Source organism: Schistocerca cancellata, chromosome 1 (assembly GCF_023864275.1).
Source record: "Schistocerca cancellata isolate TAMUIC-IGC-003103 chromosome 1, iqSchCanc2.1, whole genome shotgun sequence".
NCBI lineage: Eukaryota > Metazoa > Arthropoda > Insecta > Orthoptera > Acrididae > Schistocerca > Schistocerca cancellata.
In genome coordinates this window covers 712,423,890-712,702,521 of record NC_064626.1, presented here as the reverse complement: position 1 = coordinate 712,702,521, position 278,632 = coordinate 712,423,890, and the positions used below count along the sequence as shown (strand labels likewise).

The following is a 278,632-nucleotide window of genomic DNA, read 5'->3' as shown; positions in this document are numbered from 1 at the left end:
CCGGCCCCTGTCTCCACCCAACCTTGCCACCAAAGACCATTTGAAATGACCGTAGATTATTATTAATGTATAATAATGTTCATCTACATGGCTGAATTTTTCTGTAGAATGCTCAATAAAGACGTATAATAATATTGTGCTAGATACAGTCAGGTACGAAACGTTCGACACTCAAAATGCTGCTGATTTATTTAACGATAATGGCAAAACGGCACCAAATATACATACGTTGTGTTAGCTCCAGAATTGAATACAGTATCAAAACACAGTAGAAAAGTGCTTAATGTGCAACAAATACGGCGTACATCACGATAATACGTGTGTTTCGTGTTACATTATTAGAAAAGTCAGCGAAAGACGTAGTATGCAACAATAGTGTGTACAACATAAACGTCGTACTGCAGAATAAAATATAAACAACCAGCAAAAAGTACTCAGTGTGCATCAGTAACAATACAACGTATATTGTGATAATGAACATTATTACAGAAGTCGTGAAAAAAGTAGGAGGCAAACAGAAAAACATAAAGTGAGATAGAGTGTACACCATCAACGTCGTACTACGAAAAACCAAGTTGCGAGTTGGTTATGGATAACTACTACCGTGAAAAGAAAGTAGGCAGCGTGAAAAGAAAGCAGGGGAAGGTATAATGTACATAAAATGTGTATCATTATAAATGTGTGAAAGTGAATCCAAGGCAAAAAATTTATAGTCGCGCTGTGATAAAGACGGTCTCAGTAAGAAACTTACTGACGACTGTCCAGGCGAAAGCATTGCGTTTCTGATTGAAGAAATATATGGATTAAATCACAAATGCGTTGAATGTAAACTAAAGCAGGGACATGAAATAAGCACAGAATTGGCAATCAATACGACTGCTCAAAATCTTAGTCATAATGTTTACAGAAAGTGTAAGAAAACGGTGAGAAATGGTGCCTGTGTGCTGAATGTGATACCGTAGTTCACTATCGTTGTGGGAAGATTGATTCCTCATTAAAAAGTGATGGAAAATACACAAAACAATGGAGATGCGATTTTTCAGGCATAAAACAGAAATAATGGATAGGGACAACGCTAGATATGAACCAATTGAACCTGATAACAGTGATAGACAAGGAACTCACTCAGCCCACATAAACAACTAGCTAATTAAATTTATTAAAAACATTTAAAATCCGAGACTGTATAAATATATCTTTATTTAACACAACCGGTTTCCAGACTTTTTGCCATCTTCATATCTTAAAAAATCTCTTTGTTGTGAATGTGTTCATTTTTAGTTGGACTTAGGCAAAGTTTTTGTCAAAAAAAATTTTAATACCTGAAGGTGACAGCAAAGTCTGTCAAAACCAATATTTTTAAATAAAGAAATATTTATGTGACCTTGTCTTTTGAATCTTTTTAGCAGGTTAAACAGATAACTCCTTCTGTATTCTTCAAATTAGAAAATTCAGTCTAGGTCCTTACTATTTCAGGTGCAAGTAGACCAGATCAGTCAGACTGGAGAAAAGGTGGTAAAGAAGAAATTGTTTAATTGAAAAACAAATGCAAACTCTGGTACTAAATAGGTCTTTCGAACCTCTATCAAACTTAATCAAGCACGAGAATCTGATAGTATGTCAATAAGTTGCCAGCCATTCTAAGCCTTATTCCTGCAATACTAAAATGTATACATACAAATGCATGCAGTTAGCCATGGAAGAAATGTTGCTTGAGTGATGAGAGAAAAGCATCTCCAAGATGTTACAAGTACTTTTTAAGCCAAACACTTGTATCCAGGATGAGGCAGTAAGAAACTCTGAGTTGGATGCTGTTCTTTACTGGGACAAATGATGTGGCTAGAAATGAAATGAGAAAATTTCAGCACTCTCTAAGTGAAATATTGTATTGTTTAAGAAACATTAATTCCGAACTTTTCTTCAGTACCTCACTGACATGATCTATATGGTTATGTGTCAATGCAGGAGTTAAAAAGCATGTGAAGCCACATGTAACATATGTAAAAACGTAAAAATGTATTATTTGTGTATATAAGTAAATCAGGAACTAGATTCCATACAACTTATGGATATTGTTTCAATAGTCTCGGTACGAAATATTTAAGGGAAACAATGAGGAATTTTCTAAAAAAGTGGCATTAGACTTTGGTACTAATCTGTATCCGAGTACTTGTCACTTCCAAATGATCATGACCATAACCATGCTAAAAAGATCTTTTAGCCTAAGTGTTAGGACTGACTATATCGACAAAAGAAATGACCGTAATCTATCAGAAAATAGTCAGTGAGAAACAACCTCCCTGCGCTGGAGATATTCTTGGAAAAAATTTGTTGTGAAATATTTTGTCTGAATGAACACTGGCTGAAGTAAGAGGAATGTAGCTTGTACATTCCAGCTGGCTCCACAAGCCTAACTGATTACTGTGGATGAGAGAAGATGAAGGTTGATGGTGTAGCAATGTTAGTCAAAGAACAGTTGTCCTTGAAAGTCAAAGTAATAGATATTAAATATTTAACTGCAGAAGAAAACTGAAGCTGTTGCTATCCAATTCCCTGGTGCAAAGTGATTATAATTTCTGCATATTACCCATCCACAACAGACTTTAAAGCCTTTATGAAGTGCATAGAAAATTTCCTACCAGTACTATCATTAGTCTTGAATATAAGACATAGAATATTGATAATTGGTGATATTTATTTAAATGTCTTAGAGGAAAAATTCTTAGACTAGACTCTTTCTAAATACTCTAAGATCACACAACTTTCACAGTCTGAATGATAAACCTACCAGACAAAATGCTTGCTTAGGTTTCTCATTTCAGATATACATAAAAATGAGACTCACTTAAAAATCATTAAGTGCTTGCTATCTGACCATGATGACCTACTCCTGAAACAGTCCAGAGTTGGAAATATTCACAAACACGAGGCTGAATCCAGGGCAGTGAGACTACTGTATGATGTACACATAACAAATCTCAGATATGATCTGAAACGTGCTGGTTAGAGGTCAGTTCTTAATTTGTATCAGGCCTGTTGTGAAGCACATGAAAATTTCTTACATACTGTAACTTACACTCATACCTTCAATAAATGCTGCCCTACTTCAAACACCAAGACTACTTGTGCAGAGAAAAACAGGAAAGGACACATAACTAATTGATACGCTCCTTACCTGCAAAAACTAAAAATACTGCTACTCTAAGGCAGCTTGGAAAATAGAGCAGAATCTGAGATCCCAAAAAAAGCACACTACCTATTCCTATTAGTACAGATTAGCTTAATCTCAGCTTTTACAATTCATGGAAATACACTGATAATGATGAGATAGTAACCAGTAATCACATAGAACCAGCCTCAAGTTGCCTTCCTGCGTGCAAACTTTGAAACCAACCACCATAGTAATGGTGAGTTAAATGGAAATCTATCTCCCCTAAGGATATAGCAGATGCAGTAGCAAAACCAAGAAAATGAAGACTAGTATGGCCTTTCCAAATTTATTTTATAACAAGTTGTAGGAATAATAAGCCATCCCCTATGCCACATTATAAGCTGGGTGGCTGAGGAAAGTACCTTGCTGACTGTTTAAAAGTTAACTGTAATTTCACCTTTGCACAAAAAGTGCAAGCAAGGGGAAAACATAGCCACAATTTTTCACAAAGGGCATGCAGCTATACTATATGGTTAAACAGTGACAGCATCCTCTTGGGTTAAATATTCTGGGGGTAAAATAGTCCTCCATTCAGATCTCCAGGTGTTGACTACCAGGCACATGGTTTCATCAGGAGAAACAAAACAGGTGTTCTATAGATTGGAGTGTGGAATGTTAGATCCTTTAATTGGGCAGGTGGTTTAGAAAATTTAAAAAGAGAAATGGAGAGGCTGAAGTTAGATATAGTGAGAGTCAGTGAAGTTCTGTGGCATGAGGAACAGGACTTCTGGTCGGGTAAATGCAGGGTTATAAATAAAATCAAATATGGGTATTGCAGGGGCAGGTTTAATAATGAATAAGAAAAGAGGAACGTGAGTTAGCTACTATGAACAGCATAGTGAACACATTACCATAGCCAAGGTATACTGCCCATGCACACCACAGTGGTACGAGCTTACATGCCAAGTAGCTCTACAAACGATGAAGAGATTGGATACACGTATGATGAGATAAAAGAAATTATTCAGGTAGTTATGGGAATCGAAACTTTAACATTCATGTTGGCCTGGAATTCGATAGTGGGAAAAGGAAGAGAAGGAAAAGTAGTAGGTGAATATGGACTGGGGGAAATGAATGAAAGAGAAAGCCACCTAGTAGAAATTTGCTTAGGTCATAATTTAATCATCGCTAACGCTTCAGCAGCAGATTGGTGTTTAACGTCCTTTTGACAATGAGGTCATTAGAGACAGAGAACAAGGTTGGATTAGGGAAGGATGTGGAAAGATTCGGCCTGTAATATCTCTTGGTTCATGCCATGCCCTTTCATAGGAACTTAGGTATTTAGAGATAGGAATTAGTGATTTAGAGACATCACAAAAAACCTAAATCAGGATGGTCAAACACAGATTTCAACCACTGTCTTCCTGAATGCGAGTCCAGTGTGCTAACCTCTGTGCCACCTCACTCGGTATGCTAACACTCGGCTTAAGAATCATAAATGAAGGTTGTATATGTGGAAGAGATCTGGAGACACTGAAAGGTTTTAGATTGATTATATAATGGTAAGACAGAGATTTAGGAACCAGATTTCAAATTGTAAGACATTTCCAGGGCATATGTCGACTCTGATCACGATTTATTGATTATGAACTGTAGATTAAAATGACGAAATTGGAGAAGGGTAGGGATCTAAGAAGAGGCGATCTGAATAAGTTGAAAGAACCAGAGGTTATTGAGAGTTTGAGAGGGAGCATTAGACAATGTTTGAGTAGAACGGGGAAAGGAATACTGTAGAATAGGAATGGGTAGCTTAACAGATGACATAGTGAAGTCAGCAGAGGACCAAATAGGTATAATTACAAGGCCTAGTATAAATCATTGGATAACACTAGAAATTTTGAATTTAACTGATGAAAGGAGAAATGTACAAATGCACCAAATGAAGCAAGCAAAAGGGAATACAATACCTGGTTGGTGGTTGGGGGAGGAGGGGGGGAGGGGGGAGAGAAGGTAGATACCACCTACATGAAAATTAAAGAACCTATTACAGAGAAGAGAAGGTGCTGTATGAATATCAACAGGTGAGATGGGATACCAGTATTAACAAAATAAGGGAAAGCTGAAATGTGGAAAGAGTATGTAGAGGATCTATACAAGAGAAATGAACTAGAAGGTAAGATTATAGAAAGGGAAGTAGACTTGGATGAAGATGAGATGGGAGGTATGATACTGCATGAAGAATTTGACAGAGCTCTGAAAGATCTATGACTTATCTTAGAAGAGAGGATAAGGAAAGACAAATCTGCATTTATAGACTTAGAGAAGGTAACGTTTGCGACAGGCCTGGACAGGGAACAAGTCCTGCCCATTCACTCTCCTCCACACCTATCCATATGCTAAGCCCCACCCATGGTCTGTCGCATGTTCTCACATCAAGGCTGTTAGTATTGCAGATACGCCAGTCATAAAAACAAGCGAGAAAATCAGTAATTAGCTTCTTGCGGTACTATTGTGAAAAGAGCGCATTATTAAAGAAAAATATGCATATATTGAATATGTGAGTTGAAAAATCATCAATAAAAAACAAAAATAAAATTGGTATCCTTACTGTCGTTTTTATTTCATGGGCTTTCGTTTCTACTACATCAAAAAATCTTATATTTGTTAACTGCAGTGAGTGCCAATTTCCACCAAGTCACTCCGTGTAAGAAATTCTGCTGGGAAATATTTATTGGTGGTAATGCCAAGGATACAGTTTACTGTCTCGATTGTCTAAAGTCAATGTTGTGCATGAAGAAGCCAAAATCGATGTCTTGATTTGTTTCTGGTTATCTCACCAAAACTGAAGGATAAAAGAGTGAGATAATGTAGAAATGCGTAATGCAAGCAGTCAGACATTTATATATGTGACATACTTCATTAGTATTTGCATGTGTAATAGGTGAATTTTTACTTGTAAACTCTTGTGACTACTTGCTTATTGCAGACACGAGAGTACTTTGAGTTCTTCTTTAGCGTTTGAGAGATTTAGAGCAGTCTGTTGTTAAACATTTGTATATAATTTCGTCAGTGCCATTCCAACTCATCTTATTGTACTTTAATGTCTGTTAGATTTCGGTTTTGACAGCAGTTATCTTCTGTATGATAATTTTATTGAAAGTGCATATCTATGTTTCATCCTGACAATGTATTAATTCGGTAAATATCAGCATTTCCAGTTTACTGTAATATATTCACACAGTTTGACAACCTCCTGATAAATGATCATGGTAGTGAGTAATCATATGATTTGTTTTTTATTTCATACTTTCTGACTTGTTCTACACCCATGAAAATCATCTCATTTTTGGTCTATGGAATGAAAACTAACTCTAACCTGAACTTAATAACTGGGACGTGGATGTAAGAAATATGTTAGCAGAATTGAACAGCACGAAACAAGCACTACATAACTTTTTTATGGCCAAAGCCAATGTTCTTGATTACATTGCTAACTTCTTTTTCCACCCTTAAAACTTTGCAGCAAAACTTAAAACTGTGTGGATCATATACGCAGAAAGTTTGGGTTTCACTGGCAGCAATACAGTGATTTGGCTCCTCTGCATGCAGAACTTCAGACAAATTTTGTATTTTGTCACACATACTGTCTGAATTCTAAAAGTTAACTCTCAGCTAGTATGTTGCTCTACATTCTCTAAGTTCTTCTCATTATTGTTTTTCTGATTGTACTTTATAAATAGGCTTCAACCATTGATGTTACAGTTAGCAGAGCCAGTTGTGTTGATGGTGCGAATGAAGCTGTCTGCTGTCTTTCGAATCTCTGGAACAGTTCTGAAGCGAATTCTACGAAGTGGTTCTTTCATCTTTGGAATCAAATCAAAGTCACAAGGACTTAAGCCGTATTACTGTTCGTTTTTTATAATAACACTTTCAAATCTGTTACTATAAACTGATAAGGGGTGCTAACCTCATTGATATGGGTGCATCTGGAGAAATCTTGTGTACTTGGGTGGGCGAGGACTTGGCTAGCTCCATTCATTCACGAGACGTGGAAGGTAGCGGTAGCAGATTAAATAGGTAACAGTGCTGCAGGGTGGGTTGGTCAATGACAGTGTGAGGGATCTTTCAGTCACTAATTTTACCCTAAGACTTTGAGATTACTCTCTGACCCCCATCACTATAGAGATAGATCGTAAATTAGGCACTATGTTTTAAGTGTTAGAACTATGTAGAGCGCTCTATGGTATACTTTGATGATGTATGTGTTTGAAAATTAACAAAAAATGGATGTATTGCACAGTCATCTATCTACATTCGCAATGATACTCGCAAAGTAGAGAGGGGGGGCGGTTTAGCTATGAAACTGAAATTAGGAAACATGCTGTCGCATCATTGCTCCTTGTTGAAATTACTGTAAAAATGCTAAAATTGTTCATACTATCAACTATGATGCTTATTATTAGAGTAGATTGTTGGTGTCTTTTCCACCCCATCCATCCACTGGTACGCTGTTGGTTACCACATAATGACTGACTGACATCGCTTGTTTGAGTTGTAGAAATAGTTTTGGGGGAGGGACAATATTTTCTGGGCATGGATAGCACCGAAACAGCGATCGCGTACCTGGCTGCAATGTGAGAAATCAGTTGAAACGGAACGCAGAGCCATCAGCTATTCCGTCACTGTGACAGATGAGTTTAAGTGCAGAGGTCATCAATCACTTTCGAACAGCAGTTTGGAAACTCTCCACAACGCCGCTAAACTTTTTCAGTTTCCTTATGTTGTAACTGTCCTTTATTTAAAATCATACGGTGTGTGTGACATGTTATGGTAGCCGGAGTAACAAGATGATTTACACCACGAGACGTCTAGTTTTCTGCAGGAGGCAATGGATCAGAACATGTTAATGTCAATTTATAACCTGACACACACCTCGAAGTCGTGGCAGAAAAACAAAATGTATGGCAGTGTACAATGCATGTTACAGCAGAAAAAAAACAATGTTTCAAACAACGATACAGGGTTACAGGGAGTGTCTCTTGCGACTCACAGTATGGTCTGTGGGATATGGTCATACTCCTACATTACAGGCGATGAAACTGTAAACTGATCTGTGCAGCGGATCAACACTTGTATAAATAATAGGATCGTCACATGTACTCGATGCTGGCATGCATGTGGTATTTGTTTTCGATATATGAGATGAGAGAGATGTGGTAAAAATCTTATCAAGTTCTCTATCAGATGAAGTTAGTGGAGCTTTATAGTTAGTAATTTTTCTCTGGTGGATAGATAAGAATAAAGATGATAGAATGTTGGGGTGATAGACGTGAATGGGCTCCGAGGTACATGAATCTATAGTACCTGATTGTAGTTTGGAAAAGCACCACAATGCAGTAGCAAAATCCACGTCCTTCCACCAGTTCCTGTACTGTGTTTTATACTACCTCTTGTTGCATAAGCAGGCTTCATTTCCGTTGAATGGTCAAAACAGAATTCTGTCACAGTAACTCAGCTTCGCCTGTTTCTAGACGGGTTACAGGAGGTTGTAGATATAGTTTCCTCTAACCCCTACTCAGTTCCCACTTACATTGAAACGCTCAAGCGCGCAAAGCTGCAGGGATGGTAGCGTTGAGTCTGAGGGGGGAGTTGCAGGAGGCATAGGGGCTACCTAAAATGAGGAGAGGAATTTTACTGTAGCAGATAGGTTCGATAAGATGACTCATTTCGCGATATGAGAGTGTTAGAAATATGATTCACTAGTGGCTATAATCATTAAAAGACTTCTCCATAGGATCGAATGCAGGTATGTGCTTGAATGGGAAGGGGTGGGACTAGAGTCCAAATCCTAGATGGCATTTCTAGTGGATAGCGTAGCACTAGAGATCTGAAAAGCAAGTGTACATTTCTTACGACCTCAGTCAGCACACCATTTGTTACTGTTTGTGACCCTTCTCAATCAACCAATGCCTACAGCCCACTTGATATATCACAGAACCTCTGACATGGTGTCGAGACAGAATACATGACAAATACTGGAGGCAGTGTGATGGGGTTGCAAATAGCGGTGTCATACCATGTTCCTTAGCCAAAGCACTTTCGAAATTCAGCGATTTTATGATGAGGTTGCGTCGTGGGCTACGTGTAATGGGACTGCTGGTCTGATAATACACATTCCTACAATCACCATCGTAGTATTTGTCTGGAAAAACCATGATTCGTAGGTAATAGCTATTTACATGAATACTTGTCTGCATATGTGGAACCAAGACCGCTTGTGACAGAAACATACAACAGTTGTTGGGGTCAGGTTTCTTAACCTCTGGCGGTCTGTAAGACAATTACAGCTTTCTTTCTAAGACACAATGGTAGCACTCACAAAAAACAGTTGAGACGTGTTGGGCCAGAGTTGATTTTCAGTCAGTATTATTTTGTATCACCAGCGATCAGTTATTGATGAAGTATTATACTTAGTAGTGGGGGATGCATGATAGGTTCGCCATGAGCATCAGCCTTATAACCCTTTGAGGCCCATGAATAAACATAAGAAGAAAATTATAACAATTTCTTTCAAAATCTACTTTTATTGTCTCAAAAAGCAATAATATAGTGTAATAACAATAAAATTTATATTCCATAACAAAATATTCTAGGTGGTTTCATAGTGAAACCACTGGGCTGTTAGGACAGTTTTCATGGCTACATTTTCTTATGAAATTCAGTGAAACAGTTTTTTGTTTTTGTTAAGCACAACCCCACATTACACGTTTTGCAGAATGATCTTGTCCGATGTGGCTCTTTAGCAGTACTACATTGTGCACATCTTCGAGACAGTCCTTTTTCTGGCATATGGGATGCACTGTCAAATCGCTTTTCTGGTGCAAAAAATTGCTTGAATTTGTTCCGCTGGATCTGAGATCTCTTGCAATTAGGAGTTGATGACGAAGTTGCTCCAACTAGACCAGCAATTACAGACTGAATTGCTTCAGAGTTTTCTGATCATTACCACAATGTTCATTATTAATTATGCAGGCATTTACAACAGTGACATCAAGAAAGTGCCGGAAAATTGTGTGTCACTATTTCTTGCTTTTTCTATCAATCTCATAGATTGATTTCAATATGTCGGATTTATCTACAAGCCCAATATAGGTATTGTAATCCTTTACAATATCTGGCCACGAAATTTCTGTGCGAGAACCATCTTTGGACTTCCGAGATGCTGTGTTCACATTTTCAATGTTGTGGAAGTTTGAAAGAAACTGTATTGGTTTACGATCTTTCCAAACCAATGCCGTGATGTTTTGGCCACTACAATGAAACTGGAACTCTCTTTGGGACATGTTCTTTTCATTTTCGAAATCTTTGGGAACCCAACTCTGCCTTTCCTCGCTGTCCCACAGGCATATATTCCTTGTTACTTCAGATCGAGCATCAGGGGTACAGAAGTAAAACAATTATCAAAGTACAGCTTGTGATGCTTTCCTGCTAATTCTGAACTAAGGTGTTTTTCAACTCTGGCACCTAAACACTTTCCTACCTCCTGACGTATTTTCGCAGTCTAACGCTGAAATTTGGAAATGTAACCAGTTTCATTTGCCAGTACCCAAACTTTGTACCCACATTTTATGGGTTTTTGTGGCATATACTGCTTTAGGTTGGATCTACCTTTGAAACGAATCATTGATTCGCCCACAGCAAGGTGTTCTGTTGGCTTATAACTTCTGCTTACCTCTTGCTAAGATAGTCTAGTAGTGGGCGTATCTTGAACAATTTATCAAAGCCTTTTTCTACCTTTTTTGATTGCTGGCTGTTATCATTTGCATGAATATGGCCTAGCAACCACGAAAATCTATTCCGAGGCATGAGATCTGAAATGTATGAATCACAGAGAACTGGATCAGAGGACCAATAATCCCTACCTGAAGGATATTTTCTTATACCCATTAATAAACTTATGGCAATTTCGGTTGGTTTGAAAACTATGGAACCTCCAAGCTTTTGAGTTGCATATAAATTTGTTTGATACACTAGATGGTCTAATAAATCATCACCAAATACTTCAGAGGGACGTGATTTGTTAAATGGGATATTTGAACCATACTCCTGTGAAAACTCAGTTGTCGCATTTGACAGTATCTGTTGCACCCATTCAATATGCTCATTTATTTCTGTATTGTCATCACACACATCGCCGTCATTGTTGCACTACAAGCGTGAACAGAGTCACTTTCAGCACAAACACCTTCTTTCACATCCTTTTCAAATTCAACTACGCTCTCATCAGGTAAAAGAAGTCGAAGTTCTTCATCAATTTCGCCTGATTCATTTCCAGTATCTGAAGCAGCCGACTCAGTACCTCTTGGAATTTCAGCAAATATGTCCATTAGCATTTTTGTGGTAAGATCACAAGCTGTGAATTGCTGATTTACTCTTGATGGTGGTCTATTATCTCCATAATGACACGCTGTGAAGAATAAAAGAATTTACCGTTTGAAGGTCGTTATGTCCTACATATTCGTAAAAAAAACTAAACTTTACGTTATAATTATCAATAAAAATATCTTCCAAATATCATAAAATGAAGCATAAGAATAATCCATTACCTGAAATTCTTATTATCTGCTGTATATACATCACAGAAAAATTTTATGTGAAGGCTGTGTCGAAAGCACTTGTACTCGGCGCAGCACTACACAAATAATGCTTTTACCCGACAACAATCACTTGGCTACTGTAACAAGTAGCAGGCGCTGACGCTAGATGTCACCAGCAATCAACGTGGGGTGGTGGTTTCAAGAATGAACCTCTGGATCGCAAAAGCAGGCAAAGTACAAATGTGGTTTCAGACTGAAACCACTTGGCCGGAAAGGGATGAAGTATGTGTTTGTGTTCCAATATGTGCAAAGAAAATAACTGTGTACAGTTGTAAGGAAGGTATGGATTCGACGTGGAGTACTGTGATAGCAAAGGGAAGAGTACGTTAAGTCATAAGAATAGTACTGATATTTCTACACTCTTGGAAATTGAAATAAGAACACCGTGAATTCATTGTCCCAGGAAGGGGAAACTTTATTGACACATTCCTGGGGTCAGATACATCACATGATCACACTGACAGAACCATAGGCACATAGACACAGGCAACAGAGCATGCACAATGTCGGCACTAGTACAGTGTATATCCACCTTTCGCAGCAATGCAGGCTGCTATTCTCCCATGGAGACGATCGTAGAGATGCTGGATGTAGTCCTGTGGAACGGCTTGCCATGCCATTTCCACCTGGCGCCTCAGTTGGACCAGCGTTCGTGCTGGACGTGCAGACCGCGTGAGACGACGCTTCATCCAGTCCCAAACATGCTCAATGGGGGACAGATCCGGAGATCTTGCTGGCCAGGGTAGTTGACTTACACCTTCTAGAGCACGTTGGGTGGCACGGGATACATGCGGACGTGCATTGTCCTGTTGGAACAGCAAGTTCCCTTGCCGGTCTAGGAATGGAAGAACGATGGGTTCGATGACGGCTTGGATGTACCGTGCACTATTCAGTGTCCCCTCGACGATCACCAGTGGTGTACGGCCAGTGTAGGAGATCGGTCCCCACACCATGATGCCGGGTGTTGGCCCTGTGTGCCTCGGCCGTATGCAGTCCTCATTGTGGCGCTCACCTGCACGGCGCCAAACACGCATACGACCATCATTGGCACCAAGGCAGAAGCGACTCTCATTGCTGAAGACGACACGTCTCCATTCGTCCCTCCATTCACGCCTGTCGCGACACCACTGGAGGCGGGCTGCACGATGTTGGGGCGTGAGCGGAAGACGGCCTAACGTTGTGCGGGACCGTAGCCCAGCTTCATGGAGACGGTTGCGAATGGTCCTCGCCGATACCCCAGGAGCAACAGTGTCCCTAATTTGCTGGGAAGTGGCGGTGAGGTCCCCTACGGCACTGCGTAGGATCCTACGGTCTTGGCGTGCATCCGTGCGTCGCTGCGGTCCGGTCCCAGGTCGACGGGCACGTGCACCTTCCGCCGACCACTGGCGACAACATCGATGTACTGTGGAGACCTCACGCCCCACGTGTTGAGCAATTCGGCGGTACGTCCACCCGGCCTCCCGCATGCCCACTATACGCCCTCGCTCAAAGTCCGTCAACTGCACATACGGTTCACGTCCACGCTGTCCCGGCATGCTACCAGTGTTAAAGACTGCGATGGAGCTCCGTATGCCACGGCAAACTGGCTGACACTGACGGCGGCGGTGCACAAATGCTGCGCAGCTAGCGCCATTCGACGGCCAACACCGCGGTTCCTGGTGTGTCCACTGTGCCGTGCGTGTGATCATTGCTTGTACAGCCCTCTCGCAGTGTCCGGAGCAAGTATGGTGGGTCTGACACACCGGTGTCAATGTGTTCTTTTTTCCATTTCCAGGAGTGTATTTCCAGAGCCACAGCCATCAGCAGGGTGTATTGCCGATACTCCGCTCATTGTCAGGTATAGTTCAACTGAGACCACAATCGTAACATTTAGTTGTAAATACAGGGATAAAATATATATGAGGCTGGTTCTTTTTCTAGGGTGATTCTGTCTCTGCTTTCTTGTCTTGGAGCCCTGGTCATCTGTGTCGGAACAATTCAGGTTTCCCGTTGATGCAGGAGCCGTCAGAATGCAAAGGTTTGTTGGAATGCAGGACTGTAGCTGAGTTAACTGTGTCCTTCTCTAGACGGCCGAATAGCGAACTAATACTTAGTATGTGTTGGATAGCTTTTGTGATCGCGTGGAAATTTGAAGAGATTGAATATGTTTGTGTGTTTGCACTGGACCGTTACTCCCTTCCATGTAAATTGTTCGGTTGACTGCTTCTGCACATTTCGCGCCTGTATTTAGTTGAGGTAACACCGATTGTGGTGTGTGCATCTAACAGGTGAAAGACATTTGTTGGTTCTTTAGACATGAGAAACACCTTAGCTGGCTTTGTAAATTATAGGGATGATTTGGAATCTGTTACATCACCAACATCAATGTGCAGCAAGTGTAAATATAATTTTCCTCTATTTTTTTCGAGTTCTTACGTAAAGTGATTTGCAGCACACCCCATCTAGCTAAATTTTCGGGTTTTTAGATAAATAACTTCCAGTTTATATCTTCAGAATTATGTTGCGCGAGTGATCAGTAGGATACTGCTGTGTGTTTAACATCGAGAACTGCCGTGAAAATGTTATAATATTATGTCAAACCATGCGAAAATACATATGTTATTGTGATCCCAGAGTCTGGAGATGCGTGTAGAAAAGCGAGCAAGTAAGCAGGTCCAGACCAGAAACAGTAATGTATTTTTGTCAAGGGAATTGACCCCAAATTTGTAGAACACTTCTGAGAGTGACTTTGGCCCACTGAGAGTGGTCTGGTCACCTGTTGGGAGTGGATGACCACAGAACTCCCAGGAAAATAGCTAGTGCCGCGAGTATATCTACAGTGCTGTCTGTCATCGCAGTATATGTACGAATGATGTAAAAGGGGGGGGGGCGATTTTTGTGTGGTGTAGGATGCGAATTGTATGTTTACTACATTGACACGGTAGGGGGTGATATATTCCTTGGTTGAAGATCGGTTTTACACTCTAATATTCAAGCTCCTGTACTCAGTGGGAGAGCAGTGTCACTGAGTAGGGGTTTTTCCATATTAGATGATCTGTAGGCCACTTTGCAAGGTCTAACTGTCGGGGAAATATCGCAGTTTGTGTGAAATTGTTGTTTTGCCGCTGAAAGTCTCATCTGCAGGAAGAAAAAGAAAAGGCAGACAGTGCTTCCACACTGGCGCCATTAGTAATTCGGCGGTAAATTCGATAAGAGCCAATCATAATGTGCAATTCATTCACAAGACATCCTTTGTGCTGGGGTATAGGAGTCTCTAAGTAGCAGTGAGAACGTTTGCGTATGTTGGAAGCATGAATGGTAACACGTGATGGATGGGGTGCTACATTAGGATCATGAGGAAGAATGCGTTCGACATTATTCTGCACTATTTTCGTAAACAGGTTCTATCAGGGCGAGAATTTCCATGCATACAAGCTGAGACATCAAGAAAGCGAGCGTTAACTATTTCTGGGACACTATACAATTTCCGAGAGGTCGACATGGCTCTTATTTTTACATAGCCATGTGATATCAGAATAAGATTGAGAACCTTTTAGATGCTGAGTCGCCACTCTGACGTTCCGCGGCGCTGTGTCGGTTATGCTTGGCAGTTAAGCATGGCTAGACGCCTCTTGCATGTTCTGTGAGGATCGCTAGGGAGAAAGCTGCCTGTGCTATTCTGGAATACATTTCTATAGTGCAGTCTGTGACATCAGCAACTGTAAACACACGCTCGCGCAGCCCAGAGGATGACTTGGCGCTTATTTAGATAGACATGTGATGACAGTATAACATTCGAAGAACTTTCACATGCTATTGGCAGTGGAGTGAGAGTGGTGGGTCGCACTGGCTTGTGTCCGACGTCTAAGCGCTCTGCAAATAGGTCTTCGCTTCTGCCTGGTCGTGTCAGCAATGGTGCCTAGGTGAACATGTATTTTGAGAGGACTTTCTCAGGTACCAAGTATGAAAGGGATGTCGCCACCTCATGTTCGCAGGGTGTGTCGGTGCATCTCGACTTCTGGGAGCATGTGCGATAGTCTCCTGAGTGGTCCAATGGACAGTGGGCAGCTGGCGGTGTCTGCGCATGTCTGTTGCATTATTTTGCGAACAGGTCTGTAGGTTGTGCTGTTCTTTATTTGGGCAGTTTACAAGTTGTTTTCATGTCTGCATCATTTAGGAGCAGTTTACATGTCTATACTGAAATTATTTCGGTAATTTAGGAGTTGTCTGCAGACCATTATTTAGGAGTAGTTTACAGGTCTGTGGGCTGTGTGGCATGACCCCAAGCATGTCAGAGCGTGTGTTTTGTATCAGTTTGATGAATATACTATCTCTCAAAACCCATCCCTGAATAAATCGTTCCATAATAAATGAAGTACACTCCTTCCATACTCTCTCCAGCAGCCTAGAGCAGGCTGAGTGATTTCCCCCTCCAGACAGTTATCTTGGGTTATGTCATGGAACAGATGACAGCATCCTCTGATGACAGTACTGTGTACTAGGTCCAGACCTCATGGTGACCACACAGTTTCCCGCCATTTTCCCCCACCATCACGATTTATGTCACGGAATGGACAACAGCGCTCTCTGGTGGTGGTACTGCCTCTAATCGTTTAAATAAAATAGTGCATGCAAAATAATAAAGATTATGTCTAGCACAGGCTAAGTCCTTTTCCTGCAATCCCTAGGAAGAGGTGGCATTTGCGAGACTTAGGTTAGTGTAGGTAGCCCAAGTGCCTTTTCTTTCCTGCCATTTTCTTAGGTTAGTAGAGATAGCCTAAGTGACCTTTCTTTACCACGAAAATTCAAACTTTGCACCAATCCCTAAGAAGGGGTGGCTGTCGGATGATTTAGGTTGGTGGAGGTAGCCCAATTGCCCTTTCTTTCCCGCCATTTTTCTTGCATTAGTAGAGATGTGTTACATTATGCTAATGGAATTTGAACTTCCGCCATTTTCTGGGGGAGGGGATTAGGTTATTGGAGGTAGCCCAATTGACCTATCTTCCCACCAAAATTCAAACTTCCCACCAAAATCAGCTATCTTGAATAATGCCATGGCTGCCATCTTGGATGACAGAACTTTTGGGGCACCCTGTGGGGTAGAACTCTCCTGGGGTTGGGGTGACATCATGGCCACCATCTTGGATGAAGTCATTGTGATGGCACTTTTGGGACACCCTGTGGGGGTAGAGCTCTCCTGGGGTGGGGGTGACATCATCGCCGCCATATTTGATGATATCATCAAGATGGAACTTTTGGTACACCCTGTGGTTTAGAAATCTCTTTGCCCCAATACTCACTATGTCATCTGGACACAGCAGTCAACAGAACTGCATGGACTACCCTAGTGTGCCTCCTGTCTGACCCAAATTCTCAGCTTATATCACACATTATTGATGTAGTGCTCCTTGCCATGAGTAACGAGGATGATGGGGAGGGGAACTACAACAGTAGTGCGTGGTATAAGACGAGAATTTGTGTCTGACTGGAGGTGTGCTAGGATAGTCCGTGTGGTTGTGCTGACCTTCATGTCCAGATGGTGTAGTGGTCAGTGCATCTGCCTAGTAAGGAGGAGACTGGGCTCAAATCACGATCTGGCAAACATTTTCAACTTGACCCACTGATTTAAATCGATGCCCACTGGCAGCTATTGTCTTTAATTCCCTTGTGTCTTCAAAATATTTTCTTACATTTCTTAACTTTTCTTGTAATAGCCTTAATCAGGTCTGTTTGTTGCTAGGAAGTCTAAGACTTCATGAGTTGGTTCTTTAATTATCTACTTTAAGTAATTTTTGGACACGACATTCAAAATAATGTCAGACAAATCCCTGTTCCTGGCACCAGCTTTGATAGCATGATTCTTCCAGTCTATACTTGGTAAGCTGAAGTCACCCCCATTTACAACAGTATCAACAGGACACTTCCTCACGACATACTTCAAGTTCACTCTGAAACGCTCTATCACTAGTGTGACACAGGTGGTCTACAAAAGTAGCTGGATACAATTATTGACCAAACTTTGGTGCATAACTTTACCAAAATTAATTCTGGTTTAGAATCTATGATAACCTCACTAGATATTACCGAATTCCTTGCTGCAACAAATACACCAACACAATTTAGGATTGCTGTTCACCTCTACCAACTTTCTGTTTCTAATACTATCTAGGCAATACAACCTCCAATAAACGATACTAATTCTGGGACCATTCCTTGCATGCTTGTGGAGTTTGCTAATATCCTATTAAACTTTTCTATATCTGATCTGCGAACACGAACGTTCTCTGAGATTATTGTGGCTGACATAACTTCTATTTTGGCAGGCTCGAGTTTGCAAAGTTGCCCAACTGTGAAATGTGGCAATACAAAGGAAATACCGATGCTATCTTATTAATACACTCTTTCTCCTACTGTACTGGCCGCACAAACTGCATTTGGCTTTTGGCATCGTCAAATAGGCTCTTCCACAGCATTTCATCCTTGACAAATTCTTTCCTTGCTCCAAGTATCTGAAGACCCTTGGCCATCTGGTATCTCCATCATATTTTCGGTCTGCCCAAAAGTCTTCGTCCTTCAGATTTCTTCTCTGACACTTCTCTCAAACTTGTTCCCTCCTCTCTTCTACAGACATGCCCAGTCCATCTCAGGCCTTGTCATGGCTTCCACAACAATATCTGTTATATTATATACCCCTCTGACACCCAAATCTCCAGGTGCCAGACACTTAGATCGGTACCAAACGTTGTGTGTCGGAAGAGTATCAACCAAAACACCGATATAGTGTGTGTTGTATGCTGTCGTCTAGTAGAAGATGCGTAAACGGTAATTAAAAGTAACACCAGAACTACAGAGTATAGGCAGTCCGTATCTGTGAGCTCCAAATCTGAAGATCTCTGGTAGATGGGTTGGTAGAACGTCAAATCGTTGCTCTAAAGGTCACGAGTTTAAAACACACTAATGGCAATTCTTTTTAACAGATTACGCATGAAATTGTTACGTGGGAGAACATTTTTCTACCATGTAAAAGGGCGTTTGAGAGTTTGTAGCAATTTTTTTTTTTTTTTTTTTTTTTTTTTTTTTTTTTTTTTTTTTTTTGGCAGTCTGCTTTCGCTTCGTTAGTTGAAAGTAGCTAACCTATAGAGTACATTTGTATAGATAGGTGTGGTGTTATACACTCCTGGAAATGGAAAAAAGAACACATTGACACCGGTGTGTCAGACCCACCATACTTGCTCCGGACACTGCGAGAGGGCTGTACAAGCAATGATCACACGCACCGCACAGCGGACACGCCAGGAACCGCGGTGTTGGCCGTCGAATGGCGGTACTCTCACAAATTGGTCCAAATACCTTCCGCATGATTTTATTTTCGAAAACCTTCGTTTTTCTCTCTGTATACTTACCCATTCTCCATATGTCTGCCCCATATAATAATTCTGATCTGACTGCAGTTTTGTATACCCTTATTTTAGTTCTGCTGATAACATTTTGGATGATAGTAATTTGTTGAGCGAATATGATGCTCTGGTTGCCACTTGTATCCTCGTTTCTATTTATTATTCCTCATCATTTCTATTATTTGCTAAAGTGCCAGTTATTTAACTCTTCTGCTTCTTCAGACACCTTGTCATCAATGTGTATGGTTTTTTGTCTTGTAATTTCCTTCTAGCTACGTAAATGTCCGCCCCCAGTAACTGAAGGGTCAGCGTGACGGATTGTCAATCCTCTGAGCCCGGGTTGAAATCCTGGCTGGGTTGGGGAATTTTCTCCGTCCAGGGACTGGGTGTTGTGCTGTCCTCATCACCATCCTATCATTCTCATCGACTGCAGGTCGCCGAAGTGGTGTCAAATTGAAAGACCGGCACCCGGCAACCGTCTGCCTGATGGGGGACCCTAGCCATATGATTAAATAAATAAACCTACATAAATTTCGTTTTTTCATCGTTCACCTCTATTCCAACTTCCTTTCCTTTCTGAAATAGTTTTCATGCCAATATTTTAAGGTAATCTAGTTTTTCAGCAATTAATGCTACATCATTTGCAAAGTTCAGCACATTCATTTTTATTCCTATGGTGATTCCCTCCTCTGCTTCATTTGTTGAATCCAGTGCTTCCTCTACGAGGTGCATTCAAGTTCTAAGGCCTCCGATTTTTTTTTCTAATTAACTACTCACCCGAAATCGATGAAACTGGCGTTACTTCTCGACGTAATCGCCCTGCAGACGTACACATTTTCCACAACACTGACGCCATGATTCCATGGCAGCGGCGAAGGCTTCTTTAGGAGTCTGTTTTGACCACTGGAAAATCGCTGAAGCAATAGCAGCATGGCTGATGAATGTGCGGCCACGGAGAGTGTCTTTCATTCTTGGAAAAAGCCAAAAGTCACTAGGAGCCAGGTCAGGTGAGTAGGGAGCATGAGGAATCACTTCTAAGTTTTTATCACGAAGAAACTGTTGCGTAACGTTAGCTCGATGTGCGGGTGCATTGTCTTGGTGAAACAGCACACGCGCAGCCCTTCCCGGACGTTTTGTTGCAGTGCAGGAAGGAATTTGTTCTTCAAAACATTTTCGTAGGATGCACCTGTTACCGTAGTGCCCTTTGGAACGCAATGGGTAAGGATTACGCCCTCGCTGTCGCAGAACATGGACACCATCATTTTTTCAGCACTGGCGGTTACCCGAAATTTTTTTGGTGGCGGTGAATCTGTGTGCTTCCATTGAGCTGACTGGCGGTTTGTTTCTGGACTGAAAAATGGCATCCACGTCTCATCCATTGTCACAACCGACGAAAAGAAGGTCCCATTCATGCTGTCGTTGCGCGTCAACATTGCTTGGCAACATGCCACACGGGCAGCCATGTGGTCGTCTGTCAGCATTCGTGGCACCCACATGGATGACACTTTTCGCATTTTCAGGTCATCATGCGGGATTGTGTGCACAGAACCCACAGAAATGCCAACTCTTGGGGCGATCTGTTCAGCAGTCATTTGGCGATCCCCCAAAACAATTCTCTCCACTTTCTCGATCATGTCGTCAGACCGGTTTGTGCGAGCCTGAGGTTGTTTTGGTTTGTTGTTACACGATGTTCTGCCTTCATTAAACTGTCGCACCCATGAACGCACTTTCGACACATCCATAACTCCATCACCACATGTCTCCTTCAACTGTCGATGAATTTCAATTGGTTTCACACCACGCAAATTTAGGAAACGAATGATTGCACACTGTCCAACTAAGGAACGCGTCGCCATTTTAAGTATTTAAAACAGTTCTCATTCTCGCCACTGGCGGTAAAATTCCATCTGCCGTACGGTGCTGCCATCTCTGGGACATATTGAAAATGAACGCGGCCTCATTTTAAAACAATGCACATGTTTCTATCTCTTTCCAGTCCAGAGAAAAAAAATCGGAGGCCTTAGAACTTGAATGCACCTTGTATTATTACAATGAACAAGAATAGTGATATTCCAACTCCTTGCCTGGAATATTCCCCATCCATTTTCATTAGCCCTTTTAAGCCTTCTAGAGCAATGTTTACAAGATCTGTAAACTTGTATGGTATTCCAAACTCCTGCATTTTTCCCCATATGTTTTCTCATTCAGTGCTATCCTAGGTTTTCTTAAAATCAAAAAACAGTATTTTCACTGTTTAGTCGTATTCTCAATATTTTGGGGTGGATTATTTCAGTACAAATATCTGATCAGTGGTAGATTGATTCTTCATAAATCCCACTTGTTTCTCATATACTATCTCTCTTAAAATAGTTCCAAACTTTTTGGGAGAATGTTGGCGAACACTTTGTAGGTTGTGCTAATAATTTCTGCATACTCGTTTATCGCCCTTTTATGGACTGATACTGATTCTTTCTATTCATATGGCATTCTTTTATGGAAGATTTCTCTTCTGGGTGTAAGTACAGTTCAAATAACAAAGACGAGACAGCTGAGAGCGAACAGTACTTAATTAAGACTGAGTATACATAAGCATGACTACACATTCGTTTGTCTCACATTGCACAGATATTCCTGTGTAGAATCTTTACTTTCTGTGCCCAACGTTGCTGACACCTCTAAGCTGCACTATCAACGTCGATATCCCCACAGTGCGCCCCTCTCCGTGTCTCGGTGCCCCCCCTCCCCCCCCCACCCCCCACCCCTGTGCTGAAGAGCACTGCGGAAAGCTGCGTGTGGCTGTCATTGACTGGTGTGGAGTATACAGATGTGCGTGACCAGCTGATTCGTGGCTGTGATAAGGACCAGACGCAGCTGGATTATTTCTTGTGGAAGCATTGCTCAGGTGCACCTGACAGGTCATGTCATGTCAATTGTAGGTGCGGGACACGGTCGGATCATTTCTCAGAGAAGCGTTGAACAGATGTGCCCAACTAGTCATGCCATGGAAGGCGTGTAAGTGAGACATGACCACACAGTTTCTCTGAGAGTTATCGCCTATAGTGCTGCTGCTGTACATATGATACGGTAGCAGATGGCGTGGCAACTGTCTGGTGCGGTCATATCAAGATTCAGAGTGTTTGGGGCTGCAGGCTGTGGTGGAGGAGGCGGTGTGTCAACAGGTACATCTTGTGGTGTGGGATGCTGTTCATTCAGAACAACATGTTTGACTTCTTTCTCTCCCAGCTGACGAAACAAATGCGTGTAAAAACCACGTTAATGTAGTATTTAAATAGAGAACTTCCTACTGTGCACGCTGTGATATGACGTACTGTATGTGAAAGAAGCGTGAGCACAGATCATCATCAAGACACAAAGCCGATCGAGTGCCTCTACCTACAGTGGTAGGTTCACTTATACTTTGGCGTCGCGGCTTGACAAAACCTTGGAAGGCAACAGAGTAACAGACAGTATTGATAATGACAATGCCCAGGGACAGTTGAAGAACGCTTCTGTACAGAAGCGATTATATCTAATTATTTATGTGAATTAAAAACTGAAAACAGAGCTATTTGCTCGTAGTCATAAATGTTCTTATAACTTGGGTACGAAATACAGAAGAGTTATTGAAAGATGATTATGTCTTTTAGTAGCCTTTAGTAGCATAGTTCACAGCTCTCTTACAGCCTTCGACCCTCTCCAGAAGGTAAAGAAGTCACAGGGCAAAATTTTGTGGCACTGCGTAGCAGGTTTATTACATCAATAAACGTTAAAAAAGGCGACCATGAGTAAGATACAATTAAGGTAAAAGTTATGGCGAATATTATTTGGGCAACAGATCATTTGGCTTAGTCCAGCTGCAGAACTTTTTGGTTGCACTCCAGCCCACATCGGCATGTGGACTCATCAGTGGCGTCTGTCATGTCAGAACACTCATGCAGATAATTGCGAGGGTACCGTGTGATGATAAACAATATGAAATAGAAGCATAGTCGACTTTTTGTGGTAGCACAATTGCTTGTTTGACTCATTGTATGCAGGTCACAATCGAAGTCGGTTTGGTGCCCTGTGGGCGTTCACCTCAGAGGTATTATCGACGATTGTGACACTTACGTTCTTTGGGACGATGTCTTTAAGGTTTATATTGATAAGGACAGGTTCTTCTGAGTCTGCATCCTGATAGCAGACGGTCGTCACTGTCATTGTACGTCCTTGCAGAGTTATCGCCATTCATTGGATCATGATCCTGTAGGATCTACACAGGTTTTAAGCGATTGATCGCGAGAGTCATCGCTTTGCTATTGAGCAGAATGTCGAATTTGTGTGCATCCCTCTTGACGACTTTGAACAGTCCTACATAGTGTCAGTTTAACCGTGTCATCATGCAGCATGACCTAATCATAGGAAAACAGCATTTTCTGCACAGATATCTTAGGGGTTGAATGCAGTGTGGGCAGCAGCATTTACGTAGGTCTGATGTGGTCTTCCACACATTGAACCAGAGTGGAAAGGTCCATCTGTTCAGGAGGTGCCATTGGTAAGACAAAATGGACAGGCAGTATTAGTGACTCGCCATATAGAATCTTGGGTAGAGATGCTTGCACATCCTTCTTGAATGCTGTTCATACTCCTACAGGAACCCACAGTAAAGCCTCTGTCCCCAACCCCCCTGTGGCACATGAGAGCGGCTTTAAATGTTTGTGTCGCAGCTTGGTAAACCTTTCACTCTGGCAGTGGTATGCTGTCATGAGGTTATGCTTAATGCCACATAGGTTACATAGAGCTTCGAATAACGCCAACTCAAACAGTCATAATGTCAAAGGTGAGATAAATCGAGTTACCCAATTATCTACAAATGCGTGAGTTGTTGATTCTGCTGTGATGTTCTCCAGCGGTATGGTTTTGACAAATCATGACACACTGTCGGTCACAGACAACATTTACATCCCCCTGATTCGAGGGTTGAAGGCAGACCACTTCAACTGTGAAGCTGTAAACATTTGAGAAAAGAATTTGTATCGCTTACTGAAGGTTATAATGTTAAGATAGTATTAGGAACAGAAAGTTGGTTGAAACCAGAAGTTAATGACAACAAAATCCTTATCTCAGACTGGAATATTTATCGTAAGGATGGGTAAGCCGCCAATGGTGGCAGTGTGTTTACTGCAGTAAAGAATTCGAGAAAATCTAGCGACGTTATCCTGGATTCCGACGGTGACTTAATCTGGGTGAAGATAAAACGTCATAGATCGGTCAAAAATACTGATCAGATGCTTTTATAGACCGCCTGCATTAGGAGTCCTAGTGGTACAGCACTTCAGATATAACTTGCAGAATATCGTTAATAATTTTTCTGGTCGTACTGTTGTAATGGGGGTGACTTCAACTTGTCATGTATAGATTGGAAGTGTCATGTGTCAAAACTGATGCCAGACGCAGGGATTCCTGTGACATTGTTCTGAGTGTCTTATCCGAAAATTATTTTGAGCAGATAGTTAGAAAAACAACTTGTGAATATAACGTCGTAGACCTGCTGGCAACAAACAGACCTGAATTTATCGAATCAGTTAACGTAAAGGAAGGTATCAGTGATCATAAGGCTGTGATAGCGTCTATAACAATGGGTCTGACAAAGAATGTTAAGAAACGTATGAAAATATTTTCGCTTAGCAAGAGTTACATGATACATATTTCAGAGTGTCTGAGCAGTCAGCATCAAATATCCGGTGATGGGGACGAAGATGTGGAAAACGAATGGACAAAATTCAAAGGAATCGTGCAATATGCCCTAGACAAGTATTTTCCGAGTAAGGTCTTAAGGGATGGGAAAGACCCACCACGGTTTAATAGCAATGTTAGAAAAATGCTACGTAAACAAAGAGAACTTCATCTCAGTTTCAAGAGATGTAAAAACCTAGCTGACAAACAAAAGCTGAACGAAGCGAAAATGAGCGTAAGGAGAGCAATGAGAGAAGTGTTGAATGACTTTGAAAGCGAATTTTTTTCGGAAAGATAACAGAGAGAAGAGCGAAATACTGAATTCCGTCTTCCGTGGAAGACTGTAACACGGTCCCTCCTTTCAATCATCGTAAGAACGTCGAAAAGGCAGATATTGAGATAACCGATCGCGGAATGGAAAAACAACTACAATCGCTTAGTAGTGGAAAGACGTCAGGACCAGTCGACATACCTGTAAGATCCTACAAAGATTAAGCGAAAGAATTTGCTCCCCTTCTAGCAGTAATTTATCGTAGATCACTTAAGCAGCGAAGGGTACCTAGCGACTGGAAGAAAGCGCAGGTCATTCCCATTTTCAGGAAGGGCTGTAGGACAGATCCACGCAATTATAGACATATATCGTCGACTTCAATCTGTTGTAGAATTATGGAACATGTTTTATGCTCAAGAATTATGACTGTCTTGCAGAAAGAAAATCTCCTCTATAAAAATCAACATGGATTCCGCAAACAGAGATCCTGCGAAAATCAGTTCACTCTGTTCCTTCGTGAGATCCACAGCGATGTAGATAACGACACTCAGGTTGTTCCTTGACTTCGGGAAGGCAAAGGACACCGATCCGCACTGCCGTTTAATGAAAAAAACACGAGCTTATCGAGTATCGGAACAGATTTGCAACTGAATCCAAGACTTCCTTGGAGACGGAACTCAACAGTCACTCCTAACGGAACAAAGTCGACAGATGTAAAGGTAATTTCCCGAGCACCTCCAAGGAACTCATATAAATGATCTAGTAGAAAGCGTCGGATGCTCTCTGAGGGTGCTCGCAGATGATGCAGTTGTCCATAACAAAGTAGCAACGACAGAAGGTAGTGACAATTTGCAGAATGACCTCCAGAGATTTGATGAATGGTGCAGGCTCTGAAAGTTGACTCTGAGCGTAAATACATGTAACGTATTGAGCATACATAGGAAAAGAAGTCCATTACTATATAGCTACACTATTAATGACAAACCGCTGTAACCACTATCTGCAGTAAAATACTTAGGAGCAACGATCCAGAGCGACCTAAAGTGGAATGACCACATAAAATAAATAGTGGGAATAGCAGAAGGCAGATTCATAGGAAGAATCTTATGGAAATGTAACTCATCCACGAAGGAAGTGCCTTATAAGGCGCTTGTTCGACCGATTCTTGAGTATTGTTCATCTATCTGGGATTCATGCTAGATACGACTCATAGAATAGATAGAGAAGATCCAACGAAGAGCGTCACGTTTCGTCACGAGATCGTTTAGTCGGCACGAGAGGGTTACGGAGATGCCCAACAAACTCCATTGGCAGACGTTACAAGAGAGACTTTGTACATGACAGAGAGATTTACTACTGAAGTTTCGAAAGAGCACTTTCTGGGAGGAATCAGACGACATACTTCCACCCACGTTCGTCTCGTGTAATGACTATGAGGAGAAAATTCAAAAAACTAGAGCCAGTACGGTAGCTTCTGACAATTTTTCCACGCGCTATTTGCGAGTGGAACAGGGTTGGAGGGCTCCGTTAGTGGTACAAAAGTACCCTCCGCCACTCATAATTAGGTCTCTTACGAAGTATGACACCGATGAAGAAACGCAGGACTGATTCCCGCTTCCCACGAGTTATTGCAGTATAGCTCAGGTCACAGTGTCACTGACATGTAAGGCAATGGTGAGCCGTGTATTTGGTGTAGGATGAGGAAACGTAATTGCTCATGTTAGACATTCCTTAGCGAATCAGATGCAGCCTTCATTTTAACAGTTACATACTACTCGTTTTTTCTCCTGCTTGTTTGGCCTGGTGAGGGCATCAGTTTGGGGTGCTTATATTGCTGCTGCTTGCAGCAGGTTATGCCGGCAGAAGTTCAAGAACCATAAGGAGCTTCGAAGCTCATGGTAATTCAAAGAGTTGGGGAGATGTTTGATATGATCAGTTTGGTCAGCCAGAGGTTTGATTCCTGTCGCGCTTACTGTATTCCCTTGGAAGTTTATTTCAGCCTTCCACAGCTGAGACTTTTCTTTAGTAGTGAGCATCGCCACGACCTGCAAGGCAGTGTGAACTTGTTTGAAGTGCTGGTTGTGTTGCTGAGGAGTGCCAGAAAAAAGAGGGATCCATTAAGTAAGCATATTAGAAGTTAAAAAGCGTCCCATCTATGAAGCGCTGCCACATTTGGAGTTCGTACAGCATGAAGAGTATTCAAAGAGACGAATTGGTGTGATTATCACCCTTTTTGTAACATCGTCTGGGTGCATGGGATTTCGGAGGTATGCCTATTACAGTTAATCATAATGAAGATCATCGCTCCTGCAAGTAATTGTATGAAGTCCTGAACATTCAGTATCACGTAGCTGTCATACACTGTTCAGGAGTTGAGAGCTCGGTAGTCCCTATAGAGTCTGATGGTTCTGTCTTTCTTCCAAATAAATTTTATTGGTAATGTTCATAGGCTGTCTGAAGCGTGGACTATTCCTGTGTTCAGCAGTTTGTCGACCACAGCCTTTGTGGTGCATAGGTTAACTGGACTACACAAATTGCTTTTTATCAAAGTGGTGGGCTGACTGTCATTCGAAATTGCTGCACCCTGCCATTATGGATCGCACATAGTTGTACCCCGCACTGTGTGTAATGGAAAGGGTGCTTGTATTCGATGCACTGATTGGTGAGGCAGAGTGCACCATACTCAACTATGTTACTTGAGGTGTGCCCAGGGCAACTGACTACACAGATACTGACAGCGAGCCTAGGACAGGCAGGGATGGCATTGCTGTGCTAGCTCACCTGTCCTCAGCTGCATGGTGGGTGCATGCAAGTTTCTTCTAGTAATCATGTGCCAGCATAAGATTAGTGGACACATCATTTATACACTGTCAGAGAGTCGCATATTTGGGGTGGGGTTTAGTCAAAGCCGAGCGGCAGTTGAGGTACCGCTAATGCATTTTCGACAGGTTTTCCTCTGTCGTGACACTCTCCTTGACTGTGTCAGAGATCATTTGGTAAAAATCCACCTTCATGTTTTGCTAATTTTTAACTTTCTTTCTTTTTAGTTAGATATTCAATAATTTTTCTCGCAGCTGGAATACCTTATGTAATAAGTAAATTTTCACCAGTTTTCTTACCTCTCTTTCGTTTTTGAACATCAGTTAAAAATAGTTCAATACCATTTAATTGATCATTGTTCAGTTTAATATTAACTGATTATTCTTGCCATTAGGAAGCAAAGTATAACCAATAAGTTATTCATCTACACTGACTACAAATTAATATAGAATTTTTTTATAAACATCACCCATTTACAGCAAGCAGCAGGCATAAGCCTGCTACAGCTGGTGGAACATTTAATCCCACACCTAATTTTCGTTTTCCATAGATTATTCTTCTAATTGCTGTTGCAGCTAATTTTTCACCAATTGAAGCATCTGAAGCATCTATTCTTCAATTAATTGAGTTCTTTATGAGCATCATGTCGTTTTTCTAAATCTTTATTGTTTCTATATGTGAATTCAAGTTTTTTACAAACTTCCTCTAATGGATTTATTCCTTCATCTCCTGTAGATAATCTTTCTTCTAATTTTGTTCCAGGACCACAATAAGTATAACCAACATGTTGCATTTCTAGAGGCAATATATTAATTAATGTATTTACCATATTTTCTGATATCCAGAAGATTATTCAAAATTTAATTAAATATGAATTTCCTTTTAGATTGTTGAAGTTGAAATCATTAATTTATTTGTGAACATTGGAGTTATTCCTACTTTTTCATTGAGATAGTTTTTATTTCCAATTCATTCCGAAACATGAATTACCATTGGAGTTATTCCTACTTTTTCATTGAGATAGTTTTTATTTCCAATTCATTCCTAAACATGAATTACCATTAATCTATCGATTAAACCACAACCATCATTGATCCAAATGTATTTGATTGGTTTTTCTGTATATTTTCTAATTAAAACTGCAACTTTTTGAAATGAATCATTAAGATCTCTTTCTGAAAAACTAGGAAAATAATCTTCAACTATTGTTTTCAAATTATTATATTTATTTCCTTTACTGTATTTTATTTGCATTACTTTCATTACAAACAGCATTTGAGTCAAATAAAATTCTAGCATAATTATGTAAATCAATGGAATCAAATTCGTCACCAAAATCATTCATAGTAATTTGTTTTTACTTACCTTACTGGTAATCCCTCAGTACCTCCATATTCTTTTCCATCAATTTTTAATTTATCACCACTGAATTCAACTGAATATTTACGAGTATATTTAAAACTACCAACAGGTCTTAATCCAAAAATAGTATCTTCACTATGATTGATAAATTCTATCATTCTTTCACTAATATTTATTTTTTTAACATCTTTGTCTTCTAATTTACAAGGAATCAACTGTTTTTCAACTTTTCTATTTACTTCAATAGCTATCAAAATATTATCACCTAATCCTTCGATTCCTTGTTTAAGATCATCAATTGCATTGATAAATGGGTCGATCTTCTTTTTTAAATTTTTCATGTTCTGTTCTTGGTTGTTTTTTCCATTTTCAAAATCTTCTTTTAATTGTTATTTTACTTTTCTATTTCTCTAGCTTTTTTAACAATCTCTGTATCATATTTTCAAAACATTTATTAAGGATAAAAAACACTAATCAATTTCATTTTACATTCATCATTTATGTTCAGTGCTTACGTTCAGCCTTTATGTTCAAGATTTACGCCCAACATTCAAAAAAATTCTTAAATTTTTCTCTGTATTTACTGTTATTAATTTTTATTGTCATATATATCATAATATAACCAAATGAGTAATTATTCGAATATTTACTACACATTTCTTTAAAATCATCAAATTTTAATTCACCCCAACAGACCCATGATAAATATGACTTAACTTTGTATCATCTTGTCTGAAAATATTTAAAAAATTAAGATTATCTATAACTAATTGTTTCAATATTTTTGAATATGTTTGACTGAAATAAAAACAATCTGTTCCTTTGTGTCTACCTCTAAGAAAATAGTCTCTAGCTACATCATGATTTTCAACAATGAAATCATTAAAAACATCATTTGAACGTTAATTTTACCCTGAATTTTTTCACATTTTTCATAAACTGTAGCTATTTCAGCTGATCTAAGCTTTTAAAATAAATGTATGAATCTTTAATTTCATTCCTGTTTAACCATCCTGGAGCTGGAATATAATTATTAATCATTAGTGTGGTTTTTCAGCCTCCACCTGGTGCTATTATACAACACCAAATAGAATTTGATAAAACTTTATCATGTTTATTTTTTAATTTTTATCTGGAATTGTTAGTTTTGGTTCCAAACCAGTCATTTATTTACATAAATTTTATTAATAAAAATGGGAATATAATTTCAATTGAGCAATAATTCATCTGTTCTGAAAAAAACATTAATTGTTCTAATAAAATAAACATATAAAAATGTTACATTAGTTGGTTTTTATTCAAACTTCTTAACTCCAAATATTATATCGAAATATAATAGATTATATACTGAATGAGAAACGATAGAAATTCCTGTTGGTCAATATTGTTTGAAAAAATTATTCAATTGGAAGAATGTAATATGCACATTAAAGAAGGTAACATTTTAAACAGAGTTACTACCAATTGGTTCAAATGGCTCTGAGCACTATGGGACTTAACTGCTGAGGTCATCAGTCAGTTACTATCAAAAGTGATGTTAAATTACTTATGGGTAAAGATAGTATTGGACAAATTTTAAGTTTTAAAGATCAAATTATTGAAGCTAATGAAAAAAACAATTGCTGATAATGATCCTAAAATTATTCCATTTGAAATATAAAATAAAAATTTTCATATGGCTCATGGAATGTTTGTTAAATGTAATGATCCTTTTCATAGAGAAACTAATATTATTGCTTCATTGAAACCTCATGCTGTATTTGGAGGGCCAACAATTTATGAACCAAATTATCCTGTAAATATTCCAATTTTTGATAGTATTCAGTATTTAATAATTAGTATAACTGATGAAAATGATTGTTTCACTGACTTCAGTGGTGCTTGTGTAACAGTAATTTTAAAAAATGAGTTAATATATTTTACCTGATAAATCATGAACAAAATGAGAGTTATCAATTTTTGTAATTTCCTGAAACGAGAAAACAAAAAATAATTTAAATATCCAAACAATGAAACAGAAGTTAACAATAATATTGAGATGTTGGATTCATACCCACTATTCACAATGCAACATGACATTTGATGTTATTCAGCCAGATGGAAAAGATTTTTCAGTGTGTGATGGTAAATCAAATATTAAAGTAATTGATAATTATTTGTTAAAGTTGTTTGATTTTATTATAATAAAAAAGTAAATGATATTTTGCCTGGTATAGAACATTCATTTATTCTTCATCAACTCTCATTCAATTAACTTCATTGCTATCAAATTAATTAACTATGGAAGGACATATTCTTAAAGTCCGCCGCTCGTGGTCTCGCGGTAGCGTTCTCGCTTCCCGGGCACGGGGTCCCGGGTTCGATTCCCGGCGGAGTCAGGGATTTTCTCTTGCCTCGAGATGACTGGGTGTTTGTGTTGTCCTCATCATTTCATCATCATCCAGGAAAGTGGCGAAATTGGACTGAGCAAAGGTTGGGAAATTGTACGAGCGCTGATAACCACGCAGTTGAGCGCCCCACAAACCAAACATCATCATCATCATCATCATCATATTCTTAAGAATGGTAAAATTGAAAACAAACAAAATAAAGTAGTAATTCGTGCATTACAATTATCCAAAAGACTTCTGAAGGATTTTAAAGCAAAAAAATTTGGGAAGCAGATTTAACAGTAATTTTTACTTGGAGTTTAAGAAAAAACCAAGACCATTCTATTCCTGGATGGGCTAGTAGTAATAATAATAATACAATTCCAAATGAAGGTAAAATTATTGTTAAAATTATGAAAAACATTGTTCCTGCTGTTAAATATGAACCATAATATTCATTTGAAATAGAACAAGGAGGACTGAAAAATCCAAAAATTCCAGTTTATTATTTTTGAATCACAAACAATTTAAATTGTTGGATTAAATGGAAAAAGAAATTTTGGACTAGATATTACTAATTATTATACTTCTATGGAATTTGATATGTCTTATTTTATTTTTGTTGTTTTCCAAATGAATCAACAAAATAATCAATTAAATGAATCTTCTTTATTTGATCATTTTAAATTACAGACTATCTATGTAAAAAAGGGAACAAGTAAAATTTTTCCTCAATTTTCGAAACTTCCTCAATTTTTTGAAAGCTTCCAATGATTTTAAAAGAATAACACAATAACAATGTAAACATAAGTCCATTCAATTTTATTCAAAATTATCCTTTCTATGTCATAAATATGATTAGGAGACTACTCAAAAAACAACGAAACTATGTTCTTCTTTTAAATGAAAACATCCCAAATGATACAGTTTGACATATAATTATGTATGGTAAAAAGAATTTAACTTATGATTCATAACACAGAATACTTACTGACAATTTTTATTTACTTAAATGAACAAAACTCTGGAAAAAATTATAGAAGTGTTCCCTGTAACTTCATGTTTACATTTCCTTTTTAGTGTTTTCAAAAAGATAGAGGAAAAATAAAAACTGAAAAATTTGGATTTTAAAATATTAAAACGTTTATCCAATGTTTTATCTTTTGAAACATGTTTTTTGTTTATAAATAAAACCAAAACAAAATGAACATGAACAACAGCATTGAAAAATTAGTAAGTGAACTTAACAACTATAGTAATGGCTATGTGGAAGTATTCACTAAATACAGAACTGAAAAAAATGAGTCATGCAATGTTCCAAAAGCTGAAATTTTTATAGCTAAATATGGTGAAGAAGTACCATTACTTTCAGATGATAAATATAACATTACTCTTCCAGATTGTCACACAAAAATCTTTTCAGTCTATTCAGAAGTCGATTACCAATTACAGAAAGTTGTTGCATTAAATTTTAATATTGAGGTAAAAACAAAAGAAAAACCATTCAATTCATGTTATTTAATTTGAATAAATTATAGAATTTTTGTATTTTTTTAAATTTTTAACTGGATGCAGGCTGATTAAATTTAGTTTGTTGAATATTAAATTTCAACTAAATAAATTTTTTAAAAATTATTGATAATTTCGTTCAAGGGTGTAGATAAATTTTTGAGTGGGGGGTACAGCAAAACTAAAATCTTGGTTTATATCAGGGAATTTAAAAAAAATGGTTTTTAGTCCAGATCTCACATGCATATACTACTCCTACGCTCTCTGCCCAGCAATGCTCATGCCTCTGAGAAGCACTATCAATGTCAACATCCTCTCTCTTTCTTTCCAAATGTTGGTCATGAGTTTTCGTACTTGTTTGCAATTGTATCCCCTCCCTTTCCCTGAAGTTTTGTGTTTTAGTATTTTGATTGTGTCTACTGCCGCTTTGAATGTTGGAATTGCAACTGATATTTACATTCTTCCTCCATTTATGAACTTACATCTTGAACAATTAAAAGCTCCACAGAATATTCCGTTCATGTTTACATACATTTTGTTCTTTCTGAAACTGTCTTGCCATTTTTAACTTTAATGCCTAACAGTTGTGGTATTTAGCCTTTTCTGAAGATCCTAATTGATCTATAAATATCTCTTGTACTCCACACTCTTTTATCTTGTTTTGCCCTTTTAACTACACTTTTGACATGAGACGATTTTTGATTTCCCCATTATCATTTTCATATTCTTCTTTGTTTTCGCCATGAATCTTCCTGTTGGTATTTTTCTTTGCAACTCTTCTTTGTTTCACTTTTTTCTCACTTTCTTCCAAGAACCATGAATTTTCCTTCCTTCTTTGTCTGTTTCTGTGCACTTCGATTGTTGCTGCTTCAACATGTGTTTTCATAATTTCTCACTGACCTTCAGTGTTGAGGTTGTCTTCCAGTGTTAGAACCTCAAATCCGTTTTGAACATTACTGAAGAATTCTCATGTCTTTTCATTATCTTTCAATTTGTTTGCATCAGTATTCCATTCTTTTATACTATTTCCTCCCCTTGGCTTCTCTATATTTATTCCTTGTCATAACACTATCATGGCTGGGCCTGCCTTGGCTCCTCCTAGGATTTTCACATTCATGGCACTGCTTTTGTATCATTCGTCCACGTGGTCTGTTTGGTCTACCATCTGGTGACACCCCAGTAGCGTTGTGTATATGCTTATAATCCTTAGCTTGACTACACTTGCATAGCTAAGAATTCTCACTCCATTACAGTTTCTTTCAGCGTGTAAGCTATCTGTCCCTGCTATTACTTTCAAATGCCAACTTTGGCATTGGCACCTTCAACAATACGCCTAATATCTTATCCTGGTGTTATAATGGTACAGTCTCCCCAAGATCACTAAGACGTGCCTGATACCACCTTTTTACATATGCATCTATGTATTTATCGTTCAATTCAGTGCTTAACAGGGCCTTTTATGTGTATTTTATAGGTATCGTTTGGTTCAGTTTGCCCAGAAAACCTATTCTTCTTTCTAAACACACACAGAATATTTTGGAATTATGTAAATTCTCATGATTGTTAATCAGTTGTTGGCATTAACAACAATATGTACATATTTCAAACTGAATATCACATCATGAAATGATGTGATATAAATAAAATGTGATATAAATAAATGTAGATTATATGTTATAACAAGTACAAATGTAACAACAGTTAGTTTAGATGAAATTGTTATTGTAAGTTACTTTTTGCAATAAATTAACAATGGTAACAATTCTTAAATTTGTATATAAAGCGATGCAGCAAGTCAGTCACTGTTTTATATTACCGCAGGAGTATGTGCAGTTCAGTTGTCAACTAAAGTCAATAAATAATTTTGTGAAGCTTGAAAGTTTCTTGATGTTCCTATCAATCATCAATGAACCAGGCAAACGCAAATTTAAGTCAAGTGTTAACGATCCAGAGATCATTACAGTGTCTTACAGATTACCTCTTGAAGTATTTCACAAAAATTTCCTTTTACTTCACTGCAACCTCAGTTGGGCATGTAGTATAATTATTGTTATAGTTCGAATCTACCTCTGTCCTGTATTAGATACTCTGTCACCAATTAGTTAAAATCAATTATTGCCACTGCTATTCTTTTACTAACCACGAAACCTACCACTTTTTGAATTTTTCCATCTTCCCATCCAGTGTAGTATAGAATATACTGATCCATTTCCAGCTTTCCTGTTCCTTGGTATCTTGTCTCTAAATAATATAATCCTCTAAATCAAACACACTTCTTAACACAAAAGGATTTTTTGATTTAAGGTACACTAAGCAATATGGATTTTGATTAGGAGAACTTTCTATCAGAAAGGGACCTTGAAAGACCAGCAAAAAATTGTTAATTTCTTGCAAAACCTTACTCTAGCTTTCACCAACACACAATGTTCTGATTGAAATGTGGCAGACTTAGCCCTTTCGTCCACTCCTGTACTTTCTTTAGAATACTCTCCTGCCCTTGTTTCTCGATTTCTTATTGGGTCGATATTTGTCCCACAGGGAAAACTGACTTCCTCTCCATTGATGTTCATTTGGTCTTCTGCAAAACATCAATTTGCATTGAGTGATTTCTGCAACCCCATAGCAAAGGTTATTAATTATCTCTTCAAATGTGCTGTTTGAGAATTTTCGACATAAGTGCTTCTGTGGTTCACAGGCACCACAGCAGATAATGTTGTCAAAGCTGCACACTGTTTCAATGAGACAACTGCTCATCATCTTTAGGTGCCTAATGATGTGTTGCTGCAGTGGCTTCCCAATGTATGTACTGGCTCACTCGAAAAATGCTGGCACTAAGGGATGGGCCTATGATGTCATCATAGGCTAATCAGAGAGGCCATCAAACAGACAACAATCTTGATATACATGATGCAGGAAAAATGCAGCCACAAATCATTGCCCAGCGTATGCATGGACTGAATGGTTGGTGCCAAATCAAAGTATCCCGACTCTCATTCCCTGTCTGTGTTGATTCGTTGGTCTGTGGCTGACAATCCCTTAGTACCACCATTGTTGGTTCCCATTCCTTACTAAGTTGAAATCCCATGTCTCTATTAATCAGATCATTACTGATACATATTTTGACTGCTTCTTTAATGATGGAGTCCCAGCATTTGGAGATGGTTGGAAGGATCTTGATCCCTCCATAGTTCATGCTATGTCCTGTAGCTCTTAGATATAGGTCAGTGTGACTTGGTTTAAGAACACACTACGACCCAAGGAGACATCTTATTTTCTGCGAACCACCTATATCTTCAAATACTAAAAATTTGGCCAGGTCTTGTTTCTCCTGTGGCAAAATGTCCTACACAGTCTGTTAAATTTTTTTATAACTTTCTCATTCAGATTGCCTTGTGGTAGGTAAAAGGAACTCTTAATATGACTAACATTATTTCTTTCTAGCAGTTTCTCAGATTTGTTTGTTACAAACGGCAGACAATTATCTGAAAGTGGTGATTGAGGTTTTCTTTTTTGAACAAAGTAATATTTTTACAGCTTATCTATCAGCACTCTGACACTGACTCTGCAGTTGGGGTAGAACCACACCTTTTAAGAGAACATCCAACAAAATGAAAACACAAATGCACCCACCTCTAGACACAAGCAATGGCCCAAGCATATGACAGTGATTATATATCTAGGTTCATCTTCTAGAACGCTCTATCTTGAATACATATGGAAGCTGTCTTCACTTTTTGTCATTGATTGCATGCCATGACTCTCTTCTGTACTTGCCTTCTGCAATGTTGTGAGACACTTTTTCACACCAAATTGGTCATAATTCTCATGTACTAAGTCAATGAGCACTTCTACATGTTGGTCTGGAAAGCAGAGCTTCCAATCCTCTTGGCTTTCATTCTATGGAAGAGAACAACTTGAAATTTATAATAGACTAATAGACATGCAACCTTAGGGTACATTCGTATGTTTTACATACTTCTGGTACTCATCCTGATTCTGTTCCCTATGAATCTCCCTGCAGATTAAATGAATTAGGGCTTCTTTCTTGGTTCCTTTCACATAAAACACTTTGAGACCCTCTCTGCCTCCTTTGTTGAGATCACTACTGCACCTTTGTGCAGTGACAGCTGACCTGGGGACAGTCAAGTTCAAATCCTGATGGAGGAAAAAGTTTTCACTGCCAGTATCTGGCCAGTAAGGGGGGGGGGGCGAGAGCTGGTGGTGTAAATTTACTGATAACCACACTTTGCGTCGATGTCCTGGTTTAAACGCCAAACTTCTCCACACCGTCTCATGAAATCAGTGCACATGACATCGTTGATGGTGATCCTTCTGCCAGATGGGGCCATTAAGTTTGGCGGCCCCCTTGGCGCAATTCACGAGTAGTAGGCTACATGCCAGCACTGGATTTCACCTTCTCTCATCATCATAAAACACAAACATTACACCACACTCCGCACAGACATGCAATATGTACATGTAGTATTATAAAAAGTTGTAATGGCGCATGTTGTAAATAAACAAACTTTGAGACCCTCAGAAGTTGTCACCTGGCTTTTGAGCTGCCCTCAGCAGGCAATCTTCAGAGTGCATCTGCAATAATATTATCTCTTCGTTTAATGTACCATGTTTCCAAATCAAACTGCTGTAGACATATCATCCACTTGGCCAATATGATATGTCCTAAGAAGCACCTTCTTCAGAAAGCTATGTGCTTTGTCTCAACACCACTCTGTGATTACCTAACAAATAACCCTCAAATTTCTGGAAACCATACACAACTGATAAAGTTTCCTGTTCTGTCACACACTTTTTTGTTTTGTTTTTTCCCACTGTAACATCTGAATCACAAATGTGATAGTGCTGCATTGATTCTCTCCATCCTTGTTTCCAAAGCAGAAATCTCAGCCATGATACTCTAAAGAGAAGCATCTGAGGACGTGAAAAATTGTCTATTGAACTTTGGTCTGTATTTTACAATGTAACAAATCCGAATTGAGTTTCTGGAAGCTGTTTTGCATTCTTATACCCATGCCCATATGGCATTCTTCTTGAGAAGTTGATTTAAATGTGGATTGTTAAATGCTTCTAATGACGTGAATTGCTTATTGGGGCCAAACAGCCTGAATATACCCTACAACTGCTTTTTAGCCTTGGGACTAGGGAACTTCTGCATAACACTTAATTTACTTCTTCTGCATTAATGATGTGTCTCAAGAATTTAATTTCACTTCTGACCAATTCAGTCTTACAAAAACTTTATGACTCCTTTCTGTACTTGCAGTGCTACACCCAAATGGACATAATCAGTAGTACATCATCAATGTATACAGTCAGTACCTGGTACATCACCTTCACAAATCCACAATTGGATAAATTCAACACAAAACATACTACATGGAAGTGGTAACACAACCTGTCATAAGAGAACACTGTATACATCTGTAACTTGGGATCTTACTGCAGGTTCCAATAAACACAAGTAATGTTATGAATGTTGTTCCGTAATGCCTTTGAAGAAGTTTATCAATCAAATCTAGTCTATCACTTTCCCTTTCCACAATCTCGTACATCTTCTGGGCATCTAGTGCTAAACATACACTGGTGACTTTTTTCAGAAACACAACCAAAGGTTTGATACACTCACTCTATGCATTTTTGATAATTCCCCAATCTCACATCCTATTTATTTCTTTTTGTACAGTATCTCTTTAAGAAAAATGTACCTGATAATTATGTCTCTGCTGTGAATCTTTCATGTGGCTTCACTGTGAAACTACATTCAAAGATTCTAACTACTCCTCAGGAATCAGAAAATACTGTAATGTTTCATAAAAGTATTTCCTTAAAGTTGCTTTTTGTGCCTCAGCCAACATATCCACCCCATGGATTCTTTCACTTATCTCAGCCATAATTTTTTGTTTGTTCATCAACAAGAGGACTGCTTATTCTCACTAGACCTCCTCCTCTCTCTACCCTACACCCTGCAGCATTCCACTTGGTTTTTAATTCTTTGTTTGTTGTCCTCAGTGTTGACGTACTGCATTGCTACACTGGCTCAAAAATGGGGTTTGTAATTTGGACACTGAATACGGGAAATAATGTAGCCAACAGATGGTTCAGACACACATCCATGCCCAAGGCAGGATTCGGATCTGTGACTGTAGCAGCAGCACAGTTCCAGGCTGAAGCAGCTGGAACTGCTCGGCCACAGTGGCCGGTGCCAAGAGATGCACAGTTACGTTTCACAGTCTTTTACTACCACTTTTCACAACCCCCAAATAATATTCAGTTATATATGTATGGCCAGTACACTGCTGTTTAAATTTTCCATAAGCCTCATTAATACTTTGCATGCAAACCTCCACACACTGCTACAATAGTTTAGTATTGAACAACTATGAGCAGTAAAAACCTAACCACAAAGTTCACAGTTCTTGAAGAATAATCAGGTATTTATGGAGCAGACACTGCGTGTTTTAACACACAGCCGAATGGTGTAACACTTACTTCACTGTTAGGTTGATGCATTGTTGTCATTCTAAGCAACACACATTCCTCGTCTGAAACTCGGCCATGGACTGACTGTCCCATGACCAAAATTCAGGTCCTTATATATCAATAATAGGTTCTAAAACTACACATTGTTTGAAGTTAAAATTACAGAAATTACACTTAAAACTTAACTCATTAAATTAACAGAATACATCAAAAATTGTCTCTTTTTAACAGTTTCTTCTACTGCAAGAGTAGGCCAAATTATTTGTTTAAATCATGATATTAACAAATTTAAGTACGCAAACAATACTTTGGACAAAACTGTTAATTGTTTTGGAATTAATGAAGGGCTGGCTTTGCTAACATGTTGTCGAATAGGTCCAAATACATTATTTAAGATTACTAGCATTTCATCTTCCAAATGTTTACAATTAGTACAGAACTGATATTTGTTTATACTCAACAATAGAATTTTAGTTATGAAAAAATTACTGATTTCACCCTATAACACAAGATACTAACTAGTAATAGTCGAAATAAATTAGAAAATCGATTACATACCTAAAACTAAGCACAAAATTAGATCTGGTGTTATATTCTTTAAAACTGAGGGCCATTCTTTCTCTTTTATGAAAATGCAGACTATATTAATGTATGATAATGGTGCATAGTTAAACATAAAAAATGAATTTAAGGAGGAAGATGTCAAAACAAGAGGGGAATTAAAACTATCCCAACTTACTTCGTCACAACCTGTAGACATTAATTACTATTGTTTGACAAAAGGCACTACTAGATACTTCCCATCTACCTGGAACTTCAGGTGAAAAGCATCAAAATCTAGTTTACACGAATAATGATTTAGAAAATCGACACCCACAATTGTATCCACATTAAGATGTGGAATAATCAATAATGGGTGTGCTATTTAGATGTTATTAAATTGCAGAGAAAGTGGTACCTCATGTTTGATAGCTTTAGACAGTTTTCCTGTCACCACAAAACTGTTGCACCTAACACTGGCATTAACCTCATTCTTTATTTGCTTGGAAATGCATTAGAATGCTCTTGTTTCATTATAGATATCTTTAAACTGATGTCTATTAATATTTCATAGATGATATCACCTACTGCCCCTACAATACGTCTGATGTTAATACTGGTTTGCATCACATTATCTTCACACAATAGATCTTCAGTCCCAGCTCTGTAATCAAACACCTGCATACCAGGACACCTTTCAGTTTGTGCTCTCACCAGGGTGAACACTAGAACCCATTAAGCAGCCTGTCATGAAGCAACATGTGACATAAGTAGTATGCCTCACACTACTCTTCTAATGTGTCTAAATGAAATGCAGCATTATCATCCAGCGTAAAGAGCAATTCACATTCAGATTTACCACAAAATAGAAGTCTGTAAATCCTATTACTTTCCTCCTTGAGCACGTCTGGGCATTTCAATTGTTCTGGCTTCTTAAGTTCAGAATCTTGGTCTATGGGTGCATTCTCGACCGAATCTTTTCACAAGTCCTTTTTCAGAGCCCAAAGCTCCCATACTTGTCAGCTAACTATTCTTTCATTAACTTCCTGTCCTACAATGTTTTTTTCCACATTCACTAGATAATAATTCAGTCCCAAAAATGTCATTTTTATTTTGTAGAATAACATGGCACCTGGAACTGCCATCGAGGGAGTCATCCTGTGCTTTGCATAAGCTAATCAAACTATGACTGTCCTGTCTCCTCTCCAGGTTAAATATGGTGTTGCCAAGGACAGGGGCTGGGCCGCGCTCATCCTTATGCACCTGCCACCTCACTCCAAGATCAAACACGGTGCCGCCTTTTAGCACTGCCCTTTCATCCAATTCTAAGCCGTTCTCTTCATTTAAAAAATTTTTCATAATCGTTGGATCAGAGAAAGCATTGCCTCTTGTCAATCCCATACTGAGGCACTATTCAGTTTAATGGCTCAGGTGGGAATATACTGTTTACAATATACTGACACATCATAATAGCTTCTACTGCATGTATGAAAGCCCACCTCAGCTGTGCATCTTATGCACTGGCCTACCACCATATTGTTTTTACTGTGTGTTCTTATCGCCACCATCTTGTCATTGCTGGCATTCACTCCCACTATAAAGAAATTATGTAATTCTCATAACTATCCTAAGGTGCAGTAATAGCACTCTATAGATGTAGGAACGCAACATTCTCTCTATATCAGCATCAAAAACCTCAGAGTCCTTTCCTGTGTTAGTGTATTTAATGCATCTTCACCAGTGTTCACAAAAACCTTTCAGACTGCCGGAGTCTGATTGACACCTTTTTCCACCCCACAAATCAACTTATCATTCGCTCTAAATTTCTGGGGATCAACATGCCTCAAAAATTTCATTTGCCCAGGAAACTGCATCCCCTCATAGATATCCCATTATGAAAGAAATCTGTTCCTGCATTGAGCAAGATACCTGCAATACATTCATAAACTCCTGGATGAACAAATATTGGGTAAAGGAACCATCCTGGCATTTGCCTGGAGCGATTTAGGGAAATCGCAGAAAACCTAAATCAGGATGGCCGGATGTGAGATTGAACCGTCATCCTCCCGAATTTGAGTCCAGTTTGCTAACCACTGCACCACCTCACTCGGTCTTAAGTTAGAAATTTCAGTCAAAACTTGTTTGCAAAATTTCAAGTTCACCTGCTCATCCTGTTGTATTTGGTATTGGGCAAACTGCTTTTCAGTATCCTGTTTCACTTCCAGTTTTAAGCTAGAAATTTCAGTTAAAATATGATATTACTAATTTCAGTTTCTGGGCTGGAATTCCCTTACTAATTTTAGTTTTTATATTTATGGAAAACATCAGTTACTCTTTTCAAGGTGGACTTTAAATTACCAAGTCTCTTAATTAAAGACATTATGAAAACATTTTACCTGTCCAGTTTGACATCTTCTCTGCTACTGATTCTGTCATTATACCAGTGTCAGTATTATCACTTGGTATACTGAACCACTCAGTTCAAGTATGACTGGTTCCCTTTTAACTTGAGCTGCTGATATAATGCTAGAAGATACTGTAGCAGTTTCATCATCATACTGAACACAAGTAGCATACACACCTAAAGTGAAAATGTCAGTAGTGCTGAGTTCCATTTTGATTCTATCAAGGTCAGTATTATCTTCTGTGTCACTCTGTGATACAGAACTTAATGGCTCCCTGCTCTTGGCCATTCTGTTCTGGTGTTTTATTTTTTAGACTTTGCTTTCAAATAGTTGGTCAATGGGTCACCGGATGGTGTGGGTTGTCATACAGCATGCTCTTGAAGTTGCACTTGTCATACAGTGCATCGCCCATGTGAATAAAATCTCAGCTGGCTGATTGTCTCATCAACAGATCTATGAGTCTATAATGTTTCTCTTGGATCGTTACATTTATCTTAACTTTCTATTGCCTGGAGTTCATTTGATGAAAGAATATAACAGTTTCCAACTTCAAAAAATTTATAGACAACTGACTTGCCTACTCTTCATGTTAACAAAATACTGACTGACATACTGCACAGATCTCATTGACTGACTGACAAAACAACTACTGAACAACTAACTTGCAGCTTCGCTGCATCACTTTATATCGAATTTTAACAATAAATTTCAAAATAACACATTATTAATTTTGTACAATTTTGATGCTACAGTTAAAATTTACAAAACATAAAGAAATTGATGTTACAGCCAAATAAGGTATAAAATACAATATTGTATTACATAAATTTTTTAGTATTATCTGTAGTTTTATATATAAAAAATCAATCTGAACTTTAATTCCAATAATGTCTGTAATAAATTACAGTTTGGATTTGATTACTAACACTGTATGACAGCACAAATCTCATGCTTTATCCGTAAAATTTACAAATAAGACCTTAGATTCTGAAAATCAGAAATTTGTGTGGTGTAAACAATTGGAAAATTAATTATAAATGTAAATACAAAGGATATTAATTACAGAGGAGGACATAAAAATAGATAACAAATGAAAATACATTGCTTTGTAGTAACTTTTCAGCCATTTCTCAAGATAATGACGTTTTCTGTGTCAACCCACCAATCAACTGCAATTAAGGTAATTAGAGGCACCAATCGCTTATGCCAACATTTCCACAGCCTCTTAATATTCGCCACCAGATATTTAACACTTCAATTTCTTGAATAAACATCTAATTCAGCACCTGTACATAATTTTGTTAATGACAACAATCCCCTGAAAATCATGATAATATATGTCCTTCCAGAACATACTATAAGCTTTCACAACGAATATAAAGTGTTTCAGCAAATTGGACAGAATGATATGTGTGTATATATATATATATATATATATATATATATATATATATATATATATATATATATATATATATATATACAATTTCCTAGGAAGAACTGACTCATCCGATAACTATTCAGATGCATATAAAAAAAGTGGTATCAGACATTTCATATGATCCTTGGGGAAGGCTGTGCCTTAAACCCCCCCCCCCCCAGTCACTCTTAGAAGTATTACTTGTATGAATGGCTGCTAAATACATACACCCAATCAAAAAAATCAAGTAAGGTTTCTTTTCTTAGCTCTTACTCCAGTCATTGTATTGTATTGTATTTTTATTGATCCAGGCAATCATAGTATTGTACAGCTTTACATATGATATTGGATAGGTCAAGAGAGCTATTTACAAGTAATTTTTACAAATTGATTTTTACATTATTTTGTAGCAAGGAAATTATCTATCTTAAACAAAACAGTTAATACAAATTTTTACAAATTGATGTTTACATTATTTTATACCAAGGAAATTATCTATCTTAAACAAAGCAGTTAATACAAATCATAGAATTGTTAAGGTTGTACATACGATATTGGACAGGTCAGGGGAACATATTTACAAGTAATATTTAATAAATTGATTTTACATTATTTTGCAATGAGGAAGTTAGCTATCTTTAACAAAACAGTAAATACAAATGTTGTATGGTAAAATACAAACAGCCAATACAAATGTAATAGTAAAGTAGTCCAGTGTATTTCATAGACATGCACAGTATTTAATAATCCGTTATATTTCATAGACATGCACAGTATATAATTTTCAGACGTAATTGAACATTTCTCATATTGTTTACATTTTAAACCCCTTTCAAAAAAATGATCAACTGCATAAAAACAATGGTCCAAGAGATATTTTTTAACTTATGAGAGAAGGCTCTTGGGTTGTTTATTGCTTTGATTTCATTGGGTAAATTATTATACATTTGTATCCCAACATTTAAAACACTTTTTTGGTAGCAGGTAGTTCTGGACTGAATCATATGTAGGTCAGATTGCTGCCTTGTTGCATAGTTATGAATATCTCCATTGAATTTTAGTGTGCAGTCATTGTTTAACAGGTATGACTTGACAAATGAGACGATATTATAAATGTAAGCAGAGGGCAGTGTCATAATGCCATTTGTTTTGAAATGTTGTCTGCATGATTCGTTATGTCTTAGATTACATATTATGCATATTGCCTGTTTTTGCATTTTGAAAATATATCTACCTCCAGGTGAGTTCCCCCAAAATATGATTCCATACTGTAATATAGAATGGAAGTAAGGATAATATACATGTATGAGAACAGATTTTGTGACTGATTTTTTGAGTATCCTTAAAATGTAACACACAGTTGAGAGCTTTTTTGAGATATAATTTGTGCGAGTCTCCCACTTAAGATTTCCTTCAAGCCATATGCCAAGAAACTTTGGTTCACATTGCACATCTTAAGGAATTGGCAGCTCACAATCATCAGTCCTTTTGTGCTGTCCATCTTGTGTCAGCAACCCCTCTTTTCTGGCAGTCTCTATGCTGCAATAGCACAGTCCACTATTAGTTCTACATTTTCTTAATTCTTTACTTCTAGGTCAGGTAAGGATCTTGGATACAGTTCACTAGGTAGGAACAGGGATGAACTTATTACTCAAGGTACTCATGCAGGTTACAATTAAGGTCACATCAGGTATAAATATGTCAAAAATAATTCACATAATATTCTATACTAGCAGCATATTTATAAACAAAATCAAACAAAAACAAGCATCTCTAAACTATAAAGATTCAGCAATATACAGATTATAGTCAATGAACAAAATGAATTATATATGCAGATTTTCTTTTTGATTAATATTTCAGTATATTCCACTATACAGCATATTTGAACCCCCAAATCTCATTTAACTCTTTACCATATCAAAATATCAAACATGAACTCACAGATTGTTCATCATCACACCATCTTGTAATAACAAACTTTTCACAAAATGTCTTTTTCCACAGTGCAACTTGCCCATTTAGTAACATGTGTACATTTTTAACATTGTCCATTTGTATATCTCATTTACAAATTCATAAAATCATGAACATCCCCGTAATTCTCAAAGAACCACCCACAAAATCAAATAAATGTTCTACAGAGTACAACAGTAACAACTGGTCAATTACTACTGTAGGAAAGGCAAATTTAGTACACAGTTTATATTTTCAAATTATTCCTCAAATAATGTCACTCAATAGTCATGTTACAAACTGAAAACTTTTACTACAGAGAATGGATAGTATTTTCAGTAAGAAAGAACTTCATTACAGGTTTATAGATGAATACAAGATGTAGCATACGAAAAACGAAAAGAAGAAACTAGAATGCTACATAGCTTGGAGACCTAGTGCTCGCCATGCACTTGACACAAAGATCTGTCCTCCTGAGGGCTTTTTCCACTATCTTATTTTTTTCTTGGTGTTTGACACTTGCTTATAGGGTTTCAGTTCAGTTATGTCTGTAGCGGTTAATAAAAAAAGAAAAGAGAGAATAAAAGAAAAAGAAAAAAGGTTGAAAATGTGGGAAAAATGGCGAATAAAAAAGGGGTTTTAAAATCGTAAATGACCAGGAAAAAAAGGGAAAGAATGAAAAGCAAATCGGACTTCATATTACAGAAAAGCTATTGTTGTGGTGGTCCTTGTGGCGGTTTTGAGCAAAAGTTAAACCAATTTCCACTACAAAAATTTTTGAAAAAGAACAGAGAATAACAAAATGTTACTGACAGGGGAAAATGGCGTAGATAAGAGTTCATCCTTTACCAGGTAAACTTGTCTTCTTTCATGCGGCGTCCAGGTCTTCAAAAATCTCTTTCATTTCTGCATGAAAAGTCTGCTCCGAAATCTTGCAATTGTCCAGGAATCACTAATTTATACCAATTAAAATCATCTTGATACTGTATGCAATTTAATTTACTTTGCTACTTCCATCCTCCGAATTTCTTAACAACTTCCACAACATGTCTACACATTAAAAGCAGATCAAGACTAGCTAATAAGTTTTTTTAACATCTTCATCAGATCACGTCTGCCTTAAGCTCCGGCTATCAAGAGACAAAAAAGAAAACAAATACAAAAAAGTTACAATTTTAGTAGTTTCTCTGCCGTCGAGCGCTCATACCGCTGCGACGGGATATTTTTTATCTGAGGGAACGAGTGTAGCACGGCGAAATTCAAAGTCCCGCTACATCGCCCCCTCGACTGTCACGCTAAAACATTTAGCGTGGCAGGCTAGCAAACCTAAAAGTCAATATATGCATATTTTCATTGGAAAGGCCACGTGCATCCATAGGGGATAATCTTTCCCAACACTTACTTTCTAAACCTATATACTAAATACAATTATTACAGTTTGGATCCTTTGTACACAATTAATATATATATTTACATACAGTTTGTTTGAAAAAGCTGCTCCCAAGCGCAGTTAATGTTGTGTGCTCCCAGCGTTGGTTTCCCAATGCATCTCTGGCAGCACGTAGTCTTTGCGCACGCGCAGTAGCATCACTGAATTTCGCGTGCGGCAGTTTCAAAATCGCTGTGTTATGACAGTCTTGAACAGTATTCACTTTTACATAGTGTTCATTACAAGTTGTTATTCCAGCATAAATGGCGTGTTAAGTCCGATGACACCATAAGATTGAGCATGTGCGTGATCTGAAGCAACGTCCATGTCTTCTGTTACGACACAACACTCCAGGTCCTTGTGCGTTTTCATGACTATTGTTCCCGGGGCATATATGGTCGATGTAGTTTTTAGCCTCCACATCGCCTACGACAGGTGCTGAGTTTATTGTCTCCAAAGCATCTGAAGGCCGGCCAGGAACAACGGCGTCGATGTTCGCAAAGGTAGGTGTTTCACCACGTTGCTTACACTTGCCAACAAACGGTCATTTGCAGTGTGAAAATCTTCATTATCGTCGAAGTAAATTGCAGTTCATATCGATTTACAAACAGTTGTTTGGTTTATGCACCATAAGTTTCACAAACAACACAAAATTCGTCGTTTATAACGTTCACTGTTTAACACAGTTTGCAACACTTTTTTGCCGTATTGCCATTTTAACAAAGTTCACTTTGTCCAAGCATGTTTACATCGTTAATTCTGAAAGCTTACATTTTGTGATCACATTTCAAAATATGTTGACAATATGCAAAGTTTTTATACATATACAAATACATATAAATTTACAAGAATATGCATGTGAAATATTTACACTAAAAAAATTATACTAAGTCCCATTGGCTTTCTTTTATTGGGGTATTAATTTTTTATTCAGGTTTGGGCGTGCCAAGGGATATAAGACTTAATGTTTAAAAGCACCTGCTTTCCTTCATTTATTATTTCTTTCTTTCTTTTGATTCCATATCTTGGCTGGCTAGTGGTTGACCAGGCTTGTAATGCCATCAATATTCAGTTTTCTTCATGTCTTTTTATTCATACCTGAAAGTTTACTGTCACACAATATATTCTTACATTCCATAAACAAACAATACCGAGCTGCAGTAGGTGGTAGGATAATGGAGAAAGAAAGGAAGATAGACTGGAAGAAACTATTCACTACCTAAAAACTGCCAAATCCTACAGCTAATACATAAAAAAAAGAACATAATACATTATAACGTTTGCATCACCTTCAAGGGGTGTGTGAAAGAAGGTGCTTACAATTTACCAGATCATGGGTAAATGTAAGTGTCCTTACGTCAAGTCTGTGTAGTGTAACATCATGACAGATTCTCTGTTTGTGTTGTGATTGTTCATATGACTTAGTGTATTATACCTTAACAAATCCTTGCATGAGTGAATCGCATATCTGCTCAGTACTTCTTCAATATCTCCACTTCTCGTGGATACCGTCTATACAAATGGAAAATGTATCTCAGAGATTGTCTCTCTCATAATGTGTATTATATGATAACATATCAAATTTCCTCTCAAGAGTTCAACCATGAACTTTCTTCTACTTTAGTGAAGGTTAAACATCATGTATGTGGTGTATATATATCATTTCTTTCTATAAATCATAAATAAAGAACATAGTATTATAACTGACAGTAAAATGTCTCTTTCTCAGTGTCCGTTGCTCGACGTCGGCTGCACGGATGGTCACTGCTCCTTTGCACTTACCTTGCATAGCCTGAAAAGTCAAATGTCTTCAACATAGATGTAATTTTGTCATCTGTTTGCATAAGTGGAGGTGTTGTACGAATCGCAAAATGGCCTTAATAACTCTCCTATCTTTTGTTTCCTCATGGTTTTCTGTTGTGTGCAATTATAATAAAGGCTAACATGGCACTAATTTAAGGTTTTGTAAAAAAAAATTTATACAAATGTATTCAGATGAGGGCTGTGTAAAAACCATATTTCAACTTAAGTTCCTTAAAATATCATTCTCCTGTCTGAACACGAAATATAAATGTTTTCTTCAACACAATGGCTTAACAAAACTTAACGAAAGGTTACTAAGTTACACTTCTGAAATAAATTAAGGCTAATGTGTTTCCAAGTTACATTCTTATTACAGTTCTTTCCACAGCTGTAATCATCATTATGTTCACTCTGCTTTTCTTGCATTCGTTCATTTTCAAGGGCACTGTAAATAGATTCACCTTTAACGCCTTGTACTCATGTGTTCTAACTCATCACAAATGTTTTCTCTCAAACTGAAATTCTTATGTAATCTTAAAGATGTAGACTGTTTACTCACTTCTCTATGTAGCACAATATTACCAAACATTCTCACTCATTCCTTACATACATATTCATCATAATGTATATATCCTTATACATTAAACATATTCCTCATCAAACATTAATATATCACATACGTGGGGCACTTCCATTCTCATAAACTTCCAATAATATTTTCCTCAAATAATCTCTTGTCTCCATCAACTACTTCACAGTAACTTACCTTCTTATATTAACCTAAATATTAACTCATTCATACTGATCATTCATTCTTATGTCCTCATTCATTCTGCTACATACATATCTCATTACTGATCTCAATAGCTATTATTTCCTCTCATTGTAGTGCCTTGAAATAACTAACTAGTTGTTGATTCACCTTATAATTTACAATTAACAACCAATGTAACCTGCGTAGGTCTCATTCCTATATGAATATCTTTTCTCATTCAGTAAGTGTACTCACCTGGGTTTACCTTCTCTTCATAATTATGTGTACAAGTGTAACTGCAGTATATAATTTCCATAAATGAATGTTTGTGTTCTTAGGCTGTATAACTTAATGTTCGTGTATTCAATACAAATATTTATGATCTCGTTTTCACAGCAACTTGCTCATGTTCAACTTAGTTACCATTATATTATGTTGTTTTAGTGCACTAAGGGTTTCAAATGTCTGTGGGGATGCAGCCCCCTCGGCTTGTGAGATAACGGGTATTCTAGGGAGTAACAACCTGGGTGAGGTATGCTTGCTATTCTGAAAGGACCTGAATATAATAGCTGCCATTTTCTGTTCAGTTGTTTTAACTTTGTAGACTTGGGATGTGAATGCAAAAGAACAAGGTCATCAACCTGATAGGTTTGTGTATTTGTAACATGTTTGTCATACTTCTCTTTCCTGATCTTGGCTTTATTGCACAACGTAGTGTATGCCTGTCTTACTTTCTCTTCCAAAGGTGTATGTGTTGTGGATGCGGTTAGCTATGGAATGGGCATAGCCCACTTGTTCTGTTCAGGTTTGTTTAATAATAATTCCTGTGGTGGGTATCCTGACGAGGCATGAGGCAAATTGTTTACTATCTGCTCAAGGGTGCTAAAAATTCGGTCCACTTTGTGTGTTTGTGAGGTGAATGTATTCTCATGAATTGACCAAACTCTCTAAAAATCCTTTCTACGGGGTTCCCTTCCGGGTGAAATGCTGATGTAAGAATATGTTTGATGTTATGTGTGGCAACAAAAGATTTCCATTTTCTTCCCGTAAAATAGGGTGCGTTATCCGTGATAATGCTGTGGGATTTGCAAACCTTGTAAAGTAACTGTTAGTCAAACGTCTAGTAATAGCAGATGCATTGACAGTGCGGATAGCAAACAATTTTAAGTATTTTGAGAAGATATCAAATACAGCAACGATGTATTTCACACCTCCACAAGCTCTGGGATAAGGTCCGGCGATATCCAACGATACTATCTCCAAAGGTCGGGTTGGTACAATAGGATGTAATTCATTCAAAGATGATCGGTTTTTAAAATTTTGCTTTTTGGCAGATGATACATTTACGAACAATTTGCAACACACTCCGACGCAGATTGGGAAAATAACAGTACTTTACTATTTTATCAGTGCATTTGGTGACTCCGTAGTGTCCCCAAGTTTTGTTTGTGAACAGAATAAAATCGTCAACATGTGCGTCGGGTAGACAAACACACCAATGGTGCGAGTCTGGGGTACGCCTATGAAAAAGTACATTTTTGTGTATTGTGCAATATTTTTGTAAATGTGAAGAAGGATCTGTACGTAATTTCTTTTTGATATTTGACCACCTGGGGTCGCTGTCCTGAAGTGAAGCAAAGTTCTTGCTCATATTGCGGTAGTGTGGGGCGTATGTACCAACATACATAAGTAAGATGTTAAAGTCTGATGTTTGCTCGGAAAGTTCCGAAAAATCCTGTATGCCTTGGGGCAAACGGGACAGTGCATCGGCTACTACGTTTGATTTACCTTTAATGTAAATAATTTCGAAGCTGTATTCTTGCAGTGAACGGCACCACCGGGTGAGCCGTGAATGAAACAATTTGCATGATAGCAAGAAAGAAAGGGCTTGGTGGTCTGTGTATAGGCGAGTATGTTTACCCCAAAGAAAGTAGCGAAACACGGAATGCCCAAATAATGGCAAGAGCCTCCCGGTTCCGTCACTGAGTACGACCTCTCGCACTCAGTGAGCGTGCGGCTCGCAAAACTTATCGGTTTGATGACAGATTGTCTTGATTCGGATTGAATTTGAAATAGAAAAGCTCCAAGGCCGTATGATGACGAATCCGTGGCTAGGCAAAAATCTGACGTCATGTCAGGGTGGCAGAGGAGGGATGCGTTCACTAATGCATCTTTAATAGCCTGAAAATCAGCTTGGCAAAACTCTGTCCATCGCCAAATTGCGTTCTATTTCAGTGAAGTTAGCAGGTGAGAGCTGTTCAGAAGCTGTTTTGAAACAAACTTCCGAAAGAAGGAAGATAAACCTAAAACGTTTGCGGTTTTGTGGAGGAGGGAAATTACGAATAGCATCAATCTTCTTAGAATCGGGACGAATACCTTCCGGCGAGACAATATGGCCTAAAAACTTGATTTCACGCCTTCCTACTTTGGACTTCGAAAGATTTACTGTGACTCCAGCTTGTGAAAATTTAAATAAAATTTGCTGTAACAGATCAATATGTTCCTCTCGCGTATTTGTTGCCACGACAATATCATCGACGTACGCCGTGACGCGTGACAACAAACACGGGCCGAGAACGGCGTCAAGCGCCTCGATGAACACGCCCGCGCTTACGCGCAAACCAAAAGGCAACACACAAAACTGATAACTGCGTCCTTCACAAAGGAAAGCAGTGTATTTACGACTGTCATTGTGAAGGGACACCTGCCAGTACGATAAACGGAGGTCAATATTAGTTAGGTATTGTACATTATAAAATTTTAGCAACTGTTCATCCAAGTTGACGGGTCTTGTGTTAACTGGTATAATAATTTTGTTGATTTCACGTGCGTCTAGCACCAATCTGACATTGCCATCTTGCTTGCCTACCGCCAGGATAGGACTGCAATAAGGGGAATATGATTTTTCTATGACACCCCAGGTCAACATACGCTCGATTTCACGTAAAACTGCAGGTTTCTTCGCCCATGGAATATTATAATGTGTCCTACAATAAGTCTTATGTGGCTTAACATCCATTTTGTAGCTATAACCTCTGATTACACCAGGCCTCTCACTGAAAACTTGAGCATAATCACATAATAATTTGTACAATTCTTCTTGCTGTTGTTTCGTTAAATAGTCAGATTCGACACCTTTCTGATACAATAAATCCTGCTCAGTCTCCTGATAGTCTGAATCTTCAGGTGTTAAATTACATACACTAACTATGGTAGGATATACCAATTGAAATTGACTTACTTCATAATGTTTTTGTCGTGGTTCAATCGTCTTGTTAAGTTCAACATTAATTAGTTGTTCTCCTACCGATAATTGACATATGCCATTACTTAAATCTATGATTGCTTTGTGTTCATTCAAAAAATCCAACCCTAGGATGCAGTGTACGATAAGCTTGTCTACAATCAGAAAATTACACTTGAACTGTGTATTGGAAATTGTGAAGTTAAAAAGGGCTTGCATGCGTATGTTCTTTAATTTAGTACCTGTGGCACTAACCACGTGGCAATTCTGTACAGGTAATGTAAGTATGTTTAGAATTTGTTTCAATTCATTATAGAATGCGGTTGACATCACACTTAAAGCAGCACCAGTATCGAATAAAATTTGTACATCATAATCATTAAACTTAACCCATGCCGTAGCTTGTATGAATTCTTTAACACAACTGTCTGATTTAATGTTTATCTCGTCGGTTAATTCCTGTTCTGCTGTCATTTTGTCATCGTACCTGAGGAAACAAACCGTCTCAGCCGTTGCGCTCTTACAACACCTCACGACCGAAGCACGAGCGCTTAGCTCGGTCGTCGACTGTTTTCCGTCGTCTGCTGTGGTTGGCCGGGTTCATTGACCAGCTCCACTACGTTTACATTCCGGCCGGTTGGCGCCCACGCGTCATCTGATGGCGCGCCTCAATTGTTATTGCTACTTCGTGGCGGGGAGTGCATAACTGTACTGGGGAACGGGTGCGGATTCCGTGGAGGGTTATGATTTGTCATGCGTGAATTTTGTGTGTTCCACATATTCTGTCGGTGATTGTTGGGATTGTTATTGTTTTGATGGTAATTATGTCTGTTATATGTCATGTTCCTGTCAAAGTAGCCCGGGTTGTACCGGTTATTCTCACGTCTCCTATTGTTGTTGTTGTTGTACTGTCTGTAATTTTCATTTTGCTTGTAGTTACCATTTTGATATGGGTGATAATTATTGTTATTATTATTATTATTATTATTACACGAATTTCTGCGGTTGTTCCTACTGTCATACACATTTCCATTTGAATATGTTTCGCGCGCAGGCATCGTATTGTGTCGCAGCGCGGACGGATGGTTCCACCAACCACCGTCACTACGGTTCCTTTGGGGTGGGTGCTGATTTTGGTTACTAATATGAGTAAAATTTGAATGGCGTGAATCGCCTCTGTAAACTACGTCCATTTGATTTAAGAAGTTTAAGAAAGTCTTAACGTCATTCTCCGGTACTCCTATTAATCTGTCTCGGTATGGAAAGGGTAAGTGGCTCTTTAAAGTGTCAATTATCGCTGGCAAGTCGGCTGGTTTGGACCAGTACAGTGTCTTGTCTAGGTACCTCTCAAAGTATTGTCTTAATGTCTCTTTTTTTAGGGTCATAGGTCTCGGGGTTGCACACTTCTCTCCTTAGACTCTGTTGCTCATTCTCGGACCAGAATTCGTCCAAGAAGGCTTGTTCGAACTGTTCAAACGTAAGGCACCGCCGTTTCATAGCGGCACCCCACTTAGCTGCTCGTCCTCTCATGAGATTGGTGACGTATCTGATTTTATCGACTTCTGACCAACTACGTGGAAAAACACCGTCAAATGATCTAATAAACACAATAGGGTGGACTTTGTGCTTGTCCTCACTGGAAAATGTCTGAAAATGCCCATGTCTTACAAACGTGTCATCGGCCATGCCGGTTGGCATAACTGTATTGACGTAGTTTGTGTCACTTGCTACTCTAGGTGTCGTACCGTAATATTGCTCGTTTGGTGGAAAAGAAAGCTCCACATTGTAATTTTGATTGGAAATAGGTGATTTCACAATAGGTGTTCTGTCTGTGTCATTAGCCATGGTTTTAGCTGTTTTGTCGTTTCCTATCGATGCGTTTGCACCAATCGCCAAACACGGCACAACATTGACTCGTAATTTTGTCACTTCGTCTTCTATGTGTTTTGTCTCGCCTTTAACATGTGTCTTTGTTTTTGAAAGTATGTCCTGTGTAATTGTTTAAAGTTTTTTGTCCAGATAGTCGTCACACAATTTACATTCATGTACGATTCTTTCGGCCATGTTGGTGTCGTTGTTTAGTGACGCGAGGTCCGCTCGGTCTTCTAATTTTTCTATCTTTTCTTTGAGGTGGGTTTGTTCAAGAACTACCATTGTGAGTTGTTGGGTAATATTTCCCACTTCTTCAGTCAGCTTTTCTTGGGTGGAGCTAGCTGAACTGTGGGCCTGAGCTAACTCTTCCACACGAGTGTTCACTTCCTGCTGCGCATTAACTATTTGAGTTAACTGATTCTCACATCGGGTGATATTGTTTTTTGTTTCGTGTGTGAATGTAACCAAAGTTTCTTCCTGTTTAGTGACGCGATCGGACAATGTCTCAAATCGCTGGCTGAGCAGTTGAGTGGTGTTTTTAATTCTGTCATCTGTTTTGTCGTCCGTTCAAAATTTTCGGTCATAATATGGTTTAATATGTCAATTTTCTGACTAACGTCTCGTTTCATGTCTGCAAATAACTCTAATAGTCGGTCCAGTTTGTCAGTTTCCTGTGTCCGATTTGTGTCACATTGCTGAATTTGTCTCATATTCGGTTCTGACATTGATGTTAACAATGGCGCTGACAGTCTAGTCTCGCATCCATTCCACATTTCGTCATTTAAAGTCGCCATCTGTGTATTATCACAAATGTTGCGAGTTTGAGGCAAAATCATTGCATTGATCTGTGAACTCGTCCGTGGAGGGAAACGCGGACTTTCTTGTTGGTTGAAAGATGAATCTACTTCACTTAACTCATCTGCCGAAACTATCTCTACCTTACCGCGTTCCATTGTAATAGGATGTATAGTAGTAAGTCAAAAAGGGAATAATAGAAGTCTGATTAATAAAGATTTGACTCAAATTTAGGTTGAAATATTTTCTCGTCAATGTAAATGATTGCTCTATTGCAAACAATGATTGAGAAAGATGCAGAAGGGCGGACAAAATTTTTCGTAACAAATGACTGTTTGGCGGTCAAATTCACGATCTTCATATGCTACAACAATACTATAATTACCACAAACTACAACAGAGATAGATAATTTTGGAAAAATCTAGAAGAAAACTACAGGATGCGTGGAAAGGGAAAAATGGATTCTGCAGTTGGATATTGAATGTTTGAATGAAACATAGTTGTGTGACTCACCATTAAATTTTCTGTCCTGCAGCAGCTGGTCAAACACTTCTGCGTAAATCGTATTCGTCAAAATATGGATTTTCTTAATACATCTCCATTGGATAATCACCAAAAGGTCTCAAAATAACAGTTTCGCATCAATATATGCCATGAAAAGAAAAACAGATTGAATTAGTTACAAAAATTCTTTACAATATTGTTGTATAATCATTTGCTTATGTACAATAAAGTTGGTGTTTTCGCTACCCTTTAAACATCAGGATTTTTGGTTATTCTCTGTTGGGAAAAAATACAAATTAAAGTTTCAAATTTGCTCAAAAACGACACATCCGAAAATTGCGTCCTGTCATGGTCGCCAGTTGTAGCGGTTAATAAAAAAAGAAAAGAGAGAATAAAAGAAAAAGAAAAAAGGTTGAAAATGTGGGAAAAAATGGTGAATAAAAAAGGGGTTTTAAAATCGTAAATGACTGTGAAAAAAAAGGGAAAGAATGAAAAGCAAATCGGACTTCGTATTACAGAAAAGCTATTGTTGGGGTGGTCCTTGTGGCGTTTTTGAGCAAAAGTTAAACCAATTTCCACTACAAAAATTTTTGAAAAAGAACAGAGAATAACGAAATGTTACTGACAGGGGAAAATTGCGTAGATAAGAGTTCATCCTTTACCAGGTAAAGTTGTCTTCTTTCGTGCGGCGTCCAGGTCTTCAAAAATCTCTTTCATTTCTGCATGAAAAGTCTGCTCCGAAATCTTGCAATCGTCCAGGAATCACTAATTTATACCAATTAAAATCATCTTGATACTGTATGCAATTTAATTTACTTTGCTACTTCCATCCTCCGAATTTCTTAACAACTTCCACAACATGTCTACACATTAAAATCAGATCAAGACTAGCTAATAAGTTTTTTTAACGTCTTCATCAGATCACGTCTGCCTTAAGCTCCGGCTATCAAGAGACAAAAAAGAAAACGAATAGAAAAAAAAGTTACAATTTTAGTAGTTTCTCTGCCGTCGAGCACTCATACCGCTGCGATGGGATATTTTTTATCTGAGGGAACGAGTGTAGCGCGGCGAAATTCATAGTCCCGCTACATGTCACATATACCAAATAGCTTTCCAGACTTTGGATTCACTAACCTGTATGCATTTGGGTATGGCATAGACTGAATTTTGAATGGAAAAATATATATGTCAAAGAATTTCTTTAATTCATTACTTACAGCCTTAGATTTTTCTTGTGTTTTCACCAGGACCAGATCATTGACTTTAAAATTTGTAGGTTTCAACTTCTTATCATGTTTGCTTTTCCTCAATTTCCTTTGCAATTTCATTACTTTCTTGACTATTTCTTCTCTTTCCTGTGGACTCATAGCCTTGCATGCTGGGAATTCAATTAATTCATTGATCAGATTTGGTGGTTTATTGTGGTACATTATTTCATATGGGCAGAACACAGTAGATGACTGTTGTAAACTGTTCAGTATATCTTCAAAGCTGTCTACATACTCTATCCAACTTACATGATTCTTGTTGCAGAAAGTTCTAAATAATCTCCTTATCTCTCTCATGTAATGTTCAGCCACATTGCTTGATGGGTGATAAGCAGATATCAGAATATGGTTTATGTTCTCATCCTCAGCAAATGTTTTCCAAAGTTTAGAAGTAATTTGTGCTCCACTGTCAGAAAGTATGCTCTTCGATAGTCTAATGAATTTTGAAAAAAAATCCACCATGACAAATATGTAACAAAATCCTCCTTTAGCCTTAGGCAATTATCCATAAATACCAACTGCTACAAGTTGTAGTTGTTGTTTTGGCAAGATGTTTTCATATATCCTTTGCACGTTTGATTACTAACTTTTACCCTCTGGCACTTGTCACATGTAGATAATTGCTTCCTCATTCTCCTGGTAATGCTGTAAAAGTATACATTTTCTTGGATCTTTTGGATACATTTCAGTGTCCCACAATGTCCGAAACTCTCATGTACATACTTTATCAATACTTCAATATACCGCTCTGGCCAACACAATCTCCAAGCATCACTGTCTGCACTGTATCTTCTGGAAAGTATACCCTTGAGCACATTATAATACTGCTCTACTTTCTCGTATCCTCTCTTACCCAGATTACTTTTAACTAACTTCCAGTTGAACTCATGGTTCTGATATCTAAGGATGTCATTACAAATTTTCCTGATTTCATTCTCATCTTTCACCCCTTTTAGATACATAATCCTAAATTCCCTTTAACACTCCTCACTGTTATTTTCACCTTCTCCTCCCATTGGCAATCTTGATAGAGCATCAGAAATTAGATTTTCTTCACCTTTTATATAGTTTACTGTATAGTTGAACTGCTGGAGGAATAGTGCCCACCTCATTATCCTGCTGTGATGCAAAGTACATTCTTGTATATAGATCAAAGTCTTATGGTCTATATATACTTTTTCTTGATGTCCTAATAAGTAATTCTTTTTTGGTGACAGTATATGACTTCTCATGTTTTTGTACAGTTCTGCTGGCAAATGCTATTGAGCTATGCTCCACCACAACATCTAAAATCTTTTCTTGGAACAAATGAGCTCCTGGTCCATAGTCACTGCTGTCGGTCATGATTCAAAATGGCTCTGTTAAATCAGGTCTGTATAACATTTTACTATCGCACATCTGTTTCTTGATGTTGTCGAATGCCTCCAGACAATCCTTGTCCCATACCCAAATGGTGTTCTTCTTCAACAAGTTGTTCAAACATGGTGCATTTAAAGCTTGATTGCTAACCAACTTCCAGTAGTAGCCACAAATTCCATAGAACAATTTAAGTTTTTTCTTAGTCTTTGGTGCAGGAAATTTTGCAATGGCTTCAAGTTTTTCTTCATCAGGCAAGATTCCTTCTTCTGAGATGGTATGGCCTAAAAATTTCAGCTGTCTGACTCCGAATTTGCACTTCTCTAGTTTTGACATGCCTCCCTGTTTCAATCTGTAACACACTTCACCCATCAAACGTGTATGTCCTTGCCAACTCTTTCCTGTGACAAGTATGTCTCAACATCAAGGATTTGTTTGCATAATAGCTCTTTTCCTAGAAAAAATCTAATGCTCGGATAAATTCTGCAATCGATACATTAAGGCCAAATGGTACAACATGATAGTAATAACATCTTCCTCCATACAAAAATGCAGTATATTTTCTAGTCTGAATCTCCAGTGGTACCTGATGGAAACCTGCTGTTAAGTCTAAATTAGACATGTACTTCATATGTTCAAACTTATGCAATAACTCCTCTATATTCTCAGGGTGATAAGTTTCCCTCTCAAAATATTTGTTTAAATGTCTTGAATTGAGCACAAGTTTTACACCATCATCAAGTCTGGAAACTACCACCAACATGTTATTGTATGCATTGTTGCACCTTTCAATTATTTCCCATTCTTCCATCTTTTGTAGTCTTTCTCCACAGCTTTTCTTTTTGAGATGGGTACTCCATATGGTATAATGAAAAATGGTTTGTGAGGCTTTAGATTAAGTCTACATTCAAAGTTTTTCACTTTTCCAAGTTTCTCACTAAACACATCTTTGCACTCCCACAACAAACTACCTGACTGATCTGTCTGTTCTTTGCCTGGACTACCAGCTTCTTTCAGTTTGGTGGCCACTAATTCAGCATACTTGTCTTCACTATATTCTTCTTCATTGTCTTCCTCGTTAACATCAATATTTTCATTTACACAAATCACCCTTCTAATTTTAAAATTGTTCTCTAGGCAGTTTTGCATAATTAGTTTAGTCACATTTGTCACAATTGTCTTTGGGTTGGTAAGCCTTAACTTTTTGTTATTCAAGTCAAAATCTGCATTTACTCCTTGTATCCAGTTCATTTCAAACAAAATATTTTCGTTGTGGTCAAGTACCACAAAACATCCTTGATTATACTGTACATCATTAATGGCGAACAATATTAAGGGTTGCCTGTTTACAACCTTGCTGTGTCTACCAATTGCTCCCTTAATTTTGATTCCAAAAGCAGGATGTTCTTCAAAGTCAGCACTGTGTCTTATCTGGTCTCTATAAATTTTTCAGAAATGGCACAAACAGGACTACCCTTGTCTACAAGGCAAACTCCCTCATAATTTGCAACTTTTATCTGTATATACGGACGACCCACAAACTTCCTTCCTGCTTACCTCATTTTCATGCAACAAATCACCCTCAATCTCTCTAAAGTCCAAGTTGTTTATACCATTTTTGCCTGTACAATTTCTCTTACTTGTCTGAATTTTACTTAGAGCTACATCAGATGATTGCTTGATGTCATGTCCCTCTTCTACACACTGTCTACTTTTCTTGGAACTGTGATCACTGTAAGCCTGCTGATCGGTTCTACCTTCCCAGTTGGAATGCAATATATTCAAAAATAGTCTTGATGACCCTTTTTACTCTGTCACTGTCACTATAACTCTTGTAAGTATCCCATGAAGTTTCTAGCATCACATCTAAATCATAATGGCTGCACACGTGTTCCTTATCTGATGATACCTTTCCAGTTTCCATTGGTACAATCTGGTTCTCATATTCTCCACAAATCCTACTGACATCATCTTCTTCACCATTAATTAAATCTTCTTTAACCTCCATATAAACCATGCAATCTAATTCTTCCTCCCACTCATCATTACTACTGACATTTTCACTATCAACATTAACACATGTGCTTTCATCTTCAATACTAGACCCTTCTATAACATATTTACAATGATCTTCAGAATTGTTGACAAGTACACTGGTACAAATATCATCACTTAAGTACTTAACAGGGATTAATTTACCTAATCCAAACTCATCAAGATTGCTATCAGAACCAACACTTTCTTCACAAACTTCTTCATCACACTGACTGTATACACTTTAAATAGTTTCCTCCTATAACAGAACTTGCTCAACATTCTTACAGATGCTAATACTTCTATCTTCCACACTTTCATTCATACTTTTCCAGAAGTGACTGTTAAACTGTAATTTGCTAATCTGATGTGCTCTTCTTACATCAGTTTTGTCATTTCCAATCCAATGTCTTCGATTGCTCTGTCTTGTGTAATTATTTTCAATGTCTCTAGGCCAGTCGTGTTTAGCTTGATTTCAGTACTTATTTCTCACCCCAAACTGAAAGTCTCCCAATGAGGTGTCTGTCAGTTTAAATTGCCTCATCCTGGTTGGTGATTATCTAATTGTCTGTTACTATTCTCCCAAGGTCTCTCCCTGTTGTCATGTCCTCTGTTTCCATTTCCATTACTATGGTTGATCCATCTATTACCACTTCTATCGTAACCACTATTATTATTCTGATTTTCATTATCATTCCTGCCTTGATTCCTGCTCTGCTTCCACCCCACAGATGGTTGACTGCCAAATCTGCCATTATTTAACCTTTCATTTCTCTCAAAGGTTCTATCCAACTTGTCTACATATCTCAAGAACTGATCTACAGAGTTGTCTGGTCCATAAATCAACTCCCACTGTACTCTTTTTGGTAATCTCCTTTTTAAGGCATCTATTTGTATTAGTTCATCAAAAGGTTTGTCTAAGTGTACTAATTTCTTCAATTGGCTTTCACCCAAAACACTTCATGCTACTGACACCTTCCCTATACATTCAACTATTCAAAAATTCACTTTTAATCCTAGCTTGCTCAGGTTCTGACTAAAACTTACTTAAGAACTTTCTTTCAAATTCATCATATGACATGGTAGAAGTACATTCTGATTGGCCCATGAGAATGCTCCCCGTCCAAAAATCGCTTAACAAATTAAATTTTAACATTGTCTGTCATGTCATTACTAAAATTATCCTGATGATGCTGTAAAAAATCAACAGGATACAATTTTCCATCTCCTGGAAAGAATTTTAAATGTATGCCACCCCATACACAATTAATATTGCTAACAAAATTTCTTTGGGCTACACCCTCTTGCAATTCTACAACTTTCTTACTTAAATCTACAACATTATTTTTACACAAATCTATTTTTTCATCACAATTCAGTTCTACAGTACTTATTTGATTAGAAATGTCTGTAAGTTTTAACTCAGAGTACCTTTTGTAAGTTTCTACTTTTTCTTCTAAGAGTCTCCTAGTCTAAACAACATTTCCAAGAGTCTCCTAGTCTAAACAACCTCTACTTAAGTTTAGAATTTTCTACTTCTACATGTTTATCTAGTTTTTTGAATATTTCCTTGTTTTTGGACAATTCTTGTGTGAAATTAATTTCTAATGTCTCTAACCTTCCTGTTACTGCTCCTACATGAGTACTGAGTTCACCCTGCCCTGTCTCAACATTAATTTTTAGTGCTGCCAAACCATCCTGGATTTCCCTTATCTTACTAGTATCCTACCTAATCTGTCCCATCTGCTCCTTTGCTTCTTTCATATGCTGCATTAATAACAGTAACAAATCATCTCCACCTACTCTTCCCTTTGCAATTGGAGTACTTGGGGCAGCATTTTCACTGGAACCATCACCATCAAAACTTTGATCTACACTTGAATTACTGTTGGACAATAGTTCACTGATACTTTATCCTAGATCCAAAGTGTTTTCTACAGATTCACCACCTACACGCTTCTCTTCATTCATTCAATAGTCTCGTTGTTGATCATATAGAAAAAATATCACACAACACTATTTAAAATTGGAAAATAAAAGCACAGTTACTCATCTGAATTCCAGTGTCACTGTCTGAGAATTTGGTCCATTATCATCAGGTAATGATATTCAACAGCTGATTTGTCATTTTCCCACAGCAGGTGGTGATTTTTTTTCTTTGGTCTTACCATAGACTGTCACCACAACTCTGGGCAAAAGTTGTCGTCGTTTATCTCTTGCATTGGTTTTTTACATAGCCTGAAACAATCACTCATTAAACACAGTTCCAATTTCAATCATCAAATCACAGTTCAACTCCACCAAATGTAATGTTCCTCTTGGATCGTTACATTTAACTTAACTTTCAATTGCCTAGAGTTCATTTGATGAAAGAATATAACAGTTTCCAACTTCGAAAAATTTATTGACAACTGAAATGCCTACTCGTCATGTTAACAAAACACTGACTGACATACTTCAAAGATCTCATTGACTGACTGACAAAACAACTACTGAACAACTAACTTGCAGCTTCACTGCGTCACTTTATATAGAATTTTAACAATAAATTTCAAAATAACCCATTATTAATTTTGTACACTTTTGATGTTACAATTAAAATATACAAAACGTAAAGAAACTGATGTTACAACCAAATAAGGTATAAAATACAACATCGTATTACATAAAACTTTTAGTATGGTCTGTAGTTTTAAATATAAGAAATCAATCTTACCTTTAATTTCAATAATGTTTCTTGTATTATTTTAGTTATGTAATGAATTACACTTTGGATTTGGTTACTAACATTCTATGACAGTACAAATCTCATGCTTTATTCATAAAATTTACAAATAAGGCCTTAAATTCCGAAAATTGGAAAGTTGTGTAGTGTAAACAATCGGAGAGTTCATTATAAATGTAATTACAAAGGATATTAATTACAGAGGAGGACATAAAAATAGATAACAAATGAAAATACATTGCTTGGTAATAACTTTTAAGCCATTTCACAAGATAATGATGTTCTCTATGTCAACCCACCAATCAACTGCAATTAAGGTAATTAGAGGCACCAAACACTTATGACAACATTTCCACAGCCTCTTAATATTTGCTGCCAGACGTTTAACACTTCAATTTCTTGATCAAACATCTAATTCCGCACCTGTACATAATTTTGTTAATGACAACAATCTCCTGACAATCATGATAATATATGTCCTTCCAGAACATGCTATATGCTTTCACAACAAATAGAAAGTGTTTTAGCAAATTGGACTGAATGATACACACTCCTGGAAATTGAAATAAGAACACCGTGAATTCATTGTCCCAGGAAGGGGAAACTTTATTGACACATTCCTGGGGTCAGATACATCACATGATCACACTGACAGAACCACAGGCACATAGACACAGGCAACAGAGCATGCACAATGTCGGCACTAGTACAGTGTATATCCACCTTTCGCAGCAATGCAGGCTGCTATTCTCCCATGGAGACGATCGTAGAGATGCTGGATGTAGTCCTGTGGAACGGCTTGCCATGCCATTTCCACCTGGCGCCTCAGTTGGACCAGCGTTCGTGCTGGACGTGCAGACCGCGTGAGACGACGCTTCATCCAGTCCCAAACATGCTCAATGGGGGACAGATCCGGAGATCTTGCTGGCCAGGGTAGTTGACTTACACCTTCTAGAGCACGTTGGGTGGCACGGGATACATGCGGACGTGCATTGTCCTGTTGGAACAGCAAGTTCTCTTGCCGGTCTAGGAATGGTAGAACGATGGGTTGGATGACGGTTTGGATGTACCGTGCACTATTCAGTGTCCCCTCGACGATCACCAGTGGTGTACGGCCAGTGTAGGAGATCGCTCCCCACACCATGATGCCAGGTGTCGGCCCTGTGTGCCTCGGTCGTATGCAGTCCTGATTGTGGCGCTCACCTGCACGGCGCCAAACACGCATACGACCATCATTGGCACCAAGGCAGAAGCGACTCTCATCGCTGAAGACGACACGTCTCCATTCGTCCCTCCATTCACGCCTGTCGCGACACCACTGGAGGCGGGCTGCACGATGTTGGGGCGTGAGCGGAAGACGGCCTAACGGTGTGCGGGACCGTAGCCCAGCTTCATGGAGACGGTTGCGAATGGTCCTCGCCGATACCCCAGGAGCAACAGTGTCCCTAATTTGCTGGGAAGTGGCGGTGCGGTCCCCTACGGCACTGCGTAGGATCCTACGGTCTTGGCGTGCATCCGTGCGTCGCTGCGGTCCGGTCCCAGGTCGACGGGCACGTGCACCTTCCGCCGACCACTGGCGACAACATCGATGTACTGTGGAGACCTCACGCCCCACGTGCAATTCGGCGGTACGTCCACCCGGCCTCCCGCATGCCCACTATACGCCCTCGCTCAAAGTCCGTCAACTGCACATATGGTTCACATCCACGCTGTCGCGGCATGCTACCAGTGTTAAAGACTGCGATGGAGCTCCGTATGCCACGGCAAACTGGCTGACACTGACGGCGGCGGTGCACAAATGCTGCACAGCTAGCGCCATTCGACGGCCAACACCGCGGTTCCTGGTGTGTCCGCTGTGCCGTGCGTGTGATCATTGCTTGTACAGCCCTCTCGCAGTGTCCGGAGCAAGTATGGTGGGTCTGACACACCGGTGTCAATGTGTTCTTTTTTCCATTTCCAGGAGTGTATATACAAAGACACACATACAAATCCCTAGGAAACACTGACTGGTTCGATAACTATCAGGATGCATTTAAAAAAAAGGTGGTATCAGACATTTCATATGATCCTTGGCGGAGGCTGTACCGTTATAAGGTTGGTTAGTTGGTTTTTGGGATTAAAGAGACCAGACTGCTATGTTCATCGGTCCCTTTTTCCAAAACTTAAAAACACCCACACAGAATAAAAACGAACAATGGAAAAGACAACTGATGATACAGGACAAGGAAGACTTAGACAGAGACCAGACAAAAGGAATTAAAATCACACAGAGTGTGACAGTGGTTGGCTGACCATAGAGACAAAAAGGAAAAGCCAACCACCGAGAGACACATTAAAAACTCAGTCGAAAACCATAGGCCGAAGGCCAGACTCAACACAAAAAAAGACAAACACTTAGATTAAGTGGTGAAAGCCCCCTGCCCGAATAAAACGACCAAATTAAGCCTGCCATGGCAGTGTCATCTGTTAAAAGGGCATGGAGCGTAACAGGCAGCGCAAATGTCTGCCTGAGCACAGCTAAAAGCGGACAGGCCTACAAAATGTGGACCACCGTCAAAGCCACCCCGCAGCAACATAGAGGCGCGTCCTCACGGCTCAGTAAATATCTGTGCATCAGCCGAGTGTGGCCAATGCAGAGCTGAGTGGCTCGCATGGATGACCGCCACACAGTCATCGTCTCCTTGATAGCACGGAGTTTATTGGGTGTGGTCAGATCGCGCCATTCAGCGTCTCAAAGTGCGAAAATTTTGCGGCGTAAGACTGCTCGCAAATCAGTCTCCCGGAGGCCAATGTCCAGAGTTGGTTCACTGGTGGCCTGTTTGGCCAGGCGGTCAACATTGCCTGGGATGCTGACATGACCAGGGGTCCACACAAAGACCCCAGAGTGGCCGCAATGGGCAAGAGTATGGAGGGACTCCTGGACAGCCATCACCAGATGAGAGCGAGGGAAGCACTGGTCGTTAGCTCGTAAACTGCTCAGTGAGTCGCTACAGATAACGAAGGACTCACCTGAGCAGGAGTGGATATACTCTAGGGCACGAAAGATGGCGACCATCTCAGCATTGAAAATGCTGCAGCCAGCCAACAATGAGCGTTGTTCATAATGGTCCCCTAGACTGAGAGCATAACCGACATGACAAGCAACCATCGAACAGTCAGTGTAAACAATGCCAGAGCCCTGATATGTGGCAAGGATGGAAAGAAAGCGGCGGCGGAAGACCTCCAGAGGGAGGGAGTCCTTTGGGCCCTGTGTCAATTCAAGCCAAAGGCAAGGGTGGGGCACACACCACAGGGGTGTATGCAGTGGGGCCCGGAAAGAAGGTGGAAGAGGGAAAACCCCAAGCCCGGAGAGAAGCTCTCTGACGCAGACCGCGATCGTACAACCCGACCGGGGCCGATGTTCTGGGAGATGGACAACTGACTGAGGGAACAGGAGACGATAATTTGGATGCCCGGGCATGCTACAAACATGTATAGCATAAGTGGCCAGTAAACGTTGGCGCCGTAACCACAGTGGAGGGACACCTGCCTCCACAAGTATGCTGTTCACAGGGCTGGTCCAGAAAGCACCAGTGGCAAGTCGGATTTCGCTGTGAAGGATTGGGTCCAGCACCCGCAACGCAGAAGGGGATGCTCAACCATAAGCCAGGCTCACATAATCCAGACGGGACTGGATTAACGCCTGGTAGAGCTGTAAGAGGGTAGATCGGTCAGCGTACCAGCTGGTGTGGCTCAAGCATAGCAGAGCACTAAGATGTCGCCAACACATCTGTTTAAGCTGCCGAATATGTGGGAGCCAACCCAACCACACGCAGAAACCAATGTGTCTCTACCACAGCAAGAGGTTCGCTGTCAAGGTAAAGCCGCAGCTCAGGGTGAACAGTGCACCGTCAGCAGAAATTTTAACATTGTCTGTCATGTCATTACTAAAATTATCCTGATGATGCCATGCGCTACAGCCCAAGACTGCACCTTGCGGGTAGCACCCTGCAGCTGACGTTCAGCAGCTGCAATGCCAATGGGGCTATAGTAGAGGCAGAAGTCGTCAGCATACAAAGAAGCTGAGACACACGTTACCACCGCCGCAGCGAGCCCGTTAATTGCAATTAAAAACAGACAGACACTTAAGACAGACCCCTGCGGTACCCCATTGTCCTGAACTCGGGGGGAAACTATGGGAGGCCACAACTTGCACGCGGAAGGTACAATGCGACAGAAAATTTCATATGAAAATCGGCAGCGGACCCCGAAGACCCCAACCATGAAGCATAGATGGCGCCATGTCATATCGTACGCCTTCCGCATGTCAAAAACGTCAGCGACGAGGTGCTGACGGCGGGCAAAGGCCGTGCAGATGGCTGACTCCAGGCTCACCAGATTGTCGGCGGCAGAGCGGCCTTTACGGAACCCACCCTGGGACGGAGCTAGAAGGCTCGAGTACCCAACTCAACCGCCGTCTCACCATGCATTCGAGCTACTTGCAAAGAATGTTGGTGAGGCTAATGGGGCGGTAGCTGTCCACCTCCAAAGGGTTCTTGCCAGGTTTCAAAACGGGAATAACAATGCTTTCCCACCACTGCGACGGAAACTCACCCTCGACCCAGATACGGTTGTAAAGGTCAAGGAGGCGTCGCTGGCAGTCCACTGAGAGGTGTTTCAGCATCTGACACTGGATGCGATCTGGCCCGGGAGCTGTATCAGGGCAAGAGGCTAGGGCACTGTGAAATTCCCACTCACTGAATGGAACATTGTAGGATTCAGGATGGCAGGTGTGAAATGAAAGGCTCCGATGTTCCAACCGCTCTTTAATGGAGCGGAAGGCCAGTGGATAATTCATAGAAGCGGAACTGAGAGCAAAATGGTCTGCTAAGCGGTTTGCAATTATGTCGGAGTCAGTACAAACTGCTCCATTCAGTGAGGTGGCAGGGACACTGACAGGGGTTCGATAGCCATAGAGGTGCTTAATCTTGGCCCAAACCTGTGATGGAGAGATATAGAGGCCAACGGTGGAGACATACCATTCTCAGCACTCCTGCTTGTATTGGCGAATGATGCAGCAGGCCCGCGCATGGAGCCATTTAAAAGCAATGATGTTTTCTAATGAGGGATGCCACTTGTGACGCTGGAGCACCCGCCTGCGATCTTTAATCGCCTCGGCGATCGCAGGGACCACCAAGGCACAGTCCTCCGCCGAGGGGACCCAGAAGAACGGGGAATGGCAGATTCTGCGGCAGTAACGATGCTGGTGGTGACCGAGTGAAACACCGCATCAATGGCTTCATTAGAAACAGGCTCAATGGCGGCAGTGGAAGAGAACAAGTCCCAGTCAGCCTTATTCATAGCCCATCTGCAAGGGTGCCCAGAAGAGTGATGCTGTGGCAGTGACAGAAAGATCGGAAAATGGTCACTACCACACAGGTCGTCATGCACACTCCATTGGACAGATGGTAAGAGGCTAGGGCTGCACATCAAAAGGTCAATGGCGGAGTACGTGCCATGCACCACACTGAAATGTGTGAAGGCACCATCATTTAAAATGGAAAGGTCGAGCAGTGTCAATACATTCTCAACGGTGGCACCTCTACCTGTTGCCACTGACCCACCCCACAGAGGGTTATGGGCGTTGAAGTCGCCCAGTAACAGGAAAGGTGGCGGCAATTGGGCTATCAGTGCAGCCAGGACATGCTGCGGGACATCACCATCCAGTGGAAGATAAAGACTGCAGCCAGTAACAGCCTGTGGCATCCACACCCGAATAGCGACAGCCTCTAAAAGTGTTTGTAGAGGGACAGACTCGCTGTCAAGGGAGTGAAGGACATAGATGCAGACGCCACCAGATACCCTTTCATAGGCTGCCCAGTTCTTATAATAACCCTGATAGCCAAGGAGGATGGGGGTTCGCATTGCCAGAAACCAATTTTCTTGAAGAGCAATACAGATGAAAGGGTAAAGGCTGAGAAATTGTCGGAGCTCAGCTAGATGGTGGAAGAAACCGCTGCAGTTCCACCAGAGGATGGTGTTGTACATGGCTGAGAAAGACGTGAAGGGACTGGGGAGGCAGATTACGCCGCTGGTCACCTGCTGCCACTGGTTCAGTACCTGCGCGAGTGATATCCATTGCGTCCGAGGGTCTGGCGAGATCCAGGTCTTTAGCAGACGCCATAATCTCGACCTCATCCTCAGACGCTGAGCTTGGGACGGGTGCCACTGCAATGTTGGGATTCTTTGGAACCTTTTTCTTTTTCTGATTCTCGCGCTGTGCCTTTGGTGGTTCAGGCTGGGAGGGCTTCACTGGGTCAGTCTCAGGGATTGACGACGACCGTGAGGCCCTACGACCAGCGACCGGTGGTTGTTTCAGCCACTTGCGGGTGTCCACTTTTCCACTGGTCTGAACTTGCGAAGGGAGGTCCCCAAGGGACCACTTCCTGGCAAGAGGAGCCGAAGAAGTCTTATGCTTCTCCAGCTGGGAAGTGGGAACTGATGTCCCCGATTGTTGGGGGGGATATGGGAGAACCGTTGCTGCAGCAGCAGCATGGGATGACGTCATTGGCACAGGATGTAGCCTCTCATATTTCTGCTTAGCTCAGTGTAGGTCAGGCGGTCCAGGTTCTTATATTCCATGATCTTCCGTTCTTTCTTGAATACCCGACAGTCCAGCAAGCAGGGGGAATGGTGTACTCCGCAGTTAACACAGATGGGAGGTGGGGCAAATAGAGTATTGGGATGCGAAGGACGTCCACAATCTCGACACGTGATGCCGGAAGTACATTGGGATGACATACCCAAACTTCCAGCATTAAAACACCATATATGGCTCCACATCACAGCGGTAAACCATCACCTTGACCTTTTTGGGTAAGACATCACCCTCGAAGGCCAAGATGAAGGCACCGGTGGCTACCTGATTATCCCTCGGACCCCGATGGACGCGCCGGACGAAGTGAACACCTCGTCGTTCAAGGTTGGCACATAGTTCATCATCTGACTGCAGAAGAAGATCCCAGTGGAATATAATACCCTGGACCATGTTTAGACTCTTATGGGGCGTGATGGTAACTGAAACATCCCCCAACTTGTCATAAGCGAGCAACCTCTGTGACTGGGCAGAGGATACTGTTTTGATTAGAACTGAACCAGAGCACATTTTGGACAAGCCCTCCACCACCCCGAACTTGTCCTCTAAATGCTCCACAAAAAACTGAGGCTTCATCGACACAAATGATTCACCATCAACTCGCGTACAGACGAGGTACCGGGGTGAATAATCTGCAATGTCGTCTTCAGCCATATGTTCCTCCCATGGAGTGGCCAGGGAGGGAAATGATCTGGGATCATATTTCTCGCCATTGAGTTTAGACCTCGATCGCTTAGACACTGCTGGTGGAGGCCCACCAGCGAGAGATAATGTACCACGATTCATTGTGGGTCATTCGTCCTGATGTCACCCACTCTGACCAGGGGCTTTCCCCAAGGGTGCCACCCAGCCACAGCAAAGACCACCTGGCAGGATGGCCTTTGCCGGGAGTCCTGATGCCCCAGAGGGATAGGTATTTACTCCTAAGCATACGTGGGGAGGTAGCAGCTCAGGCATCAGCAGTGCGATCCCTGTGTAGTCAGGGGGCTACCACCAAGAGGGTACATGACGACCCCACCACAATGGACTGGCTACCGTGCTGGATGTCAGGTGTCGAATATCCATGTATATCACGAGGGCGAAGATGGAAGTGCACAATGGAGGCAATGTATGCTCCCCTAAACACACTGCAGCTGATGTGGCCGGAAGCTCGGTGTAAGTCCGACTCCATGACAATATCGGGTGTGCCAGATCTTAGGGTAAGATGGATATAGAATGCACCACGTAAGGCGTCCTTCCCCAAATGGTATGCACAAACTGAAAATTTTGAAATGTAGTGGTCAAACCCCTTCGGGGACCATCACATTAAAGGCCAAAACAGTTGAGACTCCTTTTAGTCGCCTCTTATGACAGGCAGGAATACCGCGGGCCTATTCTTACCCCCGAACCTGCAGGGGGGTGTACCATTATAAGTCTCAGCTACCTCCTCAAAATTTCAACTGCCTTCCATCTACCTGCATGTCTGCCTTATGTATTGACCTTTGGTTATAGGTTGATAACTGTTCATAAAACCATCGTTTTTCTCTGGCTCTTAAAAGGACCAGCTGCCACCTGACTGTGCCATTTCCAGTGCCGCTTTTAATAATGCTTGTACGTGGATAATGATGACTTTTAGCTGTCAGCACATCCTATAGCAGTATTCATACTATTCGCTGACAATACAAAGCATCCTAGTTCACCTTGTCCATTCACGTTTATGTATCAAGTCTGCCTCCTGAATGCCTTGCAGTGGGCCAGCATTCAATTCTCAGCCAGGTCAGAGATTTTCGGCACTTGTAGACTAGGTGTTGCATTGTCCTCATCATCATTTAATCATCATCAACAAATAAGTGACCAAATGCGGCGTCAACTGGAAAAGACGTGCAACTCGGCGGCCGAATTTCCCCAGATAGGGACATCTGACCGTCAGTTCCATATAATCATTTCAAATTTACAAGATACAGAAAAAGGATGAAAACACACAACATCTTTGTGGAGAAGGACTCTTTGCACCAATAGTTGGAGGAATAACAGTGGGGGCACATATCTAGTGCTACAACAGACTGGCCTGTTATTTTTGCAACTCAATCCATATCAGTGACACTGCAGCCTTTTAAATCTCACCTGCCGAACCTGGTCTGCACTTGTTTTCATGTTGTGCTCCATCTGCTAGCACATGCACAATCTTTGAATTAAATGATGGACTTGGGAAGAGGTTGATTGGCCAGAAAGTAAGTAGCAACTGTGTTTGGATAAAAACAGACTATACTGTCAAGGTCCCGTGTACTCCAATTTCAAATCAAAGATAATATGCATCATGCCCGAATTTGGGAGCCTTTATAGAAGGAACCAATTCAAAGTAATTGTCCTAACATTACACCGATGAACTAGGAACCAAAATGGGATATTAAACAAAATATGCTTCCATGGGGGACTTAATAAGAGAAACATTAGGGTAGTTCTGATATTGCTTAGTACTTTGACCCACAAAATATTCCACTGGTATCAAATTTTGATGCAAAACCATGACCAGGGGGCCATCTGCAATTGTCTATCACAATAACGAGAATATACAAAGTATGATAATAAGTGTAGCTGTACTTACCAGTACTAATGTGAGACATGGTGTAGTATTAGCAAGAAATATCTTTGATCCTCTGATGTGACCGTGTCTAAATCTGTAATCATCATCACAGTTCAAAATATAATTTTTGAGCATCACTCAAAGTCACTTCCTATGTTACTGTACACAGTTATACTTTGCAAATCATCAGATGAGCTAACAACAATACTTATTGCACTACTGAGGCTGAGCTGCCAGCAGCTATATAGTCTAACTTCAGCCAAGTCCCAGTGTGATCCACTGAGTAGTCACGCACAGTGCTGGTTTCAGGCTGTCCAGCCCAAATTTTGTGGCCTGTCCTATAAGAGCCGTGGGCCAGCCTGCCTGGCCCACTGGGCTGGTGAGCCAGAGCCAGCAACCTGGCAGGCCAGCCTGTCGACTCGCCATTCCACTGCGCCATGCGACCTGATCGCGGTACTGCTGCAGCCCTTTGACTGTGCTGCAGCACATCTCGCATCTATTTGAAACATATTAAGATACATGGGGAGAGAATGACTCATTCACATTATGCGTTATGTGATTCCCACTGTGAGTCTATTCACTACTACAATAACTGTGATTATAAGAGACGCTTTTCTATGAGAAAGGAATGCTTCTAATTCTGCCAATGTGTGTGTTGCTTTGCACTGTTTGAAAATTAATGCACCATAAATTTTTGTTGGAAAACAAGAACTGCATCATCTAAATAAACCACTCTTGGAAATCACACAGTTTCTGGAGAATAAATCTTAACAAACAGAAGTTATGCGAATCAGCAGGTCACTAAGATTTTGTGGACTGATCAATGATCTTTTCTCATCGATAGTCAGCAATACTCAGCTAAAATTGCTTTCTCCAGATGCACTTGTTATGGGGATTACTAGCAGAGATCAAGCTAATCTGAAAAACCTGTTTTTCACATACTCTCCATGATCAACTCAGTTGATTCCTCATTTTCAGTGTAACCTGTTGCTAAGTAACATGAAATTGCATAGCTGGACCCTCATTTCTAGAGTAAGGTGTTGCTAAGTAAAGAGAATTTAATGTCTGCATTGCATTGCCAATCCGACTTTACTTTGGTTCCATAGGGAACAATCCATATTCTTTCACTGGAAAAAAAAACACATAACTTACAACAAAAACTTATTTTTGTTGTGATTGTTTGCAGCAACCGTTTATAATCGATGCAAATGTATCTCCAAACCAGATTGCTCATCATCTTGTGCTAAATAGAACAGACAAATGTGGTGCTGGATTTAAGATATGAGACATGTTGAGGTGGAACTTACTTAAGGAACTCTTTTACTAAAGCGCGCGTCATTTATGACCGCGGCCGAGTTTAGGTCAGCCAATGAACAGAGAACGACGTTGCCAGAGCTCGACTGCAGTACAGAGCACGGGTGAGTGTCTTCAGTTTTAGAAACGTTCAGTCATAAATAAAGTAATTGAACAAAAGCAATGTCTTGACAGCAGACTTTCTTGTATAGAAAGTTTGGAAAAAGCATTCTTTATACCAGTTGCTTCATATTCTATTAATTAATTAAACCAAACAAGGAATAAGCCTCCTAATTCAGGCGATAGCAAGGAAAGGTGTTTGTATCATTCTCACTAACCGCTTTTTCGCAATAAAGAACAGCGGTAATTGTTTATTTCCTATTGTACTTCGGCGAAACGTGAGCCATAATCATACCAACAGTGTTTGTCGGTATTTTGCGTCATATTTTAAAGTCCTCTGGGAGTTCTTTTTTAAAGAACGAGCTGTGTTAGCGAAATGGTTAAAGTATATGGCTGCTAAGTGAAAGGTTCTGCGTTCGAACCTTGATTGGTACTTAATATTTTCTTTATTTTAAAAACAATATCGAAGTGTCTTACTTCATGAATTTTATTCGTTTGAATGTAATTTTTTGAAATTTCTAGTGGCAACTAAAATCGACCGTATGGAAAGTATACGCTATGAACTGAACATCGAAACAAAATTAAGTCATTTATGGGGGGAAGGTAGCAGTCAAGATGTGTAAAAATCAAATTTTTGGGCCAAATTGTTTTTGTGAAATCGAATGATATCGAAGTGTGTCAAAGCAGTCGAAACACCAAGTGTCTGCACAGGCGAGCAGTGCAATGATGACAAAATCGCGCACATCGCGGAATGCGGGGAGCACGCCTCTGTAGCAGCGAAAGGGTTAATGCGGCCGTCATGGCTGTACTTCATAAACTGCGCGCTCCCCCCTAAACGTAAGTTTGCGGACTATACTATGGCGCTGCTTCTCTTGGCGCGTATAACTGGCAACGCAGCAATCTCCCGCGTCTGGACGGGCATACGTGAACCGCCAAGATAAAAGAACTGAACTATAATGTAGTGAAAAAGAAATGCAGGAATCCATTCGACAATGAAAGAAACATAAAGCAGCTGGTCTGGATGATATACTAGTGGAGCAAATAAAATGATTTCAACAAATAACAATGAAATGCCTAGTCAAATTCTGTAACTGCTTGTGACAGAAGCATATCCCTAAAATATGGAGGAAAATCAATGTAGTTGACTCTTTAATATGGAAAAGCTCCATCCAACACCAAACATAACTGGTGTGTTTTGCTCCCATGCCATCTTTATGAGATATTTGAAAGAGTTCTTTTGAACATTTGACCCCTGTGATTGAATGTCTATTAACACTTGGACAGCAGATTGCGGACCTCAATGGAATTGCACAGCCAGGGTGTATACGTGGACGAGGAAAAAAAATTCCCAGATTTTTTCCGGATTTCCCAGATGAAAGTACACTTTTTCTGTAGTATACTTCCTTGTAACTGTAAAACTTATCAATCCTTTTGATGGTTGTGGTTTTATACACTGGCATATAATTTCCCAGAACTTTAGAAAACGACACGCGGGGAAAAAACACGTTTTGGTAAGATGTCTGATGTGCAGCAACATGTATACTGCATATTTTAATATTACGAAAGTATAAATTCGAATTCTAGCAAACACCGCATGTTTCTTTCCGAAGGATTGAAATCGAGTTTGTGATGTGGTTTTGAAAGCCAGCCGTAGCTCATGTCAAGCGATAGCACCAGCCGATGACAGCGGATATTCAGGGCATAGGGCATGTGACAGTCAGCCAATATGAACATCACTGTTAAGCAGCGCGAACACACAAATAGGTAAAGGTAATGGTTTAAATTAATATACACAGAAAAGAAAAGCTTTCACATATAATATTGGTCTCTAAGATTAATAAGCTGCAAGTAAAGCTAAGCTTTCACACATAATGTTGATCTTTTTTGCGCGTGTTACACTTTAAGATACATCACACAAATGTGCCACTAAAATTTTTAACAATGACATAAATGTCTGATCTTCTGGGCTCAAAAAATTGTAAATGGTTGTCCTCAAAGATATGATTTTTGAATGAGAGTCAAACGCTCAGTGATTTAAGAAATTCATCGGACATTTGCGAACAGAGTTCTTTTTGCTTGAAAGGAAATTTACCTTGAAAGTAACGCTTTTCAAACAACCATTCCGAATATTTTCCTGTGACCTTTTAGAAATAGATTCGTTTCGGCAGTTGCCAGATAACAGGCGTCGCCGCGCTTGGGCAGCTACAATGACGCAGGAAGCCCATACGTTCATACATGTAAAACATTAAAAGACCTTACATTATGTCATAAAAGAAACAAGACATTAGAGGATATTCCAAGAGCATGGGAATTTTGTGAACCATACTAAAATGCATAATTCGGCTTAAAGTGCACATTCGTATGTCCAGATTCAGATGTAAATTTTCTAGCAGTACCAGTACTGTATTATCTCATGTTTGGTTCTTTATTACGGCATAATGCCATACGTGCTAGGAGATGAAAATGTGAACTTGAAATGCAGCAAACAGTTGAAACTAGCCAATTGTGTGGAATTAAACACTTCATTTCAAATAAATTGACTGCCTCAGCAGAAAAGATTAATAAAAGCAAAATTTCTGTAACAAACCGACAAAAACAGGGTGTATATGGGGATAAGGAAAAAAATTCCCGGATTTTTCCCGGATTTCCCAGTTGAAAATCCACTTTCTCCCGGATGAAAATACACTTTTTCCATGTTAAATGACAGTATACTTTCCCTCGGCACTGTAAAACTTATCAATCCTTAGTATGTTTATGGTTTTCTACATAAACTTAGAATTTGCCAGCACTTTAGAAAACGAAACCCAGGGGGGGGGGGAGGGGGGGACACGTTTTGGAAAGATCATTGGTGTACAGCAACATGTACGCTGCATTTCTTCGTTTTACGGAGGTATAAATTCGAATTCCACCAAACACTGTATGTTACTTTCCGAAGCAATGAAATCCGGATTGCGACGCGCTTTTGTAAGCCAGTTATAGCTCATGTCACGTGATCTCGGCAGCTGATGACAGCACAGGACACATAGTGTAGTCAACCAATAGCAAGATCACTCTTAAGTAGCGTGAACACACAACAAGAAAAGTTAATCGTTTAAATTAATGTACATAGTTTTGCTAGAAGAGAAACAAAGCTTTCACAAATAATATTCATCTCTAAGATTAATAAGCTGCAAGAGAAGCTAAGCTTCCACATATAATGCTGAACATCTTGTGCGTGTTACACTTTAAGATACATCACACAAATGTGCCAGTAAAATTTTTAATAACGACGTAAATGTCTGATCTTCTGGGCTCGAAATTCTTCTAGATTGTCGTCCTCAAAGAGTTGATTTTTAAATGAGAGTCAAACGCTCTGTGATTTAAGAAATTCATCGTACATTCTCGCACATAGTTCATCTTGCGTAAAAGGAAATTTACTTTGAAAGTAACACTTTTTAAACCACCATTCGCAATATTTTCCCGTGACCTGTTAGAAATTGGTTCGTTTCAGCAGTTGCTAGAGAGCGCCAGATAACAGGCGTCACTGCACCTGCGCAGCTACAATGACGCAGGAAACCCGCATGTTCGTAGGTGTAAAATATTAAAAGATCTTTCATTATGTCACAAAAGAAACAAGACATCAAAGGATACTTCAGGAACATCGGAATTTCGTGAACTATACTAAAATGCCCCCCATGAACCATGGACCTTGCCGATGGTGGGGAGGCTTGTGTGCCTCAACGATACAGATGGCCGTACCGTAGGTGCAACCACAACGGAGGGGTATCTGTTGAGAGGCCAGACAAACGTATGGTTCCTGAAGAGGGGCAGCAGCCTTTTCAGTAGTTGCAGGGGCAACAGTCTGGATGATTGACTGATCTGGCCTTATAACACTAACCAAAACAGCCTTGCTGTGCTGGTACTGCGAACAGCTGAAAGCAAGGGGAAACTACAGCCGTAATTTTTCCTGAGGGCATGCAGCTTTACTGTATGGTTAAATGATGATGGCGTCCTCTTGGGTAAAATATTCCGGAGGTAAAATAGTCCCCCATTCGAATTTCCGGGCATGGACTACTCAGGAGGATGTCATTATCAGGAAAAAGAAAACTGGCATTCTACGGATCGGGGTGTGGAATGTCAGATCCCTTAATCAGGCAGATAGGATAGAGAATTTAAAAAGGGAAATGGATAGGTTAAAGACAGATATAGGGGGAATTAGTGAAGTTTGGTGGCAGGAGGCACAAGACTTTTGATCAGGTGAATACAGGGTTATAAGTACAAAATGAAATAGGGGTAATGCAGGAGTTGGTTTAATAATGAATAAAAAAAATAGGAGTGCGGGTAAGCTACTACAAACAGCATAGTGAATGCATTATTGTGGCCAAGATAGACACGAAGCCCACGCCTACTACAGTAGTACAAGTTTATATGCCAACTAGCTCTGCAGATGATGAAGAAATTGATGAAATGTATGATGAGATAAAAGAAATTGTTCAGGTAGTGAAGGGAGACGAAAATTTAATAGTCATGGGTGACTGGAATTCGAGAGTAGGAAAGGGAGAGAGGGAAACATAGTAGGTGAATATGGATTGGGGCTAAGAAATGAAAGAGGAAGCCGCCTGGTAGAGTTTTGCACTGAGCATAACTTAATCATAGCTAACACTTGGTTCAAGAATCATGAAAGAAGGTTGTATACATGGAAGAATCCTGGAGATACTAGAAGGTATCAGATGATTATATAATGGTAAGACAGAGATTTAGGAACCAGGTTTTATATTGTAAGACATTTCCAGGGGCAGATGTGGACTCTGACCACAATCTATTGGTTATGAACTGTAGATTAAAACTGAAGAAATTGCAAAAAGGTGGGAATTTAAGGAGATGGGACCTGGATAAACTGACTAAACCAGAGGTTGTACAGAGTTTCAGGGAGAGCATAAAGGAACAATTGACAGGAATGAGGGAAAGAAATACAGTAGAAGAAGAATGGGTAGCTCTGAGGGATGAAGTAGTGAAGGCAGCAGAGGATCAAGTAGGTAAAAAGACGAGGGCTAGTAGAAATCCTTGGGTAACAGAAGAAATATTGAATTTAACTGATGAAAGGAGAAAATATAAAAATGCAGTAAATGAAGCAGGCAAAAAGGAATACAAACGTCTCAAAAATGAGATCGACAGGAAGTGCAAAATGGCTAAGCAGGGATGGCTAGAGGACAAATGTAAGGATGTAGAGGCTTGTCTCACTAGGGGTAAGGTAGATACTGCCTACAGGAAAATTAAAGAGACCTTTGGAGAAAAGAGAACCACTTGTATAAATATCAAGAGCTCAGATGGAAACCCAGTTCTAAGCAAAGAAGGGAAGGCAGAAAGGTGGAAGGAGTATATAGAGGGTCTATACAAGGGCGATGTATTTGAGGACAATATTATGGAAATGGAAGAGGATGTAGATGAAGATGAAATGGGAGATACGATACTGCGCGAAGAGTTTGACAGAGCACTGAAAGACCTAAGTCGAAACAAGGCCCCGGGAGTAGACAACATTCCATTTGAACTACTGACGGCCTTGGGAGAGCCAGTCCTGACAAAACTCTACCATCTGGTGAGCAAAATGTATGAGACAGGAGAAATACCCTCAGACTTCAAGAAGAATATAATAATTCCAATCCCAAAGAAAGCAGGTGTTGACAGATGTGAAAACTACCGAACTATCAGTTTAATAAGTCACAGCTGCAAAATACTAACACGAATTCCTTACAGACGAATGGAAACACTGATAGAAGCCGACCTCGGGGAAGATCAGTTCGGATTCCGTAGAAATATTGGAACACGTGAAGCAATACTGACCTTACGATTTATCTTAGAAGAAAAATTAAGGAAAGGCAAACCTACGTTTCTAGCATTTTTAGACTTAGAGAAAGCTTTTGACAATGTTGACTGGAATACTCTCTTTCAAATTCTAAAGGTGGCAGTGGTAAAATACAGGGAGCGAAAGGCTATTTGTACAGAAACCAGATGGCAGTTATAAGAATCGAGGGACATGAAAGGGAAGCAGTGGTTGGGAAGGGAGTGAGACAGGGTTGTAGCCTCTCCCCGATGTTATTCAATCTGTATATTGAACAAGCAGTAAAGGAAACAAAAGAAAAATTAAAATCCAGGGAGAAGAAATAAAAACTTTGAGGTTCGCCAATGACATTGTAATTCTGTCAGAGACAGCAAAGGACTTGAAGAGCAGTTGAACAGAATGGACAGTGTCCTGAAAGGAGGATATAAGATGAACATCAACAAAACCAAAACGAGGATAATGGAATGTAGTCGAATTAAGTCAGGTGATGCTGAGGGAATTAGATTAGGAAATGAGACTCTTAAAGTAGTAAAGGAGTTTTGCTACTTGGGGAGCAAAATAACTGATGATGGTCGAAGTAGAGAAGATATAAAATGTAGACTGGCAATGGCAAGGAAAGCGTTTCTGAAGAAGAGAAATTTGTTAACATCGAGTATAGATTTAAGTGTCAGGAAGTCGTTTCTGAAAGTATTTGTATGGAGTGTAGCCATGTATGGAAGTGAAACATGGACGATAAATAGTTTGGACAAGAAGAGAATAGAAGCTTTCGAAATGTGGTGCTACAGAAGAATGCTGAAGATTAGATGGGTAGATCACATAACTAATGATGAAGTATTGAACAGAACTGGGGAGGAGTTTGTGGCACAACTTGACAAAAAGAAGGGACCGGTTACTAGGACATGTTCTGAGGCATCAAGGGATCACAAATTTAGCATTGGAGGGCAGCGTGGAGGGTAAAAATCGTAGAGGGAGACCAAGAGATGAATACACTAAGCAGATTCAGAAGGATGTAGGACGCAGTAAGTACTGGGAGATGAAGAAGCTTGCTCAGGATAGGGTAGCATGGAGAGCTGCATCAAACCAGTCTCAGGACTGAAGACCACAAAAACAGCAACATACTAAAATGCATAATTCGGCTTAAAGTGCACAATCGTATGTCCAGATTCGGATGTAAATTTTCTTGAGTACCAGTACTGTATTATCTCATGTTTGGTTCTTTATTATGGCATAATGCCATACGAGCTAGAAGATGGAAACGTGCACTTGAAATGCAGCGAACAGTTGAAAATAGCCAACAGTGTGAAATTAAACACTTCGTTTCAAATAAATTGACTGCCTCAGCGCAAAATATTAATAAAAGCCAAATATCTTTAGCAAACCGACAAAAATAACTTCATTGTTCTGCACGTTGATTAATGCTTGACTGTCAGAAAGATGGAAATAAAACCTGAAACTAACAACATATTTTAGCATTCCGTAATCATGCGAACGTATTTTAATTCATTTGGTAGCTCCTGGCCACAGAAATCCGTTTGTTTTCATTTAATGTGGGAGCAATAAACGAAGAGGAAACAGCAAAATCACCAAACGTAAACACAGGTTAAGTGGAGACAACCCACCTCCCCACTACAACTCAGACTGCTCTGTGCATCAGCCCTCGATCTACGATATTTCCGAACCGGAGCAATTTAGATAGTGGCGCCCAGCCACACTATAGCCAGAAGCGGGAGAAGGTACCACTCATAGGCGACTCAACGGCGCATGCGCAAGAGCCCGCCCGCAACTGCTCAAATGAATCGAAAGTAAACAGCTGTCAGTCACGCTCATCGGAGGCAATTTGTTGTTAGGAAGCACTGCATATTCTTCCTAAAGCCTTTGAGACACTTTGGTTGGTAGACGCTTGTACGTGCACTGTGTTTTGTTGTTGTATATGGCGCATTTCCTTTGCGTCTGACGTTTTAATTTCGTTTTTTTCTCTCGTTCAGGTTTTTTTTTGCTCCAGCATTATTCTGCAGAAGCGAGATACAGTAATATCCTTCGTTAGAGTATTGGTTCTTACCAGTCAAAATCACAAAAATTTAACCTGGTAACTAAAACAAGGAACAGTTCCCGGAATTCTAAAGAAATTCATTGTTCTGCAAGGTGGAAACAAAATAAAATCTGAACATATTTTAGCTTTCGTAATTATGTGAATGTATTTTAATTCACTTGATAGCTCCCGGCCACAGTAATCCATTTTGTTTTCATTTGACGGGAGAGCAATAAACGAAAAGGAAACAGCAAAACCACTTAACGGTAACATGCGTCACGGGGAGACTACCACCTCTCCACAACAACTCAGACTGCTCTGTGCATCAGGTCTGGATCTGCGATATTTCCGAACCTGGACAATATTAGATATTGGCACTCCCCTTCCCTCGAGAGTTTGACGTAGGACGCTAAAAATATAAAAAAAAATCGACTTTTCAAAAATATCTTCATTTTGTAGCACACATCTTTCTGAAGAGTCTGATACATAAAACATATATGTTCGAGGGAATGTAAGACATGTTATTTGGTCTTAAGTGTGCCAAAGGGCATTACCACGCCACTTCACACAGCATTCTTCCATCGCATGTCTCTGTATTTCGCTCTGTGGAATTCAAACGTGTAATATTTTGTAATGGGTGCCATCAAACTATATTCAAGCCAGTGGAAATTAAAATGTCCTTGGTGCCTCTCCTGCTCCCAGTCCGCCGGTTTGACACCCTGACCCTCTTAAAAAAAAAATCTCGCACTCAGTACTGGATAGGATTATTTGTAACCGGCAGAAGATTTGTAGCCGGCAGTAAACTTGCAGTCTTTACTGTTTATTAGCTAATAACTTGCTGTTTTGTGTGACCTAAAATTAAATATAGGATACATAAAATGAGCAAAGACAAGAGACAAGCAAGACAGTTCACATTTCTCAAATCCTTAAACCATAGCTTTTCTCTCCTCTCTAATCTTGCCACAGCTTTATATGGCATACTTTCCTTTCTGGCAAAGAATCTATTACCTCACCAAAGTTCGTCATCGTTTTGCTACATGGAAAAACAAAATGTCGTTGTCTAATACTAGAAAAGCTGTTAGAAAAATAGTACCGAAGACTAGTGTGGTTTCTCGATCTGATCACGTATATTTTGTCACTGTCTGCTAGATAAAATGAAATGGGCCTGCCTAATATTGCAGCAATTGTTACACACACCAAATAAATGAGACTGTTTTGGCACAAATGGTCATTTTCATAACACGACAGAATATAATTCACGAAGTACCAATATCAAATGCCTATTAGGCCTACTATAAGCAAAAAGTTTTATGTTAGGAAATAGTTTCACATTTCATTCATAGTCTCTAGCTTCTGAAGCATGAGATCGAAAAGCAGTAGTACGAAATTTTTATATAAATTTGGAATCGTCATATCCTTCCGTAATTTGTGTGAGGCCCCGTTTCTTCTCCTTCTTCGTTCTAACATACAATGTTGTCATCACTAGTTCTGTAACTATTCCTGAGTGTCAAAATTTATCCTCTGATTAACTTCACTAACCCTGCCACAGTCACCGGTTTAGTTATCCCACATTTATTCCCCAGTTAGGCGTTATTACGTGCTCGTACAACGCGTTTTCCACACTACTCCCAGAATAGAACTAGCCTGGGACTGTACAACTGGTCCTTAATAGTGTAGCGGTCTGGCCAAAAATTTTCTGTCAAACTTTCATTTTCTTGGATACACAGAAGGCAATAAGTAATCTTTGTTGCCTGTCATTCCTGTTAGTCGTTTATTTCCACTCTGGTAGTCTGAATCTATGGAATTCTCTAGTAATTATAACAATGCTGATCATTTGCAAACCCAGTTAACCACATAAACAGCGATTGGCATTAACCCGTTCAGCTTTACTCCGATCAGCTCGTATAGCTCCGTCCACTTTTGTCTGCAGGAAAGTTTATTTCTAGATGCGACGGGGATTCCCCTGGCAGGGGCATCACGTGCATTCAAAAATCAACTTATGATACATTCAGTAATCAACTTAGAATTTGTTCAAAAATGTTCTAAACCAGCAGGGATGCGTTCAAAATCATATGAGTAATGGAGAGACCAACGTGCGCTGGATGCTAGGCGCTTTGTGAAACAGTCTTTTTCCTCAATAATACGGAGTTGGCGCTCTCCCCCTTCCCCCTGGAACTGCCGCCCGGGGCATATACCCCGGTTTGCCCCCGCCCCCTAGTTCCGGGCCTGTTGCACATACGTCAATCTGGCAGCTTAGTCGCACCAATAAAATTTTTCCGGATAGCATCTGGCTACTTGCTGCTGTTGCTTATACAGCTAATTGCCACACTTCTGTAGCCAGAAGCGGGAGAAGGTACTACTCATACGTGACCCAACTGCGCATGAGCTCGCTCGCAACCGCTCAAACGAATCTTATATAAACAGCTGTGAAATCAAGCTCATCGGAGGAAATTTGTTGTTATGAAACATTGCATAGTCTTCCTCAAGCATTTGACACATTTTGCTGTTGGCAGACGCTTGTATGGCCACTGTGTTTTGTTGTTGTATATGGTGCATTTCCTTTGCAGCTTAAGTTTTATTTTCGTATTTTTTCCCTTTCGCTCTTGTTTTATTGCTGTAGCATTATTCTGCAGTAGCGAGATACAGTAATATTCTTTGTTAGAGTATCGGTTCTTACCAGTCAAACTTACAAAAATTTAACTGAAAACTAAAACAACGAAAAATTCCCGGAATTCTAAAAAAATTCCCGGGTTTTTCCCCAGTTTTCTCCCGGATAAAAAAATTCCCGGGTTTTTCCCAGATCTCCTGGTTGTCCCCGGTCGTATACACCCTGACAGCTCAAGCCACCAACTTAACACAATATGTGGATGATGGATTTGAAAGACGAGACATCCATTGAGCCATTTTTAGTAATCTGCTACACCAGGGCCGGCCAGAAATTCTGCACGCGTGCGGTGCTCCTGCACACGTGCAACTTCCGGGTCACAGCGTGCACGCCGCAGCCGTCAGCGTTCATGTAGTGCATGTTTCTACGCACAGATGTCGCTTTATCCTCTTGCTGAGATACTCTGTACCGGCACATTCTAGTGCTCTTTCCACAGCTTGCAAGCCAACCATGGGAAGGTATTTCGCGTATTAAACATTTAAAATACTGTCACAGTCTACTCATTGAGACATCTACTTTTATGTTAACAGTTTAATCCAGTAAGACATGTAATACAGTTAACAACCGTGGGTTTTTATTAAGGAAGCTTGACTGACGGCAGGTAAATACGCGTAATGTTTTTGAGCTAGTATTTAAGAAAGAGAGCACTTAGCGACTTCCAACGAATCTTATTCATGATTTCAAATAACATTAAACTAGTGCAAGGTTTCCTATAACTAATTCTCGGTGCGACCTCAGTTACACCCACATAATTTCTCTCTCACTTACCTTTGAACAGAATGATAACCGCAGACCTCTCGATGATCACCTGTTATTTCAATACCATTATTGCTATATCTTTCATCAGTTCCGTCTGAAATCTGCATAATAACCGACAGTTAGATTAATGTTATGTTTTATCGACTTCAGCTGAGCGTAGCCCTTCACACATTAAAAAAAAACCTATATGTAAGTATACATTGCAACAATTGGTTTAATGACCAATTTGCCTCTTGCTTGTACCACATAAACAGGAAAGTGGAGCCGCCGCCGATCATTTAGGACACATGTCTAATAACAGATGGCGCTGTCGCTCCCTGTCGCACACGTCCGCACATGTGCAGCACTTCCGCACGTCTGCACACTGTGCAGCGTTTGGCCGGCCCTGTGCTACACCATTAAGCAGCATATATTTCACCAGAAGATCTACAGCATTAGAGGCGATTGTGACTTCATGGAAATAATTGACACTTCATTGCACACCCTAAAGTTTTGTTGCGTTTCAAGAAATAAGAAGTCATTGAAGAAACCAAAATAATGGCTTGCTCATAGGAAGTGTGTCCCCCCCTCCTCGTACTCTTTAATATATACAATAACAACCAATCAAGACCTAACATGTGCAAAAGCTTCATATATGCACACAATCTTGCTTTAGTAATCCAGGCAAACAAGTTTGAGGAAGTTGAGCAAATTCTTACAAAAGCACTGGGACCTTTCACTGAATTGTACAGTAAGAACCAACTGAAACCTAATACTCAGGAAATGGATGTCTGTGCTTTCCACCTCCAAAACAGACAAGCAGATAAAAAACTAAAATTAGGACGACAGCAAGTTGTGGCATTCTTTTATGCTTAAATACCTTGGCATCACTTTAGACAGGTCTTTTAAATAATGAAAACTCTGTCTCAGCACCAAGCTAAAAGTGTCAGCCTGAAATATCATCATTCAGAAATTCACTACCAGTAACCGGAGAGCAGAACCTCTGCCATAGCACTCTATTTCTGTGAAGGGGAATGTAGTACACTGTATGATATAGCTCTGCCCATTCAAAGCAAATAGACATAACAGTGAATGAAGCAGCATGACTAATTACTCTATGTCTGAAACCAACACCTACACACAAGGTTTATTGCTTGACAGGTATTACCTCATGTGATATACATGGTAAAATAGCTGCAGATGTTGGAAGGAAAAAGATTCAACTAAATCATTTATACCCAACTACACAGCCATCAACCACAAAGATCTAGGTAGAAATCCAGAAGTTTCCTCAGTTCTGCATCAGTAAAATCTCACTATGCACTGCCAGATAACAACTTTGGACAGATAGATGTGACCAGCTTCAAGTGTGGCTGAAACCTGGAGGTACTTAAGATTTATAATTTATTTGCATGAAACATGTAATTACATGCATAGCAATTGGTAGTGCAATACAACAATATACAATCTAACCTTACTACTGTATATAATAGAAACTTAAGAATGTTGTCCAAATTATTTGGCATAATAATACTTTAGATTTTAGTTTCTACAGTAGGCTATAGAAGCACTCCTCAATGAGCCATGATTTTAGATGTTTTTTGAATGTCTCTCCAATGCATTGAAGTATTTTGCTCCATTAATATATGGACTGTTTGCAGTTTTTTCAGTATCCTGTGTATCATATGGTAATTTTGTACTTGTATTGTGATCATGAATTTCTGCATTACTACATGTATCTTTCTTATCTTCTACAGTTCATAATACTATTGTTTCGAACATATACATAGAATAGATAAAATGTATAAACAATCCCTTACATGATGTTCTAGCATCTTTTTTGCCTAATATTCTCAAGGCTCTTTTCTGGAGTTTAAATACTCGGTCTACGTGAGTTTTGGAAGCCTCACCCCACAGTACAAGACCATATGTTAGAAATGTCATCCTCATTGTTTGGGTATTGACATTCTTCTTAAAACATACAGGCTAGATGATAGCCTTGCACATATGTTGTCGATTTGTTGTGTTCATAGTAATTTGCTATCTTTGCATATACCTAGGAATTTACACTAACTGCAGATTTTCCCTAAAATATTACTATCTTGAGAATTAATACAAGTTTGCAAATCACCGACAGTGAAGGGATTATATTTGTTTTTTGTAAGTTGACTTACAGATTGTCATTTTCATCCTTTGCAGTATTTATAAATTTTTTTACCTCTATGCTGAGATTACGAATATCATTTCCCCAACAAAGGCCTGAAGTGTCATCTGCATACATTGCAACGAAGGTATCATTTTTTACTATCTTCGGTAAGTCATTGACGTAACATATAAAAAGGAAGGGGCCAATTATCGATCCCTGAGGCACACCAAATTTAGTACTCCTGACCCTTGAAGTATAACTTTTTACTATTTCTCCTCTATTGTGTGAGACTGAGGTACACTGTCTTCTGTTTTTTAAATATGATGTGATGAGGTGCAATAATTTTCCACTTATGCCATCTCTGGCCAGTTTTGACAGAAGTACCTTATGATCAACCCTATCAAAAGCCTTTGATAGGTCTAGGAAAACTCAAGCTACTTGCATGCCTTCATCAATTTTGTCAAAAGCTTTCAGTATAAATTGAAGTGTTGCAGTCATGGTGCTACGACCACTTCTGAAACCATGCTGAAAATCTCCCAGGATGTTATGCTTATTATAATGCTCTAACATATATTTCAGAATTACTTTTTCAATTAACTTGCTAAAAACGGAAGTTAAAGCAAGTGGGTTGAAATTTTCTACTAGTAGTTTATCACCTTTTTTCTAGAGAGGTTTAACAATGGCTAATTTTAATATGTCAGGGAACACTCCTTCTTTTAAGACACTATTTATTAGATGCACCAAAAGATATGCTAGATTGTTTTCGCACTGCTTAAGTAAAAATGGAGGACAATTCTGAAGCTAATCAACTCCATGAACTTGAAATCAAGGATATTTTGCAGTTCATCAGAGAACGTAAAAACAAAAAAATCCGCTGGCTGGGATGAAATTTCTCCATTTTTTACTTAAACCGTGCAAAAACAAACTAGCATATCCTTTGGTGCATCTAATAAATAGTGTCTTAAAAGAAGGAGTGTTCCCTTCTATTCTGAAATATATGTTAGAGCATTATAATAAGCACAACATCCTGGGAGATTTTCAGCATGGCTTCAAGAAGTGGTCGTAGCATCATGACTGCAACACTTCAATTTATGCTGAAAGCTCTTGACAAAATTGATGAATACATGCAAGTAGCTTGAGTTTTCCTAGACTTATCAACGGCTTTTGATAGAGTTGATCATAAGGTACTTCCATCGAAACTGGCCAGAGATGGCGTAAGTGGAAAACTATTGCACCTCATCACATCATATTTAAAAAACAGAAGACAGTGTACCTCAATCTCACACAATAATGGAGAAACATTAAAAAGTTACACATCAAGGGACAGAAATATTAAATTTGGTGTGCTTCAGAGATCGATAATTGGTCCCTTCCTTTTTATATGTTACGTTAATGACTACCGAAGGATAATAAAAAATGATACTGAAACCTGGAAGTCAAGGGAAGGCAGGATTCGGTTACAGTTGTGGGCAGGGCTGTAATCAGTTACTATTGGTTGCCTTTTACAGTTACACACAATTTATTTTAAACCAGTAATTCGAGACTCAACAATAAATAAAAATACCACACGTTATTAATGAAGGAATAAACAACTGTGTAAATAATAGTGTTGGCCGTGAGTTACATTAGCAAATCATTAAATACAGATGCAGCAGATAATGTTTTAAAAGCAAGCCACTGTGATCTGGGCAGAAGGCCTTACACGCCAGAAATGGCAATAAATTAAGAATTGTTTGAAAATTGCTGCAACTTAAAAATTACACGTATTGAAACATTAAAGGCAAGTTGCCACAAACGCAGCAGAAGGCATCAGACGCCAGGAATGGCAGTAAATAAGAATTAAAGGCGTACTGCGTAAATACAAATACCAAATTATAATTTTACGCCAAGTGTCCACAACCAAGGCCGAAGGCCTTACTCACCAAGAATGGCAATACATTAAGAATTGTTTAATAACTCGCTGCAATTTACAACTTAAGATATTGAAATATTAAAGGTAAGTTGCCACAAACACAGCAGAAGGTATCAGACACCAGGAATGGCAGTAAATGAGGTTTTAAGGCTTACTGCTAAGATACAGATACCAAATTAGAATTTTAAGGAAGATGACCACAATCACGGCTTAGGGCCATACACACCAGGAATGGCAATAATATAAAAAATTTAGAAACCTGCTGTAAAACACCAATACAATAGCAAAGGTTAATTAAAAAAACAAGTAACTGATCAACAAACAGGTGAAATAAGATGATGGTAAGCTTTGTAACCCAACCCTTAACATCCACAGAACACTACACTGCTAGATTTATTTCAGAAGGCGACCAGAACTATTAACTAGACATATATAACCTTTAATGTCGGCATTACAAGGTATTGTAATAAATAATACAATAATAAAACACAAGTACCAGTACACGAGTTCCTTAAAGGGTACTGAGGCAGATTATATCCGCAGAAGGCATTGGCTGAAGGAGTGTTACACTGAACTTCTGGCCATCAGACCCCTTTTAGAACACACACGTCTTACAAGAACCAAGGGGCCTCCAGGAATCAACCTCTGAGAAGGTTCGGCAACAAACACTTTCACAAGCGATGAGATAGGTAGCCAAGAGTTGCATTCACTTCACAGGATAGTAACTCAGACTAGTGGCAGTCTAACGAGTGACTAATGATAATCTTGCTGAAGCTACCTGATGTCACATAAAACAAATGCAACGATAGAACAATATGCCAAAGCTGGAACCGACGGTCTGCACTACGTCCCCGGAATACTATGTTTAGAGCACCTGGAATGAGAAAGGAACCACTACCACCAGAGTAGAAGAATCACCAACCGGCCTACAATCAAGAAAGCTGTCAAAACTACATGCCTTACCGGACACCAGTGGCAAGGCGAGGAAATGTACACAGCCGTTACATGCACTAAGCGACCCCCTCCCCTCCTCCCCCCACCCCCGGGTCAGATAACTGGGGCGTTAGCGGCCAAATCAGATCTGCCTTCCCCAAGCATTCCACTCACTACTACTCGCCTCGGTGACACTACGAACAGCAACATGAACCCTAGTCACTGGAGAATCACGAGATGTCACAATGGTTGAAGTTGCTCTACTTGGACTGAAATAAACTCATGTTAAAGCTTGCTGGATCCGGTTTACAATGAGGTCATGCACCCTCGTGACCACAGCCCTTCCATCCGGCAGTCCATGCGTGCCACCAGCAGTCCTGGGACTGCGCGGACTTGGCTACTACAGAGTCCCCAACCGAAGTGGCCCACTCACACGACCCGGAAAAACGACGATGTTGCACCAAAGATAGGGCAACAGTTACTACATATCGATAACTGCTGCTGCCACTAGTGGACTCGCAACATGCGAAACTGCGTGGTGCCAGTCAACACCAGAAGAAAACAAACAACCGCAACCATGCCAACTAAACGATCCCGTTTGGCCTCTAACAGAGGGCAGAAACCTACAGAGAGCACCAACGCAAGCCGCAGCACGGCTCAGATACCTTCATTACAATGTATGCAATGACACTTCAGGCCTTTGTTGGGGAAATGATTTTCTTAATCTCAGCATAGAGGTAAAAATATTTATAGATATTGCAAAGGAAAAGTTTGAAAATGACACTCTAAAAGTCAACTTACAAAAAACAAATATAATCCCCTTCAATGTTGGTGATTTGCAAACTTGTATTGATTCTCAAGATAGTAATATTTTAGGGAAAATCTGCAGTTAGTGTAAATTCCTAGGTATATACATAGATAGCAAACTACTATGGACACAACAAATTGACAATATATGTGCAAGGCTATCATCTAGATTATATGTTTTCAGTAGAGTAGCTCCACACGTCAATAACCAAATGATGAGGATGAAGTATTTTGGTTTAATACATCCATTTCTAGCATATGGTCTTTCATTGTGGGGCGAGGCTTCCAAAACTCATGTAGACCGAGTATTTAAATTCTAGAAAAGAGACTTGAGAATATTAGGCAAAAAAGATGCTAGAACATCAAGTAGGGGATTGTTTGTAGATTTTAAAATACTATCTATTCTACATATATGTTCGAAACAATAGTATTATGAACTGTAGAAGATAAGAAAGATACATGTAGTAATGCAGAAATTCATGATCACAATACAAGTACAAAATTACCATATGATACACAGGACACTGAAAAAAACTGCAAACAGTTCATATATTAATGGAGCAAAATATTTCAATGCACTGGAGAGACATTCAAAAAACATCTAAAATTATGGCCCATTGAGCAGTGCTTCTATAGCCTACTGTAGAAACTAATATCTAAAGTATTATTATGTCAAATAATTTGGACCACATTCTTAAGTTTCTATTATAAAGTAAATTCAGATTGTATAGTGTTGTATTGCACTACCAATTGCTATAAATGTAATTACATGTTTCACACAAATAAATTACAAAATTACAAATATGTTTGACATTATTTAAGGTGCTCCAAACACTAATTTCAAATCCAATATTGTCACTGTTGCATGTGGAATATCTGTACTACGAAAGTTTTAATTTATTCTGTACTGAATTTTGGAGCTGTGCAAGTATACTAAAAGACACTGAAATGTTCTTGATTTTCTTTATTAAAAGCAACACTCAGACTGAAATAATACTGTCACCAGGAATATTGCCACTTCCTTTCTCAAATCTACTGAGTAAGTGTATAGAGAGCAGTGATTTGTACTAGAATCTTTTTATCTGAATGTACAGCTAATACTACATCGATTTTCACCATTTTTAGAATAAATTGAGCTGCTGTGAAACCACAAATCTACCCTCCGTTGATTTGATAATATTTGCTTGCTTACATACATATTTTATCCATGCATCACATAATAGAAACATTTATGTGCTCATAATGTCATTGGCAAAAAATTTATACTCCAAAGTCACATATCCTGCCAATGTAGCATAATAAACCACACTCTGAACAACATGTTTTGGAGAAATCATTAGTGTACTATACCACTGAAACTACATATTTTCATAATACAAACGTATAAATACGAAAAACATCAATTACTACCTGTTCGTTTCTAAGGTGGTGGTCCCTTCTGACACTAATCGCTGTTGAGAGAAGGAAAAAGGTCTCACAAAATTAAAGTGCTTTTAACTTTTGTGGCCTGGTGTTATTCCCTTCATTTTGCACATTCATAAAACTTGTCCTGTAACACCAGTGACTGAGGGCAGAGTGTACAGTACTCGCCACATTCTTTTCGACAGAGTTATAGCTTATTTGCATTTGGCATCTTTTTAATAGCATATGCGGCACAACAGCACTCTTGTCAAAGGACAGAGGTATTGTGGTAACCATCCCATCCTTGGATGCCAAAATCTAACCTACTTCACACATAGAATAGATTCTAACCTAATCTCCTCGATCCCATCAAAAACTGATGAATGAGATCGGATGTACAGTGACCAAGCTGTCGGCTGACGTTATCAAGCAACTTTTGACAGCGGCGTCTGACAGTTGTCGGTGCTGCTATGAACTACGCTTAGCATTTTAGCTAAGTGAACTTCGTCCAGTGGGTTGTCTGAATATTTAGATCGTGTTAAATGCCACTCAATATACTTTTTAAAATTTCCCCATGAACTAGTGTAGCGCTTTGGACAGAGTAAATCTAAGGTTAATTTTTATTGTATTATTTGTGACCAGTATTTACGTCTAAGTTTCTTGTGAAAATCCTTCCAATTGCGCATTGCCCCACTCAGCAGGATGCCCTACTACATAGCTTAATGCAAAATCTATTTTTTGAGAAGAGATGTTGGCTGTATACCTCCGTCAGGTTTAAACTTTGGTAAATGGTTGTATAGATCCATGCTACTGCTTAACTGTAGCTGTTCTAGTAAAGCATTTGTATCCAAAGATTTCCTGTACACCGAATTTCTGGAATTTTGTGCCTCGTTTTAGCTAGCTCATCCCACAATTGTTTAAATTTGTTATTTGGATGAGTTACTTCATCCCCAGGAAGCCGTACAAACAGAAACAATCTCCATTTTCACTTCTTTGTTCTAAAAGTTCAATACAATTTTGCGCATCTGAGATATGATCCTTTGCAAAGTTTACACTCCTTTACTGCAAATTTTCGCAAACTATTTACACCAGTATGAATTTCCCTAATATGTTCTCGAATTTTGTTACGTACAAGGTGGCATTGTTGAGCATTATAGTAGAATTTCGTTTTTAAAAAAGTTAAATTATGATCTAGCGTATTCATTAAATGCTCCTCCAACTGCTCAAATCTCACATCAATATGAGAAAATCTGTCATTGTTACTGGTAAGTACCTCCTTCTTGGATGACTATTTTATTATCAATGTCCTTACGGTAAACTGATTTTGGATCTACTTAGTAAATTCATCAAATTTTACCATGTACTGGTAGTAATCTTTCTTGTGATGGCAGGCATGAACAAATATTTTATTTCTCATCTCAGTATGTTTATCGTCTATATCAATGATTTTAATCATAAGATTAATTGTTTTCTATATTTGTCTTATTGTATCACTGAGAATACATACAACCTTTTTAAATTTGCCGCCTACACAGCTCACTGTTAACTTTACATTGTGTGTTGCCGACTACCTGCATGAAGGCTGCAGTGTGCCAACATGTAGGCTGCAGTGTGCCAATGACAGTGTGTGCGCTGCAATCTATTGATGACTTTTTGTAGATTGTGTACTGTCCTTGAGTGAATACCGGTTTGTTTCTCCCCAGCAAAGTTCTTCTCCCTTTTTCACTCAATTTTATTATTCATTTCTGATTCAGTTTGGCATTTGTACTGTACAGAACATCTTGTTTTATTCCTGTTGCCCTTGGCAATGCATTTTCTTCTTGGTGCTTTCTTAGAAAACTTTCTTGAGATTTGTCTTTTTCGTTACATTTTGTCTCATGCATCAAACACCTAAATAATTTGCCACCTGAACATTCCTTTTATACACGATGAATGTTGCTTACTGAATATTTGGTCAACGTTAAGTATTTTAATCAGGATCCAGCTAGTCTGTGGCCTGAATCTGTGTGCCTTCTTCCTCCAATTTGGCTCAGACTTCGCCTCTGCACAGGCTGCAGATAAAGCTGCTCAAAATTAACTTCTCATTCCCATTCACTCCACCACATAAATAAGAAGTGAGATGTAATTCACCTTCTTATATTATAATCAAATTTACCACTCAATAAATGATAAATGAGGGCAGTTACCAACTCCAATACTGCACCTCTGTACCACGTACATAACAGATCTGATATTGAACATTATAAATTACAATACATGTATTACCTTTGATATTTTGCGTTCTTAGATTTCATTGAGCTTTTTCTTCCGCACCGCCTGCTCCATGGAACTCCTGCCTCTTTCCTCAGCAGGTAGGGTCGTCTGACTTCTACCAACTTTCGTACAATCACTAGATCATTAGCTCTGGTATCAGCACCTACAATTTAAAACACCTCCCACTACTGGGGTGCTCATCACTTATCGACTACTCTGTCCTGAACATCTTTTCTCTGACATACGTATTTAAGGACATAATACCTCGCATTCAAGGAATGGGATGTATCACTACAATATTTACTTCTCTCCTCATTTGTTCAATTATGTAAACTTAGTAAACTGCATACTGATTTAGCAGTATCTCTTAATATTGCACAGTTATGTAATGTAGAGTTTTGTATGGTTTCTGACTCAAGTAAATAAATAAACACTCTCTCTGGATATTCCACTTTTGTTATTCCTATCCATCTTTAAACATGGCATGACAATTTTAAATCCAAAAGCAGTGTTACGTAGAAGCAGATAAGTTGCAGCAATCAGCATGTAAAGAAGTAATATGGTTGATTACTTCTAAACTGGCTTTTCCATTTGGTGAAATCATAATGAGGCAGACTCTCCGTGACAATGCTATTAATTATAAATGAATAAATTGTTAACACTGCAAAATGTATACTACATGTTGCAAAGAATTTTATTTCAATGTACGTTTACATAAGTCAATTGCAACAAGTAGTAAATCAAGTGAAAAAAGACAATTATATAATAAATAAATGTACACATATTTCAAATCCCAATTATGTCCATCATAATGGTGGCAATATTTGTTCAAATTAAATAAATTTTTATTTACTGATAAAACAGTATGTGCAAGATCCAAATCAAAGTAATGACACATTCCTTTCTATTTATCAGAACCAGTCTCTCACATTGTATCAAATACAAACAATTTTTATTAATGGTTTATTCTACTGGGAAGTAGGCCTGCAGAAGATATTCATAAATCTTCACATCATTTTCCAGGAACAAGCAAAATATCACTCTGTCCACCTGTGAAAGAAAAATATCCATATCTCAGGTCATTCAATAAAAGCAACATAATTATTATATATCTGTATTTCAAACTGCATTACTTACTGAATCTCCTTTCTTCTCCAGGAAACTCCGAACGGTTTTAAGAGCAACGATAGCTGCAGCATTTGGAGGGTATCCTAAACAAGATTTCCATTTTCAAAAAGAACAAACAAAGATGTCATTAATTTAAAGGAAGCTGTAGAATGTCATGTTCAGATATGGTTGTAGTGAAAATGATATGGGCTTGCTGACCTATGATATGGAATCAGTGCACTTAGTTTGCTTCTCACTAGTGCGAAGTTTATGCATTTATGTGTATATGTAAAATGATGTGTGTAAAACGTAAAAATACTAACTACTAAAAAGATGTATGTGTATGTATGCATAAAGTATAATGTAAAAATGAGTAACAACTATACTTTTATGAATATGTAAAATGTATTTTGATACAGCCAACTGCATGGTAAACATGCTGAATGGCTAATAAATAAACATAAGAAGCATATGAAGGGATATAAGTTTAATACAGCACTTAATTGTTTTATAAGTATTCTATGGAACCACGGTGTGGCTGTATCATCTAGATGTGGGACAAGTCAGCGTAGATTTTACACGGCACACAGGTAATGACAATTAAGTTTTTAGCAGTCAATAACAACAATTACTGAGAAACATCTTTAACAATGAGCCATTAACTTAACTATTATTATAGTTGCACAGACATGAACAAAACTTTCACATACTTTTAATGAAGTGTAGAGAGGAAGCTCTTGGGAATTTTGCCTTGCTTATCTTTAAATTACAATCGGTTTTCTTTCATCCATTTACAATTGATCAGTCGATCAGTTAAGGACTGAAGATTTTAGTATTGGTGTATTTCACCCCCTTTTATGACAGAGATGGATTAGCTCATGGGAGAAATCATTCTTCAGTGTGATGTTATGACTCTAATACACCTGTAAGAGACCCGTTCAAAACATTCTGGAACATTGGTAATTTCATGCCAATGGTATATTGGAGTGAAATGGGGTTGGCATCCCTGCACATGCCTGTGTTTAATATGTAAAAGACGGAAGTTTCACTCTTGTATGTCTGTTATTGTTCAGTGCTGTATTGAGTAGAATTGTGTTTTGCACAGTTTGCAAATTTCGTGATGGTAGGGTTGGACGGGAAGTTAAAGGATGACCCTCGTTCAGGATGCCCTTCGAAATGTACCATTGGTGCTTGTGACAGCAATGCCACCGAAATTACACTTGTTAATCAAAGACTGACTGTCTGAGAGACAGCAGAAGAATGTAACATTTCAGCTGGATCATGTCATGAAATCCTGGCACAGCATCTTGGAATGCATGTTGCCGCCAAGTTCATCCCACGGCTCACGAGTCAAGATCAGAAAGACCTTCGCTTCACAATCTGTGAAGAGTTTTTGCATCGCACAAATGAGAATGATATGTTTGTTAAGAGAATCATAACTGGTGATGAGACGTGGGCCTATGGTTATGTTGGCGAGACCAAGGTTTAATCTTCACAATGGGTTGGGAAAGGTTCTCCGGGACAAAAAAAAAAAAAAAAAAAATTGCTTGTCATGTCAAATGTCAAAGCCATACTGAGAGTTTTCTTCGACACTGAAGGATTAGTTCAACATGAATTCGTGACACAGGGACTACTGTTAATTGGTAGTACTATCAGGAAGTGTTGTGACACCTGCGAGAAAATGTGAGAAAGAAACAGCCGGAAATGTGATGAGACAATTCATGGCTCTCGCATCACAATAATGCCCCTGCACATTCAACCCTTTAGGTGCGTGACTATTGTACAAAAATACTAATCACTGTGTTGCCTCATCCTCCGTACTCTTAATACCTGGCCGCCCCTGCAGATGGGTTTTTCTTTTTTTTCTTTATTTCCAAAGTTGAAAATCCCGTTGAAAGGACAAAGATTTGCAACAATATATGGGATAAAAGAAAATTCGCACCACGCTATCCAGCTAGAGGTATGACAAGACTGCTTTCGGAAGTGAAAACAGTGTTTGGAGTCGTGTATCAATTGTGGAGGAGAGTATTTCGAAGGAAACCATGCATAATACATAAAAGGTAGCCACAGAAAAATTTTGTGGACAAAGTTCCAGAATTTTTGAACAGATCTTGTATACTACTCTTTCAATGTTAAAGAAGTAGTTTACAACAACAAGAAACATTAGAGAATACATTAATTGTGATTTTGTGATAATAATTTCAAGTTTCCAGAAGCAAGATGCTAATGAAGCCAACCCCCCACTTTTTCATGCGAGAATGTTGTGTATCAAACACGAGGTGCACAACAAATACTGAAAGGGGCCCCGCCACCACAAAGGTCCAACCACTTGCCTGGCATCTCTCAGGTCTGTGCACCAGCCTCCAGGTGGCACTCACAGGCGTGGACCTCATCCTGTTTCTGCACCACTTCGTTCACCCAGTTGCACATCTGCTGATAGATGGACATCAGCCAATACAGAACGCTGTTAACTGCACACTACTTTGCTCCCACCTTGTATTGGCGGATGCAAGTTACGAACCAGCAATTAGCAGTGCCTAAAGTCAGCTCAGTTTAGTACTCTGAAGACTACTGTCTGACCTACTAGTCAATATTGATGGTGTTATTGGACTACTGAGTGTTTGATCATTTACAATCAGTTAGAGTGAGAATATATAGACCGCCAAGAGCAGCAACGTTATTTTGACATTGCTGTATTAGGTTTAGGACAACAAGTTCCATTCATCAAACTTTACTAAATTTAAGTACTATTTTGTAAAATACTTTTCATACATCTTTGCTATAGTGCTGCCCTATCAAACAAGTGTGTGTTTGTAGGTGTGAAAATCAGCCACTAATAAGAAACCATTGCAGGGAAACAGTTATCTGCTACTGTGGATGTTTAATCTAGAAACAGTGGTGGCCAAATCAAAAAATGCTGATAATGATACCATCACAGTTGCTACTGAAGATGACAGTACTTGTTCCATTCATCGTTACACAATGGTGCTCACTGTTAATTAGAAAAATCAGGGAACTTATCAGAAGACAATGGAAGCAAGGACACTGAAATTGGAGACCAAGAATTTTATGGCGACTTCAGCAGAGACAGGAAAAGGAAATCTAAAGCTTGCTGCTCAGACTGGAAGAAAAACACTAACAAAATTCTGAGAATGTGAGGACAAGTGTATACTGCATATAAAAAAGATAATAATGGCAAAATTATTCAAATACTCCAAGAGGGGCATGATGATTAGGTCAAGACGATTAGGTTGATGTGTACTTCAAAGATGTGTCAAAATCAGTTCAAAGGAAGTGTCATCAACCTTCTGTCGGTGATAGGCAGGCAGTATTTAATACATTCTGGGAAATGGTGCCATGGAATCAGAGGAACATTCACGTAATCAGTCTTGTGGACATAAAACTGAACAAGTAACCATGAAAATACACTGGCAAATCGAGAATGGGATGCTGATTTATCACTTGAAAAATGAGATGGGAAAACAAAGCCTGCAAAAAGACGTTCCTCAATACTCTTAAGATTAAATAACGGACTGACAAACTGGGTAAGGTAACTTCACACATGGAATGAGCCTTGATTCAAAATTGTCATGTTCTCAAATAAAACAAATTAAAGAAAAAGATGAGACAACCTTCACAAAAGAATTCCTGAACTGCCTTCCAAAACTGACACTACATTACAGCATGAAATCTCCCTTTAAGCTGTACCTTGAGCTTATTCCACAATGCATAAGCTGTACGGATAACACAAGGAAAATTGTAATACACAGAAGGTTCCACCATTAAGTGGGATCACCTTTATGTTATAAGAGTGCTACCTTAGCTTCCCCCAAGAAATACCAGTGCGACCTGTGTTACAGTTACAGGTTTGGAAATGTGGGTGAAGACATGGGGAAGAAACACACAACAGAAAGAGCAGACAAGGACATACAATGATCTAGATAAGAACGACACCCAGACATCTACTCATTGAAAACCATGGACTTACAGGTTGTGACAGTAGTTCCCAAATTTACATGCAATTGCAGTTCATTATAAAACAAAGTTAGTTGTCCCTCACCATACAGCGGAGATGCTGAGTCACAGACAGGCACAAAAAAAAAGAGCATCAGAAAGTGAGCTTTTGACCAACTAGGCCTTCGTCAGAAATAGACACACCCACGCAAATGCAACTCTCACCCCCCCCCCCCTTTCCACACACATACACACACACACACACACACACACACACACACACACACACACACACACACACACGACAGCAGTCTCTGGGTTTCAGTAGCCAGACTCTGTGGTCATGTGTGTGTGTGTGTGTGTGTGTGTGTGTGTGTGTGTGTCGTCATTTGTGACGAAGGCCTAGTTAGCCAAAAGCTCACTTTCTGACAGTCTTTTTGACGAACATGTCTGTGATTTTTTTGTTATGCCTATCTGTGACTCAGCATCTCTGCTATATAGTGAGTAGCAAATATTCTTTTCACTATATTTTTCATTCCATCCTGCATATTTCATTATTTAAAATTAGTTGTTCATAATTTTACAATGCATAATTTAGAAATTCATGATGCAGTGTGTTACCATTTGATGAAACACAACATGAGAATTGATTGCATCAAGTTTTGCATGTGTATAGGACACCCAGACAAGAACAATTAAGGAAAATTCTGTCCAATCATTTTGTATTCTGATGGCTGCAGATATCAGAACAGGAACACAATATTGTCGCAGAAGAAGCTGAGTAGCACTGTGGTGTAGTGGTTATGATACTAAACTGTTGCATGGAAGGTTGTGTGTTCAAAACTCACCTGGATTGTACAATTTTAATTTCTATATTCGGTTTAAGTTCATTCTAGAAGTATCCACAAATGTCAAGAATCATTGTACTGGAATGTTCTGCAGCTATATACACACTGTATGTGTTCTGGCTGGAGGCAGTTCGCTCTGCACTCTTATATGTGCAAATGTTGAATAAGCCTTTGTTAAGGGAAGTTAGTGTTCATCATTAATCTAATTACACCTTCTTCTATGTGACATTATTCTGGTGGAGGTGCAGAGTATTGGAATGTGTGAAAGTGCACATTATCGACGACACAGTGGCTCCCATCAGGCCACGACAGAGCCGCTGTTTACATGGCGAGGAATCCGAGTTCAAACCATAGTCAACAGATCGCAATCTACCGGAGACAGAAGAAGAAGAAGAAGAAGAAGAAGAAGAAGAAGAGGACGTTATGATGACAGCAACTGTGTGCCACCACATGAAACATCTTTCCACATTCTGTGGTGACAATGGCCAAGATCCTAACAAGTGGCTAAAGGTATATGAGCGTATAGCCAAATTTAACAAATGGGATGACACCGTGTGTATGGCTAACGTATTTTTCTACTTGAAGGGCACTGCCAAGCAATGGTATGAGAACAACGAGAAGTAATGCACAAGCTGGGAAGTATTCCAGGCGGAACTGCGCAAGTATTTCATTGACACACAACGACAGAAGTGCAAGGCTGAAGATAAATTAAAGTGCAGGGCACAGTGTCCAGTAGAAACTACAGAATCCTACATTCAAGACGTCTTGGAGCTGTGTGAAATACAGGATCCTAGAATGAAGGAGGAAGACAAGGTTGCACATCTCAGGAAGGGTGTTGCTGAGGACATCTATCAAACCCTACTCCTGAATGAAGTTTTGACAGCAGACGACTTCATAAAATGGTGCCACTATATCGAGACAATGCATCAAAAAATAATTACAAGCAAGAAGTTTGAACAGCTTCCAAATGTCGTATCGATGTCTGTGATGGATTCTGGTGGAGGCTCCAGGCATTGGAACGTGTGATAGCGCACATTATTGATGACATAATGGCTCCCATCAGGCCACGACAGAGCCGCCATTTATGTGGCCAGAAACTTGAGTTCGAGCCATAGTCAACAGATCACAATCTACCGGAGATAACTGATCTGACAAGTGTTCTTCATCAGATAGTGACAGAGGAAGTTCAGAAGGCACTTGGATTGCACGGCGAGCAAAGAACCAAGATGCTTCAAGAGGTCATAAGCGAGGAAGTGGAACAGACATTGAACCCAATCTCTTGTCCTTCATTTCCCTTTAAAATGATGAAAAAGTTGACGCACAGGTGAAGTTATGTTCCTACAATGCCGCATGAAGAACCTGTTTGGACACAAAGGAAGACTAACATCTTGAGGACCCAGGATAACCAACCAGTATGTTTCCACTGCGGATGATCGGGACATGTGGTGCACTATTGTCGAAAAAGTTGGCGGATATTTGATGACACCCGTGCCAGAAAAAAGCAGAGCGATCTTATCCGACGCTAACTCCGGGACAACAAAGATGAACAAGAAGATGTGGGTGCAAGATGACATAGGTCACCATTGCCGCAAGCTAGCCGCTGGAGAGGACACTCCCCAACACACTGATCAAGGTCTCCATTGCCATTTAAAAGCTCCAACCAATCACCTAGCCGCCACAACCTGGAAAGATAAAGGTTGCGACCTTCCTTGGAGGTGAGGCCGCCAAAGACAAAAATCCCCTGCCGTCGATCACTACAAAAACGATAGAAAACTACGTTGATATCCTCATGGACAGCTGACCAGCCCAAGCTCTTGTGGCCTCTGGAGCATCATATTCAGTGATTTCGGAGAAGTGCTATCGCCAGTTGCAGAAAACCATATTCATCAACAACAAAACATCTCTGCTGAAGGTGGGCAATGGGAAATATGTAAAACCTACAGGAAGATGTACCACTCGTGTGGGTATAAATGGCCATACACAGCCCTTAGAATTCATCGTCTTACAAGAGTAGTGATGACGGCCTTCTCGGATGGGACTTTTTGAAAGCTTTTCAGGTTATTATAGATTGTGGTCGCTCGAAGATTATGCTAGATGAGATGAGATACTGTGAATAGGAAGATGTGCACCCGAGTGTGTGGAGACTATGTGTGCTGGATGAAGTGATCATTCCTGCAGTCAGTGCTAGAAAGGTAACTGTCACGTGTCATGCCATGCATCAACCCATGGATCTTGTTGTGGAATGTAAGTGAAGCATACCACTGAAGAATAACTTGCTCATCCCAGCCTCTGTCATCTTGTTTAAGAAATGGATTCGGTAAATTGTGGATTGTTAACTGTCGCCGAGAACCGCAGATCCTTACAAGACACATGTGCGTAGCAAACACTGGGCCATTAATTGAAGAACAGCTGAGCATCATAGAAACCTCCCATGCTGAGTCTGTGGGCGAAATCAGCACTACCACTACGAGACAAGATCTTCTAGCTCAACTATCATGAGACCTCACTAAGGAACAACAGAAGAAGCTGCATGCCGTTCTCCAAGAGTTCTCTGAATGTTTCAATCCGCAGGTGAGGAGCAAATTAGGCAAATTGATGGTGAAGCACTGGATTAGCACTGGAGCCCAACAACCAATAAGCCAGAGAGCAAACCGTGTGTCAGCGATGGAACATCGAACAATTCGCGACGAGGTAGAGAAAATGATGAAGAATGACATCATTCAGTCTTCGCAGAGCCCATGGTCGTCACCAGTGGTCCTTGTCAGGAAGAAGGATGGCAGTTCGCACTTTTGTGTTGTGTGTTGATTACAGGAAGCTTAATAAGGTAACTAAAAAGGACATTTACCCTCTTCTAACAATTGACGAGACACTAGATTGTCTGAAGAGGGCTAAGTTTTTCTCAACCATGGACATATACTCAGGATATTGGCAAATCAAAGTAGATGAGGCTGATCATAAGAAAACTGCATTCATCACCCCTGAGAGCCTGTATGAGTTTAAGGTAATGCTGTTTTGTTTGTATAATGCAACAGCAACTTTCGAATGGATAATCTTCTATGTCATCTGAAGTGAACGATGTGTCTTTGTTATTTAGATGACATTATAGTGTTCTCAGAGACATTTGATGAACATATAAAAAGACTGAGGGCCGTTCTTAAGTGTCTCCAACAAGGCAGACTGAAACTTAGTCCGAGAAAGTGTCTCTTTGGAACAAAAGAAATCAAAATACCTGGACACCTTGTGTCAAATGAAGGTGTGCGGCCAGACCCAGATCTATAATGGAATTTCCTATTCCTAAAAGCATTAGAGATGTGAGAAGCTTCCTTGGATTATGTTCTTATTACCGTCGTTTTATCAGAGACTTGTATCAAAGCCAGGCCACTCCAAGAGTTGTTAAAAGCTGATGCTAAATTTATCTGGGGTGGTGCTCAACAACACTTTTTCGATGTGCTGCGAAAAGCTCTGATGACTGACCCTGTACTTGGTCTGTATGATGAGAGAGCACCTACAGAACTACACACAGATGCCAGTGGGTATGGGATCAGTGCTGTTCTGGTGCAAATTTTGGATGGAAGAGAGAAAGTTATAGCCTATGCTTCTAGGACACTTACAAAAGCTGAGAGAGGCTACTCAACTACACAAAGAGAAGGTCTTGCTGTGATCTGGGCCATGTGCAAATTTTGACAGTATCTGTTCAAGAGTATGACATTACCCTAGTGTACAAAAGTGGAAGAAAACACCAAGATGCCGACTGTCTCTCAAGAAACCCTGTGCAAGATCATCAAGACTTTGATGAAGATAGTGACTGTCTCGCTGCACTCCATGATCTCTCTGCTGAGCAGAAGAAGGATGCCAATATATCTCAAATTACGCTTGCCTTAAATTGGTCAGCGGATGTGAAAGGACAATTTAAGATAGTTAATGGATTACTTTGTAAGAAAAGCTTTGATCCATTTGGAAAGAGATGGCTACCGGTGATTCCTAAACACATGCGCTTAGATGTTCTACAAAAATTCCATGACACACCTGAGGCCGGACACTTAGGATTTATTAAGACATATGATAGAATCCTCAAGAGATTTTTCTAGCCAGGTTTATTTAGGAGTGTCTGTCACTATGTGTCGCACTGTTGAGGGTGCCAGAGGAGAAAGGCAGTTCTTCAGAAACCACCTGGCCGACTCATACCAATTCCACTAGCCGAAATGCCTTTCCAGTGTGTTGGGATTGTCCTCCTCGGATGATTTCCAACGTCTGCTAGTGGCAATAGATGGATTATTGTTTGCACTGATTATCTGACACGCTATGCCATTACAAAAGCCGTGAAAACAGCCGAAGCTCCCAAGGCAGCCAAATTCATCGTGGAAGACATTGTATTAAAACACGGTGCCCCAAGATCATTAATTACGGATCACATTACTCATCACATGACGACTGCCTACCATCCACAAACTAATGGGCTTACTGAACGCCTTAATAAGACCTTGGCCAACATGCTATCAATGTTTGTCAATGTTGAGCGGAGCAACTAGGATGAGGTGCTACCTTTTGTGACATTTGCCTACAACACCGCCAAAGAAGACACCACAGGATTTACGCCATTTTTCCTGGTGCATGGGCATGAGGCAACTAGGACGATGGACACTGCGTTTCTGTTACATCCTGATGACGTGAATGACACCTATATCAGCCAGGTGTTAACCAGAACTGAGGAAGCTTGGCAATTAGCTCGACTCCGCACACTGCAGGCTCAAGAAAACGATCACCAAAGGTATGACGTGAGCCACCGCCCTGTTGTCTGTCTACCAGCCTGGTAACCTCGTCTGGATCTTCACTCTTGTTCGGAAGATTAGTCTCTCTGAAAAGCTCCTCAGGCGTTACTTAGGACCTTATAAGGTTGTAAGACAGTTGTCTGATGTTACTTATGAAGTTGAAGATTTCGATCCTGACATAAGACGATGAAAGATCAGAGATACCATCCACATCCTTAGAATGTAGCCCTACAAGGATCCTGAAACCCAGGGTAAAATCAAAGCTCCAGCGACAGGCAACAAGCGGAAAGGCGACGAAGAAGGTCACCGTCCATGCGAGCATCAGTCATCGGGAGTCGGAGTACACAGGGCTGATTACTCATTCCCGGACTAGGAGGACGCAACACCGAGATGCTGTTCTCTTCTCTTAAGGACGGACCAATGTCTCAGAAGAAGCCGAGTAGCACTGTGGTGTACTGGTTATGATACTAAACTGTTGCGTGGAGGGTCTTGAGTTCAAAACTCACTTGGACTGTACAATTTTAATTTCTATATTCGGTTTGAGTACATTTTAGAAGTATCCACAAATGTCAAGAATTATTGTATTGGAATGTTCTGTAGCAGTATATATACTGTATGTGTTCTGGCCGGAGGCAGTTCGCTCCACGCTCTTGTATGTGCAAGTGCTGAATAAACCTTTATTAAATGAAGTTAGTGTGTGTCATTCATCTAATTACACCTTCTTCTACGTGACATTATTATCAAATGCTCTTTATTTGATATTGAAGTTTTGATTATGCAAAAGTTTTGGAGAAAAGTCATACTCAAATGAGTGTGACTTAGTTCACAGTTCCATCTAGCGCAAGCTTGAAGGATGTGATGTTGAAGTTCCTAGCCCATACACCTTGATACCTAACTAGGTGAAGAAATGTACCGACAGTTTCACAGCTATATGTGTGCTTCCATAAAGGATTTTAATAAAAATTGGTTAAGGTTTCCAAGTGGGTATTGTTACTTGCTTTATCAGCGCCAAAATGAATGTAACAGTGTAACGTTATACAAGAGACTGACAAATAAATACCACAGAAGTAACATACCCTACCACAAATGCCAAGAATGTTCCATGTATCTGTTGTAATTAAGGTTTCCAAAAAGTATTTTCACTGTTTCACTTTTTGATATGATAAAAAATTTCACTGTAGCACTGCAATGTAAATATTGTGCCCCAATGAAATGTATCAGGTATTCTACACAGTTTCTTGTCTCTCTTGCAAAATTCCTGTTTTGCTACTCATGTAATATTGCTTCTTCACTGACAATATCATGACCTGCTGTCTGAGACACCTGCAACTGTAGTCTGCAACAATGGTTCAAAATAAATTACCTTCTGATCCCACAATGGTAGGTTCTTGTGATTTACACTGCTAAACCATGGTGCTACTTTTCGTACACTTCAGCCACTGTCAGATGTTAAACATTCCATTAAATGTTGTGGAAGGGGAACAAAGAAGGGGGGGGGGGGGGGTTGTGGCAAATTCTAGTCAACAAACGGAATGAATGCTTGACATCTCCCAAACCATCACCCAGCTGAATGCTAAACAAACGGTGAAAAACGTCAGATAGGAAATTATACATAACCCATTTCTTATTTTTATCACACGTCACTCATTCCTCACCAAATGAAAGTACACAAAATGAATGTACTTATAGTAACAATATCTTGTGAGTCATTGGCGTCCATTTCACAACATATGTTCTACTGAAATGCATCTGTGCCTCATAAATGGAACAGTGCATTTGATCTTTCAAATCACAAGTAAACTGTAGCATCATCATGTGAAAAACAAAAATAAATTTCTTATAGCTTATACAATATCAGAGGAAAAAATCAAAAGAAAGGGGAAAGATGCCATGCCGTAATCTGAGAGACCACATATTTGCTACAATAGTTTACCAAAACATACAAATGACAGATTACACAGTTTTGCCATGACGTAAGAAAATATAACATGACAAAAATGGTCACGTTTTGGCCAGTTTTCACAGCAAGCATGGTAGACAGTACTAAGAAAACAATATTCAGAGTAATCTGTAAGTGAAAAATAACACTGATACAATTACAAGTGCCCACACTGTGGTGAGCAAAGAACTTCTTTCCAGGGTCAAACTAGACTGCAAATTGCAATTATAATGTTTTTATTCTCTCCACCCCCCCCCCCCCCCCCCACACAATTATCTACCAAGCAAATGACACTAACAAGGCACAGATTGCAGATTATCTGCAAAGCTAACATCAACCATTCATCTTTGGAGACAGAGATGTGCAGTATCATTGTACACAATTAAAAAGTATTGTACAATATGTCGTGGTCAAGCACAAGCCAAACCCAGCTATGAGGAATGGGAAAGAGGAGATCGCCCAAGATTAAATAAAGTCAGCACTAAGCAACAATAAAATTTTGGTGACTTATGAAAAATTTAAAGAAAACTTAGTTTTATGTAAAGTCACAACTGGATAAAAATCTTGCATACATTCAGTGATCATACTGGCACCAAATGGAAGATCCTGGAGCAAAGAATTAAACACTGAAGGTGGTCTCTTCAGTTAGTTCACTACATAATTGTATGTTTTTGGCTGGCTTGGGTTGGGTTGGGAGGGTGGAGTTTCACTGGTTGCGATAGTGTGGGATGTTACTTCAGTTAGTGCAGGATGATGTTCACAGAATTCTGAATTCACAGAACCCTCAAAAATTGAGCCCTGAGATCCCATATTTTATAGTGGCCAAAGGATTCAATTTTCAACTTCTAAAATACTTGTGGCTGAAGGACTTCAAGATTGTTCACAAAGAGCATTTTCATCTCTTCTTGTTTGATTCTGGAATATGTGGCTGGTAAGGTTTCTCCTCATGATCCTCACTGTCACCGACTTGTGGTTCTGGTTCTAATTCAGGACACAGAATGTCTTTTTATTCCTCTATGTAATAGGTCCTGATGTTTATAAAAAGATAACCTTTTCGTGTTTTGTCATTCATGATGCAATTACTGCATCACAAAACCCAATGGGTCTATTTTCTTTAGCGAAGATGTAATGCAGAAATTAATTGCCATCAATGTCCATTTTGCAACATACACTATCTTTGTAGCTGATGATGAACTCAAAGTTATTATATTTAGTTATGTAAGGTACTTTGTTAGGATTACTATTCTCCAACATTTAATCTATCATATGTATTCACAGCAATATCACCTTGTTCATCTCTAGCAGTAACAGCAGAATCAACGTGTGTTGCAGATGCATGTTTTTGTTGGTACAGTAACATCGGCTGCCAGCTGGCATTTTAGGACTGCCAACTGCGAATTTAGTAACATCTGTAGGCATTTATAACTCTCATACAAAAAGGTATTACTTGTATTGTTTGGCATTCTTGTATTCACAAAATGTTCTTTTATACAAAGCTAATAATATTCTGTCAGACATTGCATACACAGCTGCAAGATCTTGGAAAGGGGGCCTCTTGCTGAATCAATGTTATTTCCCCATAACGACAAGAGGTCCTTTTTCAGAAGACTTGCACACATTGTTTTTAATGATATTATTCAAATCAATATGAACATGTAAAGAATGAAAAAACAAAGTACTAGAATTAAAAAAAAAATGAAAATAGACATTTCAGACATTATCAGATAATTTTGCTTGTATTGAAAATTTTACTTCTCTGACAAGATGTTCCTTTTCATTTTACATCTCAGATTTACAGTTTTCCATTCAGTGTTTGTTGTTATTTCTTTTCGAATTATTCCTTTTGTTGTTATTTCTTTTAGGATTTATTTCTTTTGGTGTTGCTCTCCGTAGGTGAGCTACGCAGGTCAATTCTAGTTGACGATTCAAAAACTTTTGTACAAAAGAGCAATAGCAAAATGAAAATCCTACAAGAGTACATTCTTACTGCAAGAATGCAAACAATAACAAACTTTGGAATAGAAAACTACAACTGATCTGTATAGGTGAATTCCAGTTGTCAATGCCAAGGTTTCTAAGTTATGGCATTTTCCAGTAGTAGACAAAGCAATACCAGAAAGTTAAATCCTTCATAGCTTAACACTACACACCCAAAATAATTACAAATAACAAAACAACATGACATTTAATTGATCTAAATGGCTAAATTACAAATATTGTTAACAAAAATGGAAATTCTAAAAGAAAGCCCTGCATATAGAGGGGGGGGGGGGGGGGGGGGGGAAATTGGACTTCACAATCGATAACTAGAAATAACCTACATAGGTCAATTCTAGTTGAAGATTTCAAGTTTATTTTCTTGTATTTGGAGAATGTGTGTGCAGTGCATTTTATAGCAAATACGTTCTTTATGTTGCTTTCTATACTACTGTAAAAACTAACAAACCTCAGCAATGACAAACTAGAATTGATCTAAATAAATAAATTCTAGTTACTGATCCCAAGGATAGTTATTTTTTGCATTTTTGCATTACTACAGAGTGTGATGACAAAAAGTTAAATCCTTAATGAAATGACAATTCAAACCCAATAAAAACCACAAAAAATAACAATGTTGAACTGGTAATCAGAAGTGACATGTATAGCTTAATAACATATACTTACACCAAAATTAAAAATCCTAAAAGCAAGTGCTTCACACAGCTATTGTAGAAATGCGAAAAACAACAAACCTTGAATTGACAACAAGAATTAATTTATATATGTCAATTCTAGTTATCAACTCCTAGGTATATTATTTTTTTCAATTTTTGGAGCAGCTGTGTATGTTTAGGATATTCATTTTTGGTGTTGTTCTCCATACTATTGCGAAAAATAAAAAACCTTGGAATCAATAACTAGAATTGTCCTATATAAGTGAACTCTAGTTGTAGATTCCACGGTTTGTCATTTTTTGTGTTTGTACATACTATCAAAAAGTTAAATTTTTAATGAAATTTCAATTCACACCCAATAAAACCCACAAAAAATAATAGAAGATGGAACTGAAAATTAGAGTGACACAAAAAATGAAAATCCTACAAGAAAACATGGTACACACCAACAGTAAAAATGCAAAAAATAGCATACCTTGGAATCAGCAAGTGAAACAACCTATATAGGTGAATTCCAGTAGTCAGATCCACACTTTGTTACTTTTCCCAAATTTTCGTTATGTATCTAGGGGGATTTCTTTTAGGATTTCTGTGTAGATTTCCTGCTGCTGTCATATTCATATTTTGTGTATGTTACTATCTGTTTAATTTTACAGTAGTTGTGTTAAATTTTAATTTGTCCCCACAATAGAAAAGCAACTGGAATCACTCAATAGAGGAAAGTCCACTGGACCTGACGGGATACCAATTAGATTCTACACAGAGTACGCGAAAGAACTTGCCCCCCTTCTAACAGCCGTGTACCGCAAGTCTCTAGAGGAACGGAGGGTTCCAAATGATTGGAAAAGAGCACAGATAGTCCCAGTGTTCAAGAAGGGTCGTCGAGCAGATGCGCAAAACTATAGACCTATATCTCTTACGTCGATCTCTTGTAGAATTTTAGAACATGTTTTTTGCTCGCGTATCATGTCATTTCTGGAAACCCAGAATCTACTATGTAGGAATCAACATGGATTCCGGAAACAGCGATCGTGTGAGACCCAACTCGCCTTATTTGTTCATGAGACCCAGAAAATATTAGATACAGGCTCCCAGGTAGATGCTATTTTTCTTGACTTCCGGAAGGCGTTCGATACAGTTCCGCACTGTCGCCTGATAAACAAAGCAAGAGCCTACGGAATATCAGACCAGCTGTGTGGCTGGATTGAAGAGTTTTTAGCAAACAGAACACAGCATGTTGTTATCAATGGAGAGACGTCTACAGACGTTAAAGTAACCTCTGGCGTGCCACAGGGGAGTGTTATGGGACCATTGCTTTTCACAATATATATAAATGACTTAGTAGATAGTGTCGGAAGTTCCATGCGGCTTTTCGCGGATGATGCTGTAGTATACAGAGAAGTTGCTGCTTTAGAAAATTGTAGCGAAATACAGGAAGATCTGCAGCGGATAGGCACTTGGTGCAGGGAGTGGCAACTGACCCTGAACATAGACAAATGTAATGTATTGCGAATACATAGAAAGAAGGATCCTTTATTGTATGATTATATGATAGCGGAACAAACACTGGTAGCAGTTACTTCTGTAAAATATCTGGGAGTATGCGTACGGAACGATTTGAAGTGGAATGATCATATAAAACTAATTGTTGGTAAGGCGGGTACCAGGTTGAGATTCATTGGGAGAGTGCTTAGAAAATGTAGTCCATCAACAAAGGAGGTGGCTTACAAAACACTCGTTCGACCTATACTTGAGTATTGCTCATCAGTGTGGGATCCGTACCAGGTCGGGTTGACGGAGGAGATAGAGAAGATCCAAAGAAGAGCGGCGCGTTTCGTCACTGGGTTATTTGGTAACCGTGATAGCGTTACGGAGATGTTTAATAAGCTCAAGTGGCAGACTCTGCAAGAGAGGCGCTCTGCATCGCGGTGTAGCTTGCTCGCCAGGTTTCGAGAGGGTGCGTTTCTGGATGAGGTATCGAATATATTGCTTCCCCCTACTTATACTTCCCGAGGAGATCACGAATGTAAAATTAGAGAGATTAGAGCGCGCACGGAGGCTTTCAGACAGTCGTTCTTCCCGCGAACCATACGCGACTGGAACAGGAAAGGGAGGTAATGACAGTGGCACGTAAAGTGCCCTCCGCCACACACCGTTGGGTGGCTTGCGGAGTATCAATGTAGATGTAGATGTAGAATACACTTTGCTGCAGCATTCCTGTTGGATTCAACATTATTTTATTAATAAAAATTACCACGATTCTATAATGTCATGAGTTTATGATGCAGAGTATGGTAGTGGAAGCTGTCTGTGGTTCTTTCACTTACTCACCTAATCTGTGATGATAATTTACTTCACATATGTATATATGTCTGTCTTTTTTATCATAATTTGCCTTAATATAATTCACAGGTAAGTAGGTAATTGTGTGTACTGTGATTGTAATTTATGGTATGTACATGTATTATCTTTTTCCTGCTATATTTGTTTGTTTAAGAATAAGTTTTGATTTCAAGTATTGCTTTCCTGTGGCATCTTTGGGTTATCTACAATGTTACTAGTCAAAGATGATGGGTGCAATCAGACACTAGAATTTATCCCGAGTTTCTATAAAGTTAATGTAAAAGTACTTGCCACCATTCTAGCAGCAGTTTCTCATAGGTTGCTGGAGCAACAAAGTATTCCAAGTGATTAGCAAAAACCACAGGACACGCTCATTTTCAAGAAGGATTGCTGGACACATAACATAATTATAGGCCTACATCATTGAGGCCAGTCTCTTATAGAATTGTAGAACATGTTTTATGTTCACATATTATGTATCCTTTTGTTCAACAAAAATCAAAGTAATCAACATTAATCCTGTAAACAGAACTCTTGCAAAACTCAGTTTGTTATGTTTGTCCACAGAAACCAGAGGGCTGTAACAACAGTGGTGACCTAGTTGGTGTCATGTTTGATAACTTCTGAAAGGCATTCAATATAGGTATACAAGACAGTTTCCGAAAATTTAATTTGATTCAGGATTTCCTAGCAGATAAGAGCTCAACATGGTGGTTTCAGCTATCTGAGACTGCACACACGCGTGCAAGTTGCGTTTGTGTGTGTGTGTGTGTGTGTGTGTGTTTTACTGACATTAATGACCAAAAGCTATAATTGTGTGACACTTTTTGTTGTGCCTATCGCAACTCAGCATCTCCGGTATATGGTGAGTAGCAACTTTCCTTCTCTAATATTGTTACATACCATCCTGGATTTTCCATTGCTTGATTTTTACCATTATATAATCTATCTGAAACCTTCCTGTGTCTCCAGGCCTCTGCCCTGTAAATAATCTTCTTCCAGGATTCTTACACCAAGTGTTAGCTATGATTATGACGTGCCCCGTGCAAAATTCTACCAGGTGGCTTCCTCTTTCATTCCTTACCCCCAGTCCATATTCACCTACTGCTTTTCCTTCTATCGAATCCCAGTACCCCTTGAATATTAAATTTTTGTATCCCTTAATTATCCAAATAATCTCTTTTATCACATAAACTTGTACTACTGTGGTAGGCGTGAGCTTTGTGTCTATCTTGGCTACTATAATGCATTCACTATGCTGTTTGTAGCAGCTTATCTGCATTCCTGTTTTTTATTTTATTTTATTTATTTATTTTTTATATTATTAAACCTACTCCTGCATTACCCATATTTGATTTTGTATTTATAACCCTGCATTCACCTGACCAGAAGTCTTGTTCCTCCTGCCACCAAACTTCACTAATTCCCACTATATCTAACTTTAACCTATCCACTTTCCTTTTTAAATTTTCTAATCTACCTGCCCGATTAAGGGACCTGACATTCCCACTCCTATCTATTTTGTTTCTCCTGAAAACGATGTCCTCCTGAGTAGTCCCTGCCCGGAGATTCGAATGGGAGACTATTTTACCTCCAGAATATTTTACCCAAGAGGATGCTATCATCATTCAACCATACAGTAAAGCTGCATGCCCTTGGGGGAAAATTATGGCTGTCGTTTCCCCTTGCTTTCAGCCGTTTGCAGTACTAGCATAGCAAGGCCGTTTCGATTGTGTTACAAGGCCAGATCAGTCGATCATCCAGATTACTGCCACAGCAGCAACTGATAAGGCTGCTGCCCCTCTACAGGAACCACACATTTGTCTGTCCTCCGAATAGACACCACTCTGTTATGGTTGCACCTACAGTACGACTATCTGTATCGTTGAGGCACACAAGCCTTCCCACAATAGGCAAGGACCATGGTTCATGGATGATAATAATGTTGTAAGACCCAATGGCCTGAAGCAAGTCTTTTAATTAGACGCCACAGTTGCATCTTGCGTGTCCCTGCTGTATGAGCTAGAGATCACTGATCCAAGGTGGTGATTAATTCTGAGCTTAGATCTTGCCTGTGTCTCATGTCGCACTATATGCACAGATCAGAGGACGTCTTGTATTCTCCTTATTTCACATTAAAAATTATAGTAGACTACAAAAAAAAAAACAAAGAAATGTTACTCTACACTGAGTATCATGCATTGCAACACTTCTTATACCTGTTGTCAACTAGCTCTTATAATAGAATATTTCTGCTGGAAAAAAAAAGAACAGAAACTTCTTTGTAGGCAAACTCCCCTGCCCAACTTAGCTGAACTAAGGACACATTCTGCGTCTCTCATTGTGTGTTCTTTCTGAATGAAAAGTCCTAAGGTGAATGGCTGGATCATCATGGCTGACCAGAAAATATTTTGATAACAGATGGACTGATGCCAGGAGGCTGGAGAGACTTCAGTCAATTGTCACTCAATGATACTGTAGCCACAGGATTCTACGTTTCTGCATTTTGTTAAGTAAACATTTTAATTTCCGAACATTTAAAGCAAGTTATAAATCTTTGCACCATTTTGAAATCTTGTCATGGCTCAATATCTGTGCAGCTTTTGCCACATGGTGCCTCACTATAGATAACCACATTGTCTGCAAAAAGCTTGAGATTACCATTAATATTGTCTGCATGGGTACCGAACACTTGCCTGGGGCAAACTGGAAGTTACTTCTGTACCTGTTCAAAAAATCCTCAATCACATATTTTGTTTGATACCCGATATAATGGAGTTTTTGTTATAAGTGTTGGTCTGGCAATGCGTCAAATGGTTTTTGTAAGGCAAGAAATACTGTAAATAGTGCTGCTTCTACAGGACTACTTTTATCCAAAGCTTACAGGATGTAATGTAAGAACAGTACGAGTTGGTTTTCATGTGACAGTTTTTTCTTTTTTTTTTTAAATCCATGGTGATTTGCATGGAGGAAAAGGCCATTCTGTTAATGGTACATAATTAAATCTAAGCTCAGAATATGTTATAAGATTCTACATGCAAGTTTTCTGATCCAGACTGCATACCAATTAGGTTCCTTTCAGAGTAACCTAATGCATTAGCTCCATACTTATCACATAGAACCATTCACTCAACGAAAGATCCGTACCCAAAGACTGGAAAATTGCACAGGTCACACCAATATTCAAGAAAGGTAGTAGGAGTAATCCATTTAATTACAGGACCATATCATTACCATCAATATGCAGCAGGATTCTGGAACATATATTGTGTTCGAACATTATGAATTACCTCTAAGAAAACGGTCTATTGACACACAGTCAACATAGGTTTAGAAAACATTGGTCTTGTGAAACACAACTAGCTATTTATTTAGATGAAGTGTTGAGTGCTATTGACAAGCGACCGATTCCATATTTCTGGAAGGCTTCTGGCACTGTACCACACAACTGGCTTGTAGTGAAATTGCACGCTTATGGAATATCTTCTCAGTTATGTGACTGGATTTGTGATTTCCTGTCAGAGGTCACAGTTCATAGTAATTGACAGAAAGTTATCGAGTAAAACGGAAGTGATTTCTGGCATTTCCCAAGGTAGTTTTATAGGCCCTCTGCTGTTCCTTATCCATACAAACGATTTGGCAGACAATCTGAGCAGCCTTCTCCAGTTGTTTGCAGATGACGCTATCGTTTATCAACTAATAAAGTCATCAGAAGATCAAATCAAATTCCACAACAATTTAGAAAAGACATCTGAATGGTACAAAAATTGGCAATTGACCCTAAATAACAAAAAGTGTAAGGTGAGCAGCCGTCTCTAGTTGTTTGCAGATGACGCTATCGTTTATCAACTAATAAAGTCATCAGAAGATCAAATCAAATTCCACAACAATTTAGAAAAGACATCTGAATGGTACAAAAATTGGCAATTGACCCTAAATAACAAAAAGTGTAAGGTCATCCACAAGAGCGCTAAAAGGAATTGACTAAACTTTGGTTACACGATAGACCAGTCAAACCTAAAGGCTGTAAATTCAACTAAACACCTAGGAATTACAATTACGAACAACTTAAATTGGTAGGAACACATAGAAAATGTTGTGGGGAAGACTAACCAAAGATTGCATTTTATTGGCAGGAGACTTAGAAAATGTAACAGATCTACTAAGGGGACGGCCTACACTACACTTATTCATCCTCTTTTAGAATACTGCTGCGCACTGTGGGATCCTTACCAGATAGGACTGACGGAGTACACTGAAAAGGTTCAAAGAAGGGCAGCATGTTTTATATTATCGCGAAACATGGGAGGATTTGGGATGGATATCATTAAAAGAAAGGCATGTTTCGTTGCGACAGAATCTTCTCACGAAATTCCAATCACCTACTCTTTCCTCTGAAAGCGAAAATATTTTGTTGACACTGACCTATGCAGGGAGAAACAATCACCACTATGAAATAAGGGAAATCAGATCTAATACAGAAAGAAATAGGTGTTCGTCCTTTCTGCGCGCTACATGAGATTGGAATAATAGAGAATTGTGAAGGTGGTTTGATGAACCCTCTGCCAGGCACTTAAATGTGATTTGCAGAGTATCGATGTAGATGTACAATGAATAGATGTGTCAATGTTATACAACAAAGGTCCAAATGTTAGCCTGAAACTTTTTTCCTTGCAGGCTCCTGTTTGTGAAGATTGTAAACTGTTAAGAGTACTCTGCAGGGAACTGATTAATGCAAACTAAAATAAGAAAACAGAGAAAAATGAAAATCTGTAGCAACAGACTCATTTCTATCACACAATAACATAAAGTCTGGTGGAAATAACAGTGCTTGGCTAACAAAACTTACAGACAGATTTGATCAATCACAGTTACACTGTGTAATATGTAGGTTTTTCAAAATCTCCAGTCTCTCTCATGGGAAAACAACCACCAATATTACAATAAAGGGAGATAGGAAGATGAAAGGGGGGGTGGGGGCAGAGTTTGTCCTGCAATAATACTCATTGGGTGCCCATTGAGATTTCAGTTAATGTATTTAGGGCACACATCTCAAGTCCCACTTACCATAAATTCCTGTTGAAATGCAGGGAAAGGCCTGAAACAAAAATGTCTATAAAGTATTTAGCAATTTAAAAATATTTATATAATGAATTGCTTAAGTATCACTGATTACAATGATTTTTAAAATATTTACATAAGTGCTAAAATAACTTCATTGCTTAGTCGAATTCAAAATCTAACAAATTTTACTTATGAAACAGGTGCCTCACTTACAACTGTTCGTAGATTATTGTTGACGAGTATATTCAAACACGTATCATAACAAGATTTAAGAAGCCCTGGCTTTTCTCCTTGAGGACCAACAGTGTGAATAACATCTGCAAGTAAATAAATAAATAAATAAGTAAGTTAGTAAATAATTTGTGAAATACAGTGGGAAGGCATTATCTGAAATATTTAAGACATACCAATGACACCTGTTACAAGAGACATGCAAAGACATGGAGCAGAACAGATCAAGAAAAGAAAAGGAGAAATATTAATGTCCTCTAACAGAAACAGAAAAATCAGGGGAGATGGTCATAACAAATAAGATGAAAAACAATCACACAAAATAACTACTGGTAATGAAAACTTTATGTGACAGCACAACGCTACTTTAAAAAATACTGAACATGCACATACAACTGCAGTAACAAAACTAAACTATTATTAGAGAAGACGAAACAGTGCAGTGACAAATATGGTTGTAAAAGTTAAAATAGGGAAGATAAGGTTGGATTCCCCCCATGAACCATGGACCTTGCCGTTGGTGGGGAGGCTTGCGTGCCTCAGCGATACAGATGGCCGTACCGTAGGTGCAACCACAACGGAGGGGTATCTGTTGAGAGGCCAGACAAACATGTGGTTCCTGAAGAGGGGCAGCAGCCTTTTCAGTAGTTGCAGGGGCAACAGTCTGGATGATTGACTGATCTGGCCTTGTAACATTAACCAAAACGGCCTTGCTGTGCTGGTACTGCGAACGGCTGAAAGCAAGGGGAAACTACAGCCGTAATTTTTCCCGAGGACATGCAGCTCTACTGTATGATTAAATGATGATGGCGTCCTCTTGGGTAAAATATTCCGGAGGTAAAATAGTCCCCCATTCGGATCTCCGGGCGGGGACTACTCAGGAGGACATCGTTATCAGGAGAAAGAAAACTGGCGTTCTACGGATCGGAGCGTGGAATGTCAGATCCCTTAATCGGGCAGGTAGGTTAGAAAATTTAAAAAGGGAAATGGATAGGTTAAAGTTAGATATAGTGGGAATTAGTGAAGTTCGGTGGCAGGAGGAACAAGACTTTTGGTCAGGTGATTACAGGGTTATAAATACAAAATCAAATAGGGGTAATGCAGGAGTAGGTTTAATAATGAATAAAAAAATAGGAGTGCGGGTTAGCTACTACAAACAGCATAGTGAACGCATTATTGTGGCCAAGATAGACACAAAGCCCATGCCTACTACAGTAGTACAAGTTTATATGCCAACTACCTCTGCAGATGATGAAGAAATAGATGAAATGTATGACGAGATAAAAGAAATTATTCAGGTAGTGAAGGGAGATGAAAATTTAATAGTCATGGGTGACTGGAATTCGTCAGTAGGGAAAGGGAGAGAAGGAAACATAGTAGGTGAATATGGATTGGGGGGAAGGAATGAAAGAGGAAGCCGCCTTGTAGAATTTTGCACAGAGCATAACTTAATCATAGCCAACACTTGGTTCAAGAATCATAAAAGAAGGTTGTATAACTGGAAGAATCCTGGAGATACTAAAAGGTATCAGATAGATTATATAATGGTAAGACAGAGATTTAGGAACCAGGTTTTAAATTGTAAGACATTTCCTGGGGCAGATGTGGATTCTGACCACAATCTATTGGTTATGAACTGCAGATTGAAACTGAAGAAACTGCAAAAAGGTGGGAATTTAAGGAGATGGGACCTGGATAAACTGAAAGAACCAGAGGTTGTAGAGAGTTTCAGGGAGAGCATAAGGGAACAATTGACAGGAATGGGGCAAAGAAATACAGTAGAAGAAGAATGGGTAGCTCTGAGGGATGAAGTAGTGAAGGCAGCAGAGGATCAAGTAGGTAAAAAGACGAGGGCTAATAGAAATCCTTGGGTAACAGAAGAAATATTGAATTTAATTGATGAAAGGAGAAAATATAAAAATGCAGTAAATGAAGCAGGCAAAAAGGAATACAAACGTCTCAAAAATGATATCGACAGGAAGTGCAAAATGGCTAAGCAGGGATGGCTAGAGGACAAATGTAAGGATGTAGAGGCTTGTCTCACTAGGGGTAAGATAGATACTGCCTACAGGAAAATTAAAGAGACCTTTGGAGAGAAGAGAACCACTTGTATGAATATCAAGAGCTCAGATGGCAACCCAGTTCTAAGCAAAGAAGGGAAGGCAGAAAGGTGGAAGGAGTATATAGAGGGTTTATACAAGGGCGATGTACTTGAGGACAATATTATGGAAATGGAAGAGGATGTAGATGAAGACGAAATGGGAGATAAGATACTGCGTGAAGAGTTTGACAGAGCACTGAAAGACCTGAGTCGAAACAAGGCCCCCGGAGTAGACAACATTCCATTGGAACTACTGACGGCCTTGGGAGAGCCAGCCCTGACAAAACTCTACCATCTGGTGAGCAAGATGTATGAAACAGGCGAAATACCCTCAGACTTCAAGAAGAATATAATAATTCCAATCCCAAAGAAAGCAGGTGTTGACAGATGTGAAAATTACCGAACTATCAGTTTAATAAGTCACAGCTGCAAAATACTAACGCGAATTCTTTACAGACGAATGGAAAAACTGGTAGGAGCCGACCTCGGGGAAGATCAGTTTGGATTCCGTAGAAATGTTGGAACCCGTGAGGCAATGCTGACCTTACGACTTATCTTAGAAGAAAGATTAAGAAAAGGCAAACCTATGTTTCTAGCATTTGTAGACTTAGAGAAAGCATTTGACAATGTTAACTGGAATACTCTGTTTCAAATTCTGAAGGTGGCAGGGGTAAAATACAGGGAGCGAAAGGCTATTTACAGTTTGTACAGAAACCAGATGGCAGTTATAAGAGTCGAGGGGCATGAATGGGAAGCAGTGGTTGGGAAAGGAGTAAGACAGGGTTGTAGCCTCTCCCCGATGTTATTCAATCTGTATATTGAGCAAGCAGTAAAGGAAACAAAAGAAAAATTCGGAGTAGGTATTAAAATTCATGGAGAAGAAGTAAAAACTTTGAGGTTCGCCGATGACATTGTAATTCTGTCAGAGACAGCAAAGGACTTGGAAGAGCAGTTGAACGGAATGGACAGTGTCTTGAAAGGAGGATATAAGATGAACATCAACAAAAGCAAAACGAGGATAATGGAATGTAGTCAAATTAAGTCGGGTGATGCTGAGGGAATTAGATTAGGAAATGAGACACTTAAAGTAGTAAAGGAGTTTTGCTATTTAGGGAGTAAAATAACCGATGATGGTCGAAGTAGAGAGGATATAAAATGTAGACTGGCAATGGCAAGGAAAGCGTTTCTGAAGAAGAGGAATTTGTTAACATCGAGTATAGATTTAAGTGTCAGGAAGTCGTTTCTGAAAGTATTTGTGTGGAGTGTAGCCATGTATGGAAGTGAAACATGGATGATAACTAGTTTGGACAAGAAGAGAATAGAAGCTTTCGAAATGTGGTGCTACAGAAGAATGCTGAAGATAAGGTGGGTAGATCACGTAACTAATGAGGAGGTATTGAATAGGATTGGGGAGAAGAGAAGTTTGTGGCACAACTTGACTAGAAGAAGGGATCGGTTGGTAGGACATGTTTTGAGGCATCAAGGGATCACAAATTTAGCATTGGAGGGCAGTGTGGAGGGTAAAAATCGTAGAGGGAGACCAAGAGATGAATACACTAAGCAGATTCAGAAGGATGTAGGTTGCAGTAGATACTGGGAGATGAAGAAGCTTGCACAGGATAGTGTAGCATGGAGAGCTGCATCAAACCAGTCTCAGGACTGAAGACCACAACAACAACAACAACAACAACAACAACAAGGTTGGATTTTCCAACTGAAATTGGAGATCGTGAAACACTCTTGTAGCTAAACACCTAAGTCTTGGGGACCAACTGATTACCAAGAGTCAACATTTTGTGAGTCAATGATTACAAGTTTTCAGAGAGTATAACTGGGCACTGGCATAAATCTCTTCACGAAAATGTTAATTTATTTTTATATCCTACATTAAACATTTAGAAATTTCTTATATATTTTGTCCATTTTGTAAACAAGCTGTTATGTCCACGTATTTCTTGTGGACTTCTTGTCCTTACTTGTGATGCCAACATAGGGTGTCATGTTTTAGATACTTTGTTTTGTCTTTCATTGTTTTTAGATATGTTTTCCTTTTATCACCTACTTAAAATCTATTTTTCATTTGTATTGATGTTAATTGTCACTATATGTTTTACTTTATCCTGATTTATTGTACTTTCAAACATGTAAACACACTGTAGTGGAGCTTCTGTCTGCTGCAGCAGTGTCCTGCCTGCCATTCTTACATTGTGTGCTCACATGCGGTCATATATTCATGGCCTCCACAACTTATATACCAATATTTGAGTCAAGATTGAAAGTGTGGCCCTGTCTAAGCATAGCTGCATTCCTCTGCCGGAGGTAAGGATCATCTCTTTCACAGTTTCACCACAAATTTGCAATTTGGCTCCTTGTTGCTAGTCTAGGGCAACATATTTCAAAATCCTTTTGCTTTTTCGTTTTAGGTGCACACCAAAATTTTGACTACTTATGACTAATGCATTACCTGCAGTTTCTGAACTTAAGTCCCCTTGTGTGATGTATCATAGTATTTTAAAAAGTTTTTACCATCTTTTTATGTCAGACATGATCATAACCATGATCTGCTTTTCTATATTTTTCCCATGTGGGAATTCTGGAGATGTCTCAAAAAGACGAAACATGTCAATAAAGCTTATGATGCTTTTGCAACCTAACCCGCTTTTCCCACTCTATGCTGCACCGTGGTTATAGAGTGGAAGGATTTATACTTTCCAACTGGGAAACCTCAACCTCCTCTCATTGCACACAGACCCAGTCTCTCCCGTCTAATCAATCTCCCACTTCCAGCTCCACTCCCCCCAAAACCTCAAAATGGCAATCAACACAATCTGGAACCACAACACCCTAATTCAGTAGTTAACCTTTCCTCCAAACCTCTCTCCCAATCCGAAACCTCTGTCCTATCCAAAGGCCTCAACTTCAGCCCCACTCCCAGATTCAACCAAACAGCCCTTGTCAAAGATTTACTGTCCTACACCCGTACTCTCTGCTGGAAATATCACATTGCCACGAAGAAAAATGATCCTAATCCTACTCCTAATGATCCAACTCCCCAAGACACTATCCAAATTGAACCCTGCCTGGAACAGTTCTGTCCTCCATCACAGTGGGACCCACCACCTCTTCCTCAAAATCACCCTCTCCAAACCTTCCAGGAATTTCTGACTTCCAGCCTTGCCTCTCAATCCTTCTTAAAAAAACCTTAATCCTACTCCCAACATCACCACTGCTGAAGCCCAAGCTATCCGTGATCTGAAGGCTGACCGATCCATCGTCATTCTTACGGCGGACAAGGGTTCCACGACCGCGGTACTTGATCATCGGGAGTATGTGGCTGAGGGACTGTGTCAGCTTTCAGACAACACCACATACAAAGTTTGCCAAGGTAATCCCATTCCTGATGTCCAGGCGGAGCTTCAAGGAATCCTCAGAACCTTAGGCCCCCTACAAAACCTTTCACCTGACTCCATCAACCTCCTGACCCCACCGACACCCCGCACCCCTACCTTCTTCCTAAAATTCACAAACCCAATCATCCCGGTCGCCCCATTGTAGCTGGTTACCAAGCCCCCACAGAACGTATCTGTGCCTACGTAGATCAACACCTTCAACCCATTACATGCAGTCTCCCATCCATCATCAAAGACACCAACCACTTTCTCGAATGCCTGGAATCCTTACCCAGTCTGTTACCTCCGGAAACCATCCCTGTAACCATTGATGCCACTTCCTTATACACAAATATTCCGCACGTCCAGGGCCTCGCTGCGATGGAGCACTTCCTTTCACGCCGATCACCTGCCGCCCTACCTAAAACCTCTTTCCTCATTACCTTAGCCAGCTTCATCCTGACCCACAACTTCTTCACTTTTGAAGGCCAGACATACCAACAATTATAGGGAACAGCCATGGGTACCAGGATGGCCCCCTCGTACGCCAACCTATTCATGGGTCGCTTAGAGGAAGCCTTCTTGGTTACCCAGGCCTGCCAACCCAAAGTTTGGTACAGATTTATTGATGACATTTTCATGATCTGGACTCACAGTGAAGAAGAACTCCAGAATTTCCTCTCCAGCCTCAACTCCTTTGGTTCCATCAGATTCACCTGGTCCTACTCTAAATCCCATGCCACTTTCCTTGACGTTGACCTCCACCTGTCCAATGGCCAGCTTCACACATCCATCCACATCAAGCCCATCTACAAGCTACAGTACCTCCATTATGACAGCTGCCACCCATTCCACATCAAACGGTCCCTTCCCTACAGCCTAGGTCTTCGTGGCAAACGAATCTGCTCCAGTCCGGAATCCTTGAACCATTACACCAACAACCTGAAAACAGCTTTTGCATTTCGTAACTACCCTCCCAACCTGGTACAGAAGCAAATAACCAGAGCCACTTCCTCATCTCCTCCAACCCGGAACCTTCCACAGAAGAACCCCAAAAGTGCCCCACTTGTGACAGGATACTTTCCGGGACTGGATCAGATTCTGAATGTGGCTCTCCAGCAGGGATACGGCTTCCTCAAATCCTGCCCTGAAATGAGATCCATCCTTCATGAAATCCTCCCCACTCCACCAAGAGTGTCTTTCCGCCGTCCACCTAACCTTCGTAACCTCTTAGTTCATCCCTATGAAATCCCCAAACCACCTTCCCTACCCCTGTAACCGCCCCCGGTGTAAAACCTGTCCCATGCACCCTCCCACCACCACCTATTCCAGTCCTGTAACCCGGAGGGTGTACACGATCAAAGGCAGAGCCACGTGTGAAAGCACCCACGTGATTTACCAACTGACCTGCCTACACTGTGAAGCGTTCTATGTGGGAACGACCAGCAACAAACTGTCCATTCGCATGAATGGACACAGGCAGACAGTGTTTGCTGGTAATGAGGATCACCCTGTGGCTAAATATGACTTGGTGCACGGCCAGCACATCTTGGCACAGAGTTACACCGTCTGGGTTATCTGGATACTTCCCACTAACACCAACCTGTCAGAACTCCGGAGATGGGAATTTGCCCTTCCGCATATCCTCTCTTCTCGCTATCCGCCAGGCCTCAATCTCCGCTAATTTCTAATTTCAATTTGTCGCCGCTCATACCTCACCTGTCTTTCAACATCATCTTTGCCTCTGTACTTCCGCCCCGACTGACATCTCTGCCCAAACTCTTTGCCTTTACAAATGTCTGCTTGTGTCTGTGTATATGCGGATGGATATGTGTGTGTGCGCGAGTGTATACCTGTCCTTTTTTCCCCCTAAGGTAAGTCTTTCCGCTCCCGGGATTGGAATGACTCCTTACCCTCTCCCTTGAAACCCAAATCCTTTTGTCTTTCCCTCTCCTTCCCTCTTTCCTGACGAGGCAACCGTTGGTTGCGAAAGCTAGAATTTTGTGTGTATGTTTGTGTTTGTTTGTGTGTCTATCGACCTGCCAGCGCTTTTGTTTGGTAAGTCTCATCATCTTTCTTTTTAAATATAAAGTTATATATATATACACACTCCCGGAAATGGAAAAAAGAACACATTGACACCGGTGTGTCAGACCCACCATACTTGCTCCGGACACTGCGAGAGGGCTGTACAAGCAATGATCACACACACGGCACAGCGGACACACCAGGAACCGCGGTGTTGGCCGTCGAATGGCGCTAGCTGCGCATCATTTGTGCACCGCCGCCGTCAGTGTCAGCCAGTTTGCCGTGGCATACGGAGGGTTGGGTTAGGTTAGGTTCTCCATCGCAGTCTTTAACACTGGTAGCATGCCGCAACAGCGTGGACGTGAACTGTATGTGCAGTTGACGGACTTTGAGCGAGGGCATATAGTGGGCATGCGGGAGGCCGGGTGGACGTACCGCCGAATTGCTCAACACGTGGGGCGTGAGGTCTCCACAGTACATTGATGTTGTCGCCAGTGGTCGGCGGAAGGTGCACGTGCCCGTCGACCTGGGACCAGACCGCAGCGACGCATGGATGCACGCCAAGACCGTAGGATCCTACGCAGTGCCGTAGGGGACCGCACCGCCACTTCCCAGCAAATTAGGGACACTGTTGCTCCTGGGGTATCGGCGAGGACCATTCGCAACCGTCTCCATGAAGCTGGGCTACAGTCCCGCACACCGTTAGGCCGTCTTCCGCTCACGCCCCAACATCGTGCAGCCCGCCTCCAGTGGTGTCGCGACAGGCGTGAATGGAGGGACAAATGGAGACGTGTCGTCTTCAGCGATGAGAGTCGCTTCTGCCTTGGTGCCAATGATGGTCGTATGCGTGTTTGGCGCCGTGCAGGTGAGCGCCACAATCAGGACTGCATACGACCGAGGCACACAGGGCCAACACCCGGCATCATGGTGTGGGGAGCGATCTCCTACACTGGCCGTACACCACTGGTGATCGTCGAGGGGACACTGAATAGTGCACGGTAAATCCAAACCGTCATCGAATCCATCGTTCTACCATTCCAAGACCGGCAAGGGAACTTGCTGTTCCAACAGGACAATGCACGTCCGCATGTATCCTGTGCCACCCAACGTGCTCTAGAAGGTGTAAGTCAACTACCCTGGCCAGCAAGATCTCCGGATCTGTCCCCCATTGAGCATGTTTGGGACTGGATGAAGCGTCATCTCACGCGGTCTGCACGTCCAGCACGAACGCTGGTCCAACTGAGGCGCCAGGTGGAAATGGCATGGCAAGCCGTTCCACAGGACTACATCCAGCATCTCTACGATCGTCTCCATGGGAGAATAGCAGCCTGCATTGCTGCGAAAGGTGGATATACACTGTACTAGTGCCGACATTGTGCATGCTCTGTTGCCTGTGTCTATGTGCCTGTGGTTCTGTCAGTGTGATCATGTGATGTATCTGACCCCAGGAATGTGTCAATAAAGTTTCCCCTTCCTGGGACAATGAATTCACGGTGTTCTTATTTCAATTTCCAGGAGTGTATATATATAACTTTAATAAGGTAAGTCTTTCTGTTCCCGGGATTGGAATGACTCCTTACCCTCACCCAAATCCTTTTGTCTTTCCCTCTCCTTCCCTCTTTCCTGACGAGGCAACCGTTGGTTGCGAAAGCTAGAATTTTGTGTGTATGTTTGTGTGTCTATCGACCTGCCAGCGCTTTTGTTTGGTAAGTCTCATCATCTATATATATATATAACTTTAGTTTGTTTTATCAGATGCAGCTGCTTGGTTTCTGGCAGACAGCTATGCATATAAGATAAAACACAATCCCAGTTATGCACTACATGTGCTTCACTACTTTAGGTGGATATTGATACGAGGTTTGATCAAAAAGTAGCAGGAATTTTCTAAGTTTGTGGGCTTTATAGATCCAATTCTCATTTTTTTCATCTTGTTGGTACACATGTTCATGAGGTAGGTTTGCATTTTCAGCTGTTCCGAATATTTAGTTTACTGTTGACAGTCGGAAAGGTTACACATGTTATCAGTGAATTTTCATTTATGAGAAAGATGAATGAATTTTTATTTATGAGAAGGATGAATCAGAGAATTTGTATTAAATTTTGCTTGAAAAATGGAATATAATGTAGCACCACATTCGAAATGTTGACTGTGGCTTTTGGCGAATCTACTATGAGTACGACAAGAGTTTATTAGTGGTATAAACATTTCTAAGAGGGTCAAAAAGATGTTGATGATGACCACCCTTGACACCCTAGAACATCAATTACTGATAAAACTGTGAAAGAAGTAAAGACAATTATTCTGGAAAAATCACCGAATCTCTATCAGAGAAATTGTGATTACGTCGGCATATCCTTTGGCTCATGACAATCAATCTTCTCACGTGTTTTGGGAATGAAACATGTAGCGGCAAAGTTTTTTCCGAAATTGAATTTCAACCAAAAATTACATTACATAGGCATTGCTGAATGGAGTCAACAACAATCCACAACTTTTAAAAAAGGTTATAACAGTTGGCAAAGTATGGGTACACGGGAAACAACCTGAACAGCCAGGAGGAGGGGGGGGGGGGGGGGGGGGAATATTTACACATTCAATCACATGTAGAGGATATTCTTACTGTTTGCTTAGATTACAAAGGGATAGTGCATCATGAATTCCTGCCTTATGGTCAATAGTGAATACTAGCTGAAGTTGTGTGCTGTTTGTGTGAAGTAATCTAAAGAAACTTGTGGCAAAATCACTCCCACACACATCAATGCCTGTTCACGATTTTTTGGCAAAAAACAAAGCCATTATATTGCCTCAGCCACCATATTTGCTGACATGGGACCCAGCAACTTTTTTCTATTCCTGAGGCTGAAGAGAACCATGGAAAGATATCATTTAGCTGCCACTGATGACATAAAAACAAAATCACTGAAGGAGCTCTTATCATAATGGAACATGAGTTCCAGAAGTGTTTCCAAGATTGGAAAAAGCACTGGCACAGGTGTATTATATCTGAGGGGGATTACTTTGAAGCTGAAAAGGTTGATGCTGATGAAAATAAAGGCTCATTAGGAAAAACAAAAATTCCCATTACTTTTTGATCACACCTCATACATGATCTTAGGAATGTCAGTGTTTATAGTCTCAGCCATTCATTTGTTTACATCAGTCCTTATTTTTACAGGTGTTCGACATGAAACAAAACTGTGAATATTTTTCACTTTATGGCTACATCTTATGAGCTATGTCAAATAAAGTTTACCTCCTCTGCTCCACAGCACGGGAAGTGAAGAACTTCTCTCACTGCACCCCACCCACCCTCCCTCAATTCAGTGAGTCAGTTGTTGGCTCACCTGTGCATGGGTACAATAACATAGCCATTGTAGATCACATTTTGTTCCAGAGCTCAGATTTAGTATTTGTTTGAGACATGAGTAATATTAAATATATGTCTGTACTAATTTCAACTTTCAGATGGGAGACATTAAATTTTGCCCTATATCAGATTGTGCATGTTTCATCATCACTGATTGATCTTTGTAGCCAAGTAACCAGAAGATGTGTTTAAAACTTTTCTTGCTATAAGTTCTGATGGTCTGTAATTACTTTTAGGAATGTGGTTCATAGAATGAAACAAATATGGAAGCAATACAACATCAAGTGAAAAGCTGTATATTTCTGGCTTTATGGGTGTTGAGTTTTTTGGGGGGATTATTGTGAATGCCACTATTGCCTTCCTGTAACTCCTACATGAATAAAAATGGATTAATTGCCTAACACATCATTCACGTATGCAATTCATTCACAATTTTTCAACACAAAAACTATTTAAGATGAGTTTTTCAAAGCTGTCCATATCAATTTCTGCTAGCAAAGCACTCAATAATCTGACCACTTAACCATACATATTCACCCTTCTAAACTATAATAAATGCTTTAAACATATCTGAATTATGAATAACATTTACAGGACATAAAGTGATATTGTTTGGTGTAGTTCTGATAAATATTTAATTTGTCCAAAAGAGCTATGTAGCTCCTGCTACCTAAATTTACTCATATTTTATTTTATAAAATGAAATGGGTCTTTGTCAGTGAAAGGTAAAGTTTCATGATCAACTCCCTGCCTGACACAGTTTCAATCAGCCAGGAAGTTTCAAAATTGTGCACACACTGCTGCAGATTGAAAGTTTCATTCAGTATTTTATTTTATGTTTGATGATAAAAAGTTTCCTATATATCAGAGGAGCCTTTGAAACTTGACAGGGCTGGGGAAACCCTAGGTTGTGGATAGGGGGTACTACAATTCAGTAGGGTTGGTAAATATGCCCAATGTAACTTCCAACACAAAAAGCAGCTCAGTTCCTGGGGAGATAAAATACTGGGGGCACACTCTCTCCAAGGGACATAAATAGAGAGGACTCAAAATCAGGGTTACAGATCAAGGAAGACCCTCAACGACATCTGCGGCAGAAATAGAAACCACCTGTACAGTGCAGGTAACAGATGAGACACTATCTTTCTGGGGTTTATGCAGAAAAGAACCACTGACTTGTGACAAAGAAGGATTTTCAAAAGTTAAGAATATCTTCAGTTGTATTAGGTATAGCAAGCCAGCTGAAGAGTTTCATACAGCTTTCAACCAAAGAACAAGCCCTGAGAGTCCAATGAAAATCTATGAACTCAAAGACGAAATTAAAAAACACAACATTTGATCAGGACATAAGAATAATACCAAATTGAGTGTGTGAGCCCTAAACATAACAACCCTGACAGGAAAGATGGAGGAATATGATGAAGAGGGGAAGATTCATATACTTGTGCTCAGTGAACCAAAGTGTAATAGTACTAATTTAAGATCGATGAGAGGGGTTTTTAAGTTGCACTGGACTGGTCAAAGAAAGGACGCACAAGAAGGAGTGGGCTTGGTACTCTACAAGACTACTGCTCAAGACCAGAACAAACATTGGGAATATCAAATACATAATAATTCAAGTGCACACTTCTCAACAAGGGTGCAGTGATGAGGAGAAATAGAATTTCTCATAAAAACTAGAAAATGACATACAACAAGACAACACCATGATAAATGGGGGCTGAAATGCACAAGATGGATATGTGGGATCATGTGGCCTTTTGACTATAGTACAAGGAATATTGAGACAGACATTTCTTAAAATTTTGTGTGACAAATAATCTTTTGATAAAGAATAGATCTTTGAAGAAAGTGGGACAATCACTAGATATAGTTGGGATGGAAAAAAGTTATAATAATTAGTGAACATGTACTAAAAGATGGACTTCTGGCAGAAAAAAATAAGACCTAGAAAAGTCACCTCATGTGAATGTTTTGACAGTGACCTATAGGCTTGTAGTATCATATCTAGATTGTACTGTGAAACATGCAACTGTAACAAGAAGAATGTCCTGGACAGAAGAGCAGAAGTTGAAATAAGATGAAAGTAGAGCCTTCCAATAGATGCAAACAATGTAAACAATATTACGAAAAGGATAGCTGCTACTGACCATATAGCAGAGATGCTGAGTCACAGATCTGCGATTCAGAATCTCCAATGTATGGTGAGTAGTAATTATCCTTTTCACAATATTGTTACATTCCATTCTGGATTTTCCAAAGCAAAAAGTGTCAAAGAATGAGCCAGATGTGGTAAAAGCAGCTGGGATCAATGGAATACAATGATTGCACCGAATCCTGGAGATGACATGTAGAGAAAATAGAGTACCCAGTGACTTGGAAAAGGGAATTATAACATTAATATTAAACAAGATGGCATTAGGACTAACAGAGGAACAACTGACATCATTTTTGCATTAATACCAATAACGGGAAAATACTTGAGGTAAGGAAAAGACCTAAGTGTTCCTAGATTCGTAAGTGACATATGACAGTGTGCCAATGTGTAAAATATGGGGCAGCTCGTAAGAACTAAATGTCCCTAATTACAAAAAGTCAGATGTTGTACAAAAATTGCGAGAACACTGAACAAATATGAGATAGTATGTCAATGTGGTTTAGAATGGAGAGAGGTGTGCAGCAGTGTAGTTCTCTTTCCTGACTACTTTTCATCGTGCTAATGGATACCATAATTAAAGACATCAAAGAAGCGGAAAAATAATATTTACATGCTTTTGTGTTTGTAGATGATGTTGCCATTTGTGCTGAAACCAATATTGGGCACAGAGGAAACTTGATCTGTAGAACATCAAGTTAAGGAGTTCAGGTCATTGTAAGCAATGTTAGACAGCAGCATTGCAAATTGGTAGACCACCAACTGTATGTAACCTGTTTCTGGATGGGAAGAAAATCGAGAATGATAGAATGTGGGTTGTTCCAAAAGCAATGCCTCCTATTTTTTTGTGGTGACTTTGGATGACGGCGCCAGATGTCCCTAGTGTAGTGCTAATGCTTGAAACTTCATTTTCCATTTGCAGGTGGTTATGTTGTTCTGTGGTAATTGGCGACAGTAGAGGAAAGTTCCAAAACGGAGCCTGGTATGGATGCGCATGTAAAACACCGATGTGCGATTGAATTCCTCACTGCTGAAGAAACTGCACCGACTGAAATCCATCAACGATGGCTAAAGGTGTATGGAGACTATAACATAAACGTGAGCATGTGAGGCGATGGGCACAGCATTTCCAAGGTGGATGGTTGGTTGGTTGTTTGAGGTTTAGGAAGGACACTCAAGACAGAACCCGTCTCCTGGGTCCGTGGAGAACTAAAAACAGTACCAACTCGAACTCTGAATGACCGATGGAACAGGAACTGGCGGATAAAAATCGGGAGTGGGCCCCGAAGACCCCATTGATGAAGGGTAAGTAAGATGTGATGGTGCCAGGCCGTGTCATAGGCCTTGCGAAGGTCAAAAAACACTGCAATCAAATGGCAGCGCTGGGAAAAAGCCTGCCGAACTGCAGATTCCAAGCGAAGTAAATGATCGATTGGAGACCGTCCCTCTTGAAAGCCACACTGGTAAGGGGACAATAGATCCCGAGATTCGAGGACCCAATTGAGCCGACAGGCTACCATCCGTTCAAGTAACTTACAAACAACATTGGTCAAACTAATTGGCCGATAGCTGTCAACAGATAGGGGGTTCTTACCAGGCTTAAGGACAGGAACCACGATGCTATCCCTCCACTGAGAAGGGAAGTCACCCTGGAGCCAGATACGGTTAAACACCCGAAGAAGATGTTGCCGTTGTGGATCACTGAGATGTTGAAGCAGTTGGTTATGAATGGAATCTGGGTCGGGGGCTGTATCATGAGAAGAAGAAAGTGCAGAAAGAAATTCCCGTTCAGTAAAAGGTTCTTTGTAATATTCTGACTCACAAGGGGTAAAACATAAGGTGGAAGCTTCAGCCCGCTGTTTCAGGTGAAGGAAAGCAGTTGGATAGGAGGCTGATGCTGAGGCCACTGCAAAATGGGTCGCAAGATGTTCTGCAAGAACTAATGGGTCCGTACAAAGGCCATCTGGGAGGTGAAGACCTGGGAGGGTGGACTGCCGATGGCAATCTTGGAGAGAGTGAAGTATAGCCCATACCCGCAACAGAGGGACAGTAGAACCAAGGGAAGAAACGAATTGTTCCCAACATATCCACTTGCTCTGTTTGATTAAATAACGGGCTTTAGCGCGGAGGCGTTTAAAGGTAGTAAGGCTGGCTACGGACGGGTGTCTCTTAAAGTGTTGCAAAGCTCAACAGCGATCACAGATGGCAATGGCAACGGCCATACTCCACCATGGGACTTGCCGGCGACGAAATGGTCCAGATGAGCGCGGGACAGCAAGGTTAGCAGCGCGAACAATCGCGTCAGACATGTCACGTAGGACGTCATCAATACAACCCGACAAAGAGGGAGAAAACACGACCTGTGCAGTGTATAGAGGCCAGTCGGCGCGTTGGAAAGACCAACGAGGTAACCCGTCCATCGGGGAGCGGGAAGGGAGCGAGATAATCAACGGGAAATGGTCACTATCACAAAGGGCGTCGTGTGGCAACCAGTGTATGAAGGGAGGAGAGGGGGCCAACATAAGCAAGGACACCAAGAGAGGGAGAGGAGAGGGTGACAGGAAAGGAGCAAGGAGGGGAAAGGAGGGGAAGGGGAAGGAAATGCAGCCCTGGACAGAAAGAAGGCTGCAGTAGCTCGGGGCCCCGTGCTCGCCACACACGTATCCACAAAAGAGTTGTGGACCCCCTGCGGGGTTTCCAAGGTGGAGGAAAGGGTATGCATGACAGTGGATAACGACCAGAGAATTGTGTGCGAATTTGAATGTTGGCTGTAATGCCTTGGAAACAATGTTGGAACATCTTGGTTATCACAAAGCCTGTGTGATGTGTGTGCCACAGATGCTTACAGAAGAACTAAAAACTCGTTGAGTGGGAATTTGTCGGGACCTGCTAGACCAATATGAAGCTGAAGGTGACAATTTACTGAATATCATCGTCACCTGAGATGGGACATAGTGTCACCACTATGAGCTGGAATCCAAAAGACAGAGGTCCATGGAATGGCAACAAGCAAATTCTCTGTCAAAGAAGAAATTCAAGAAACAGCCACCTGCAGGCAAAGTTATGTGCACAGTCTTCTGGGACAGTCTGGGTGTGGTTCTTTTGGATTCCCTGGAGCCTGGAGAAACAGTCAATTCAGCATGCTACAAGACGACAGTGACTAAGCTGAAAGCCCAAATTTCCAGGGAAAGTTCAGGAGAAGAAGACCAACTTTCACCCGCAACATGATAATTCCAGGCCACACACCATTTTTTTCGGCTGGACTGTCTTACCACATCTACCATACAGTCTCAATTTAGCGCCTTCAGAATTCCATCTCATTGGGCCTCTGAAAGGTGGACTATGTGGTGGACATTTTCAAGACTCGGATAGTGCTGTCAAAGCTGTAAGGAAGTGGTTAGCCTCAGCTGGTTCTGATTTTTACAAGCGCTGCATGCAGGCTCTGGTTTATCACTGGCAAAAGCGCATAATGAATGGTAGTGATTGGAAAAAAGACAATCTATTGCTGAAATATTGCTCTATTTAACTTTGTTGTTGTGATTTATGTATCCCCTGTAGTTTCCATGAATAAAAATAGGAAGCATTACTTTCAGAACGACCCTTGTAATTTCACACATCTTGGCAGTGTTGTGGCAAGTGATAGGAGTATCACTCTTGAGGTTTTGAACAGGGTAAGCAAAGGATCCAAATTCTTCTATCTTATACTAAGACTTGTCTGCGATAGAATAGTCCTCTAAGAGCTAAATATACCACGCTCAAAACTTTCCTTTTGCCCATCACATCTTACAGTCTAGAGAGCTTTGTCCTAACCGACACATAAGTCAACAACAATCTTGTGAAATGAAAAGATGAAAAGATGACGACTGACAAGATCAGAAATGAGCACGTAAGTAGAGACCTATGGGTAGAAGTGACCACATAGGAAAGGCCAAGTGCAGCAAGACTGAAGTGCTTTGATCACATGAAACAGATGCAGCCTAGCCGAATTCCCTGTCCATACTTGCATAAAACCCTCCAAGAAAAAGACGGATGGACCGAATTAAAGAAAACCTGGAAGAGAAAGGAGACACAGGGGATGCTGTCTTGAGGGAGAAAATCCACCAAAACAGAAATATATTGACGCATATCATTTAGGAACATCCCACCTGACTAGCTGGAAGAACTCTCCTATAATTATTATTATTATTATAGCTGTCTTTTCTTTATAACATACTAAATATAGTATGTTATAAAGAAAAGACAGCTACCACTGGAAGAATTGAAATTCCTTTCTAAAGTAACTCAGATGGGCCACATACCTTAAGACTCCAGTGTTTTCACACTCATGAACAGCTGATTATGTGATGCTCTTACATGGGTCTTGTGCATTTTTCACCTTATTGTTAAAAGCTGCAAGTGAGTCTACCTGAAACTCTGAAGCACTGAATAGTTTCTTTACTTTATTGGCAAAGCCAGACACACATTCACTACAACTTCACTATTTAATTCATTGGTTGTGCTAAGTTACCAATCTCTCTACAAGTTCCAGAAGGAAATGGTATAAAGTGTATTAAATTCACACCAGAAACTGAAATTATTTCTAATTATAATTGCTCTTAAATTGTGGCCTAACAAATGCTACACTGAAACATTTTCACCTAGTGTGTATTCATGATCCACTTTCCTTATGTAATATTTATTTAAAATGATAAAAGGCAGTTAATTTCATAAAAAGGAAATTCATACTCAGAAATTCATCAAAATAACAAGTGTAAGTCAACCAGGCCAGTACAGGCCCAGAACAGATCATAGGGGCCTGGTTCTTAGTCTAGTGGAGGGCTTGAACAAGAGACTCCGAGTGTTCTGTGACAAGCTAGGTTGTGACTTCTTAGGCTTGCGTGGCAGGGTTGAGAGTTGTAGAGTCCCCCTAAATAAGTCAGGTGTGCACTACACGTCAAAGGCAGCTCTACCAAGTATCTGACAGTGTGTGGGGTGTACAAAAGTTTTTTTAAATTTTTTTTTATTAGGCTACTCTCCATCCAATCCAGATAACAATACCTGAGGGACACCCAGAAGTATTAGTGTGCTCATTAGATCCAAAGAAGTGCCTCCCACAGATGGGAGTATCAAAATCTTAGTAGTCAACTGCCGAAGCATTTGCAACAAAGTGCCAGAGTTTGAAGCACTCTTTAAGACACTGGAGCTCACATAATATTGGGTGCAGAAAGTTGGTTAAAACCTGAAGTTGATAGTAGTGAGATCTTTGAGGAAAATTAAGCTTATACCGAAAGGATAGGGAAATCGAAAATGGAGGTAGTGTATTTGTTGCAGTAGGCAAGAAACTCGAATCCACTGAGACAGAAGTTGAAATTACATGCGAGCCTGTCTGAGAAAGACTCACTAGTAAGTGGGCGCAAAAAATTACAATAGGGTCCTTCTACCGACCACCAGATTCTTCTCCTGATGTAACCTAAAATTTTAGAGAAAACATCACTTTTATTGTACGTAGGTTCCCTAATGATACTGTATTCATTGGAGGAGAGTTGAATCACACAGCGATCAATTGGGATAATTATAGTTTTGTTAGTGGTGGGTGTGACAAAACATCCTGTGAAATGTAACTAAATGTCCTCTCTGAAAACTAACAGGAACAGATAATTCAGAATTCCATCCATGATTGATAGATCTAATGGCAACAGACAGACACGACCTCTTCAAGGAAGTCCACACTAAAACTGATATCGGTGACCATGAGGCAGTTATAGCAACAATGAATACCAAAACACAAAGGGCAATTAAAACAACTGAAAGACTTATAAGTTCAGCAAACTAGACACAGAAATAATAACGTCATTCCTCAATGAAGGATTTTAAACTTTTTATCAGAACAGGAGCAGTTGATCATGAACTGGATAGATATGTAGCCAGTAGGATAGTTCATAATGCAAGAGCTCCTCCATGGTATACAATACCTGTAATGAAACTACTAAAGAAAGAGACTATTGCATAACAGGCATAAAACAAAGCATAGAGCTATGGCAGGCAGATTCCGAATGAAACACGTTTAGCAGTCAAGACAGCAATGCATGAGGCCTTCAATGATTACTGCAGCAGAAGAATGCCAAAAGATTTTTCACAAAATGGAAAGAAACTTGGTCAGATGTAAAGGCTGTTAGTGGCATCAAACTTAGTGTTCACTCACTCATGGGTGAGACTGGAACTGAACTTGAGAGTACCAAAACACAAGCATAAACTCTTTTCAAATTTTCTTTACAAAGGAAAACATATGAGTATTGCTCCAACGTAATTCTCATACCACTGTAAAGATAAGTGAAATTAATATTAGTGTGGGTGGTGTTGAGAAGCAGCTGAAATCGTTAAAATTTAGCAAAGCTCCAGGGGCCTGGTGGAATCCCTATCAGATTCTATACCCACCCTTCTGCTGAGTTAGCATCACTGTTAACTATTATTTATCATTGATCCTTTGAATAAAAACTATGCCCAGTCATTGGAAAAGCACACATCACACATGTCTACAAGAAGCATGGCAGAAGTGATCCACAAAACTACTCCTATGTTCTTGACATCCATTTGTTACAGAATCTCAGAACATATTCTGAGCTCAAACATAATGAGATATCTCTAACACAATGACCCCTCCATTCTAACCCGCATGGATTTCGAAAACAGCAAACTCATGAAATCCAACTCATACTTTTCTCACATGACATCCTGAAAGCCACGGATCCAGGAAATCAGTTACATGCAAAGAAGTCATATAGATGCGGTATTTCTTGATTTCCAAAAAGCATCTGACTCAGGGCCAAACTTACCCTAATTATCAAAAGTACTATCATATATGGTACCAGACAAAATATGTGACAGGACTGAGGCTTTCTTGGCAGGGAGGACACAGCATGTTACCACAGATGGAGAGTCTTTGACAGAAGTAGAATTAACTGTGGGTGGACCCCGGGGAAGCATGTTCTACATCCATCTATCTACATATATACTCTGCTAGCCACCAAGCGGTGTGTGGCAGAAGGTACAATTCGCGCCCAAGTCATATCCCCCCCCTGTTACACTCGCGGATCGTGACTGTCTGAACGCCTCAGTATGAGCCCTAATTTTCCTTATCTTTGAATGGTGATCATTGTGCGATTTGAAAGTTGGTGGTAATAATATGCTCTACATCCTCAGTGAAGATCGGATTTCGGAATTTAGTGAGCAGCCACTTCCGTTTAGCGTGCCGTCTATTTGCAAGTGTGTCCCACTTCAAACTTTCTATGAGATTTGTAACGCTCTCGCAATGGCTAAATTTACCAGTCACGAATCTTGCCGCTCTTCTTTGGACCTTCTCAATCTCTTGAATCAGACCCAAGTGGGAAGGGTCCCATACAGACGAACAATACTCTAGGACTGGACAAACTAACATATTGTAAGCTATTTCCTTCGTTGAAGGACTGCATCGCTTCAGGATTCTACCAATAAACCGCAATCTAGAGTTCGCCTTACCCATTACTTGTGTAATCTGATCATTCCATTTGAGATCATTTCAAATAGTCACACCCAGATACTTGACGGATGTTACCGCTTAAAAAGAGTACAGGCATTTATTTTGTACTCTTACATTAATGAGGATTTTCGCCTTGCTATACACAGTAGGTTAAACATACTAATATTGAGAGATAACTGCCAGTCATTACACCACACATTTATTTTCTGCAAATCCTCATTGATTTGTTCACAACTTTCGTGTGATACTACTTTCCTGTAGACTACAGCATCATCGGCAAACAGTCTACTGCCGCTGTCAATACCATCAACCAGATCACTTATGTAAATCATAATAAGTGTAAAAAGCAGCAGACCTATTACGCTACCCTGGGGCACACCTGAAGTTATGCTTGTTTCTGTTGAAGTCACCCCGTTCAGGATGACATACTGCTCCCTGTCCGTTAGAAAACTTTCTATCCAACCGCATATGTCATTGGATAGACCGTAAGCGCACACTTTTTGGAGCAAGTGACAGCGCAGAACTGAGTTGAATGCCTTTCGAAAGTCGAGAAATATGGCACCAACCTGGGAGCCGGTATCTATTTTCATTCACCGAAACAAGAGACGTACTGTAAACACGGCAAGGCGCGTGACCACAGCGCTGCCTTCGAGGGGTGTACAAGGCAGGGGCGTCAGAAATTAAAGAATGAAAGTCATGTTTTTTGTAATTTGGCACCTGAACATGATAAAGTGATCCGAGAACTACCTTCCGACACCTTTTTTAACATTACATTAAAATTTATTGTCACTGAAAAAGAGAAATATTTAAGCTTTCAGGAAATTTTTTTTTTTTTTTTTTTTTGCGTTACTCTATATTTATCACGCCATATCCCCTAAACTGTGTGTCGCACAGCAAAATAATTTTATAATTGCCTTCAGTGCTATATGTCGATGACGTCTGCAAATTTTCTGCCCAATAGAGTCAATAATAGTGAAGTAATAAATTAAAATCTCACGTCTGATGCACAACTTTTACCAAATCATCATCCGAAATATAGTAAGCGACAAACTTTTCCCCTTTAAATTTTTTTGTGGGGGTGTAAGCGAGAAAAGTTTCAGAAAGGTTTGAATTTAATTTTGTAGTTTGTTCGAATGCGATGGGTGCAACCGTTTGTCCTTTATGATTGATGCATTGTGCGGTTCGCAGGCGCGGCGCTCAGTCGGTGTGGCCGTCTCAGTTGCAGGTGTGAGCTCGTTAGTGGGTGTTGTACGGCGGCGATTTCAGGATATCTTAAGTTCATCTGTAAAGACGCTTGAAAGACTAGTTGTTGATTATTAGAGTAAGTATATGTGTTTGTAGTCACACTGAGTGTTCACTATTTATGTGCGCAACCAATAGCATCACATGGTTTCTTATTTTATATATTCACTTATTTCATTAGCATCACATACAGCTGTCCTCATTATGTCATCCAAAGATTCAGCGAGACAGGTCGACGTGTCAGTTCTGAGTCCACCAAAGAAGCGAGCAAAGAAGAAATCATTAAGTTCTTCTGAGATGCACATGGTGCTTAATGTGTATAAAACGGAACTGTTACATCCAGAGCAGTCGATGAGTGACATTGTTTCGAAAACAGCTGCAGCTACAGGTGTTGGACATTGCTCAGTGTATCGTGTGATAAGTGAGTACAAGGCCACACACTCTTTGAAGTCTCCCAAGAAAGGAAAATTACGACAGAAACTTTCTGAAAATGTTGATGACTTCGATAGAAATGCGATACGAAGGAAAGTAGATGATTTTTTTTTTTTTTCGTAACGAATTGACAAAGTGCTTACAGTCATGAACGAAGATGCAGATCTGGGCAATTTTCGGAGAACTACATTTTATAAGTTATTGAGAGAAATTAATCCCAAATATGTCCGGCGTGGGCGCGATAGCATGCTAATAGACAGGGATGACATCATTTTACGGAGGCTGCGTTATCTTTGAACCATTAAACGGTTGAGAGATGACGGCAGACCCATTTACTATTTGGACGAGACGTGGGTGAACGCAGGACATACCCGAAGTTACGTCTGGGTAGATGACACTATAAATTCCTCAAAACAAGCGTTTCTGTCCGGATTATCCACCGGAAGCAAGAGCCCATCAGGTAAAGGGAAACATCTGATTATCGCACACATTGGCAGCAAAGCAGGGTTCGTTGAAGGATGTTTGTGGACTTCTGAATCCAAGAAAAGTGGAGATTATCATGAGAAGATGTGCACCGAAACCTTCGAGAAGTGGTTTCAAGATGTTCTTCCTCGGCTTCAGGAAAATGCAGTTATTGTTCTTGATAATGTGCCGTACCATTCTCGGAGAAAAGAAAAAGTTCCCAATGCGAATTCCAATAAGCACCAAATATCAGAGTGGCTAAAATCTAAAAACATCGATTTCGAAGACGGTATGTTGAAGACAGAACTTTTAGATATACTTAAAAATCACAGAGCAGCGCACAACGAATACGCAATAGATGAAATGGTGAAGAATGAAGGGAAAACTGTTTTCAGAATTCCTCCACACCACTGTGAATTAAACGCCATCGAGTTAGTGTGGGCCAGAATCAAAGGCTATTGTAGTAGCCACCAGAAAGATCGCGGGAGGCGCACATTGGCACGGCGCGTCACGAACGGTAGTCGCCGCCAGTAGAGTCCCGTCCACCAGAGGGCACGTGAGAATTCGGACGCGACCTCTGCCGGCGTAACAACAAGAACAACAATAACTCCGGCAGGACAGGCCGTGCACAGTCAGTCAACATCGGGCATGCCTAGGACACAGTCCCGGTCTACGCTAAGTGAAGTGCGACGTAACGTGAACAGTGTTACTACACAATTGGCGACGAGTAGGGTCGTTCTTTCGCGTGTTGCGTCGTTGTTCCGGTTTCGCAGTTTCTCCACGGCATGGAGGATTTGGTGCGGGTTTTGGTTGCGCAGCAGACGGAGCTCATGGCCACCATGAAACAAGTGCTTCCGGCGTTGCTCTCCGCGCCGTCTGCTCCGGCGCAGTTCCCTCCTCCCTTTCCCCCGTATGACGAGACGGCAGAGGATTGGGACGCATATGAACATCGCCTTCGGCAGCATTTCCAGGCGTTTCATGTTGCCGATGCGGAGGTATGTCGTGCTCTCTTCTTGTCTTGGATATCTCCCTCGCTGTATCAAGTTTTGCGGCAGCTAGCGCCGTTGCAGGAACCCTCGTCCTTGTCGTTTGACGCATTGTGTTCATTGCTGTCTTCATATTATCGCCGCCGCACGCATGTTGTGGCGGCTAGGGTCGAGTTCTATCAATGCAAGAAACAGCCCCATCAGTCTTACCGGGCGTGGGCCGCAACCCTGCACGGTCTTAGTCGCAAGTGTCATTTTGTCACGGAGCAGTCGCGGGAGTCGTATGCCCATGTATGGTACGCGACGTCATTGTTCGTTCGGCCCCTGATAGGGAGGTCCGGCAACGGGCCCTGCAGTTAGAAGACCCTTCCCTCGAAGAAGTCCTGTCCATTGCTCAATCGTATGAAGTCTCTCACGCAGCAGGTCAACAGCTGGAAGCGTGGTGCGACGTCGCGGAGGTTCAGGGCGGCGCGGCCGCGTCCACTGTGTCCGGGGTGGACGACGTGCGAGCGGTACAATCCGGCCGTTACGGCCGCTCCCGCGCGGCGCGTAAACCGAATTCCGGCCGCCGGTCCCTGTTGCCGTCCTGTGCGTCGTGCTATGTACATCACGATCGGTCAAAGTGCCCCCAGCGTTGGGCCGTTTGTCGCAAATGTCATAAAAACGGTCACATTGCTAAAGTTTGCCGCTCAGCCTCAAAGGAATCGAAGGAAGCAAGTACAGAGGACATGGACGTTGACATTCAGGAAGTTTCGTCGGGCCAGGCTCCCGACGCATCGGCACGCAAACTCTTTATCGAGGTGTCAGTTCGGTCGCGCCGGTTACAACTGCAAGTAGATACGGGCGCGGCAGTTTCGTTGTTGAATGCACAAACGTATTCCGACCTTGGATCGCCCCCGTTGGCGCCAGTTTACCGGCGTCTCCGCGGTTATGGTAAACAGTTCATTCCCCTACTGGGTCAATTCACTACCGAAGTGACTTACAAATCAGTCACTCGGCCTATTACTTTTATTGTTGTCAGTGATGCGAGCTCCGCTAACCTTTTTGGCCTGGATGCCTTTCAAGCTTTCGGTTTTTCTATCGCTGACACCATACAGTTGGTCTCCGAAGACGTTCCCTATCACTCATTAGAATCTTTGATCTCAGACTTTCCAGACATTTTTGAGGAGGGCCTGGGGCGTGTTTCAGATTTTGAAGCTCACTTAACGTTGAAGGCGTCGGCTCGCCCGCGTTTTCTACGCGCGAGGCAGATCCCCTTGGCTCTCCGCCCTCAGGTAAAGGAAGAGCTAGACCGGCTGACAGCCCTAGGGGTCGTTCTTCCCATTTCTTCCAGTGAGTGGGCTTCGCCCCTCGTTATTGTCAAGAAGCCCTCTGGAAAATTACGTCTTTGTGGCGATTTTAAGGCCACCATTAATTCCCAATTGGTGGTGGACACCTATCCTTTGCCTCGTGCTGATGAATTGTTCTCCGCCGTGGCGGGAGGCCACTATTTTTCGAAAATCGATCTGTCAGAGGCTTATCATCAGATACCACTTGATGAGGACTCCAAACGGCTGGCAGTCGTCAACACCCCGTTTGGCCTTTACCAATACCAGCGGTTGGCTTTTGGAATATCCAGTGCCCCGGCGATATTCCAGCGTTATCTTGAGCATGTCACGTCGACAATCCCTCATTGTATTAATTACCTGGATGACATAATTGTCACGGGCCGCAGCACGACAGACCACTTGCACAACCTTCGCACCCTCTTTCTCAAATTCAGGTCTGTGGGCTTGCGTTGCAACCTGCAGAAGTCAACCTTCTTCCAACCGTCCATTGAGTATGTGGGCTACACCATCTCTCGGCATGGCATCCAGCCACTAGGAAGTTTGGTCCAAGGTATCGTCAACCTTCCTCGGCCCACATCGCTGAAGGAGTTACAAGCTTTTTTAGGCAAGATAGCCTATTACCACCGGTTCATTCCCAGGGCTTCCACTATAGCCCACCCCCTGTACTGCCTTCTGCACAAGGGTGTTCCTTTTGATTGGTCGCCGGCATGCGAGCGAGCGTTCACCTCGTTGAAGGGCCTCCTCACGTCAGCCCCTTGTTTGGCTACTTTTGATCCCCATAAGCCGTTAGTCCTGGCTACGGATGCTTCACAGTATGGGGTGGGGGCGGTCCTGGCCCATCGCAACGCAGATGGTTCCGAGCAACCACTGGCGTTTGCGTCGAAAACGCTTAGTCCCGCGCAGGCCCATTACTCCCAGGTGGAAAAAGAGGCTTTGGCCATTGTCTACGCTGTTACCAAGTTTCACCCTTTCTTGTATGGCACGAAGTTTCAGTTAATCACTGACCCTAAGCCGTTAATATCGTTATTTGGCCCCGCCTCTCAGATTCCGGATAGGGCAGCCCACAGACTCCAGCGCTGGGCCTTGTTCCTCTCTAAGTACCATTATGACATTCGTTTTCGCCCTACAGGCCAGCATGCCAATGCCGACGCTCTTTCCCGTCTTCCGGTGGGCCCGGACCCTACATTTGATCGAGAGGAGATTATGTGTTTTCATTTGGATGTGGCGTCCCGCCAAGCGGTTGATGGCTTCCCGATCACTAGTTCTCGAGTCGCCAGGGAAACGGCGGCTGACCCGGTTCTCCGGCAAGTAGTTCGCCTCATTCAGCAGGGGTGGTCGTCCCGCCCTCCGGGCCGGGCCTTGGACCCTCTTCGTAATTATTTTCTTCTACGAGACCGTCTCTCGGTCTTGGAAGGAGTTCTCCTTCTGGCTACTGATGATACAGCTCCTCGCGTGGTTGTTCCTGCAAGTTTACGAAGGGAGGTCCTCAAGTTATTACATGCGGGGCACTGGGGTGTTTCCCGTACTAAAACCTTGGCTCGCAGACATGTGTACTGGCCCGGTATTGACAGAGAAATTGAGCACTTGGTGGCCGCCTGTTCCCAGTGTGCGAGCCAACAGGCATCTCCCAGGGCAGCGTTCTCTTCAAGGCCGCCGGCAACCCAGGCATGGGAACGTGTTCACATCGATTTTGCGGGCCCGTTTCTCAATGGCTTTTGGCTCATTGTCATTGATGCTTATTCCCGATTCCCATATGTGGTTCGCTGCTCCTCAACCACTTCAGAAGTTGCAATCCAGGCACTAGCAAAAATCTTTTCTGTGGAAGGTCTGCCAATCACCCTGGTCTCGGACAATGGACCGCAGTTTCTTTCGCAGACCTTCCAGGATTTTTGTAGGCACTTCGGTATTCGGCACGTTTGCTCTCCCCCCTTCCATCCACAATCGAATGGGGAAGCTGAGCGCATGGTGCGCACCTTTAAGACACAGATGAAAAAGTATGTGCACGAATTTCCTGCAGAGGAAGCATTGACGTTTTTCTTGACGGCATACCGGACCACACCAATGGGAGACCGCAGCCCCGCAGAGCTCCTCCATGGGCGTCAACCTAGGACTCTGTTGCACCTCCTCCAGCCTGGTCCTCGCCAGTCTTCACAAAACGGAGTACCTGGCTTTCCACTGGGTATGTCAGTCTGGGCCCGTGGGTTTGGTCGCAATCCACATTGGATACCGGCGGTGGTCCTGCACCGCCATGGCCGCCGGCTCTATACCTTGCAGGCGGGGGACCGGGTGGTACGTCGTCACCAAAATCAGCTCCGTCCACGTTCGGGCACCCACCCTCCGACCTCTCGGACACCGGCTTCCCCATTGCCGGCACCTGTATTGGTTTCACAAGGGACGTTACCTCCTCTCCCCGCTGTGACTCTGCCACACTGCGATGGTTCTCGGCCTTGGCAACCTCCAGTGGCTCCAGCACCGGCATCGCCGTCATTCGAGATGCCCCAGCGAGAGCCGGCCCCCCTAGCCGGCCCGGTTTCGCAGGGGGCTAGTTCCCCTGTGGTCGTCCCTTCCCCTTCGTCCCCGCCACTAGGTCTTGCCCCTCCTGAGGTGGAACAGGATCCAGACTTCGACAGCTTGTCGCCTGTGCTGTCCCGGGCTCCGGTTGTGGGACGACGGGGGCCTCTTCGTGTGGGTCACTTCCAGCCGTATTCGAAGGTTCCAGCTCGAGGGTTGGCAGATCCCCTCGACTCCGGCCATCCAATGGATGTGGAGGTCATCGCTCCTGCCCGACGCTCCACCTTCCGACGCAGTGGATCACAGTGGCTTCACCCCCCGAAGGAGGAGGAGTGTAGTAGCCACCAGAAAGATCGCGGGAGGCGCACATTGGCACGGCGCGTCATGAACGGTAGTCGCCGCCAGTAGAGTCCCGTCCACCAGAGGGCACGTGAGAATTCGGACGCGACCTCTGCCGGCGTAACAACAAGAACAACAACAACTCCGGCAGGACAGGCCGTGCACAGTCAGTCAACATCGGGCATGCCTAGGACACAGTCCCGGTCTACGCTAAGTGAAGTGCGACGTAACGTGAACAGTGTTACTACAGCTATGTTACAGCGAAAAACAAAACATACAAAATGCCGGAAGTTAAAGTACTGCTAGAGGAAGCAGTAAGAACAGTGACTGCAGGAGATTGGAACAAGTGCGTCCTCCATGTCGTAGAAAAAGTGGAAACTCAAATGTGGAAATTAGACTGCATTATAGAGGAGAGAGAGGAGCGGTTTGTTATAAACCTCAAAGAAAACAGTTCAAGTTCGACAGAGTGAACCTTGTTTCGTCCTGTATCATTATTTTACTGGTATTGCTATTAAAATTAACAATTAATTGTGTTTGTATCACGTGAACACCGAATGCTTTCTCTGGAAACGAGCGTAGTCGCTCACGTGACACTGTTTATGTTTCGTCCCAGCTCTCGGCGAATAGACTATAGAGCCTGTTTATCATGCACAAAGAGCACCAGCTGTGTCTTGCATGACCGCTGTTTCCTAAAACCATGCTGGTTTCTGCAGATGAGCTTCTCAGAGTCTATAAAGGTCATTATGTCTGAACACAAAATATGTTCCATGATTCTACAACAAATCAATGTCAGTGAAATTGGCTGGTAATTATGTGCATCCGATTTTCTACCCTTTTTATAGATTGCTATGACCTGGGCCTTCTTCCAGTTCCGTGGAACTTTCTGCTGTTCCAATGATCTCTGATAGATGATGGATAAGAATGGTGCTATATTTGTAGCATAGTCAACATATAATCTTACGGGGATGCCGTCTGGGCCAGATGCCTTCCTGGCATCTAAGGATCTTAACTGTTTTACAATCCCAAATACACTAAACACTATGTCAGCCATCCTTGCATTTGTTCGATAACTGAAAGGGGGAATGGTGCTGCAGTCATCTACCATAAACGAGTTTTTGAAAGCTATGTTTAGAATTTCGGCCTTCTGTTTATCATCATCATCTGTTACATTACTTGTACTGTCAGTAAGAGAAGTTACTGAATTATTAGCACCATTCATAGGTTTTACGTATGACCAAATTATTTGGGGTTTAGTTTTAGAATCTGCAGATAACATATTGCTTTCAAATTCGTTAAAAGAGTCTTTCACTGTCCTTCTGACAGCTGATTTCATTTCACATTTCTGTTTGTCAACGGGGCAGTGACTACGTTTAAAACGACTGTGCAAAATTCTCTGCTTTCTCAGTAACTTCCTAACGTGTTTGTTGTACCATGGTCGATCCTTTCCCTCCCCTATAATTTTGCTAGGCAAAACCTTTAAATTCCGACCAAAGATACTCAATATCTTTGTGTCCCACAATGAATGCTTGGAGCTGACTATGAAGATATACATTAATGACAGTTTTATTTGCTTTCCTAAACTAGAAAACTATACACGGTTTCTTTTTTTTTTCCTTCTTTTCTTTTTTGCGACTTCCACTGACATAAAAGCCACAACGACGTTATTGTCGCTAATACCTTCTTCTAGATTAACTTCCTCAAAAAGATCAGGTCTGTTTGTCACCAAGATATCTAATGTGTTCCTATCTCGAGTTGGTTTTCTGACCAATTGCTCAAGCTTGTATGTTGAGAGCGCTCCTAGAATAACTTCACACAAATCTTTGCTTCTGCCCCCTGTGATAAACGTGTAATTTTCCAAGTCAACAGATGCCAGATTAAAGTATCCACCTATAACTAATGGGTAATTTGGATATTTACTTCCTATGTAGTCAAGACTTTCCCTGAAATGTTCTGTGACATTTGAAGCAGACGCTTGTGGTCTATAAAAACATCCTAATATAAGGGCCAATCCTTGTCTGACTGACAGCTTTATCCAGACTATTTCACAGTCCAACCCAGTATCGATCTCAACTGTGTTCAAACAGCTTTTAACTGCAATAAACACACCACCTCCCATAGCATCAGTCGTATCCTTCCTAAACATTGTCCAAGCTGAGTTCAAAATTTCACTGCTTTTTATGTCAGGTTTCAACCAGATTTTGGTACCTAATACAATATTGGCATTGCTACTGTTTATTTCGGAGAATAACTCTGAGATCTTGCTACAGACACTTCGACAATTTACTAACATAAGATTAAGCATATTTAAATCCTTTGGAATGTCCTGTTTAGGTGAACTAACAATTTTTACAGTTGGCACACACACATCAGTGATATGAACTGATAATTTTTCAGTCCAACGGTTTGTTTCCCATGGAGAGGAACCTAATCTAAAAAACCCCCATGTGAATGCCACAAGTACTGTGCTCCCCAAGTAGCTGCTTCCTGTGTGTAGTGCACCCCTGATCTATTGAGGGGTGTCCTACAACCTTCCACCCCATAGTGTAGGTCCAGGAATCTACAACCATTTTCGTCACAGTCGACGTAGCCTGTGGTTTAGATTCTCCATTCGACTCCGAACCAGAGGACCCCGGTCCACCCTGGGTACGATGCTGCAGATTGTCAGCTTGGCTTCCACTCCTCGAGAGATGGAGGCTGCTTTCACCAATTTAGCTAGCTGTCGAAAGGACCCAAAGATTTCCTCGGAACCCCCAATGACAGGCATCGTTGGTGTCGAAAAGTGCAACAATCTGCAACTGGCTGCACCCTGCACACTCGATAGCTACTGGAAGAGCCTCTTCCACATCCCAGATAGGGCCCCACGGCAAGCACACTGAGTGAACGTTGGACTTCTTTCCCACCCTAGCCAATATGTTCCTGAAGGGCTCCATGACCCGCCTAACATTGGAGCTCCCAATAACTAACAAACCCCTACCCCCATGTGCCTGTCCGGACCTTGCTGAAGGAGCGGCCACTATCCTGGCGCAGGGTGCATTCTGATTTTGCTCAGCCTCCCCCCAGCATCAGGTAGCACACTGAATCTATTAGCAAAGTGCATGGGATTTGGCAGGAGCCTACGTCCCTCATGCAGCCTTCAACCTCGACAGTCTGCCACCCACACTGATGTGAGAGTGGGCCAGTCGGCTCAGTGACAGAGAGAGGTGACATCCTACTGATTACCCCTCATATTTGTAATTTAAACAAGTGTTTACGTACATGTGAAAGTGACCTAATAAAACTATAAAAATTGCTACCTTAAATGTATCAAGTCTAAATGACCCTAATAAATGTAAATACTGAGTATTGTACACTGACAGGTGCACATACAAAACAAAACCTTTAGCTAACAATAAGAGTTCAGAATGTAAAGCACAAATATGAACTCTACTATACAGGAACCGATGGGCTTACAGTACATGATCACTAAAGCCCACAACAAGCTAAGGAATTTAAGCAAATGGACAGGTGAGTTTTAGCTTCCTGCTAACTAAACCGTATGAAAGAAGGGCTCAGAAGTTGTAGTGTAACACTGATTTACTCAGATATTGTAGTGTAATACTAATTTACCACATATTTTATATTTGCTTACTTGTTAATGGTCACAGGTTGTGCTAGTTAAACGTATACAAGTGAGGTTAGAATTCACTGTCAGTATCACTATTCCTAATAAAACATATAAAATCTGCTACCTTCAATGTATCAAGTCTAAATGACTCTAATAAACATGAATACTGAGTATTGCACACTAACTTAAACTGATTAACCCTCATATTTATAATTTAAACAAATGTTTACGTACATGCGAAAAATAACCTAATAAAACATATAAAAACTGCTCCCTTCAATATATCGAGTCTAAATGACACTAATAATCACAAATACTGAGTACTGTGCACTGAATTAATTGATAATCCTGCGTATTTAACATCAGTTAAGAATGTAAACAAACATTTGCGTAAACGTGGAACTGTCCTAAACGGAAACTTCGCTTATCTTATTCAGACGCAAATAAAAACTGAAGCCTTCGATTTGTCACGTCTATCCGACACTAATGCAAATAAATACTATCTAGACAGCAAAAACGATTAATTACTAGCTAAATTACTTATCTTGTAACACAGTAAGCGAAAAGCGCTCATAGCCGGCTGTTCATGATGAACCAAAATAATCATGTGGACAGTATTAATAGTAACCTCAGACTTTTCGCAGATGTTGCAGTTATCTACAATGAAATACAGTCTGAATAAAGCTGTACAAATATTCAGTCATACCTTGATGAGATTTCAAAGTGGTGCAATGATTGGTAGCTTGTTTTAAATGTCCAAAAATGTAAAATTGTGCACTTTCCAAAACAAAACAAAAAATATACCAGGTGTGGAAGTATGAAACCGTAATTTCCCTACGGATGGTGCTATCCCTCAGTGTAAAGCTCCAACGTTTATGACAGCTAGAAGAGTGTGTGATATGTGTGTGCAAACTCCTCACTTCTCTCACACGAGCTGAGTTACTTGGGAATGCGCAGCCGATCTTCTCCTCCAGATAGCCGGCTTCTGAAATCTCTACAAACTTCTCCAAGGAATGATGCTAGTCACAGGAACCTTTAAGACTCTCTCTCTCTCTCTCTCTCTCTCTCTCTCCCTCTCTCTCTTTGTGAAATAAGGTACTCAGGGAATACTTTTCAATAGCTATGGATATATACGAGCTGCATAAAGAACAAAATTCACACTTCACACATAACATTCAGCTTCTCGTAAGTAACTCTTATCGTCTCTCATTAGAAACAGATTTAAGTCCATTTAGAAACGAGTCGGCTTAACAACCATGCCTATACTACAAACATATTGTAAAATACATCTTGCCTTCAGCAAGCCCAAGATAAGAGTTTTTTCACAATTCAGAATCTCAATTGTTCTTTTGTCACTAACAATAGTCACAATTACAAACAGAATAACACAGAAGTTCCTTGGTTCTTCCATGTGCTTTCACTACAACTTCCATGGATCGCTCGACAAGTACTTGTTGGTGCAGTTCAACTGCCACATCGACCTTTTGCTCACGACTGATTTCACACCTGCACACACAGACAGGTGATGTGCAGTAGACAGGGTTCCTTTCTCCCACTCACATCTAAAATATCATGTGTTCGAGATGGTGGAAGGCCGAGTGGTTCTCAAATTTACGCAGAAATACTCGAAACACTACAGGGCCCATGAGACCTCATCTACAGAGCCATCTGCTTCCTGTAATGGCTGATGACGAATGTCTACACACAGTAACCCAAGTTTTCATACATTGGTATCTGCTTCAAATCCATAAAAATTTCGAGTTTTGTGCCTACGAACTATGATTAGTGGACAGCATTGGTTTTCTCTTATCGTTTGAAGAAAACTGCAGCGGAATCACATCAAATGCTTGTTGAAGCTTTCAGTGAACATGCTCTTTGGAGTGGTCCAAAAAATTTAAAAGTTGTGATTTTGACATTAGAAACGACGAGTGTGGGAACCCACCGAAAAAGTTTGAAGACAACAATTGCAGGTCTTATTGGATGAAGATGGTACTCAAACTCAACTGGAACTCGCGGAGCAATTGAATGTGACCTAGAAAGCTGTTTATCTTTGGTTGAAAACTATGGGAAAGGTGCAGAAAGTAGTACAATGGGTTCTGCATGAACTGGATGAAAGACAACAAGCAAATCGAAAGACCACTTGTGAAATGCTGTTCACCAGATACAAAAGCAAGTCATTTCTCCATTGAATAGTGACAGTTGATGAAAAATGGATATATTTTGAGAATCCTAAGCATTGTAAATCATGGATGAATCCAGGTAAACCATCAGCATCCACTGCAAGACCAAATTGCTTTGGAAAAAAGACAATGTTCTGTGTTTGTTGTGATCAGAAGGATGTAATCTATTATGAGCTCTTACAACCTGGTGAAACTGATAACACAGATTGCTGCCAACAGCAAATGATTGATTTAAACCAGCATTACGTGAAAAATGACCAGAATATATATAAATGAGTAAGAAAGTCATATTGGTCCAAGATAATGCCCCATCACCCACATAGCCAAATTGGTCAAGGAAACAACTAAGGCATTCAGCTGGGAAATACTAGAGCATGCAGGTTATTCTCCAGTCTTGGCTCCACCCGATTATCATCTATTTGCACCACTGGGACAAGCTCTTGCTGAACAATGTTCCAATTCATAGGAAATGGAACAAAAATGGCTCACTGACTGGTTCACCTCAAGAGAAGAACTGTCTTTTTTTCTTTCTCCAAACAACAGACATGTAATTATTGCAACCAAATTCTGGTTTCATACTTAGGTAGGGACACGGAAGGGGAAAGATCACGTCGGCTCAGTCGTAGGTAAAGCGGGTTTCGGTTTACTGTTAAAATATGAGGGAAATACAACCATTCTACAAAGGAGAATGCTTAGAAGTCGCTCATGTACTCATCCTAGAATACTACTAAAGTGTGTGCGACCTGTGCCAGATAAGACTGGCAGGGAATACAGAATATATGCAGAGAAGAGCAGCACAAATGGCCATAGCTTTGTTTAACCTGTGGGAGTGTGTCACTGAGATGTTGAAAGAACTGAACTGGCAGGCTCTTGAGAATAGACAGAAACCATCCCAAGTAAGTCTACTAACAAAGTTTCAAGAACTGGCTTTAAATGATGATTCTCAGAATATACTACATCCATCTACATATCGCACCCATAGGGATCATGAGGATAAGATTAGACTAGATTATTAATTACAGCATGCACAGAGGCATTTAAACAATCATTTTTCCTGTACTCCCTATAAGAATGAAATGGGAAAAAGCCCTAATAAACGGTATGGTAGCGCATACCCTCTGCCATGCACTTCACAGTGGTTTGCAGAGTGCAGATGTAGATGTACATACCTACATGAATAGCCACACACAGTATAGCTGATAAAGAGTGAGTTAAAACAACAACAACAACAACAACAACAACAACAACAATAATAATAATAATAACACACAGTAACTCTACTTGTAACTTATGAAACTATAAGGTTTCCTACTTTCTTGATGAACATCAACAAAAGCAAAACGAGGTTAATGGAATGTAGTCGAGTTAAGTTGAGTGATGCTCAGGGGATTAGATTAGGAAATGATACACTTAAAGTAGTAAAGGAGTTTTGCTATTTGGGGAGCAAAATAACTGATGATGGTCGAAGTAGAGAGGATATAATATGCAGACTGGCAATGGCAAGGAAAGCATTTCTGAAGAAGAAAAATTTGTTAACATCGAGTATAGATTTAAATGTCAGGAAGTCATTTCTGAAAGTATTTGTATGGAGTGTAGCCATGTATGGAAGTGAAACGTGGACAATAAATAGCTTGTACAAGAAGAGAATAGAAGCTTTCGAAATGTGGTGCTACAGAAGAATGCTGAAGATCAGATGGGTAGATCACATAACTAAGGAGGAGGTATTGAATAGAATTGGGGAGAAGAGGAGCTTGTGGCACAACTTGACTATAAGAAGGGATCGGTTGGTAGGCCATGTTCTGGGACATTGAGGGATCACCAATTTAGTATTGGAGGGCAGTGTGGAGGGTAAAAATCGTAGAGGGAGACCAAGAGACGAATACACTAAGCAGATTCAGAAGGATGTAGGCTACAGTAGATACTGGGAGATGAAGAAGCTTGCACAGAATAGAGTAGCATAGAGAGCTGCATCAAACCAGTCTCAGGACTGAAGACCACAACAACAACTACTTTCTTGCCTGCGAGAAAAAACCCGCAATTTTGAAAACTAAGAATACTACCCTTTTTCTAAAATTATTGTTTCATATGCATTTCTACTAGCTGTTTTGATAACTGTGCGTCCTGAAAGCAAATATCAGCCAAACCCATTTGCCTCTTTGTTAACACACATGTAATTATTTACTTAGTACTTCAAGCTCCTGGATGGGATTAGTTGTTCTCAGTAATTGAAAACTCTAACCAACAAACTTTTGTCTGTTAATTACTGCCAGAAGTTGACAATAAGTAATATTTTACGAATTAGGATATTATGCGTATTTACGAACTGGCAGCACGTATATTGCTTCCTTTTTAAGCAATATTAATAAAGACAAGCAAAAAAAGTGATGTTCACTGGGAAGAAAGGGAGCAACAAAAAGGAAGAGGAAGGGTGGTAAAAAGAAGAACATTGTGATGAGATTATTACAGATAACTCAGGTTAGCCATTTCACGAAAGGAAGCAATCTACAGGTGCTGTCACTGGGTAAAAACACATAATATCCTACTTTATAAAATATGACTTATTGTCAACTTCTGGCTGTAATTTCCAAAATATTTTCTAACAACTGATTTTTATATATATATATATAATAGAGGGAAACATTCCACGTGGGAAAAAATATATCTAAAAACAAAGATGATGTGACTTACCAAACGAAAGCGCTGGCACGTCGATAGACACACAAACACACACAAACATACACACAAAATTCTAGCTTTCGCAACCAACGGTTGCCTCGTCAGGAAAGAGGGAAGGAGAGGGAAAGACGAAAGGATTTGGGTTTTAAGGGAGAGGGTAAGGAGTCATTCCAATCCCGGGAGCGGAAAGACTTACCTTAGGGGGAAAAAAGGACAGGTATACACTCGCACACACACACATATCCATCCACACATATACAGACACAAGCAGACATATACAGAGGCCTTTTTAGGTGGGTGAGGGCAATGGATTGTTCAGTTTGGAACTGGTATAGGGACTGATGGAAAGAAGGGTTGCAGCCAGAGATGGGAACTTTAAGTGTGTGGCCTTTGGGGGTAATGCCAAATGTCAGACAAGCCTGAGAAAATAAAATATGCGAGCGTAATCTGGCTAGGGTGAAGGCATGTTTGCGGAGGGAATGTAAATAAAACTTAATGGGGTCGTTGTGGGGGTGTTGTGAGGGTGACATGGTATTAGAAGGTGGAAAGTGTAACACGAGGTTGAAATGAAAATGAAAATAACTGGAGAAAGTTAACTGGAGATCTGTTGTGAAAAAAGGCGAAAAAGTGTTGGTTAAAGCTGGGCTATGTTGATCCTGTGGTGAACTTGGGTTGGTAGACAACGATGTGCACAAAGGTTAAGTGGTTGTGTTGCCGCCAAAACACGTTAAAGGATGGAGAAATTCGGGAAAATTTCGAAAAAGCTGCGTGTAAATGTATTAAAAGGAGTGGTTTTGTGGTGGCGGATTATGAAAATGAGGCTAACAATTGTCTGGCGAAGAAATAATGACGTTAAAACCCGTGGGAAGCGGCTAAAAATTATCAGTGATGTGTGAAAAACGGAAATGAAAATAAAGTGAAAGTTATCAGAACTAGACGAAATGGTTGTTTAATAGGTGAAAGAGAAACGGTGGATTTTATAGCAGCGGTGGTGTTGAAAGCGGAAAAAAATTTTTTTGGTTATGGTTTGGAAGTGGGTGATGTATTGTTGAGTATATATAGGAGGGATAAAATTGTATAGTAGATTACGGTAAAAAGGAGAAGGTGAATACAAAGTGAAACTACTGGCAAAAACAAAAAGAGAAAATAAGACGACAAAAAAGATTTCGAAATGTAACAGTGACAATAACAAACATAATTGTTGGGTTCAAATTAATGATATGAATATAATAGAAGGAAACATTCCACGTGGGAAAAAATATATCTAAAAACAAAGATGATGTGACTTACCAAACGAAAGCACTGGCACGTCGATAGACACACAAACAAACACAAACATACACACAAAATTCTAGCTTTCGCAACCAACGGTTGCCTCGTCAGGAAAGAGGGAAGGAGAGGGAAAGACGAAAGGATTTGGGTTTTAAGGGACAGGGTAAGGAGTCATTCCAATCCCGGGAGCGGAAAGACTTACCTTAGGGGAAAAAAGGGCAGGTATACACTCGCACACAAACACACATATACAGACACAAGCAGACATACGTAAAGGCAAAGAGTTTGGGCAGAGATGTCAGTCGAGGCGGAAGTACAGAGGCAAAGAAGTTGTTGAAAGAGAGGTGAGGTATGAGCGGCGGCAACTTGAAATTAGCTGAGGTTGAGGCTTGGTGGATAACGAGAAGAGAGGATATACTGAAGGGCAAGTTCCCATCTCCGGAGTTCTGACAGGTTGGTGTTAGTGGGAAGTATCCAGATAACTCTGACGGTGTAACAGTGTGCCAAGATGTGCTGGCTGTGCACCAAGCCATGTTTAGCCACAGGGTGATCCTCATTATCAACAAACACTGTCAGCTTTCAGACAACACTAATTACAAAGTTTGCCAATGTAATCCCATTCCTGATGTCCAGGCGGAGCTTCAAGGGTGATCCTCAGTTTGTTGCTGGTCATTCCCACATAGAAAGCTTCACAGTGTAGGCAGGTCAGTCGGTAAATCACGTGGGTGCTTTCACACGTGGCTCTGCCTTTGATCGTGTACACCTTCCGGGTTACAGGACTGGAGTAGATGGTGGTGGGAGGGTGCATGGGACAGGTTTTACATCATGGGCGGTTACAAGGGTAGGAGCCAGAGGGTAGGGAAGGTGGTTTGGTGATTTCATAGGGATGAACCAAGAGGTTACAAAGGTTAGGTGGACGGCGGAAAGACACTCTTGGTGGAGTGTGGAGGATTTCATGAAGGATGGATCTCATTTCAGGGCAGGATTTGAGGAAGTCGTATCCCTGCTGGAGAGCCACATTCAGAGTCTGATCCAGTCCCGGAAAGTATCCTGTCACAAGTGGGGAACTTTTGGGGTTCTTCTGTGGGAGGTTCTGGGTTTGTGGGGGATGAGGAAGTGGCTCTGGTTATTTGCTTCTGTACTAGGTCGGGAGGGTAGTTGCGGGATGTGAAAGCTGTTTTCAGGTTGTTGGTGTAATGGTTCAGGGATTCAGGACTGGAGCAGATTCGTTTGCCACGAAGACCTAGGCTGTAGGGAAGGGACCGTTTGATATGGAATGGGTGGCAGCTGTCATAATGGAGGTACTGTTGCTTATTGGTGGGTTTGATGTGGACTGATGTGTGAAGCTGGCCATTGGACAGATGGAGGTCAACGTCAAGGAAAGTGACATGGGATTTGGAGTAGGACCAGGTGAATCTGATGGAACCAAAGGAGTTGAGGTTGGAGAGGAAATTAAGGAGTTCTTCTTCACTGTGAGTCCAGATCATGAAGATGTCATCAATGAATCTGTACCAAACTTTGGGTTGGCAGGCCTGGGTAACTAAGAAGGCTTCCTCTAAGCGACCCATGAATAGGTTGGGGTACGAGGGGGCCATCCTGGTACCCATGGCTGTTCCCTTTAGTTGTTGGTATGTCTGGCCTTCGAAAGTGAAGAAGTTGTGAGTCAGGATGAAGCTGGCTAAGGTAATGAGGAAAGAGGTTTTAGGTGGGGTGGCAGGTCATCGGCGTGAAAGGAAGTGCTCCACCGCAGCGAGGCCCTGGACGTGCGGAATATTTGTGTATAAGGAAGTGGCATCAATGGTTACAAGGATGGTTTCCGGGGGTAACAGGTTGGGTAAGGATTCCAGGTGTTCGAGAAAGTGGTTGGTGTCTTTGATGAAGGATGGGAGACTGCAGGTAATGGGTTGAAGGTGTTGATCTACGTAGGCACAGATACGTTCTGTGGGGGCTTGGTAACCAGCTACAATGGGGCGACCGGGATGATTGGGTTTGTGAATTATAGGAAGTAGGTAGGGGTGCGGGGTGTCGGTGGGGTCAGGAGGTTGATGGAGTCAGGTGAAAGGTTTTGTAGGGGGCCTAAGGTTCTGAGGATTCCTTGAAGCTCCGCCTGGACATCAGGAATGGGATTACATTGGCAAACATTGTATTTAGTGTTGTCTGAAAGCTGACAGTGTTTGTTGGTAATGAGGATCACCCTGTGGCTAAACATGCCTTGGTGCACGGCCAGCACATCTTGGCACACTGTTACACCGTCCAGGTTATCTGGATACTTCCCACTAACACCAACCTATCAGAACTCCGGAGATGGGAACTTGCCTTTCAATATATCCTCTCTCCCCGTTACCCACCAGGCCTCAACCTCCGCTAATTTCAAGTGGCCGCCACTTATACCTCACCTGTCATTCAACAACATCTTTGCCTCTGTACTTCTGCCTTGACTGACATCTCTGCCCAAACTCTTTGCCTTTACATGTCTGCTTGTGTCTGTATATGTGCGGATGGATATGTGTGTTTGTGTGCGAGTGTATACCTGTCCTTTTTTCTCCCCTAAGGTAAGTCTTTCCACTCTCGGGATTGGAATGACTCCTTACCCTCTCCCTTAAAACCCACATCCTTTCATCTTTCCCTCTCCTTCCCTCTTTCCTGATGAACCAACCGTGAGTTGTGAACGCTTTTATTTTGTGTGTGTTTGTGTGTCTATCAACATACCAACGCTTTCGTTTAGAGGGAAACATTCCACGTGGGGAAAATATATCTAAAAACAAAGATAATGTGACTTACCAAACGAAAGCGTTGGTATGTTGATAGACACACACACACACACACACACACACACACACACACACACACACACACACATATATATATATATATATATTTTCTCTTACCTTTAATTTGTCTTTTACAAACAGAAATTTTACTTTTACATGATTATATTTCACTACTGCAAACAAATATTTCTGACTACGCTATAGTCAAAACTTACTAACATTTTGATGGTAATTTATAGCCGCTTGTAATTTTTGCGTCACCAGCCTCACAGCCTCCAAGTCCTTTGCACTCATTCTTCAATTCTGGACCAGCTGCCCGATGAATAGCACCATCCACTACAAAAAAAAAACAAGGGAATACCAAAGTAAAGAAATGTTAAATAATCATTATAAACTACAAAGGAAAATTCAAATATGGTAATGGAAGGCCATTGGTAGACTATTAATAATGGAAGAGACAGCTGATGCCCTGAGAAATCAATAGGCACGTAAGACTGAGAATGTAAGAAGCTTTATGGCAATTCTTTCTTCAAAACTATACAGCACACACACACACACACACACACACACACACACACACACACACACACACACACCTGCATGGCAACATCATCCTGAGAGACATGCAAAGGATATCTACTGAAAATATTTAGGTAAATATTTGTCAATGAATTTAATGAAGAGTATATGCAAAGAGAGACATTTAGATTGCTCAGAGTTACTCTTGTAGTGTAGGAGAACACTTACAAAATGAATGTGCAGTTTATCAGGTTCAGAGTAATACAACTGATTATTTTTAAATAAATAGTTACTATGGATATGTGGTGTACAAATTTTATTCACATGCTTTCCCACTGATATCTACGATCACAACTGTACTCACTGCAAGCCACTATATGGCGTGTATATAGTGCACCAGAATTGATCTACCCTCACATCTCCTTTTCCTTTTGTGAATGTTGTGAGGGAAGAAATACAGTAAATAATCTTCTGCATACACCTGCTTTTATTCCAATTTTTCTTTTCTGAGTATCAAGTAAAATATAGAATGTTGATAGTAATATATTTTTGTTTTGTATAGCAGTGCATCCTCACAGACTATTAAGAATATTAACAGCAATGGTGCTTTCCACATATGGCACATTTCTTTAATATCCCCACTGAGATTTTGTGAGGATTTCTGGGATGTTCTCACACTTTACACAAGCACTTCACAATGAACATATCTCTACAGGAATCAGTCTTCCCTTTTTTCAAATTAGTCCAGCTTGATAAGGACTCCTGTTGGGCAACTCTACTGTCGTGCTAACACCTCTCCAAGAAGACTTCAGGTGGACCAGCTAGCTACTGTGGAATTCCACTGCCAGAGCTGGAATACTGCTGAGGTGGCATGGTGTGAGACCTCAGTCCGCCACAGCAGTGAGCTGAATTACCTCACGTTTTGGCACAGTACTGCACCGCCTCCGTCCCTACGTGACCAGTAGTGGGGGTTGGTCACAACAAAGCTGGGCAAATCTGCCATAAATACTCACAGTGCGGACCTAGCAGTACGATGTCTTCGAATGCTACCGACACCGAGAAATACCGGTATTTGATGCCAACAGACAGCCCAATGCAGATCACCCAGTCTTAACTACAGCCAGCTGCTGCTTCTGACAGCTGCTCCTAGACCTAACGCTGCAGGGCTTGAATTATCCAGTTGGGATCACCTCCAGAGTGACACCAACCAGCCTCTGGGCATCTCTGGTTCAGAGTCTGTGCACCAGCTCTCCTCGCTTCTGACCCACTGTCTGTCCAGTGTACACATGTTCTGCCACTGCTGACTCGTGTCCAGCTGCCTCTGATGCTTCTTGCTTCACCCATGTTCTGGCTTTTGCATGGCACGGGCATTGTGCTACCTTGTCCCTACACTTCTGCCTAGCACCATAGCCCAGCCTGCCAGCGTCTGTCACAATCAACTGGCACATTCAGTATTCGGCCACCCATGTCGTACCAGCATCTGATGCTGCACCAATGGAGAATGGTTACCACACAAGATAACTTGCTGTCTTATGCTGAGTGGAGCAGCTGCTGCCATCTTCACAACAATGTTCCTTGACACTGAGTGTAGCAGGGTCGTGCCTGACAACATTCAAGTCACCACCAACAGCACAGTACAACAGTCTCAATGAGTACAGATTGTTACTACTGAGGAAGCATTTCTGATTTGACGACTACCAACCTTGGGACTGGTAGTAACAACCCTACGTGTTACACAGCATCCTGAATTGACCATCTTGGCTTACATAGTGTCCACAACTATGCAGCAATTACATTGGTGCCATAAGTGCTGCCAGCCATTACAATGGTGTCAGGAGAATCAGTGACATTGAACAGCAAGCAGCTTCATCATCATATTGTGAATGATGGTGAGTGACAACAAATTGTTTGTTTTCTGTCCCAGTGGTTAAAACTATCTGGTCGTTTGTTTTGGAGAATGGCGTTCAGAGTTCAGTTCATGAAAGTGGACTCAGGCAATGATTTGAAGGAGTTTGGGTAGAACACTAGAGAACATGCTGATATGCACCCAATTAGCTGTGTGTACAATGTAATTTGCTGGGCATAGTACTGCTTGTGCTCAATCCTCCCAAGTGATTTGCTTCAAATACAGGAGGCCTGGACATTACACCAGTGATTGCTCACCACGTTCACGGTTGGCACTCAGGTGTAAGGATTAAGTATGTGTGTAACAATATTTTTCCTGGTACATTTTTTTTTATTGTTTGAGACACATGTTCTACAATGAGTAAACTAGGGGAACAAGGGGTTATTGCTACAGGCCTGGCTCAGTCTTTGCTAGATCAAGTACCTCAAATGAGGGCAGATGACACAGACCTGCATATTTTCTGGGTAAGAAAGGGGAGGCTGTGTTAGTATTTGTGGACAACCTGTTGACGGCTGTGAAGTTGACTTATTGGTAAGAGACAGTTGTTACATATGGTTAAGTTACACTTCATACAAGATAAGAAAGTTAATAAATGCTCAAACATTAAAAGTGTTGAGGAAAAGCTTACTGCAGCATCATAGGAGATAAAATATTTTCAGATATTAATGGGAGCAGTTCAATAATGTCACAATGGCCAGCGTGAATCCACCAAAACTTTCATGGACGGAGTAAGGGACTTGATGTCTTTTTGAGGAAAAGTGGGCATTGGGAATGAGACTGTAGGCAGAGTAGGGTGCAGGACGGGGAGGTACAGACAGAGAATAGCAAAAGGAAGGTCGAAGTTCTAAGCCCCCTGTTTAAGAAATTTTTCACCCAGGAGAATAATACAAACATACCATCATTTGACCATCTCACGGAGTCTCATATAGATGATAGTGTAATAAGCATCCCTGGCGTGGAGAAACAACGGAAAGAGATGAAAACAGATAAGTCACCAGGTCTGGATGGAATCCCAACTTGTTTTTACAAAAAGTACTCTCCGTTGTTGGCCCCTTACTTAGTTTGCATTTATCATTAATATCTCAACCAGCGAAAGTGCCAAGTGACTGGAAAGAAGCGTAGGTGACTCCTGTATATAAGAAGGGTAAAAGAACGGACCCGCATGATTACAGACCAATATCCTTAACATCGGTTTGCTGCTGAATTCTAGAATATATTCCAATTTCCTAGGGACTGAAAAGCTCATGTCCACGAAGCAGCACAGTTTTAGAAAGCATTGCATCATATATTGCGAGTTATGGACGATGGGCAACAGGTAGATTCAATATTTCTAGATTTCCGAAAAGTATTTGACATGGAACCCCACTGCAGATGTTAACAAAGGTATGTTCGTACAGAATAGGCTCCCAGATATGTGACTGGCTCAAAGACTTCTTAAATAACAGAACACAGTATGTTGTCCTCGATGACGAGCATTGACAGGGCAAACATCTGGAGCACCCCAGGGAAGTATGATAGGACTGCTGCTATTTTCTATATACACACATCAAAAAAAGTTTTGCATCACCCCAGTTCCCAGAACACCTGAAGATAGATGTTGACTGTGGATATTGCATCAGAGACACACAGTCGCTTTGATTGTTAAGGATGTCACTAAACCCACCCAAAGATGTAAACAACAATGTATGAGCAGCACCTATTAGACATAGGGGCCCTGACAGCCAATCAGTTCCAGTCATTCCACCAGGAAGGGGGTACACGGCTCGTGTTGTCTGTAGTTCAACCATGCCTAGACGGTCAATACCACAGTTCGATTGCATCAGAATTATTACTTTGTGTCAGGAAGGGCGTCTTGGAGTGGTGTTGTTCAGACATGGAAAGATACACAGAGACAGGAACTGTCGATGGCATGCTTCGGTCAGGCCGCCCAAGGACTACTACTGCAGCGGATGACTGCAACCTATGGATTATAGCTCAGAGGAACCGTAACAGTAACGCCACCATGTTGAAAAATGCTTTTCATGCAGGCAAAGGACATCATGTTATGACTCAAACTGTGCGCAATAGGCTGCATGATGCGCGACTTCACTCCCAATGTCCATGGTGAGATCATCTTTGTAACGACGACACCATGCAATGCGGTACCGATGGGCACAACAAAATGCCAAATGGACTGCTCAGGATTGGCATCACATTCTCTCAGCAATGAGTGTCGCATATGCTTTCAATCAGACAATCGTCGGAGGCGTGTTCGGAGGCAACTTGGTCACGCTGAATGCCTTAGACACAATGTCCAGTGAGTGCAGCAAAGTGGAGGTTCCCAGCTGTTTTAGGGGAGGTATTATGTGGGGCTGAGGTACGCTGGTGGTGGTCATGGAAGGCGGCGTAACGGCTGTATGATACACGAATGCCATCCTCCGACTGATAGCGCAACCATGTCGGCAGCATATTGGCGAGGCATTCGTCTACAAGGACGACAATTCGCGCCCCATCGTGCACATCTTGTGAATGACTTCCTTCAGGATAATGACATCCCTCGACTAGAGTGGCCAGCCTGTTCTCCAGACATGAACCCTATCAAACATGCCTGGGACGGATCGATAAGGGCTGTTTATGGATGACGTGACCCACCAACCACTTGAGGAGTAGGACAATTTGGACCAACAGTGCCTCGATAAACTTTTGGATAGTATGCTACGACGAATACAGGCATGCATCAATGCAAGAGGACGTGCTACTGGGTATTAGAGGTACCTTTATGTACAGCAATCCGGACCACCACCTCTGAAGGTCTTACTGTATGGTGGCACAACATGCAATGTGTGGTTTTCATGAGCAATAAAAGGGGCAGAAATGATGTTTATGTTGATCTCTATTCCAATTTTCTGTACAGGTTCCGGAACTCTCAGAACCAAGGTGATGCAAAACTTTTTTGATGTGTGTACATAAATGATCTGGTAGACAGGGTGGGCAGCAATCTGTGGTTCTTTGCTGATGATGCTGTGGTGTACAGGGAGGTGACAAAGATAAGTGACTGTAGGTTAATACAAGATGACCTAGACAAAATTTCTAGTTGGTGTGATGAATGGCAGCTGGTTCTTACTGTACAAAATAGTAAGTTAATGTGGATGAATAGGGAAAACAAACCCGTAATATTCAGATATGGCCTTAGTAGTGTCCTGCTCGACACAGTCACGTTTTTTAAATATCTGGGTGTAACTATGCTAAGAAATATGAAATGGAACAAGCATAGATTGTGGTATGGAAGGCAAATGGTCGGCTTTGGTTTATTGAAAGAATTTTAGGAAAATGTTGCATATAGGATGCTAGTGTGACCTATTCTTGAGCACTGCTTAAGTGTTTGGGATCCACACCAGGTCAGATTCACAGAAGACATCAAAGCAATTCAGAGGCGAACAGCTAGATTTGTTACCAGTAGGTTTGATCAGCAAGCAAGCATTACGAATATTCTTCAGGAGCTTAAGTGGGAATCCCTGGAGGGAAGAAGACATTCATTTTGAAGAACACTACTGGGAAAGTTCAGTGAACTGGTATTTGAAGCGGACTGCAAAATGATCCTACTACTGCCAACATACATTTTGCACAAGGACCATGAAGATAAGATATGAGAAATTAGGTCTCATACAGAGGCATATACCGTATTTACTCGAATCTAAGCCGCACTCGAATCTAAGCCGCACCTAAAAAATGAGACTCGAAATCAAGGAAAAAAAAATTTTCCCGAATCTAAGCCGCACCTGAAATTTGAGACTCAAAATTCAAGGGAGAGAAAAGTTTTAGGCCGCACCTCCAAATCGAAACAAAGTTGGTCCATTGTAATATGAGACACAATTTAGGTCGAATGAATGACGATACAGCTACAGTAGTTTGGTTCGAGTCGTAAGCTTAGCAGTTAAGCTTTACCAGGTAGCCATTGCTATGCGTCAGGCCCGTATTTATACGGATACCCTTCCTTTTTCACGTGCTTCGTCTGTTTTGAATCGACTGCTTATTTTTCTTTGATCTGACAAGTGCTTTTCTCTTTGTTATAGGTGTTACCGTCACTCTAAGCTGAAAATGCGTTGTTGTACTGTGTCATGCATTGTTTGTCGCATTCTGATAATGTGTGTTTACGAACTGTCGCCGATCGCGGCATGGCTTGCTTTTGTGCGCGCTACCGCCGCTTACGAAAAAAAAAAAAAGACTGCTATTTGTTGTTCCTTACACTGCTGCTTTCTTTGATAATGATCAACAAGAACCAAATAATAGACTGCGTATGATAGATGTTCTGAACGAGAGTTTAGCTAAAATTTTTCGCCGTTTGAAAATCGTTGCAGACGCCTCTTTTGTACATTACATTCTGCACAGAAATTAGAGTCATCTTAGATTTAAAAATCTAGTCAATTGCCGTGCTCGATTTCTGACTGTATCACTATTAGGCATAAGAATAATACGAACATAAACATGTATATTCTTCCGCGTTTGCTGTTGTCTCACACTAGTTTCGAACTTTATTAGGCAGACAGGATTTAAATGAGATAGCAGCAAACACGAAAGAATACATGGCAAAATGTTTATATTCGTATTATTCTTATGGTGAAGAGAATACTGCATGTGATTCTCAATTCATAAAAGTTCCTATTAGCAACCATCTCTTCTCACAGGTAGGAAAAAATTCAGAACGTAGAGTTGGCCATATTGACAAACATCCCAAACAGTCTTGCCAGTCGGATTTTCATAGTACATTGAAATGCTGCTACATTCGAAGATGAACAATACGGAATTTGTATTTACTTCGTTGGATAATGTATGAAAATGCAGTGGTCGAAACTCGGGGCGGAGAAAAAAAGCTCGTCTTCCACCTTTTTTTAATTTATTTACTGACTCGGAGGTTTTGGCGCCAGTATTTATCTTTGTGCTTGCAAAGCGTGACTGTGTAGCGCTACATATATTAGTGGCGGCACCTACCACCATTTTTCAGAACTTGCGCATATTTTGCACTCGATTCTAAGCCGCAGGCGGTTTTTTGGATTACAAAAACCGGAAAAAAAGTGCGGCTTAGATTCGAGTAAATACGGTAGAGTGTCGTTCTTCCTTTGCTCCATCTGAGAGTGGAATAGGAAAGGAAACATCTAGTTGTGGTACAGGGCACCCTCTGCCACACACCGTGCGGTGGCTAGCGAAGTATGCAGCATAGCTAATCATCAGGCAGCAATGGTGGACCTAGGACTGTCAAATGGCATTCCCAGTAAAGTTTAGCAAAATTGATACAAGTGGAGAGGTGAAATTTTGCTTAACTGACTTAGTGGATGGAAGAGAAGACAATGTTTTGTTAGACACAGGTGTGCAATTGTCTATGGCAAGTTTGGCTCAATGGGCAAAACGCAGTATAACCCACCGTGGCATAAGTTATGTGGAGTTATGGGGTAATGACCCATGTTTCCTGGGATTGGCGATATTGGATTTTCAGGCGGGGAGAAAGCATTTCCAGGAACGCATGGAAGTTTTCCCTCCAATTGGTGATGGTTACTGTGTGCCCTTAAGGTTGGATTGTCTGTATAAACAAGATGCTAAAACTGACCCTGGGCAACTCACAGTACAAGTCAGTGGGACAATGTTTCATCTAGGGTAAACTGTTCTCAGGACCACACTTCTCGCACATGATTAACCAATTAGGTTGCATGTAAGGCCACTAAAGACGAATACATGCAATTAAGTACTGAAACGTATGGGAAAACAGCTACAGATGAGTGTAGGAATTGATTTGTCAGTAATCCTATTATGTGTCATTGAGCCACTGAGAGAGGAGATGAATGAGACAAAACATGGTGTGTTGTAAGTGTTCAGGAAATAAACGCTGAGCAGATGGTGACTGTCAGAATAGGTAACTTTGGAACTGAAGACTTGGATTTGCCTGAGGTTTTGTTGGTTGCCAATTTAGAGATTTTAGAATATAATGATCTGGATGGAATGAATTTGGACCCTAAGCATTAGCAAGCCTCAAGTATAACTGTATTGCGGGCGAAAGTGAAACACTTAGAAAGAACACACAAATTAGCAATGGTGGAGTTGTTCTTACAGTTTGAAGAACTGTTTAATCCTCATGGGCCTTTTCCAGTGACCACAATCATACAACAGAAAACATCAACTGGGAATGAATCGGACATGAACTATAAACCATAATGTGTACATCATCATGTGCAGTCTGTGATGGAGTAGTACGTTAAGCACATGCTACAGGATGGCACTACTGAAGAAAGTACTTGTCCTTGCGGAGCACCGGTCATAATCGTATCAGAGCTTATTGTTATTGCTGTGACTACAGATAATCTTAATAATTGTATGATTATGCATACATTTCCAATCCCAGAAATAATTGAAACCTTACACAATTTGGGGCAATGCAAGTATTCTTCCACCTTGTATCTACAAAGTGGCTACCATTAGCTAGAACTGGCACCGTACGACCAACCAAAAGTTATGTTTAAGGTCTCTACGGCACACTGCCAGTATTGTCATAGACCATTTGGGTTCAAAAATGCAACAGTCACATTTCAGCATTTGTAGGATGGAGTTTTGTGAGGGCTGAATCCAAGGCAGTGTATGGTGTGTTTGGACAATATAACTGTTTTCGCGAAGGATATGGAAGAGCATGTGCTACGTGTTTAAGGAAGTATTTAAGAGGCTAACAATATAAGTGTTTATGCAAAGGACAAGGAGGAGAATGTGCTACACTTAAGGGAAGTATTTGAAAGGTTACATACAACACACCTGACACTAACTATAGAGGAGTGTCACTTTGCATTACAAGATGTGCAATATTTAGGGCAAGTGATTAATCAGTTCGGAGTACGGACAGATCATAGGTTAGTGAGAGCCATACAAGATTTTCAGGGTTAGCAAATTAATTCAATTAATTCATCCCAAAGTTTGTGGAAATAGCATGACCTCTCACTCACTTGAAAAAAGATGTGCATACCAGAATGTGAAGAAATGCTCAAAAAATTGAAAGAATTGTTGACAACTAGTATGGTATTGGTTTTTCCAAATTATGAGTGTGTGTTCATGTTGTCATGGGATGTTAGTAATCATGAGCTTGGCTGCATATTAAGCTAAGAAATAGATTGGATAAAACACATGGTTCTCTATGACTAACATTAGTTGAAAAATGCAAAGAGAAATTATTCTTCCACTGAGAAGGAAATGGTGAGCCTCATTTATGGTGTGACATACTTACGGTACTATCCACAGTGCAAAAATTTAAAGTTATCATGCATCAGATGGCATTAAAACGATTATTGGGTTCATCTAATAGGCCATCATATTGGTCAATGAGGCTAATTGAATTCCATTTGGACATAATTCATAAGCCTGGAAAGAATCATACATCTACATCTACATCTATACTCCGTGAGCCACCTTACGGTGTGTGGCGGAGGGTACTTATTGAACCACTATCTGATCCCCCCTTCCCTGTTCCATTCACGAATTGTGCGTGGGAAGAACGACTGCTTGTAAGTCTCCGTATTTGCTCTAATTTCTCGGATCTTTTCGTTGTGATCATTACGCGAGATATATGTGGGCGGTAGTAATATGTTGCCCATCTCTTCCCGGAATGTGCTCTCTCGTAATTTCGATAATAAACCTCTCCGTATTGCGTAACGCCTTTCTTGAAGTGTCCGCCACTGGAGCTTGTTCAGCATCTCCGTAACGCTCTCGCGCTGACTAAATGTCCCCATGACGAATCGCGCTGCTTTTCGCTGGATCATGTCTATCTCTTCTATTAATACAACCTGGTAAGGGTCCCATACTGATGAGCAATACTCAAGAATCGGACGAACAAGCGTTTTGTAAGCTACTTCTTTCGTCGATGAGTCACATTTTCTTAGAATTCTTCCTATGAATCTCAACCTGGCGCCTGCTTTTCCCACTATTTGTTTTATGTGATCATTCCACTTCAGATCGCTCCGGATAGTAACTCCTAAGTATTTTACGGTCGTTACCGCTTCCAATGATTTACCACCTATGGCATAATCGTACTGGAATGGATTTCTGCCCCTATGTATGCGCATTATATTACATTTATCTACGTTTAGGGAAAGCTGCCAGCTGTCGCACCATGCATTAATCCTCTGCAGGTCTTCCTGGAGTACGTACGAGTCTTCTGATGTTGCTACTTTCTTGTAGACAACCGTGTCATCTGCAAATAGCCTCACGGAGCTACCGATGTTGTCAACTAAGTCATTTATGTATATTGTAAACAATAAAGGTCCTATCACGCTTCCTTGCGGTACTCCCGAAATTACCTCTACATCTGCAGATTTTGAACCGTTAAGAATGACATGTTGTGTTCTTTCTTCTAGGAAATCCTGAATCCAATCACAAACCTGGTCCGATATTCCGTAAGCTCGTATTTTTTTCACTAAACGTAAGTGCGGAACCGTATCAAATGCCTTCCTGAAGTCCAGGAATACGGCATCAATCTGCTCGCCAGTGTCTACGGCACTGTGAATTTCTTGGGCAAATAGGGCGAGCTGAGTTTCACATGATCTCTGTTTGCGGAATCCATGTTGGTTATGATGAAGGAGATTTGTATTATCTAAGAACGTCATAATACGAGAACACAAAACATGTTCCATTATTCTACAACAGATTGACGTAAGCGAAATAGGCCTATAATTATTCGCATCTGATTTATGACCCTTCTTGAAAATGGGAACGACCTGCGCTTTCTTCCAGTCGCTAGGTACTTTACGTTCTTCCAGCGATCTACGATAAATTGCTGATAGAAAGGGGGCAAGTTCTTTAGCATAATCACTGTAGAATGTTAAGGGTATCTCGTCTGGTCCGGATGCTTTTCCGCTACTAAGTGATAGCAGTTGTTTTTCAATTCCGATATCGTTTATTTCAATATTTTCCATTTTGGCGTCCGTGCGACGGCTGAAGTCAGGGACCGTGTTACGATTTTCCGCAGTGAAACAGTTTCGGAACACTGAATTCAGTATTTCTGCCTTTCTTCGGTCGTCCTCTGTTTCGGTGCCATCGTGGTCAACGAGTGACTGAATAGGGGATTTAGATCCGCTTACCGATTTTACATATGACCAAAACTTTTTAGGGTTCTTGTTTAGATTGTTTGCCAATGTTTTATGTTCGAATTCGTTGAATGCTTCTCTCATTGCTCTCTTTACGCTCTTTTTCGCTTCGTTCAGCTTTTCCTTATCAGCTATGATTCGACTACTCTTAAACCTATGATGAAGCTTTCTTTGTTTCCGTAGTACCTTTCGTACATGATTGTTATACCACGGTGGATCTTTCCCCTCGCTTTGGACCTTAGTCGGTACGAACTTATCTAAGGCGTACTGGACGATGTTTCTGAATTTTTTCCATTTTTGTTCCACATCCTCTTCCTCAGAAATGAACGTTTGATGGTGGTCACTCAGATATTCTGCGATTTGTGCCCTATCACTCTTGTTAAGCAAATATATTTTCCTTCCTTTCTTGGCATTTCTTATTACACTTTTAGTCATTGATGCAACCACTGACTTATGATCACTGATACCCTCTTCTACATTCACGGAGTCGAAAAGTTCCGCTCTATTTGTTGCTATGAGGTCTAAAACGTTAGCTTCACGAGTTGGTTCTCTAACTATCTGCTCGAAGTAATTCTCGGACAAGGCAGTCAGGATAATGTCACAAGAGTCTCTGTCCCTGGCTCCAGTTCTGATTGTGTGACTATCCCATTCTATATCTGGTAGATTGAAGTCTCCCCCTATTACAATAGTATGATCACGAAACTTCTTCATGACGTTCTGCAGGTTCTCTCTGAGGCGCTCAACTACTACGGTTGCTGATGCAGGTGGTCTATAGAAGCATCCGACTATCATATCTGACCCACCTTTGATACTTAGCTTAACCCAGATTATTTCACATTCGCATTCGCTAATAACTTCACTGGATATTATTGAATTCTTTACTGCTATAAATACTCCTCCACCATTGGCGTTTATCCTATCCTTACGGTATATATTCCATTCTGTGTCTAGGATTTCGTTACTGTTCACTTCCGGTTTTAACCAACTTTCCATTCCTAATACTATATGCGCACTATTTCCTTCAATAAGAGATACTAATTCAGGAACCTTGCCCTGGATACTCCTGCAGTTTACCAATATTACGTTAACTTTTCCTGTTTTTGGTCTCTGAGGACGGACGTTCTTTATCAACGATGATAATGTCCTCTCTGGTAAGCCGTCAGGTATTTTATCGTTTCGCCCAAGGGGGGGTCCCTCTAACCTAAAAAACCCCCGTGTGCACGCCACACGTACTCTGCTACCCTAGTAGCTGCTTCCGGTGTGTAGTGCACGCCTGACCTGTCTAGGGGGGCCCTACAGTTCCCCACCCAATAACGGAGGTCGATGAATTTGCAACCATTATAGTCGCAGAGTCGTCTGAGCCTCTGGTTTAGACCCTCCACACGGCTCCAAACCAGAGGACCGCGATCGACTCTGGGCACTATGCTGCAGATATTAAGCTCAGCTTGCACTCCGCGTGCGATGCTGGTTGTCTTCACCAAATCAGCCAGCCGCCGGAAGGAACCAAGGATGGCCTCAGAACCCAAGCGGCAGGCGTCATTCGTTCCGACATGTGCTACTATCTGCAGCCGGTCACACCCAGTTCGTTCAATAGCTGCCGGAAGGGCCTCCTCCACATTACGGACGAGACCCCCCAGCAAGCTCACCGAGTGCACACTGGCATTCTTCCCCGACCTACCCGCTATTTTCCTGAGAGGCTCCATAACCCGCCTGACGTTGGAGCTCCCTATAACTAATAGGCCCGCCCTCTGTGACTGTCGGGACCTTGCCGGAGAATCGGCCACTGGCCCAACAGGCGAGGCATCCTGTGGTGGCTCGGAAACGATGTCATCACCACTAGGAAGCACCCCGTACCTGTTGGAAAGGGGTAAGGCAGCTGCCACGCGGCCAGATCCCACCTTCGCCTTTCGGCCAGGCACGCGCGAGCCCACCACTGTCCGCCATTCACCCTGGAGTGATGGCTGACCGGTAAGATGCTCACTGCCGGAAGACGCAGCGACATCAGGGGTTCCATGTGATTCCAAGGCCACCGAAGTAGGCATAGGTCTCACCACAGTTGCCCCAACGCCACTACGAGCCGACGCCTGCGCCTCGAGCTCGATGAGCCTAACAGACAAAGCCTCCACCTGCCCCCGAAGAGTGGCCAATTCTCCTTGCGTCCGCTCACAACAACCACAGTCCCTACACATGACTGTTTACCCTACCCTATACGGTGACAAATTCCCAAGATAATCTTCTGATGAGCTACTCTGATAATCACGAAACACTCACTGAAATACGAGACGCGAAAACTACGCTAGGTTTTCCCAGAAAAACTATTTAAAAGCTAAGCGCAGCAAATAAGTACAAAAACGCTTTATACAAACAGTACTCGCTGCTGCTGGTGCTCTCGCTCTGGCTGTCACAAGACAATAGATGGCCTCAGTAGGAAGCTGGGTGTATTGTGGAGAGAAGATCACTCTGTGACGGAGTGGTAGAAAATGCAAGTTGTTGTCAAGGACTGCAAATTATTTGCAATGTAAAGCAATGCACAAAGATGTACCATGCAAGAAAACAAAGGTCGTACTGCAAGTTGTTCTAGCTATGATGTGTGAGGAACTACTGAAAGTGTTACCAGGACATGGGGTTCGTAGAACCACATGACTGGTTGCATTCCAGTAAGCAGGATGTGGAGCAATACATGAAGAAATGTGTTCCATGTGCAGAGCATGCTGAATCGAGTTACCTGTGTATTCCATTGCAAATATTACTGGAGGGTAGTAGGCCATTTGAAATTATTATTTATTATGGCATCTTAGGTTCTTTTTCACAAACACCAGTAGGGAACTGCGACATGCTGACAACCATACACCACTTCTCATGCTACATGGTAATGGTAGCTATCCTGAATCAGAAAGCCAACAAATGGTGTGGTAACAGCTGTTCAAGTTTGGTGCTCCAAAACTGTTAGTTACAGACTGGGCATCAATTTTATGTTTGAGCTGATGTAATAGCTGTGTCATCTATTGTTCATTCGGAAGTTAAGAAAAGTGCATAGCACCCACAGTCAAACTGAAGAACAAAGTGTGTGCATTGGATAGTGGGAGAAATGTTAAGCCACTATGTAAATAGCCATTATGATAAGTGGGATACACTATTGCCATATGTGGTTGCAGCTTATAATTTACCAAAGATACACCAAAGTAAAGGCCTAGCCCCAAACACAGTAGCATATGGTCAGAAAATGGTATTACTGTTCAAGACAGGTGGAGAAGAATGGAGAGTCAGTGTGAAATTTCGCAAGCACATTGTGGAAGGTATGGAAACAGGTACAGAAAGCCAATGCAAAGGACCTCAAACACAGGACTGGACAGTGTAGTGGAATGCAAAGCTACCTGAGAACTCAGTAGGACAGTATGTAATGTTGACAAGTCTGTATACTCCAAAAGGGAGGACAAAGCAGTTGTTCATGTCATATCAGGGTCTGTATCAAGTAACTGAAATGACCTCACTAGTGAACTGTCTATCCATCCTATGGTCATACATGGTAGAGCAAACTGAGTCCGCGCAAACTATGTGCACATTTGTGTATCAAATAAGGAAGGAATTTATGGCAAAGAAAAAAAGATAGTGTGTTATGAAGTTTTGGGGGCTTTGTTACGAGAATTGTTTTTATGAAGGATTTGTTTTAATTTGTTTTTTGCACGAGATTATACCAAGCTCCAAATCATACAGATAGAGAAATATATGATGTATGGGTGATGTAGTTTTTGTGTATTTTGTTTGGAGTCTTGCTTATGTTTCTAGTTAGGGTTGAAATTTGAGGGTTCATTTTAGTTCACATGATAGTTCCAGGAGATGATGTTTGTTTACTTTGTTATGTAGTGTAAGTGGTGTATAGTTACGAATATTTTCAGATTTTAGATTTAAGTATAACATGGGGAGTGAAGTCATGCACAGTTGCATGTAGTGTAGCATTGAAGAAACTGTGGCAGTTGAGTTGTTTTGGTATGCAGTGATTCGGAAACATGTTTATTTAATCATAGGGCACAGAGGAAACAGTACTCGATAAGTAGGCTGATAGCAGAAGAGCTACAGTGATGTAAGTGAGAGAAAGTTACTATTTGCCCATCCAGAATGATCCAAAGACGGATCCCCACAAAACGTCCTTGTTACATAACCTTATTTTCAGCGGTTAGGACCTCAGTGGGTATACTCCGTATATACTCCAGTTACAGCTATCACAAATTGCTGTGAGCAAGGGTGGTCTAAATTGACAGAATGGTTAGGGCCATGGGGGAAAGAGTTCCTACTAAATGGTACAGAATGTGATATCCTGGAACTCACTTTTTGGCTTCTAGCAACAATAACAGAGACTACGGCTCTGCATCTAATATACCCACTGCACCATCTACCCGACAAAGCTTTTACGGTATATCTATTAGGAGCATCACCTTCCTGAGCAATACCTTGGATTCTGACATATCAGGTCTCTGGACGAGCTTGCATCTGTACAGACGGGGCAAATGTTTCAAAATATTCAGCAGTAATGTAATAGATATCATCACGGAGTCGTGGTGGTAGAAATCTCATCTTCAGTTACTATTGTAATCCTGATTCTCATTTGTACAGCATTTATCTGTCTACGGCAGAAAGCCATCCACCCGAATTCCCAGTCCATTACAGAACGACCGAGTGGATCACCTCCAGGACTAGAGTAGATGTCACTGTACCCCATGCGATGTGATCTGGATTACTATGAGGAAAGACCGTAGTGTGAAAGGTGTAATTAAATATGCAAAAAATTGTACAGAGTACTACGTAATATTCAAGTAATTCATATATTTAGCACCAGCCTAAGATTCAGTGAACCAAATCTTCCAAAGCTGCCTGTGAAATTCCACTGCCAAGGCCGCAATATTACTCAGGCGGCATAGTGCAACACCTCAGACTGCCAAAGCAGTGAGCTAAATTACCTCACACCTTAGCCTGATGCTATGCCGCCTCAGTCCCTACATGACCATTAGTGGGCTCTGATGATAACAAAGCTTGGCAAATCTATCATAAATGCTTGCAGCTCGGACCTAGTAATATATTGTCTTCAACTGTTATCAATGTCAAAACACATTCCACACCCACAGATGGCCCGAAATAGATCAGCCAGCCTTGACTATATACCACTGCCTCTTCCACTAGCTGATGGTCTATGGGTCGCACCTACACCTAATGCTGCTGGGTTTGAATAACTACCATCCAGCTGTGTCAACCTTTCTGGTAACATCAACCTGCTTTTGGGTATCTCCAGGGAGTAACCTGTGCACCAGCATGCCTCATTTCTGACTGTTGCCGAACCGCTGCCTGTCCAGCGTACATGCACTCTGCCACCGCAGACTTGCGTCTGCCTGCTGACTCACCCCTATGCTACTGCCTGGTGTCACAGCATCACCCGTCAGTGCCCGTCACTAGAAGCCTGCATGTTCAGTACATGGCTGGCCATGCTGTCAGCTTCTGACACAGCACCACTGGGGACTGTTTACCATGCAAGGCCACTGCATCACTGCACTTTGTTGACCAGAGAAAGTACAGCTGACATGGCAAAGTACCCCTCACTGCTGAGGGTCACATGACTTGACTGTGCTTTCGATACACCACCAACATCCATTGCATGAGAATCTCAATGAACAGAGGTAGTAACTGCTGCAGGAACATTCCTGATTTCACAACTGGGGAGGGACTGCTAATACACACACTACATATTGCACACTATCCTGAATCGATCACTCACGCTTAAATAGTACTGGCATTCTCAACATGATTACACTGTGCCAGAAGTGCTGCCAGTTATTATACTACTCTGTGAGTTTTGTCAGGATTTTATATTCTTTCTTTTTTTTGTAAGCATTAACTTACTTTGTGCTATGTATTACTAATGGTTGCACGCTATTTTATTTCTACTAAATCCACTTACAAGTTAACATTTCATGTCACCTCACCAAACTACTGTATGCAGTGAGGTCACATCAGATAACTGTTGTGGGATGAAAAAAGACCCAACAATGATCAATGGTGCAAAACCTGGCAATTGACCCTCAACTGAAATAAATGTAACAAGCAAAAAGATGATAAAACTTTATATTGTATTAATGATGAGACAACAATAAACCATTACATGCCAAGTTCTTCTGACATGGTAGCAAGCTGATGCTTCGCTACATAAGCCAGTCCAGTGTTTGGTGAAGTGAAAAGTAGTTTCAGCAGAAGTATAAATGTGAAACGATATTAATAATACACTAAGAATGAAGATCGATTTTTTGTCTCTCCTGCTTGCAGATGACAAACATTTAATTCACCCACCTGTGTAACAACCAGTTTTTTTTTCTTTGCATGCTTTTTTGGGTAGCACTGATGCAAAACCAACAGTACAGATATTCTGCGAAGTGTTTCATATTTAACTCCAAAATAAAATTTTCATATGCCAGGGTGTATACGTGGACAAGGAAAAAAAAAAGTCCTGGATTTCCCGGTTAAAAATACACTTTCTCCCGGGTGACAGTATATTTTCCCTTATCAGTCCTTTTAATGGTTATGGTTTTATACACGGGTGTACAATTTCCCGGAACTTTAGAAAACGAAACTCAGGGAAAAAGACACATTTTGGAAAAATCTTTGATGTGCAGCAACATGTACGATGCGTATTTTCGTATTACGAAAGTATACATTGGAATTCCACCAAACACCGCATGATACTTTCCGAATCATTGAAATCGAGATTTCGATGCATTTTTGTAAGCCGTTCGTAGCTCATGTCACGTGATCTCACCAGCCGATGACAGCGGATATTCAGAGCATAGGACACGTGATGTAGTCAGCCAACAGCAACATCACTGTTAAGTAGCACGAACACACAAACAGGGAAAGTTAATAGTTTAAATTAATATACATAGTGATGTTACAAGAAAAGCAAAGCTTTCACATATAATATTGGTCTCAAGCTGCAAAAGAAGCTAAGCTTTCGCATATACTGTTGATCTTTTTTGCGCGTGTTACAGTTTAAGATACATCACACAAATGTGCCAGTAAAATTTTTAATAACGACATAAATGTCTGATCTTCAGGATTCAAAATTCTTCTAAATGGCTTGCCATCAAAGAGTTGATTTTTAAATGAGAGTCAAATGCTCTGTGATTTAATAAATTCATGGTACATTCTTGCACATAGTTCAACTTACGTAAAAGGATATTTACTTTGAAAGTAACACTTTTCAAACCACTATTCACAATATTTTCCCGTGACCTGTTAGAAATAGGTTCGTTTCAGCAGTTACCAGAGAGCTCAGATAATAGGCGCACTGCGCTTGGGTAGCTATCATGACGTAGGAAGCCCGTATGTACTTATGTGTAAAACATTGAAAGATCATACATTATGTCATGAAAGAAACAAGGCATCAGAGGATACTGCAAGAGCATCCAAATTTCGTGAGCCATATTAAAATGTGCACATTTAAAGTGCATATTTGTATGTCCAGATTCCCAATGAAGTAGACCTCAACCTGATATTAAGCTTTTCAGTGTGGTTTTCGGGATGTAAATTTTCTTGGAGCACCAGTACTGTATTATATCATGTTTGGTTCTTTATTATGGCATAATGCCATACATGCTAGAAAATGAAAATGTGCACTTGAAATGCAGCGAACAGCTGAAACTAGCCAGTACTGTGAAATTAAACATTTCGTTTCAAATACATTGACTGCCTCTGCGGAAAAGGTTAACAAAGTCAAATTTCTTTAGCAAACAGACAAAAAATAACTTCATTGTTCCGCAAGGCTATTAGACTGTCAGAAAAGTGGAAATAAAATAACATCTGAAAGTAACGACATATTTTAGCCTTCTGTAATTATGTGAATGTGTTTTAATTCACTTGATAGCTCCCGGCCACATATATACGTTTTGTTTTCATTTGACGTGAGAGTAAATGAAGGGGAAACAGCAAAATCACTAAATGTAAACACGAGTCACGTGGAGTCTACCAACTACAACTCAGACTTCTCTGCGCATCAGCCCCTGATCTACGACATTTGCGAACCGGGTCAATACTAAAAAAATCGAATTTTCTAAATATGTTCATCTTGTAGCGCACATCTTTCGGAAAAGTCTGAAACAAAACATATGTATTCGAGGAAATGTAAGACATATTATTTGGTCTTAAGTATGCCACAGTGCAGTGCGACGCCTCTTCATAAAGCACTTTTCTACCGCATGTCCAAACTATTTTCAGAGAGTGGAAACTGAAATGTCCTGTGGTGCCTCTCCTGCTCCCAGTCAGTCAGTTTGACAGCCTGCCCTACTTAAAAAATAAATAAATAAATCTCGCAATTAATAGCGGATGGGATTATTTGTAATCAAGAGAACAAGAACTCTTCCGAAAATCTGAACTCTTTATTGCCTATTAGTTAATAACTTGCTGTTTTGTGTGACATAAAATTAAATATAGGATATATAAAACCAATACTGACAAGAGATAAGTAAGAAATTATACATTTCTTCAAACCTTAGCTCCTAGCATTTTTTTCTCTCTAATCTTGCTGCAGTTTTACATGATGTGCTCTCCTTTTTGTGAAAGAATCTATTATGTCAACAAAGATCGTCAAACGTTTTCCTACATGAAAAATCAACATGTCGTTATCTAATACTGAAAAAGCTGTTAATACAAATAATTCCCAAGACTTGTGTGGTTTCGCAATCTTGGTTGGTTGGTTTGGGGGATGAAAGGGACCAGACTGCTACTGTCATCGGTCCCTTGTTCCAAAACTTAAAAACACTCACAAAGAATAAAAACAGACAAAGGAAAAAAGACAGACGGCACAGGACAAGAGAAACTTAGACAAATACCAGACAAGACGTACTAAAATCACACAGAGTGTGACGGTGGTTGGCCGACCATAGAGACAAAAAAGGAAAAGCCAACCACCGAGAAACACATTAAAAAATCATACTAAAATCGGAGGCCATGGACCAGAATCAACACAAAAAGACAAACACTTACATTAAGTGATAAAAGCCCCCTGCCCGAATAAAATGCAAAACTAAGCCCGCCATAGCACTGTCATCAGTTAAAAGGGCTGGGAGCGTATCAGGCAGTGCAAACGTCTGCCTGAGCACAGCTAAAAGGGAACAGTCCAACAAAATGTGGACCATTGTCAATGCCGAGCCGCAGCGACATAGAGGGGGGTCCTCACGGCGCAAAAAGTGGCTGTGCGTCATCCGTGTGTGCCCAATGCACAGTCGGCAGAGGACGACAGACTCCTTGCGAGAGACTCGCAAGGAGGAGCGCCACACAGTCGTCGTCTCCTTGATAGCACGGAGTTTATTGGGCGCGGTCAGATCGCGCCATTCAGCGTCCCAAAGCGCGAAAACTTTGCAGCGTAAGGCAGCTCACAAATCAGATGATAGCTTAATAACTTCACTAAATCGGTAACAGGTTTGAAACAACTTTAACCACACTTCGTTTCTCGATCTGATTACGTCTATTTGTCACTGTCTGCTAGATAAAACAAACTAGGCCTTTCTAATATGGCAGCAATTTTGTAACACACCAAATAAATGAGACTGTTTTGGCACAAATGGCCATTTTTATAACACGACAGAATATAATCCACGAAGTATCAATACCAAATGCCTATTAGGCCTACTACAAGCAAAATGCTTTATGTTAGGAAATAGTTTCACATTTCATTCATACGCACCAGCTTCTCAAGCATGAGATTGAAAAGTAGTATTGCGAAATTTTTATATAAATTTGGAATCGTCTTATTCTTCCATAATTTGTGTGATGTCCCCATTTCTTCTCCTTCCTTGTTCTAACAATCAATCTTGTCATCACCAATTCTGTAGCTATTCCCGCCATTTTCAAAATTTGTTCGCTGATTAACTTCACTAACCCTGCCAGAATCACAGATTTAGTTATCCCGAGATTATTGAAGTTAGGCGTTATTACATATTCGAACAAAACGTTTTCCGCATTACTTCCAGAATAGAACTTAGGCGGCTGCTGGCCATGGACTGTACTACTGGTCCTTACTAGTGTAGCGATCTGGCCAAAGATTTTCTGTCAAGATTTCATTTTCTTGGATACACCGAGAAGATAATACACAATCTTTCTCACCTGTTATTCCTGTCAGTTGTTTAATTCCATTCTGGTAGTCTGAATCTATGGATTTCGCTAGTAATTATAACAACGCTGATCATTCGCAAACTCACTCAACCACATAATCAGACAGTGATTGGCATTCATCCATTCGGCTTGACTTCCTCAGTTTGTATAGCCCCGTCCCCTTTTGTCTGCATAAAGTTTATTTCTAGCTGTACCGAGAATTCTCCTGACAGAGACATCACGTACACTATGCATGCATTCAAAAGTCAACTAATGATTCATTCAGAAATCAACTGAAAATGCGTTCAAAAATTTTCAAAAACCAACAGAGAAGCGTTTCAAAATCATACCAATAATCGATAGACAAATGTGCGCTGGATGCTAGGCACTTTGTGAAACAAGTTTTTTTCCTCAAGAATATGAATCTGGTGCTCCCTTTTCCTGGTAGCATCTAGCTGCTTGCTGCAAATGATTGCACAGCCAACAGCCACATTCCTGTAGCCATAAGCGAGAGAATCTACTACTCAAACGCGAATCAACTGCGCATGCATATGAGCCAGCACGTAGCTGCTAAAACAAATCAAATGTAAACAGTTGTGACTTCACGCTCATTCGAGCCAATTTGTTGTTATGAAGCACTGCATGGTCTTCTTAAAGCCTTTGAGCACTGTGTGTCATTGTTGTATATAGCGCATTTCCTTTGCAATTTAAGTTATTTTCGTTTTTTCTCTCGTTTATGTTTTATTGCTGAAATATTATTCTGCAGTAACGGGATACAGTAATATCCTTTGTTAGAGTATTGGTTCTTACCAGCCAAAATTTAAAAAAATTAACTGAAAACTAAGACAAGGAAAAATTCCCGGAATTCTAAAAATATCCCGGGTTTTTCCCGATTTTCTCCCTAATGAAAAAATTCCCGGATTTTTCCCAGATCTCCCAGGTCATATACACACTGTATGCTGTATGAGGGATCTACTGCCCCATGAAACACGGATGTTTCCGAGGTAGGGTGGCTTCCACCCCACAACAATGCAGATAGCCATACGGTAGGAGCAACTACAAAGGAAGGGTATCCGTGAAGAAAGCAGACTAATCATGGTTCCAGAAAAGGAACAGCAGCGTATTCAATAGTTGCAGGGGCAACAACAGTCTGAATAGTTGACTCATCTAGACTTGTAATACTAGCCAATATGGTCTTGCTGTGCTGGTACTGTGAATGGCTGAAAACAAGGGAAGCTATAGCTGTTGTCTTTTTCCTCGGCAGTATGAATCTTTAGTGTATAGCTTAATGATAATGGCATCCTGTTTGGTAAAATATTCTGGAAGCAAAATAGTCTCCCATTCAGATCTCCAGGCAGGAACTACTCAGGAGGATGTAGTCAACATGAAAAATAAGACTAGCATTCCTGGGATGGAGCATGGAATGTTAGATTCCTTAATTGACAATGATTACTGTGATGATGACATGTTAAGTTGCAGACACACACAATTAAAGGACACTTACATGTTAGCTTTCAGCCAAAGCCTTCAACAGAAAAATAAAGAGAAACGTACAAATGCACATTCACATGCAAGCACACCTCATGCACACATGACTGCCATCTCTGGCAGTTGTTGAGAGGTTCAGGGAGAGCATTAGGCAATGTTGGACTAAAACAGAGGAAAGTAATGCAACAGAAGAAAAATGGATAATTTTGAGAGATGAAATAAAGAATATAGCAGAAGATCAAGGCAAAAAGATAAGCCCTAGTGCTACATTCTTAGGTAACACAGGAAATACTGAATTTAATTGATACAAGGAGAAAATTAAAAAAAAAAAAATGCAGTAAATGAAGCAGGCAAAGGGAATACAGACATCTAATAAATGAGATCAACAGAAAGTGCAAAATGGCTAAGCTGGAAGAGGGCAACTGCAAGGCTGTAGAAGCACACATAACTAAGGGAATTGTAGACACTGCCTGTAGAAAAATTAAAGACACCTTTGGAGAAAAGACGAGCAGCTGTGAGAGTATCAAGAGTTCAAGAAAAATTTTTTCACAAATGCGAAGTGGATAGCAGAGTATTATTTCTCCTGAAATCACTTTTACTGCAGCATACTGATACAGACTCTCAAATCACAGTCTTCCTTAGCAAAACATTAGAAATCATCAATTCTGCTCTAGTATTTGGGAAGTGACTCTGTTGTGATTCCATGTTAGGTTTAACCCACAAATGATGTTCGAAATCCATACATATGAGGTCCATGAGAAAAGTAATGAGACTGGTTTTTTTATTACCAAAGTTTTTATTTTTTTTCCAAATATGAATATTGTTCCTTTCAAAGCAATTCCCTTTGGCAACTATACAACGTTGGAGTCATTGCTCCTAGTCTTGGCAGCAGCACTGAAAGGCTTCAACTGATTGGGCCTTTAACATGTTGGTCACATTCTTCTGAACGTTTTCCAGAGTCCCAAAATGATATCCTTTTAAGACATTTTTCAATTTTGAGAAACGAATATGTCAGAATGACTCACATCAAGTTGGGGCTGTAAAACAACAAGAATATACTCTGAGGTCAAACATTCTGTGAAGGAGTGGGCATGTGACATGGGGCGTTGTCATGAAGCAGCATCCATTTGTCTACAATGTTCGGTCTCACTAGATTCACCCTCTTCCTGAGCCTTTCAATGACGTTTTTGTAAACATTTAACAGGTCACCCATTATACTTATTTTTAAACATCAGTCTGATATCACAAGAGCATGCACACATTCAACATTTTTGCCGGTTTTTGAAGTGAGTGATTTTCATTTTCAATGTCTTCTTAGCCTTTCAAAACTGATCAGTGTCAGCGAAAACTTATGTTGAAAAGCCACACATCCTGATTCCCCAAGTTTAACACAAAACTAGATAATATAATGTTGCTCTAAATTCCGCTGTGAGGTAAAGATGATGAGACTTACCAAACAAAAGCACTGGCACATCGGTAGACACACAAACACACAAAATTCAAGCTTTCGCAACCAATGGTTGCTTCAGCGGGAAAGAGGGAAGGAGAGGGAAAGACGAAAGGATGTGGGTTTTAAGGGAGAGGGTAAGGAGTCATTCCAATCCCGGGAGCGGAAAGACTTACCTTAGGGGAAAAAAGGGCAGGTATACGCGCGCGCGCGCGCGCTAGCGCGCACACACACACACACACACACACACACACACACACACACACACACACAGACACAAGCAGACATTTGTAAGGGCAAAGAGTTTGGGCAGAGATGTCAGTCGAGGCGGAAGTACAGACGCAAAGAAGTTGTTGAAAGACAGGTGAGGTATGAGCGGCGGCAACTTCAAATTAGCGGAGGTTGAGGCCTGGTGGATAACGAGAAGAGAGGATATACTGAAGAACAAGTTCCCATCTCCGAGGTTCTGACAGGTTGGTGTTAGTGGGAAGTATCCAGATAACTCTGACAGTGTAACAGTGTGCCAAGATGTGCTGGCCGTGCACCAAGGCATGTTTAGCCACAGGGTGATCCTCATTACCAACAAACACTGTCTGCCTGTGTCCATTCATGCGAATGGACAGTTTGTTGCTGGTCATTCCCACATAGAAAGCTTCACAGTGTAGGCAGGTCAGTTGGTAAATCACGTGGGTGCTTTCACACGTGGCTCTGCCTTTGATGGTGTACACCTTCCGGGTTACAGGACTGGAGTAGGTGGTGGTGGGAGGGTGCTTGGGACAGGTTTTACACCGGGGACGGTTACAAGGGTAGGAGCCAGAGGGTAGGAAAGGTGGTTTGGGGATTTTATAGGGATGAACTAAGAGGTTATGAAGGTTAGGTGGATGGCGGAAAGACACTCTTGGTGGAGTGGGGAGGATTTCATGAAGGATGTATTTCATTTCAGGGCAGGATTTGAGGAAGTCGTATTCCTGCTGGAGAGCCACATTCACAGTCTGATCCAGTCCCGGGAAGTATCCTGTCACAAGTGGGGCACTTTTGTGGTTCTTCTGTGGGAGGTTCTGGGTTTTGAGGGGATGAGGAAGTGGCTCTGGTTATTTGCTTCTGTACCAGGTCGGGAGGGTAGTTGCAGGATGCGAAAGCTGTTTTCAGGTTGTTGGTGTAATGCTTCAGGGATTCCGGACTGGAGCAGATTCGTTTGCCACGAAGACCTAGGCTGTAGGGAAGGGACCGTTTGATGTGGAATGGGTGGCAGCTGTCATAATGGAGGTACTGTTGCTTGTTGGTGGGTTTGATGTGGACGGACGTGTGAAGCTGGCCATTGGACAGATGGAGGTCAGCGTCAAGGAAAGTGGCATGAGTTTTGGAGCAGGACCAGGTGAATCTGATGGAACCAAAGGAGTTGAGGTTGGAGAGGAAATTCTGAAGTTGTTCTTTACTGTGAGTCCAGATCATGAAAATGTCATCAATAAATCTGTACCAAACTTTGGGTTGGCAGGCCTGGGTAACCAAGAAGGCTTCCTCTAAGCGACCCATGAATAGGTTGGCTTACGAGGGGGCCATCCTGGTACCCATGGCTGTTCCCTTTAGTTGTTGGTATGACTGGTCTTCAAAAGTGAAGAAGTTGTGGGTCAGGATGAAACTGGCTAAGGTAATGAGGAAAGAGGTTTTTGGTAGGGTGGCAGGTCATCGGCGTGAAAGGAAGTGCTCCATCGCAGCGAGGCCCTGGACGTGCGGAATATTTGTGTATAAGGACGTGGCATCAATGGTAACATGGATGGTTTCTGGGGGTAACAGATTGGGTAAGGATTCCAGGCGTTCGAGGAAGTGGTTGGTGTCTTTGATGAAGGATGGGAGACTGCATGTAATGGGTTGAAGGTGTTGATCTACGTAGGCACAGATACGTTCTGTGGGGGCTTGGTAACCAGCTACAATGGGGCGGCAAGGATGATTGGGTTTGTGAATTTTAGGAAGAAGGTAGGGGTGTGGGGTGGCGGTGGGGTCAGGAGGTTGATGGAGTCAGGTGAAAGGTTTTGTAGGGGGCCTAAGGTTCTGAGGATTCCTTGAAGCTTCGCCTGGACATCAGGAATGGGATTACCTTGACAAACTTTGTATGTGTTGTTGTTGTAATGGTCTTCAGTCCTGAGAGTGGTTTGATGCAGCTCTCCATGCTACTCTATCCTGTGCAAGCTTCTTCATCTCCCAGTACCTACTGCAACCTACATCCTTCTGAATCTGCTTAGTGTATTCATCTCTTGGTCTCCCCCTACGATTTTTACCCTCCACGCTGCCCTCCAATACTAAATTGGTGATCCCTTGATGCCTCAGAACATGTCCTACCAACCGATCCCTTCTTCTGGTCAAGTTGTGCCACAAACTTCTCTTCTCCCCAATCCTATTCAATACTTCCTCATTAGTTATGTGATCTACGCATCTAATCTTCTGCATTCTTCTGTAGCACCACATTTCGAAAGCTTCTATTCTCTTCTTGTCCAAACCATTTACCGTCCACGTTTCACTTCCATACATGGCTACACTCCATACAAATACTTTCAGAAATGACTTCCTGACACTTAAATCTATACTCGATGTTAACAAATTTCTCTTCTTCTTCTTTGTATGTGGTGTTGTCTCAAAGCTGACGCAGTCCCTCAGCCACATACTCCCGACGATCAAGTACCACGGTCGTGGAACCCTTGTCCACCGGAAGAGTGACGATGGATCGGTCAGCCTTCAGATCACGGATAGCTTGGGCTTCAGCAGTGGTGATGTTGGAAGTAGGATTAAGGTTTTTTAAGAAGGATTGAGAGGCAAGGTTGGAAGTCAGAAATTCCTGGAAGGTTTGGAGAAGGTGATTTTGAGGAAGAGGAGGTCACTTCCAGCTCCACTCCCTCCAAAACCTCAAACTTCCAATTAACACAATCCGGACCCCAACACCATAATTCAGTAGTTAACCTTTCCTCCAAACCTCTCTCCCAATCCGAAACCTTTGTCCTATCCAAAGGCCTCACCTTCAGCCCCATTCCCAGATTCAACCAAACAGCCCTCGTCAAAGATTTACTGTCCTACACTCGTACTCTCTGCTGGAAATATCACTTTGCCATGAACAGAAATGATCCTAATCCTACTCCTAATGATCCAACTCCCCAAGACACTATCCAAATTGAACCCTGTCTGGAGCAGTTCCGTCCTCCGTCACAGTGGGACCCACCTCCTCTTCCTCAAAATCACCCTCTCCAAACCTTCCAGGAATTTCTGACTTCCAGCCTTGCCTCTCAATCCCTCTTAAAAAACCTTAATCCTACTCCCAACATCACCACTGCTGAAGCCCAAGCTATCCGTGATCTGAAGGCTGACCGATCCATCGTCATTCTTCCGGCGGACAAGGGTTCCACTACCGTGGTACTTGATCGTCGGGAGTATGTGGCTGAGGGACTGCGTCAGCTTTCAGACAACACCACATACAAAGTTTGCCAAGGTAATCCCATTCCTGATGTCCAGGCGGAGCTTCAAGGAATCCTCAGAACCTTAGGCACCCTACAAAACCTTTCACCTGACTCCATCAACCTCCTGACCCCACCGACACCCCGCACTCCTACCTTCTTCCTAAAATTCACAAACCCAATCATCCCAGTCGCTCCATTGTAGCTGGTTACCCAGCCCCCACAGAACGTATCTGTGCCTACGTAGATCAACACCTTCAACCCATTACCTGCAGTCTCCCATCCTTCATCAAAGACACGAACTACTTTCTCGAACGCCTGGAATCCTTACCCAATCTGTTACCCCCGGAAACCATCCATGTTACCATTGATGCCACTTCCTTATACACAAATAATCCGCACGTCCAGGGCCGCGCTGCGATGGAGCACTTCCTTTCACGCCGATGACCTGCCACCCTACCAAAAACCCCTTTCCTCATTACCTTAGCCAGTTTCATCCTGACCCACAACTTCTTCACTTTTGAAGGCCAGTCATACCAACAACTAAAGGGAACAGCCATGGGTACCAGGATGGCCCCCTCGTAAGCCAACCTATTCATGGGTCGCTTAGAGGAAGCCTTCTTGGTTACCCAGGCCTGCCAACCCAAAGTTTGGTACAGATTTATTGATGACATTTTCATGATCTGGACTCACAGTGAAGAACAACTCCAGAATTTCCTCTCCAACCTCAACTCCTTTGGTTCCATCAGATTCACCTGGTCCTGCTCCAAAACCCATGCCACTTTCCTTGACGTTGACCTCCATCTGTCCAATGGCCAGCTTCACACGTCCGTCCACATCAAACCCACCAACAAGGAACAGTACCTCCATTATGACAGCTGCCACCCATTCCACATCAAACGGTCCCTTCCCTACAGCCTAGGTCTTCGTGGCAAACGAGTCTGCTCCAGTCCGGAATCCCTGAACCATTACACCAACAACCTGAAAACAGCTTTCACATCCTGCAACTACCCTCCCGACCTGGTACAGAAGCAAATAACCAGAGCCACTTCCTCATCCCCTCCCTCAAACCCAGAACCTCCCACATAAGAACCACAAAAGTGCCCCACTTGTGACAGGATACTTCCCAGGACTGGATCAGACTGTGAATGTGGCTCTCCAGCAGGGATACGACTTCTTCAAATCCTGCCCTGAAATGAGATCCATCCTTCATGAAATCCTCCCCACTCCACCAAGAGTGTCTTTCCGCCGTCCACCTAACCTTCGTAATCTTTTAGTTCATCCCTATGAAATCCCCAAACCACCTTCCCTACCCTCTGGCTCCTACCATTGTAACCGCCCCCGGTGTACAACCTGTCCCATGCACCCTCCCACCACCACCTACTCCAGTCCTGTAACCTGGAAGGTGTACACGATCAAAGGCAGAGCCACGTGTGAAAGCACCCACGTGATTTACCAACTGACCTGCCTACACTGTGAAGCTTTCTATGTGGGAATGACCAGCAACAAACTGTCCATTCGCATGAATGGACACAGGCAGACAGTGTTCGTTGGTAATGAGGATCACCCTGTGGCTAAACATGCCTTGGTGCACGGCCAGCACATCTTGGCACACTGTTACACCGTCAGAGTTATCTGGATACTTCCCACTAACACCAACCTGTCAGAACTCCGGAGATGGGAACTTGTTCTTCAGTATATCCTCTCTTCTCGTTATCCACCAGGCCTCAACCTCCGCTAATTTCAAGTTACCGCCGCTCATACCTCACCTGTCTTTCAACAACTTCTTTGCGTCTGTACTTCCGCCTCGACTGACATCTCTGCCCAAACTCCTTGCCCTTACAAATGTCTGCTTGTGTCTTTGTGTGTGTGTGTGTGTGTGTGTGTGTGTGTGTGTGTGTGTGTGTGTGTGTGCGCGCGCACGAGTGTATACCTGCCCTTTTTTCCCCTAAGGTAAGTTTTTCTGCTCCCGGGATTGGAATGACTCCTTACCCTCTCCCTTAAAACCCACATCCTTTCGTCTTTCCCTCTCCTTCCCTCTTTCATGACGAAGCAACCGTTTGTTGCGAAAGCTTGAATTTTGTGTGTGTGTTTGTGTGTCTATCGACCTGCCAGCGCTTTTGTTTGGTAAGTCTCATCATCTTTGTTTCTAGATATATTTTTCACACGTGGAATGTTTCCCCCCCCCCTCTCTCTCTCTCTCTCTCTCTCTCTCTCTCTCTCTCTCTCTCTATATATATATATATATATATATATATATATATATATATATAAAAGATGATGAGACTTACCAAACAAAAGTGCTGGCAGGTCGATAGACACATAAACAAACACAAATATCATACAAAATTCAAGCTTTCGCAACAAACGTTTGCTTCATCAGAAAAGAGGGAAAGACAAAAGGATGTGGGTTTTAAGGGAGAGGGTAAGGAGTCATTCCAATCCCGGGAGCGGAAAGACTTACCTTAGGGGGAAAAAAGGACAGGTACACACACACACACACACACACACACACACACCCCTCCGCACATACACAGACACAAGCAGATATATATATATATATATATACCTAGATGATGAGACTTACCAAACAAAAGCGCTGGCAGGTCGATAGACACACAAACAAACACAAACATACACACAAAATTCAAGCTTTCGCAACAAGCCGTTGCTTCATCAGGAAAGAGGGAAGGAGAGGGAAAGACAAAAGGATTTGGGTTTTAAGGGAGAGGGTAAGGAGTCATTCCAGTCCCGGGAGCGGAAAGACTTACCTTAGGGGGAAAAAAGGACGGGTATACACTCGCACACACACACACATATCCATCCACACATATACAGCCACAAGCAGACATATTTAAGGACAAAGAGTTTGGGCAGAGATGTCAGTCGAGGCAGAAGTGCAGACGCAAAGAAGTTGTTGAAAGACAGGTGAGGTATGAGTGGCGGCAACTTGAAATTAGCGGAGATTGAGGCCTGGTGGATAACGGAAAGAGAGGATATATTGAAGAGCAAGTTCCCATCTCCGGAGTTCGGATAGGTTGGTGTTAGTAGGAAGTATCCAGATAACCCGGACGGTGTAACACTGCGCCAAGATGTGCCGGTCGTGCACCAAGGCATGTTTAGCCACAGGGTGATCCTCATTACCAACAAACACTGTCTGCCTGTGTCCATTCATGCGAATGGACAGTTTGTTGCTGGTCATTCCCACATAGAATGCATCACAGTGTAGGCAGGTCAGTTGGTAGATCACGTGGGTGCTTTCACACGTGGCTCTGCCTTTGATTGTGTACACCTTCCGGGTTACAGGACTGGAGTAGGTGGTGGTGGGAGGGTGCATGGGACGGGTTTTACACCGGGGGCGGTTACAAGGGTAGGAGCCAGAGGGTAGGGAAGGTGGTTTGGGGATTTCATAGGGATGAACTAAGAGGTTACGAAGGTTCCCCCAAACCACCTTCCCTACCCTCTGGCTCCTACCCTTGTAACCGCCCCCGGTGTAAAACCTGTCCCATGCACCCTCCCACCAGTGCAGTGTTATCTTGACATCAAACCTGGGAAATAAGCAGTTCATACAACAACAGAATAGAAGGTTTTTAATTTTGGTGCGACAGAAGAATGGGTTGATCAAATAACATATGAGACGGTACTGAATCAAATTAGGAAAAAAGGGATTTGGTGGGACACCATGACGAACATCCTGAGGCATAAAGTAACGGTCAGTTTGGAAATTGAAAGAAGTGTGGACAGTAAAAATTGTAGAGGCAGAAAAAGCAAAATTCTATAGCATGCTACTAGAGGAACCAAAATACAACAAGGCAGCCCATTGATAAAGTGAATTATCCTGTGGTTATACGTTTTGTCAACTGTGGAAATGTTGCAGCTGTGCCAGGCCAATCCACATGATGCCTTTATCCACATGCTACTTCACTAGATCAATGGGCTGCACCATTTTGTTTTGATTCCTTTAGCAGCTGGCTTAGGTACTCTGCTTTGTAGATTTCAATGTGTACCAGGACTGCATGCACGTACGTGCAGACAACAAAAACTCAATTACGTAAGTTAATTTTTTTAGGCGATAAAACCTTATAGCTACACCTTGTAGGGGTATGGACACTACGCATGTAATGTGACCAGTTAGCTACTGTTTTGAAAATTTTCTTTCAATAAGAGTTCAATAGGAACAAAAAATTCTGACTGGCATCTATTTTTACTGGCACACTTACAATCATGATTTTAAGAGCAAATATTTTAAATGGTACTGTTCGTAACATGGTGAGTCAATTCATATTACAGCACAACCCCACTTTTACGTTCCGCCATTTACGACATTTTTTATCGGTCCTGTCAAAATGTCCTATGCCCACAATGTTAACTTGCATCTGATTTTGCGTCAACATATTTATAATTTTCCTGTGATTTACGCATTACGAAAAAAATGTTTGTGGATGACACTGGGATGATGATGGCCATTCAGTAGTGTTTACAAATATTGCTTGGTTAAGTTTCTTGACACCAGGACACTCTACTCAGCAGATTTGAACCGATAAATGTGTAAAAGTTGGAACAATTCGTGCTGTATCTGCCCCCGGTGCCAAGCTCTACTTGGTGTGGTGGCTGATGGGAGTAGCTAGGTTCGTTCAAATGAAGATATCATGACAAATCACAACCATTTCCAAACTGTGGCTACTACACAGATGCAGTCTCATAATTGTTGTGATCACGTGATACCTTTGTCGAACCATATTTAGCACGTTCCGGTGTCTGGCTACACCACCATTCACTTTGCATTGCTCAAATGTTTCCAGTTTAAACACAGCGCCGGTTACATATTTTATTCATGCTGCGAAACGTGTTTCGAGAATTTATTCTCGTTGCCAAGTGCAGTATTTATGTATGTATTTTTTGGGAAGTTACACAAACAATGTTAGTGATAGTGTGTGTGTGTGTGTGTGTTTTTCTACATAACTGATGAGGCCCAGTACCTCTAAAAGCGACTACAGTGCAAGAAACACAGAATAACACATATTCAAACACAACAAAATACTTACTTAGTATTTGCACTTGACAACGAGAAAAAAATTTTCAGAACACTTCAAGCTAAGCATGAAAAAATACATAACTAGTGCAGATTTCATTATTTAAATAATGAATGACAGCTGCAGGCTTTCAAAAACATCGATTATGACAGATGAAATTGAGTCAGAAGTTCCTACTTCCCAGACAATTATGAGTTCCAGTTACATCAGCCGTTTTTATTAGGTAATAAACGTTCACTAGATAATAAATTAGTCCCTGAAAAGTCTTTTGATGCCTGTTATGTACATATACCATACATAAAGTGCAAGTGTGTGTCCTAAACATCTTTTACAGCGTAAAACGTTATTTCCCAGATTTTACATTTTCCCATGTTTTACACCACTTTTTGGAAGTCCCTTGAAAAGTGTAAAAGCGGGGGTTTAACTGTATATTGGTGCCTATGTTTTACATGTGAGTGTCAAGTTGGGGTACTTTGACCAATGTTTTCACGTTTGTTTACTGTTATGGCACACACAGCCTGTTTTGTTGCATTCAAATTCTTCATGATGAACATTTATGGTGTTACATCCAATTACTGACATTCTACACTCTGTAAACCATTAATTCATTCTATTTTGGCTGAATAATAAAAAGTTGGTTTTACACACAAACCACAGTGTACTATATTTATAAAACTTTGAAGGTCCTAGAGAAAAAAAGCAAGAAAGTTGGGTGACAGAGAGTTCTTAAATAAAGTGTTTCCAGATGGCTTGACAGGATCTGCACATCTAACCCTCTAAACTTAAATAAGCAAAAGCCTTTATGGTAAAAAGACTTGCAGGCTCATTAATGGAATGAATTTCGAACAGAAGGAATAGATGTTTGTATGATGTGCGGGGGACTTGACTGTGTGTTGTTTGACTATTCCAAGCATTTTTAAACTTAAAAATGACCAACACAAAACTTTAAAGTTTAATAAGTTATTAATCTATTGTTATTTTACTGCTCATTGCTCTAATTTTGCTCTTTACATGGAGGACAAATTGCAACTTTGAGGACGTATTTTAGAAAAAACTGGATCATTGCATATTATGTAGTATAATGAAATTAAATTTCCTGTTCTATCCCACATTATCTATTTCATATTAAAGTCTGTTGTTGCAATGCAGTAGAAAAAGTTCAAAATTACAAACAGAAAAACTGTCACACTTATACATCTGGACTAAAGTATTCGTCACATTAACTCAAAACAAAACTATCAGTTTCTAATGACTTACCTCCTCCACCACCCATAAGGGATGAATTTGCTGCATTTACAATTGCATCAATTTCCAACTTCGTTATATCTCCTTGCCATATTGAAACTTTCTTGCTGAGATTATTATTTGGAGAATAGCGTGCATCAGGATCACATTGCACTTTGGCATTTGCAACTGAAACAGGAGGCCAATAGCTAAAATTTATCCAATAAATGTAATTAAATGGCAATTATATTTTACTTCTATTGTTATAAAGGAAATTATTTTTATGATATTCTGCAAATTATTATTTATTTGTTTACGAAATGGATTTCAAGTTCTTAGGCCATCAAGAGGTGGAAGCTGAACATCACAACTGCTGATAAAATGATGAGTGACTCACACAGATATTACTGATCCAGATAATACACAAATTTTTAGACACAAAGATTTTACAAAGGAAATAATTACTTTTTACACTGTGTTTCATGATGTATTGATCTGTATAAGTTGCATGTCTTATCTGTGTTTGTGACATTTCATTTTCAGCTTGACATTTTGTTTTTACCTGATAATGTCATAAAAAGCACAAGGAAAGTTTTTCCTTCCTAATATTATTGTCAAGCTCTGGCATAAAATTCAGTTAATTTTACGTCTACAGTACATGAATAAAATCATAATTTGCATATGTCAATTCTGTTCAAGATAATATATATTTATCTCACAAGTCTTCACTGTGAATGACCAGGCATTTGACATCCAGTTCTTAATAAATGTCATGCATTAAAATCTTCAGAAATACTTACTCATTCTACTCTTGCATGTTACCTCTTGTTACCTACCCTTTTCCATTAGGGCATCACTCATCTATTGGGATATACCAGAGTACTTCCATTACCACCTTACACCTCATCCACTTGCCTGGCTAAATGTTCTCTCTACTTCCACATCACTTTTATTATGTTCAAAATCACATTGTCCACCCCTGTCCATTCACTGGCTCACTTATTTGTTTTCCTGTTTCCCCTAATAATTCCTAAAATGCATCTCTTCATTGTTTGTTGGGCAACCGGTTTTTGAATGGTTTTCACATTACAAATTAAAAGTCTATGTCTGATTGCCGAGAGACAAAACTGGAAGCATAGTTCTGAAAATCCTGTTTAGTTTACACTCGAGGCCATTTTTACTCTTCTATTTCTTTATGTAAAATCTTTTCCACTCCATTGGTTGGCTAGTACAGCAACCATTACAAATTATTTCAAAAAGACTGTTCTCTTTGAAATGCTATATCCTTCACTGTCCATCTTGATATTGTCTTCAGATGCTTTAAATAAACTGGTTCTATGAGACTGTTTATCTGCACCATTTGCATTTTCGTGTGTTGATCAGACAACATTTTAATCTTATATAACTTGATTTCCGGGTCTTCTGTCAAATTCACTCTTTTAAATTCTTCCACTAGTTGTTGAAGTTAATCTACACTAGAGGCAAACTGTATAATGTTGAAAGAAACACAAATGTGAACCACGTTTCATTAATATCCTTTTATTTTATCAGTTTGATGGTCCAAAAAGTTTCTCAATGGCTGCTAAGCATTTATTTGATAATATGGAATCTCCTTGCCCAAATCTGAATTTCCCACTATTCATAGAAGTCTAATAGAAACTTCTCTCTCTCTCTCTCTCTCTCTCTCTCACACACACACACACACACACACACACACACACACACACACACACACACACACTCACTTAAAATTCATCATCTTTTCTATGCAGTTGGTGGAAATCTTAGAGAATATTTTTTGATTATAGAGGGGAGGATGGTAAATCTCTCTCTCTCTCTCTTAGAGCATTGTTCCTGTGATGCAGTCCAAAGAATGAGATGCCAAGGCACAATTGGTACCTCACAATGAAACAATAAGTACGCATAGTTGCTGTCAGACACAGCAAGAAATGAGAGCAATTTAAGTACACACACCCCAAAGAGTTTTCATACACAACTGCCTCAGCAGGCATACTTATGTCTGAGAACACTAATGCTCAGCCCAGTCTGCAACCATCACCAAAGACGACATCATCATCTCTCTACCAAGCCAAAAATGTGATATAGTATTAGACAGAACTCTGCATAAATGTTTACTGTCAACTGTATTCTGTAACAAAAGAGAAGGTTCTTCTTGTTCTGTTATCAAGCAACACATTAATGTTCTGTGACTAATAAATCCTCATGACACTCCTGTGGACACAGAGTGTTACAAAGTTTTTCATCTTCTTCATGTTGCATTGAAGTGATCTAATATTTGATGTCCTGTGACTAATAAATACTCATGACATTCCTTTGGACATAGATTGTTACAAAGTTTTTCATCTTCTTCGTGTTGTATTGAAGTGATAATATTCGTGTGTTGTAGTACCACACCAGCTTCCTTCAGGAGTAACACTCAGAATCTGTCTATTTACTGATGAGTGTTATTTTGTCCAGTGCATCATCTTTCTGCTCAGATATTCTATAAATATTTTTGTAAGTTCTTTTTCTATCACTTTGTCTTCAACTATATTTACTGAAACAGAATTAGCTACAAAGAGTTTTCCCACATAATCTTACCTCGAACGGCTTTATAGCCATCGTCTGGAATGAAAATGTATTTATTATTAAGTACCTGTGTTTCAGAGAAATCTCTTATCTGCAATTAGTTACCTTCCATCTAGGAGCAAAAATGTGATGTCTACCCAGCATCAGTTCGTTTTTATTTTCATCAGTTCTTAATGTTTATACTTGTTCCTGTCATTGTTTCTATTGTACATTTTCAAACACTGTGAAAGACTTACCTGAATATTTTTGTTCATTTCCGGAAATTATGCCATGTTCCTCTTTTTGCATATTTGAATCTCTCGTCTTCTGTTCCACTAACTGCCCTGTTCTAACTGACATTCCAACACACTGTACTGTTTGCATATTTCTTCAATAAGTACAACTTCATCTGTGTAATCCTTGTCTAAGATGCTGAGTTTGTTGTTTCATTGAATGTGTTATATATCTTCTTATCCTTAAGGCTTCTCAAGATCTCAATTTCTGATTTCCTGCATGGTGAGTGCTTCTTTATAGCTTTGTATCTATTAATTATGTTTTAAGATGTTAATACTCTTTGTTTTTGAGCTTGCTAGGAAAACTTGAAGAGCAATTCTGCCTTACAAAAAAGAAACAGTGTTTTGCATAAGGTGGAATATCTTTCCAATCTGTACCTATTTTTAGCCAGTATCTTGTATAGTTTTGACCACTGCAAGTTGAAAGTGTTTTTTTTTTTTTTTATGACACCTCCTGCACAGTTTCTTCATAGCATTCTTTATACTTCCTATCAGAATACGAGTACGTCATGATTTCCATTGAATATCTTTTGAAGTCTCAGATTCCCTCAACAACTGTAATGCTGTACTTAACTTCCCTATTCACAACAAAGCCTACACAAGAAGTCTTAGCTGCTCTTTACCTCTGAAATGAAATCAGCTATCTAATTCCAATTATATTTTTTCTGCTTCACCTACAATATCCTATTTTATCTTATTTAACTTTTCTCCACTCCACTGAACTTGTTTTAGACTGTAAAATTCCACAATTTATTGTCCCTAATTAAAAATCGTTGGAAGCAGTTCAGTTTCTAAGGCCCACATTACTGTCTACTTAGATGAATTTGTTTAGCAAGATGCTTCACAACATTCAACAGCTTGTTGTTCCCACCTGCGCACCGTCACATCCTTAAATACATCTAAACATGTTATGCAGATGATAGAGAAGTTGCTGCTCTCTGACCCACTCATCAACTATGGCCTGCAAAGTCAACTAGCATGCGAGATAGGTCATGCAATGAAGTATTGCATGTTTCAACTGATCCAAAACATACTCAATTGGGTTCATGTCAGCAGATGACTGTATGTCATCCATCCTGTTCCCTACTGCCTCCTGTAGGAAGGCATTCATTATGTGGCTGCAGTGTGATTACACGTTTTGTCTTGAAAGACAAACCCTTTGCCAAAATGCTGATTGTGAGGCCAGACATCATGTACGAGAATCTTGTCATAATACTTCACAGTATTCAAAATACTCTTGGTACCAATAAGAGATGTCTGAGTGCAAACAGCAGCCTAAAACACGAGCGACCCACCTGTCTGCTGAACTCAAATGACTGTAGGCATGAGTTTTGCACATCCGGCACACTGTCAGTGAAGAAAACCAAATGCCATTTATCAAAGTTCCATAACAGGCACTTCCTAGCACACTTCTTTCATGTGCCATGGTGCTAGGTAGTCTACACTGTTGTTCATAATGGATACCTTCAGACCATATTGATCATATGGAGATGGCTTTGTAGTGTCTGGGTAAACACAGCCTTCTTAATTTCACCCAAAAAGGTAGTGTGCAGTTCTGTTACATTATCCTTAGGATGTTAATGAGCTATGGATTTACCAGCTGGTGGTTTAGATCATGAGTGGTCACTTGAGGAAGATCTTATATGAGGCTATCAGCGCAATAGTAGCCTAACACACATTTTTGGAAAAAATGAGATATTCACACAGTACATCACTTTACGCCCTACCATTACGTCCTACAATCGTAGGACATGTATTTGGACACCATGGACAATGTGGCAGTGTCAGATGTTGTTTATGCGCTGTGCAGTGCCATATGAAATGGGGTGCAATAGTGACCTATGGTACATAGGCCACTATTGCACCATGTATGCATAGAGAGTAGGCTGGTGGGACAGTGTACCATATGTCATACAGCATGTGATGGCCGGCGGAGGACACAGCTGCAGTATAGACTCACAATATTGTGGTCGACACACCACTGAACGGTCATTAGTGTGTGTGTACAACAGAACGACATGTGCAGTAGCCCTGGTGAAGATGTCGAAGCTGCACTACGAGATAATGATGGTGTTATGTTCCCTTGTTGGACTCATATGATTTGATATGAACACTGGTGCAGATAAGGAATATTTCCATTTCAGACCTATTTGGATCGGACACTACTACCAATGCCTCAGACGTGGAATGTGCACCTGGCCAATTCAGCCAGCGTGCAAGTGGTACAGCAGATGAGTTACATGTCATGATAGCAGAGCTCAATCTACCTGGTACATCAAAGGATACCACACCCACTACGTCAACCATAGACGTATCAGAGAGGGATCGTAGTACTGGTATTGTAATTGCACAGCAACGAGGAAGAAAACTGGTCCAGAATGCACACTTGTGGGCATGGAACACTCAAAAAGAAAAGCGACCGAAGCGGGAAGAATACATTAATGTGAAGGGAAATGTGCTAAAGAAATGTCCCACCCTCTGAGCATGCGCATGTCAGGAATGAGGTCGACATTTTTCACCTGAACACCAGCAACATATATTTGACTCGTTCTATGCATTAGGTAGTTTCGACTTGCAGTCGGCACACATTTTTGTTATGATGAAGGTAGTCCCTACAGCACGCGTGTGTTCCTCTGGTACTAAAGAGTCGAGACAAATAACAAAACACCTATACCATTTCCAGAACGAAGAGTGGACGTGAAGGTGTGTAAATCATTCTTTAACACCATTTTACAGATACCAGATAGTAGGATTACAAGGTTTCTTTCACACAAAGTGCAGCACCAGACCCCACCCATCGATAAGTGAGTTGCATAACCTGCTAAAAACAAAACATCAATAGTAAAGACAGTTGAGGTAGAGAACTTCATAAACGGTTTCCAGCATATCGGAGCCATTATGCATGAATGAATGAAACAGTGGATCGGAAGTATTTGTCGCCAGACCTGAGCAAGGGGAAGTTATACCATTTATATAAAGTCGAGCATGATGATCCGGTCTTGTACTACATGTTTGGTTAGATATTTAATACAAGATTTAATCTTGTCCTTTCATCCCCCTGTAAGTGATTCCTGCCATAAATGTGATCTCTATGACATCAAACATGCTGCAGCCGACACCGCAGAAGGGAAGGGTAAATGGGAACATGAAAGAGAGTTACATCAATGAAAGGCCAAGAGTGCGCTGATGGGAATGCATCACGATGCAGCAGAAGAGGGTATCAGGACAACGATATGACCGTGACTGCCTTTGATTTGATGAGGACTTTACCGACACTGGTACTTACAACAGGTATCTGTTACTACAAGTGACAACTGTGGACATGCTGTCTGGTTATACACAACCTATGTACCAAGAGAGCACCATGTATGGAGTGAGGATGAAGCATACCGAGGACTGCAAGAAATTGGATTGTGTCTTATGCATTACACTAAACATAACGTTCAAACAAAGTGACTGATTATGTACGCGGATCAATGTGGTGGGCAATATCAGAATATAAAAATGGCCTTACTGTGTCAATTCATAGTGCTGCATGCCGACTTCACACCGGAAGTAAGCCATCACAAATTCCTGGTCAGTGGGCATTCATATCTACCATGTGACCAGGACTTCTGTATCATCACAAAGAACAGGAAATTTCACCCGAACATATACACACCCTCTGAGTGGATGAATGTCATTAACACTATATGTAAACAACAATCCTTCTCCGCTATACCCATGACAAGGAACGATTTCGTGTCCACAGTATGTTCAGAGAGAAACATATGTAACCGTAAAGTGTCGACACAAAATAACCAGGATGCAATGGTTCCATACTCAGTGGCTTCAGTATAAAGCATCCTCTCCACATATCATGTTTTGGAAGTACTCCAATGAGCCCGATGTCCCGTTTGCCGATGTCAGTTTTGCTAAAAGCGGGTTGAGATTAATTGAGACTCTGGGCATACTATATCCCAATGGATGCACTATTAGCACATTGAAAAAGACCGATTTAATGAACTTGCTGCAATTCATACCCTCATTGTACCATAGCTATTACCATAACTTGAAGACATCTGCACAGCTGTGTGGCAACACCATCCCTGTAAATGATGATACGGATGATGAAAATTAATGCCTCATGTGTATCTTGTCCAATGTTTGACTACGGCGTGTAAAACAATAACAGCCAATCCCACATATTTCATGTATTATGGCCAAGTGTGCCAAAACAATAGTGGCCTAACCCACACAATAAACGGTCTAAAAACACTATTACTGTGAACTCCATGTATAGCCGATTACCGGACACCATACCACGTTATGTATACCACAATCATTACTATATGCTGCAATCACTACCTCACACATCAATTCTGCAAACGACAACATCTTCCAATGGCCATTCCTACAAACCAGTGTGCAGAGGGTTAGGCCACTATAGTGCTGATAGCCTCATATGTTCTGACCTCACAATAGCTACTGAATGTTCCAATGATGTCGTTGTGGTGGGAACATAAAGCAACAGCGGTGCACACGGTCTAAGCTTGATTTATGCTCTGAAAACTGTTGGCAGGCTGAACAGCACAGAAGAGCGATATTTGTCCCATTCATGACTGGAGCCACAACATGCTCTGCTGACCTAACCTGAGAATGCAGGCTTACTTTTACTTCCATCACACAAAAATTGTCCACAGTGACTTCCTATGGCCAAAAGAGTATTGAGAACAAAGTTTTTAAAGTTTCCAACAACAAAAACAATTACTACAACAATAAAACTATCAAGCCATGAGGGTTATGTAAAACTTTTCTGAGCAAATTATTACATTATACCTGTGTGGCTCTAGTTGTACGATTCAAAATTAAAAGTACAAAGGTTCAAGGTTCAATTCTCAGCCAGTCACAGGCTTTTTCCCTATCTTTTATCACTTCTATTAGTGATACTGTTCACACCAAAAATGTCAAGTTTTACGATAGTTTGGAGCCCCGGTTAAGCAGAGACACCCTGTAATAGGCTCGACATGTTATTTCAAAGGATGGAAGAAAGAAAATGCATACCACATAACACCTCCGACAAACTGAAGACTTTTCTATTATTATGGTTTTATTCTTGTATGGTGTATCTGGATATTTCAGTTTCTGAAGAGTAAAGCCTCTTCCAGTCATCACACCACAAAGCTTTATATGATTTTTGTTTAGTGAATTTTAAATTGTAACTCATATAAATGACTGCATCCTATCATAAAATATGACCCATTATGTCATAGTTGTAGTACAAAGGTTAACATCTGCTGACAAGGGATTACAAAATATGTTAGGAAGTTTTAACATAAACTGCAATCAGATTTCTTGTTACATTTCATGAGCTACAACAGCAGTTGGAGCAAAGAAACCACAGCTACTTCCTTTGCATTGATTTCCAGCAGAAAGGTCATTTCTATTTGTAGGATGCCTCACTAAAGGACTGTGTCTGGCAATGAATCAAAATAAAGATGGAGAAGGATGAAAAACTCTACTTACCATGCACCACCTGAAACATGTGCAGTCACATAAAACTAGCATCCAGAACAAGAGGTTTCATCCTACGGCAAAAGAGTGGCAGGATAAGAAGAAACTGGTCTCAGATTAGATAGGACAGAATCCAGGATTTCTGTTTAAGGGGTTGCATGACAGTAAAGAACAGAAGGGGGTTTCTAATTCTGGATGCTGATGTTTATGCCACTTTCTGCTTATTACTGTCCACTGCACCCTCTTAATCAAGGCAAATTTCCTGTTCCATCCTTGCAGGTAGGCATAACTGGAGGGTGCAATTACTATTTAATATCATTCAAATACCAAGTTCAATGATCAGGCCTATTATAAATAAAAGAACTGTGAAATTTAATAAAGATCTTGCACAAATACTTACAATGATCTTTCAGTCGGTCTCTGTTCTTCTTAAAGTACTGATCCCACGTATCAACATGGTTGAGATTTACAATTTTTGCAGCACCTGCCATTCCTGAAAGTAGAATGCTTCATTTCTGTGATCTTACATGTATGTTTGACTTTCAAGTTTATGAACGATGAATAAAAATCTTACAAAAGTCCTCCAACATGTGCACATGCTCTCTTTTTAGTTTTCAGTATTCCATTGTTTGTATGGGTGAAAATATGACCTCTGTCTTTTTACTTAAGTCATGAGATATCCTGGAATGTGATTTAATAGACTTTATAGATAACAGTCTTTTAGATTCACATTACAGCTAGGTCTGCTGAAATAAGAGAGAATATTCTCTGACAAATTGTATGTGGATGTCTGCTTTCTTCATCTCAAAAAATAGTTTTCCATCAAAAACAAAACACATAGTTTAGACTCATTCATTAATTTTATGAAATGTGGATGCTTTATGGTTTTCTTTATAGACTGCCATGCTTACAAGAGCACCACGGCTACTCGTTATCATCTATTTTGTTCAAATTTACAGTATATGCAAGGCATGGCCAGAAATGAAAGTGACAGAAATGTGAGCTCTAGATGGCCAAGTTGTGTGTGTTTTTTTTTTTTTTTTTTTTTTTTTTTTTTTTTTTTTTTTTTTTTTTTACTGGATCAGGTGAGGGATCAGCCATTTACTTCAGTGCAGCAGCCAGGCAGCAGTTGGCATGGTGGAAAAGTACAGAATGGCAATGTGACAGTCCATGGTTTTGAGTCCCTCTGCAAACTCTTCTTTTTTAATTTCAAATCTTTACATTACTTACACTGCTAATTAACCAAAATAATGCTCAATATATTGTATTTATAAATATTTCCATAAAAGGCATGAAAAGGAAAGGCAAAGGAAAAGTCGGGACCGCAAATATATTACGAAGGGATTGTAAGGTGGACACAAGAATTTCTTAAATAAAATTAGAAACTGTTCTTATTTTACAGTTGATGATTTACATATGCTGAGGTCATATTAATCATAAAACAAGGGAAGCAGTACATACAATAAAGACGAAATCAGGGATGACAAATAGGTGTGGTCCCCTTGTCAGTCAACATAGTTTATGTGCTATGTATTTCTTGCATGCATCATCTTCACTCCAAGCACATACAGACAATCTTATATGATCAAGGTTTACATATATCAACTGCTATAAGACTATTTTGATTTACTGATTAAATTGTCCTTTTAATGATACCTCCATCAGAAGACTTTTTCCATAGTCTTCAAACTCTGCTATGTCACTTTTAGAAAAATGATGACACTTTGCACAGCTGCTTTGATCGAGAGACATAAATGTTGTTTTGGTCTTCATCCAAGTTGGTGACCTCCTGATGTGTCAGAATGTGTCCATCAACCAATTCATTCTCTTAATCAAGTTATGACACAATTTCTTTTCTCCTCAATTCTATTTAGTACCTCCTCATTGGTTACGTTATCTACCTGCCTAATCTTAAGCATTCTTCTGTAGCACCATATTTCCAAAGCCTCTACTCTCTTCTTGTCTGAAGTGTTTTTGTTCATGTTTAACTGCAATAAAAGGCTACACTCAGCACCAATACCTTCAGAAAAGACTTCCTATTACTTAAATCTACATTTGATATTAAGTAATTATTCCTCTTCAGATGAAAACACTTTTCCTACCACTGCCAGCCTACATTTTATACTCTCTACACTTTCGCCATCAGTTATTTGCTACACAAATAACAAAACTAATCTACTTCTCATTTTCAGATCAATTCCCTCAGCAGTGTCTTCTTTATTCTGACAACATTCCATTATACCAGTTTAGTTAATGTCCATCTTATATCTTCCTTTCCATACCCTGTCCATTCCATTTAATTGTTCCAAGCCTTTCGCTGTCTCTAACAGAATTACAATGGCATCGGTGAACCTCAAAGTTTTCATTTGTTCTCCCTGCACTTCAATTCCTTTTCCAAATTTTTCTTTGGTTTCCTTTACTGGTTGTTGAATAACATTGGGCACAGACTACAACCCTATCCCATTCCCTTCTCAATTATTGTTTCCCTTTCACATACTTTCACTCTTGTAACTGCAGTCTGGTTTCAATAAAATAGCCTTTCACTCCCGAAACTACACCCCTGCTACCTTCAGAATTTCACAGAGGATATTCCACTTGACAATGTCAAAAGCTTGCTACAAGTTTACGAAAGACTTTAACGTAGGTTTTCCTTTAATTAACCTATCTTCTATGGTAAGCCATAGGGTTAGTATTGCCTCAAGTGTTTTTGAACTTTTCGGGAACACAAACTAACCTTTCCCATGACTGGCTCGTGCCAGTCCTCTCATTCTTCTGTAAATAATTAATGTTGATATTTTGCAGTCATGACTTGTTAAACTGATAGTTCAGTAATATTTACACCCGTCAGCACCAGATTTCTTTGGAATTGGAATTATTACATTCTTCTTGAAGCCTGTCTCATACATCTTGCAAACCAAGTGGAATAGTTTTGTTATGGCTGTTCTCCCAATAACTTCAGTAGTTCTGAGGGAAAGTTGTCTGCTCCAGGAGCCTTGTTTTGATTTGGGTCTTTTAGTGCTCTGTGAAATTCTTCTCGCAATATCAAATCTCCTACCTCATGATTTAAGTCCTCTTCCCTTTCTATGAAACTGCCATTATTTCCCTTGTTCAGCCCCTCCTTCCACCTTTCCCTTCTTTGCTTAGCAGTGGTTTTCCATCTCGGCTCTTGATATTCATACATCTGCTTTTCTTTTCTTCAAATGTCTAATTCAGCTTTTCAATAGGTGGGATATTTACCTTTCCTCTAGTTATATATGCTTCTATATCCTTACATTTCCATGTGGCCATTTTGCACTTCCTGTCAGCCTCATTTTTTAGATGTTTCTATTCCCTCTCATCAGCTTCATTTACTGTTTTTATATACATATTTTCTCCTTTCATCAATTAAATTCTGTATCCCCTGTGATACCCAAGGATTTCCACTAGGTCTTCTCTTTTTACTTACTAGATCCTCTGCTGGCTTCACAATTTCATCTCTCAAAGCTACTCATTTGTCATTTTCTGGATTCCTTTCCTCTTTCAGTCAATAGTTGCCTACTGCTCCCTCTGCAACTCTCAACCACATCTAGTTCTTGCAACTTATCCAGGTCTCAGCTCCTTAATTTCCCACTTTTTTTCCAATTTTAATTTACAGTTCATAACCAATAAATTGAGGCCAGAATCCAAATCTGCCCCTGGAAATGTCATACAGTTTAAAATCTGCTTCCAAAATCTCTGTCTTATCATAATATAATCAATCAGAAACCACCTAGTGTCTCCAGGTCTCCTCCACTTAATCAACCTTCTTTCATAATTAAATTATGCTCTGTGTAAAATTCTAGATGGCACCTTCCTCATTCATGCCTTTCCCCCCAGTAACTAATTCAACTATTTTTCATTCTCTTCCTCTTCCTACTACTGAATTCCAGTTCTCCATCACAATTTTATTTGTCTATCCCTTAACTATTTGAACAATTACTTTTATCTCATCATACGTTCTTTCTATCTGTTCACCATCTGCTCTGTATTCAACTGACCAGAAGCCCTGTTCATCCTGCCACTGAACTTCGCTAGTCCCCACTATATCTAACTTCCCCCTATCAATTTCCCTTTTTAAATTTTCTAACCTATATGCTCAATAAAGGGATCTGACATTTGTGACTTCAATTCGTAAACTGCCAGTTTTGTTTTTACCAATGACAACATGTTCCTGAGTTGTCCCTGCCAAGCCTCATTTTACCCAAGAGGATATCATCATCATTTAATCACACAATAGAACTACATGCCACTCTGGAAAAATAATGGCTGTTGTTCTGAGTGCTTTCAGATGTTCGCAGGACCAGAATAGCTGTTACATGATGGTTGATGTTACAAAGCCATCACTGTTCATTGAGGTGGGAGGGGAAATTGGGGGGGGGGGGGGGGAGATAATAGCCCCTTTAAAACCTACAAAAATTAATATTTTGTGCAAACATCAATATTTTTTGCAAAAATTCATATTTTGTATTACTGTACTATTTGTAATGTTACTCCCTTTGGTTTATAAAACTCTGCCAGTGCCGGTTCCAAGCCTGGGGCCTCACCTTGCAAGTGGTGGGGAAGGAGGAGGGGGAGGAGTAACAACCTCGTTAAAAAACTTTTGTCCATCTGGCTCCAGATGGTAGTACCCTGTAAGGGCCCCTCACCAGGGTAACAGGTGAAAACAGACAACGGATGGAAAGCAGAAGAGGATTTTACAAGTCCCAACGGTGGAAAAGTGGAAAAACTGTCTTCGTATCTTACTTCCCGTAGCGTATGTACTTGCGAGGTGTGGCTACAAACGGCGTCTGTTCTCCATGTTAGGAGCAGCCTAAACATATGTTGGCAGCAGCTCTAAAATGCCTTTGGGAGTGGCGATCTCATTGTAATAATAGCCTATATTTGAAATGGTACTTCAAAACCAGCCTCAGAAAAGGTTAGGGCATTCCCTGCAGGCAATGCACAGTTCTTAGGGTGCTGGGGGAACTGTGAGAAGTGGGCGACTAGGCACCAACACAATGAAGGTGGGTATCATTAATGTGATGACCCTTACTGGGAAGGCGAAAGAGTTGATAAGACTTCATGGTAAAGGAAAACATAGAACTGATGAGACATAGTGAAGTTAGATGGAAGGGAGGAAAATGAGGAAAGACTACTCACACTACTGGAGTGGTGGACAAGAACCCAAAACTGGAGTAGGTATCATAGTAAAACCAAACCTAGAGGAATATGTGGAAGCAGTAGAATACACAAATGATAGGGCGACAAGGATTTGGCTCAGGACAAGGAATGTAGTGAAGGACTTCAACCAAGTGTATGCACCACAAACAGGAAATAAAGAAGAAAACAGAGGATTTTCTAGAGGCATTAGAGAGTATAATTACAGATGTAGAAGCAATAGTAATGGGGGACCTAAATGTGCAGGCAGGCAAAGAAAGGCTAGGGAAGGAGGAGATAATTGCCCCATATGGATATGGGAGGTAAAATGAGGAAGGAGAGATACTGGTTGATTTCTGTGAAAGAAACGGGCTGATTGTGGGCAGCACATGGTTATGTAAAAGTAGTAGTAGTATGGCATTGTGCCTTATGGCAGGTTTTGTCATGGGTTAAGCCTCTTCCACTTTTGTCTGTCCATAGCCAGTCTTTTCATTTCTGAATATTTGTCTCCTTTAATATTGTCCAGCATTTGATATCTTCTTTTTTCTCTTTCCCTTTTTCCCTCCACCATTCGTTCTATTCCTTCTTTCAATAAACAGTCCCTCCTGAAACAATGTCCAATCCAGTTCTGTTTTCTCTTTCTGATTACTTTCAGCATGTTTCTTTCATCTGCAACTCTTCTTAATACTTCTTCATTCCTTACTCAGTCTTCCCATTTCACTTTTTCCATTCTTCTCCATATCCACATCTCTAGTGCCTCCAATCTTCTTTCATCTTCCTTCCTCAATGTCCAGGTCTTCGCACCATATAGTGCAACACTCCAGGTGTAACATTTTCCAAGTCTTTTCCTCAGATCTTTGTTTAGTGGTCCACAAAGTAATTTCTCTTTCCTCTTGAATCCTTCTTTTGACATTGCAAAAATTACGAGATATGGATGGGGTGATAGATTACTATCTGGTAGAAAAGAAAAATCAGAGACAGTTGATGGATGTAACTGCACTCCCAGGAGAGGCTTTAGATGGAGACCATCGAGTGGTGGTGGCAAAGATGAGATTCGATAAATTGAACGACATAAAGAAAGAAAGGGAAAGGAAAATAAAAGTGAGGAAACTAAAGGATGGCACGGTACGAGAAAAGTTTAAGGAGTTACTCAAGCGTAAAATCCCTAACACTGAATATGGCAATGTGGAAGAGGAATGGGGTAAGTTCAAAGAAGTATTTGTAAGCTCTGCTGAGAAGACTTGTGGCAGAGTGTCTGGAAGGGTAATGGAGAAGGAGACACCATGGTGGAATGGGAGGGTGAAGGAGGCAGTGAAAGAAAAGAAGAAAGCCTGGCACGAATGGAACAGAGACCGAACACCTGAAAGTAAAAGGAAATAGCACGATAGTAAAAATAAGTGTGACAAAAGGGTAGCAGAAGAAAAGAGGAAAGCTGGGAGAAATTCACCCGAGAGTTGGAAAAAGATGTTACTAGCGGCAAGAGGATGATATATGGAATTACAAAGAGTACGAGGAAGGGAAAAAAACACACAAAGCTAGTGAAAGGGGAGATAAGAAAAAGATGGAAAGAGTACTTTGTTAAACTACTAAATGTGAAAAACAACAATGGAAAGGAAATAGAAGTATGGCAGGAGGGCAGGGCTCTGGAAGAAGAGGAGGATATAATGATGTTAGAAGTGGAACTAGCTCTGAGAAAAATGAAAACACGAAAGGCACCTGGGATGGATGAAATTGCTGTGAAGATGATAAAGGCAGTTGGACAAGTTGGGCTACAGTGGCTATATATACTACTAAGATGCATTTGGACCCATAAAAGTGTACCCGAAGAATGGGGAAAGGGAATAATAATCCCAGTTTTCAAGAAGGGTAACAGGAAAGTACGTGATAACTATCAAGGGATCACACTCGTGATAACTATCAAGGGATCACACTCGTACCCCAAGTAGCAAAATTAATAGAGAGGATACTGGAAAGAAGAGTGAGAGAAAAAGTGGAAGAGCAGTTAGAAGAGGAGCAGTATGGTTTTCATCATGGTAGATCAACTGTGGACCCAATCTTCAGTATCAGACAGTTGATGAAAGACATTGGGAGTAAGGGAAAGATCTGGTGATGACATTTCTTGACTTAGTGAAAGCATACGACAGTGTTCCCGGGGAAAAGGCATGGGCAACATTTAAGAGAAAGGGAGTTGGAAAGCAAACACTCGAATTCATCCAGGCACTGTATGAAAAAAAGCTCTAGCTGTGTGGAGACGCCATTTGGAAGAACTGATGGTTTAAGAATGTTACGGGACTAAGACAAGAAAGTGTGATTTCACCACTACTATTTATAATGGTGATGGATGAAATAGTCAAAGAGACAAAAGAAGCCCATAGAGGAAGGGGGATGAAGCTGTTACTATTTGCTGATGATACTGTGGCGTGGGGAGCAAGCAGTAAGGAGATACAAAAACAAATAGAGATCCTAAATGATAAGATCGTGAAATATGGAATGAAATTTAGTGTGGAGAAAGGCAAGACCATGGTGGTAAACAGAGTGGATAGAGAGCACAAGGGACAAATTCGTATTACGGGGACGGGATATTGAAATAGTGGACAACTTTAAATATTTGGAACGTGTATTAATGGGTAGTGCTCGTTTGGAGACAGAAATTAGCAAAAGAATACAACAGCGTATTACATTTTACCAGTGTGTGAGGGGCTTGGTGTGGGGAAGGGAAGTGCCAATGAGGTGCAAGCTGGTGCTATACAAGACTTACTTCACACCCATACTAATTTACGGCTCAGGGACTTTGACTATGACTAGAAGACAGGAGGGTAGGATACAATCCAGTGAAATAATGAAGTTTCTGAGAAGTGTACTATGGAAGACAAGGAGAGACAAATAAAGATATTAGGAAGGAAATTGGACTGGAGAAGTGGACACAGAAAATTGAAAAGAATAGATTAAAATGGTTTGGTCATATGAAGAGGATGGGAGAGGGAAGAATACCAAGAAGAATGACAGAGTTCAAGATTGAGGACAAGAGGCTAAGAGTAAGACAGACAACAAGATGGATTGCTATAATAAAGATGAGTTTAAGGAGGAGAAACCTGCTATGGAACCAAATTGTGGAAAAAGAATGGTGTAAAGACAGAGTAAAGTGGCGAAGTACTATCGATACCCCAAACCAACCCAACCAAATGTTGGATAGAGGGGAAACGAAGATGAAGATGACTCCATTTGGTCTCTAAATGTGATATTCCAGCGCTCTAACTGATTGGATTAGAAAAAGGCGATGACTCAAGCTTATCAAAAAAAATTTCTGAGATTTCCAGATGAAATTCTGAATCTGATAATTGTTGCTTGAGGCAGCAAATTTTGTTTCAATAATGCTGATGACAGCAAAGGGCAAGTTGTCATCACTTATCAGAGGTTATTCAAAGTTAAGTTTGTTTGAAAAATTACATTCAGTCATAAAACTGTTAAAAAATATTGTATAAAATTTCATATATGTTACAAGTATCATTTCCATTGACTAACTCAAGTACTAGTCCGACAAGGCACGCAGGAGAACTTCTGCAAAGTTTGGAAAAAAAAAAAGAAAGAGTCATGACTTGTTCACTACCAAATTTATTTGCTTCTCACATTGCAAATCGAATTAACTGATTTATTTTGTATATATACATAAGAATTATGATTCAGTTCTACAGTTTAAGATATCACTTAAACAAAACAAAAAAAAAAATTCAGTGCTTAATCCACTGAATTACCATAATGCACACTAAAGTATTCTTTTTGATAGGTAGCCCCAAACTGCTTCATTTTCATGAAAATGAGTTCTGCCAATATCCTAAAAGCAACATAAACTTTGGAAAAACAGCACCTACACATTTCTTTGAATGCACTCATTTGTTTACATTGACAATAATACTTTTATAGTGTGAAAAATAGCTTATTTCCTCCTAATTTCTAATGACCCCTTATCATAAAACAATGAAACTACGAGGAAACTTTACAAAATCCATATTTTTTTCCTCCCAGCTCCAAGCTGGGTGGTCGTCTTCTAGTTTTATAATAGGGCAAATCAATATTGTGCATGGGTTTGCACCCCCTCCCCCCAAACACACACACACACACACACACACACACACACACACACACACACCTGTTTGAGCAATTGGAAATATTAACCACAGTGTCACACAACATTCACTCGTCCAGTGATTAAATTTGGTTGCCAACAAATCATGCAGCACTGGCACTACAACATGGCCACAAAAAAATTGATGAACACACTGTAATCACTAAATAGGATTCTGTGCAGTACAAAATCCAAAAGTAGAGTGTTTATACCCATGAAATTATCTGGCAAAAGGACATTGAATTCTTTTCTATTTTTTTTCCATTGTATCATGTGCCTTAGTAGAACAATACAGACAACTTGTAAAAAAAAAAATACAGACATCCATTTCTAAGAAATATACATTAAAATTAGAGTGCCTATTGATTGTGAGCCATAAGTTTGAACATAAATCTTATTGTGAGCCGTGACCTCTGTCTGGTAATAGACATTTCTGGTGTTAGGTTTCTTGCACCTTCCTTAGCTGCACCACTTACCCCACCAACAGAGACTTGTGTCATTTAATGTGTTTCTGCAAAGTGTTTGGGAACATAGTTTAACCAGTATGAAGCATAAATGAAAACTTTTTTATAACACTGAAGCAACTTAGTTTACAGCTACCAGATAGTCATCAAAATATCACTGAGTGAATTGCAACACTAGGAAAGAATTATATGACTGGAGCATTAAGCTATTTCCTAATCCCCATACTACAGTTCAGTCTATGGAGCCCATTTCATCTGGTACAAGATCTAATGAAGAAAACTATTTCCAGTTTAGTAGGTTGAAGGGATTGTGTGTGAAGCCCCACCCATCCCCTCCGTCATCATAACATAGGTATTGTGACAGTTACCTGTAGGATAGCCCAAAGTCTCTATGTTATGTTATATGGCAATAATTTGTTTGTGAGCTGGCGAAGCCAACGAATGCAAGCGCCAAATTATGGTTGTGTTAAGCTGTTACACAGCATAATGTTTACGCTGACGCTAAATTTATGAGCACTTTTCAACATAAATACTACACCGCATGGCGAATTCAGAAAACGTATAACAGATAATGGGTAACTATTTTGATGCATGTAATATATATAAATTACGATAAATGTGGGGAAAAGGTCCACTAAGTAACTGTTACCCTATTTGGTATTGAGATACCAAAGCCGGCATTGATTAGTTTCTATTATGGCTTCTGAGACTTGCTGTCTACAGAAAGTTCATGATTCTATCCTTAATGACAAGTCTTAATATGTCTGAGGCAACCATATTTACAATTCCCAGCAAGGTTTCAGTGCAACAAGTAACATGACGTACCATAATGGTTTTGTTACTGTATCACATAACTGACGTTGATGCAACTTCCTAAGAAGCAAGTATCACAAAGATACACGCAATTATCTACAATATACACGACTGAATGGATATGATAATGAAAGAAAACAAAGCCTTACCCCGTCTGCCTGTAAAATTACGTTTCTCCACGATATTAGTAAAACTGCAAGTCAAATACCAAAACTTCCGAGCAGGTTGACTATTTCCACAGACAATCGTCGCTAAATTTCTAGTTACGGGAACCTGTCAAAAATGCTTAAAATTACTGTCAGTAAAAGCTTTCTCTAGTTGCTACCGGATGTATAAAACATCCAGACCTAATGCATGCATAAAATATCTTATTTCTGAAACCAGTAAGCAACGCAATAACGGATTGTTTTGTACCATGTTAACGGATGTATACAACATCCAGACCTCATGCATGCATAAAATACCTTACTACTGAAACCAACAAAAGAACATAAAAACGTATTGTTTATTGTCATAAATCAACTTAATTATAGAAATCTCGTGCACCTTTTCACCGCTACGGAAAGCAACAATAGCTTTTAATTACGACACTTTCAATTTTTTCAGATTTTCCAGAAAGGCTTCACACCGTATTTATTTAAAACAACCTGCACCCGTGCAATGCCTACCGTTAACATTATTTCTTACGCATCAACAACGTGCAACTCCAAGCACAATACGCTCGCTCGGAATTTGTTTCAGTAAACACATCGCTGGAGACATAGAATCTCTGTGGCTATCCCCTGCAGTGCAATTATGGCTCCACATTCAGTCCACAGGCTCGATCTCTCGAGCAACGAAAGTGTCGCCAGAATTAGCGATATACTGCAGTTGTATGTGTGAACTCCCAGTTTTTAGTGGCGCACCTTAAGAGACGCAACTTTTGTCACGCCACAAAAAGCGTAGCTCGGTTGTACTTCGTTGCGCCACTTCCCTTCCAGCACTCACTGCTACCTGGGGGCAGTCTGTCGCAGTTAACGCGCAGTAAAGGCTGCTCTACTCCGTTCGATTTCAGTGTGTTTTTATTTTATTTCTGGAAAAAGAGTGAAAACAGTAGTCGGCAGGTACACTCTCGCAGCTTTTAGAGCTACGAGAACAACAGCCTATATTCGATTTTCTGCAGCAGTGTGTGTGTGTGTGTGTGTGTGTGTGTGTGTGTGTGTGTGTGTGCAAACCAATAACATATCCCACGAAGGAATAAATAAATCAGGTAAACCCAAACAGCGAGTCGCATAAATTTCGTGAATGTGAGACCAAGCATTGTATAAATTGTGGAGCATATGGAGGAAATACCTCCAGAGTGAGATGTGGCAGCTATTAAACTGAAAATTAGTTATTCGAAATGCCTATATCAACGAATACAAGAAGGTTCTAAAATCCTGGAAGAGCGGCATGTGTACAGATGATAATTACATGCCAGCTATAGGTTAGTTTGCCATTGCAGACAGCATTTTCGTCTCTGAGTGCTATGTCTTTTATAAATGTGTTTGTTTCCTCTGATTTATGGCTATGTGAAATATATTTTCGGATCCAGTCTTTGGGTTTCGTCTTCCTTGTATTTAACTCTTGTCACAGCTCTAAGGCAATAACTTGCACTATAACATTCATACCCGCTGATATGATATAAATTGACACCTTATTGAAAGCTGTGCAACTACGTAGAATTTGTAACATCCTGTGTGAATGGTAGCTCACGATGCCACCACAACAAGCCACAAGCTGTGGATCACATTGGATGCGTGTGTGAACGGAAGCTACAACAGACATCCGGATCTGGTCACACGATGTCCCTTGCTCGCTACTTTACGGAATCTGTATTGGATTTCATCAAATTTTGTTTTTGCGTTATGACATGCTTGTTATGATAGTATGTCTTTTGAAGGCAATAGAGCACTGAAGAATTTCAGAAGCGTCACTTTTGGTGCGCTTTGTTGCAGTTAAATATTAATTAACGACAAAAAAGCCTTTAGCAGATACTAAGATAAGCGATAGGGCGTACGTATGCATGAATTTGTATGTGATCAGTGGTTTTGTGGTTGGAGTTGTGTGATTATGGAGTCGAAGGAAGTTGGTTTGCGCCATGGTACAAGCTATTTTTTTTTCATCTTCGCGTTTTTTACAGCTGCTGCTTCTTTCTTAGTCATGTAAATAGAAGCACGTTCTGCAATATTCAATACTATTTACATATAAGAGTGTGCTCCCTCAGGAAAGAGTTTCTTCTATTTTGTGACTTCAGTCTGAGTGAAAAACGAATGATGAAACTCTTGCAAGTGAAATGACCAGCAATGATGTTTGTATTCTCGATTGTCACACATATTTCGCCGTTTCTCCGAATATGCCGCGATATCCAAGGGCGTGGTCAGGCAAGGAACCTAAGAATGCAGCTTTGTTGCTGGGAGTGAAAGGAGCAGCGATGAAATTTATATTTTAGCTTGTGATGAACACTTTGTTGTCTTTTCCGAATATTTCGCAATTTCTGAAAGCCTGGTTAGGCAGGAAACTAAGAGCATACCTTGAATTGCTCTGAATGAAATTAGCGGAAATGTCATTTATATGGTTCAAATGGCTCTGCGCACAATGGGACTTAATTTCTGAGGTCATCAGTCCCCTAGAACTTAGAACTACTTAAACCTATCTAACCTAAGGACATCACAAAAATCCATGCCCGAGGCAGGATTCGAACCTGCGACCGTAGCGGTCGCGCGGTTCCAGACTGTAGCGCCTTTAACCGCTCGGCCACTCCGGCCGGCGCTGTAACTCACAATTATCGCCCACCTCCCTATATGCAGCAGAATTACAGAACCGCTAGGCCACCCCGGCCGGCGTCATCTATATTCTTGCTTGTCACAGATATTTAGCTATGGTCGAATCGCTAACAATGGTTTCGTAAATTCGGCGGCCAGGACAAAGATCGCACCATACAGTGAGCGACGTGACGCGAACACCAGCCAAATGCTAAATGCCGATTGTAGCTCCTGAATTTTAGCCACATGTAAGATCCGGAGCACTAAGTGGTATGGTGTATGCTGTTCAAGATAGGAGATGAAAAAAAAAAAAACCTCGGTGTTTGGTGACTTGATATCTGACGCTTTGTGGCACAGAGCACCAACATATAAGTAGTGCAGAGTACATGTTAGCCTTCTTTCCACCGAAGCAAACTCAAGTAAACGGAAAACAGCGAACGAGAATTCTCTCTGGTGTAAATGCTAGGCATATGGTTTCCGGTTGCATGTGGGTGGCATTCACAGGTGTTCACTTGTAATCTGTTGGTTGTCGGTTTTAGAGCGAATCATGATAGGAGGCCTCTCCGCTTTGATGCTAACTACAGTGTGATAAACAGAGTGCACTCGCTTTGTCACAGAATTCGTTTTTCATGCACAAACTATTTGTTGTTTATTGGAAGTGATTTTTGTGCTGATGGAGTAACTGGATGATAGCACACTTCTGTTGACAGAGGAGTAAAGATCCCATATGTGCTTCTGGGTTCTTAGATATCGACAGGGTAAAACATTAAAAATGGTGCTTGGCAAGAAACTGTTGAACTTCTTTTTTTTTTAGAGGCAACAAAGACCAGCCACGTTTTGTTGCTTGCAGCAAACTATCTGGAACCAGACTTCCATCCCCAATTTCTTCGTCAGTTGTTCTTGGAAGTGCCTTAAGTTAGGAAATATTACTGTCTTTAAGAAGCTGATTCACACACATGAGGAGAGGATGGAAGATGCATGAGCTTTAGAAGTGGTGGAAGATGGAGGATTAAGCAATGTCACAGAGAGAAAGTAGTGGAAGACAGTGGGCCATGACGAAAAAAAAAAAGGGTAATAAAGTAGACAGAGACTCAGAGGCTGGCCTGTGTTTAGGACTCCTTACACCTCTGGCTAAAAAAATTTCTGCTGCTCCTCTCCCTCCCAGATTTGAAATACCGACACCTATTAAAGGTTGTGTAGCATGTGAGGACATTTTTGTCTTGTGTAATACTTAACTATGAGTTTTAAACCTGAAAACATCCTTTTATTAAAATTACAAATAGAAAATTTAATAAAATGTCATATAATAAATATAACTGCAAACACCATCACTGTGCTTTTATTAAGGTTAAATAGAAACAATACAAACATATTACATTTAGGGAGGTATCAGAGGCAAAGCACTGATTATTTAAATAATCTTGTTTTCTTTTGGTGTTATTTTCAAACAAATGGCTCTGAGCACTATGGGACTGAACATCTGAGGTCATCAGGCCCCTAGAACTTAGAACTACTTAAACCTAAGGACATCACACACGTCCATGCCCGAGGCAGGATTCGAACCTGCGACCGTAGCTGTAGCGCGGTTCCAGACTGACGCGCCTAGAACCGCTCAGCCACAAGGCCAGCTATTTTCAAACAAGTTCCTGTTTTCTTCATAGTCCAGTTTCACTGTCAAGTCTGATTCAGTGGCAAGGACACAAAGATAAGTAAGATGACCCTTTTTTGTGACATCCTTAAATAGTTGTTTATGCATCTTATGGCAGAAAATGACCTTTTATTGAGGAGCTGGAAGTGAGAATACTAAAGTCAGGGTTGGAAAAAGGCATGTGTGAAACATGTAGCTGCACAGGGTGGCACAACTGCAGGGCAGCTAGTCTGTTGCAGGTTTGCAGCTCCTTTTGGACAAGGCAAGGGAGAGAAGGGAGGGGAATTTTGTGATTACTCATTACTTTTCTGTTTTGTTTTGAGAGTAGCCATTGTTATATTTATGTGGTCGCAGAGTATGACAGTTATTTTGGTCAATTGTTATTTTTATTTCTAGAAGACGTATTGTAGCCATTTTGCACTGTTTATGACTGAAAAATATAGAATTCGTTTTGGCAGTTGGACGAGGGAGTCAAGACTGATCAGACACACTTTCATCACTTTTCCTAACTGTAGAAAAATAGGTGCATCACAATTGTTGTAACTTGTGATTACATAATTTACATTAATGTAAATGTAAGCGTTTTTCATGCACAGTAGAATTAGTACATAAGTTATACTTTTTCCCCTCCAAGGTCGCAGAATGGAAAATTTGTTTCCTTATGATCTATTACTTGAAAAATTGTCAGGGCCACAAATAAAGATGCATTGTCCCAATAGCTAGCATAAAAACAATCGGGAATAAAAGTAACTGTGATGAAGAGTAGTTTGTTATCCTTTATTGAATAAATATGAAAATTTATGAAATTAAGCCTTATTGATGCACGAAGCCAGACCATCTCAGTGGGCTGCACTTTTCTGTAATTCTTACTTCACTGTTGTATCTTAGGAATGGGTAGGCAAAGACTATGCTGCACAGGCAGACAAAAATGCAACTAGAGAGAGGGATTTGAGTTGATTTTAACATTATAATATTAAATATTTTGGTTTGCAAAAATCAAAATTTATTTAATGTACAGTCAATCAAGAAAATAATTTGTTGGGGTGATGACTTCAAACGGTTATTCCTCCTACAGTATTTTGTTGAGAAACACATAAGTTCGAAGATTTATAGAAATTACTACTGAACCCAGAAATGCTTTGCATTTGCTAAGTATGTATGGCAGTTGCACATACATCCTATATTCATTTTACCCTCTGTCTGTGCCTATCCTCTCATCCCTCACCGTACAAAATTTCTGTCCCCACCTCCCTGTACATGACCATCTCCCCCTCTCTTTGTCTATCTCCTCTTCCCTCTGTGTGTCCATTTCCATGTGAATGTTCAGTAGCTCGATACATATCGTCCTCCCCCCCCCCAAATCACTCTGCGCATAACCTTCTCCCCCTCTTCTGACCTCCTCTATGTTCATTTCCGTCTGAATGTTCAGTAAAATATTGTGTAAAAATTTGAAGTAAATCCGTAAGGATCTTTTTGAGCTTTTTGATAACAAAATTTCCCCTTAATATATGACTTACATATTTATATACATAATATATTATAAAGACATATAATCTGTGTCTGTCTGAACGTTCATTAGAGCTTCATATAAAGATTGTAAGTTCCTAATTAATTATGACTCATTAATTTCCCAATTAATCACTTCACACAGGGGTGTAAATTGAACATTGTGAGGTGCAAAATACTGCCACCTTACGCTTTTATGTAGGTTTTTTTGTCTCACATATTTTTTTGGGAGTAGTTTTCTTCTCACTTCTCATTTTAATGTAAGTTTCGCTTTGTATATACTTTAATGCCTCTAGCAGTCGGTCAAGGGCTTTTTGAAAATGGCTCTGAGCACTATGGGACTTAACTGCTAAGTTCACCAGTCCCCTAGAACTTAGAACTACTTAAACCTAACTAACCTAAGGACAGCACACACATCCATGCCCGAGACAGGATTCGAACCTGCAACCGTAGCGGTCACGTGGTTCCAGACTGTAGCGCCTAGAGCCGCTCGGCCACTCTGGCTAGCACGGGACTTTTTGAGATTTGTGGTATATACCACATATGTTACAAAAATGTACAGCCCATCTGCCTATGAACATCTGAATGTTAGAGAATTGTGTAAAAATCTGAAGTAAATCGGTTAAGGACTTTTCGAGATTTGTGCTAATTTCACTTGCCCTTTATATATTACATATAGAAGTGTTTATTAAGTTTATTACAAAAGCCTGTGTCAGTCCAAACTTTCACTAGAGTGTCATGTAAGAAGTTGTAGTAAATTGGTCAAGAACTTTCGATGTTTTCGGTAACAAGGTTTTCCCTTTATACACTGCCAGAAAAAAATTAGTACAGACTGTTAGAGGTTTCCAGTTCGATTAAGATTTATTACTACAGCAGTACATTTGGCTTGCATGAAATGATTATATTTATAGATCAATAGCACAAGTGGTTCTGAGGAATCAGGTATCGACCCATGCTGAAACATCCATATTAGTACATAGTGTAGCTTCCACGGGTAGCAATGCAGTCACTGACTCTGTCATGCAGTCAATCGATAGATGATGAATGCTGTTCTCGGCTAAGTTATACCATGCCTGCTCGACCTGTTCACATACTTCTGTAACAATTGTTGGTTGACGAGTCACACGAGTCACTTCTCGCCCCATCATATCCCACACATGCTCGATTGGTGACGAGTCCGAAGATCATGCTGGCCAGTCTGCATGTCCTGCAGAGCAAGTTGAGTTTCAAGAACAGGGTTGGGCGAGCGTAAACGTGTTGCAACAACACATCACCTTGCTGTTGCGAGAATGACAAAATAATGGGTCTAATGACATTCTGCACATACCAAACACTGGGTAGCGTTCCTCCCCCCCCTCCAGAAACACCAAAGATGGACAAGCGTTGTAGCTTATCGCATCCCAGACTATAAGGTCTGGGGTGTGGCCTGTGTATCATTGACGTATACACTCTACAAAACAATACTCTTCAGTCTATGTTGCACCCACAGATGACCATCAATTGCATGCAGATAGAATCTACTTTTATCACTGAAGACCACAGAGTGCCATTCGTTTTGCCAAGTGGTCCTCCTGCGGTGCCAATCGAGCTGTGCATGGCGATGTTGTGGTGTGGGTGGAGAATGGACTAGAGGATAGCTCACCAGTCTATGTCACACCCACAGATGACCATCAATTGCATGCAGATAGAATCTACTTTTATCATTGAAGACCACAGAATGCCATTCGTGTTGCCAAGTTTTCCATCAGCAGTGACAATCGAACTGTGCATGGCGATGTTGTGGTGTGGGTGGAAGATGGACTAGAGGGTTGCAACTGTTCGTGTTGACACTTCTGGGCTGACAAGCCCTGTTATTTGTAGTGTGGTGGGTACACGATTGGCCACTGCTGCACTTACAATACGACAGTCCTGGCAGGTGTCTGTGCTGCATGGACCTCCAGATCCCCGTCTATGTGTGTGAGAATGTGACCACTGATACCAAGTTCGTTGCATAACTGATGCAGCATGCCCAACTTGATTAGCAAATCTCCAAAACAACCATACTGCTCCTCAGAAGACCACACTGTGACCTCTTTAAAACTTACTCAGTTGGCTGCAGGAAGCACGAGAGTGTCTCTGTGCCATGTTTACCTCTTGCTTCACACTTTTGCAATACAATGAGCTTTCTGGCTGTGAGCATTCCCTACTAAAGAGTAGACACAGGTGGCGCTCTGATAGCTGCACCACGGCAATATCTGTTGGAGAATGACACTGATACCATTAGCAGTACATCTAGTATCCCTGGGTGGCATATGTCATCATCAGATTATATGATTCTTTTTGTTATGAAAACACATGACAGTAGACCTGTCAAAGTGAATGCAAAAAATTTTTCATTTTTTTCATACAAAAATGCCACTACCATCCACAACTGTGAAAACAACAGAAAAGTCAACCATATTGGCTGAACGGTTCTCAAGTGATGATCTTTCACAATTGATTTTAATTTTCAGCTTTTCCAGTGGATTTTTCAAAAACTTTCTTTCATACAAATTTTGTCCTAACAATTACAAACACAACAAAGACAAAACTCAACCAAATATTTTGAGCTGTTCTGAACTGATAATATCTCCTACATACAGCAACTGATGTTATTTACTGACTTACCCATTGGATTTGTTGTGACAATAACGATCACAAGAATAAAAAATCAACCAAACTGGTCAAGCTGTTCTCAGGCAACTTTTCATACATGCAGCATTTGATTTTTATTTGTTTAGATTGTGATAAAAAAAGATGCTACGAACGATGCTGAATGATTCAGCTATATCTGTGGAATTACCTTTAAAAACTTTACAACAGTAAATTATTCCATAGGTACAGTTACCTCCAATCAACCAAGAATATAACTTGTTAGAGTGTTAATAGTTCTTTTAAGGTCATTTGATTGAAAAACATAGATCTTGTAGTGTCTGTGTGTATTTTTGAACCAAAATATTTAAAAATCAGAGTGAACAGTCTAGCCATTTGTATTTTTTGAACCAAAATATTTAAAATCAGAGTGAACAGCCTAGCCATTTGAGCAGAACTTTAAATTTAAATTGTTGTAGCAACAAGTTATTTATTTAGTTGACTGTACATCAGCTCACTCCTTGTGTAAATTTCGACTTGTTACATCATCTATAATTCACAATATGAACTCCTATATGATTTATTGATGTATGAGTTCAAGGATTTTTCATTCAGAAAAATGATTTCTGAAAACTGCCAGAAACCCAATCTACATAAAATTCAGAAGGCCTAATTAGTAATTTGGAAAGAAAATTCTGTGGGTTCAATGAAATACAATATAATCTCAATGAATTGCAGGACAAGAAAAAGATTCCTTAGCTTCATGAGATCTATGCCGAAATCATTGCTTTATATCCTTCCCACTTTTCTTTAATTTTTCAGTTTAGGGAATGGGCAAAGAAGAGACGAGGAAAACTAAGTGATGACACAACAGGTAGTTTCAAGTAATTTTTCTTTGCAGACCAGATACAGGCACGTCTGACAGGAAAAAAAGACTGTCTAGCAGTGTGTATAGGAAAAGATGGGTGCTTAATGAAGAAGAAGAAGATAAGAAACAAAGGTACACACTACAACGATATTTGAAGGCAAAGCGAGAACGACCTAGCAGATTCAAGGGTGGGAAGATGGATGCTGAGCCACAGACCAAAGGAACTAGTCAAACTACTGAAACTACATCTTTATCTTCAGGATACCATTACAAAGCTGACAAGAACATCCCTGTGACCACTGAAGACAGCAGCAATGCTGATGGTGAACCATCTTCAAGATGTTCAAGATGCCTCCACTCGAATGAAGACCTGGTTTATGAGAGAAGCTTCCGAGAACCATACATCAGACTGAACTGAAATTAGGCGTAGTCACCACTACAGACTGGATTAAAGGCGAGCCAAAACCTGATGACAATTGACTCAGATCCTGGATGATGGACAAAAATTATTAACGTCTGTTGTTCAAACGAATTTTCTCATGCAAGATCCTCCTAAGCGCATTTCACAAGTAGAAGAATGTCATAAAACGCGGACAACCTGCGATTGAAACCTGTTCATTACAGCAATTCTCTAAGGAATCTACAAAAATCTACAGATATTTGTTGGTGTACGCAAAGAGCGAGGATGCTGTCTTGGAACATTGTTGCGAACGTTCTTAGTTACCTACAGCAAAATTTGCAAAGAATGGTATAAGCGACTGCTGGCACCTTGCTTTTTATCTCGAAAGTATGGAAAGTCTACCGAGCACCTGAATTTGCACAAAAAACGTACGTTTTTCCTGAAGGACAGAAAGATTCGCGAACAGTCGGCGTCATTGAATCTTGTTGTAAACGATTCTGCTATGAATCCCCAATATGTTGTTTCCCATGTTTTCGACAGTGAAGAGCTTGTACGATTTCTTCTCGCCCTTCGTTCGGCGTTGGGATTCAAGAAGTATCTGCCTAACCTGAGCCAAAGCCCTTAAGCGATACTAGGTGGGAAAGCCACCCTCATGATGTTTAAAATTGGAGGAGTTTATGACGTGTTTGTTCACATATGAGAGGAATTCGATAGTATGACAGCTCAAAAAGTCACAGCACTTGCGAATGCAATATAAATTTGCACCTCTTGTAATCTGGCGCCGGCTGTGGTTCTAGGCACTTTAGTCCGGAACCGCATGACTGCTACGGGCGCAGGTTCCAATCCTGCCTCAGGCCTGGATGTGTGTGATGTCCTTAGGTTAGTTAGGTTTAAGTAGTTCTAAGTTCTAGGGGACTGATGACCTCAGATGTTGAGTCCCATAGTGCTCAGAGACATTTGAACCACTTATTATTATTATTATTATTTTTTTTGTAATGTGGCACGAGATACTACTTGACATTAGTGTAGTCGGTAAGACTCTCCAAAGCAGTGACAAAATGTTTTTGAGACCTTGGAAATGCTTGAAATTACGAAATCATATTTTGAGAACTGCATAACAGATGAAAAGTTTGTATATTTCTTGACAGATTCCAAAGGACTGGCCTCAGGGTTAGAGCCAGAAGACCTAACGTTACTGCAGATAAATGTGTCTCGGAGACAAAGTGAGACACCAAGACACTTTACCTACGAAGGAATAGGCAAGATAATAGTGGATCCAACGAACGTTACTAGATTGAATTGTGATATTATCTTTTAGACATAATCATCGCATCTTTGTGTGAGAGATTCCCTCAGTTGAAGTCTCATTGCGATCATTTTGATTTTCTGTACATCTGCAAGTTGGAGAAAACATCTCCTGACAGACAGGACGAAAAGTGCGGAAACGTCGCAAGAAAAAACCTCTTGCACGACGAGTTAAGCGACGTTGATGCCTTGGAGTTGAGGGATGAACATAAAGTGCTTTCAGCGTTGGTGAAACCTGGAATAGGTCCAACAGAGACTTTGAAGTACATAGGAAGACATATTTTTTGCCATGTTGTTAACATTGCTCGAAAAGTCTTCTAATACTCCAAGTGACAGATGAGAGTGAGAGAGAAGTATCTCAAAACTAATATTAATAAAGGCGTATCTCAGATCAATGATGGGCCAAAATCGTTTAAGTGAGCTTGCAACAACATCTATTCAGCACGAGCTTGCAGAGGATTTAAATAACGTGGATCGAGAGAAAGAGTTTGCACAAGCGAAGACAGGAAGGTTCGATTTGTTTACTTTTTTTAATGTTTAGATGCTAAGTGCTTGACTGTGTTGTTTTTTATTTTTTCAATGCAAAATAACAATTATGTACACATTATTCTTCAATGCAAATTGCACCGGCCGCTGTGGCCGAGCGGTTCTAGTCGCTTCAGTCTGGAACCGCGCGACTGCTGCGGCCGCAGGTTCGAATCCTGCCTCGACATGGATGTGTGTGATGTCATTAGGTTATTTAGGTTTGAGTAGTTCTAAGTTGTAGGGGACTGATGACCTCAGATGTTAAATTCCCATAGTGCTCAGAGCCATTTGAACCATTTCAATGCAAATTAATGTGTAAAGTTTAAATTGTGTTGTAATAGTATTTTGTTTTCCACAGAATACATTATCAGAACACAACTGTAAAACATATTTATTTCTGGTAACTGTAAATTTGCATGGTTCATTAAAATTACCTTTAAGAGCTAGCTTTATAAAAATCATATGACAAACTTTTCCAGTAAAGTTTCCACAAATACATGGACAGATTTTAATATTAAACAAAATTTTTTTTAAAAAATGGGATGGGGCAGGCAGGCGGCAATTTAGTAACTCACCCACAGTGGCCATTAGGCCTCACCCGCACTGAAGCACATGTATCTGAAGAGCTATGTTTAGATCTAGGTAAACATTCTCTTTGTTACTATCTTTCTGCACCTTGCACAGTTCTAGAAGAGAGTATGACACATTTTCGTTCCTTAGATCAGAGATGTAGCTTTTGAAATGTAAATATTCAAGTACAAATGCTGAAGTCTGGATGACGCTTAATGTATTTCAGTGTAGTTAGCTTCTTCAGGTCTGACAAGAATATAAATGACTCACGGAATTCTTTGTAAGATGATACTCTCTTGATCAGTTCTTCAATCAATTTATCCAAAACCAAAAGAAAGGATATCTGCATCTCATCTGATTCATTAGTTTCTCAATGTATGAAAAAGATTTCTCAAGGCTTTCTTACTGAGTTTCCTATCCTGAACATCACTTGGTTGAATTTTAGCAATATTATAGAGAGACTGAAGTTGTTATGACCTAGATTCTTGAAAACTTCATATCCCATTTTGATTTCTTCCAAGAATCCAATGAAGGAACTGCACAACTTTAGAACAGTGGCTACATCCATGTCTATTGTTTGAAACTGGTTACCTACAACAATGAATCTGTCAAAAATTAAGTCCCAAATTATAGTCACAAAACACGACTCAAAACCACATAATTTTTTATTAAGCTTCAACTGTTGTACTCCTACCATCCTCAGTTGCGTTTAATATGTTCATAATTTTTTTTGTGTACTGTCTAATTACAACAGAATGAAACATAATGTTTATGCCATAAGCGTTTCGCCAATATTTGGAAGGCACCTTCAGTCGCCTGTAATAGTACATATTTTTCATTATACTGTAGTTTACATTTAGGATGTTGTATACATAGGTATCAAACAATTCTGGCACTTTTTACTTTTCTTTGATTCTGTAGTAATTTAAAGTTCTACTCATAGATTTTATGAATGTTGATTTATATGTTGTATTTTTGTTTCTTTGCTATCGCTGTACTGCTTCTTCTATTTGTAACTCTGTTTCCAGAGTTTACAGCACTAGGTACTGAACACTAGTTTTGATGTTAAATTCTGGTTGGTGATGCCAACAGTCGAATGTTATTATCAACTGTCGAATGTTACCCAGGAACTATTAAGTGTGTTGTCATAATATGTTTGTCTGTGCCTGTGTGTGTGTGTGTGTGTGTGTGTGTGTACAATGGTATTTATTTTGTTTTTGTGATTAGTTGGTAATATTTACTTATTAAAAATTATTCCATTTATTTATTTATATTTTAAATAATGGTGTTGTGTGTGTGTAATGGGACTTGTTTTGTTTTGGTATGATTAGGTGACAAAATATTTTTATTAAATTTATTCTATTTATTTTTTCAATAAGGGTGGGTGTGTGCACGCGCGCGCCTGTGTGTGTGTGTGTGTGTGTGTGTGTGTGTGTGTGTGTGTGTGTGTGTGTGTATGTGTGTGTATGTGTGTGTGTGTGTGTGAGAGAGAGAGAGAGAGCTGTTGTTGGTTTAGGTATGGTTAGATTTGGGGACTTTTTTATTTTTTTAAGTTATTAAAGGAAATGATAGGAAAAAATCATTCCACTGAAACCCTCTCTCTCTCTCTTATCTCTCTCTCACTCCCTCTCTCTCTCTCTCTCTCTGACAGACACAAAAGCACATATGCAAGAGGGTGGGGGGGGGGGAAGAAAAGCACCACACCTAATTATACCAACAGCAGTTGACACACACACACACACACACACACACACACACACACTCACACACACACCAACACTCACACTCTCACATACACAGACAAACAGATATAAAACAAACATTCAGCAGTTGCCAATAACATTCAACAGGTTGTAATAACATTAAACTGTTGTACAGTTGACAAGACCAACTAAAACGTAGCATCAGATTAAGTGTTCAGTGCCTAGTGCTGTGATGTACTGAAAAAAAATTTCAAGTGCATACAGAAAAGCAAAAAGTGCCAGAACTGTCTGTAGCCTCTATACATAACGTCCTAAATGTAAACCACATTATAAACAAAAATAAGTAATATCATACACAAAAGTATCCAAATGACCTGAATTGCAAAAGGCCTGATTTGTATCCAGGCTACATATTGTAGCTGTCTTGAAGGTCCTCTAATCTCTCTGCAGTGCAGCCGTTTGAGTCTAAAAAACCACAAGAGAACACTGTTCCTTAAAGTAATCAGTCCACGGGTGAATCAACACCATGATATTTCAATTATTAGGAAACGTCTCATTAGAGATGAGACAGTGCTTAATGCTGGTAAATTCTATTTTATTACAGCAACTGACCATTCAAAATCACTACCACACTCATTAGAATTTGAGGTAACTAACTCCATCACATAAGTCATTCAAGCAATCCCAATCCTTAGGCAACAAGAGTACAAGAGATTTCAATACAGTATGTGGATTACAAAAATTCATGACCGCTCAAAGTATTTTTGCTCTTTAAAAGGTTTTTCCACATGACTGGTTTGTCATAAACTGGATGCTACTAGCAGTGGGCTCATTCAGTGCACTAGGACATAAATTAATGGGCAAGCAATATCCTCTGCATAAAAATCAACAAGTATTGAACAGAAAATATTGTAGATGGATAAATAATAACTCAAAAAAATAATGAATCAAACAGTGGCCATTTTCAATTAAACCAAAAATTCTAAATTGGATTTCTATGAAACACTCAAATAATTCACATAGTGGATTCCAGACCCAGAGATTCATTATCATTATTTTTAAGTTTCTTCATTTCCCTCATATCTCAATTTAATACTAGCATCTTCAAAAAATGAAAATCGCAACCACTAATTAATTTCAAGTATCTGTTTGGCAAAATAATTTTAAATTTATTATAAAGATACAATTTTTTCACTCTATCTAGTTTTCAAATATTCATGTCCTGTAATGTAATATCATTCATTTTCTTCTAGCTCCCAAATCGTTTCAAACATATTAGAACTGTTTGCATTATTGAGGTTCTTAAGTAGGGCCTTCATTTATATAGATCAAAATTTTATTATTTTCAAAAATTATTTATCTTCTAAATATGACTAATGTGTGGAACAAATTTGAATTTGACATTTTTTTGAGAGAAATAATGAACCAAGGGAGAAACAAGTTAAATGTGAAAGAATATTTTAAACTATCTATGATTATAGAACATTTGAGAAGTATTCTTGGTGTTAATATACTAAGGGAATAATTATTTACCAAAAATTTTTTAAAAAATGTATTAAAGTTTTTACATTGTTTTTAAAATTTTCTCACACAATAAGCAAAAAATCTAAATCTAGAGATATAGAAAACAGAGAATACATTAAAGACAACTAATAAATTTATTCTGTAGTAATAGTGAATATTATATAAATTTTATTTTGACATTAGAAGAAATAGAAAACTTTTCTAATTTTTGTTTACTAAATTAATTTTAATGTCCATAAGGCATTGTATCAACATTTTCTAGAACTATTCTTTTTTCATACTGAAATTAGACTTCGTACTTAACTAGCTTCTTGATTAGATTTTTAGCATCAAGATCTCTGGTTATCTGAGTACATTCTAATTGTATTTTTTCTTTCACTTCACTGTCAGTGAATCTTATCACAGATTCACCACTCAACTTCTGAATATTTTTGGATTTAAAGTGAAACCTTTTAGCTTCATCACTGTGCTCTTGACACTCTTCTCATAATAACGACTTTCAGGTCCAGTCGAAGTCCAATTTTTAATGCATTTACTATCTCCTAAGTCATCTGTCTATTCACATTACATACAACCTTTATCTACATCGACTTCACCATCATCAGTGTGTACTACACTGTCTATATCACAACATATACATTTTTTTCTACCTTTTCTAAGCTATCATACAACCTAAGGCTTGCATTTGATGTGATGAATGACAGTATAAAAATATTTATTGCTGTTCATTTCCATCAGAATAATACTAGAAATTGTACATCATCTGTATAATATCCTCACTGATAAAATTCGTATCTGTATTATCAAAGTGATCGTCCAGTAGTGTCTCATAAGGTGTTGCAACTCTGTCATACTCAGTTTGGCTTATATTTTGCCACTGTCCAATTTTCCTCATATTGAATTCAGCCATATCTTTGCAACCGCTCGTTTTTCTGGATATTCTTTTATCTTATCAAGATCTAACTCAATATCTAATTTTTCTTTCATATTTTTGATATATGTTTCATTGTTTTCAAAACTGTGGAGACTGGTTTCTGATTTTATTTTATTAAATATTTTTACATAATTTTTAAATAACTTGATCCTTTTATTTATAAAATTCCATACTTCATAGACATATACAATTTTATATTCTTTTTCACAGCTTTCTTTACTTCATAAGTTACCCAGATGCCAATAAAACCTCTTTCCTCATCATTGTGATTCCACTTATTTATTTTTTCTTCTGCACATTTGACACACAAAGGAAACAACAGTTTCTCATCTTTATCGGTCTACACTCATACATGTAAAACCAGATGATACAATCCTTTATGTGTGAATACCTCACATTTTGTAAATCGATACAATTTTTTTAGAGTAATATCCTGGATTATATATTTTTGTTTTGTGTCACTCACAGTAATAATCACAATATTGTACAGATGGATAAAGGCTACACACATCTTCAAATATTATTCTTGTCTTAATATGACTTGCTTTAGCTCCCAATTTTATCATATTTCTTTGATACAACAAAATGGAACTCTTTGATTCAAGAGTTTGACAACTTCAGGTAACTGTTTCGATTTCTTAAGTTTTTTATAGTCTACTGAGTTAAGCCAATCACATTTCCATATCTCCATTACATTATATGCTGCATTTTGTATTTCTATACTTCTTGTGATTCGATTTTATAATGAATTTTTTATTGTTAGTCATATTACTTTCAAAAAATTTTTATATGCCAAAAATAGCCATGGTATTGGTGAACAGTATTTGTTTCTTTACTAAAGCCATCTATTGTAGCCCCAGGTATATTTACTTCACCACCATTAAGAGCCTGTTGAATATCATCATTGTTTGAACTATTTATCCAAGCTATGGCTTCTTTACTATAATTTTCTGTCTATTCTTTATGAAATACAGCAATTCTGCCTTCAGGCAAAATTTAGATCTGTATACAGCCATACAAAGATCAGCAGTTGTTAAATAACAGAATGGATCTATATTAGCTGTTTCTAGGAATTGTTTTCTTGGTTCTAAACAACCTCTTCTCAATACATTCATATCAAAATAACTGTACCCATTCATTTCTCTCTATTTAATGAATACATATATTTCTTTAACTTTTTGGCTTTGCCATGTTTCTCTAACTTTCGATTTCATAGTACCAGCACAGTTGTATTTGATATGAGTAATTAGTCCTACATAATTTTCATTTAATCGCATTCTAAAAAAAATGTGGGAAGTAACTTTAATTCAGTTTTTTCAAATCAAATATTTTTGGTAAGTTACTAAGTTGCTGCTATCCATAACTTTTACTCCTAAATTCTTTCTCTCCACTAACATCAATTTAGTACCTGTGTAGGTAGTATGTGCTGTTATTGTGTTTTCAAAACAATACCTTAGAATGAATTGTGAGTCAAGTTCTTAGCATAATGTGTTACAAATGTGTAATTCTAATGCCTTCTCAGAGATCATCGACCTAAAAAACTAGTAATTTGTCTAAGATTTAAAAACAGTGTCACCATTAAAATTGTGAACTATTATTAGTTTTGGAATATGTATACCAGTTTCTGGTTGAGCTTCATACCACATATATTTTTCTGTACATGTTCAAGGAATTCTCTTTGGTATTCCCATTTCACAACATTTAAATTGTTTTCCTGTAACTATTTTATAGCATTCCCATTTACAGAACAACCATCCTTCCTACAATTTTGACAACCTTTGACTATAAAATCGTCACCAAATTTGCTGTCACAAATATCGACATTTTGCAATTTTTATTGCATGCAACTTTTATGAATTTCAATTTTTACTATTTGTTTACTCTGTCTACATAGTTCAAAACTACATTAATGTTCTTTCGTTCTCAAACAAATGCACTTAAATTTTCTACATTTATGACCTGTATCACGAACTTCTCTTCTGGTTTCTTAGTCATACTTCATTACAACAGTATTTTTGTAATTTTAGCAGCTTATCGTGTTTACTTCAGTATTGTGTTCTGCATCATTGCATAGTATACAGATTTTTTCTTTGTGATTCATTACATATACTACAATAATATCATGATGCTAAGACAGCTGAGATACTGTTAATTACATCAAAATGGTTGCGATTCTTATACAGACATATTTTTATTGCTTTCTCAGGGACACACTACATAACTGAATCGAAAATGTTTAGCTCATACAACATTTATTTGGATATCTAGTACATGCTCAACATTTTTAATATCATCTAGATTAAAACTTTCTTCGTTGTATTCTTCTGACTTGTTACATAATATGTTGATTAATGTCATTGTCAGTTAGCTCTCTACCTAAGCTATTATTTGTGTACTATGTTAACACCACTATTGTTGCTCTAGGAGAACATGGACTGCCATTATTATTAATTTCTGTGATAAACCTTTTCGTTCTTTTTTCATCAGCTAATTTTTTTATTTTTTTACCTCCATCACTAGGTCTAGGTATCGCTAATATATGAATATTAAGTGTGATATCTGCTATATCAATGAAGTGATAAGATGTTAACATATTTTTGGTTTTATTGCTCAAAATGTCAACAACTTTTTAGTATTGTCTGATCCTTATAGCCAATTGGAATCAGATAAAACATTTTTGGATTTACAGATGTTATATTCAACTTCTCTCCTTTTCTAAAATTAGTTCTCTTCTTAGTTACTTCTACTATGGAATTAAGTGCTTTCATTATATAATCTCTTTTGTCAATAATGGTATCGAGTTTAGTAATACTAGCATTCTTAAAAATAATTTTATGGTCAATGGACCAAGCTTTAAATTTACCACTAATTTCGGGTTTTATTTCTTTTATACCAAATAAATCCTTTTAGGTGTTTTGTCCTGGCTTTTTTTCAACTAATTTACTACTGAATTGATAAATTTGATCTAGCTTCACTGATTTTCTTGTCTTGGGGGTCGAGTTTTTCCAAAACATCATCACCAATTCTGTAAAAATAATTTTTAGTAGGTACACGTTTTGGCCCTTATCTAGTATTTTTTTAATAGTTTTGAATCAAATGGAAATCCTAGCAACACAACTGAATTAATTAATTCTGATTTCTTTAATTTGCTGTGGCTTTTAATACCATTATTTTTAGTTACATTTTTAAGTACGACTATTTCATATCATTGAAACATCTTGTAGGGGATGGTAAATTATGTTAAATAATGAAATTAAGTAGACCATTTTTTAAATCGTCTATATACTGTTAAATTACTCCTACAGTAATGATGAAGTTGAGCAACTGTGAATTGTCTCAAAGTCTGCTCCATTTGTGTAGGCAAAATTTTATAGGGTTTTTGATAAATGAGAGTTTCATAAAAAAGCAAAATGTAGTCCATATTTAAATTTCGTTTGCAGCTATTTTTATGTTTGTTTGTCAGTATGTGTTTTGAGACTTTTTTCAATTATTTCTTTTCCACACCGTACAAATAATTTTTCTTGTCTGTTTCTTGTTGACAGGTGTTTATGTTCTTGAGAGCTTGCCCCTGAATGTAGTATTTAAGTGCAAACAACTAAAATCTTTTAATTTCCTAACAACCAAAGCAGACTCATTTCGCCTTTTTGTTACTCTAAGTCATCTTCAGTGGGATAGCGACACAGTTTTGTTTTTTAGATTATCAAACAGTTCACATTGCGTTTTTTATCTAAATAAGTAATTACTTACAGTTTATTGGCATCTATGTATCCCCTCATCTGGTCTGGAGGTCACTCCACCACTTCATTTCCGAAATAAAAGCACAATTTTATATTCCCTACTTTTTCTTTCACGTTGTTCATCTTGTTTCTCCTTCTTGTTTGTGGCGCACTATTACTCTTTTGCCACTTGTTATAGCTGTTTATTCGAAAACTGTGCTTTTAAAAATGTAGATGTTGTGAGTATATTATGTGTTTCCTCCTGTTTGGTTTGTTTACCTACATATTGGAAACCACACAAAGTATATGATGAAAAGAGAGAGAGAGAGAAAGAGAAACAGAGAGAGAGAGAGAGAGAGAGAGAGAGAGAAAGAGAGAGAGAGAGCAGAAGGGTGTGTATATGTTTGTTACATGTTTGTATGTGTGTTTGTGTGTGGAGGGGGGGCTGGTGGTTGGGTTGTAGTGTTGAATATGAATGCAATAGCTGCTAGAGGCTGGTTGAAATCTTTGGCGATCAGGTGAGTTGAGTTTTGGTTTAAATGTTCTGTCGAGGGATTCACGAACAATTGAGTGTAAAGGTGTTGGGTGGTATTACTATTACTATTACTATTATTATTATTATTATTATTATATCCACCTATTGTAGTGTTATTCTATTATTTTATCTCTTAGTGTAAGCAATGCGTTGTTTGGCATGTGTACTTGATCATTCAAAAGGGTCTTCTTTTCTGCTTTGGTTTTCTGTATGTGTTAATTTTCTTGCAGGATTAGGGTGTGTTTTTATAGTTTATACTAATTATTTTCATGTCTTCTTCTTTAGTGATTGTGTGGGGCTGCAGATGGAATAATATGAGAAATTTTATGAAAGCCTGAAAACTATTTTCGTGATCAGCCTGGAAGTGATGGAGAACATGCTGACCATAGTTTCCAGTCTGCAAGTCCACATTCTTCTTGTGCTCACTGAAAGAAATGTTTCTACTCTCTATATACTCATCAGGATCAGTAACTTTGATTGTAAATAATAGTTTTGAGTTCTAACTAATTCAATTATATTAAAAAAATCGCACACAAAATGTAGTAATATTCCTGATAACAATAATAATAATTATGTCTCTGTCACAAACAGCACTATGGGTTTTTCAAATATTTCTGGTAATAACAATAATAATGTTCTTATCATAAACAGCACTAATAGCACTTCAGAGGCGATCTCTACAGTAAGTTCCCATTTAATAGTCTTTCTACCTGACTTCTAATAATCAAAGTTAATTGCACGCCACAAAAGTGGAAAATAATATCACCACTTGCCATACAGTTTTATTTAAAATTAAAGGCGCAACATAAACAGTTATTTCCGCGAAATCTCGGCGATCCTGGATGGTGTACAGTCCTCAGGAGTTCACTTCCTAGTTGTGAACTGCATTTAGCAGCAGACTCGCTGTGACATCATCCGATGCAGCACGTAAGTCGGCATTTGACTGGCGCAAGCTGATTGATAGTTGGGTGTGAAGTGTCACTGCCTCTCAGACCATATTTAAATAAGGGCGCAGCAGGTGGCCGAACAGAACACTTGCCATCATCTGCTATATGCTCAAGTAGCAGCATCTAAATGACCGCTTTTATGGATATGTATTATTTAACAACTCTGTTATGAATCAATTTACAATCTTCATAATTTCAGTATGAATTGAGTTAAGTTGTCTTTAATTACAGAAAAAGTTTAAATTCGACTGCATTTAAACTTTACCATCTACGATTTTTAGAATGAAACTGATAGTAGAACATAACCTCTGAATTACATTCTTAAGAAACCTTGTATTGATTGCTATTTGCATCAAAGTTGTGAAGCTTGTTATAGCTTTATTATTTAATGGGTTTAATCAAGTGCTGTAATCAGCACTTTCTATCATTAATATAAGTGATACCTAATATATTACAAATAAGGACGTTTTTGTTCCAAATTTAGTTTTTGGTAAATTACTCGAAAATTATTACTTGTAGTTAATGGGGTCACATAATTAATGTTTTTATATCAAACTGATGCTTCATACCAATCTAATATTTAGTGCTTTCAATGTTTTTCAAAAACACAAATTTTGACCAAATTATTCTTTTAATCAAGTTAAAACTTGTAACAGTTGATTGTGACATACATTTGCACATATTGCACAATTTTGAGCTATCTACCCTTATTATTTAGTGCCACTTGTTTTTCGCTCAAGAACATGTAATTAGCGAAATACATTCATCTGATCACTCTGACATCTAACAATTTGGACTTCAATATACTGAAACATATATTAACAAAGTTGGGAAAAGCTACTTTAATTTTTAATTTCAGATTATGGCACAAAACTTTGTATGCCTCACAGATGCAGATTATGATCATGTGGCGCTAGTAACAGTGAGCTAGAGTAATCTCTGGCACACTCCCTTGCCTATGTATCTCTCAAACGATACAGCCCTTGTTTCGCCACATCACCCACTATATATTTTTGTGAAAAAATTGATTTTCAAACAAAATGAAATATTAGAAACAGGTAATGTTACTATGGCTGACCTCTTTTAAATGTATGTGTTTTTAGCAAACATCCTTAATACTACACTTACTAAATTAACAATACTCATAGAAAACCATGACATAATGGACTTTTACAAATCATGTACATACATTACAGAGAAACACAAAATAAAATTTTTGATTGTTACAGCAGTAAGTAAATTTGTCAGCCCTTATCCATAAGAGAAACATGCAAAAATTTTCACTTTCACTACTAACTTATTTAATCACAATTGTAGGCATCATTGTGAGTGTCCTATGAACCATTTGCTATAAAACTGGCACAGGATGGGAAGTTATTTTATAGTATTTTGTAATATATCAAAACGGAAAATGGTGGATTCACTGTCGCTTGTGTCCTACTCGCTTCTTTTTCCACTACAGCTTGTAGGCTGCCTTTCATGAAGGCCTCGTGTCCCTGAGAAAAAGTTAACATAACATAAGCTTCTGTTCTCAACTTACATCTAAGACAGGACAAAGACATTCTACATTATATTTTTCTTGTATTGTTAAAATAATTGAGAAGTTACCAGAAAGAATTTCTTTTCTCTTTCCTTTCAATTTATTATTTGTAAAACTGTTATTCACCTTTTCAGAACGATTATTATTTAATAAAATTGCAGCCAAATAGTCATATACAGTTACTTTGCTTAACATTTTACATTTATATTTTACATTTTTGCATATTCATTTATCGATTTCACTCTTTTACTGCACAGTTCACAGGCTTCGTTACACAGTTCACATACACATGTTGTGGTTGGGGCATGATAAGTTTTGTTTTTGCAGATTAGATGATGAAAGCCATGAATGGAAAGTCTAGTTACGACATGTCACTGTTCGAAGTTTGGTGCTGTCCATGAGCGGTTTGTCATTGCTTTGGTGCCATAGAACTCCAGCTATGATCTTCAGTTGCTTTCTGGAAGCCCTGGTGTGTGGCATCATATATCAAAGTCTGATGTCTTCAATTGGGAATGTCTCTCTCGCTAGCAGGTACACTAGTCTAGATCTTGTTGTCTTGAGACACCTAGTGCTCTTTTTAGATAGGTTGATTTTACCTTTTCTAGTGTTTCTAGATTTTTTCTGTCATATGGTCCCATATAACCTTCATCCCATAGGTCAGAATTGGCAAGATTTTTGTGTTGAATAATTTCATGGCTGTTTCTAGACTGAGTAGGCGGATGTTTTTGATGTCCTGTATTGCTATTATTGCTTGGGCTGCGATTTCTTTTGTATGTTTTGTGAAGAATTTGGCTGTGGGTTGCAATGTCACTCCTAGGTATTTAAAGTCTGATGAGATTTTTATTTTTTGTCCTCTGATGCTGATTTCCGCATTCTTGGGTGTTTTGCCTCCTTCTCTGAAAATTACCATTTCTGCCTTTGTTATGTTTATGTGTAGTTTGTGTTCACTGCACCATCTGTCTATTTTCTCAATGATTCTCTTCAGCTTCTGTATATCTGTTGAACCTACGGCTATGTCGTCAGCGTATGCATATACATGCACATCTTCTTCATTTTCTCCAATTCGGAGTACTTCTTCAGTGGCAAGAATGTACAGGGAAGGGCTCTTTGGGTCACCCTGTAAGACTCCGTTCGATTGCAGAATGCGGTTCGAAAAAGAGAGGTTGTCTGATATTGTGATTAAGTTGTATTCGAGGATTGACTTGATTATTCTAGCACATACGTTATTTTCTCTGGTTGTGTTTTCCAGTTTTCGGACTACAAGATCTCTTTCCAATAGGTCAAAGGCTTTGGTAAAGTCTATGAACACTGTGTAGAACATTTGTTTCTTTTGTAGCGCTTCGTCGACGTTGTTTAGAAGAAGCCTGACTGCCGTAAGCGTTGATCTTTCAGATCTGAAACCCATTTGTCGTTCTGGGAGATGACTGTCCACAGAGGCTTGGATTTTTTGTGTTATTATCTTTGAAAACATCTTGAATTGAGTATTTTCCAGGGCTATGCCTCTGTACTTGTTTGGGTCCATTGGGTCTCCTCTATCTTGGTAGAGAACTTTTATTGTTGAGTGTCTCCATTGTGTTGGAATTCTTCCAAGTTCCAGGCATTTGTTAAATAGTTTGGTCCATATGTGTTGGAGGGCCTCTTTTGCATCTTTTATATGTTCATTATATGTATTATCGGGTCCTGCTGCTTTCTTCCTCTTCAGTGCTTTTATTACTTCTTTCACTTCTTCTTCATTTAGAGGTCTCATATATTGTCTTTTTCCTTAGTTTGATGTTGTTTCCCTTTCTTTGGGGGTGTTTTGATTCCTCGTTTGTTCAGTATCTTACTGAAGTGGTCTTCCCATTCCTTCAGGTCTATATTTGGTGTATGAGCCATTTTTCTTGGTCTTGCTGCTATGTATGGGTCTTTCTCTGCTTCATCTGCTTCTCTTTTTGCCTCTCTTTCTATGTATTCGTTTTTCTTCTCTTCTATTAGTTTTTGGTAGATTCTTCTCTCTTCTGTGTACAGTTTGTATGTTTCCTCGTCATGCTGGTTTCTTAGTCTGTGGAGCGTTCTTAGAACAGTGTTCCTTTTGCTGTAGCATTCAGCATCAAACCATCTTTTTGCCGTCCTTGTTTTGGGGATTGTTTGTATCACTGTATTTTTTAGGAGGTATTCTATTTGGTCTGTTGCTTTTTCAAGGTCTCCTTCCTCTATGAAAGTTTCTATTTGTGTCAATTGTTCTTGCTGGTTTTTTTAATGGTTCTATATCACTTTTTCTTTGTGTGATTTGGTGGGTCTTTCTTGCTGGCGGTGACGTGACGATATTTATTTTTATCTTCATTGGAATGTGCTTTCGTATAGGAGTAATGGAGTCAGGCCATATTGGTTGAATACTTCCCTCTATTTCTCCTCTTGTTAATGCGATATCAATGGTGCTTTTCCCATTGTGGCATACGTATCTAGGTATCTGTCTATCGTTAAATAGGGTGAAACCATCTTCTTCAAGGGTTTCAACGACTAGTTTTGTTTTATAGTTTTCTGTGTCTATTCTGCAGTTGAGATCGCCTGCAATAATGGTGGGTTTGCTGCCGCATTGTTTGATGAGTGTGACTATTTCGTCAATCATTTATACAGCATTTGTGTGCGGTTTAAAATAGGCTGCAATTATATTTATGTTTGCTGCTTCTACTAGCATACTATTTTCTTGTTTTATGATTTTTTTTGTGGGCGTCATCCAGGGTTTCAGTAGGATAGATATTCCTCCCATGGGTCGTCCTCTTTCTCCCATCTTTGCCATTAGGTGATAATTATAGAAATCTTTAAATTGCCAGCTGTCTATCAGGAAGGTTTCTGTTAGAATTGCAAGATCCGAGTTTTGCAGAATGTCTGTTGGTGTTAGGTTAAGAGCACTTTTTACTCCCTCTGTATTCCACAAGACTGCTTTTATTTCTTGCTCTTCTGGTTTTCTTTTTAGTTTAATTGAGCTCTGCTGCCTCTTCCATTGATCGTCTTGGGAAACGAAATCGACGTACTTCTATGTTTTCTGGCCAGAATTCCGGTTCTTGTGTGATTTGTAGTTTTTCAAACGGAATGCCTACTTTGAAAGCTTTTTTGTCGCCCAGTGTGCGCAGTTATTCGCATTCTAGTTGTCCCAGTATTCCGTTCTTGTTAAGGTATTTCACTAATGTAGCAGTTGTGGTGGTTATCTTTAAGTTACCGATGTATAGCTACGCTGTTGTTTCTGGTGCTTGCATTTCTTCGTCTTTTTTTGTGCCCTTTATGGTTTTATTATTACTCTGGTTTCTTCTGTACCAGCTCCTCCCTACCAAAGTACTCCAAGTCGGTTCCTCTAGTTCATTAACTTGATTTCGGGTTTTATTATGTTGCATTGATTTGGACTTGTAGATGATTTTGTTGCTGGAGCAGTAGATTTCTGTAAATTGTCGTTTCCTCTGGTTTAACTTTGTTGTTGTATTTAGTTTATATGTTGTTTCCATCAGTTTTGGTTTTCTCTGTGTCTAGGTGGCTTTCCCTTTCTAGAGTTTTCTTTATTTGCTCTTGTATTAATATCCCTAGTTGGTTTTTTAGGAAATCAGTTATCTCCTCCACTTTATGCCTCAGTTCTCCAATTTCCATCTTATTTCCGTCTTTTTTTGCTTTTTCCAGAAAGCTACCCACACCGATGTCTCCGTTGAAGTTCTTCTCAGATCCTGTAGGCGTCTCTTCCGTCTGTCTCTGTCCGCTATGTGCTGCTTCCTGCGATTTGCCAATAGATGTCGCTAGGTGACTAGCAGTCCATTGTCCGCTACGAGCTGTTTTCTGTGTTTCGCCAATAGATGTCGCTAGATGACCAGCAGGCCACTGTCCGCTATGTGCTGTTTCCTGTGTTTCTCCAATAGATGTCGTTAGTTGTGCACCAGTGCACCAGTCTTCTCCCTCGCTCGTCTCCTCTTGTTGGATGTTCCTAACCTCTCTTGTAGGATTCCTATTGTCCACCTTCTTTGATTTTCTTTCGTTTTTCAAAGATTCTAAGCATTTTCTTATTTCGCTCACCCCCTCGACTAAGTCGTTCTTCATTTCCTTCTTCATATATCCTCCTTCTTCTGCCACTTTTCCGATCATCACAAGAGCGTTCTCAATACGATGCACTGCACTGTCGGCCATCTTACTCAATCGATTATTGGCAATCCATTACATCATACAATTGTGACATTTTACTTTATTATTAAGCCTGAATCACAAACTTTGCCATTCTCTGTTTTGTATCTAAACCATAGCTATTATGTTCTAAAGCTCAATTTATGTTCTGAAATGACACATTTTGGGGTAGTTTGCGTTTTATTTTATTACTTTAGATGTTGCTTTACTTATCCATTTTTCTTTGTTTTATCTCCCTCAACCTACTGACCCCATTATTTACCTGTACTTTTGGTGTGATCTTCACACCACTTCCACACATCTCCTTTAATTAATATCAAAACGCATTTACCTGCCTTTAGTGGCACCATATTATTACCCTTCCTTACCTTCAGACAACCTTACTCCCAACTAAAAATTATTAATTTATGCAGAGTTTTTTTCAGATTTTAGGCAATTCCAGCTTCAGTAACTTCTCTCAATGAAAAGTGTTCCATATTCCATAGTTATTAACCCTTTTTATGGATCTTATTTTTTATTTATTTACCTTAGCCATGATTTTTCTGTTATTAGTGCTCAAAAGTTACCCACTGTTATTTTAACATTTAGAAGCTACTGTTGCAAACTATCTCTCGAATTCTTTTGTTAGTCATTACTCGGGTATAGTCATTTTTGAGAATTATTCTTATTCACTAGCAAGACATTGCAACTAATAGCATATGTACAACATAGAGTTATATACTCATTATTTACTATGATAGGATGGAGGAAGAGAATGAAACTTGGAAGGGAAATAAAGTTGCATTCAGTTGGGACTGCACAGTAAGCCAAACTGTGTATGTGCAAAAAAATAGACTCCCTACAGACAGGACAGAAGAAGAGAATGAAACTTGAAAGGAAATACAGGTCCTTCCAACTGGGACCATGCAGTACACCAAACTGTGTACCCACCAAAGAGTGGCACACTCCCTACAGAATCTGTTGCTGTCTTTTTTGACTTTCTTTAGCGCTACAATATTTCTTAGACCTAGTTCTTTCTTAATGTTTGGGTGTTCTAAAATATATGTGTTTGCATGAGACATACTTGTTATCTTGAATCGTCCTTGATAAACATGCATAAACTTCTTTGTTTCTGCTGAAATTTTGTTAGTTTTAACTAACACTAGTTCACCAATGCTAAAACTAGTGGGGGAAGCTTCTGCATCATGCCTTCATTTTCTGGTCAAAGCCCTGTAATCAGAAATTTGATTTCTTTGCCGTACCTTAGCCTCTAACTCTTTTAGGATATACACTCCTGGAAATTGAAATAAGAACACCGTGAATTCATTGTCCCAGGAAGGGGAAACTTTATTGACACATTCCTGGGGTCAGATACATCACATGATCACACTGACAGAACCACAGGCACATAGACACAGGCAACAGAGCATGCACAATGTCGGCACTAGTACAGTGTATATCCACCTTTTGCAGCAATGCAGGCTGCTATTCTCCCAAGGAGACGATCGTAGAGATGCTGGATGTAGTCCTGTGGAACGGCTTGCCATGCCATTTCCACCTGGCGCCTCAGTTGGACCAGCGTTCGTGCTGGACGTGCAGACCGCGTGAGACGACGCTTCATCCAGTCCCAAACATGATCAATGAGGGACAGATCCGGAGATCTTGCTGGCCAGGGTAGTTGACTTACACCTTCTAGAGCGCGTTGGGTGGCACAGGATACATGCGGACGTGCATTGTCCTGTTGGAACAGCAAGTTCCCTTGCCGGTCTAGGAATGGTAGAACGATGGGTTCGATGACGGTTTGGATGTACCGTGCACTATTCAGTGTCCCCTCGACGATCACCAGTGGTGTACGGCCAGTGTAGGAGATCGCTCCCCACACCATGATGCTGGGTGTTGGCCCTGTGTGCCTTGGTCGTATGCAGTCCTGATTGTGGCGCTCACCTGCACGGCGCCAAACACGCATACGACCATCATTGGCACCAAGGCAGAAGCGACTCTCATCGCTGAAGACGACACGTCTCCATTCGTCCCTCCATTCACGCCTGTCGCGACACCACTGGAGGCGGGCTGCACGATGTTGGGGCGTGAGCGGAAGACGGCCTAACGGTGTGCGGGACCGTAGCCCAGCTTCATGGAGACGGTTGCGAATGGTTCTCGCCGATACCCCAGGAGCAACAGTGTCCCTAATTTGCTGGGAAGTGGCGGTGCGGTCCCCTACGGCACTGCGTAGGATCCTACGGTCTTGGCGTGCATCCGTGCGTCGCTGCGGTCCAGTCCCAGGTCGACAGGCACGTGCACCTTCCGCCGACCACTGGCGACAACATCGATGTACTGTGGAGACCTCACGCCCCACGTGTTGAGCAATTCGGCGGTACGTCCACCCGGCCTCCCGCATGCCCACTATACGCCCTCGCTCAAAGTCCGTCAACTGCACATACGGTTCACGTCCACGCTGTCGCGGCATGCTACCAGTGTTAAAGACTGCGATGGAGCTCCGTATGCCACGGCAAACTGGCTGACACTGACGGCGGCGATGCACAAATGTTGCGCAGCTAGCGCCATTCAACGGCCAACACCGCGGTTCCTGGTGTGTCCGCTGTGCCGTGCGTGTGTTCATTGATTCTACAGCCCTCTCGCAGTGTCCGGAGCAAGTATGGTGGGTCTGACACACTGGTGTCAATGTGTTCTTTTTTCCATTTCCAGGAGTGTATATGTTACATTCTTTTACAAAAAAACAATATAATTTCTTTCTTAACTTTGAATTTCAAGGCCAGTAGCCTTGCAGCAATTTGCTTTCATATGTTTAAATAAAGAATAAAAGTAACTATAATGCACTAAAATTTACAAGAAATATACTATTACCTAATGATTCAATAAGGTGTCATGTTGCCGTTCAGTGTCTTTTGTGTGGAGGAAATGATGATCTGATGGTTAGCTGAAAATACTGATAACTTAAATTCACTATATCTGTTAAACAAATAAAATTACGGAGTTGATATTTACAACATTTATCATTTTAATGGTGAGCTTCAATATGAAATGTCGATCGTGAAGATCGACCAAAGCGTTCAAATTTCAACATTCAAATCTTTGTTACAAAACTTGTTAATTTCACTATATATTATAAATATTAACAATATTCAAGTTTTATTGGGATTACCATGAACATTTATGAAGGATGGTAGATTAAAATGACTGTGGCTTCATTCCCTGAAGTACTACAGAATTAAATAATTTTCATATATGTTTCCCTTTATGGCCGATCTTAGGTCCGCCATATTTAACACTGCTACGTCTCCTTGGCCACAGGTGGCTTCTATGGGGTTTCTCTATTATGTAGGTTCTCATCTGTCTCACTCATACACTACAGCACCTTGGTCTCATTCAGGACAATAGATGCCTATGAATTTCCCCATCTCATGGCGAATCTGCGCTCTTTGTGGCATACACTCCTGGACGATAGGGTTTGTTTCACAATTCCCGAAGGCTGATTCTTTTGGCCATGTATTTAAATGAGAGCAAAATGCTCATTAAATCACACACCTCCAATTCATAACATGTTGGCTTGCTATATATGTTATGAAGCAGCACCCAAATTTACAAGGCACAAATTCGTAAAACAATAACATAAATGTCCTAAGCGTCAGATCAATAGAGTAATTATTTGTGGTGGTTCTGATGCAGCATGCTTTCAATATATAGAAACTGATATCTAACATATATTATGAATTGCGGCATATTAATTAAATGCCAAATAAAACTATACATTTACCAAATAGACTGTCTGTTGAAATGCTGCAGAAATATCAGTGCCACTGCACTCACTTTCACAAAACCTTTTCGTCGCAACAAAGTCTCCAATGACGTCCACAGATTCGGAGCTGAGTACCACGCCGAAATTCTGTATGACTCTGTATTCCATCGCCAACGTTTTTCGGGAACGAATCCGTTGAAATTCGAATCGGGTGTAAATACCAGAAAACAAACACTTTCCGAAACCAGCCAGGATCTGCACTGAACGCTTCCCCCAGTGGAATTGATACAAACAGATCTAAACTACACGGTAAACGATTGATTTACAGCCTTCACAAGACGCTCATAAGATCTTCACTTATTCTGTCACATTATTCAAGTCCCATCAGAGACATGTATCTTGTGACTGATTCCCAATCGTCTTCATCGGCAAATTAATATTTTATTTTAATTTAAATAACTCGCTTAGACTCTTAACTAACAACAAATATCAACAAATCTCACACCTCGATCACTTCCGTGCATTGAATCTGCATGCATAATCGATACTCCATACAACAATAAATTATTCCGCCAAAATATTCTGAGATAAGTAGGTAAACATACATCTATCTTCCTAGGTAAGCATTATTAATTTTCATTTTCCAAATTTCTCCAACCTCTATGTATCCAGTTTGGTGTGACCATAACCTATAATTTGGAAATAACAACAAACATGAAACCATCCAAAACCTAAGTCTAACACATACATACACATAAATAAATCCGTTATATACCCCCAAAAACCTAATTTATATGCATACTGTGCACTGATTTTTGACCTGATACCATACACCAAACAACTGAGTTCTCCGACCTCCTCGTGTGTCTAAACTATCTCTTTATAATCACAGAGATCTTGTGCCAAAAAAAAGTCTTATGCAACAAAACAACAATAAATCCTGAAAAAAGGCTTATGTGACAAAACAACAATAAATCCTAAAATAAAGTATTGCAAATTACCACTCCAAATAATTTTATAATCTAAACACAGATACACTTATTTCTTGACCTACTTTCCCCTTCTCTTCCATCTCTTGAGTACACATATCCTGTTCGATCCACCCCTCAATTTCGTACTCATCTCAAAATAATTCATTAAATGCTTATTTCGCCCCAATTTCATTTTTTTCTCCCTTCTAGACCTCTCGCTATCTTAAACTTATCTCGAGTCCACAAATGAGGCAACAACGATCGTAATGCTCTACAGTGACATCACCAATGAGTTACAGTAAAATCACTTTCCTCCTTAAGATATCATTCTGACACTTTCTATATTAGAATCAAACTCACTGTATTCTCCCTTAAAATTATGGACATTAGTAGCTACAACATCATTATCATGAAATAAATCATTATTTTTTATAAATCTTGCATACTCATACAATTTCTTACATTGCCTCCCAGATCTACCTGCAGCTTCTCCACCTTATCAATGAAATTTTTCTCTGCTTGATCTACCTCAGAGTCAAGTATCCCAACTTCATCAGAAATTGTGCCTATTTCATTCCAAACAGTTCTCAATTTTCCGTCTATCAGTTTCTCGATTGCACTAACCATTTTACCTACTTTGTCTTTTATAACTGAAGCTTCGTCTGATTGAAGTCAATCAATTTTTAATTTTACATCAACCATACAGGTTGTAACAGAATCAGTTTTTAGATTTACATCACCCATATCGGTTTTAACAGAATCAATTTTTAAATGTTTGTCACCCATATCGGTTTTAACAGAATCAATTTTGGATCCCATATCGGTTTTAACACAATCAATTTTGGATCCTAATCCTCTTATGGTTTGCATTAACAGCAACATCTTGTCTCCCCCACATTCATCTCCCTTGCCTTATTGCGTACTACTTGCTCTACTAAGTTCACCGCCGATCACGCTCTCTCGCTCCAGGCTAAGCGGCTCGCTAGTATTTTTGGACCCACACATACTGGCCGATTGCTTAATATTAGCGACGTCTATTATTGGCGATTGAACTACAGAATCATACATAATCTCGCTATCAGCGCAGATACTTAGCTTTGAGGTGCTGGATCCTTCTGCTATGGTATCGCTGCCAATGTTACAGTTGAAGCCTACGCTCAAAATCTTGTAGCCTCTACTGAGGTACTGCAACCGCCGCTGCGCGATGAATCACCGTTGAAGATGCCGCTGCTGGCTGGAACCTCGTGCTTTCGATGTCGCCCCTTCTTCCCTGTTACTTTTTTATCACTGCAAACCACTGCTAAACACTCGGTGCACACAACTGTTGCAAAATTCGTAGCTCAAAGCCAACACGTAAACTGTCTAAACTGCCGCAGGTATGGGACCAAGATCACATAATGTCGTTAACTGTGAGGATTACAATTGTAATTTCACAACTATTAAGGACACATAATACTCAGTCCTGCACCGATATCAAATTTAACGTTTGCGAGAGGTCCTGCCTATCGAAGTTCAGATAATACTTTTACAACACTTTGCAGAATTCAAATCCAGATCTAAAACTTTCCAGAGTTCATATTCCGCAACTAACACTTTCCAAAACCAATCCTGTTCCAACACTCTGCAAGATTCTTATCCCTCAACTAACACTTTCGAAATTTCTACTCCGACGAGCTCCCAATTGCGAGCTAACATCTCAAAGATTTTCGGGCTCACATGCGGTTCCTCTTTGTCTAAATGTCTTGACTCAAACTCGTCTAGGGGTAAAACACACCTGTCGCATTACAAGCCTTGCATTAGACACTTGTGATCCTTTGGTTAAATTATCTGGCTGATGGCAAGTTTGCGAAATACAATGTTAATATAACATATAATAACGGTAATAATAATATTCGGAACTAAATTATTGACCCATAAATGATGCAGGCCACACAGTTGCGATTTGGTTAGAACAATATTTATTCAGAAAGCAAACTAATAGCGAAAGTGGTTGTATTTAGAGTTACCGTTACACTCAAGCGCATATCCATTTGACACAGTTTGACAATTCACAATCTCATCGCGAAAACAAGCCCATTACTCCACCTCGTTATTTACACGAACAGTCAGAGTTCACACTAGGTGCACAGCTGCTCACCGATCAGAGACCAGGATCCACAATACAACACAACGCGAAATTTTCTAAGTGTTTCGCTTGCTAGCTACCTAAAGACCGACTATCCACTTTCCTGTCTCAATACGAACTGTCCCTTTGGTGTCTAGGCCAGAACTGACTGCTTTCGCGTCTGCACCAGCACCGTACCCTTTGGTGTCTAGAACAGCACTGTCCCTCTGCCCTCTCCGACCGCATCACCCATGTGCCGAACATCGTCGCTCAACTGACTGGGGCAGCTCCCTTTCCTGAAGCCATCCATCTGATTGGGTACATCTTATTTTACATTATTTCACATTTTAACATATTTAAATAATCGAAGAATGACCACTTTCACGTTCTAAATAAAGTAAAAGTAATATGCTTTACATAATAAATGTTAAATTCTTTTACAAAAAACCAATATACACTCCTGGAAATTGAAATAAGAACACCGTGAATTCATTGTCCCAGGAAGGGGAAACTTTATTGACACATTCCTGGGGTCAGATACATCACATGATCACACTGACAGAACCACAGGCACATAGACACAGGCAACAGAGCATGCACAATGTCGCCACTAGTACAGTGTATATCCACCTTTCGCAGCAATGCAGGCTGCTATTCTCCCATGGAGACGATCGTAGAGATGCTGGATGTAGTCCTGTGGAACGGCTTGCCATGCCATTTCCACCTGGCGCCTCAGTTGGACCAGCGTTCGTGCTGGACGTGCACACCGCGTGAGACGACGCTTCATCCAGTCCCAAACATGCTCAATGAGGGACAGATCCGGAGATCTTGCTGGCCAGGGTAGTTGACTTACACCTTCTAGAGCACGTTGGGTGGCACGGGATACATGCGGACGTGCATTGTCCTGTTGGAACAGCAAGTTCCCTTGCCGGTCTAGGAATGGTAGAACGATGGGTTCGATGACGGTTTGGATGTACCGTGCACTATTCAGTGTCCCCTCGACGATCACCAGTGGTGTACGGCCAGTGTAGGAGATCGCTCCCCACACCATGATGCCGGGTGTTGGCCCTGTGTGCCTCGGTCGTATGCAGTCCTGATTGTGGCGCTCACCTGCACGGCGCCAAACACGCATACGACCATCATTGGCACCAAGGCAGAAGCAACTCTCATCGCTGAAGACGACACGTCTCCATTCGTCCCTCCATTCACGCCTGTCGCGACACCACTGGAGGCGGGCTGCACGATGTTGGGGCGTGAGCGGAAGACGGCCTAACGGTGTGCGGGACCGTAGCCCAGCTTCATGGAGACGGTTGCGAATGGTCCTCGCCGATACCCCAGGAGCAACAGTGTCCCTAATTTGCTGGGAAGTGGCGGTGCGGTCCCCTACGGCACTGCGTAGGATCCTACGGTCTTGGCGTGCATCCGTGCGTCGCTGCGGTCCGGTCCCAGGTCGACGGGCACTTGCACCTTCCGCCGACCACTGGCGACAACATCGATGTACTGTGGAGACCTCACGCCCCACGTGTTGAGCAATTCGGCGGTACGTCCACCCGGCCTCCCGCATGCCCACTATACGCCCTCGCTCAAAGTCCGTCAACTGCACATACGGTTCACGTCCACGCTGTCGCGGCATGCTACCAGTGTTAAAGACTGCGATGGAGCTCCGTATGCCACGGCAAACTGGCTGACACTGACGGCGGCGGTGCACAAATGCTGCGCAGCTAGCGCCATTCGACGACCAACACCGCGGTTCCTGGTGTGTCCGCTGTGCCGTGCGTGTGATCATTGCTTGTACAGCCCTCTCGCAGTGTCCGGAGCAAGTATGGTGGGTCTGACACACCGGTGTCAATGTGTTCTTTTTTCCATTTCCAGGAGTGTAATTTCCTTCTTAACTTTGAATTTCAAGGCCAGTAGCCTTGCACCAACGTGCTTTCAGATAAAGAAATAAAGAATAAAAGTAACTATTATGTACTAAAATTTACAAGAAATATACTATTACCTAATGATTCAATAAGGTGTCATGTTGCCGTTCAACGTCTTTTGTGTGGAGGAAATGATGATCTGATGGTTAGCTGAAAATACTGATAATTTAAATTCACTATATCTTTTAAACAAATAAAGTTACAGAGTTGATATTTACAAGATGTGTTTTTAATGAAACGCTTCAATATGAAATATCGATCGTTAAGATCGACCAAAGCGTTCAGGTTTTAGCATTCAGGTTTTTGTTACAAAATTTGTTAATTTCACTTTAACAGTAAATTCTAAACTATTAAAGATATTAATAATAATCAAGTTTTATTGGGATTACCATGAAAATTTATGGAGGATGGTAGATTAAAATTACTGTGGTTTCATTCCCTGTATTACTACAGAATTAAATAATTTTCATAAATGTTTCCCTTTATGTCCGATCGTAGGTCCGCCATATTTGACACTGCTACGTCTCCTTGGCCACAAACGGCTTCTACAGGGTTTCTCTGTGACGTAGGTTCTCGTCTGTCTTACTTGCACATTAGAGCGCCTAAGCCTCATTCAGCACAATATATGCCTGTGAATTTCCCCATCCCATGGCGAATCTGGGCTCTTTGTGGCACGCGGTCCCGGACGACAGGGTTCGTTTTACAATTCCTGAAGGCTGACTCTTTAGGTCATGTATTTAAATGAGAGCGAAATGCTCGTTAGCTCACACAGCGATGGTGAAATAGGCGACAATGATAGCTAACTTCTCCCACTTAGAGAAAGCAGGAGTATGAACACAGTCGTCACCATGCCTGTTTCAGTTATAAATGGCCTGCGTAGGTACTAGTCCGAAAATTTCATTTTATTTTATAGTGAAAGGAATAATTATTCCTGAAAGGTACACTGAAAAAAAGAATTCCTCCGTAAAGTGAGCAAAAGCTGTGGTTCTCTTGAGCATTTATGAGAGAATGTTGTAACATGATAAGTGTCTGTCAGATGTTTAATCGAACCACCTTCACCATAATTCTCTATTACTCCTCTCTCGAAAAGCGCGGAAAAAAAGAACACCTATATCTGTTCGTGCGAGCTTTTATTTCCTTTATTTTATTATGATGATCGTTTCTCCCTATGTAGAGCAGTGTCAACACAATATATCTTCCTATTCGGAGGAAAAAAATGGCGAGAAGATCCCGCCCTTTGTTTCAATGATTTCTACCCCAAATACGTAGGAATTACCATTCCCGCCCTTTGTTTTAATGGTTTCCACCCCAAATCCTGCATCACGCCCGTGACACTCTCTGCCCTGGTTCTCCATAATACAAAAGGAGCTGCCCTTCTCTGAACTTTCTCGACGTGCTCCGTTAGTCATTTCTGGTAAGAATCTCACACCGTGCGGTAGTTCTCCAAAGAGGACGAACAAGCGCAGTGTAGGTAGTCCTTTTAGTAGATCTTTTGCATCTTCCAAGTGTTCTGCCAATAAAATGCACTCTTTGGTTCCCCTTCCCCACAGCATTTTCTATGTGCTCTTTCCAATTTAAGTTGTTAGTAATTGTAATTCCTACGTATTCAATTGAATTTACGGCCTTTGGATTAGACTGATTTATCGTGTAACCGAAGTTTAACGGATTCCTTTTAGCACTCATGCTGGTGACCTCACACTTCATTAGTTGTGGTCAACTGCCAATTTTCGCACCATACGGATATCTTATCTACATCGTTTCGCTATTGGTTTTGATCTTCTGATGACTTTACTAGACGATAAACGACAGCATCTTCTACAAACAACCAAAGATGGCTGCTCAGATTGACTCCTAAATCTTTTATAAAGATAAGGAACAGCAGGGGGCCTATAATACTACCTTGGGGAACGCCAGAAATCACTTCTGTATTACTCGATAACTTTCCGTCAGTTACCACGAACTGTGACCTCTCTGACAGGAAATCACGAATCTAGTCGCGTAACAGAGACGATATTCCGTTAACTACGCAATTTGATTTCAAGCCGCTTGTGAGGTACGGTGTCAAAAACCTTTTGTAAATCCAGAAATACGGAATCAATTTGTGGAAACTACTGTAAGCATCTTGCATTGAAATCCGGGCTAAATTTCGAGCTTCTGTAAAAGAACATCAATCTTGGAGATTTGGCGTTCGTTTAAATTTGGCGTGCTTTTTTCGCTGTTTCTACAACAGTTTTCTGACCTGTTTAGTTTACCATAGGTATCAGCTCCGTCGCTTGTTAATTTATTTGGTATAAATTTCTCAATTGTTGTCGATACTATTTCTTTGATTTAAACCCACATCTGGTCTACATTTCCATTATTAATTTGGAAGTAGTGGATATTGTCTCTCAGGAAGTCGTCAAGCGAATATTTGTCTGATTTTTTGAAGAGATTAATTTTTCGTTTAATTTTGGTGGCTGTGAGAGTTAAGGTATTCAGTCTCGCTACGAAAACCCAAGGACCCCGTGTTCACTGATCTCTGTATCTGTTTTGATGCTTGTTATTAGCTTAGGATTATTTGTTGCAAACAGGTCAATTATGTTTTCACAACTGTTTAGAGTTCGAATGTGCTCATGGACTAATTGCTGGAAATAATTTTCAGAGAATGCGGTTCACACAATTTCGCATGATGTTTTACATGTACCTTCGTATTTCAACACGTATTTTCGCCAACATATCAGCCACAGATCTACGATATATCCAAACCAGGGCAAATACTTGATAGTGTCGCTCCCCCCTCCCACTTGATTGTTTCAGATAGGACGTCAAAAAAAAAGTTCATTTTGCAGTGCACATCTTTCTGAACAGTTTCATATATAAAACATATATGTTCGAGGAAATATAAGACATAGTATTTGGTCTTAACCGTGCCAAACTACAGTGCCACACCTCTTCATAAAGCTTTCTTCTATTGCATGTCACTGTATTCCGCTCTGTGGAATTGAAACATGTATATTTTGTAATGTAAGCCATCAAGTCTATATACAAGACAGTTGAAATTAAAATGTCGTGTGGTGCCTCTCCAATTCTCTGTCGGCCATTTTGACATCCGCCCCATTAATATATATATATATATATATATATATATATATATATATATATATATATATATATATATATATATATATTAGATGGGACTGTTTGTGACTAGGAGAAAAAGAACTATTTGGAAAATCTGCTCTCTTTATTGCCTGTTAGCTAATAACTTTCTCTTTTGTGTGACTTAAAATTAAATATAGGAATAGGAAACATAAAACTAGTAAAGACAAGAGACAAGCAAGACAGTACACATTTCGTCAATTCTTAGGTCCCAGCATTTTTTCTCTCTAATTTCGCTACAGCTTAACAAGGCATGCTTTCCTTTCTGTGACAGAATCTATTACCTCATCAATATTCGTCAAACATTTTGCTACATGAAAAATCAAAATGTTGTTGTCTAATACTGGAAAAGCTGTTAATGCGAATAGTATCGAATACTGGTGTGGTTTCTCGATTGGATTATGTCTAATTTGTCACTGTCTGCTAGGTAAAACGAAAGAGGTCTTTCCAATATTGCAGTAATTCTAACATACGCTAAATAAGAGAGACTCTTATCTACCTCGTTTACATAAATAACACGACAGAATATAATTCACGAAGTAGCAATATCAAATGCCTATTACGCCTACTACAAGCAAAATGTTTTATATTAGGAAACAGTTTCAGGTTTCATTCATATGCTCCAGTTTCTCAAGCATGAGATGGAAATTAGTAGCAGTACGAAATTTGTATATAAATCTGGAATCGTCTTATTCTTCCATATAATTTGTGTGATGTCCCCGTTTCTTCTACTTCCTCGTTCTAACAAACAATCTCGTCATCACTAATTCTGTAACTATTCCTGCCATTGTCAAAACTGATCTCCGGTTAACTTCACTAACCCTGCCAGACTCACCGGTTTAGTTATCCCGTTTTTATTCGGCGGTTAGGCGGTTATTACGTGTTCGAACAATGTGTTTTCCGCACTATTCCGAGAAGACAACTTCTACTCTGGTAGTCTGAATCTATGGATTTCGCTAATAATTACAACAATGCTTATCATTCTCACACCTAGTCAACCACATAAACATACAGCGATTGATATTTACCCGTTCAGGATTATTCGGCTCAGCTCGTATGGCCCCACCCCCTTTTGTCTGCGCGAAAGTTTTTTACTTCTTGATGCGACGGGAATTCCCCTGAGAGAGACTTCACGTACGCTATGCACGCATTCAAAAATCAACCTATTATTCTTCAGAAATCAACTCAGAATGTGTTCAAAAATTTTCAAAAACCAACAGGGATACGTTTCAAAATCATACGAGTAATCGATAGACCAACGTGCGCTGGATGCTAGGCGCTTTGTGAAACAAGGTGTTTTCCTTCAAGAACATGAATTTGGTGCCTCCTGAAATTGCTGCCCGGGACAAATACCACGCGTTGCTCCCCCTCCCCCTCCCAGATCCGTGGTTGCAACATACTGAGCGTAAATTGAAGTCGCCACCAACTGCAACTGTATAAGTCGGGTACCTGTTTAAAGTTAGACTCAGGTTTTCTTTGAACCTTTCAGAAATTGTATCATCTGAGTTAGAAGGTCGGTCAAAGAATCCAATTATTATGTATTTTATTTAGGTTGCCAAGAATGACCTCTACCCCTCTTCAGTTTCGCTACAAGATAAACTATTTCTAACAGCAAAAAACACTCCACCGTCAATTGTATTTAGCCTGTCCTTTCTGAACACCGTTAAGTCCTTCGCAAAAATGTCGGCTGAACTTACCTCCGGTTTTAGCCAACTTTCAAAGCCTATAATGATTTGAGCATCAGTGTTTTCTATTTGCGCTTGCAACTGTGGTACTGTCCCAACACAGCTACGTCAATTTGCAAGTGTTATACAGATGGTTCCTGGATCTACATTTTTCCTGTGTTCGACCTGCATCCTTTGATACAAAAGTCCTTTTTATACTTACCCGAGAAGGGTATCCGGAAGGACCCCTTCTACTTCTGGAGAGACTGCAACAGGTATAAACACGGAGTGGACAATGGCTTTCTTCCCCTCCTTGACTAAATCTATGGTTGTATATATGACTGCTGGAATATACCTGCGTATCAGTGTTCTATTGTACATGTGTTTTTTCTCATGTTCTTCTGTTATGTGCAAAGTGTAACGGGTGCAGATGCTTCCCATAATGGCCTTAGGAGTGCCTGGAAACCATACCGGACCAGACCGAGCTAGGATTGTGTCGAGACACCACTCACCTACACGATCTGACAGTTTTGACACATTACTGATTATTTGTTACTGCATATCCACAATAAAGGGTCAACGTTTTCCTTGTTAGGAAAGAACAATAACATGGTCCAAAATTTAATTATCTACTAGAATAAACAATGGCAACGGCCTTGCCGCAGTGGTTACACCGGTTCCCGTGAGATCACCGAAGTTAAGCGCTGTCGGGCGTGGTCGGCACTTGGATGGGTGACCATCCAGGCCGCCATGCGCTGTTGCCATTTTTCGGGGTGCACTCAGCCTCGTGATGCCAATTGAGGAGCTACTCGACCGAATAGTAGCGTCTTCGGTCAAGAATACCATCATAACGACCGGGAGAGCGGTGTGCCGACCCCACGCCCCTTCTATCCGCATCCTCCACTGAGGATGACATGGCGGTCGGATGGCCCCGATAGGCCACTCGTGGCCTGAAGACGGAGTGCCAAAACAAGAGTACTACACTAAACAGAAGTTTTTCCACAAAATATGAAGGTATCTAATAAAAGTCAACTGAGATGAGTTATTTTGTAAGTAGGCTGTTTAGGTTTTTATGTTGGTAAAGCCAAGTAGCGCTCTGTATGAAAATCACTGGCTGTGCTGTGTGAAGTCTGTGGCTGGTCTGCATTGTTGCAGTATTGCTATTGTAGCGTTGGGCAGTTAGATGTTAACAGCGCGTACCGTTGCTCAGTTGGAGGTGAGCCGCCAGCAGTGGTGGATGTGGGGAGAGAGATGACGGAATTTTGAGAGCGGACGATCTGGACGTGTGTCCATCAGAGAGAGTAAATTTGTAAGACTGGATGTCATGAACTGCTATATATTATGACCTTTGAACACTATTAAGGTAAATACATTGTTTGTTCTCTATCAAAATCTTTCATTTGCTAACTATGCCTATCAGTAGTTAGTGCCTTCAGTAGTTTGAATATTTTATTTAGCTGGCAGTAGTGGCGCTCGCTGTATTCCAGTAGTTGGAGTAACGAAGATTTTTGTGAGGTAAGTGATTTGTGAAAGGTATAGGTTAATGTCAGTCAGGACCATTCTTTTGTAGGGATTTTTGAAAGTCAGATTGCGTTGCGCTAAAAATATTGTATGTCAGTTTAGTGTTGATCAGAATAGGTGAAGAGCGAAATGTCTGAGTACGTTCAGTTCTGCTCAGCTGTTTGAAAATCACATAACGTAAGGGATTTACCAGCACAGTCAATCATAAATTTTTCTAAGGGGACGTTTCAATTTTAGTGTCTTAGTTAAAGTTTATTGTGTGGATCATATAATGATTCAAAATGTCAAAATGCGTAGTGCCTCTTAAATGTTTATATTAGTGAAATAAAGTTTTACGGCATCATTGCGATGGCGCTGCGCAACCACAAACTTTATAAGAGCACTCCCATGCGTGTGACTTTTACGGAAGCTCGACGCACTCTAGCGTCCATCACCGAACTCCTGACAAGCATGTCGCTGTAGACTGCCGCTGGAGTCGCGTCACATATCGTTTCTGCCACCAGGAAAACCCCAGAAATCAGTTGTGACGGTGGCGACGGTGGCACCAGACCGCAAGGCATCTCGTGAAGAAACAGCTCTGCGCACGTCACCAACTGTGCTCTGGCAGCAGTCCAAGCAGCACCACCACGGTAGGAGCAGGCGTCTCACCGTAGCCATCTGCCTCCACTCTTCCCCCTACTAGCAGCTCGCGGCACCCTGCTAACACTACTCTTCTATCTATTCTAGTGGGAGCAGCTCACGACAAACCATTTCAGGGTAACGGTGCGCTGAAGATTTTTCAGAAATTTCGTACGATTTCATTAAATAAATGCCATTTAATAATGTATCGGTGTTATTTGGTTAAAGAACAAAACAGAAGGTGAAATTTGCATGACTTCGATAAACTGCAGTAGTCTTAGGTGTAGACTGCAGAATCGAAGGAACTGGGTTCGAATCCTCTTAAGTGGCAACATTTTCTTTTCATCTTGGCTTTTATAAAACATTTAATGTTTTTTTATGAAATTAATACAGGAATGTTCTGCATTATTCAATATCATTCTTTATGACTGAATTGTGTAAAATGAATAAACAACGTGTGAGGAACGTACAGTTGCGTGGTGCTAGTATTTTGGTGATGCAACTCCATTAATTTTTGTCCAGACTGTTCCAGTGTAACAATAACAACAGATGGCTTTGCTAAGCCATTTGATATGAGCTAATCACAGCTCATACTAATGTATCATTCAGATCGATTACAGATAAACTGAAAGTAAACAAATAATTTTTACATATAATTTTGCAGAGAATTTCTCATTCCATTCAAAGATTTCATAATACACTCCTGGAAATGGAAAAAAGAACACATTGACACCGGTGTGTCAGACCCACCATACTTGCTCCGGACACTGCGAGAGGGCTGTACAAGCAATGATCACACGCACGGCACAGCGGACACACCAGGAGCCGCGGTGTTGGCCGTCGAATGGCGCTAGCTGCGCAGCATTTGTGCACCGCCGCCGTCAGTGTCAGCCAGTTTGCCGTGGCATACGGAGCTCCATCGCAGTCTTTAACACTGGTAGCATGCCGCGACAGCGTGGACGTGAACCGTATGTGCAGTTGACGGACTTTGAGCGAGGGCGTATAGTGGGCATGCGGGAGGCCGGGTGGACGTACCGCCGAATTGCTCAACACGTGGGGCGTGAGGTCTCCACAGTACATCGATGTTGTCGCCAGTGATCGGCGGAAGGTGCACGTGCCCGTCGACCTGGGACCGGACCGCAGCGACGCACGGACGCACGCCAAGACCGTAGGATCCTACGCAGTGCCGTAGGGGACCGCACCGCCACTTCCCAGCAAATTAGGGACACTGTTGCTCCTGGGGTATCGGCGAGGACCATTCGCAACCGTCTCCATGAAGCTGGGCTACGGTCCCGCACACCGTTAGGCCGTCTTCCGCTCACGCCCCAACATCGTGCAGCCCGCCTCCAGTGGTGTCGCGACAGGCGTGAATGGAGGGACGAATGGAGACGTGTCGTCTTCAGCGATGAGAGTCGCTTCTGCCTTGGTGCCAATGATGGTCGTATGCGTGTTTGGCGCCGTGCAGGTGAGCGCCACAATCAGGACTGCATACGACCGAGGCACACAGGGCCAACACCCGGCATCATGGTGTGGGGAGCGATCTCCTACACTGGCCGTACACCACTGGTGATCGTCGAGGGGACACTGAATAGTGCACGGTACATCCAAACCGTCATCGAACCCATCGTTCTACCATTCATAGACCGGCAAGGGAACTTGCTGTTCCAACAGGACAATGCACGTCCGCATGTATCCCATGCCACCCAACGTGCTCTAGAAGGTGTAAGTCAACTACCCTGGCCAGCAAGATCTCCGGATCTGTCCCCCATCGAGCATGTTTGGGACTGGATGAAGCGTCGTCTCACGCGGTGTGCACGTCCAGCACGAACGCTGGTCCAACTGAGGCGCCAGGTGGAAATGGCATGGCAAGCCGTTCCACAGGACTACATCCAGCATCTCTACGATCGTCTCCATGGGAGAATAGCAGCCTGCATTGCTGCGAAAGGTGGATATACACTGTACTAGTGGCGACATTGTGCATGCTCTGTTGCCTGTGTCTATGTGCCTGTGGTTCTGTCAGTGTGATCATGTGATGTATCTGACCCCAGGAATGTGTCAATAAAGTTTCCCCTTCCTGGGACAATGAATTCACGGTGTTCTTATTTCAATTTCCAGGAGTGTATTAATCAATTGGGTGCAATACACTTATTCCTAACTTAATGAACAGCTGCATATACTACACTAATGTAATATCTACATCTACCTCCACATCCATACGCCGCAAGCCATCTGACGGTGTGTGGCGGAGGATACCTTGAGTACCTCTATCGGTTCTCCCTTCTATTCCAGTCTCGTATTGCTCGAGGATAGAAAGATTGTCGGTATGCTTCTGTGTGGGCTCTTATCTCTCTGATTTTATCCTCATGGTGTCTTCGCGAGATATACGTAGTAGGGAGCAATATACTGCTTGACTCCTCGGTGAATGTATGTTCTCGAAACTTCAACGAAAGCCCATACCAAGCTACTGAGCGTCTCTCTTGCAGGGTCTTCCACTGGAGTTTATGTGTCATCTCCGTAACGCTTTCGCGATTACTAAATGATCCTGTAACGAAGCGCGTTGCTCTCCGTTGGATCTTCTCTGTCTCTTCTATCAACCCTATCTGGTACGGATCCCACACTGCTGAGCAGTACTCAAGCAGTGGGCGAGCAAGTGTACTTCCTTTATTTTTCGGACTGCATTTCCTTTGGATTCTTCCAATGAATCTCAGTCTGGCATAAGCTTTACCGACGATTAATTTTATATGGTCATTCCATTTTACATCACTCCTAATGCATACTCCCAGATAATTTATGGAATCAACTGCTTCCAGTTGCTGAGCTGCTATATTGTAGCTAAATGATAAAGGATCTTTCTTTCTATGTATTCGCAGCACATTACACTTGTCTACATTGAGAGTCAATTGCCATTCCCTGCACCATGCGTTAATTCGTTGTAGATCCTCCTGCATTTCAGTACAATTTTTCCATTGTTACAACCTCTCGATTTACTACAGCATCATCCGCGAAAAGCCTCAGTGAACTTCCGATGTTATCCACAAGGTCATTTATATATATTGTGAATAGCAACGGTCCTACGACACTCCCCTGCGGCACACCTGAAATCACTCTTACTTCGGAAGACTTCTCTCTAGTGAGAATGACATGCTGTGTTCTGTTATCTAGGAACTCTTAAATCCAATCACACAATTGGTCTGATAGTCCATATGCTCTTACTTTGATCATTAAACGACTGTGGGGAACTGCATCAAACGCCTTGCGGAAGTCAAGAAACACGGCATCTACCTGGGAACCCGTGTCTATGGCCCTCTGAGTCTCGTGGACGCATAGCGCGAGCTGGGTTTCACACGATCGTCTTTTTCGAAACCCATGCTGATTCCTACAGAGTAGATTTCTAGTCTCCAGAAAAGTCATTATACTCGAACATAATACGTGTTCCAAAATTCTACAACTGATCGACGTTAGAGATATAGTTCTGCACATTTCTTCGACGTCCCTCCTTGAAAACGGGGATGACCAGTGCCCTTTTCCAATCTTTTGGAACGCTACACTCTTCTAGAGACCTACGGTACACCGCTGCAAGAAGGGGGGCAAGTTCCTTCGCGTACTCCGTGTAAAATCGGACTTGTATCCCATCAGGTCCAGTGGCCTTTCCTCTTCTGAGCGATTTTAATTGCTTTTCTATCCCTCTGTCATCTGTTTCGATAGCTACCATTTTGTCATCTGTGCGACAATCTAGAGAAGGAACTACAGTGCAGTCTTCCTCTGTGAAACAGCTTTGGAAAAAGACATTTATTATTTCGGCCTTTAGTCTGTCATCCTCTGTTTCAGTACCATTTTGGTCACAGAGTGTCTGGACATTTTGTTTTGATCCATCTACCGCTTTGACATAAGACCAAAATTTCTTAGGATTTTCTGCCAAGTCACTACATAGAACTTTACTTTCGAATTCATTGAACGCCTCTCGCATAGCCCTCCTCACACTACATTTCGCTTCGTGTAGTTTTTGTTTGTCTGCAAGGCTTTGGCTATGTATGTTTGCTGTGAAGTTCCCTTTGCTTCCGTAGCAGTTTTCTAACTCAATTGTTGTACCACGGTGGCTGTTTTCCGTGTAATGCATATTGTACGATGGTTTTGAACTTTGTCCACTGATCCTCAACACTATCTGTACTTGAGATAAAACTTTTGTGTTGAGCCGTCAAGTACTCTGAAATCTGCTTTTTGTCACTTTTTCTAAACAGAAAAATCTTTCTACCTTTTTTAATAATTCTATTTACGGCTGAAATCGCCGATTCTGTAACCGCTTTATGATCGCTGATACCCTGTTCTGCGTTAACTGTTTCAAATAGTTAGTGTCTGTTTGTACCAGAAGGTCTAATATGTTATCGCCACGAGTTGGATCTCTGTTTACCTGCTCAAGGTAGTTTTCAGATAAAGCACTTAAAAAAATTTCACTGGGTTCTTTGTCACTGCCACCCGTTATAAACGTTTGAGTCTCCCAGTCTATATCTGGTTAATTAAAATCTCCGCCCGAAACTATAACATGGTCGGGAAATGTACTCGAAATATTTTCGAAATATTTTCCAAATTTTCCTTCAGGTGTTCTGCCACAATAGTTGCTGAGCCAGGGGGCCTATAGAGACATCCAATTAGCATGTTTGAGCCTGCTTTAACCGTGACCTTCACCCAAATTATTTCACATTTAGGATCTCCGTCAATTTCCTTCGATACTATTGCACTTTTTATCGCTACAAACACGCCTCCCCCTTCACTGTCCAGCCTGTCTCTGCGGTATACATTCCAATCTGAGTTTACAATGTCATTGCTGTTTACATCTGGTTTCAGCCAACTTTCCGTCCCTAGTACTAGGTGGGCATTGTGACCGTTTATTAATGAGAGCAGTTCTGGAACTTTTATATAGACGCTCCTGCAGTTTACTATTACCACATTAATACTTTCATTCCCTGTTGCGTTTTGCCTACTGCTACCTTGTCGCGTCTCAGGAGGCGTCTTGTCGGGCCTAGGGAGGGAATTTTCTAACTTAAAAAACCTACATGTGCACTCCACACGTACTCTGCTACCCTTGTAGCAGCTTCCTGCGTGTAGCGGAGGTCGAGAAATTTGCCCCAAAGATCTCCGCAGAATCGTCTGAGCCTCTGGTTTAAGCCTTCTACTCGGCTCCAAACCAGAGGACCGCGTTCGGTTCTGGGAACGATACTACAAATAGTTAGCTCAGATTCCACCCCGCGAGCGAGGCTTTCCGCCTTCACCAACTCCGCCAACCGCCTGTATGAACTGAGGATGACCTCTGAACCCAGGCGGCAGGAGTCATTGGTGCATAAGTGTCGCAACACGACGTGGTATGGATTCGACTAGTGTCTGAAGTAGTGCTGGAGAGATCTGACACCATGAATTCTGCAGGGCTGTCCATAAATCCGTAAGAGTACGAGGGAGAGGAGATCTTTTCTGAACAGCACGGCACCAATTTGCAGTCGGGTGCACCCAGTGCTCTCTATCGCCGCCGGCAGGGCCTCCTCCACATCTCGGATGAGACCCCCCGGCAAGCAGACAGAGTGAACACTGGCCTTTTTCCACGACCTTTCCGCTATTTTCCTAAGGGGCTCCATCAGCCACCTAACATTGTAGCTCCCAGTCACTAACAAACCCCTCCCCGCGTGTGCCTGCTAGGACCTTGCTGAAGGAGCGGCCACATGTCCACTCTCAGGCAGAGCGGGCGATGCCACACCACCAGCCTCCACACTGACCCTCCTCCTCATGCGACGCGAACGCCGCTAAACCCGCCACTCCCCTTGGGGAGAGGGTGGCCCAACCGCGCCCGGTACCGCGAAGATATCTCGACAGCAGGGACCATGGGTGAAGCATGTAACACCTCTGGTGTACTATGCGACGCACCAGACTCCCCGCTGCCGCCACACTCCGAGGTAGCAGCCTGAAGACAGCTGGCCGCGGCCATCAGCACGTTCAGCCGTTCGCGAACAGTGGCCAGCTCCTCCTGCGTTTGTACACAGCAGACACACATCCTATTCATCCTAAGAAATCAACAATTTACTATAGAGAGTTAAGTAATCAACTTTTAACTAGACTGCTAATTCACTAAAGGCGGCTGATAGCTGATACACTGAAGAGCCAAAGAAATTGGTACACCTGCCTAATATCGTGTAGGACCCCCATGAGCACGCATAAGTGTCGCAACACGACGTGGCATGGACTCGACTAATGTCTGAAGTTGTGCTGGAGAGATCTGACACCATGAATCCTGCAGGGCTGTCCATAGATCAGTAAGAGTACGAGGGAGAGGAGATCTTTTCTGAACAGCACGTTGCAAGCCATCCCAGATATGCTCAATAATGTTCATGTCTGGGGAGTTAGTTTGCCAGCGGAAGTGTTTAAATTCAGAAGAGTGTTCGTGAACCTACTATGTAGCAATTCTGGACGTGTGGGGTGTTGCATTGTCGTGCTAGAATTGCCCAAATCGGTCGGAATGCACAATGGTCATGAATGGAATGATCAGACCGGATGCCTACATACGTGTCACCTGTCAGAGTCGTATCGAGGCCCAGACGAGGCGTCAAGCTTTGAGTCATATAGTCATCAAGGGCACATGAGTGGGCCTTCGGCTCCGAAAGCCCATATCGATGATGTTTCGTTGACAAGATCGCATGCTCACACTTGTTGATGGCCCAGCTTTGAAATCTGCAGCAGTTTGCGGAACGGTTGCACCATTCGCTTCAAGTGGTCGTTGGTTCCGTTCTTGCAGGATCTTTTTCCGTCCACAGCGATGTCGGAGATTTGAGGTTTTTCCGGATTCCTGATATTCATGGTACGCTCGTGAAATGGTCGTACGACAAATGCCCCACCTCGTCGCTCCCTCGGAGATGCTGCTCCCATCGCTCGTGCGCCGACTGTAACACCACGTTCAAAATCACTTAAATCTCGATAACCTGTAATTGTAGCAGCAGTAACCGATCTAACAACTGTGCCAGATACTTTTTGTCTTACATAGGCGTTGCCGACCGCAGCGCCGTATTCTGTCTGTTTACATATCTCTGTATTTGAATGTGCATGGCTATACCAGTTTCTTTGGCCCTTCAGTGTACATAGAAATACCTACATAGTTGGCTCTGTAATGCAATCACTTTCAAATTCGTCATTTTTTTACTTTTTGTGCCATATGCATATGATTTTGAGTTAGTTACAAACATTGTGAATAAGTATCTATACCGTCACCAACTGCTATATCTTTAACTGTCATTACCAACATAACAATTCCAGCAGCCTTAATGTTTTCCGAATGAACAAATTATATTACGTGTATCATTTAATGACAATTGCCTCACATTAAAGTTAAAAGACATCACGCTTCTATTTCACTTTCATGTATTATCTTCAATTGTTTGTGATATTTTATGCTCACATATTCACTATAGATACTTATATTATTCATTATTCACATAAACAGCTTTATAGGAGTGATGTCCCGACAGTGTAGTGCACAGTGCACAATGCCTTCAGCATTGTTAATAGTGTTAGTGTCACAAGTCGTGTTAGGTGACGGTAGAGTTACGGAGACATAGAATGGAAACACAAACATCAGTGCGCATTCATCAGTGGGCGTTACAGCTGTAGTCAGTCAACATCGATGTAAACAAAGTGAGCAGAGCTTTACATGTAAAGCTGATTTATCAAAACAACAGCAGTCTTTTCACACTGGGGTTCAAGAACGTGATTCGGAAGTTCGAATTAACTGTCGACTTGGGAGCTGCTGCTGGGAGAGGCCGACGGCCATTTGCGCTACAAATCGCTGAAGCTACTGTTGCTGTGGCGGAGAATGCTGAACGCAATCTGCGATCTTCAGTCAGTGTACGAGCTGTGTCAGCTGAACATACCATGGTTCACCTTCCGAAATGTGCTGCAAACAAGTGTGAAACGGTATCCATGTAAACTTCACATTGCTCACCAACTTTTACCATCTGACACAGACATACGAGTAGACTTTGTTCTTATGTTTCTTGTAGATGTTCAAATTCATGACATGTGGCTTCAGAACATTTTGTGGAGTAATTAAGCACACTTTACCATCACTAGGGCAGAGAACACTCACAACTTTCGCATTTGGGGATCGTCACCACCAACGAACATTCACGAAGTTCCCCTGCATAATGAATGCATCACTGTGTGGTGGGGCTTCACAGTAAAATTCATTATTGTCCATTTTTCTTTGAGGAACTCTGACCCCAAGGACCAAGGACGTGCAGTGTGAACAGTACACGCATCTGTGATCTGCTTAATCGGCATGTGATCCTTGCTCCATGGAAGTGAGGTGCTTTGGACTCAAAATACCTTGATGCAACATGGAGCTCCATCTCACACTGCTTTTGAGGTCGCTCAGTTACTCCATATCACACCTAGAGACAATAGGATCATTGGCCAATCGTTCCAAACTGCATGACCACCAAGATCACCAGGTTCGAACTTCTATGATTTCTGGCTGTGGGCTTACCTGAAGGACAGTGTTTACTTACGGTACACGAACACACATCGGAGGCTGAAGATGAGCATAGTGAGGGAAGTAGCAAACATCCTACAAGAGGTTTTTCGGGCAGCAGTAGAACAATCTCAAGTGCAGTGCCTGGCTGTTGTGGATGCAGATGGTCGTCACACCGAGCAACATTTGTAACCTGGAATGAAAACGTGGTATGTAGTTAACAAATGTCACCTTTTCATGTTGTTGTTGTTGTTGTGGTCTTCAGTCCAGAGACTGGTTTGATGCAGCTCTCCATGCTACTCTCTCCTGTGCAAGCTTCTTCATCTCCCAGTACCTACTGCAACCTACACCCTTCTGAATCTGCTTAGTGTATTCATCTCTTGGTCTCCCTCTACGATTTTTACCCTCCACGTTGCCCTCCAATATTAAATTGGTGATTCCTTGGTGCCTTAGAACATGTCCTACCAACCGAGCCCTTCTTCTAGTCAATGTGTGCCACAAATATCTCTTCTCCCTAATTCTATTCAATACCTCCTCATTAGTTATGTGATCTAACCATCTAATCTTCAGCATTCTTCTGTAGCACCACATTTCGAAAGCTTCTATTCCCTTCTTGTCCAAAATATTTATCGTCCACGTTTCACTTCCATACATGGCTACACTCCATACAAACACTTTCAGAAACGGCTTCCTGACACTCGATGTTAACAAATTTCTCTTCTTCAGAAACGCTTTCCTTGCCATTGCCAGTCTACATTTTATGTCCTCTCTACTTCGACCATCATCAGTTATTTTGCTCCCCACATAGCAAAACTCATTTACTACTTTAAGTGTCTCATTTTCTAATCTAATTCCCTCAGAATCACCCGACACCTTCTCATATGGAAACTGAAATGTGTTTCTTTCACTTCTTTATTCGTCATTGCTCTTCCGTATGTCCTTACAAATGTTTTCACAAAGTTTCATTGTCTTACGATCACTCGTTTTTCATGGGGCTCTCTCAAATAGCAAAAGTTTAATTATAACTACACTGTTCTTTAGGAACTGTTCTTTTGCTGCTGCTGCTATGAGTTACATATCTGCAACCTTCACATGTTTCATAAACGGTTGGGCAGAGCTTGCTGCAAGGCAGAGAAGGAGCTTAAATATGATGGGCTGGTCTACTTCACACTCACCCCCAGGAGCCGCGTAGACATTAGGTACATTCTGATGGGTGGTGCATGCATGCCCCAGGCCCTGCTCACTCCTATCCCACAGATCAATCGCACCAACTCCTGCTGTACGCCTTAGATTCGACTGCAGAGAAGAATCTCATACGTTCCTATTGGCAGCCGAAGAGGGATGCAGGCACTAGGCGTCTGCTTCACCACTTACATTGCGAAATCAAGGGTGTAGATATAGTGACGTTGTGGACATATTACACAAGAAAAATATATAAGCCGAGAAGAGATGTGTGAGGAATCATTCTAGCGACGACGTGCGCTGCAGATGGGAAAACCACAGACATAAGAGACTTTGATAAAGAGCAGATTATATGGCCTAGCACCTGGGAATGGGCATCTCGCAAACGGCGAAGCTGATTGGCTGTTTGGGTGCTACTGTCATGAACATCTATGGAAAGCTGTTGAAGGACAGTGAAACCACAAGTAGGTGACACAAGTGTTGGACGTACACGCCTCATCACAGAACTTGGAGACAGGAGGCATGCCTACTGTGTGAAGCATGATGGGCGGCGATTTGCGACAGGGCTGACGGAAGAGTACAGTCCTGGTCCAGGCACTACTGTTTCAAAGCACACCATTCAGCACACACTGCTGAACATGGGACTTTGCAGCAAACGACCACTACTTGTTCCCTTGTTTATCCAACCACATCATCAGTTACGACTGGAGGTTACACGTGACCATCGGGACTGGACCGTGGATCAACGGAGACGTGTCCCTGTTCCCATGTATCACGTTTATTATTAGATAGGTAGATGATCGTGTCCGTGTACGCCGTCATCTAGGCGAACGGCACTCGTAACGTGAACAGTGCTACATATTCAAGTCGGTGGAGACAGTATTATGCTATGGGAGACATTCTCTTGGGTTTCGTGAGAACTGTTTTCGTAATCAAAGGCACAATGACGGCTGCAGATTACATAAACATTATTGCGGATCACCTGCATTCCTTCATTATTAATGCTTTCCCAAACAGCGAAGGTATCTTCCAGCATGACAACTATCCATATCACAAGGCGAAATCATGTTTCAGTGCACTGAGGAGCAGGATAACGAACTCGCGGCAGTTTGTATTGCTGGTTGTCTGGGTTTTTAGTCTATCAGATATAGCACTTGGGACACAGTCCTTAATGGGAAGCTCGGGATTGTCCAGCATCTTCTTAAACTCGTGTAACAAAGCTTCCTGCCTTCTGAGCACATATGGAGTGGCAGCCAGAAATTGGTGTTGTTTTTAGAAAGCCTGTGACTGTACACATTATTGTGTTGAACTGGGTGTCGAACTTGCTGGTGGGGCTGTTGTTTGTCAGTGCAGGAACACAGTATTCTGCTTGATCCCAAAGAGTTACATAGCTTTCGGAGGACACCGCTCCCATTGTCAATTTTGGCAGTAGTATTGGTCAAATGTCATCGATAGATGAAGTGTGGCATACAAATACTTTGGGATAGACTTGTAATTTACTGGATATCCATTAAAATAGATTTATAGTTGATAACTTGCATGTCTGTTATGTCTGTTATTCATATGGAAGCTAGAACACTATGTTTTGCTTGGAAGACTTAGAGGTCATCTGTCAATATCTTTTCAATTTCCTCTGTGGACTTTCGTGGGTACCATTGGCTAGGTTATTTGTGTAAAAAAAAATCCTGTTTTCAGTATAATGATCACAGGGTTTTTCAAACCTTCTGGGTCAAATTGTAACAGATGATACTGGGTCCACAACAGATTGTATTGAGATAGGGAACCGATGGTCGGAAATGCGTATTTATTGTGTTATGGACATACACAGTAGACTCTGCGTAGCAACAAGATAGCTCATAGTAATTGTTCAAAGTGACGATTGTTAGTATCAATGCATGTATTGCAATGTTACATGCAGTTCTGTCTCACTCTCCAGGTGTCTGTTGTACTCTGGAACAGGGAGTGGGTGATAAACAGTATAGACCTCTGGTCATCAAACAGACATACTGTACACAACTTAGCTCATATAGCACATGTGTCATGTGACGACTACATACATCGCGCTGACGCATTAACCTGTACCACATGCACGCTGTTATCCCTGGTGTCAGTTGTCCATTGCATCGGACAGCTCGTGATATGTTCACAGTCAGGTATGTTATTGTGTACTGTGCATGATGCTTGTACGTGTGCATGTATGTATGTATTAAACCGGAGACCTAGAAATGACAGAGAGGCTACGTCTCGCCATAGCGCTCAGTGGTTCACAACCCCGCAACTGGCCACAGCAGTCCACCACCCCATCGCTGTCCAACACCGAACCCAGGGTTATTGTGCGGTTTGACCCCAGTGGATCCCCCTGGGAACGTCTCATACTAGACGAGTGTAACCTCAAATGTTTGCATAGTAGAATAATTATGGTGTACGCGTACGTGGAAACGGTGTTTCCACAGCAAACGCCGATACAGTGTAGCTGAGGCAGAGTAAGGGGAATCCGCCCGCATTCGCCGAGGTAGATGGAAAACATCCTGAAAAACCATCCACAGACTGGCCGGCACACCGGACCTCAACACCAATTCCCTAGATGGATTCGTGCTGGGGACCGGCACGCCTTCCCGCTCGGGAAGCAGCGCATTAGACCGCGCGGCTAGCCAGGCAGGCATTGCATGATGCTTAGTCAAAGATGGAATGTTACTCGTCATGAGAGTTGACAGACATACATTTCATGTACAGTGCAGCAGGATGTAGTGCCCATAAAGCAGCACAACTGTACAGAGAATGCTTTTCCAATAAGTATCAACCTAACTGGAACTAGTTTATCTCTGTGGATACAAATTTACGAGAGGTTGGATCAATCTTGCCACAGAGAGCTGACCAAGGTTCCATCCAAAGGCAAGTCCAAACACCAGACTTTGAGTATATGGTATTGGATAATAGGCATGCCTCTATACAGTCACGGTTATACTGACGTCATAGCATTCCAAAGCGATAATTACCAACCACCGTGCCCATGAAATGCACAGTTTGAAAGATATAGTGTGGAGAGTTCTGATGGAACAGGTGTTACACACCTATGGGATTAACGGATTCTGACCCCGATGTTCACTTCTGTTAACGGGATTATCCATTGTAGTGCTGTAGTGCCAAACTTTACAGAGTTTCTATTGTTCACAGATGTGGTCTCGTTCACCTGTGATGGTGTCTTCAACAGCTGCAACAGCCAGCTCTGGAGTGAGGATAATCCTCACACCACCCACTTTGGTAGCCACCAGTAACGATTCTCTGTCAACAAATGGATTGACAGTGTCTAAGATCACCTAAGAAGACCCCATTTTCCACCTAACCATTTGACTGGTCCATATTACCTGGTGTTCCTGTGAGATGTGATGATACAATTATTGGAGACTGTAATACTTGTTGTCTGTGAAAGGATGTGGATTCAGAACGATGGTGCACCAGTTCACTTCGCTGTTAATGTCCGCAAGCACCTGAAAAACATGTAGTCTCATTGTCGGATTGGAAGGGGAAGTCTTGTCCCATGGCCAGTGCAATCGCCGGATCTCACATCTCTGGACTTTTTCCTCCGGTGTTACATCAAGGCGTTGTGGTATGAGACCCCAGTATAAACGAATGAAGACCTGCTTGCTAAGATCCGAGCTGCCTGTCTCCTAGTACAACAGACGCCAGGAATCTTTGAGAGAGTGCAGCAGAACTTCAAGCGCTGTTGTGCTGAGACTGGCGGTCGTCACTTTGAACAATTACTATGAGCTACGTGTTGCACTGCAGTGTACGCTGTGTATGTCGATAACACAATAAATATACATTTCCAAGCGTTGGTTTCCTGTCTCAAAATCGTCGGTTGTGGACACATTATGACCTGCTTCAATTTGACCTAAAAGATTTGAGGCGCCCTGTATTTGCAGCTTACAGGTTGATGCGAATTGATGCTCTAGTACAGAGTCCTGAGGCTACCCATTCTTCATATTTCTTTTGCTGCCGATTTCCTTACCTAGGATAACTTGGAAAATATCTGTCACGCAACATATTATTTAAAAGCTGAAAAAGATGTCTACAGGGGATAATTGTTACAAATTGTACAAGTCCCTCTCTCCACACGACATCAATAACTTCAATACAACCAACAAATGATATTATGGATCTTTTCAGGCCTTCTTGAAAGCCTGTGCCAGTGAAAGTTGTGAGACTGAGGACTTGATCTGTACGAATTTGCCTGTTCGAATAATAGCTTGTTCAATAGGTGCTGTATTCCATAATTTTGCTACCAAATTCTAGACAGGTTTAATCTTTTAAGAAGTTACAGCAAGAACTAAGAAGAACTATAGGCTGATAGTTCTTGCTACTGTCGGTTTGCTTGGTTTGGGGACTGCGATTAATTCTGTTTTCTTTGCTGATTAAGAATCAGTCCAGTCTTCAGAATGCTGCTAAGGTACCTTCCCAACCACTGTTTAGCACAAAGTCTAGAAATTCGTCGTATGTACACTACTGGCTATTAAAATTGCTACACCACGAAGGTGACGTGCTACAGACGCGAAATTTAACCGACAGGAAGAAGATGCAGTGATATGCAAATGATTAGCTTTTCAGAGCATTCACATAAGATTGGCGCAGGTGGCGACACCTACAACGTGCTGACATGAGAAAAGTTTCCAACCGATTTCTCATCCACAAACAGCAGTTGACCGGCATTGCCTGGTGAAACGTTGTTGAGATGCCTCATGTAAGGAGGAGAAATGCGTACCATCACGTTTCCGACTTTGATAAATGTCGGATTGTAGCCTACCGCGATTGCGGTTTATCGTATCGCCACATTGCTGCTCGCGTTGGTCGAGATCCAATGACTGTTAGCAGAATATGGAATCGGTGGTTCAGGAGGGTAATACGGAACGCCGTGCTGGATCCCACTGGCCTCGTATCACTAGCAGTCGAGATGACAGCCATCTTATCCGCATGGATGTACTGGATCGTACAGCCATGTCTCGAAACCCGAGTCAACAGATGGGGACGTTTGCAAGACAACAACCATCTGCACGAACAGTTCGACCACGTTTGCCGCAGCATGGACTATCAGCTTGGAGACCATGGCTGCGGTTACCTTTGACGCTACATCACAGACAGGAGCGCCTGTGATGGTGTACTCAACGACGAACCTGGGTGCACGAATGGCAAAACGTCATTTTTTCGGATGAATCCAGGTTCTGTTTACAGTATCATGATGGTCGCATCCGTGTTTGGCGACATCGCGGTGAACGCACATTGGAAGCGGGTATTCGTCATCGCCATACTGGCCTGCCAACCGGCGTGATGGTATGGGGTTCCATTGGTTACACGTCCCGGTCACCTCTTGTTCGCATTGACGGAACTTTGAACAGTCGACGTTACATTTCAGATTTATTACGACCCGTGGCTCTACCCTTCATTCGATCCTTGCAAAACCCTACATTTCAGCAGGATAATGCACGATCGTATGTTGCATGTCCTGTACGGGCCTTTCTGGATACAGAAAATGTTCGACTGCTGCCCTGGCCAGCACATTCTCTAGATCTCTCACCAACTGAAAACGTCTGGTCAGTGGGGGCCAAGCAACTGGCTCGTCATAATACGCCAGTCACTATTCTTGATGAACTGTGGTATCGTGTTGCAGCTGAATGGGCAGCTGTACATGTACAAGCCATCCAGACTCTGTTTGACTCAATGCCTAGGCGTATCAAGGCCGTTACTACGGCCACAGGTGGTTGTTCTGGATACTGATTTCACAGGATCTATGCACGCAAATTGCTTGAAAATGTAATCACATGTCAGTTCTAGTATAATATATTTTTCCAAGGAATACCCGTTTATCATCTGCATTTTTTCTTGGTGTAGCAATTTTAATGGCCAGTAGTGTATTACCTAATCCTCAGACTCTCCCATCTTTTACGCTCTTTACCGCTGCACTAGCATTCTTCTATGTGAACGAGCGTGAATATTCAACGTGTGTTTCAGAATTAGCTTTGGCTCTTCTGAAATTTGCTCTACAAGCCTCGTATAAGCTTTGCCTTTTGGTTCTTGATAGCGAGACAACTTACTCAGCAACTTCATTTGGCGTTATTAGATTGTTCTTTCTCTGCATGGCTCGACTTGCTCCAAGCTGTAATTACCGAGCTTTTTTACTGGATTATTTGAAATTAAGAATTTTTGTAGTCAGCATCAACTTTCCTCTATGAGTCCACTGTGATATCATTCCTAAGAAACTCTTCGTATAAAAGCTCACGTCGTTTATTTTCTGGAAAAAATCATTAAGCAACTTTCTACTACGCCGAGACAAAAATCAGGTCAAGGCTGAACATCATTATTCCAAGCAAATGATCTGAAAGTGGCTGTATCTTTGAAATCAAAAATTAATTGAAGGTTATTTCTCTTCTGCCCTCTTGGATAGAAGTTCTCCATTTACACTGTACCTATTATATTTCCAGTCGCAATGATGACTATTGAAGTTCTCACAGTTAACTGATGGATGCTGATGAGTTTCCAAGACACATAAATGGCTAAAGAACTGCAGGGCGTTTGTATACATTTGCAGATGTGACTTCTCCTACCATGACTGGTTTTAATGGGATGCCATAGTCTGTTGATGTTATCAATAGGTATGTTTCTGCAATGTTAGTTTGTATAAGCGTTACATATCCATAGTTCGATGGTAGGTTATTCCTACAATATCACAACCAGGAACTCTTGCACTTGTTTTAGCATGATCCTCATTCTCTAACTGTGATTCTTGGATAAGAAAAACTAACATTTTCTATGTTAATAACATCACGGACAATATCAACAGTAACCTCAGACTTTTTGCAGATGACGCAGTTACCTACAATGAAGGACAGTCTGCACGAAGCTGCACAAATATTCAGTCAGACCTTGATAAGATTTCAAGCGGCGCAAAAATTAGTAACTTGCCCTAAATGTTTGAAATGTAAAATCGTGCACTTCAAAAACGAAAAATCACAGTAGTCTATGAATATATCGGTGAGTCACAGGTAAAATAGGTAAACTCATACAAATACCTGTATGTAACACTTCTGAGTACCAAGAAATCGATCACATTGGCTCAATCGTGGATTGCAGGTAGTACGCTTCGGTTTTTAGTAGAATACTAGGGAAATACAATCAGTCTACAAAGAAGATAGCTTACAAATCACTCATGCGATCCACCCTAGAAAATTGCTCAAGTTTTTGGGACGCATACTAAATAGGGCTAGCAGGGTATGTTAAACGCATACAGAGAAGGACAGCATGAATGGTCACAGGTTTATTTGACCAGTGGGAGAGTCTCACAGAGATGTTGAAAGAACTGAACTGTCAGGCTCATGAGAAGAGATGGAAACTATTCCGAGAAACTCTGCAAAGCTTCAAGAACTGGCTTGAATGATGACTCTAGAAAAATTCTACAACCCTTAATATAACTCCCGCAGGGATCGTGAGAACAAGATTATACTAATTACCACATGCACAGAGGCTTTTGAACAGTCATTCTTCTCTCGCTCCATACATGAATGGAACGTGAGACAGCCCTTACCACCGGTACAGAGGGACGTACCCTCTGCCATGCACTATGCAGTGGTTCACATAGATGTAGACGTAGAAGAGCCTTGAAATCTACTGGCATTTAGTTTTGCTTGTGCCCTCTATGTTCAATTAATAAATTCAGGTGGTTTGCCCTACTTTCAGTGTTAGAGGGTCCTGAAAAGGACCTTGTCTTCAACCGATTTAACTTTCGGTGTGTGTCATATTCAGGGTATCAACAGATGTTGATTGTTTGCCTTCCAGTGCTATCGCGTCGTTAGTTACTGACCAAACAGCCTGAAGAGTTTCTGAGTTTCAAAGAGACCTCACACTGTCTTCAAAAAAAAAATTACAAACAAATTTCTGTTACCAATTTGTTAAGACTGACAGAAACCTGTAAAACCATCCGATATTACTACAAAATAAAATTGCAATTAAAAATCTATACGATTTTAGTGTACTGAAGTTGGCCAAACTCAAGCGTGTTAGAATTATATGAACTCTAAAAACACACGTTCCTTGTTCGAAATGTGGATTAAGTATATTAGAAAACACAGGACGGTATACAAAAAATATCTGATATACCTGAACTATACTGATCATACTCTACAAGAAAGAAGGATCCTTTATTGTATGATTATATGATAGCGGAAGAAACACTAGTAGCAGTTACTTCTGTAAAATATCTGGGAATATGCGTGCGGAACGATTTGAAGTGGAATGATCATATAAAATTAATTATTGGTAAGGCGGGTACCAGGTTGAGATTCATTGGGAGAGTCCTTAGAAAATGTAATCCATCGACAAAGAAGGTGGCTTACAAAACACTCGTTCGACCTATTCTTGAGTATTGCTCATCAGTGTGGGATCCGTACCAGGTCGGGTTGACGGAGGAGATAGAGAAGATCCAATGAAGAGCGGCGCGTTTCGTCACAGAGTTATTTGGTAAGCGACATAGCGTTACGGAGATGTTTAGCAGACTCAAAGTGGCAGACCCTGCAAGAGAGACGCTCTGCATCGCGGTGTAGCTTGCTGTCTAGGTTTTGAGAGGGTGCGTTTCTGGATGAGGTATCGAATGTATTGCTTCCCTCTACTTATACCTCCCGAGGAGATCACGAATGTAAAATTAGAGAGATTCGAGCGCTCATGGAGACTTTCCGGCAGTCGTTCTTCCCGCGAACCATACGCGACTGGAACAGGAAATGGAGGTAATGACAGTGGCACGTAAAGTGCCCTTCGCCACACACCGTTGGGTGGCTTGCGGAGTATAAATGTAGATGTAGATGTACAAGAAGACACTCAGTGCTGCCACCACTATTGAATTGCCAAAAGTACCTTCTGCAGTAACAGATCCTGCCACGCAAATTGTTTACTTCCGGGGCTGTGCTGGGGAGTGCATCGAAGAGCCATCAAAAGTTGTCACATATTTGGGAGACATAGTTTCATACTTGTCAAACTCAATATCATTCTCCATAGGAAAGTGGGAAAGAGGCATTAGTGATTGCTGACTGATTTTCTCTGAGGAAGTTTGGAATAGCATCAAAACAGTGTAATCAGTACCCTAAGTTAAATTGTTAAGTGTAGCTTTGTTGTAAGGAATTACACGCGAAACTTATTAATCTCATATATTAAAGCTGGAGTTTACTTCTCAATCTAAGAATAGCAAGTTTGTGCCCCATTACGGTTTTCAGGACGAAGGCTATGTGTTGCTCCACACCTTTGGCATTCTTATGAGAGAGAATGTGCCAGTGCTATGCTGAGAGGTGTCTGTCGCGAATATCGCCTGGCGTTAGAGTAATCGCGCAGGGAACAAATTTCATCCACTTTTTAAATGTAAGACTGCCTTTTCACCTGTCGGAGCTCCATTGAATTTGGCACACTTCTTTCTGGGCAAGTCCAACATGTACCAAATTTAGGCTGCTTTGAGAAGAAATTACCATAGTTGACCTAACCACGAAAAGACTGCAGTTTGTTTAGATTCATGGGCGTCAGTAGATCATCTATTGTTTTAAATATGTAGTCGAAGGTTGCTTCTATCCATATGTCTTCAGTACTATGGAAGAATTTGGTTTAAGGAAATGTATTTGTCTAGTTTACAGCATATGCATCAGATTGAAGTCGTTCAAATAATGTTATTAGATTTTTTTAACTGTTCTTCACACTGACTGTTTTGTTTTATCTGCATTTACCACACCCCATGCAGAATGGACAAACATACATTCAACTGCCTCTTATATCCCACGCACCTTTATCACAGCTCATCCAGTAGGCTAAATGATACCTAGACGACATCTGTTCAAACTGGTTGTTTAAGCTGTCTTATTCTCAGAGCACCAACTTCTATACCGATGTATCTCTGCTTATTACTAAATTGTAACAACAGGGAAGGACTAGAAGGGGGAGTAATAGTTGAGATGCGAATGAGAGTGTGTTATGGCCTATCTCTGATGTTGTGTAATCTGTACATTAAACAAGCAGTGAAGGCAACAAGGGAGAAGTTGAGAAGGGAATTCAAGTTCTAGAAGAAGAAATAAAAACTTTGAGTTTGCTGATGACATTGTAATTGTGTCAGAGATGGTAAAGGACGATGAAGAACGTTTGATCGACCAGATAGCGTCTTGAAGAGAGGATATAAAATGAACATCAACAGTTCTTAACCAAGAGAACTGGAAGGTAGTCAGACTAAATCAGGCGATGTTGAGCGAATTAGATTAAGAAAATAGACCCAAAAAGAAGTAAATGAGATTTTATATTTGAGCAGAGAAAGAACATAAATTGCAAATTGGTAATATCAAGGAAAACATTTCTTGAGAAATCTGTTAACATCCATAGATATTATGAAAATGTATGTATTTGTGTATGTTCCACATCTGCTTCTAAACTACTGGACAGATTCCGACCAAACTTGGTAGACATATCCATTACTGTGTGGCGACAATCGCTGTGGAGCTAAGATCGCCTTATCTACACTACTGGCCATTAAAATTGCTATACCATGAAGAAATGCAGATGATAAACGGGTATTCACTGGTCAATATATTATACTAGAACTGACATGTGATCACATTTTCACGCAATTTGGGTGTATAGATCCTGAGAAATCAGTACCCACAACAACCACGTCTGGCCGTAACAACGGCCTTGATACGCCTGGGCATCGAGTCAAACAGAGCTTGGATGGCGTGCACAGGTACAGCTGCCCATGGAGCTTCAACACGATACCATAGCTCATCAAGAGTAGAGACTGGCGTATTGTGACGAGGCAGTTGCTCGGCCACCATTGACCAGACGTTTTCAACTGGTGAGAGATCCGGAGAATGTGCTGGCCAGCGCAGCAGTCGAACATTTTCTGTGTCCAGAAAGGCCCGTACAGGACCTGTAACATGCGTCGTGCAGTAACCTGCTGAAATGTAGGGTTTCGCAGGGATCGAATGAAGGGTAGAGTAACGGGTCGTAACACATCTGAAATGTAACGTCCACTGTTCCAAGTGCCGTCAATGCGAACAAGAGGTGACCGAGACGTGTAACCAATGGCACCCCATACCATCACGCCGTTGATACGCCAGTATGGCGATGACGAATACACGCTTCCAATGTGCGTTCACCGCGATGTCGCCAAACACGGATGCGACCATCATGATGCTGTAAACAGAACCTGGATTCATCCGAAAAAAATGACGTTTTGCCATTCGTACACCCAGGTTCGTCATTGAGTACACCATCGCAGGCGCTCCTATCTGTGATGCAGCGTCAAGGGTAACCGCAGCCATGGTCTCCGAGCTGATAGTCCATGCTGCTGTAAACGTCGTCGAACTGTTCGTGCAGATGGTTGTTATCTTGCAACCGAACCCATCTGTTGGCTCATGGATCGAGACGTGGCTGCACGATCCGTTACAGCCATGCGGATAAGATGCCTGACATCTCGACTGCTAGTGATACGAGGCCGTCGGGATCCAGCACGGCGTTCCGTATTACCCTCCTGAACCCACCGATTCCATATTCTGCTAACAGTCATTAGATCTCGACCAACGCGAGCAGCAATGTCGCGATACGATAAACCGCAATCGCGATAGGCTGCAATCCGACCTTTGTCAAAGTCGGAAACGTGATGGTACGCATTTCTCCTTCTTATACGAGGCATCACAACAACGTTTCACCAGGCAACGCTGGTCAACTGCTGTTTGTGTATGGGAAATTGGTTGGAAACTTTCCTCCTGTCAGCACGTTGGAGGTGTCGCCAGCGGCGCCAACCTTGTGTGAATGCTCTGAAAAGCTAATCATTTGCAAACCACAGCATCTTCTTCCTGTCGGTTAAATTTCGCGTCTGTAGCACGTCATCTTCGTGATGTAGCAATTTTAATGGCCAGTATTGTACTATAATTCGGGAGATTTGGTGTCATAAACAACGAGATGCGTGAAAAACTACGGCATCGTGCATGAGTTTAAATTTATTGCTCCTTTGCCACTGAGTCTATGCGCAATAAATTACTCATACAGTATCAGCGTATGCCACTAAACGCACCTACAAAATTTTATCATGGCATCACACATAGTTCAGGAGATATGACGTCATAAACATTGTGCTTGACGTTTAAATTTATTACTTCTTTGGTACTAATTTTGTTCGCAACACATTTTGTACACAGTATCCACATATGCTGCCAAATGTATCTACATCAATGTATCTCTGTATGACTCATAATTCAAGAAATGTGACGCCTTAAACACTGAGATGCGTGAAAAAATGCCGCATCATGCATGAAGTTTTAACACGTTTATTCTACACTACTAAGACACTCCTACAGTCGCATCAACTAAGGAAATTGCTGAACCTGGCAGCGCTTTTGACAGCTTCCAACTGCTGAGCACAAACAGCTGTAGGCGAAAACAATGGCTGTAGAGGCGCTGTCATAGAGACCTTCACAAAATCACTTTGAAGACACATGAAGCAGCTGCGCCCAGCGTACAGAAACTGTCTGTGATACTGCATTACGAACACGGCTCACTTTTGTTTTCGTTTCTAATAGAAAATTGGCAAAATGAATACCTGGGCAATGTCGGGTTTGTCAGGTAGTAGAATAAAAATTTAAATATTAGGAAGTCTTTTCTGGAGGTATTTGTCTGGACTGTAACTATGTACGGATGCGAAACATGGGCAATAAAGAGTTCCGACAAGAAGAGAATACAAGCTTCTGAAATGAGGTTCTATGGAAGAATGCTGAAGATCGGATGTGAAAGTACTAAATCGAACCAACAAAAGAGGCAATTCATGGCACAACTTGACTAAAAGAAGAGATCAGTTGACAGGTATCTTCAGTTTAGTAATAATTGTAGAGGGAGGCCAAGGCTCCAGTACAGGGGACTGGCTGAAATGGGTGACGGTTGCAGTACTTACACAGAGACAATGAGATGTGAATATAGTGGACTACCGTGGGACGCTGCAGACTGAAAACCACAACAGCAACAAGAAAAGGGAAAAATCAGTGCTTTCATTCTATCGACTCAAAAAGTACACTACTGGCCATTAAAATTACTACACCACGAAGATGACGTGCTACAGGCGCGAAATTTACCGACAGGAAGAAGATGCTGCGATTTGCAAATGATCAGCTTTTCAGAGCATTCACAGAAGGTTGGCGCCGCTGGCGACACCTACAACGTGTTGACATGAGGAAAGTTTCCAACCGATTTCCCATACACAAACAGCAGTTGACCGGCGTTGCCTGGTGAAACGTTGTTGAGATGCCTCGTGTAAGGAGGAGAAATGCGTACCATCACGTTTCCGACTTTGATAAAGGTCGGATTGTAGCCTATCGCGATTGCGGTTTATCGTATCGCGACATTGCTGCTCGCCTTGGTCGAGATCCAATGACTGTTAGCAGAATATGGAATCGGTGGGTTCAGGAAGGTAATACGGAACGCCGTGCTGGATCCCAACGGCCTCGTATCACTAGCAGTCGAGATGTCAGGCATCTTATCCGCATGGCTGTAACGGATCGTACAGCCACGTCTCGATCCCTGAATCAACAGATGGAGACATTTGCAAGACAACAACCATCTGCACGAACAGTTAGACGACGTTTACAGCAGCATGGACTATCAGCTCGGAGACCATGGCTGCGGTTACCCTTGACGCTGCATCACAGATAGGAGCGCCTGCGATTGTGTACTGAATGACGAACCTGGGTGCACGAATGGCAAAATGTCATATTTTCGGATGAATCCAGGTTCTGTTTACACCATCATGATGGTCGCATCCGTGTTTGGCGACATCGCGGTGGACGCACATTGGAAGCGTGTATTCGTCATCGCCGTACTGGCGTATCACCCGGCGTGATGGTATGGGGTGCCACTGGTTCGCATGGACGGCACTCTGAACAGTGGACGTTACATTTCAGATGTGTTACGACCCGTGGCTCTACCCTTCATTCAATCCCTGCGAAACACTACATTTCAGCAGGATAATGCACGACCGCATGTTGCAGATCCTGTATGGGCCTTTCTGGATACAGCAAATGTTCGACTGCTGCTGTGACCAGCACATTCTCCAGATCTCTCACCAATTGAAAACGTCTGGTCAATGGTGGCCGAGCAACTGGCTTGTCACAATACGCCAGTCACTGCTCTTGATGAACTGTGGTATCGTGTTGAAGCTGCATGGGCAGCTGTACCTGTACACGCCATCCAAGCTCTGTTTGACTCGATGCCCAGGCGTATCAAGGCCGTTATTACGGCCAGAGGTGGTTGTTGTGGGTACTGATTTCTCAGGATCTATGCACCCAAATTGCGTGAAAATGTAATCACATGTCATTTCTAGTATAATATATTTGTCCAATGAATACCCGTTTATCACCTGCATTTCTTCTTGGTGTAG

At 40.6% G+C, this 278,632-nt stretch overlaps 1 protein-coding gene and 1 pseudogene across 7 annotated transcripts; one reads left to right on the top strand and one right to left on the bottom strand.

The window, feature by feature from the left end:
- Positions 1-95,820: 95,820 nt before the first annotated feature.
- LOC126184895 (macro domain-containing protein RSc0334-like) lies at positions 95,821-212,409 on the bottom strand. 7 transcript variants are annotated; one of them, XM_049927559.1, is made up of 11 exons: positions 212,132-212,372; positions 211,735-211,858; positions 201,606-201,712; positions 201,432-201,524; positions 192,711-192,866; positions 158,620-158,736; positions 118,041-118,144; positions 117,831-117,861; positions 109,054-109,157; positions 96,287-96,360; positions 95,821-96,199 (listed from the first exon to the last, which is right to left on the bottom strand). In XM_049927559.1, the coding sequence occupies exons 4-11, from the start codon at positions 201,520-201,522 to the stop codon at positions 96,187-96,189; spliced, it is 690 nt and encodes a 229-aa protein (XP_049783516.1). In that variant the 5' UTR covers positions 201,523-201,524; positions 201,606-201,712; positions 211,735-211,858; positions 212,132-212,372; the 3' UTR covers positions 95,821-96,186. The 7 variants fall into 7 exon arrangements, with proteins under 7 accessions (XP_049783516.1, XP_049783543.1, XP_049783487.1 ...); XM_049927586.1 differs by lacking the exon at positions 211,735-211,858 and having other exon boundaries at positions 212,254-212,392; XM_049927530.1 differs by lacking the exon at positions 201,606-201,712 and having other exon boundaries at positions 212,254-212,390.
- Positions 212,410-253,020: 40,611 nt separating this feature from the next.
- LOC126104478 (5S ribosomal RNA) lies at positions 253,021-253,138 on the top strand (annotated as a pseudogene).
- Positions 253,139-278,632: the final 25,494 nt, after the last annotated feature.

Excerpts from the sequence above, each read along its gene's own strand:
- LOC126184895 (XM_049927530.1), bottom strand. Across the intron at positions 201,525-211,734 it reads TAATTTTACAGGCAGACGGG|GAATGGCAGGTGCTGCAAAA; the intron begins GTAAGGCTTTGT and ends TTCTACTTTCAG. Across the intron at positions 96,361-109,053 it reads TACTGCTAGAGATGAACAAG|GATACCCTCCAAATGCTGCA; the intron begins GTGATATTGCTG and ends AATCTTGTTTAG.